At 45.7% G+C, this 288,358-nt stretch overlaps 4 protein-coding genes across 9 annotated transcripts; 2 read left to right on the top strand and 2 right to left on the bottom strand.

The window, feature by feature from the left end:
• The first annotated feature begins 38,057 nt into the window (after nucleotides 1–38,057).
• On the top strand, nucleotides 38,058–50,578 carry TLE5 (TLE family member 5, transcriptional modulator). 2 transcript variants are annotated; one of them, XM_030219541.1, is made up of 7 exons: nucleotides 38,058–38,160; nucleotides 38,382–38,479; nucleotides 43,203–43,266; nucleotides 44,645–44,689; nucleotides 45,972–46,034; nucleotides 47,354–47,428; nucleotides 47,847–50,578. In XM_030219541.1, the coding sequence occupies exons 1-7, from the start codon at nucleotides 38,134–38,136 to the stop codon at nucleotides 48,063–48,065; spliced, it is 591 nt and encodes a 196-aa protein (XP_030075401.1). In that variant the 5' UTR covers nucleotides 38,058–38,133; the 3' UTR covers nucleotides 48,066–50,578. The 2 variants fall into 2 exon arrangements, with proteins under 2 accessions (XP_030075401.1, XP_030075400.1); XM_030219540.1 differs by having other exon boundaries at nucleotides 47,844–50,578.
• Nucleotides 50,579–85,164: 34,586 nt separating this feature from the next.
• LOC115480692 (transducin-like enhancer protein 2) lies at nucleotides 85,165–149,281 on the top strand. 4 transcript variants are annotated; one of them, XM_030219536.1, is made up of 20 exons: nucleotides 85,165–85,534; nucleotides 85,865–85,962; nucleotides 90,893–90,956; nucleotides 103,509–103,553; nucleotides 108,401–108,463; nucleotides 108,905–108,979; nucleotides 121,346–121,496; nucleotides 124,512–124,528; nucleotides 129,496–129,591; nucleotides 129,969–130,013; nucleotides 131,929–132,069; nucleotides 133,488–133,629; nucleotides 136,569–136,729; nucleotides 138,616–138,692; nucleotides 139,223–139,472; nucleotides 142,531–142,778; nucleotides 147,835–147,982; nucleotides 148,159–148,309; nucleotides 148,511–148,587; nucleotides 148,823–149,281. In XM_030219536.1, the coding sequence occupies exons 1-20, from the start codon at nucleotides 85,412–85,414 to the stop codon at nucleotides 148,928–148,930; spliced, it is 2,280 nt and encodes a 759-aa protein (XP_030075396.1). In that variant the 5' UTR covers nucleotides 85,165–85,411; the 3' UTR covers nucleotides 148,931–149,281. The 4 variants fall into 4 exon arrangements, with proteins under 4 accessions (XP_030075396.1, XP_030075395.1, XP_030075397.1 ...); XM_030219535.1 differs by having other exon boundaries at nucleotides 121,343–121,496; XM_030219537.1 differs by lacking the exon at nucleotides 103,509–103,553 and having other exon boundaries at nucleotides 121,343–121,496.
• A 7,087-nt stretch (nucleotides 149,282–156,368) lies between these two features.
• Nucleotides 156,369–196,065, bottom strand: LOC115479671 (transducin-like enhancer protein 1). Of its 2 annotated transcripts, none has more exons than XM_030217746.1 (21): nucleotides 195,982–196,065; nucleotides 190,018–190,161; nucleotides 189,364–189,506; nucleotides 182,736–182,799; nucleotides 182,512–182,556; nucleotides 173,602–173,664; nucleotides 171,955–172,029; nucleotides 170,146–170,341; nucleotides 168,940–168,956; nucleotides 161,615–161,719; nucleotides 161,320–161,364; nucleotides 160,854–161,009; nucleotides 160,189–160,318; nucleotides 159,783–159,967; nucleotides 159,625–159,704; nucleotides 159,095–159,344; nucleotides 158,044–158,291; nucleotides 157,699–157,846; nucleotides 157,334–157,484; nucleotides 157,041–157,117; nucleotides 156,369–156,694 (listed from the first exon to the last, which is right to left on the bottom strand). In XM_030217746.1, the coding sequence occupies exons 2-21, from the start codon at nucleotides 190,039–190,041 to the stop codon at nucleotides 156,587–156,589; spliced, it is 2,310 nt and encodes a 769-aa protein (XP_030073606.1). In that variant the 5' UTR covers nucleotides 190,042–190,161; nucleotides 195,982–196,065; the 3' UTR covers nucleotides 156,369–156,586. The 2 variants fall into 2 exon arrangements, with proteins under 2 accessions (XP_030073606.1, XP_030073605.1); XM_030217745.1 differs by lacking the exon at nucleotides 195,982–196,065 and adding an exon at nucleotides 195,312–195,461.
• Nucleotides 196,066–215,945: 19,880 nt separating this feature from the next.
• On the bottom strand, nucleotides 215,946–261,233 carry PLPP2 (phospholipid phosphatase 2). The gene is made up of 6 exons (XM_030218415.1): nucleotides 260,119–261,233; nucleotides 221,559–221,710; nucleotides 220,611–220,885; nucleotides 219,262–219,319; nucleotides 217,974–218,150; nucleotides 215,946–216,770 (listed from the first exon to the last, which is right to left on the bottom strand). The coding sequence occupies exons 1-6, from the start codon at nucleotides 260,171–260,173 to the stop codon at nucleotides 216,639–216,641; spliced, it is 849 nt and encodes a 282-aa protein (XP_030074275.1). The 5' UTR covers nucleotides 260,174–261,233; the 3' UTR covers nucleotides 215,946–216,638.
• Between the last annotated feature and the right edge of the window lie 27,125 nt (nucleotides 261,234–288,358).

Below are 288,358 nucleotides of genomic sequence, written 5' to 3'. Positions count from 1 at the left end.
AATTTTGTCTCATCTGACCACAGCACCTTCTCCCAATCACTCTCGGCATCATCCAGGTGTTCACTGGCAAACTTCAGACGGGCCGTCACATGTGCCTTCCGGAGCAGGGGGACCTTGCGGGCACTGCAGGATTGCAATCCGTTATGTCGTAATGTGTTACCAATGGTTTTCGTGGTGACAGTGGTCCCAGCTGCCTTGAGATCATTGACAAGTTCCCCCCTTGTAGTTGTAGGCTGATTTCTAACCTTCCTCATGATCAAGGATACCCCACGAGGTGAGATTTTGCGTGGAGCCCCAGATCTTTGTCGATTGACAGTCATTTTGTACTTCTTCCATTTTCTTATTATGGCACCAACAGTTGTCTCCTTCTCGCCCAGCGTCTTACTGATGGTTTTGTAGCCCATTCCAGCCTTGTGCAGGTGTATGATCTTGTCCCTGACATCCTTAGACAGCTCCTTGCTCTTGGCCATTTTGTAGAGGTTAGAGTCTGACTGATTCACTGAGTCTGTGGACAGGTGTCTTTCATACAGGTGACCATTGCCGACAGCTGTCTGTCATGCAGGTAACGAGTTGATTTGGAGCATCTACCTGGTCTGTAGGGGCCAGATCTCTTACTGGTTGGTGGGGGATCAAATACTTATTTCCCTCTGCAGAATGCAAATAAATTCATATACTTTCCACAATGTGATTTTCCGGATTTAATTTGTGATGTGCTATCTCTCACTGTTACCAATAACCTACCCTTCAATTATGGGCTGCTCATGTCTTTGTCAGTGGGCAAACTTACAAAATCAGCAAGGGATCAAATACTTATTTCCACCACTGTATTTGCAGGCTCAAAGTGGCTTACATAGCACCGTAAGGCGTTCGCCAAGTCCGGTAGAGAAACAAATACATGGTGATGTTGTGGTTGATTAAGGTTAAGGCACAATGGGGATCAAAGAGAGGAGAGGTTATATAGTGTCCATTACGAGCTTTGGTTTTGCTGTGTTGCAGAGTGTAGGCATTTATGTTGGGTCGGTAGGGTATGCCTTTTTGAACAGGTTGGTTTTTAGTGATTTCCTTATGTTTAGATGGTCGTAGGTTGTTTTCACAGCTTTTGGCAGTGAGTTCCATAGTTGTGTGCTTATATAGGAGAAGCTGGATGCGTAGGTTGCTTTGTATTTGAGTCCTTTGCAGTTTGGGTAGTGGAGGTTTAGGTATGTTCGTGATGATCTAGTTGTGTTTCTGGTTGGTAGATCTATGAGGTCTGTCATGTAGCCTGGGACTTCGCTGTATCAAATTTTTTGTGGCACACTTCACATCCTATCAGTTCATGGTGAAACACTGATTGAGAACTGCTGATGTAGTGGTACCAGGTGTATGCAGCACATTACAGAAACGTCTATAAGTGACTGTCCCTGCTCTCTAGAGCTTGATCCTGGGGAACTGGGTTCAATTCCCACTGCTGCCTAACGGTCAGCAGTGGGTTGAGATCCTGGGGAACCAGGTTCAATTCCCTCTGCAGCCCTGTGTGACCCTGGGCAAGTTACTTAGCCCTCCATTGCCCCAGGTACAATATACTTAGATTGTGAGCCCATTAAGGACAGTGCAAGTACCTGTATAATATATGTAAACTGCCTTGATTCATGCCTCGATAGAGGCAGTTTATCAAATCGATAGAAACTAAACTACAGCCTTAGTCAGATATACATAGGAAGAAAATCCAAATATGAGGCCATGATTAGGAAGAACTAAACTCTGTGGATGAGAGGGGAGATTAATTGAGGAAGGGGCCTTTCAAGTGAACCAAGTCGTCAGAATGTGTCAGGAAAGGACTTTTAATCTTCCCAAAATGTGTTATCTATCTGGTTAGAGCTGCAGGAATCAGGTTTCTGTGCTACTATCAATATATAGAAAAATCAGGAAATGAAGTGGGTTAAGTGAGGGGCAAAGCTGATAGGCACTTCAATATTCACCCCCAGCCTTTCTCTTTAAGAGAGGGATATATAAAACTTTTCATATCTATTGTTCTGTCCTCTGACAGCCTCACACTAGTTTATAATGTGGTCCTAAAATGTGTTTAATGCTTTTACTGTTATTCTCACTTCTAAGGATTTTCATTGCTGCAGTTCTCTCTACAAAGATACGTGAGCAATGCATTATGTCTGTACAAGAACTGTTATCATTGATTTGTGCTGCAACCCAGACCTCCTCTCTTTCTCAGCCAAGCTTGGCTCCTTTGTCTACCTCCTATCATTTCCTGGTCATTCTTACTATCTCTGTCCTGAGAGGTCAGCCAGGTACGACCTTTCTCTCCAATCAAAGGCTGTCCTCTAGGACCACCCCTTGCTACCCAATGGCAGGCTTTGTCCCCATTGGTCTATTTACCTCCTCCTCCCTGGGCCTGTGTGAGCCCTTCTTAGCCTCTCCCTCCCCCTCGCCATGAAGCATTCTCCATCTTGCTTCAGACAGCACTTGTCCTGCTAAAACTCCCTGGAACAAACTTGGGTTTTTACCTTGAATATATCTTCTGAATGAGATATCGCACTCTCCAGTCACCTAGCTCTGAGATACCTCTATCTGTTCAACTATTTCCCACCTCTGCAATAAAGCTGCCTCTCTTCAGATTTCTACCTCCAACCACTGATACAGCTCTCAGAATTACGGAGTCTCTGTGCCCTGGGGCAACACTTCTGAACATCATGACTGTGAGTAAATTATCTGTATTTATTCAATAAAAAGAAACTTGAGAAAATAATAGAGACTTCAGGTGTGCTCTGGTGTGCCAAGGTTATACTTCAAGATATTGAGGCTTTAAAGTTAAATAAGTCTTAAGAGGCTTGACAGTGAAAAAACGAAAGTAAAAACTAAATAGCTATTGAAGGAATTGAAGAAAGTTGCAGCAGGACAAGCGTGCCTTAAAAGAGCCATCTGAACTGCATTTAAAGAAGACAGCAGAAGAGTTAAGTTGTGAAAAGGCAGATGTGTTCGAGTTAATCAAACCAGAAAGGGAAAGTGAGGCAAGTAACTCTGCTTGTATCATTCTGGATGTTAACTGATCTGTATTCAAGTGAACTTGTAGCTAAGAAAGGCAATGTTGGGACCGTTTAAATGCATTTATCAGAAGTATGAAAAAAACAGAAGTTTTGTGGAAGTTTAAAATAAAACTAGCAGCTAGAGAATTCAGAAGGAGAAACTGTTTTTGTATTGGTGAATCTATGAACATTTTAACCTTTAAGCAAGCATAAGAAAGAATAAGAAATGAAATTAGCTTAAAGTGATTGTTGCAGAGTTGATCAGAAACTTTGGTGCAGGGATCTTCCAATTTGAGTTCCTTGTGTTGAATTTGTCACACCTCTGTGCTAATTATCTTGAAGGTGCTCTGAAGTTCCCCCTCCTCTCTGCCTCCAACCAAAGCCAGAAATCTGAGCCCTGAAGTTCCTCCAGGCGAACAGGGTGGGAAGCAATTAGTTGCTAAGAGACTGATTGAGGGAGGACCCTGACTCAGAGCTACTCTCCCCCCTCCCATCTCTTCTGTTTATTATCTTATCACTGAAACCTGATCCAGTATTGTGTCACGTTTTCACAGCTGGAACCTGGGTTGTGAGTCCTTGGGCCACTGCCAAGGAGCGGCAGTGGCAGGCAAAACCACCCCACACCAGAGACTAGGCAAATCTCAGGCAAGCAGTTAGGCTTCACCTGCACTTGGCCACTTTTCACCCAGAGTTGAGCTCTGGGCTTCAGGTGGCCGGCAGGACTTGTTGGACAGGGCAGGACTGGATAACAGCAAGGCAGCACAGGGACTGAGGGTCAGAGGGGAAAGGGAGGAACATGGGCAGCAAGGCAGGAGACTGGGCAAGGAAGGGAAAGCTAAAGGGCAGAACAGAAAGCTGCAGAACAGCCACTAAACAGGGAGCATACACTGACTAACAAAACACAGAACTAAGAGCTGCAAGCAGCCCCAAAGCCAGAACACAGACAAACAGAAACTAAACACAGAATTACAAACAAGAAACCAGGCAAGGAAAGCAAGCAAACCTAAACTAAACACAGACTAACTAGAAACAGGCAAGAATCTCAGGCAACAACTGGACTAGCAGAAGTGCAACAAGCACTAACATACCAGGGCCTTAGACGCAATGCAAAGGCCAAGGCAGAGAGGTCCCAAATGGCTAATAAGCCCAGCAGGCAGCTGAGACTCAGGTGCAACAATCACCAGGCAACTAAGGGTCGGGCAGCCTGGAAGATCTGGACTGGACTGAGCTGAAATCTGGAACGGGTGACAGCACACCGACAATCTAATACAGCCAGCACACAGAAACAGAGACAGAACTAACTCACAAAGAACAGACAGAAGCCAGCTCAGAAGCTGACCACAGGAAATAAGGTGAGTCTGAGAGGGGTCATGGCCACAGACGTGACATATTGATTTCAACAGCTTGAAAGGCAGACTCGCTTCTTAAGTCAGTGAAGAGAGGGAAGCCACTGCGAGCAGTCCCAGCACAGCTTTCATACCGAGTAGTCTCTACACCTCTAGCCTCCCCTCATACAAGAACAGACTCCTCACTTAATAAAGACAAACAAGCCAGCAAGCACACAATGGGAGAATCTGATGCACCAAACACTCGCAAGTTAACCCAAAAGGCTCTGGAAATGTACAAAGCGAAACAGGAAAAGTGTAGTGACAACCTAAACAAGCTCTGGGGAGAGGTGGAGGAAAACATGCTTGATGCTTCAAAGGCAGGGGAAGACAATGACGCCTGTCTGTTATCACTACAGACCAGTTATGCACTCTACAAGAAAAAGGCAGAAGGGTATTACCAGTTCTTAGATGAGACAAATACAGATCACAGTCTTTTGAGAAAGGCATTCCAAGAAGCCAAAGACCAAAAGCGTAGCGTGGAAGTAGTCAAGGCTGTAAAGAAAACAGTGAATGGAACTGTGGATCCACAAGACAGTATCTCCCTGTGCTCTCACTCTTCTAAGCATACGTCCGAAAGCTCAAGATCCTCCAGGTCACGTGTAACAAACCGCTCCAGCCAATTGACAGCTAGCTCAGTGGCCTTTCAGGCGCGGATAATAGCAGAGATGGCCAAATCTCACCGTCGCCACATTGAACAAGAAGCCGCCCTGAAGCTAAAACGGGCTGAGATGGAGGCTAAAGAGGCTTGCAAAAGGGCCGAGATGGAGGCTGAAGAAGCATGCAGCATCATCAGTTTGGGTTACTCAAGCAGAGACGGATACCTGAGACATAGTAGGTGAAAGCAGAGCACACTGTCCTTCCAATTCCAGCTGCTCAAAATCAGCACTCCTTCCTCTCCCTTCCCTCCATCCTTAACACACAACTCTTCAGCACATGTGCCAGACACTGTCCTCCCGTTAACTCCATCATGCTCAATGCTGTGAGCGTGCCTAAATTTGCATCTCATTAGCATTGAGCATGAGGGAGTTGTTTTTCTGCGCTGATCCAGCGATAAAACTCTGGCACTGTTTTTGAGCATCGGGGTGTGTGTTAGTCTCTACTACCCAGTGCATGCTTACACCACTCCTGCCATGAAAACATATTTTCAGACGTTTATGCTCACTCTTCTCCTTGGAGTCTCATGAAATGCCCCCTTGTTCTAGAATTTCCTTTCCCTTAAAACAGTTTTGCTTCCTGTGTTATTAAAGTCTTTTAGGTATGTGAATGTCTTGCCTCTTTTCTAGGGTATACCTCATAGGGTTTTTAGGGGCTCTTTTACTAAGAGGCGTTAAGAAATGGGCTTAGCACATTTTAATGTGGGGCTTTCCTGCACACTGAGCTCATTTCTAATTTGTCCCTAAAATAGGGCTTTTTAATTTTTGCAGGTCCAGTGCTAATTTTTCCATTAGCGTATGACACCTATTTAGGAGGTGCTAACTGTTCCCGTGTTTGTCTGTGTTATCCAGTTAGCATGTACTAATGCAAACAGCTAGCTGAATGATGCTTTCACATCCATTCCCCGCCCATGACATGTCCCCTACCAAAAAATGTTTTAAAACATTTAAATAGTATGCAATTAGCATGCACTGACAGGCAAATCACCAAAAAATGCTTTAGAGCATTTTGTGGTAAGCCTTTTCTCATGCGCTAAGCCTGTATTAGCATATCTGGGTTTAAAAAAGGTTTGAACAAGTTCCTGGAGGAAAAGTCCATAGTCTGCTATTGAGATGGATATGGGGAAGCCACTGCTTGCCCTGGGATTGTTAGCATGGAATGTTGCTACTAATTGGGTTTCTGTCAGGTACTTGCAACCTGGATTGGCCAATGGGCTAGATGGACCTTAGGTCTGACCCAGTATGGCTCTTCTTATGATATTTATTTATTTATTCATGCTTGTATCCCACGATTATTCAAAAACGAGTTTCAGTTCAATGTGGCTTACATTCCAGTTGTTAGAGATTACATTGATTCAATTACATTTACAAGGTTGTATGATGTTGTGTTTTACAGTGGTTGGCAAGATAACTATTATTGCATATGGAATAGTCATTGGGTTTCTTGAGAAGATATGTCTTAGTTCATTTCTTAAATGAAAAGATGCGTTACAGTTAGAGGTTGTGTTATGTATTGTTGTTCCAGAAAGATTTGTACATATTTTACTCATAGAATTTCCTGAAGAGGTAGGTCTTTAGGTCTTTTCTGAACTGGAACTAGTTCATGATGCTTCTTATGACTATTGGAATTGAGTTCCACCATTTTGAGCCCAGGTAGCTAAATTCTACCATGTAGGTGGACTTATATACGTTTTTGCAGTTGGGCAGGTGAAGTAGTAGGTAACCTCTGATTCCTGGGTTTGCATTTCTTGGTGATAGTTTGATCATGTCTAGCTTGTAGTTTGGTGACATGCCAAATATTATTTTGAAGATGATTGTGCTGGTTTTGAAAGATAGTCTGGCCTTGATTGGGAGCCAATGTAGCATTATGAGTAGTAGGGTTGCTCTATCCTATTGTTTTGGACGGTTTGCAACAATCATAGTAGGTTTTCTTCACAGTCTACATATGCTGCATTACAGTAGTCTAGTTGGGACAATATCAGTATTTGTACTATAAGATGGAATGACTGGGGAAATAGACTCTGATTCTTCTCAGTTTTCATAGTGTTTTGAAGCTTTTTGACGTGATTGCAGCAACTTGGTCTTTAATGGTCGGATGTTTATCGAGAATGCTTGCTAGTATTTTTACTTGTGTAAGATTGTGTAAGATTGTTCATCTATTATGAGGTTTTGGTAAGTAGTGGGATTGTGTTGGCTGGTAAAACCAGGAGTTTGGTTTTGTCTTGGTTCAGTTTAAGTTTGACAGTTGTGGCCCAATTTTCCATGAGGTAAACCTTTTTTGGCCTTATTCAGTATCTCTGTGATGCTTTTGTTAAAAGGTATGTAGATGGTGACATCATCTGCGTATATGAATGGGTTTTAAACCCATTTTTTCCAGTTTCTTGTCAAGTGGAGCCATCATGACATTGAATAATCTTGGTGATATCGGGGAACCCTGTGGGACCCCGCATTCAGGGATCCAGGAGGTTGAAAATTCATTGGACATCTTGATAAGGTAGGATCTAGTTATTAGAAAACTGTTGAACCAGGCTGCTACTGCTCCAGTTATTCCTATGTTGTCGAGCAGGGTCATTAGTATGGTGTAATCTACTAGGTTGATTGCACTTGACATATTGAATTGTAGTAGTAGTATTGACTGGTCTTGGATTATTCTTCTGAATTTTGTGACCAGGGTGGTTATGACTGTTTCAATACTATAGTATGGTCTGAAGCCTCATTGAGAGCTGTGAAGGACTGAGTAGTGTGTTAGGTATTCCTATTAATTGTTGTGCTACTAGTCCCTCCATTGTTTTTATCAGCAGTGTGTCAGACCTGTGAGTTCCTGTACCAAGTAGAGCGCTGCCAACCCGGTACTCAGACCAGGTTCTGCTTGGCGGCTGGACAACCCTGGGTTTCACCTATGCTGTCCGCCGTTCCCCAGAGGTTGAGCCCCTAGGTGCGGGCGGCCTGCAGGGCTTATGAGATGGAGCAGGAAGTGGGGTGATGAATGTGACGGCCAGACAGGCAGCAGGCAAGAGAGTGATCCAGGTACAGGCAGAGTCAGTAGGCAGGCAGCAGGTACGAGAGTAATCCAGGTACAGGCAAGGTCAGTAGGCAGGCAGCAGGTACGAGAGTAATCCAGGTACAGGCAAGGTCAGTAGGCAGGCAGTAGACACAAGAGTAATCCAGGTACAGGCAAGGTCAGTAGTCAGGCAGCAGACACAATAGTAATCCAGGTACAGACAGAGTCAGCAACAAAGAACAAAGTAGAGGAGATGCACACTACTGAGCAAGTAACACCTACCAAAGTAGAAGCCGAAGCAAGGAGTCTAGGGAGAGCTCAGCTGATAAAGTGCTGGTGCCTGACATCAGCAGGGAGAAGGGGCACAGTCATAGGACAAGAGCAGGGGAAGGAGGAACCGGAAGACCAATAGGAGAGAAGCAAGGGAAGCCAGACAGAGGAAGAGCAGACCCAGGTAGGTGGAAGCAAAGCAATCAAGGAGCCTGGAAGCCAGGCAGAGAGCAGAGCCAGGTGCATGGAAGCAAAGCAATCAAGGAGCCTGCAGTCAGAGAAGAACTATACACACATGGCTCAGGGCTGTGCCAGTCAAGTGTGTGTATCAATGGGACCCTGCGCAGCCCGAGGACACCGTTTGCGTTGAGGTAGGGGACATGACACAGTGGTATTGATGCCACTGGTCTGTAATTAGTGACTTCACTGATCTTTCTGGTGGCGTTTTTAGGGATTGGTGTATGATGCTGCCCGTCAGAAGGAAAATGGCCTTTCGAGAACAAGTATTCTATATGTTCAGTTAAGTGTTTGATGAACCATACTGGTGGGTTTTCCATCATGTAGTGTGGGCAGCTGTCTGGTAGGCAATTGGCGTCTGCATATTTTGTCAGTAGTGCTTTAACTGAGCTGGTTGTTGGTATCTTAAATGAAGATCAGATTCTGTCTGCCTTGATGTGGTCCTTGTTGATTTCACATTCATGTAGGAAATCTGAGTGTTTGAGTTGCAGCTAGGTTTGCTCTTATTTTTATTATTTTTTCTTCAAAATATTGTGCAAGCTCATCTGCTATTGGTGGTTTTTCATTTGACTTTAGCAGAGATGGTGTGTTCAGTATGTCTTTCATTAGTTCATATATTTTTTTCAAGTTTATCTCTTCTGGGTGCACATATGTGCTTTGGCTGTACTTATGGTGTGTTTGTACTTGCTTAGGGTTTCCTCCATTTGGTTTTGTTCATGTCTGATTTGTTTTTGGACCATTTTCTTTCCAGTTTCCTGCACAATTTTTTCATCTCTAATAGTTCCTCGTTGAACTAGAGGCGCAGTTGTCGTTTCCTCTTAGTTTTCATTTTGAGTGGTGCTATTTCGTTTAGTGTGTTTCCACTTAGTTTGTTCCAGTTTCTCATGAAGTGAATGTTGGTGGGTATTATGTTTGTTTGGTCATTCATCGCTGTTGACCAGAAGCTATGGTTGTCCGCTTTTTCTCTGGTTAGGGCAGCGTGTGGTGCCCTCTTTTGCTGTTCTCTTTCCATTGAAGTGTAAAAGTGAGTTTGTTATGGTATGACTATGGCACCTCTTCCCAGTTATGATTCTCTATTATATGGTTGTTATTGGCTAGGAGTCTGTAAACTAGTATGTCTAATTGGTGACCTTTTACATAACATGAGGTGGCTGGTGCCATTTTGAAATTCCATTAGTTCAGGAAGTTTGTTAGAAGCCTAGTGTTGGTGTCTTGTTGCTTGTCTAGGTGTAGATTGATATCACCAAGTAGAAGGACATTCGAGAAGTTTGTGCATATGTTCAATATGAAGTCCATGAAGTCCATGAAGACCGAGTCAGCACGGCTTTTGTGTGGGGAAATCTTGCCTGACCAATTTACTTCAATTATTTGAAGGAGTAAACAAACATGTGGACAAAGGGGAGCCGGTTGATATTGTGTATCTGGATTTTCAAAAGGCGTTTGACAAGGTACCTCATGAAAGGCTACAGAGGAAATTGGAGGGTCATGGGATAGGAGGAAATGTCCTATTGTGGATTAAAAACTGGTTGAAGGATAGGAAACAGAGAGTGGGGTTAAATGAGCAGTATTCACAATGGAGAAGGGTAGTTAGTGGGGTTCCTCGGGGGTCTGTGCTAGGACCGCTGCTTTTTAATATATTTATAAATGATTTAGAGATGGGAGTAACTAGCGAGGTAATTAAATTTGCTGATGACACAAAGTTATTCAAAGTCGTTAACTCGCGACAGGATTGTGAAAAATTACAAGAGGACCTTACGAGACTGGGCGGCTAAATGGCAGATGACGTTTAATGTGAGCAAGTGCAAGGTGATGCATGTGGGAAAAAAGAACCCGAATTATAGCTACGTCATGCAAGGTTCCACGTTAGGAGTTATGGACCAAGAAAGGGATCTGGGTGTTGTCGTCGATAACACACTGAAACCTTCTGCTCAGTGTGCTGCTGCGGCTAGGAAAGCGAATAGAATGTTGGGTATTATTAGGAAAGGTATGGAAAACAGGTGTGAGGATGTTATAATGCCGTTGTATCGCTCCATGGTGCGACCGCACCTTGAGTATTGTGTTCAATTCTGGTCGCCGCATCTCAAGAAAGATATAGTAGAATTGGAAAAGGTGCAGCGAAGGGCGACTAAAATGATAGCGGGGATGGGACGACTTCCCTATGAAGAAAGACTAAGGAGGCTAGGGCTATTCAGCTTGGAGAAGAGATGGCTGAGGGGAGACATGATAGAGGTATATAAAATAATGAGTGGAGTGGAACAGGTGGATGTGAAGCGTCTGTTCACGCTTTCCAAAAATACTAGGACTAGGGGGCATGCGATTAAACTACAGTGTAGTAAATTTAAAACAAATTGGAGAAAAGTTTTCTTCACCCAACGTGTAATTAAACTCTGGACTTCATTGCCGGAAAATGTGATGAAGGCGGTTAGCTTAGCAGAGTTTAAAAAGGGGTTGGACGGTTTCCTAAAGGACAAGTCCATAAACCGCTACTAAACGGACTTGGAAAAATCCAAAATCCCAGGAATAACATGTATAGAATGTTTGTACGTTTGGGAAGCTTGCCAGGTGCCCTTGGATTGGCCGCTGTCGTGGACAAGATGCTGGGCTCAATGGACCCTTGGTCTTTTCCCAGTATGGCATTACTTATGTACTTATATATCTTGGGCATTGGACCATCTTCCAGGCAGGCAGTAGAAAAGTATACTGCATAATCAATCAGTTAATGTTGAGTCTGTGATTTTAAATGCCACAATTTCAATTGCAGGGGATATATGTTCAGCTATTGTTTCTACTGTAAAGAAGAATTGAGCAGGGACTGTCCTTCTATGTTTGAATTGTACAGCGCTGCGTAACCCTGGTAGCGCTTTAGAAATGTTAAATAGTAGTAGTAGTAGTAGTAGATTTGTACATTAAGGCGACTCCACCTCCTTTTTTTTTTTGGTTCTGTTGATTTGTGTTATTTTATATCCCTGCGGGAATAAGTCAAGCAGTACTGGGTCATCTCACATTTGCAGCCACGTTTCTGTAATGAATAGTATACCTAATTGCTTGGTTTCCATCCAGTCTCTAATTATGGTTGACTTGTTAACCACTGATCTCGCATTTATGTAACCTATAGGAATGGGTACATATTTATCAATGTTGATTTTGGTGTACTTAACAGTCTGTAAATGTCTGTGTGTTCTATTTTTTTTTTTATGTTGTGGCCATTGCGATTGTTATTTGTGCTTATCTTTTTGGTATTGGTTAGGATGTTGATCTCTGGTTTGCTTTGGTTTTTATAGTTTGGCCTTTCCAGTTGTAGTAAAAGGGCCCCTTAGTGCAGACCCCACACTTATAAAGGATGCTCTGCGCAGAGTACCCTTTACAGAATACTAGCTTAGCACAGATCATCCTAGCATTTAACTTTCGGGACCATTTATTGAATCTAGCCCTTAGCACCCAGCCGTTTTGTGCCTACCTTTGGGAAACCTTTATTACATTTCCCTCATTATGTGCAATATACATTTATTTGTTTACAGGAGAACCCTGGAAAGGCTGATGTTATGGTGATCAGGATTGTTGAGAATAATTATCAAAATCTCAGGGGGTAGGTGGAGGAGGGTGTGCTAAGGACCAGAAAGTTAATTGGGAAGGGGAGCAGAAGGCTGAAGGTTCGCCTAAGGTGCCCAGTTCCGCACCAGTCCTATGGGTTTTCCTCTGCTGCGATGATTCTGCAATAGCTGAGACTAACAACGGGTCTTTCACTGAGTAACTGGGCAGCAATGCTAGAGCAAACCCAGATTTATCCATCATCTTCTTAACTCTCAGAGAATGACTCGTGTTTCTGTTTGGACTAAAATGATCCACTTAAGATTCACTTGTTTTAGAAAGAAACTCAGGCAAATTCTCGTATGCAACTCAACACTAAGCTCCCTCATCCCATGTCTTTCATCTGACCTCTCAACCCTTTTCCTACGCCAGTCCTCCACATCTCACCCACACATGTCCCAAATTTGGCATGGCGATAACTGTCACTACCTCTGCTGATAGGGCATTTCAAGCCTTGCCAGCTTCAACTTTTGCGTCTTACAAAAGCAATATTTAAGCAAAACACCCAGACTGCCCTCTCTCTCATTACTGCCAAGGGGATCCATTCTCCCCGAGCTCACTGCAGTTTGTTTGTTTAAGTTGAATTTCATATATAGTTACCTCAAAGAAAAAGAAAATACTTTGATCAGGTTACTAGAGATAGTATAGTTATATTTTGAAATGTCTTAGGGGTCCTTTCACTAAGCCACAGCAAAACGTGGCCTGCGGTAGTGTGGGCATGTGTTTTTGGCATGTGTCAGGCCAGTTTCTACCGCATCTGGGGAAAAGGGCTTTTTTTCAATGGGCCGAGAAAAGTGCCCGCGGTAAAATTCAAATGAGCGCACGCCTATTTACAGCCTGAGCCCTTAACGCCACCCATTGATCTAGCAGTAAGGGCTCACGCACTACATGTGTGGTGACCAGTCAGCGCGCGCCAACTGCTGATTAATGGTAGAAACGCCGTGCACGGTAAGAAATAACAATATAATTTGCCCTGGCAGTATGGGTGTGCATCTAATCTGAAATAACCGTTGGGGGCACGCTAGCCTGGCAGTAGTCTCATTTTGGCACGCACTGCATGGGCGTAGTACCTACCACGCCTTTGTAAAAAGGGCCCCTGAATATACTAACAGGAAAAAGTCTATGCAGTTTGGGTTTTATCCATGATCCCTTTGTGCTGGTCCCCTAGCCTCTCAGGAAGCCTGATGAGAATTAATTGCCACTTTGTGCAGGTGACTGGGAGGAAGGGAGAAGCTGCCCAGAAGACAGTTAATAATTTCCTCCATGGCAGTCTTCTCCCAGGGGAGATTTCTTCATATTCTCTTTGCAGAGCTCACCTGATATGAAAGTGCACCAAATGCCTGCTTTATGAGCATTACAGACAAAAAGACACCCAGCATCAGCGAAGGTGGGAGGCTAGCTCTCTCTGCAGTGCCTTATGGGGTTTACCCAGAAGCTTTAATTAATTAAACAGTACTGTCTCAGTCTTGAGGCTGCTCAGCTCTACCACTGCAAAAATGGGACTCTCTGTTCAGGGTGTATTAATGTCTCAGGTTCCGAGTCATGGTTGAAAACAGAGAAATTGCCTTTTCAGCCAGCGTAAAGAATGCAGTGGAGTGCACAGCAGCCGAATGGCACCATGGAATGAAAACAGTCTCCATTTCTGGCTGCGCATAGGAATGCATTTTTACAGGCTTGTTTTTCTTGACATGATCCATGCAGACAGATATGAAATGCTAGGAAACTACCACTGTTATCATGGAGCGAAGCTGCTGAAATTAAATCTAAAAAGCCTAGCAGAGGTAACGCTGCTGGCTGAGTAGATGGGGTGGAAGTTACCTTATACCCTGCCTTGGAGACATGGGGATTTCATTGCCTGTGCCCAGAAACAAGGTGAGGTCTGTGAGCTTAGAGGGAAGTAGACATCAAGTTCCACTGTTTTTAGAAATTTAACCACATTTTTTACTGCAAAACAATTGTCAGCTTTCTGCAGTACATGAAGCATTGATTACCAGCACAAGGTGCCAGTATTAGGGCTAATTATCCCACAAAACTAGTAGTACTGAGAAGGCAGTGTGGACCCCAGAGGAAGGAAGACATCCCAGGCATCTCTCAGCCAGGACTCCTTCAGAGCCAGCACAGAAGGAGCAGGAACATTTCACATCTTTCATATCCAACTGCTTCAAGAATGCTGAAAACCTAGGACTGACTTCCCTGTTTTTAATAAACTGAATTTAATTAACAGACTTCTTAACCACTTTTATAGCTATTACCCAAAGCAGTTTACTACTTTTCAACAAAAAGGCAAATGTATAGAAATCACAGTAAAGACAGGAGTGTAAAATAGATTCTCCTCCCTAAAGCACCAGATACATACAGTATTAGACATCCAAAGACCCACATTACAGCCCTTCTCCCATTTAGACTTATTTTTACGAGTATTAAATGTTGTGGCCAACACACCCCTAGTGATAGTTCTAATAATCCCACTGACAGGCTCAAAATTCATGAGAAATTTAGAACATCCTTCTCATAAAAAGAAAAGCAATATGAGCAGATAACCACCTTCACAAGAAAGATAACCTCTCATATTTCAGGCATGGCAGGCCCGAATGAAGGATCTTTAACCCAACATGTCATCACTTCAGTTTGGGAAACTATTCCCCCTTTGAGGACTGACTGAATGAAATTAAACACTCTCCCCCAGATATTTTTGAAGAAGCTCTAAAGCTTCCTTCTGACATAGAGATAATGATTTTCAGACCTGGTGTCTTTTGCAGGGTGGGTTCTGAGGCTCTGGTCCTAGAAGTCTCAAAATGAAAACTGCATAAAGGAGAAGCGGATGGCAACCCTTCTCTAGCTCACCATAAAAATAAGGTGGGTCTTGAAATAACATGGGCCATAGCACGACACTGGGAAGTTGGCAGAGGTATGGAGCGAGGAGCTGGGAGTGATTATAGCAGCTGCTACGTTAAAAGACCATATATTGGGGCTGCGGCAGAGAACCTATTTATGAAAACATTGGGAGATCCAATATAAGGTGGCACTCAGAGCTCATATACCACCAAGGCATGCATTCTACATGGGGCTGTCCCCGGATGGGGCGTGTCCAAAATGTGGGGCAGAGAGAGCCACCCTTGGACATGTGTTCTGGGTTGTTTTTTTATTACATTTGTACCCCGCGCTTTCCCACTCATGGCAGGCTCAATGCGGCTTACATATTATATACAAGTACTTATTTGTACCTGGGGCAATGGAGGGTTAAGTGACTTGCCCAGAGTCACAAGGAGCTGCCTGTGCTTGCAGTGGGAATCGAACCCAGTTCCCCAGGACCAAAGTCCACCACTCTAACCCAGGGGCGTATCTGGAATCCGGTGGTAGGGGGAGCCAGAGCCAGAGAGGGGGGGCACATTTTTGCCTCCCTCCCCCCCCCCCGCCTCTCTCCACCCCCCTCCCCGCCGTCAACCCTCCCCCGCTGCTTACTTTTGCTGGCGGGGGGCCCCAACCCCCGCCAGCCGAGGTCCGACCCGCAGTCTCCATATTTCGTCTTCCTCCGTGGCCATGCTGCAAGGAAGTAACACTGCAGTGCTGATTCGTTGAATCCAGTTCAGAGTCTGACGTTGCAGCACATTGTACGCGTGTACAACGTGCTGTGACATCAGACTCCGAACTGGATTCAACGAATCAGCACTGCAGCGTTACTTCCTTGCAGCATGGCCACGGAGGAAGACGAAATATGGAGACTGCGGGTCGGACCTCGGCTGGCGGGGGTTGGGGCCCCCCGCCAGCAAAAGTAAGCAGCGGGGGAGGGTTGATGGCGGGGAGGGGGCCCAGGCCCCTGTGGCCCCACGCAGATACGCCCCTGCTCTAACCACTAGGCCACTCCTCCACACTTTCTGGGATAGGCTACTGAAATGGATATCACGCATTTGGCACACGGACTGGCAATTAAATCCAGAACTACTATTGGAAAGCTGCAAGTCTGTGGCCCAAACCCGCTGGGCATGAAAGAATTTGCGTCTAGAGCCATTATTGTAGCCAAGCACAGAATACTAACAGCATGGTTGTCTCCGAAACCTCCCCTGTATCAGTCCTGGAGAGGGGAGATGATACAGCTTATGAGATTTGAAAGACTGGAAGCAAAACAGCAATCCCCTGCCAGAGAGAGGAGCTTCCACCGCAGGTGGGGCCCGTTCATGGACACATTGACACCCAAGGCACGAGGGTACTTACTGAATATGTAAAGAAAGACAGAAAGGACATGGTCCACAGGACAATAATGGAATTGCCATTAGGGGAGGGGGGAAGTGGGGGGGATGGAAAGTGAGGAGGGTTCAGTATTCGGAAGTTTGTTGTTAACAGAGGAGATTGTATAAGATTTGAGTTTGTCTGCATAAGTGAGTATGTACCTATATTATGAAAAAGTTAATAAAAATCATTTAAACATAACAAGGCCCATTGTCGTACAGTGTGCACAGTGCCACTCAAAACTTTCAACACCAGCAACCAATGTACTGCTTTAAGACAAGTATGAGGAATCTTTTCCTGCCAGGCCTCATTGTACCATTTTCTATTATTCAATGGGCAAGCAGAGAACACCAATGATCTGCAGACAACACAGGGTGTAGCTAGCAGAGCAGACTGCACATCAGAAAGGATAAAAATTGTATTCAGGAAATCGAAGGAACCTTCTGTTTCCTGAATAAAATGTGTATCCTTTCTGACGTGTGATCTACTGCTCTAGCTATACTCCATTTTCTATCATTTACAGCTTTAAATATTTGTATTTCTATATAACCTTATTCTAAAGGGCATTACAACATTTACATGTGACATACTCTGCGCCCCTGCCACAATTCTATGGTGTGCCTGAGTTAAGGGCCACATTGAGGTGTCAGTCAGACCTTTATAAAGCTTTGCTTAAGCACCTCAGTTTTCTGAGCCTCCAAAGCTACCTTTCATTCTAACAGAAATTCCTCAGTTTCCTGCTTGGTCTTTGGAGACACGTAGGGCTAGATTCTATATATGGCACCTGAAAAATCCACATGGAAAAAAATACACCTTTGCGTATTCTATAAAGTACAGCTAAATTTAGGCGAATCCTATAGAATAGGCCTAAATTTCCACACGTTCATACAATAAATCGAACACCCATCTGCACAACCAAATTTAATTGCAGGCAGTTACACTGAGTAAAGGTTGGTGTAAATCTCGATGCCTAAATTAGGTGTAGACCAGGTGTATTCTATAACAATGCGCATAGATTTGAGAAACATTCAAATAACATAGATATGATGCTAATACTTTTCTATTTTTCCTATAATTGGGTACCTTGGTTTACTATAATCTATAACAACCTATTCCCAAGGACTATCGTATCTGGTGAATCAGACCTCCAATGCTAAAGTGTATTTATATATCAAAATGACCTCAATACCTCCACCCCTGGTCTAACACCAATTGGTGAAACAGAACCTTTATATAAAGGATACCAGGGATTCTGTGGGGTTATTTCTTATCATAGGTCATAATTTTAATTAAAGTTAAAATACTCAATTTATTACTTAATCAAAAAACTTATTTGTTTGCATTGGCTGACCTGAATCAGCACATACTCTTACATCTTGCATTCAAGTATCTTAATCACAATGTGTACACGGAGTCTCTTTATCTCTATACCTTCAATTTTTGTTATTCCTATCTATCCACCTTTTCCTTCTGTCTCATGAAAGGTTACACTTAACTGAATTGTTTTCTCCAGCCGGCTGGTGCCTGTTCATGAGCCCTTGAAGTTTGTGGTAGTGCTTTCTCCGATATGCAGATCCTTCGTCGCTCCGTTCTTACTTGTCTTACATTGTGTATTTCATCTTAATTTTCCAACTCTGTTGACAAGAACGTCTTGTTTCGCGATAATAATCGCTGCTTCAGGAACTTCTTTACTTGTATTTTTTACTTTCAATTCTGATGTTATCGTGCACAAAATGGCCGCGGTTTTTTATATATGACGCCCATAGAGTCCTCCTCCAATCCCTTTGTTTCATTCATTTAAAGGGACCGTTAGTAGAATGCCTTCCATTCTACGTTCTTATTTAGTCCTCTGGGCATAGTTGTTTTAAACTGATAAATCAGCCGTTGTTCCCGCTGCCAAAGTTGTTGTTTAATATCCCCCCCTCTCTTACCCTTACTGATCACTTCCAACACAATAAATTGCATTTGCTCAAAAGAATGACCCTTCTCTGCACAGTGCTGTGCCATAGGTGCTTCTAATTTCTTATGCACTATTCCATGTTTATGTTCTATTATACGTGTTTTAAATTTTCTTGAAGTGTGTCCTATATAGATCTTACTACATGGACATCTGCTTGCGTATACTACATTCTCTGTCTCACAAGTAGCTTGGCCTCTCACTGTAATCATTTGTTGTCCATGTTCCCATTCTAGAATCGATCCTTCTAAAATATTTGGACAAATACTACATCTATCACATTTCTTTTGGATGCCTGTAATTGTCTGTCCTTTTGTCCATACGTCTGATCTACAAAGAGTATCTTGCAGATTCGTGTTCCTCTTGTATGAAACCATCAATCTTTTGTCTTTAAATTCACTCTGTGTTTGCAGTATACCCCAATGTTTTTTTAATATTTTTGTTATCTTATCTGATTCTTTTGTATATTTCAAAATACAATTAATTTGTGGCTCTTCTGTCTTTTTTCTAGGTTGTAATAACCATTCTCTGTCATTAAACCTTGCTCTTTTTTGAGCCCGTTTTATTTCCTTGTTGGGGTAACCTCTTTCTTGAAATTTACTCTTCAATATTTTTTCCACATATTTCTGAGTGGAATCACATATTCTTCTATATCGTATGAATTGCGAAAAAGGTAAACTCCCTATCAGATGTTTAGGATGCATACTGTCATATGCCAAAAGAGAGTTGCTATCCGTTGGTTTTGTATACAGATCTGTGTGTAGCTCTTGCCCTTCTTTTTGAATCCATATATCTAAAAAATTAATATGGACCTTATCCAAGTTGTAATCAAACTTGATTGTTGGATGACAGCAATTCAGTTTCTCTACAAACTGTGAAAGTTCTTGTTCTGTACCTTCCCATAGGGCAAAAACATCGTCTATGTAACGACCCCAATATATAATTTTCTGCCATTCGGGGGCGGTATAGACATATTTTTGCTCATAACGTGCCATAAACAAGTTAGCTATTGAGGGAGCACACGTGGCTCCCATTGCTATTCCCGCTACTTGCAAATATAGCTGGTCATCAAACAAAAAGAAATTGTTTTTCAATGCCAAGCTTATGAGCCCTTGTAAAAATGTTGTAGGGACTGTCCATGGTCTCACCCGTGTGTTTAGGGCTTGTTCTGTCACTTCTAGTGCTTCATTTTGAGGTATCGAAGTATATAATGCTCTCACATCTAAAGTGACTAATTTTGTTGAATGTGAGATCTTGACGTTAGCTATCTGTTTCAAAAAATGCATCGAATCTTTTATGTACGATGGTATTTCCACCATAAGTGGACGTAAGAATGTGTCTACATACTGGCAGATACGTTCAGATAGAGAATTTCTAGCTGACACTATTGGCCTGCCTGGAGGTTTGCTAAGGTTTTTATGGATTTTGGGCACTGTATACAGGATGGGGGTCCTAGCTTGCATATGGCATAGAAATTTATTTTCTTTTTTCGTTAGGAACCCTTGTATCAGGGCTACCTTTGTGTATCTCTGAAGAGTAGTAAGTATATCCAATGTGGGATCTTCAGTTAGTAACTTATAAGTATGCTGATCTGACAGCTGGTGCATTATTTCTGCCATATAGTCTTCTTTAGTTTGTATAACTATGGCCCCTCCCTTGTCAGCTCTTCGAATTACTATTGATGAATTTTTCCCTAGTTGTTGAAGGGCTTGATTTTGCTCTTTTGTTAAATTGTAATTCATCCTTTTCGTTGTTGTTTCTATTATTTCTACATCTTTCAACACAGCCTGTTTAAAAATGTTAATTGCCGGATCTATCGGCCCTGGAGGAATCCAAGTACTTTTATTGACGCAATTTGAATATGCAATTTTTTCCCCTTGATCTTTAAAAATTTTTTTCAGTTGTAGCACTCTTATAAACCTCTCGAAATCTATCCTAAACTGTAGGGGATGATGTTTTCTAGTAGGCACAAAAGATAATCCCTTACTAAGAACTGCTTCTTCTTCCTTTGTCAATTGATGCCCGGACAGATTCACTATAGTGAATCGTCCCGTCGTCTGTTCCTGGTACTGGGTCCTCTGTAAATTTGTGTTCCTCTCCCTCTCGTTCTTCTTATATTTCTGTGCCCCTCTCTTGTTCTGTATCCTCTTCCATAAATCTGCCCTATCATTTTCGGCCCCCCTTGTACTTCTTCTTCACCACTTGATGAATCTGTTGACAAGGCAAAGCCTACTTTTCTTTGTTTTGTCTCTCCTAGTTCTTCTTGCTTAGGTCTTTGCCAGTTATATACGTATCCTTCTGTATAATCTCTCTGATCCCTTTGTATTTTTTTGCATTTAGCTATTTTCAATTCTTTTGTAAACTTATCTAGTTTTCTGTCAAAATCTTCTTTAGTTGTTTCAAACTCAGTCAATGTTGTCAATTGTGACACTCGTTCTTCTAATCGGGGTTTTTCTTCCACCAACTTCTTTTGGATTGTCTGAATTAACAATACCATAAGGTCTAAAGAGCATTGATTTAAAATGCTGTTCCATTGCTCTACAAACTGTTCATTGTCCGGAAATAACTTGGGAGCTTTTGTCATCCTTAATCCCCTTGGTATTATTTCTTGTTTACAATAGTCCACTAACGTTGCACTATGTAACTCATATCTTATGCAATCCTTATAGTCATTAAGTAATTGTGACCATGTGGTGTCTGACATTCCCTCAGTGCCCAATTGAGAAAGGGCCGGGGCTTGTAAAATAGCAGCTCTTTCATCACTAGTAAATCTTTTCCCGCTATCCCATACTTGTGCCATGTTCCCTATTTTTTGCTGTAGCTCTATCTCTCTATTTTTCCTATAATTGGGTACCTTGGTTTACTATAATCTATAACAACCTATTCCCAAGGACTATCGTATCTGGTGAATCAGACCTCCAATGCTAAAGTGTATTTATATATCAAAATGACCTCAATACCTCCACCCCTGGTCTAACACCAATTGGTGAAACAGAACCTTTATATAAAGGATACCAGGGATTCTGTGGGGTTATTTCTTATCATAGGTCATAATTTTAATTAAAGTTAAAATACTCAATTTATTACTTAATCAAAAAACTTATTTGTTTGCATTGGCTGACCTGAATCAGCACATACTCTTACATCTTGCATTCAAGTATCTTAATCACAATGTGTACACGGAGTCTCTTTATCTCTATACCTTCAATTTTTGTTATTCCTATCTATCCACCTTTTCCTTCTGTCTCATGAAAGGTTACACTTAACTGAATTGTGTTTAATCTTCTCCAGCCGGCTGGTGCCTGTTCATGAGCCCTTGAAGTTTGTGGTAGTGCTTTCTCCGATATGCAGATCCTTCGTCGCTCCGTTCTTACTTGTCTTACATTGTGTATTTCATCTTAATTTTCCAACTCTGTTGACAAGAACGTCTTGTTTCGCGATAATAATCGCTGCTTCAGGAACTTCTTTACTTGTATTTTTTACTTTCAATTCTGATGTTATCGTGCACAAAATGGCCGCGGTTTTTTATATATGACGCCCATAGAGTCCTCCTCCAATCCCTTTGTTTCATTCATTTAAAGGGACCGCTAGTAGAATGCCTTCCATTCTACGTTCTTATTTAGTCCTCTGGGCATAGTTGTTTTAAACTGATAAATCAGCCGTTGTTCCCGCTGCCAAAGTTGTTGTTTAATATCCCCCCCTCTCTTACCCTTACTGATCACTTCCAACACAATAAATTGCATTTGCTCAAAAGAATGACCCTTCTCTGCACAGTGCTGTGCCATAGGTGCTTCTAATTTCTTATGCACTATTCCATGTTTATGTTCTATTATACGTGTTTTAAATTTTCTTGAAGTGTGTCCTATATAGATCTTACTACATGGACATCTGCTTGCGTATACTACATTCTCTGTCTCACAAGTAGCTTGGCCTCTCACTGTAATCATTTGTTGTCCATGTTCCCATTCTAGAATCGATCCTTCTAAAATATTTGGACAAATACTACATCTATCACATTTCTTTTGGATGCCTGTAATTGTCTGTCCTTTTGTCCATACGTCTGATCTACAAAGAGTATCTTGCAGATTCGTGTTCCTCTTGTATGAAACCATCAATCTTTTGTCTTTAAATTCACTCTGTGTTTGCAGTATACCCCAATGTTTTTTTAATATTTTTGTTATCTTATCTGATTCTTTTGTATATTTCAAAATACAATTAATTTGTGGCTCTTCTGTCTTTTTTCTAGGTTGTAATAACCATTCTCTGTCATTAAACCTTGCTCTTTTTTGAGCCCGTTTTATTTCCTTGTTGGGGTAACCTCTTTCTTGAAATTTACTCTTCAATATTTCTGATTTTTCCACATATTTCTGAGTGGAATCACATATTCTTCTATATCGTATGAATTGCGAAAAAGGTAAACTCCCTATCAGATGTTTAGGATGCATACTGTCATATGCCAAAAGAGAGTTGCTATCCGTTGGTTTTGTATACAGATCTGTGTGTAGCTCTTGCCCTTCTTTTTGAATCCATATATCTAAAAAATTAATATGGACCTTATCCAAGTTGTAATCAAACTTGATTGTTGGATGACAGCAATTCAGTTTCTCTACAAACTGTGAAAGTTCTTGTTCTGTACCTTCCCATAGGGCAAAAACATCGTCTATGTAACGACCCCAATATATAATTTTCTGCCATTCGGGGGCGGTATAGACATATTTTTGCTCATAACGTGCCATAAACAAGTTAGCTATTGAGGGAGCACACGTGGCTCCCATTGCTATTCCCGCTACTTGCAAATATAGCTGGTCATCAAACAAAAAGAAATTGTTTTTCAATGCCAAGCTTATGAGCCCTTGTAAAAATGTTGTAGGGACTGTCCATGGTCTCACCCGTGTGTTTAGGGCTTGTTCTGTCACTTCTAGTGCTTCATTTTGAGGTATCGAAGTATATAATGCTCTCACATCTAAAGTGACTAATTTTGTTGAATGTGAGATCTTGACGTTAGCTATCTGTTTCAAAAAATGCATCGAATCTTTTATGTACGATGGTATTTCCACCATAAGTGGACGTAAGAATGTGTCTACATACTGGCAGATACGTTCAGATAGAGAATTTCTAGCTGACACTATTGGCCTGCCTGGAGGTTTGCTAAGGTTTTTATGGATTTTGGGCACTGTATACAGGATGGGGGTCCTAGCTTGCATATGGCATAGAAATTTATTTTCTTTTTTCGTTAGGAACCCTTGTATCAGGGCTACCTTTGTGTATCTCTGAAGAGTAGTAAGTATATCCAATGTGGGATCTTCAGTTAGTAACTTATAAATATGCTGATCTGACAGCTGGTGCATTATTTCTGCCATATAGTCTTCTTTAGTTTGTATAACTATGGCCCCTCCCTTGTCAGCTCTTCGAATTACTATTGATGAATTTTTCCCTAGTTGTTGAAGGGCTTGATTTTGCTCTTTTGTTAAATTGTAATTCATCCTTTTCGTTGTTGTTTCTATTATTTCTACATCTTTCAACACAGCCTGTTTAAAAATGTTAATTGCCGGATCTATCGGCCCTGGAGGAATCCAAGTACTTTTATTGACGCAATTTGAATATGCAATTTTTTCCCCTTGATCTTTAAAAATTTTTTCAGTTGTAGCACTCTTATAAACCTCTCGAAATCTATCCTAAACTGTAGGGGATGATGTTTTCTAGTAGGCACAAAAGATAATCCCTTACTAAGAACTGCTTCTTCTTCCTTTGTCAATTGATGCCCGGACAGATTCACTATAGTGAATCGTCCCGTCGTCTGTTCCTGGTACTGGGTCCTCTGTAAATTTGTGTTCCTCTCCCTCTCGTTCTTCTTATATTTCTGTGCCCCTCTCTTGTTCTGTATCCTCTTCCATAAATCTGCCCTATCATTTTCGGCCCCCCTTGTACTTCTTCTTCACCACTTGATGAATCTGTTGACAAGGCAAAGCCTACTTTTCTTTGTTTTGTCTCTCCTAGTTCTTCTTGCTTAGGTCTTTGCCAGTTATATACGTATCCTTCTGTATAATCTCTCTGATCCCTTTGTATTTTTTTGCATTTAGCTATTTTCAATTCTTTTGTAAACTTATCTAGTTTTCTGTCAAAATCTTCTTTAGTTGTTTCAAACTCAGTCAATGTTGTCAATTGTGACACTCGTTCTTCTAATCGGGGTTTTTCTTCCACCAACTTCTTTTGGATTGTCTGAATTAACAATACCATAAGGTCTAAAGAGCATTGATTTAAAATGCTGTTCCATTGCTCTACAAACTGTTCATTGTCCGGAAATAACTTGGGAGCTTTTGTCATCCTTAATCCCCTTGGTATTATTTCTTGTTTACAATAGTCCACTAACGTTGCACTATGTAACTCATATCTTATGCAATCCTTATAGTCATTAAGTAATTGTGACCATGTGGTGTCTGACATTCCCTCAGTGCCCAATTGAGAAAGGGCCGGGGCTTGTAAAATAGCAGCTCTTTCATCACTAGTAAATCTTTTCCCGCTATCCCATACTTGTGCCATGTTCCCTATTTTTTGCTGTAGCTCTATCTCTCTATTTTTCCTATAATTGGGTACCTTGGTTTACTATAATCTATAACAACCTATTCCCAAGGACTATCGTATCTGGTGAATCAGACCTCCAATGCTAAAGTGTATTTATATATCAAAATGACCTCAATACCTCCACCCCTGGTCTAACACCAATTGGTGAAACAGAACCTTTATATAAAGGATACCAGGGATTCTGTGGGGTTATTTCTTATCATAGGTCATAATTTTAATTAAAGTTAAAATACTCAATTTATTACTTAATCAAAAAACTTATTTGTTTGCATTGGCTGACCTGAATCAGCACATACTCTTACATCTTGCATTCAAGTATCTTAATCACAATGTGTACACGGAGTCTCTTTATCTCTATACCTTCAATTTTTGTTATTCCTATCTATCCACCTTTTCCTTCTGTCTCATGAAAGGTTACACTTAACTGAATTGTGTTTAATCTTCTCCAGCCGGCTGGTGCCTGTTCATGAGCCCTTGAAGTTTGTGGTAGTGCTTTCTCCGATATGCAGATCCTTCGTCGCTCCGTTCTTACTTGTCTTACATTGTGTATTTCATCTTAATTTTCCAACTCTGTTGACAAGAACGTCTTGTTTCGCGATAATAATCGCTGCTTCAGGAACTTCTTTACTTGTATTTTTTACTTTCAATTCTGATGTTATCGTGCACAAAATGGCCGCGGTTTTTTATATATGACGCCCATAGAGTCCTCCTCCAATCCCTTTGTTTCATTCATTTAAAGGGACCGCTAGTAGAATGCCTTCCATTCTACGTTCTTATTTAGTCCTCTGGGCATAGTTGTTTTAAACTGATAAATCAGCCGTTGTTCCCGCTGCCAAAGTTGTTGTTTAATATCCCCCCCTCTCTTACCCTTACTGATCACTTCCAACACAATAAATTGCATTTGCTCAAAAGAATGACCCTTCTCTGCACAGTGCTGTGCCATAGGTGCTTCTAATTTCTTATGCACTATTCCATGTTTATGTTCTATTATACGTGTTTTAAATTTTCTTGAAGTGTGTCCTATATAGATCTTACTACATGGACATCTGCTTGCGTATACTACATTCTCTGTCTCACAAGTAGCTTGGCCTCTCACTGTAATCATTTGTTGTCCATGTTCCCATTCTAGAATCGATCCTTCTAAAATATTTGGACAAATACTACATCTATCACATTTCTTTTGGATGCCTGTAATTGTCTGTCCTTTTGTCCATACGTCTGATCTACAAAGAGTATCTTGCAGATTCGTGTTCCTCTTGTATGAAACCATCAATCTTTTGTCTTTAAATTCACTCTGTGTTTGCAGTATACCCCAATGTTTTTTTAATATTTTTGTTATCTTATCTGATTCTTTTGTATATTTCAAAATACAATTAATTTGTGGCTCTTCTGTCTTTTTTCTAGGTTGTAATAACCATTCTCTGTCATTAAACCTTGCTCTTTTTTGAGCCCGTTTTATTTCCTTGTTGGGGTAACCTCTTTCTTGAAATTTACTCTTCAATATTTCTGATTTTTCCACATATTTCTGAGTGGAATCACATATTCTTCTATATCGTATGAATTGCGAAAAAGGTAAACTCCCTATCAGATGTTTAGGATGCATACTGTCATATGCCAAAAGAGAGTTGCTATCCGTTGGTTTTGTATACAGATCTGTGTGTAGCTCTTGCCCTTCTTTTTGAATCCATATATCTAAAAAATTAATATGGACCTTATCCAAGTTGTAATCAAACTTGATTGTTGGATGACAGCAATTCAGTTTCTCTACAAACTGTGAAAGTTCTTGTTCTGTACCTTCCCATAGGGCAAAAACATCGTCTATGTAACGACCCCAATATATAATTTTCTGCCATTCGGGGGCGGTATAGACATATTTTTGCTCATAACGTGCCATAAACAAGTTAGCTATTGAGGGAGCACACGTGGCTCCCATTGCTATTCCCGCTACTTGCAAATATAGCTGGTCATCAAACAAAAAGAAATTGTTTTTCAATGCCAAGCTTATGAGCCCTTGTAAAAATGTTGTAGGGACTGTCCATGGTCTCACCCGTGTGTTTAGGGCTTGTTCTGTCACTTCTAGTGCTTCATTTTGAGGTATCGAAGTATATAATGCTCTCACATCTAAAGTGACTAATTTTGTTGAATGTGAGATCTTGACGTTAGCTATCTGTTTCAAAAAATGCATCGAATCTTTTATGTACGATGGTATTTCCACCATAAGTGGACGTAAGAATGTGTCTACATACTGGCAGATACGTTCAGATAGAGAATTTCTAGCTGACACTATTGGCCTGCCTGGAGGTTTGCTAAGGTTTTTATGGATTTTGGGCACTGTATACAGGATGGGGGTCCTAGCTTGCATATGGCATAGAAATTTATTTTCTTTTTTCGTTAGGAACCCTTGTATCAGGGCTACCTTTGTGTATCTCTGAAGAGTAGTAAGTATATCCAATGTGGGATCTTCAGTTAGTAACTTATAAGTATGCTGATCTGACAGCTGGTGCATTATTTCTGCCATATAGTCTTCTTTAGTTTGTATAACTATGGCCCCTCCCTTGTCAGCTCTTCGAATTACTATTGATGAATTTTTCCCTAGTTGTTGAAGGGCTTGATTTTGCTCTTTTGTTAAATTGTAATTCATCCTTTTCGTTGTTGTTTCTATTATTTCTACATCTTTCAACACAGCCTGTTTAAAAATGTTAATTGCCGGATCTATCGGCCCTGGAGGAATCCAAGTACTTTTATTGACGCAATTTGAATATGCAATTTTTTCCCCTTGATCTTTAAAAAATTTTTTCAGTTGTAGCACTCTTATAAACCTCTCGAAATCTATCCTAAACTGTAGGGGATGATGTTTTCTAGTAGGCACAAAAGATAATCCCTTACTAAGAACTGCTTCTTCTTCCTTTGTCAATTGATGCCCGGACAGATTCACTATAGTGAATCGTCCCGTCGTCTGTTCCTGGTACTGGGTCCTCTGTAAATTTGTGTTCCTCTCCCTCTCGTTCTTCTTATATTTCTGTGCCCCTCTCTTGTTCTGTATCCTCTTCCATAAATCTGCCCTATCATTTTCGGCCCCCCTTGTACTTCTTCTTCACCACTTGATGAATCTGTTGACAAGGCAAAGCCTACTTTTCTTTGTTTTGTCTCTCCTAGTTCTTCTTGCTTAGGTCTTTGCCAGTTATATACGTATCCTTCTGTATAATCTCTCTGATCCCTTTGTATTTTTTTGCATTTAGCTATTTTCAATTCTTTTGTAAACTTATCTAGTTTTCTGTCAAAATCTTCTTTAGTTGTTTCAAACTCAGTCAATGTTGTCAATTGTGACACTCGTTCTTCTAATCGGGGTTTTTCTTCCACCAACTTCTTTTGGATTGTCTGAATTAACAATACCATAAGGTCTAAAGAGCATTGATTTAAAATGCTGTTCCATTGCTCTACAAACTGTTCATTGTCCGGAAATAACTTGGGAGCTTTTGTCATCCTTAATCCCCTTGGTATTATTTCTTGTTTACAATAGTCCACTAACGTTGCACTATGTAACTCATATCTTATGCAATCCTTATAGTCATTAAGTAATTGTGACCATGTGGTGTCTGACATTCCCTCAGTGCCCAATTGAGAAAGGGCCGGGGCTTGTAAAATAGCAGCTCTTTCATCACTAGTAAATCTTTTCCCGCTATCCCATACTTGTGCCATGTTCCCTATTTTTTGCTGTAGCTCTATCTCTCTATTTTTCCTATAATTGGGTACCTTGGTTTACTATAATCTATAACAACCTATTCCCAAGGACTATCGTATCTGGTGAATCAGACCTCCAATGCTAAAGTGTATTTATATATCAAAATGACCTCAATACCTCCACCCCTGGTCTAACACCAATTGGTGAAACAGAACCTTTATATAAAGGATACCAGGGATTCTGTGGGGTTATTTCTTATCATAGGTCATAATTTTAATTAAAGTTAAAATACTCAATTTATTACTTAATCAAAAAACTTATTTGTTTGCATTGGCTGACCTGAATCAGCACATACTCTTACATCTTGCATTCAAGTATCTTAATCACAATGTGTACACGGAGTCTCTTTATCTCTATACCTTCAATTTTTGTTATTCCTATCTATCCACCTTTTCCTTCTGTCTCATGAAAGGTTACACTTAACTGAATTGTGTTTAATCTTCTCCAGCCGGCTGGTGCCTGTTCATGAGCCCTTGAAGTTTGTGGTAGTGCTTTCTCCGATATGCAGATCCTTCGTCGCTCCGTTCTTACTTGTCTTACATTGTGTATTTCATCTTAATTTTCCAACTCTGTTGACAAGAACGTCTTGTTTCGCGATAATAATCGCTGCTTCAGGAACTTCTTTACTTGTATTTTTTACTTTCAATTCTGATGTTATCGTGCACAAAATGGCCGCGGTTTTTTATATATGACGCCCATAGAGTCCTCCTCCAATCCCTTTGTTTCATTCATTTAAAGGGACCGCTAGTAGAATGCCTTCCATTCTACGTTCTTATTTAGTCCTCTGGGCATAGTTGTTTTAAACTGATAAATCAGCCGTTGTTCCCGCTGCCAAAGTTGTTGTTTCTACAATACAGCTTACTATATAGCCAAGGGGCCAAGTGCAGATATATAAAGATGGGAACAAGATGGGTGGTGCAGAGTCAGTTGGGATAAATAGATGGGTGGCTAAACTCAAGGCAAGTTCTTTGTACAATTAAACAAGAGATAAAGAACTGGTTCAAGTCACACTCAGGCTTATTTTCGAAACAGAAGGGCGCCCATCTTTCGACACAAATCGAGAGATGGGCGTCCTTCTCTCAGGGTCGCCCAAATCAGCATAATCGAAAGCCGATTTTGGGCGTCCCCAACTGCTTCCCATCGCGGGGATGACCAAAGTTCCCGGGGGGCGTGTCGAAGGCATAGCGAAGGCGGGACTGAGGTGTGCCTAACAGATGGGCGTCCTCGAGTGATAATGGAAAAACGAACGGCGTCCCTGACGAGCACTTGGCTGACTTTACTTGGTCTATTTTTTCTTACAACCAAGCCTCAAAAAGGTGCCCAAACTGACCAGATGACCACCGGAGGGAATCGGGGATGACCTCCCCTGACTCCCCCAGTGGTCACTAACCCCCTCCCACCCTCAAAAAAACAACTTTAAAAACTTTTTTACCAGCCTGAAATGTCGTACTCAGGTCCATCGCAGCAGTATGCTGTGTGTGTGTGTCAGCGGAGGCGTAGCAAAGGTGTGGACGTCCTTCTTTCAAACATTTTGGATGTCCTGAACTGCCCCCCCCCCCCCCCCACAGGGATGGCCAAATTTCAAGGGAGTGGAGTGGAGGAGTGGCCTAGTGGTTAGAGCACTGGTCTTGCAATCCAGAGGTGGCCAGTTCAAATCCCAGTGCTGCTACTTGTGATCCAAAATCCAAATAAATAAAAGGGGTGTCGGAGGCATAACAAAGGCATGGACGTCCTTCTCACATAAACATCCACATTTTGGACGTCCTCAACTGCCCTTCGCAGGGACGGAGGCATAGTGAAGGAGCCTAACACTTGGACGTCCTTGACCCTTAATGGAAAAAAAAGACGTCCCTGACTTGGACTTGGACTTGGACATCTTCACCAGGACTTGTGTTTTTTAAAGGTTGTAGATGGCTATTATACACGCAGCTTGTCTGCGTGTATGAAGCCGTCTTTGGCATGCACAGAGCAGCCACGCATAACGCTTGGCTGCTCTGCACTGGCTTCCCCTCCTTAGGAAGGAAATCATGTGCAAATGACCTAACAGCATGCAGCTCATTTGCATGCGATTTCCTTCATGCATGCCCGCTCCTTTCCAAATCGCTAAGGGATCGGTAAGGGAAGGGCTTTTTTTCATTCAGTTAGTGCATCAGTTAGTCCACTGCAGTGCCCCCTAGGGTGCCCGGTTGGTGTCCTGGCATGTGAGGGGGACCAGTGCACTACGAATGCTGGCTCCTCCCATGACCAAATGGCTTGGATTTGGTTGTTTCTGAGATGGGCGTCCTCGGTTTCCATTATCGTTAAAGACGACCATCTCTAAGGTTGACCTAAATGTTGAGATTTGGGCGTCCCCGACCGTATTATCGAAATGAAAGATGGACGCCCATCTTGTTTCGATAATACGGGTTTCCCCGCCCCTTTGCGAGGACATCCTCTGGAAAACTTGGGCGCCCCGTTCGATTATGCCCCTCAGTGTGTGTTGCAAGCTAGTCCAGGTGCAGACTGGATGTAATTAAGCACATTCCATTGAGACCCCGAATCTGGATATCGTCTATAATGAGAGAACAGGGCAAAAAAATTAAATTAAAAAAAAAAAAGTAGACTGGGAAAAAAGTGAGGAAATTATGAAAAAAATTTAAGGCTTCTTTTACCAGCGTGGCAATGCCAACAAAAAACGCTCACTTTGATTGGGCCTCGTCAGCAGGAATCACTAGCACGGTTTGGTAAAAGAGACCCCAAATGAATTTAAGGGGTGCTTTTATTAAGCTGTGGTAAAAGGTGGCCTTACCTAGGTTTTTTCCCACGCGCTAAAGCCATTTTTACCACAGTTGTAAAATGATTTTCTATTTTTTTAAATTAAGGGCCATAAACGCTACCATTAAAAAAAATTACTGCATGAGACCTTACCGCCACCTATTTTGTAGGCAGTAAGGACTCGCATGGTATTCCTGTGCAAACCAGTTAATGCATGCTAATGTAGATGCACTAATTAGAGCAGGAACATCAACGTTTCCCCCACCCCCCAGACATGCCCTTCACAAATATTTTTTAGTGCACACATTTGACAGTTAGAGCAGGATACCTGAGCACATCCTGTGCTACACCACTTTAAGCTGCATTAGGCATGAGTTAGCACGTAATATTAATAATATACAAAACAGCGAAGATGACTCTAAAAAATGAGGAAAACAAAAATGGTGAAAAATGAAGACGATACTCCGATGGTGAAGATTAAAAATATTTATTCATCATAAAAAATATATAAAATAGGGGAGAACAGGACTCGACACAGCTGTGTTTCGGCCGGCAAGGCCTGCGTCAGGAGTCTTCTCACCACATCGGTTATATTTCCCTATTTTTACATTGGATGTATTAAATCTTACTAAAGTGTGGGGCAGAGTTTATGAGTTAGATTTAATTGAACGCGTCTGTAAAAGCAAGTCTCCGGTTGTCTCTCCAGAGAACTAGTCGTGTTAAAAAAATGCTTAAAGCAATATAGACCAGAGAGGCTACAATAAGCGTCTCGCATCTGTGAAATCAAAAAGTACCCAGGGTCAGGACAAGAAAGGGGAAAGTGGATGGGGGTGAAGAGCCGCATGCTTGAAGGACAAGGCTTTTCTCGATAGACAAAAAAGAATGCATTTGGAAATGCTCACAACCTTGAGAATACTCCCCAACGAAGTTTGAAGGTGGGCTCCTGGGGATGGATGTCATTTGACACACACTGGTCAGCTGTGTCATGGCCCAGCCTGCATGGGAAGATATCTTTCGGCTCTCCTTCGGCTCATTAGAATCCAAAGTGGCCCCAGCTTAAAAATTAATGAAGACTTCTGGCCTAGGCTGTGAAGGCATAGAGGCGCATATGTTGCACTTACTTTACAGGTCCTTTATTGAACAAGAAGTACAGAATATTCCAAACAAAATGTTGCAAACAGTTCAACAATTTTCAAGTACATTTATATAATCCCTCTCCTATCATCCCCCAACAAAAAAAAACATATACTTTCTCTCCTCATAAAAATCCATCCCAAATCAACCCCCAATCCCCCTCCTAATGGTTTCACAATTTTTATTGATGACAAAGCACAAAATCACAGCTCCCACAGATGCTGCACAAGTAAAAGGAACCCTCAGACATGATAACACAAAAATGAACTGCCCTGTCGTCAGATATACATATGAAATAAACCTCCTCCCTTTTTTCTTCTTTTCCCTGTACGCCCTCCATCCAACTCCCCTCTTTGAAACCTCCCCCTTTTTATCTCCCCTCCTGCTTCCAATAAAGAATAGCAGAAAACTGCAGTGAATCAGGGCCCATTTACTAAAGGGTGTTAAGCCCTTAACATGCAGAAACAGGCTACCACCCAACTACATTAAGGGGTTTTGCGGTAGTTTGCCTGTTTCCACATGTTAAACTGTGCATTACTGCATTTTTCAGATTTTTTTTTTCCCTCAGGGGATGCAGCATGGGCAGAGAACAGGATGGAAACATTAGCCAGCTAGTGTGTTACACAAAGAGGGCATAATCGAACGGGACGCCCAAGTTTTCCTGAAGGCATCTCCGCAGGACGGCCCCGTGAAGGGGTGGGGAAACCGCTATTATCGAAACAAGATGGGTGTCCATCTTTTGTTTTGATAATATGGTCAGGGTCGCCCAAATCTCAACATTTAGGTCGACCTTAGAGATGCTCAACCTAAATGTTGAGATGGTTGACCTTAGAGATGGTCATCCCCGGTTTTCGGTGATAATGGAAACCGAGGACACTCGTCTCAAAAACGACCAAATCCAAGCCATTTGGTCGTGGGAGGAGCCAGCATTCGTAGTGCACTGGCCCCCCTCACATGCCAGGACACCAACCGGTCACCCTAGGGGGCACTGCAGTGGACTTCAGAAATTGCTCCCAGGTGCATAGCTCCCTTACCTTCGGTGCTGAGCACCCAAAACCTACTCCCCACAACTATACACCACTACCATAGACCTAAGGGGTGAAGGGGGGCACCTAGATGTGGGTACAGTGGGTTTCGGGTGGGTTTTGAAGGGCTCACATTTACCAGCACAAATGTAACAGGTGGGGGGGGGGGGGGATGAGCCTGGGTCTGCCTGCCTGAAGTGCACTGCACCCACTAAAACTCCCCCCAAAACAGCGTCAAAACATCCGTTCAATGGACAGGCATCGTATGATCGCATCAAATCAGATGTTTTGGCCCTGATTTGGAGGAAGGCATCTCCCTGGTTTCTTTGTTCTGCCTTGAGCCTTATCTCGATTGCAAGCCCATGACGAAGCTCTTGTGGGCAAAACACAGTCTGTGTTGGGCGATTATCTTATAATAAAGTTGTGAACTATATCATTGGTTGATCTGCTCTGTTTGTTTCCACGTAGTTTTGCATTTGCCATGTGGCATTTCCCGTGCCCGAAAATATTTTTCTATTTTCTAGTGCAGGGGCGCGGTGTAGACGTTTTATTACCATGTGCCAATATTTTTATTCGCACACGGTCACTTATGACTTCCATTTAAATAACTGAAATTCTGGCTGCGGTAACAAGTGGTCTCAGTGCTGGCAATTTCACACGCCCACACTACCTCAGATCACTTTTTATTGCAGCTTTGTAAAAGGAGCCCTTACAGAGTTACTCCATTGTGTCAAAAAAGTGTGCATGACAACCAAACGCAAAACATACCATGGTGACAGTTAAATCCTGAAATGAAGGCATGGGGGGGGGGGGGTAACCTGACAGTAATCCTGCTGCTGGTCCTGGCCCCTTCTCTCTACTGCAGCCCGCCTCTGAAGAAACAGGAAGTTATGTCAGAGAGGCGGGCCGCAGTAGAGAAAAAGGGCCGGGACCGGTGGCAGGGCAGCCTATGGGAATCGTTGCTGCCGCTGTCGCCACCACCTTTTAAAAAACAAGAAAAGAAAAGGTAAGTTTGAGGAATGGGGTTGGGGAAGGAAGGGAGGGGAGTAATGCCACCACAGAACAGTGCTGTCTTAGGCCCCTGCCTCAGGTGGCCTAATGGTAGAGCTGCCACTGGTAACCTGCATAAAATGTTTATGTTTACTGATACATTTACTATACCACTGTTCCTAACAAATCAAAGCAGTATACAAAAAATAAAAGAAAATAGAAACTCATTAAAAAGAAAAGAAAAAAATAGTTTACAATATAATCTCAGATGAAAAAAATAGTTTACTATCCAGCTTATTTTCGAAAGAGAAAAACGCCTATAGTGTGACCTAAATCGGGAGATAGACGTTTGTCTCGCAAAGGCGCCCAAATCGGTATAATCGAAAGCCGATTTTGGGCGTTTCCAACTGCACTCCATCGCGGGAACGAATAAAGTTGACGGGGGCGTGTCGGAGGTGTGGTGGAGGCGGAACTGGGGCGTGGTTATCAGCCGAGGAGAGATGGGCGTCTTTAGCTGATAATCGAAAAATTACCACGATTTTGGGTCACTTTTTTTGGACCCTTTTTTTTTCACGAACAAGTCCCAAAAAAGTGCTCCAACTGCCCAGATGACCACTGGAGGGAATCGGGAATGACCTCCCCGGACTCCCCCAGTGGTCACTAACCCCCTCCCACCAAAAAACCCCCACTTTAAAAACTTTTTTTCCAGCCTCTATGCCAACCTCAAATGCCGTACCCACCTCCATGACAGCAGAATGTGTTCGATCCTGTCACAGCCTTTCCCTGGGTCAGATGTGGCTCTCGGGTGCAGTATAGGGTCACATCAGCATTGCATTGTGGTGGGTGTAGGTAGGGTATTGGGCTCCGTGATTTCATTAGCTTGTGTTACAGTCTCACGATGTTGGTAGTTGGTAGGCTCTTCTCCCATGGTGCTTTTCCCCCTGCCTACTGGGTCAGAGTGTGCCCTGTTGTGTTTCCTGTTGTAGTCCATGCGGTAGTGGCCATTTTTGTAAGCCAGTTTTAGTTCCCTTTCCTGTGTTAGCCATGTTAGACAACTTAGTTCTTACCTTGAATGTGGCTGAAAGAGGGCATTGTACAGCATTCTGCCAGCTCTGACCTACTGCTAATCTCAGTACCAGGGAGACTCGTTGCCAGTGGGGCACAACCTCTGATCTGCAGTTAACTGTGAGTAAAGGCGGTTATTCCAATAAAGGACGTTTTCGGAGAGATTAGTCTTCAGGTGTCAACTGGTGTGCCAATGTTATATAGCAGCAACTAGTCCTAGAGGCCAGCGTGTATGCAAGTCCCTGGAGCACTTTTAGTGGGTACCGCACTGACCTAGGGTGCCCAGTTGGTGTCCTGGCATATCAGGGGGGCCAGTGTACTACCAATCCTGGCCCCTCCCACGACCAAATGGCTCGGATGAGGACGTTTTTGAGCTGGGTGTTTTTAGTTTCCATTATCGCTAACAAAAGCAAACGCCCAGCTCAAAAACGTCCATTTTTTCGATAATTCGGTTCAGCCCGCCCCTTCACGGACCCGTTCTTGGAGTTAAACGCCCATGGAGATAGGCGTTTCCGTTCGATTATGCCCCTCCACGTAATCTCAGAAGAAAACAGAAAAAAGAATAGTGGTGGTGGTATTGGATTATAGGAATTATTTGTTTATAGGGTTACCAGAAAATAATTATTAAAGTCCTGTAAGCCATTCCAAATGTTGCTGTTTGATTGTTAAAAGGTTATGGTATGCAAGAACACATTACACCCTATCTGGGAAATTTTGTTGGCTACCAGTCAAATACAGGATAAAGGGGCCCTTTCACTAAGCACGGCAATTCTCATTTTGCTGCGCGTCCATTTTTGGCAAAAATTTTAAAAAGGCATTTTTTGTAGGTGCGCTGAACAATAATTCTGCGTGCACCCCAAACACGTGTCTACACTACCGTAGGCCATTTTTCAGCGCACTTTAGTAAAAGGACCCCAAAGTTCTCTAGGACTTGCACGAATTACCTCATAAGCATGTGCCATCTAGGGCAAAATCGGGGAGGGGGGAGGGTGATGGCTCTAGTGAGGGATATACAGTTAGTTGGCGGAGACTCTGCCCAGAGCATTTTTACTCACTGGCCCCACACTGTGCCATAAATTACTTGAGAAGGACAGAACTTGAGATTCTGTAAAGGTGATAATGTAGATAAGTAAATAAAAGAAGGCAGAAAGAAATGAAGGAGTATAAGAAGTGGATGAGTTGTAAGATGGTGCTGAGGTTGGCAGCGTCTAACACAGGTGCTTTACTTATATGTTTACAGCCACTGTTCCAGGAGGATGAATTACTAAAAGACATATTCCCAGCTCCATCTATGCTGGCCTTTTGATAACTACCTAATCTGAAACAAAAATTAGTGAAAAGCAAGCTCCCAGTAAAAGCTCAAAAAGAAGAGAATGGCACATGTCCCTGCAATATACCAAGCTGCAAACTGTGCCAATACATATCACAGGATCCCATAATCACTCACATAGGAAAACATATAGCATAAAGGGATCCTACACATGCTCATCTTTAAAAGTGGTATACAGTATTCAATGCAAAAAGTGTGACGAAGGGTGCTATATTGAAGAGACAAGCCTGATGCTAAAGACAAGAATCAATTTACACAGATATCATATTAAACATTACAGTGACAACCAGGATGTCACCTCTGTGGGACAGCGCTTCACAAAACCAGAACACTGCATCAATTATTTTATAGTGAGAATTGTAAAAGGAAATTTTAAGGCAATTCAGGAATGCAAGACTTTTGAAGTCAAAATGATTAAATATTTTGACACCCACCAGAAAGGAAAGATCTGGGTTTTCTATCACATTACAAACCATAAAATTATACTGCTTTATCACCCTCTTATCACTCATCCATCTCTCCCTGTTTCTCACCTTACTCACCCCTACCCTCTTCCTGTGAAACTGTCATTGGAATGCTTTTATGTTTCACTTATATAGTCTGATGATATTAGTCAACATTTTCTCATTTCTGATCTGAATTTGAAAGCTAATAAAAAATGTATTGTTACTCCAATAAAAAAGGTATCAGCTTATTTTCTTTATGTTTTGTTTCTATATGTTACCTTTAAAAGTGGATTAACATGGCTACGACACCATTTAACTGCAGTTGAAATGTGTGTTTAACGCTACCGTGGATGTGTGGTTTGCAGTGTAGAGAGCGGAGGTGTGAGTCGCTGCACCGCCACTGGTTGAGGCAGATGCGTGGAGGCACCAGGAGGCGAGCAGCGCAGTACCGGGACCAGACACGTGGGGAGGGGGTGGCGCGGCCTGTCTTTGCAGTAAGGAGACCAAACACCGAGGGCGCGGCGAGTCGCTGCAGTACCAGGATTATGCACTGGGGGCGCAGGGAGTCGCTGCAGTACCGAGACCGGACGCCGGGGGCGCGAGGAGTCGCTGCAGTACCGGGACCGGACACCGGGGGGCGTGGGGAGTTGCTGTCGCCGCCGCCATTACACAATAGGAGCCTCAGCTACCGGAGCCGGACGCGGCCTGTACCGAGAGCGGCGGGGACATGATGTTTCCGCAAAGCCGCCACTCGGTGAGGCCGGGATCAGGAGGGGGAGAGGCTGGGGAAGGGGGAGGAATGCGGAGGGAACAGCGGGCGCTGCCGTGGCGTTTGTATATTTGGGGGGTGGCGGGTGCTGTGTGTCCGGCCACTGACCAGCGCGATTTAAAGGAGGAAGGTCAGAGATCACGTGCTGGTCTCTCCTTCCGTGGCCCCTGGCCGTCCTGTGACAGCTTCTCTCTCTCTGCTCCCAGGGCCCCTCGCACCTGCCGCAGCAGCTCAAGTTCACCACGTCGGACTCCTGCGATCGCATCAAGGACGAGTTCCAGCTGCTGCAGGCGCAGTATCACAGGTGAAGAGGGGGGAGGAGGGGGGGTCGGGGTACCAGAGATGGGAGAGATCAGAGGAGAATGGAAAGGAAGTGGGGAGATGGGGGCGTGCAGCAGGTACTAGGCGTGAGAAATAATAGGTGGGGAGTACCACAGCTGAGAAGGGAAGAGCAGGGCCAGCAGAACATCCTTATTGAGGATGATATTTTTTTTTTTGGGGGGGGGGGGTCAGTCTCTACTAATGTCCCAGAAACTTCCTGGTTGCTGATGCCCTGTAGGTTAGGCCTTGATGGCTCACCTGTTCCACTGCCTGTGGGGAAGAAGGAGTACCATAGATAAGCATTTCTTCCCTCCTCTGCCAGCATCACCACAGAAGTAAGGTGAAGACCCAGAAATCAAATCCTCTATTTTAGAAGCAAAGCCTACTAACTAGAGACAGGCACCCAGAATGTTTTTGTTTCATTGTTGTTTTTTGTTTGTTTTCAGTTGGACATGAATGTCGTCTAAAGTATGTATTATTTGCACATGTGCAGTCTTTACTGAGATTATGGGCATGTGTGTACAATTGGGAGAGTGTACACTATGTGCAAATACTCACTTTAAAAGTGCTGCTATGTGCATAGTGCACACTTTTTAGTGGCAAATGACATCCATTTGAAACAACTGTCCATCCCTACAAGACACATACTATAATTCATGGATCTTGCAAATAAACCTGGAAAAGAAAAAAAAAACTATGATTTTCATAAGAACATAAGCGTTGCAATACTGGGACAGACTGAAGGTCCATCAACCCAGTATCTTGTTTCCAACAGTGACCAATCCAGGTCACAAGCACCTGGCAAAATCCCAAAAGAGTAAAACAGATTTTATGCTGCTTATCCTAGAAATAAGCAGTGAATTTTCCCAAGTCCATCTTAATAATGGCTTATCAACTTTTCTTTTAGGAAATTATCCAAACCTTTTTTAAGCCCTGCTATGCTAACTGCTTTTACCACATTTTCTGTCAATAAATTCCAAAATTTAATTACATGTTAAGTGAAGAAATATTTTCTCCAACTTGTTTTAAATTTACTATTTAGTAGCTTCATTGCATGCCCCCCTAGTTCTTGTGTTTTTGGAAAGAGAAAATAAGCAATTCATAACTACCCATTCCACTCCACTCAGTATTTTATAGACCTCTATCATGTCTCCCCTCAGCTGTCTTTTCTCCAAGCTGAAGAGCCCTAGTTGCTTTAGCCTTTCCTCATAGGGAAGTCATCCTATCTCCTTTATTGTTTTCATCGCTCTTCGTTATACCTGTTCTAATTCTGCTATATCTTTTTGAAATGTGATGACCAGAATTGTATGCCATATTCGAGGTGCGGTCGCACCATGGAGCATTATAACTAGGGCTGTACCAAATACTTGATTTGATTTGGCCCCAAATGGTGCCCTGAATACGTTATTCCTATTCATCTGATCAGCGATTTAAATTCAAATACGAATAATCTGGGGCTTTACTATGCTAAATCCTACTAAAATAAACACTTGATCTCTGATGTCACATTGCTTTTTTATTATTTGTTATTTTAAAGCTCAATGCCCATTATTCATATTTGGTATTCATAGTCGGATGAATATTTTTCATTATTCATATTTGGCTGAATAGTAAAATATGCTTTTCGGTACAGTTCTTAATATTATTTTCCGTTCCTTTCCTTATAATACCTAACATTCTATTTGCTTTCTTCAACCCCCAGGCACACTGAGCAGAGGGTTTCAAAGTATCAATGATGTCACCTAGATCCCTTTCCTGGGCAGTAACCCTAATATGTAACCTTGTATCGTGTAGTTGTAGTTTGGGTTCCTCTTTCTCACATGCATCACTTTTCACTTGCTCACATTAAACATCATCTGCCATTTGAATGCCCAGTCTCATAAGGTCATCTTGCAATTTTTCATAATCCTTTTGCGATTTAACAACTTTGAATAACTTTGTGTCATCAGCAAGTTTAATTATCTCATTAGTTATTCCTATCTCTAGATCATTTATAAATAAGTTAAAAAGCAGCAGTCCCAGCACAAACCCCTGGGGAACCCCACTATCTACCCTTCTCCATTGAGAGTACTGATCATTTAACCCTACTTTCTGATTTCTATCTTTTGACCAGTTTTTTAATCCACAGTAGGACATTACTTCTTATCCCATGACTTTCTAATTTCCTTAGTAGTCTTTCAGAGGTACTTTGTCAAATGCCTCTTGAAATTCCTGATACACAATATCGACTGATTCACCTTTATCCACATCAGTGGCGGTCCTAGGGGGGCTGACACCCGGGGTGGATCGCCGATGCGCCCTGCCCCCCCGGGTGCAGCACCCCCCCCCCCCGGAACAGCGCAACGCCCCCCCCGGGTGCATGCCGCTGGGGGGGGGGGGGTGCCGCGCGCCTTCCGGCTCTTTGTTTTCATGCTCCCTCTGCCCCGGAACAGGAAGTAACATGTTCCGGGGCAAAGGGAGCATGAAAACGAAGAGCCGACAGGCGCACAGCACCCCCCCAGCGGCGTGCACCCGGGGCGGACCGCCCCCCCCCCCCTTGGTACGCCATGGATCCACATGTTTATTCACCCCTTCAAAGAATGTAGTAGATTGGTGAGGCAAGACTTCCCTTGACTAAATCCATGTTGGTTTTGTCTCATTAATCCATGCTTATCTATATGCACTGTAATTTTCTTCTTCATAATAGTCTCTACATTTTGCCTGGCACCGATTTCAGGCTCACAGGTCTATAATTTCCTAGATCACCTCTGGAAACTTATAAAAAACTGGCATTACATTGGCCACCCTCCAATCTTCCGTTACCAATCTGGATTTTAAAGATAAAGTACGTATTATTCTCATATTCTTTATTCTTTGTGGGCATTTGCTATACAGCTTCAACTGGTGCACAGAGCTAAGTGGCTTACAAACTAAAATTACAAATAACACAAAATTAGAAAGAAGGAACTACAATGTCAGATAGGATAATAGGGAAAAGCAGACCTCACAGACAGACCAGACAAAAAAAAACCCAAAAGGTTTGAAGGAATGGATAAACAATGGAGGAAGACCAAGGGGGGAAAACCCCAACAGGTTGCATAAACCCCAACACAATCACTGATCGAAAGCTTGCCTAAATTACCAAGTTTTTATTGCTGCTTTAACTCTGCAAGTTCATTTTTCAAATCTATCAGTACTTTGGGATGTATACCATCTGGTCCAGGCGATTTGCTACTCTTTAGTTTGTCAAACTGCCCCATTATATTTTAGAGATTTGTTTGTTTCTCTGACTCATCATCATTGAATACCATTTCTTGCACTAGTATCTCTCCTACATCTTCCTTGGTGAAGACCAAAGCAAAGAATTCATTTAATCTCTCCACAATGGCCTTGTTTTCCCTGGGTTCCTCTTTTACCCCTTATACAGTTTACATTCTTCCTCAACAAACAAGAAGTTGAGTACACTTTAAAAAAAAAAATCCCTGATGTAAAGAAACTTCTGAAAAAAAAAAAATCCTGGATGTGTTTAGTGTCAGGCCAGGATCTGTATGTTCTAAACTGGCCATAAAGATGGTACAAGAAAAAGTGCTATAGAATGAAGAAATCCCTGGACAGATACCGTACCCAAGTATAATTTCAATTAAAATAAGTCAACTAATCCTATTATATGGGAGTGAGATTTGGGATCTGACATTAACCCAAAATGGAACAAAACCCCAATAGAAAACCTGTATCTCCAGTTCTGCAAATAAATAGTTTGCATACGTAGAAATGCCCCCGTTAACGGATGCAGAGCACAACCAGGATTCTTCCCATTACTATTCTCACAATAGATAAGAGAGGTGAGTCTCGATGGGGGGGGGGGGGGGGGGGGGGGGGTACAGTGTCACAGATGAGTCTCTTGGTGAGGGAGGGTCTGAGTTTGTTGACTTAACTTCACTCCTGCCTGTTCTCAAACCCAAATATCCTCCATTTCCCTCTCCCCCATATGACACATTTCTGTGCTGTTGACTCCCCCCCCCCCCCCCACACACACAACAGCCCTGACTCCACCTTTCTCTGCTTGTTTTTCTTTTTCCCATCCCTAGTTGTCTGTCTGTCTTTTCTCCAGCCCTCGTGCCCCTGTCTGGCTTCTCTCCTTTCCCATTTCTAATTAGAGAGTTGCACAGGAACAGAGATTTCACCCATCCCTTATGGAATCTAACCCATTTCATCTCCACAATTAATCTCCTCCAGCCCCACCTGTACCTGCAGGAGTTGACGCTGCTATTTACTTGCTCGCAGCCCTCTGTTTCCTCCCAGCCCAAACAGCCTCCCTTGGGTTTTTTGATGGTATTCGCTGTTCCAACCATCGAGTATTCCAAGCCCCATTCCGGCACTCCAGCTGCGTCTCCATACGTTCCAAGCTTCATTCTGGTGCTCCAAGCTTCATTGTGGGATCACCAGAGATTTTGATTACTCCCGCGGGAATCCCACAGCAACTTCTTCCATCCCCATGGGAATCCCATGATAATTTCTTCCATCCCCACGGGAATCCTGCGGGTTCTTCAGGATTCCTGGAATCCCTATTCCTGTGCAGCTCTCTGTTTCTGTTTTCTGTGTCTCTTTCCCCTGCCTGGCTTCTCTCCTCTCCCATTTTTAATCTCTGTCTCTCTTTTCTCCAGTCCTTCTGCCCCTGCCTGGCTTCTCTCCCATTTCTAATCTCTGTCTCTACTTCCAATTCTTAGCTTGAAGCTGGAGTGTGATAAACTGGCCAGTGAGAAGTCAGAGATGCAGCGTCACTATGTCATGGTAAGTTGGGGTCTCCATGTCCTCTCTCATAGTCCTAAAGCTGATGGGGCGCTAAAAAGGAGCAGCTGCTCAGAATTGTTATTTTCCTACCGAGAGGGGCAGAGGTAGGACTTTCTGACTTTTTATCCCTCCTCACACTCAGTCTGAGATCCCAGCTTCTCATTTTCAGCTGTAATAGATTTAGGGGCTTCTGATTTGGAGTCTTGTACCCATTTTGTGAAACCTCAGCTCTGGTAACGCTTGGTGCATGGAGAGCGGGGGTATGATCTGCACTCTGTGTGGGCAACACCAGAAAGGGCTCCAGTTGAGTGCACAGTAGAGAATGACATGGGGATGGGGACAGGGACAGATCCCACCGGGATGGGACAAGGATGGGGACAAACTTTGCCCCCGTGTAACTTTCTACTTTGAAGCCTGTTAATGAACTGGACTGTTGTTTATATTTGTTTGATGCAGACTATATTTTTATTTTTTGGAAAAACAATCAAACACGCTGGCCACCGCTAGCAAAATTTGCATGGGGGACCCTGTACATTGCTGCTACTAGCACATCTTCTAAGAAGACATTTTCTATTGTAGGAAGGACTGTGGAAGACAGGAGAGCTAGACTGAATCCTGAGACTGTTGATGACTTCTTATTCTTCCACAGATTTAAAAATCATAACAGTGCTTCATAGGGCATATTTCTTCCCTCTAAGGCATACATAACGGGTTGTATTTTGTACCCCTGGACATTTTAACAGGGTGGATTAGGATTCCTTGGGGTAGTAGAAATCAGCTATTGCTGGGGTTGGAAGGGTAGAGGGTGGTGGTGATGGGAGGGTTATTATAGCTGCATGTTGTTATTATTGTTTTCTATTTGTAATTTATACACAACAGTTGCACAGCATATTGTTTCTTTTTATGCTTTAATAAAAAGATTTAAATATAAAATCATAAGTGTTCGAGGCTTCTGCAGATGAGCCCACAGGGATGAGACGGGGACAGAACCTGTGGGGACGGGGCAGGGATGGAGACGGCCTGCGGGGATGGGACGGAGCTGGAGATGGGGCCTGCGGTGATGGTGTAGGGACAGAGACAGAACCCATGGGGACGAGGACAAATTTTATCCCATGTCATTCTCTAGTGCACAGACAGCACCAGTGAACACACAAGCTGCAGCTCTGCATGGGCTGTGGCTCAGTAAGTTTTCATTCTGAGGGTGGCTTAGTATTGTGGGAAGCTGGAAGGGGATGTTAGAGCCTCAATGCTGGAGGGATGATGCTATGCTGTAGCTCATGCGTTGCTGTAGGCTCAGTGCTATGAGGTGCTTGAGGGATGGTGTCATGCTATGTGGTTCAGCATGGATTTACTAATTTGTCTGTCACTTTTCCCCCAGTACTATGAGATGTCCTATGGATTGAACATTGAAATGCACAAACAGGTGAGCCCAGCCCCTCTGCTAAAGACGGGGTCTGAATGGAGATAGGGGAATGGGAAGATGGGGCAATGAGGCAGGTGGCAAAAATCTGGAACTGACTCTAGTGAAAATGATAAGAGCCAAAATGGTGGTGGAATGTAAATGTGCACTGGCCTGACACAAAGGGACATTAGCGGTAAGGAGAACATTGTAGTCTAAGACTGACTGTACGTAGGCTGGTACAAACGGGCAAACTCAGGGGACATGGAAGCTAGTATAACAGGATTCCCAGGCAGGAGAGACACACAGGCATATATGTTAGATTATTTCATTAAGACACATAAGCATAGAAGCTGTCTTAAGTGCAGTCTGAAAGCCCCTGCACAGAGTTATATCTGCTCCCAGCAGGTGTAGGTGTGTGTTGTGTGTGCACTCAATTGTGCTCCTGCTTCACCTGTTCTACCCCAGCAATGCCTACGCATCTTTCACATAAAAGTAGGTATGGTATCTACTTTTTATGTGTATATACCCCTGAGAAATGTTATAAATCCCTGTTCTACATGCTCAGCTAGCTTATAAAATTAACCCTGTGTAGTCCTCCTGTCAACAACCAATGTGTTTTCAGCACAATTGGATCCACGTCCGCCCTCATCAGCCCTCTGTCCAGACACACATGGACAGTCACGGCATCTCATCACCCAGAGAGACCTGTATGTTCTTCCCCGGAGGGACTGTGTTCCATCAGCTTTTTGTAGATGAGTTTAGCTGGCACAAAGCATTTTTGTTTGTGTTTAATTTTTGTGCTGATGGACTCAGCTGAAACTATGATGTAAACAAAGCATAGATTTTAAGCTTTAGAAAATACGTTATTTATATGTCAAAAAGAAACAGAATAGTGTTCATTACTGTCCAAAGCCTGTGCCAGTGTGGATCTCAGACTGAAGAGCATGGCACATGAAGGTTATTTAGGAGTATTAAACTACTAGCTCTCTTGGGGTGTGGCTGGATATACTGGCACATGGAGGCTCTTGGGGTGTGTACTGGTGTATGGAGGCTCTTGGTCATGGCTGGGCCTACTAGTGCAAGGTGGCTGTTGAGGAGTGGTTGGGCCTACCAGCGCCAGCTTGCTCTTGGAAGGTGGTTGGGCCTGTTGGCACAGGGAGGCTCTTGGGGGGGTGGTTGGGCATACCGTCTAAGGGTGGCTCTTGGAGGTATGGCTGGGTTTACTGGCGGGGAGAGGGTTATAGGTGGGATTACAAATTTAGAAGGGTTCTCGGGTGCATTTCATCCTTTCCTTCTTCTGTAGGCTGAAATTGTGAAGAGGCTGAATGGAATTTGTGCTCAAGTCTTACCATACCTTTCACAAGAGGTAATGCCAGCTATGCTCAAGTACTTCTCATCTTTCAACTAAGAATTCCTTTTGTCCACAGAACAGTAGTTTGGGCTTGCAGATAGTTGTTTTCACTTACAATAAGTCATATGTTTTTTGGAGCCTCTGTTCTGGGTTAGGGCCAAGACACTAGCCTTACAAAGACTGAGTTTAGCTCCAGTGTCCAGTTCTGCCTACACAGGACCTTCACATCTGTGATTCATCTTGCTTAGGGCTGCTGGGTGGGTAGTTTAGTGACCTCTGCTGCAGTCAGGACTAATCCCGCTTAGGGCTGGGATTAGAGGTTGACCCCTACAAAGTTTAGGGCTGGGATTGGGGGATGATCCACGTAGCACCTAGTATGTTTCCCCTTTGTTAAAGCAACATCATTGGGTGTCAGTTGCCCAAAGAATAAAATTTAAAGTCCTTACTCTTGCCCATCGGACCCTTTATCCTAGTATTCCTTTCCTCCCACATCACTCCCTAACCTCGTCCCCTATTCTGTTGTCTTGATGATCATCAACTTTGCTTTCCACTTTCTTCTGCGCATTGCGAATCTACACACTCATCTGGGGTTTTTTTTTCTATTTTAGCACCATCCCTTTAGAACTCTCTACCTAAGAATTTGGGACTAGAAATGTCATATTCAAAATTTAAAGCAGGCCTCAAGACGCATCTGTTTTCAGCTGCTTTTGACATTATGATTTATTAGCCACCTACTCCTTAGATATTGTCACTTACAGCGTCTTCTGTCTTCTGCTACCCTTTCTCCATGCCTAATTATCCATTTGCTTATATCTTTCCTGTTTTTAATGTAGCTTCAACCTTTTATACTGTTTTTATTGTACTGTTGTACACCACCTTGCCACTCTTTGTGAAAGGAGGTATATTAAGAATAATAAACCATTGGCAGGTGACTGGTGCAGTGCTTAGGGCTGGGAATGGGGGTGGGGTGGGGATGGGGGACCGCTGCAGTGCTTAGGACTGGGTTGGGGGTGGACCCTGCAACAGTTAGGACTCGGGTTGGGGGGGTTACTGCTGCATTGAAGACAGATCCTGCTTAGGGCTGAGATTGGGGGTGACTAGTACAGTGTTTAGGGCTAGGATTGGGGAGTGACCCCTGAAATGCTTGGAGCTCGGTGACCCCTGCTGTGAAGACAGATCCTGGGAATGGGGGTGACCGCTGAGGCGCTTGGTGCTGGGATTGGTAACAGATCTTGCTTAGGGCTGGGATGGGGGGGGGACCATTTCACCACTTAGGGCTAGGATTTGGGGGTGACCCCTGCAGTCAGGACTGATGTTTCATTTTCTTTTTACAGCATCAGCAGCAGGTTTTGGGGGCCATTGAACGAGCCAAACAAGTGACAGCGCCAGAACTGAATTCAATCATCCGTGTACGTGAGATGGGCTGGGGGCGGAGTAGTAATGGAGATTTGCCCTTGTCTTGATTTGGGTCATATAGAGGTGCTTGTGTGTGTTTCCCTCTCTTCTCCCTGCACAAATGGATTTGTATGTGGACAAAAAATCCCGGTATTCAACGGGGAGACGGAGAAAAGAATAAGATCCATTCTGTCTGTCCTGTGGGGATTAGAGCCCTGCTGGGTACAGCTGAGAGTGGTTTGAAGGGTAATGTGTTAGGATTCCACATACACCTTCTTAGCCTGATCCTCCCTTTTGAAAATTACTGAACTGCTGACGTTGCTTCTGTCCCAGCTCCTGCCGTACTGGAATGAAGGGGTGAAGATGTTTAATTTTCCAAATGACACATTTTCTTTGCTCTCTCTTCTGTCTCTCCCTCTTTCTTTACAGCAGCAGCTTCAGGCGCACCAGCTGTCCCAGCTCCAAGCACTGGCTCTGCCTTTGACTCCGCTGCCTGTTGGCTTACAGGCCCCTTCACTGCCCGCTGTCAGTGCTGGCACAGGGCTGCTCTCTCTGTCAGCCCTGGGCTCACAAAGTCACCTATCCAAGGATGATAAAAATGGCCAGGATGGAGACAACCACCAGGATGATGAGGGCGACAAGTCTGATTAAGTGAGGTGGGTGGGGAAAGCTGCAGTATCACTTGGGTGGATGCGAGCAGGTCTGCTGGGGTCTTGCTGGCAGCAGACTGTTGGGACCTGCTGTACCCTTCTCAGCTTTCACGGTGAAGAGAGGGCCAGAAAGAAAAGACTCAAATTAGAATTTGGCTGCCTTCCACCAGACTGTCTGGCTCTGGCATCAGCTGCCCAATCCCACAATTGTAAATCTGGGCTGCAGCTTTCCATTCTCAGTTTGATTATGGACTACACTCCAGTTCGGAGCACAGTTCTACTGTTGTGAGCCTGGATCTTGCCTGAGGCTGAACACAGCACAGGTGATCCTGCTCTGTCATGTGGCAAGTAGGAGCTTGTTCCTGCTCACCTGTGTGCTCTCCACGGCACTCTCATCCCAGCCAGCTCTGATTTGCTGGAATACTGTGGAGCTCATGCACCCTAGGCTGGGCACCCGCGGTGTCACGCAAAGCCTAGAGCACTGGTCCGCTACATCAAATCTGAAATCCCAAAACATAGGAGAGAAAGGTAGGAGGAGTGGAGAGGGAACTCCCACCTCCATATGACACCCAGACCCCCCCACCCCCATGGCCCAAGGGAGCCAGGGCACAGACCCTCAATGGATACTGCAGCCTTCTTTCCCAGTCGCTTTTCTTTCTATAAGCTGCTGTGTCTTTCTGTTGAGAAGCTTGTGTTTTGTACATAGGTCTTTAGAGAATCATCTGCCTTCATTTTTGTCCATCATGTGATGAACGGAGAAGACCTGAGAGAGGAGGTGAACAGCCTGTTTCACACATGGACTAGCTCTGCCTTGATTTTAAGGCTGGGACCACATTCAGGTACCCTAGCATCTCACTTCCACTTAAACCCAACGTTTCTCATCTCTTTTTCATGAGGTGACCAGAGAATTGGCTGGTATTTGATGCCTGCCTGAAGAAGAGCTCACCCCTCTTAAAGCACCAAGGAAGTTTGCATCCATAAACTTTCCATCCACTTGCAGAAAATGATGAAGCCCCACCACCCAGACAGTGGAGCTGTCCACTGCCACTTCCCCTCTTTGAGTGCAAAGCCCAGGAGGCTGAGCTAGCCCAGTGTTGTGATGGGCTGCATGCCTTCACCTGCTGCATAAGGGATCCATAAAGCATCCTAGAAGGCAGTCGGCACATGTGCTCCTGGCCAGGATGGATCCCTCCCAGCCCTCAGGAGCTTTACGGTACAGAGAGCAAGAGTACCCAGGGAGGTTATGGCTGGGGTGTATGTTGGCAGTTTGATGTTATAAATTGTACTGATATTTAATGCTGAGTGTATGGAGATTTCATCTGCTACTGCCAGCTGTGAACAATTTCTTGTATGGACTGGGTTTCATTTTCCTTTCAGACATGTGTGAAGCAGTCAGACGTGTTGTTAAAAATAAATACAGTCCTGCAACGTACCATTGTTACCTGGAGCAGCTTGGACTTGTTTGGTCTTATTTTCAAGTTCTTGATAGCTTGTATGTGTTTTTTAGTCAATTCTGCATCTCCTATCCACGATGTGTGGATCCACTGCTTCTGGTGAACCAATCTATATGTTTCTGAATGAATGTAGGAGGCCTATGGGTCTTGCATCCCTGAATGGATAGTAATAAATACTTGACTTCAAAGACTTTTTACTGTGACAGCAGGTACATATGAGCCAGGAGGAAGGGCACATGCTTATTTGCTTATATTTGTGCCAGAATGAATATGAGATTACACTGGGAGGGAGGGGTGGCATGCAACCCTTAGACCAGCGATTCCCAGGCAGTCAGGTTTTCAGGTTATACACAATGAATATTCATGAGATTAGATTTGCATATCAAGGAGGCAGGGTATGCAGATCTCATGCATATTCGGTGTGGAGAATCCTGAAAATCTTACTGCTTGTGGTTCTCCCAGGATAGGTTTGGGGACCCCTGCCTTAGACCTATAGTGAGGCACTTTGAGACAGTGACTAGACTGCAGGGCATTGTGATGTCATCAAGCATTGTTAAACTGCTCCATTATTGGCTCAAAGCATTGACAGTCTGTGCTGGTTCATTATATCCAAATGTCTCATTGATGAGTGAAGCCAGCAGTGGGTGGGTGGGGTGTACAGGGTTGCTGCCCTTCCCCCCCCCCCTTCAAGATTTTGATAATTAAACCCAACGATCATAATTACTCCATCATCCCTTCTAGAATGATCCTGTAAAAATGCATAATTGGACATCATACTTATAAAGTTTAATATTTGAAGCATGGATATATGTTGGGCCTATTTTATCAAGGCAACATATTCACCTATGAGCCTTTATAACAATACCCCAGGGAAAGTAGTCACACATATTTACGCCTGCTCTGAGGCAGGCATAGTTTGTCCACATATGTGCCAGAAAGAATAGGTGTATGTATGTATTTTTTTTAATACATCGCTAAGTGCCATTTTGTTCCCTGCTTCATCTATGCTCTGTACCCAGGAACACGTGTGTGTATTTCACATAAAAGTAGTCACTGATTTTTTTTTGTGTGTCTACTTTTTACATAGAGATACAATGAACAGTTTTATAAGATACTTAGATGAGTAAAACTGTGTTTTACAAGCTGGTAAAGATGTTTATAGAATAGCCTGGGCTATACCTGAATAAAAGTGTAAGCAAAAAGCCTTTCAATGAATACTGCATATTTCATTCAAAATAAGCGGAGGAAGAGTTGAGACAGAGTTTGGACTTAATGTGCATATGCTATAAATTATGCACTTCCTTAGCATCCCTCTAAACTGGTCCAGATGCTTGGGTTTACACACTCTTACCAGCAGATGGAGACAGAACTAATGACTTCAGAGTGACTTATGATAGCCTTGCAATTCTCAGTCTCCAGAAAAGGTAGATGTGCCTATGCAGTCTGTACTAGTTCAGGTAGGCCAGTTAGATGGAGGAGTCCAGTTTGGGCCTTTGGTCAGTGCCAGAGCAAGTTAGAAAAGGTGCAATCAGAGATGCATTCCCTCAGAATCCCTAGATTTTGCATGGAAAACTGGAGGTCTGTTATCGTGGCAGTCAGGTGCGGAGAGTTCTTGACATCTGTGGACTTGATGGAGGCATATCTTCACATCACTCTCCGACAGGGACATCAAAAATTTCTCTGTTTTGAGATTTTAGGGCAACATTTTCAGTTTTGTGCTCTTTCGTTTGGGCTGGTGACAGCTCCATTGACTTTCTCCAAGGTGATGGCAATGGTGGCAGCAGCTTTTATGCAAAGAAGGAATCCTAATGTATCTTTACCTAGATGATTGGTTTATTTCGAGCAAAGTCCTTTCAGGAGAGTGAATGGTACAATTTCTGGAACACCTGGGCAGGGTTGTCAGTCCAGTTAAGAGTGACGTTCTCAGGTGACAGAATATCGGCAGGGGCAGGTGTTCTTCATGCAAATGAGTGCATAAGTTGTAGGTGCAAGTCGAAAATCTCATGGTCAGGAGTGTGCAGGCCCAAGACTAACTGTGGGTGCTACTTTCCATGGCGATGACACTGGAAATAGTTGAATGGACCACAGCACTCTTGAGACCTCCTCCAGAATCTCTTCTGGCACTGTGGTCTACACACCTGTAGGGTTTGAATGTCAGGCCGCCTCTTTGCAGGGAGGCAAAGAAGAGCCTAATATGGTGGCTTCAGATCTCCAACATGGAAAGAGGCATAAGTCTGGTAACAATGGGTGCCAGTCTTAAAGGCTGGGGAGCTTATTGTCTGGGGCAGATAGTGCAAGGCCTGTAGTTGAAAGAATAGGCAGAGTGGTCCATAAACAGATTAGAAACCAGAGTACTTCTAATCTTACAGCTACTGATTTGGGACAAGGCAGTTTGGGTGCTGTCCAACAATGCTACGGTGATGGCCTGCATAAATCAGTAGGGCAACATGAGTCATCGGGTGGTGATAGAAGTGGCAGCCATGATGAAATGAGTGGAGAGTCACCTGTTGAAGTTGTCCACAGCTCATGTAGTGGAAACAGAGAATATTCAAGCAGACTTCCTTAGCAGGAATCTTCTTGATCCAGGAAAGTGGAGTCTGAGACCAGACACTTGCAAGGATAGTGAACTGTGAGGGGCTCCTGGCAATGGATATGATGGTATCAGTGGCAAATGCCAAAGTTACCAAGTATTTCAGTTGCAGGAGAAACTCAGGGTCAGATGATGCACTTGTTCAACCGTAGCTGCTTGCCAGTCTGCTGTGTGTGTTTCTGCCTGTTGCTAGGCTGAATCATTCAAAGGATAGAAGATTACAAGAGCTTAGTGGGGTCTGTGGCCCTGGACTGGCCTCGAAGACCTTGGCAATGGGATCTGATGCATCTCAAAGTGGAAGCTTCATTTGACGTTTTAAAAACTTTTTATTATCAATTTAAACACAATTATGACATTATCATTAAAGAAATCACAGTACGTGAAAACTGAGAGCCTTAATTAGGTTGAGAAAACAAATATATTAAAGGAAACAAAAGATGTTGCCTGGAGATGGTCTAAGTACACAGTATGCGAAGAACAAGAGGACCTTCATTTAGGGATACTAGAGGTCACCACAGTCTTATTTAGACACATGTTGAAAGCTGCGCTGGCTCAAAAAAAAATATCCTATTCTCTGAAGAGTGATCACACATTTACAGGGAAAATGAATAACAAAAATTGCCCCCAGCTGTAGTATTTGTGGTCTCATCAATAGAAATTGCCCTCTCTTCTTCTGTCTCTCTCTTGATACATCTGGATACATTCGTACTTTATAATTCATCAAAATTCTTTGAATTTAAAGAATAGCTTCCAGAGCCATTCTCTGTCGGAGTCTAATGCCAATTGAACTAATAATGTAGCAGATAAAGTACTAGAACTTCTGTATCTGACTGTTCTAGGAAATTAGTAAATTTGAGCTATCCATAGAAACGCCAAACTGTTGGTTAGGCAAAGACGGCTCTCTCCTTGCGGTTCTGGTACAGATCTGCACTACTCATCTGGGCATCATCCTCGACCAACGCTGAAGGTAGCAGCTGTGCTGATGAATTCCACTCCTTAGGAGATAAGCTAACCACTGTGAGGGGGTAAGGCATGTCTCTGCCATACTGTTTCCCCCAGCGGAAGATTGCTCTAAGGAATCCACAATCGGATTCTGAACCACAAAGTCATCGTGCCAGTCAGAGTCGAAGTCTTTCTGGGTTCCACAGGGAAAACCCATGTCTTTGATTTTCTCTTCTTCATAGGTAAAGCAGATAGTTTCTTGCGGTGTGGTTCAGCAGGCAGCCGTCTTGAGCAAGCTCCCCCCTCCCGGGCCAGTGTTGGAGAATCTGTTGTGGTAGGGGTGAGTACAGATGTTTATTCTATCTCCATTTTGTCTTATGACCTGGCTCTTGAGAGGGCATGGTTGCAGAAGGTAATCAACGTTGTTGAGGAAGAGGTCAACCTCTTTAACCTATGTCAGACTGTGGTCTGTCTTTTGAGGGATAGTGAAATTTGGTTCCACTTTGGGATTTGAATCTCATATGTTGATCTTGGTCCAAGCACCCTTTGAGCTCTTGAGAGATATTACACTGAAGGGTCTTTCCGTAAAGATTTTTTTTAATGGTGGCTATCTGCTTGTAGAGGTGTGCGCAGGGATGGGGACAACCGGAAACCTGCCAAAATCCACAGGGTTGGAAACAAAAAAGTCATTAGCACCATAGGGGCAGGAGGGGGTGTGTTGTAAATGGATGGGAGGGGATAGAGACCAGATTATGTCCTTGTGAAAACCTCTACTCAGACTTGACACCAAGACCTCAGCTAAACAAAAAATCCGAAAAAGAAGCTCACCTTGATGAAAATGGTGCAATTTTGGCAATGAGGGGAGACCATTGATAAACAACTGGTGAGAATATTGATTTGTTTTGAGCATTTTGGCAGAGTATAATCTCCGCTGATCTAGTCTAATCTGTGTGACTGATAATGCAGCTAATATGAAAGCAGCATTTCAAGATGATGTCATATGTTGCACAGGTCATAATCTTGATCTTGTACTTTCTCATGTACTCCAGCCATTAAAAACTGAAGTTGATCCAAAAGACCTCCCCAGTGAGGTAAGTGAGTTTATAGTATTGTGCAAGGAGGTGTTATACTCATGTGACCAAAAGTCAACTGTTCACTGAAGAAGACACTCAACCAGTGTGTCAACTCAGTGGAACAATGTTCTACTGACACTAAAATCTGTGGCAGAGAATATGAAGGAGTTGCATTCAGTTGCCACTGAACCAGGTACAAACAAGCAGTTCCTGACCAAATTGGGTGCATTTGATGACTTCTTGCTGGCAGAAGTTTTTATGATGTTGGAACCATTTGACAGGGCTACCGAAGAACTGTTGACAGATACTAAGCTTCCACTAAATCTGGTAGTCCCAACAAAGTATCAGTTGAAATGGCGTCTGACAACTGCATGCTCAGCCAGCCATGTGATAATATCCTTAAAGAATCATCTTGTAGATCACCTGGATTGCTATTTTACAGTTACAAAGACAAACTTGGCAGCAGCATTACTGGATCCAAGGCTGAAAGGTCATTTAGATGTACAAGTCGAAACAGAAACAGAGAAAAATGAAGGCAGATAAAGACCATATGGCCTATCCAGGCTGCCCATACATGTCATCTACATTCCCTTTATCTCCCTTAGGGATCCTGTGTACTGGTCCCAAGCTTTCTTGAATTCAGATACAGTTTTCATTTCCACCGGGAAATTGTTCTATGAATTCACTACCCTTTCTGTGAAGGAGTATTTCCTCAGCTTTATCCTATGCCCCCTTATTCCAGAGTTCTTTTTAGTTCAAAGAGACTCACTTCCTATGCAGTTATGCCATGGAGAAATGTAAATATCTCTATCATATCTCCCCTCTTCTGTCTTTCTTCCACAGTATACGTATTGAGATCTTTAAGTCTGACCCCATATACTTTATGACAAATACCACTGACCATTTTAGTAGCCACTAGCCACCCTCTGGACCAACTCCACCCAGCTTATATCTTTTTGAAGGTGCAGTCTAGAATTGTACACAATATTCTAAATGAGTTCTCACCAGAGTTTTCTATAGAGGCATCATCAACTTTTTCCTACTTGCTGTTCCTCTCCCTATGCACCCAAGCATTCTTGTAACTTACCACCTTAAGATCATATATGATCCCACTCCTCTCATGTGCACAAAAGTTCTTCACCCTCTATGCATGAGCTTGCTTTTCTTTTTTAGCATTAAATCTTAGCTTCCAAATTCCGTGCCATTCTTCAAGCTTCGCTAGGTTCTTCTGCCAAGAAGCTAACCTTACCAGACAGCCCTTCAGGAATATCACATGAAAATGTTGAAAAGAAGAGTGGAACAGTGCCATGAACAGACTACAAACATTGCCAGAGGATCAGTCTGTAGTCGAAGTGCAGCCAATTTCCGAACCACCAACAAATTGTCCAAAATGAGAAGAATTGAAGGCAGATTGTTTTGGAGACTTATTCAAGAGCCAGGAAATGGATCCAGTGATCAATGAAGTGGGTGCATATATATCAAGCTTGGACAAGGAATTCTATTAGTCTCTTTTTACCTGCTGCCAACAGAGGGCCCATGTGTGGCCAGAACTGACATGTGTTGCCTGTTCCCTGCTTGGAACTCCTGCCACCAGTACATCATCAGAACATTCTTTTCAGTCGCAGGATGAACAGTCGAGGAACATAGAATGGAACTGAGCTCTGGCTCTGTAGATGGTTTATTATTATTACTTGAACAAAATTATGCCTATTCTGTGTTAAATTTTAACAAATTATAGGATGTTTATGTTTTGTTGAATTTACAATATCTTTTAAATGCAGGTTGGGCACAGGGATGGGAAAGAAAATCATGGGGATGGTGAGGGGACAGTACCAATATGAAGGGGATGGTCCAGGGATGGAAAAGAATTAACTGGGGATGGTGAGGGAATGGTATTAATATGATGGAGATTGGGTCTGGGGACCAGATTATATCCTCGTGCACACTTCTATCTGCTTGACTAGAAGGATATCAGAGATTCAGATCCTGTTGTGTAGGTAGCCCTTCTTGGTCTTTTCAAGGGAGACAGAGCTTCACTCCATTCCCTCCTTCATCCCTAAAGTGGTCTCTTCCTTTCATGTTAATCAGACTGTCTCTGTTCTGATGTAAATGGGGGGGGGGGGGGGGTGGAGTACAGAAAGCTACATCGGCTGAATGTCAGACATTGTGCAAGTACGTTCAAAGGACTGAAGAGTTTTGTTGCTCGTATCATTTATCCTATTCGGGGGACATAAGAGGAAAAAAACACCTCAAAGGCAATGATGGCACAATGGATTAAAGAGTCTATATCCTTAAGGGATGACCAGTTCCAGTGGTTTTTGAAGATGCACTCAACCAGGGGGTAGGCACTTCTTGGGTAGCCAGCAGTCTTATTCCGCCTCAAGACATTTGTAGGGTAGCCATCTGGTCATTCTTGCATTAATTGGTGAAGCATTACTAGTTGGATGTGCAGCCTTGGCAGGATGCAGCCTTTGGAAAGAGAATATTGACAGCAGGCGTAGTGACTGCCCATCCTTAACATTTCCAATTTGGTACTTTCCAAGCATCTGGATTGGTGTGGAGGGATGCTAATGAAGGAGAAATTAGGTCTTACCTGCTGATGCTGATTTTCTTTATTCAGACAGTTATTTGGAAAAGTTGTAAGTCCTTGGTTTCTGATAATAGTTGAGAGATTCTTCTTATTTGGTCTGTTACTGGTGTATTCTAAGGTGTATTCTAAACTTAAGAGGGATTACTTAGAAAATGATAGTATACTTGGAATTCTTAATTTGGCTCTTTCATCTGGCTTTTGTATGGAAACACTGACTAGCTAGGGATTACACAGGCTATAATAAGTGCATTCTGAAGTTAGTAGTTCTCAGTTTCCATCTGTTGGTAGGAGTGTGTAAACCAATTTGGAGGGACTAAAGGAAAGAAAATTAGCAGGTAAGACTTAATTTCTGAGACATTTGTTCATATCTCAGAACAGGTTTAGTTGTGCATAGAAACCTTATAATGTGCACAAATTCATTTCATAAAATATAACTTATGTGATTACTTACCTGCCACACAAATTAGGCAACCTGTTAGAAATTAACCTTTATTGAGAGCAATTTCCAAAAGCTACATACCCTTCCTATGAGTAAAAGTAGGCCCTGGTGGTTGTTTGTACTTGTGTTGCTATGAGAAGCTATTATTTTGCCTTGACTGCAGCTGCTTTTTACTGCCCTCGCCAACCTTCATCTGGCCCTAGGTTACACTGATAGGCCTGTCTGTGGGTTCCACTGGTGAGGAGGAGGCAGCCTGTGAGTAGTCTAGGTGGAATACCCCTCTTGGGCCAGGTGTTTTTGATTTCCCTCCAAGACTGGTTCACAGCCTACTTTCCTCTGGTTCTTTGCAGCTTCAGAGCAGAGTCTGTACATCCTCTATGACCTTGAAATTTGCAGGTGTGGAGAGAGAGGAAATAGATGCTTAACAGACAGTAGATGGGGGACATTTTCTGGTAGACTAAGAGGTTGCATCTTGTTCCTGAACAAGGTACTAAAGATAACCCAAGTTGTGTGTTTTTAAATACATCCTGCTCAGGCAGCTGGAACAGTTTGCTGGGACTAGTGAGGGTGCAGCCCATGTATACCACAGGATTTTTTTTTTTTTTGCATGGGAAGTTTAAGGCTCCTACTTTTTAGTTAGGGTCTGAACGGGGAGGGGGCGGAGGTCAGAGGCTGGGTCTTATCCTTTGTGACATTGTACATCTTTTAAGAGCCAGTTCTGTGGGCATGGAGGAGTGGAAGACAGGTGCAACGAAGACAACCCTGGCCAAAATTTATGAGGGGACAGCTAGCCAATGAGCTTTGGGGACCCTCTCAGATTTCTGCCTTGGGCCCCTGCCTCTCTAACACCAGCCCTGCTAGTGGGTGCTGAGCACCCTCAGTATTGAGCAAGCTACTGCACTGTGTCCAGAGAAGGGTTATTTGTATTGTGTTTGGCACCCCCAATTGTTTTAAAATGTTGGTGCCTATGTATCTTCGACAATCCACAGGTCAGCAAGAGGCCATCCTCGGCTCAAAGCTCAGACCCTATGCTTGGCTCTTAGTTAAAAAGGAGCTAGATCACATTATTTATTGGGATTTATTAACCACCTTTATTATGAGATTCACCCAAGGTGCTGTACAGCAGGTACAGTTTAACATAAAACTTACAATTTTGTTAATATAACAATAGTAAAATGACCAAATATCTATATAACAACGTTCTATTGTCTGATGACGTCGCTGAAGCCAAGGTTCGTAAGTTCGAAGCTCTGAAGCCAAGAAAATCACAGTCTCGGGGCCCCGCCCACGCGTCAAACGTTATTACGTTGAGAGCGGAGCAATTCACTCACATCGACGGCGGTGCAATGGGCCACCTACTGACGACGAAAGTGCGTTGAGTGGGGGGGCCACAGTCACACATCGACAGCGGCCACGGCGGCGTAATGCCATCACTAACAACCAAGGTGCGTTCGGTGGGGGGGCCACAGGAAAGCCTTGCTAGCACCCGTTTCATTGGCTCCAGAAACGGGCCTTTTTTTACTAGTAAATACAATAAGAGGTCATCTTGAAAACAACAAATTGAAACCTAATACTAGGGTTAACATGAATATAGTATCAGAAATATACACATTTAACAGCACTGGAATTCAAATAACATATAATATGATGTCAGCATAATACTAATGAAAAACCTAATAAGCGCACTTTAGAATAGTCAAATAACAAATATGATGCTAATGCTTTTCTACAATACAGCTAAGGGTCCGAGAGTAGATATATAGATGGGGACAAGATGGGTGGTACAGAGTCAGTTGAGAGGGTGGTTAAACTCAAGGCAAGTTCTTTGTACAGTTAAAAGGAACTGATCTAAGTTGCAGTGTGTGTAGCAAGCAAGTCCAGGTGCAGAGTGGGGTATAGTCGGTCACCATCCCCTGGATTCTATATGTGGCACTGATAATTGGGCACCAATCCAAGATGTGCACCCAATTAAACTGGCTCACAAGCCAGTTAAGGTCAAGAGTTGGGTGCTAATTGACTCAAATCCAGATTTGCACCATTGGAGGTGCATGGGCGGATCAGGGGTGTGCCTAAAATTTGTGCAGTGTTATAGAATACTGCCAGATTTGGTGCTGGAAATTGCACTTGGTTTCAGCAGGTGTAGGTTTTGGCGCCAAAATCAGCATTCAGCACTATTCGATACTGGGCACTCATCTTATAGAACAGCATTGAGTACCACTTACTGAATCTAGCTCTATATGTATTAAAGGCTTGGGACAAGAGCCAGGCTTATACCTACTTCCTGAAGTCTCGAGTTAGACGTAGACCCTCTGGGAGTAAATTCCAGGGACTACTCCTGAGAAGTGTGTAATCCCGTCCCTTGCCCCTGGGGAGGGGAAAACACTTCAGCCCTAGAGGCTGGAATAAGAGAGACAATCAGACTTAGGTATAGGCACAACCAGTAAAAATCTTTATTGGTATCTCACTAAGCAAATACAAAATAATTGTTCTCGCTGGAGCAGGTTGTTACCCAGTAGCCAGATGCACAGACTGAATAACAAAACTGCTCAGCTAAAACTTTCTCAGCTATCACATATATACTGTTGTAAGTTTCGTTTCTCCTAAATCAAGTGATTTCTCCTAAACTAACTTATGGCCATATATGGATTTTCCTGTTTCCTTCCATCACACAATATAGTAATATACAAAAATGGCAATTTCCTCCATTGTATCATCCTCTCCTATTTGTGTTCACATGCACACTTTGTGGCAATTGGCTAATTCCTTATCAGTAAAGCGTGCTCACAGCGTGAAAAAAACATGTAGCATATAAGTAGTATGAAACACCTGGTGTCCTATCTGACAGGAACAACTCCTTCTTTGGAGGGTCCTCAGTCTGACTTCACCATCAAGGTTATATCCAATTGTATCTGCCATATATGGACTGCATAGCCTTATTTCCTCCCAAGTGTCACCTTGACATGTAACATGCTTACATGCAGCTGCAGGAAGAAACTAAAAATATGCTGATAACAGCAAGGCTAGGAAAACTGAGGGCTAGCAGGGCCATATTACAGGTCTACTATAGGAAGGAATATACAGAAGGCTCGCTGGTGGGTATCACATCACATTGTACAATTTCTTTTGATAAAGGTAAGATAGTGATGTTCCTTGAGAGGACCTTAGCAGACTCAAAGGAGTGTAAAGGGCTAATTTATTCTTTAAGTACTCCAGCCCACTTTGTCTGAGGACCTTGAAAATCAGTTTTAAATTTAGCCCTCTAAGGTACTGGTAGCCAGCATAGTTCTTGCAGGAAGGGTATGATGTTATGTCATTTGCAGCATTCTGAATTAGTTGGAGCTGATGCAAACTCTTTTTGGTTTGGCCAGTGTACAGGTCCTTACAGTAGTCTAGTCTTAATGTTATGGCTTGGACCACTGTGGTCAGACTCGTCTTTTCAGTACATGGAGAGAGATTTCTTAGCTGCCATAGGTGATGGAGACAATTTTTAAATGTGTTTGAATTTGCGGGATCAGAGTGCATGATGAGTTTAGCAGTATCCCAAGATTCCTGACCTGTGATTTTAGGGGGAGTTCATACTTCCCAAAAGGTATTTTATTTATTTATTAGGATTTATTTACTGCCTTTTTGAAGGAATTCACTCAAGGTGGTGTACAGGAAGAATAAATCAAACATAAATAATATACAATTACAGCAGTAAAAATATTCAAATAACAATACAAAGTATGGCATAGTATACTACTTACAATATCAACATAATACATAATAGAACATTTTAATTGACAAGGGTATAAGCAAAGAAGGAACATATATAAATAGGTAAGAGAGAGGAGTTAGAAAATAAGGTGACTAATTTAAAGAAAGTTGCACATGAGATCAGAGCGATGGCTAACATACAGATAGGTAAGAGAGTAAGAGGAGTTAGAGAATAAGGTGACTAAAGAAAGATGCACATGAGGGCCAGAGAGATGGTTAAATATTATCTCAGCTAGGGTAAGAGTGGATAAACATTGCTCCTAGGACAAGCAGGATGCGTCAGCCACATATGGGTGATGTCATCCGACAGCCCATTGAACGGAAATGCTCTTCAATAGCTCAGAGAGATTTTTTTTTTTAATCCCTCTGAGCTTGTGCAGTAGGTGCTCCTACCAGGTGAGTCCCCTCACTCCCATTTCCTGCCTCAGTCTAAGTTTTCCGCCGTACCCAACGGTCAGATTTTTCAGCTCTCCACCAACAAACTTACAACATCGCTAGAACATCAAGATACAGCGTCTGGGATACAGACACTGATATGAAGGTGCTAAAGCCACAAGGAGAAAGTCTGGTCTATACTTCACCTTGCCTGTTTGCTCTATGTGGCCGCACTGCTTAGCGCCCACTTGCACAGGCTGCCTGTCTGCTCTATGGCCATACGTACCGTGCCCACATGCACAGGCGAGACTCTCCACAACACTGTCACTGCAGGAGGTGATACAAAACCCTGCACCAGTAGCAACTTTTCTCTACTCCGCAGCCAGCTCATGCCTCAGACACCAATGGGCACTCGGACAAAATGGACATCAAGGTAAGCCTCCCGCCTTTGCCCCTCATTGCTTTTCGCCAAGTACTCAGCAATGGTCCGGCTCTGAGTTGGGGTCACATCGGGGAGGCTTGGCTGTAGCCGACACCTGCTCACATGCTCTTATCACCGGGAACCCAGAAATGGTCCTGAGCTGAGCGCAGCACCCATCAGCGGCGTGGGGCCACACTGAACCCTGAAATGGCCCCTGTCCAAGGACAGCGCACATGGGGGTCCTGGCGCCTGTTCAAAGGCGCGACCAGCGGGAACCCTGAAACCCTGAACCTGGTCTAAGGAGCAACACAAATAAGGCCCCACCACCAGGGAAACCTGAAAGGACCCAGGGCTGAGGAGCAACATACATCGCGGGACCTGTCCACACTGGCGCCATTAACAGCACAGGTCCTAACTCCTGCCCAGCCCCCACGCCATTTTAGGCCTCAACACTGCTCGCTTCAGCGGGCCCCGCCCACTGTTTCTCATCAGCACTGCTGCTCCTATGGGCCCTGCCTATACAAGTGCAGGATGTATAGACATGTATAGTCTTCATGATGAAGACAAGACCTACACTATCCCCACACACACATCTCCAGAATGCCTTTTAAACATTCTGGGGACCCCATTAGAGCCCCCTAGCTGGCAGTGCTGCTGAACTGCAGTTGGAGCCACTGGGGCAGTACTTCAGAGTCACATGATGGTGCTGTCATTCAGAATTCAGTAGCAGTACTGGACAGGATGGAGGCTCTTCAGCATGGTATAAAGGCATTCTTATATTCTGACAGTGTCGCTATTCTCAAGTTAGCCCTCTCCTCAAGTCACTTCATTGGCTCCCTATCCGTTTCCGCATACAGTTCAAACTCCTTTTATTGACTTACAAGTGCATTCACTCTGCAGCTCCTCAATACCTCTCCACTCTTATCTCTCCCTACACTCCTCCCCGGGAACTTTGTTCATTGGGTAAAACTCTCTTATCTGTACCCTTCTCCTCCACAGTCCACTCGACTCCGTTCCTTTTATCTTGCTGCACCATATGCCTGGAATAGACTTCCTGAGCCGGTACGTCAAGCTCCATCTCTGGCCGTCTTCAAATCTAAGCCAAAAGCCCACCTTTTTGATGCTGCTTTTAACTCATAAGTCCTGCTTCTTGCTGGCCTCCCACTTAGTCACCTCTCCCCTCTCCAGTCGGTTCAAAACTCTGCTGCCCGTCTCATCTTCCGCCAGGGTCGCTTTACTCATACTACCCCTCTCCTCAAGACCCTTCACTGGCTCCCTATCCGTTTTCGCATCCTGTTCAAACTTCTTCTACTAACCTATAAATGTATTCACTCTGCTGCTCCCCAGTATCTCTCCACACTCGTCCTTCCCTACACCCCTTCCCGTGCACTCCGCTCCATGGATAAATCCTTCTTATCTGTTCCCTTCTCCACTACTGCCAACTCCAGACTTCGCGCCTTCTATCTCGCTGCACCCTACGCCTGGAATAAACTTCCTGAGCCCCTACGTCTTGCCCCATCCTTGGCCACCTTTAAATCTAGACTGAAAACCCACCTCTTTAACATTGCTTTTGACTCGTAACCACTTGTAACCACTCGCCTCCACCTACCCTCCTCTCTTCCTTCCCATTCACATTAATTGATTTGATTTGCTTACTTTATTTATTTTTTGTCTATTAGATTGTAAGCTCTTTGAGCAGGGACTGTCTTTCTTCTATGTTTGTACAGCGCTGCGTATGCCTTGTAGCGCTATAGAAATGCTAAATAGTAGTAGTAGGAGGCAACTGGGCCCAACCCTTAGGCATTCTACAGATCCCAGATACCCTAAATTACAAGCACTGTGGGATTGCGCCGATGGGCACTCCCCCCCCCCCCCCCCCCCCCACATGGACATCAGAGGGGAGATGGGACACAGCAATACAACCTACCTCCACTCTCCTCATATGGAGCACTCATCTAAGGCCCGCCTGCTACTCACGATGATGGGCCTTGCTTCTGAGAATGTGGTAAAGGTGGTTAGCTTAGCGGAGTTAACAACAAAAAAAGTTTGGATGGCTTCCTAAAGGAAAAGTCCATAGACCATTATTAAATGGACGGGGAAAATCCACTATTTCTGGGATAAGCAGTATAAAATGTTTTGTACTTTTTTGGGGATCTTGCCAGGTATTTGTGACCTGGATTGGCCACTGTTGGAAACAGGATGCTGGGCTTGATGGACCTTTGGTCTTTCCCAATATGGCAATACTTATGTACTTATGATCTCCACCTCGCTGGGGCCTCGTCAAGGTACTTGACCCCCCCCCCCCCACCCCCAACCTCCGCTCCATGGCTCAAAAAAAAAAACCCCACAAGAAGAGCATTTTAAAGTAAGACTATGACTACGATTGCTCTGTAACCACAGGAGCCAACTTTTCAATACCACTGCAACTCCTCCTGGGACACACGCATGGAATTTTCACAATAGTAGGGGTGCTCAAGCACCCAGGGAACTGGCTCCTTGGTATGTAGAACTGTCTGTATACATTGGAAGTTTACCTAAGATCTCCAGGGCTGCCCCTCACACGGGGTATCTTCCCTGTGCAACCGGCAATGATCAACACCAGGTCCCTTCAATGGGATCTCTCTAACCTATTTCAAGCCAGCCTCGACCCAGGCCACCAGTTCATCAACTATAGGGCCACAAAAGATTGTGTCCAATCCACCATGGGCCACAATCAGGCAGCGGCTCCTCTCAGACGGTGCTATACTATTATTTGTTCCGGATTAGTTCAGCAGTACTCATTTATTTACTCACTGGGATCTATTAACTGCCCTTATGAAGAAATTAAACCAAGGTGGCGTGCATTTTCTGACTGCACCACTTGCTGACAGGGAACTAAGTGTCCCCCTCAAAAAAAAAAACAAAAAAACACACCAGTATGCTATCCCAGCTCCACTACTACTAATCAACCATAGTGGTCAACCCTGAAGGTACTGGAACAACCCCTGATATTGAACACAAACCTCTTACAAGGTCCAGGGAGAGGTCATTTTCACAGAGTGTTGCACCACATAGAGCCACACCTCTGAGGCCCTGGTTCAAACATCAACATGATTTGAATTGACTGGGTCAAACACCAACAAGATAAAGCTTCTTAAGCTGCCCTCCTACCTACGTTTGGTCTAAACACCAACCACACAAACAACTAGAACAGAGGCGCATACAAGGATTACAAAAAAAAACAACAACAAAAATTCTATGATGGGGTAGAAGTTATTATTACCATTATTATTATTATCAATCATGCCGGTGACAGCACCACCTTGCATGAACTCTGAAGTAGGCTGCTCTAGCAATTAGGGAACAATCCCTAGCAACCCCAAGGCACAGTTTACAGCCCTTATCGGGCCCTGTCTCTTCTCAACCTAAACAGCACCCAAGCACCGTACATAGCACTGCGACTATGAGGAAACCGTGCATCAACAAGCATGGCCAAACTCAAGCTCAGCCACCTTCTACCCTGCCAGTACTTGTGCTTTTTGTGGAACGCTACAGAAATAGGACCTGAGACGATAGCCCCTCAGACGGTTGCATTATGGTAAGGCTGTTATGTATTCTCACACCAGGGGAAGAAGACGCTAAGGGAGACTGGCAATGAGTTGAGCACAAACTCAACAGGGTGAAAATCCCATTGCTACCCTTGCGGACCCTGCATGGATCAACTTAATTCTCCGTGACCTCAGGCACAACCTTAATTCAGACGGGGTTTCTCGCTGACCTATACCAGCCTCCCTGCCTTATAATCCCCCTGAAGCGAGGCTATTCAGGCTCTTCTTGGGGACCTAACACAGTCTCTCACACTTCCAAGGCTGGGAAGCCTTCGGCACATACAAACCTAAGGCCAAAGCATCCCTGGCCCGACATTCAAAACAGACTACCTAACAGACAAATAAAACTCTATAGATATACAAGAACTCGGCTACTCACTATTACTATAACGGTGCAACTACCCTTCCATTAAGGGAATGGTAGCTCAGCTGCTACATACACAACCTAAAATAAAAACAAAAAACCTTCAGGGGACCCAAATACCTAGTTCCCCAGTCAACCTTCTGTTGCAGCCTACCGTATCTAATGGCAGACCCAGCATAGGACAAACCTGAGTGCAAGCCCTCGGACTTATACCATACACGCCCCAGGTAATTCCTATAGACCCTTTTTTCTTTTTGCCCAGGGCACGGTCTATTGAGCACATCTAAATCCTGACACACAATCCCCTGATATGATTTGCTCCCTCCAAATGGCATAGACTATGCGACTCTGCTTCCATCCATCTGCTGCACTGATCCACTTGGCTCTACACATACTAGGCCCAATCTGCAGCAGGAGGGGACCTTCACCAGGGTGAACAAATAACTAACTTCCCTGGGGCCAAAGACAACTGCGCACACCCAAGGAAACCTAGTCCTGCTCCAGGCTCTCGACCACTGGTCGTGCTACTGCCCAATGCCTGTCCACTGCTCGTGCCATCAGAGCCCACCAAGGTCACACCCGTTCACCCATTACTGTGTGGAGGGGGGATGGGTGGTTAATGGGATGGACTTGAAATTCATTGAGGTCTACCCCGGGTAAGCTAAAATCCCTCATCCTCAGGGTATACAGAACGGACCTGGAGCCCTGCTCCACAGACAGACTGGGCAATCAATTTCCCAGTAAAAGGAAGGGGGCCTAACCCACATCCCTTGCTTGTAAGACATTCTAAAAAGTGCCCCTGTAAACTTCAGTTTTTCCCTTAACTCTGAGGCCGGGGGCCACTTCACCTAATGACTGTAACCAGCCAACAGGCTTCTGAAAGGGCCAGACCCACTGCGTCAACTCCTTGCTAACCATAAGCCCATTCCTTTAGGGCCACAGAAACATAGATCCTCTTAGGTTCATCACAACAGGGGCTGCAGGCTACGAGCCTCCCCCCCCCCCCACCGGAAAACAAATATAATTAGGATCCACCTGCAAGTACACGGACCTCTTACCATGCAGGGTCAAGGCCAACCCCTATACAATTAATTCCGGTACAGGTAGATTATACAGACAAACATATATATCTATACCAGCAAATACATTGGAACACCAACTGGAATAGTTCAAACTCAACGACATAACACAAAGCAATGCCAAAGTGGTCTTTGCTCTTGAAACCACATTCTTACAAAATCACTGACCTAACACTTATCAGTACCAACGGAACCCTTTATGTTTGGAACGACCCTATCCCACACTACTCTGGCTATTTCTTGGCCCTCAAATGCTCCATCTGCTCTCATATTGACTAGTCAAGTTCAGGACTACCTCAGAAAAAAACCCCCACCCCAAAATCAACTTTCAACCCTTCATGACCAAATCAACTGCATACCACGCCGTCCAGAGCTCTGCAGTTCCCCGACCTTCTCCTCCACAGTTCATTACCACCACTGATCCCGGTGGTCCTCACACTGAGGTGTCGTGGGTATTTTGGTCTAACAGTTCTGGTACTCATCGTTGCAGATCACCAGCATTCATTCAAATAAATAAATAAAATTAAGATGAAGAAGAATGACCCATGGTATTCCTGTCCCACAATGCCGCGTTCTTCTTGTTCCACTTCTACATTTTACACTATCAATGCTGGTCAGCCTGATATGGACTTCGTGCCTACACTACCACTAGCAGTCACATAGGAATAAGAATAATAACCTCTTGTATTCCTGTTCCACAATGCCATGTTATCCCTGTTTCACTTCTACATATTACACTATCACTGCCAGTCGCCGTGATACGGACCATGCGTACACTACCAATGGCAGTCACCATCATATGGACTATATGCCTACAGTCAGGCTGTTTTTTTTTTTCCACAAACCGCTGACACTCCAGTGTAATTACTGCACCATGTTTACTGCAAACCTTCATGACCATTTACTGCCAGCAAACTTGGTATGACCAACTCCCTTTTTCACTCCCTGTGGCTGGGGCCGGACCCTCCTACCACAGCACATCAAGGGCCGTAAGGACCGAAAACCTACTGGAGCATCTAACCCTCCTTACGCCCCGTGGCTTGGGAGTCACCCATATGTGGCTGATGCATCCTGCTCGTCCTAGGAGAAAACAAAGTTACTTACCTGTAACAGGAGTTCTCCGTGAACAGCAGGATGTCAGCCACACAACCCATCCACCTCCCCTTAGGAGGATCCGCCCCTTGCTAGGGACTGACTGAGGCAGGAAGTGGGAGTGAGGGGACTCGCCTGGTAGGGGCACCTACTGCATATGCTCAGAGGGATTTTAAAAAAAATTCTCTCTGATCTATTGGAGAGCATTTCTGTTCAATGGGCTGTCGGATGATATCACCCATATGTGGCTGACTTATCCTGCTATCCACGGAGAACTCCTGTTACAGGTACGTAACTTCATTGTCCTGCTGCAGTTTGTGCAGCCTGTGTCACTCCTTGTGTGTGTGAGACTAACCAGCTTTCTGAAGTAGTGATAGTCTTGTGTTAAGTGGAGCCTTGAAGGGAGTGTGTGGGGGCTACGTTGGAGAAGGCTCACTTGCGGGTATCACATTGTGTAATGTCTTTTGGTTAGTAATAGTCCTTGAGAGGATCTTAATGTCCTTGAAGGTGTATAGAAGATCATCCGATTCTTCAGGTGCTCGAGGCCATTTAGAAGTCAGGTATTTGTCCACTTAGAATCTCTGTTTTGCTTGGGTTCAGGCAGAGTTTGTTGTTGTTGCCCATTTCTTAGTTGTGGTTAGGCAGGAAGTCAGTTTACTCAGTTCTGTGGGTGGTAGATCTGTTTTAGTGGGTATGAGTGATTCCACATCATCATAGATATAGAATTTTGTGTCCATCTACCGAAGCAGCTCAACCAGAGGCTTCAGGTAGATATTAAATAAAATGGGAGACTATCCTGCTTATAATCGAACGAGAAAAACGCCCAAGTTCCGACCTAAATCGGGAGATGGACGTTTATCTCACAAAAACGAATAACACGGTATAATCGAAAGCCGAACTTGGACGTTTTCAACTGCACTCCATCGCGGAAGCGTACAAAGTTGACGGGGGCGTGTTGGAGGCGTGGTGAAGGCGGAACTGGGGCATGGTTATCACCCGAACAGAGATGGGCGCCTTTCGCCGATAATGGAAAAAAAGTATGCGTTTGTAGCTAGAATTTAGGGCACTTTTCCTGGACCCTGTTTTTTCACGAATAAGACCCCCAAAAGTGCCCTAAATGACCAGATTACCACCAGAGGGAATCGGAGATGACCTCCCCTGACTCCCCCAGTGGTCACTAAACCCCCTCCCACTACAAAAAATGATGTTTCACAACTTTTTATTTTCACCCTCAAATGTCATACCCACCTCCCTGGCAGCAGTATGCAGGTCCCTGGAGCAGTTGTTAGGGGGTGCAGTGGACTTCAGGCAGGTGGACCCAGGCCCATCCCCCCTACCTGTTACAATTGTGCTGCTTAATGCTTAGTCGTCCAACCCCCCCCCCCCAAACCCACATGTAGGTGCCCCCCTTCACCCCTTAGGGCTATAGTAATGGTGTAGACTTGTAGGCAGGGGGATTTGGGGGGCTCAACACACAAGGGAAGGGTGCTATGCACCTGGGAGCTCTTTTACCTTTTTTTTGGATTTGTAAAAGTGCCCCCTAGGGTGCCCGGTTGGTGTCCTGGCATGTGAGGGGGACCAGTGCACTACGAATCCTGGCCCCTCCCATGAACAAATGCCTTGGATTTATTCGTTTTTTGAGCCGGGCGCTTTCATTTTCCATTATCGCTGAAAAGCAAAAACGCCCAGCTCACAAATTGTCGAATAAAACATGGACATCTATTTTTTTCGAAAATACGGTGCGGTCCGCTCCTTCACGGACCCGTTCTCGGAGATAAACGCCCATGGAGATAGATGTTTTCGTTCGATTATGCCCCTCCACGGATCCCTGTGGCACCCCACAGTTCAGTGCCCAAGGTAATGATGTACTGTTGCTGAACAGAACTGAACGTTGTCTGTCTGACAAATAGGATTTGAGCCATGTAAATACTGTGCTACTGACACCTGTTTCTGCCATCCTTGTAAGCATATGATCCACAGTGTCAAAGGCTGCTGAGAAATCCAGCACCACTAGTATCAAGGCAGATCTCCTGTCACAGTTTCTGTGCAGATCATCAAGAAGGGACACAGGAACTGTCTCCATTCCGTACCCAGGTCTGAAACCAGATTGACATGGGTCTAACCCATTACTTTTAACTAGCCAGTTAAGTTGAATGCATACATAAAGAATGGGGACCTGAAGAGAGTAAGACCATCCTCAACTGGGGGGGGGGGGGGGGGGGGGGGGGTGGAGGAAGGGAAAGGGTTCACAGTATTAATGGGTCCCTGAGCTGACTTAGTTCAATGGAAGAACCTCTTCTGCCGTGGAACATGTGGAAGTTTTGTAGTCAGGAGTAGCACCTAAAAGCAGAGACCATCCCCTATGCTGATTGGCTGTTTCTATAAGGCTGTATGCAAATAAACCATGTGTGCATAGTGGAGATCTGCCTGCCCTCCAGCCTCATCCATCTGGCAGAAGACATGAAACATGATGTTTCCCTTAATTCAATCATAACCCTGATTCAATATTTATATATCCAGATATACTGCTTTTTTATATTATTATTATTTCCACAAAATTCTTGTTTCCCCCATGTTACGATTCTCCCCCTCCCTCCCATTCCTAGGTTACCTGCACAGATTAATTCTAATCTGTACATTGATTCCCCCACTCCCAGTTTGTGTCCATAGATTGTTCATACTCTATATAGTGACCCTCTGTCCCATCCCTGAGTAACTTAAACTTAGAAAATAATGGCCGCTGAAAACCATATCTTATATAATAAAACTCACCCTCAATGTTCTGAAGACACTAACGTCACTTCCTTCAAGACGGGTTTGAAGGGTTCATGGTGGTGAAGCCACCGAAATCGCCAAGTCTCGGGGCCCCGCCCTCGCGTCAAACGTGTTGACGAGGGCGGAGCCATGGCGTCACACACCGAGGGCTGAGCAATGGCATACGGTGCGTTCAGGAGGTGCGGAGCAATGGCGTCAGAACGACGAAGGGGTCGTAGGTAGGGAGAAGGGGGGGGGTGTTGGGGAAGAAAACCTTTGCTAGCGCCCATTTCATTTGCTCCAGAAACGAGCCTCCTTTACAAGTGATCTATAAATTCTGCCCACCTACCAACTCCAGATTAATTCCACTCTTCGTATGGATTCCACTGCCCCTGGTTTATCTGAACAGATTAGTGCTGCTTTATACACAGATCCCCCTAGCCCTGGTCACCAGCAAAAATGTATGCCACTCCAGGCTGATTATTCCCCGCCCCAGTGTCCTGCATAGATTATTGGTAGATATTACTCCCAACGCAGCTGTTGTGGCACAGTTATAGCCACTCCTGTGTTTTCTGATGTGGATGAGGGTTGGCCCAGCCATTAGGCAAGACTAGGCAGTTGTCTAAGGCAGCAGCCTCAGCGGGAGTGGGGAGGGCAGCAAAGATCAGCTGCAGTTAATACAAAACTGACATATAAACTCGGAGAAACAAGAAGAGTAGTAGGGAGGGAGGGCAGTGCTCAAGAAGTCCAGTCTCAGATTATTCTGGGAAAGATGGTGGTGGTGTATTCATGATTGTTGAGGGAACCAAGGGACCGAAAAGGCAATTTTGAGGGGGGGGGGGGGAGCACAAGACAGAAGGTTTACCTAGGGCCACCTATACCCTTGCACCAGCCATAAGCAGATCCTCCCTGCTCTGGAGTTCCTTTCTGATTCTTTGCTTAGGAGTGGAGGAGTGGCCCTTATCGGACTGACCGTTCATTTGTCTCTTAGATTGTAAGCTCTTTGAGCAGGGACCGGCCCTCTATGTTAAATTGTACAGCACTGCGTAACCCTAGTAGCGCTTTAGAAATGTTAAGTAGTAGTAGTAGTAGCCTAGTGGTTAGGGTGGTGGACTGTGGTCCTGGGGAACTGAGGAACTGAGTTTGATTCCCAGCACAGGCAGCTCCTTGTGACTCTGGGCAAGTCACTCAACCCTCCATTGCCTGCCGCATTGAGCCTGCCATGAGTGGGAAAGCACAGGGTACAAATATAACAAAAATTTAAAAAAAATTAATGTGAATTTCTGTGACTGGCCCAGATTAATGCCATTTTGCACACTTATCCCTGCGTCCTTGGGTTACCTCTACAAGTGAATGCTAACCTTAAATGCTGAATCTCCCTCCCTCTCCCCTCCCCACCACCACACATAGTTATCACAATAACAGTAGCAGCATGTTGTACCCTAGCATCACTATGGGAATACCATAGTTATGTTATACAGAAGTAAGCAGCACCCCAGTGGTCTTCACTGCTTTTAAAGTCAGGGCCACTTTGGATTCTAAAGAGCTGACGAAAAGCCACCAAATATCTTCCCATGGGGAGCAGCAACACTACTGACTGGTGTATCGATGGCATCCATCCCCACTAACATGCCTTCAAACTTTTCAACGGAAGGGGGGTGGAGGGTATCCTCAAGGAGATATGCATTTCCAAATACATTCTCTTTGTCTATTGAGAAATACCTTGTCCTTCAAGCATGGGCTTTTACCCCCACCCCCAATCCACTTCCCCCTTTCTGGCCAGAGCTTGGATAGAGAGGCAGAGAGTAGCAGAAAAAAAAAAACAGAAGGACAATGGGGGACCACCTTTGACCCCTGGGCCATAGATGGCAGTATGCGAGTACTGCAGTAATATTACACCAAAGTGTGTCATACTGAAAGCAGCACTATAGGGTACTATAGCAATATTATAGAGGAGTATGCAGTACCCAAAGCAACACTATGGGAGTACTGCCTTAATATTACACAATAATGTATCATACTGAAAGCAGCACTATAGGGTACTACAGTAATATACAGGAGTATGTGGTACCCAAGGCAAAACTCTGGGAGTACTGCAGTAATATTACATCATAGTGTGTTATACTGAAAGCAGCACTATAGGGTACTATAGTAATATTAAATGGGAATATGCAGTACCCAAAGCAACCCTCTGGGAGTACTGCAATAATATTACGCTATAACATGTCATACTAAAAGCAGTACTATAAGGTATTATAGTAATATTATACAGGAGTATGCAGTACCCAAAGCCTCTGGGAGTACAGCAGTAATATTACACTATAGTGTGTGATACTGAAAGCAGTATTGTAGGATACTATAGTAAAATTGTATAGGAGTATGCAGTACCCAAATTAACACTTGAATATCCTGACAAAAAAAAGTAAAAATAACATTGTACTGTTTATTGATATGTTTGTTATGATGTATCTTGAGTATCAGTTTGTGTTTCATATTTATTTAAAAAAATTAATCTATTCCACACGATCCTGCAACTCTCGTGGATCACAGCATAACATACATAATATAATTTTAAAAGAAGACATACACACACACACGCAATAAAATATATAAATATATGCATTTGGATACGTTTGATGGGTACATCACTCTGGACTTATCCCTGGACTTTGAAGTATAAGTTTGACAAATTAAAATAAACAAGAGGGACATATTATGAGCTAAGGTTTCAGGCCAGTCTTCCTGAAGCATTCTGGTTTCTGATTCACTGGTAATACTTTTATTTCCAGGACTGCAAACTGCTAATATCAGATGCTTACAACTGTTTCAAAGTAGAACAGTACATATCATCAAACGAGCTCAGAGATTTGACCATGTCACCCCTTGGTTGAGAGATGAGCACTGGTTACTTTTGTTCAAGAATCCACTTTAAGATTTTGACACCTAAGAGGGAATTCAGTGAATGGTGCTCAAAATTCTGTGTCTAAAAAATTGATGCTATGAAGGGCTTGTGCGCTTAGGTGCGGATCCATGCCTGTTGGGCACGGGACTTACGCCTGCTAAAAAGCAGGTGTAAATGCTGGCACCTAATTTAGGCACAGATCAACCTACTTTTATAATTCCATGTGCAACTGAATGCCTCCAACTTGCCCCTGGCCACACCCCCTTTTCAAATACATGTTACAAAAGTTGTGTGTGAATCTTTATAGAAGAGTGCACAGCAAGATGTGCATGCAACTGCCAATCAAAGCCAATTAACTGCAATAATTGGTTGTTAGTGCCCAATTATTGCTAGTTAAATGCTCGCTAATCAATTGTGTGCACATCTTGGACGCAACTTTTGGTGTGATATGTAGAATCTAGGGTCTAGTGCACAAGATAAATTATGCTGGATTGTCATGATTTTTATCTTGTTTTCTAATTCTTTATACTTCAGCTAGAGCTGTTAGATGCCCTTTTACAAAGGCGTGGTAGGCTCTATGCGCGTGCAGTGTGCGCTAAAATGAGAACACACACCCCTGGCGGTAATATTGGATTTAGCACATGCCCATAATTCCTGGACAAATTATTTTTTAATTTCCTACCGCACGTGGCATTTCTGGTGTTAATCTGCAGTTGGCGCATGCCGACGGTCACTGCACATGTAGTGCGTGAACCCTTACCACTAGATCAATGGGTGGCATTAAGGGCTCAGGCCGTAAATAGGAGTGCGCTGGTTTCAGTTATACCATAGGCCCTTCTCCCAACCCATTGAAAAAAAGCCCTTTTCCCAGACACGGTAAAAACTAGCCCAGCGCACACCCAAAATACGCACTTGCACTACCGTAGGCCGCTTTTGCCGTGGCTTAGTAAAAGGACCCCTTAGATTTTTACACCACATTTTAGTGGGTTCCTTCATTCTGTCACATTAGATTGAAGTTTATAAGGAATTCAGTATTTAGTATGGTGGCACCTACATTATGGAACAACTTGCCTATATATTTGAAGCTGGAGACATTGTTTTCAAAATGTTAAGAGTGGTCTGAAGACACATTTATTTACAAAGAGTTTTGCCTCTTAAGCACCTTGGTGGTCAGGGGTGGAGGAGGCACTGGGTCTGGAGCTACTAGCAAAGTGACTTTTCCTGTAATTGCTATTTACTATTCTATTAAAATTATGCAATCTTCTTACTTCTGGCTCTTTGCTATTTTCTGTCCTTTTGTAAACCACTTATATATATACCACGTGATAACTAAACTTGCAATTTGAAACTTCCTACAGAGTTGCTTCCAGGTGGCAAAAGCAGATCTACAATTAGCACAGTTCACTGGGATTCAAGTTAAAATTTCTGTCCAGCTACTTAATTGCTCAGTAGTGGCACAGTCTAATGCTTCTGCCTGTACCAGTGGCAGTAGTTTGGTAAGGGTAAATTTAAGAGGACAATACTCACCTTGTTTTGTAATGTAGTTGCAAGGCCCAGACTGATCCAAGGTGCCTGACAAGATCTTTTATTCTGTTTAATGATAGCAATAGGGAACTACTACTACTACTTATCATTTCTATAGCACTACCGGACGTATGCAGCGCTTTACACTAGAACATGGCGAGACAGTCCCTGCTCGATAGAGCTTACAATCTAATTAGGACAGACAGGACAAGTGAGGGATAAGGGTTAGAACAGACAGGACATATCAGGGATAAGGGACAGTTGAAGGGAGGATGAAAAGGTGAGGGTTTTGAAAAGGTGAGTAGGGGTTAGGAGTTGAAAGCAGCATCGAAAAGGTGGGTTTTTAGCTTAGATTTGAAGACAGCCAGAGATGAGGCTTGATGTACTGGCTCAGGAAGTCTATTCCAGGCATACGGTGCGGCAAGATAGAAGGCACGGAGTTAGCGGTGGAGGAGAAGGGTGCAGACAAGAGAGATTTTCCCAGCGAGCGGAGTTCCCGGGGAGGAGTGTAGGGAGAGATGAGAGTGGAGAGGTACTGAGGAGCTGCAGAGTGAATGCATTTGTAAGTCAGTAAGAGGAGTTTGAACTGTATGCGGAAACGGGATAGGGAGCCAATGAAGTGACTTGAGGAGAGGGCTAATATGACCATAACGACTTTGGCGGAATATTAGGCGTGCAGCCGAATTTTGAACAGATTGAAGAGGAGAGAGATGGCTCAGTGGGAGACCTGTGAGAAGCAAGTTGCAGTAGTCTAAGTGGGAGGTGATAAGATTGTGGATGAGGATTCTAGCTGCGTACTCAGAAAGGAAAGGGCAAATTTTGGTGATGTTATAGAGGAAGAAACGACAGGTTTTAGCATCTGTTGAATATGTGAAGAGAAGGAGAGGGAGGAGTCGAAGATGTCTCCAAGGTTACGTGCTGATGAGACAGGAAGGATGAGCGTATTATCCACAGAAATAGAGAATGGGGGGAGAGTAGAGGTCGGTTTAGGTGGAAAGATAAGAAGCTCAGTTTTGGTCATGTTTAGCTTCAGATGGCAGTGAGACATCCAGGCAGCAATGTCGGACAGGTATAGGTAACCACACCCCATGCCCCTGCCCTTTCAGAGCTGTGCAGGTGACTCCAACAAAATATGGAATTTAGGGCTTAAAAGAGTGATGAGAGGTTTGCTAACATAAACAAGTGCATGGAAGGCATACAGAAATCCAAAGAGATAAATGGGAGGTGCAGACTGGAAAGCAGAACAAGATGGATGAACAAACATCAATCTCTACATGGTAAATATGTGCTTCCATGATTACTCACCTCTGTCATCCATGCAGATCAGACAGATGCTCACTAAATACTACTACTACTACTACTTAACATTTCTAAAGCGCTACTAGGGTTACACAGTGCTGTACAATTTTAACATGGAAGGACAGTCCCTGCTCAAGGAGCTTATAATCTAAAAGACAAGTGTAAATCTAGAGACAAGTATACAATCTAAAAGACAAGTGTAGAGTCGATCTGATAGGGACCCTGGTTCAAATCCTGCTTTAACTAGAGAATAAGGGATCAGAAAAATATGCAGACAAAAATCTGAACGGGAAAGTCCAAGAAACACTGGAGAAACAGAAACATAAAAATACCTGAGAAGCACATTTCCCCAAACTCTAAGGGACTGATGCAGAAAGCCTAGCCGCGGGTTGTGCCTGAATGTTAATGGCTGATCAATACAGAGAAGGACTGAGCACGGGTGTTAACTCATGGGGAAGACATGGCCCCACATTACATTAAGATGTTTGCTAATGATGAGGCCATTAAGTATTCTGGACATTGCACAGAAGGAAACCGTAGCTTACAAAATTGTTCATCAGGTCCTGAGCAGCTTAGAAGAGTTAGCAGAGAAGATTTAACTGCCAGTTGTGTGTGGGGTTTTTTTCTGAAACGACCTTACTGGAGCAGAAGCTGTACAACACACATGGAGTCACCAGAAGAAGTTAATACAGGAGACGCTTTATAGATCAACAAGCGGCAGAGGTGCAAGACAAATGCAGATCTCAAAGACAAAATTCCCTTTTATCTCAAGGTTATAGGACCACATTTCTCCTGGCTAGGGACTATGTCAGGGGTTAAAACTGAAACAATATAAAATCTTTTTAAAAAACATAAAGGTTAAAATTAATACAAACTATAACATATATATCAATGATTACAGTAGATTACATTACAAAAAAAAATCTTAAATTCCACCTATACCATGTGGTTCTAGTGGATTCCGGAAATCAAGAGACCAGACGTTATCAGGGATAAACATCACAAACAGCATTTTTAAGAGCTAGCATCAAGCATCTAGATATTTTTTTTTAATAATAAGCCTGTAATAGGTTTCTAAATAACAGATAATTTTGCAGCTTCTTGATATGGAACCACATTCCAGTTGATGTCAGATAAGGGAATCCCATCAAAAAACATTCTTTTCAAATGGATTCCCCTAGGGTTTGGAAAATGTAAAGATAAGGTAAAACATAGAGTATTAACTTGCTACTCTTTGAGTAATAAATCCAGGGCCCTGTTTACTAAGCTGTGGTAGAGGTGTGCTAGCGTTTTTAGCGCATGCTAACGGTATAGATGCCCATAATGGGCATCTAAATGGTTAATGTGTGCTAATTTTTAGCATGTGCTAAACACAGTAGTGCACCTTAGTAAATAGGGCACCCAATCTAACATGTATTGCAGGGCAAATCCATGTAATATCTTAATCAGGCCTCTACTGGCAACCAATGAAGTCTTACAAATATAGGAGACACTCTGTCATTTTTATGGGCAGAAATAATAAGCCAAGCAGCCATATTCTATACTGTTTGCAGCTTCTTAAAAAAAATATTCTGGCAGCCCAGATAGACAATATTACGATAGTCAATCTAAGACAATATTAGGCTTTTCATCACTAATCTGAAGGTAGGGCATTCCAGATACCCTCATATTCTATGTAGAACATTTTTTTCTTAAAATCAAAAAAGCTTTATTTACCACTACATTCACCTGCGTGTCCATAATTAAAGAAGTTGTTAGAAAAATTCCTAAGATTTTTAGGCTCAATTCAAACTTTGAAATTAGAATTACTCAGTTTTAATACATTATCATTCCATGTATTGTCATTCTGTCCTATTAATAAATAATTTGCATAAGTAAATGAACATCATAAAAACATATCTATCTATCTATCTATCTATCTATCTATCTATCTATCTATCTATCTATCTATCTATCTATCTATCTACCAACCAACCAACTGAGTTCTCCAAAATTGACAGGACAAACAAGTATGTGGAATCCACCTCTAGGTGTGTTCAAGTGCACCCAGTCTAAGAGCCCTGACAAAAGAACCCCAACAAAAAAGCCCTGACAAAACAGCCTTGTAACAAAATAACCCTTGACATTTCACACCCTAACAAAATAGCCCTTGACAAAAGGGCCCCTCCCACAAAACAACCCTTGACAAAATAGCCTCTACACAAAATAGCCCCCTAAGAAAAAAATGAAAGGCCCGAGAGCTTGTCTCGACGGGCCCAGTTAAACGAGGGCTGGGCCCGTTCGAGAAGGCTCTGAGGGCAGTGGGGTGAAGAGCATGTGGTTATGGGGGGGGGGGGGGTCGTGTTTGGCTGCTGAGCACGTGGGCAGCTGGGATTTGTCAGATCAACAGAAGCTGACAGCACAGAAGCAACACAGGCAGCTGATTGGAGGATAGGTTGCTGGGGGGGCGGGGCTGTGGGAAGGGAAGAGGGGCTCTGCTTCCTCCGAGGCTCAGGGCGTTGTCTGATCCTCGGAGGCAGTTTTCCCTCCCTCCCACCCTCTCATGTACTGGATGTGAGGAGGCTTATCTGTGTGGTGTTGTAGATGTTGTTTTTCAGGAGTGGCATCGGAGTTTGTCGCAGCAGCAAAAAACCTGAGCTACAGAAGCAATGGCTCATGGGGGGGCTGAGCCAGGTCATTAAGATGGGTCAGGTGACCCGGAATAATGTGTGGAGGTCCACACGGGCCAGGCCTCTTGCTGTGAAGGCGGAGTTGAAAGGGTGAAGAGTTTCGGTGACAGCCGGAAGTGGAAGTTGCTGCTTTGCTATCATGGCGAGCGGCGGAGGGGGCAATTGTGGGTTCTTTTGTTATGACAACTGTAGCTCGGGGGTGGGGGTTATCCTATACGGATGTTAATTGGAAGTTTAAATGTTAATAAATCAAGCTGCGGCCTATGGTTATTCCACAATTGTGTGCAGAGAGTTATTGAGTGAAAGTGTACGGGGGGGGGGGGGGGGGGGGGATGTGGGGACATGCCTGGTAGAACGGGTCCCAGCTCCAAGGTTTATAACACATCACAAAAAAATATAATAAACTACAACTGAAATCTTCACTGATAAAGATTCCTACCAGCATTCAATTGCATAAAGCATATATAAATAAAATTCTATAGCTACCAACTGGTATTCATGATCTGTTCTGCTATTTAAAGAAACTATTCTTCCATCAAGATGCTAATTAAAAAAAAAACAATATTGTCATAATTTTCATAGTCTTACCAACCCTATCCTTATTGACAAGTTAAGATTATTAGGAAAAAAATGCAGTGCCATATTCTGGGCAGCCTAATCGGGCCCTTTTGTCGGGGGGGCTAACTTGCCAAGGGTTATATTGTGGGCAGGCTGTTTTGACAGTGGCTGCTATGTCAGGGACTATTATGACGGGAGCTTTTTTTGTTTGGAGCTTTTTTGTCGGGGTTATTTTGACCGGGTACTGTGTTCAAGGTGTGTGTTCAAACATGCATATTCAAATGTGCTAATTGTCTATAACAATAGAAAGTGTGAAGCACACATCATGACCTGAGTATATGCCTCCAATATCAAAGTGAGTTCACTCCAAAAATTCAGTAATACAAGGTACATACCAATAGAGGAAGAAATAACAACAAGGTCCCCTCTAGGAGGGTCAAGCACTGATCTTCTGAAAAAAGGGTGAGGCAAGCAACATAAAAAACAGGGGACTCTCACTAAAAATAAAAAGATACATAATGATCATTCAAAAAAGGGCATATGTGGTTTTATGATTTTCATTTACTTATGCAAGTGATTGTATAATAATCATAGATATATATGTTATGTATACATTGTATTCATCTTAACCTTTATGGGTTTTTTAAAGGTTTTATGTTTTGTTTTTTTGTTATTAATGCTGTGTTTTAGTTTTAACCCATGATGCAGCCCCTAGCTGGGCGAAATATAGCCTCGTCAGGCTCTTTTACTAAAACCTTATGATACAAAGGAACTTCATCTTTGTTGTCACCAGAAGTGCCTGCAAGTTTAAAAAACTGACGGGAGGCAACAGAGCTTGTGTACATGTTGGAACAAAACCCACAGCCAGATGCACTAACTCCACGGAAAGAGCCCTTCCCTTACTGATCCCTTAGCGAAATGGTAAAAAACGGGCATGCATGAAGGAAATCACATGCAAATGAGCTGCTCACTGTTAGCTCATTTGCACGCAATTTCCTTCCTAAGGAGGGGAAGCCAGTCAGCCAGCTGAGCATGTGCAGAGCAGCCAAGCGTTATGCTGGCTGCTCTGCGTATGCCAAAGACGACTTCATACACGTCCTTCACTCCAAAAAAAGGACGTCCCTGACGAGCACTTGGACGTTTTTTTTCTTCAGATTTTGTGATGGGCGTCCTTCTCTTGGATGTGTTTTTCTTATGTGCCCGAAATGACCACGCCGGAGAGAATCGGGAATCAGGACATGCGAGGACGTCCAAATCAAACTATTTGGACGTCCCTTTCGATTATGCCCCTCCAGGTCTCTCTCAGCCAATCACAGCACGTCACGTTTAGCTGTCACTCAGCTAAACGCGCTGTGATTGGCTAAGAGAGACCTGGAGGGGCATAATCGAAAGGGACGTCCAAATAGTTTTGATTTGGATGTCCTCGCACATCCCGATCCCCGATTCTCAGCGGTGGTCATTTCGGGCACGTAAGAAAAACATGTCCAAGAGAAGGATGCCCATCACAAAATCTGAAGAGAAAAACGTCCAAGTGCTCGTCAGGGACGTTCTTTTTTTTTTTTTTTTTTGAGTGAAGGACGTCCAAGTGTTAGGCACTTGAAAGGACGTCCCTGATGAGCACTTGGACATTTTTTTTTCTTCTGATTTTTGCGATGGGTGTCCTCCTCTGCATGGGTCCCGTGGAGCCCCGAGAGTTGCAGACCTTCCGTTAGGTTTTCCATGGTGCATGGGGTCGGAAAACGGCTGTGCATCTGCCTTGCATGCGCATTATAATACTAATTAGCTCATTATAATAGATCATTTGCATTCCGTTTTTGTTAGCTGCTACCATGACAGGAAAATGGCTCGGTGAACCCTTTGGTGCATGTCTTGTTTTACTACTTGCTTGCTAGACTGGTTAGAACTGGTTTAAAAACCACGTTGCTGGCTTGTTTAGTGCATCTGGCCCCTGGTACACATTGGCGCCTGTTCTGCGTATAAATAGCCGCACAAAATTTTATATGCAAGAAATTTTTGTGAAGCTGATATTTATGTGCAGAAGAACGGGTGCTGATGTGTACTGACGCTTCCATAATGCTCTGACATACGCACAAGACATTTACCACAAAACCTTTGTGCACACACGTCCAGCAGGCTCCCTCGACGTGCACGCAAATTCTGCGCCCATAAAATTTGCACGTGCTTAGCTTGCTGCATGGCACGGCATTATGTGGAAGCAGACATCCGCATGTGGCATCTGGCCTTTCTGCCAGATATAAAATGACCAGACGTGACATAATCCAGTACCAGAACCCTGGAATTGTTCTTGTAATTGATTTTTATTTACCGTTACTAGTGCTATTATGCATTTTTCCTTCCCCTCCCCGCTTGAATCTAACCACTGACTTTGGCAACACATGTACAAACTGTCATGCCAATAAAGTTTCCTGTTTTCTTCCAGCTCTGAAGAGGTGACAGAACTGTTTGATCTCTAGGCTGAGGCTCTGCTCATTTGTGTGGGTGGTGGCTGCTGAGGCAGGTTTCTGATTGAAGGTGCTGTGTTTAATGTTAAAGGGATGTGCTCCTTTAGCTAAAGCCTGATTCATGGCTAACAGCAAAGCCTGCTTGTGTAATGTGCGGTAATTACACCATTCAGCTACTTCTGGGAGGGGAAAGGGTTGACAGACACGGGAAAGCTAGGGCAGCTGAGAAGCAGCCCCACGTTACTTTGATTGACATTTAGGCTAGTTGTGGGCAATGTAGTTTTCATGCACTAGATCTGGCAGCTTTGCTCACGTTTCCAGCCCATGTGCTGCGGCTGATAGCCCGCACGTTTCTATTTGAAGTACAAGGTCAGTCTGATCGGTTCAATTCTGCTCAGGGTTCATATCTTACACCCGGCTGGCCGCTCTCTGCACTAAAAACGAACTACATCTCCCAGAATACCAAGTAACTCGGTTAAGACTTAGCCGTCGTGACGTCATGGACCCATGTGGGAACTCTGATAGCTGAATGGCCAGAGACTGCCATAGACAGCAACCAATGGAGAGTTTGCACAGAAGCAGAGGTTGAAAAGCTCGTTTAAGGTGGCTCTGGGAGGTCTCTGATTGATGCGCATGAAGGAAGCGATGGAGAGGAGGAGGGGCCTCAGGTGACTCCACAGGAGCAGAGCAGAGGCCTCCCCCTCCTCGGACGAAATTGAGTAATCATTCACTGCATTTGGACAGTAATTGGTGACAGACTGAAAGAATGTCACATATGGATGCATACGGGGCAGACAGTGGGGAGAGAGTTTATAGTTCCTGGAGGGCTCACATCTGGGAGAATGGTGTAGGAACGCTGAAGTGTGGGAAACCTCACACCTCCTGCAGTACCAGCCTCTCCAGATAGAAGACGCTGTTTTTTGTGAAATTCATGGCTGCCCTGGCTAACTATTTCATAGACATTGAAGTACAAGTGGTGAATTATCAACCAATAGGATATTTATGCCGGGCAACAGTCTAATGGCGTTATGTCCTTCCAGCAATGACTTCACATCCAAACCAAACCAGAAAGAAAACTTCTTATATAAGATGCAAGATCTGAAGCATCAGACTTTATGGGTGCATGGACACATCCTCTTTCATAATAGGAGTTCCACTCTTACCCTAAAAGATGGTAGTTAAACTACCATCACAGAAGTCACTCAGCTGCACATGTTAAAAAAGTATTTTGAGTGGAGTTTGCTGTTGGTGGTAGTTTCCCAAGTCGATCCTGGAGTACCCCCTTGCCAGTCAGATTTTCAGGATATCCACAATGAATATGCATGAAATACATTTGCATATAATGCAGTGGCGTAGCCATGTGGGGCCATGGGGCCTGGCCACCCCCCCAAATTCCTCTGGGCCGCTGGTTTTGCTGGTGGGGGTCCCGAACCCCCGCCAGCTGAAGCCTTGTCCAGCGCTGGTCTCCAGCGCCGCCGCATTGCCTGCCCTGCTCTGTCTTCCCCTCACATGCCACTCCTTTTAGTGAAACTGAGCATGCTCAATTTCACTAAAAGGAGCGTGCAGGATGTGAGGGGAAGACAGAGCAGGGCAGGCAATGAGATGGTGCTGGAGACACCCCCCCCCCCCCCCCCGCCAGCCAAGACATTTGCTGTGGCAGTGGGGGGGGGGGGGAGACCAAAATGTACCCCCCCACATCGGACTCTGGCACCTCCCACCGTGAGGTCTGGCTACACCCCTGATATAATGGAGGCAGTATATGCAAATCACATTCATGCATATTCATTGTGGATATACTGAAAACTTGACTGGCAAGGGAGTACTTCAGGACTGACAAGAGAAACATTTTAGCCCTCACTGAGCACTCCAGGAATAGGTGAACCCACCTTCCTACAAGGACCAGAATAATGCAGTTTTATGGAGCGATCCTGGGCGTCAACTGAATCCATGTGTGCTGAACAGATTCTAACCCAGCAAATTCTGGTTGGTTTCCACAACCTCAAAGTTTTATACAGATCAGTTTTTGTTTATTGTTTAAATTTCCATATATCCAAAGCAGCCATTCCCAATCCAGTCCTCAGGGCACATCTATTCCTATTGGGTTTTCAGGATATCTGCAATGAATATTCATAAGTTAGATTTGCATGCAATTGAAGCAGTGCATGCAAATCTATCTCATGTATATTCATTGTGGATATTCTGAATACCCTTGAGGACTGGATAGAATGGCTGATTCAAAGGATTCTGCAGGGATTAATGCCACTTGATCTATTGATTCTGCCCCTGCCCTTGCCCCCCCCCCCCCTGCCAGGTTGCTTTGCACAGATAAATGCTACTTTATACACTGACTCACGCACTCCTGCTTTTGGATTACTTGCGCAGATTCATGTACATTGACCTTGTATGCCAGGAACTGAGATGGGGGTGGGGATGAGAGAATTTGGTAACTTGTCAAGAGGTCTCATATGGTGCTGGGTTTCTATTTCCCCATCCAAGGTCCAAGGCTGCTGGGTCCCTAAAGGTATGCAATGCCCAGACCCAAGGACGGAGTGCATTGGCACTGAATCCCCAAACTTCAGGACACACAGAATGTATTTGAGAAAAGTATAACATCAACAAATCCTTTTTCAGTTCAAAGTGTAATACTAATATTAATAACTTTTGGGCTATGATAATTGAGTATCAAAGGTAAATAAAGTAAATATTTCCATGATTTGCCTGGAAGTTTTAAAGTGCTTAATGGAGAGTGGCAAAATTAAAATGAAGTTAGGTCTGCAAAAGTGCTATCAGGGATGACATAATTATTTTAGTTGAGAATAAAACTCAACTGGATTACCTGAGGATAGGACCCAGGTTTGAAGTAGCCCCTGCTCTTTCTGCTGAGCTTTGGCTGCTACTGTCAGGGACTATTGTATAATGGGTGTTACGGAGAGAGACCCTAGTGACTCTGTTTGGTATGGCCACTGAAAGGATACTCTATAGCCCCCCCCCCCCCCCCCCCCCGTAGTGGCTGGTGTGGTTGTGCATAGGTTGTGGAGGTAATACAGTGGTGCCTCAACTGATGTTGCTTAGCATACAGGCAGAGGAAATGTTGTGGAGCCACCTTAAGAGTTTGCTGTGCAGCCTCCTCAGCTGTCTCCTGCCAGAAGCCACTTCTCTCTGCAGCCAGGGGCTGCTGAATTGTGACCAGCTTCTCCTCTGACCTTCTGCTCTTCCAGTTTCTACTACTTTTCAGACAGATTACTGGCAGCCAGAAGAGGGGAGTTACCCCCTCCCCCGCCTTCCCAATTTCCAAGAGATTATTTCGGATACAATAATGCTGCCTGTGTTAAACATACTCAAAGAAAACAGAAGAGGAAAGGAGAGACAGCTTACAACTCTGGCCACAGGCTTTCCTCTAGAAAGATTTTTTAATATATGATTTTTTTTTTTGAGAGGGGGCACAGATTTTGCAAAGGGTCGGTGACAAGAGCTGTTTGTGAAGTTTCGAGTCTTTCCTGGAGAGAGTGTCTTGAGATGTACCCCCAAGGAAGACATCTGGTAAGTGACAGAAAATTTGGAAGTGTGTGGGGGGGGGGGGGGGGGGGGGGGGGGGGGGAGGATACTGAGATAGGGAGATAGTTGAAGCAAGGAGGTTTAATAGATCAGAGACAAGCAAGAGAGCAGGGGTGATATGGGAGGAGGTAGTGAGAAGTGGGGGAGATTAAAGGAGAGATGGGGACAGCAGAAAGAAAATGAGACAGTTTGAGAGAGACCCTACGAAGGGGTTTGGGGGAATATAAGGGAGAGGAGAGAAGAATAGGCTGGCTGTTGTAAAATTGGGTGGGAGGACTCAGAATGATAACTTGCTCTTTTTATTCACTGCTATAGGTTCCTCTCCAATCTGGGCAGCCTTTCAAATTTTCAATTTTGGAAATGTGTGACCGAATTAAGGAAGAATTCCAGTTTCTGCAAGCCCAATATCACAGGTAAATCAGGAAGGAAGGAATAGGGTGAAGTCCAGGAGAGCACCCCAGTGGGGAAACAGAACAAAAAGGGAAGGATAGAGTGGCAAGAACAGAGCGTGCAGAAAACAATCCAGAAAGAAGGACCAGAGAACTCATATCAGAGAAAGATACCAGAAGATGGGGAAAGAAGGCAGCAGCAAGACAGGTGCACAAATCAAGGTTTGGGGGTGAGGAGTTTGTAGGGTTACAGCTGCAGAGATTGAGGTCTTGGAGTGAGAAGGTAGTAGGGTGACAGGTATTCAGACCAAGATTTTGGGGTGAGGAGGCAGTAGGATTACAGGTGCAGAGATTGAGGTCTAGGGGTGAGAAGGCAATAGGGTGGCAGATGTGGAGACTGAGGTCTGGGTATCATGGAATAACAGATGTACAGTGGTGGAAATAAGTATTTGATCCCTTGATGATTTTGTAAGTTTGCCCACTGACAAAGACATGAGCAGCCCATAATTGAAGGGTAGGTTATTGGTAACAGTGAGAGATAGCACATCACAAATTAAATCCGGAAAATCACATTGTGGAAAGTATATGAATTTATTTGCATTCTGCAGAGGGAAATAAGTATTTAATCCCTCTGGCAAACAAGACCTAATACTTGGTGGCAAAACCCTTGTTGGCAAGCACAGCGGTCAGACGTCTTCTGTAGTTGATGATGAGGTTTGCACACATGTCAGGAGGAATTTTGGTCCATTCCTCTTTGCAGATCATCTCTAAATCATTAAGAGTTCTGGGCTGTCGCTTGGCAACTCGCAGCTTCAGCTCCCTCCATAAGTTTTCAATGGGATTAAGGTCTGGTGACTGGCTAGGCCACTCCATGACCCTAATGTGCTTCTTCCTGAGCCACTCCTTTGTTGCCTTGGCTGTATGTTTTGGGTCATTGTCGTGCTGGAAGACCCAGCCACGACCCATTTTTAAGGCCCTGGCGGAGGGAAGGAGGTTGTCACTCAGAATTGTACGGTACATGGCCCCATCCATTCTCCCATTGATGCGGTGAAGTAGTCCTGTGCCCTTAGCAGAGAAACACCCCCAAAACATAACATTTCCACCTCCATGCTTGACAGTGGGGACGGTGTTCTTTGGGTCATAGGCAGCATTTCTCTTCCTCCAAACACGGCGAGTTGAGTTCATGCCAAAGAGCTCAATTTTTGTCTCATCTGACCACAGCACCTTCTCCCAATCACTCTCGGCATCATCCAGGTGTTCACTGGCAAACTTCAGACGGGCCGTCACATGTGCCTTCCGGAGCAGGGGGACCTTGCGGGCACTGCAGGATTGCAATCCGTTATGTCGTAATGTGTTACCAATGGTTTTCGTGGTGACAGTGGTCCCAGCTGCCTTGAGATCATTGACAAGTTCCCCCCTTGTAGTTGTAGGCTGATTTCTAACCTTCCTCATGATCAAGGATACCCCACGAGGTGAGATTTTGCGTGGAGCCCCAGATCTTTGTCGATTGACAGTCATTTTGTACTTCTTCCATTTTCTTACTATGGCACCAACAGTTGTCTCCTTCTCGCCCAGCGTCTTACTGATGGTTTTGTAGCCCATTCCAGCCTTGTGCAGGTGTATGATCTTGTCCCTGACATCCTTAGACAGCTCCTTGCTCTTGGCCATTTTGTAGAGGTTAGAGTCTGACTGATTCACTGAGTCTGTGGACAGGTGTCTTTCATACAGGTGACCATTGCCGACAGCTGTCTGTCATGCAGGTAACGAGTTGATTTGGAGCATCTACCTGGTCTGTAGGGGCCAGATCTCTTACTGGTTGGTGGGGGATCAAATACTTATTTCCCTCTGCAGAATGCAAATAAATTCATATACTTTCCACAATGTGATTTTCCGGATTTAATTTGTGATGTGCTATCTCTCACTGTTACCAATAACCTACCCTTCAATTATGGGCTGCTCATGTCTTTGTCAGTGGGCAAACTTACAAAATCAGCAAGGGATCAAATACTTATTTCCACCACTGTAGGTAATCATAAGTACTTCTGGTGCTGTAAATTTTGCAGTGTCTTATCAGAGAGATTGTGATACCCATAGGAGCCAACTCTGTGGGTGCTTGAGCACCCCCAATATTGAGAAAATTCCTTGTATGTGTCCAGGGATGAGCTTACATTGTGAGCCCTCCAGGAACAGGGAAATACCCAGTATACCTGAATGTAACTCACCTTGAGCTACTACTGAAAAAGGTGTGAACAAAATCTAAATAAATCAATATTGAAGGATTGGGTGTGCTGTGAGTTGGTTGGAGCCCTATCTGGGCACTTCACCAGGAAGGGTGGTGCTGTAACACTGAGGGCTGAGATATTACAGTCACTGGACACCTGGATGTTTAAGAAGACAGTGCGAGGTAATGAAGGGTCTATTAAACTTACTTGTATCACTGCTGAATGACTCCTCGCTTGGGTTTGAAGAAAAGCTTGAAGAAAGGCTCATGAGAAATGAAGTACCTGGTAGTGGTAAGAATGGATCTGTTGGAAAGGACTGGCTTGATGATTAGTGAGGATTTATAGCAGATATGATTAATGTCTCTGGTATGAGTCATCAGTGAAGCCTCCCCTGGAGTATTTATGGTTTTTATTATTATTATTATGTTTATTAGTTCTTGATATATGGCCTTTCAATGGTACAACCAAAGCAGTTTTAATTTTGCATACAGGTACATTTCTCTGGCCATAGTGGACTCCCACTCAAAGTTTTTTGTGCCTGGGGCAATGGAGAGTAAAGGGACTTATCCAGACTCACAAGAATCTGCAGTGGGAATCAAACCCAGTTGCCCAGGTTCTCTGCCTACTGCGTTAACCACTGGTGTAGCCATGGGGGGCTTGGCGGCCTTGCCCCCCCCCCCAGCACTTTGGGCTCAGGCCCCTTCCAAACATGGAGCTCCCATTAAATGGATGGTGGGGAAGTTGAATCCCAACCAGCCAAAGAAATTTGTTGCCAAGCTGCTTCGTTCTTCCTCACACTACTGCTGTACGGAAGTTGGCAGTGTGCTGCCAGCTGCCAACGTCAAAACTCCTCACGCATGCTCCGGTCACACGAGAACTGAGCATGCTTGGGGAACCCTGGTGTCAGCGGTTGGTGGCACGCCGACGACTTCTGTACTGCAGCAGCGTGAGGACAAGATTTGGCTGGCGGGGCTGCCGAAGCCTAGGGTTACCATATTTTGTCCCCCAGAAAGGAGGACACATGCCCTGCCCCCACCACACACCCACCCGCCCCGTCACACCCTCGCTCCGCCCCCTGTCACATTTTCCCCTCCCCCCTGTCACATACCCCGTCGCCCCCCCTCCCCTTACCTTACTACTGCCCTGGTGGTCTAGTGACCTCTTCGGGGCAGGAAAGAACCCCCTCTTTCCTGCCCGGAGCGCTGCCCTGCATGCATCCTTCCTGTTGGTGATCTCGGCGCCGATTCAAAATGGCAGACGAGAGTTGAAGTCTTGCAAGGTCACTTCAACTCTCGGCGGCCATTTTGAATCGGCGCAGAGGACCACCAACAGGAAGTATGCATGCAGGGCAGCGCTCCGGGCAGGAAAGAGGGGGCTCTTTCCTGCCCCGAAGGCGGAAGAGGTCACTAGACCACCAGGGCACTAGTAAGTAAGGGGAGGGGAGGCTAGCAATCTGACCATTTTTCCAGATTTCTGGACAAACGGGCAGGCTGGCAGGCAGGCCATCCGCCCACCAGCCTGCCCGTTTGTCCAGAAATCCAGACAAACGGGCAGATTGGCAAAACCCGCCCGGTTGCCCGGACATGCCCTCAAAAAGAGGACATGTCCGGGTAAATCCGGACATATGGTAGCTCTACCGAAGCCCCAACAGGAAAGGTATTATTTTTGGCATGCTAGGGGAGGGCCCCCAGTTGGAGGGCTGGCTAGACTTGGTTACTGCTCCAGTGTCTAGTTGTGGACACTGGGCCTCTAAAAAGATAATTATAGAGAAGGTAGATGTGGTCTGGACTGAGAGAGGCTATCAAAATTGTGCGGGGTCTGCTTCGAACGAAGCCTTAAGGACATGAATGAAACAGAAGAGTTGGAGGTATGCTAGAGACTTTCAGACACCGGCTTAAAATATATCAATAGGAGAACCAAACCTCTTTCAGAGAAAGAAAAATCAAGATCAGGAAGTGACAGTCTGAGGCTCCAGGAAGATTAAACTCAAGAATAGCAATAGGAAGAAGATAGTGAGTTCTTGAAACAGCCTCCCAATGAAACAGTTATGGAACTTAGTGCAGTGTAGGTAAACACAGAGGGGCCGATATTCAGACCACAGGAGGGAGCCCGGCTAACTCCATGGTCGGCCCCGAACCTGGAAATTCAATGCTGAGGCTAATATTCAGCACGTGATAGCCAGCTTTCTCAACTGAATATTATTGCTTAGCAGCTAGCCCGGTCACTGGCTATGTTGCGCAAAATCAATATTCATCAGCTGACTGGCTAAGTTATAGTGGCCGCTAAACTTAGCTGGTCAGCCAATGAATATAGCCAGTGACCGGGCTAGCCGCTAAGCAGTAATATTCAGCTGAGATAGTTGGCTATCACGTGCTGAATATTAGCACATAGCCAACTTTAAGCTATTTAACCGGCTTAGAGCCATTCCTATCCAGTTAAATAATTTAAAATATTGGCTGGAGAGGATCTGAAGAGAAAGACTGATATCGGCCAGGGTCTGTGGTATTAGAGTCAGATTTAAACTGAGGAGACTGGGTAGGCCTGATATTCCCCCACAGCCTCTGTTTCCTTGGATGGGGAGGATAGATCTGGATAGGCAGTGGTGAGGTCGTGTCTTGGTCTTAGGCTGGTTTTGAGGATGGGTCTCAGGGTGGGCATTAGATTAGTATATAAGGGAAAGTCTGAGGAGTGGCTCTGTATCTGGCTTGTGAAAAAAAATCTTCTCCTTGTAGCTTGAAGTTGGAGTGCGAGAAGCTGGCAAGTGAGAAGACTGAAATCCAGAGGCATTATGTTATGGTAAGGAACGTGATGCTACAGTGACTCACCCCCAATTGTAAAGTACTTTGGACAGCCCCTAACCCCCTGGCATTGAATATCCAGGTCATATACTGCCATCAGCAGTTATCATAGTGTTGGCCAATATTCAGACCTGTGCCTCGATAACTAACCCATCAATATCCAGTCAGTGATGGTCAGCGTTTTTAAAACACTGACTGCTGCTGGCTGAGTTAGGCTCCGATATTCAGTGCCAGCATCTCTTAAACATAGAAACAAAGAAAAATTAAGGCAGATAAAGACCATATTGTGCATCCAGTCTGCCCATCAATGTCATCTACAATCCTTTCCTCTCCCTTAGAGATCCTATGTACTTGTCTCAAGCTTTCTTGAATTCAGATACACTGAGAGGCCATTCCACAAATTCACCACCCTTTCCCTGAAGTATTTCCTCAGGTTGCTTCAGAGTCTATCCCTTTTCACCTTCATCCAGTGGTGTGCTGGAGCCGGCTTGCACCGGCTCGCAAGAGCCGCTTGTTAAATTTTGACAGCTCTTGCGAGCCAGTTGTTGTAGGGGGCGAGCTGGCTCCACTGCACGAGGTAAGCATGGCAGGAAGGCGCCATGCTTACCTCCCCTCCCGCTTCCATCCATGTGTAGCGATGTCCTTCGCCCCCCCATCCTCCCCTGCCGCTCCCATCCGTCCGATAATTACCTGCCTCGAAGCGCCGCATTATCTAAAGCCTGCCTGCTGCCCGTCTCCAGCTGCCTGCCTTCCCTGCTTGCTTCTCAGGAGTTGGTTCGCGCCCTTAGTCCCGCCTTCTGACATCATTCTGACGTCATTTCCTTTTCCCGCGGCGGGACTAAGGGCGCGAACCAACTCCTGAGAAGCAAGCAGGGAAGGCAGGCAGCTGGAGACGGGCAGCAGGCAGGCTTTAGATAATGCGGCGCTTCGAGGCAGGTAATTAACGGACGGATGGGAGCGGCAGGGGAGGATGGGGGGGCGAAGGACATCGCTAGACCTGGATGGGAGCGGGAGGGCAGGGGAGGGAGGAGAACTGCTGGGCATGGGTGAGCAGGGGGAGGCAGGGGAGGGAGGAGAACTGCTGGGCATGGATGGGCAGAGGGGGGAGGGGAGAGAACTGCTGGGCATGGATGGGCAGGGGGAGGCAGGGGAGAGAATTGCTGGGCATGGATGGGCAGAGGGCGGCAGAGGAGAGAACTGCTGGGCATGGATGGGCAGAGGGGGGCAGGGGAGAGAATTGCTGGGCATGGATGGGCAGAGGGGGGCAGGGGAGAGAACTGCTGGGCAAGGATGGGCAGAGGAAAGCAGGGGAGAGAATTGCTGGGCATGGATGGGCAGAGGAGAGAATTGCTGGGCATGGATGGGCAGAGGGGGCAGGGGAGAGAAGAGAATTGCTGGGTATGGATGGATAGAGAGGGGCAGGGGAGAGAGGAGAGTTTCAGGACATGGATGGCGGGGAGAGCAAGAGAAATTCTGGACATGGAGGGAAGATAGAGGAAGGAGATTAGATGAGGGAAAAGGAAGTGAGGAGAGAAACTGCACATGGATGGAGAAAATAGGCAGAAGCTGGATCCACTGTACAGTCAAGTATGCAGAGGACCAGAAATGAAGAAGAAAGGAGGAAAGAAAAGAAATAAATGGAAAGGAAGCCCTGGAAACGGAGTCGAGGGAACAGATAGAGAGCAGCAGAATCAGAGAAACAAAGTCACCAGACAGCAAAGGTAGAAAAAAAATAATTTTATTTTCATTATAGTGTTTGGAATATGTCCACTTTGAGAATCAGGTGCTGAACTTTAAAAGTTTATGTTTATTTACTTATTTATGGCATTTTATCCCATATTAAACATGAATTAGATTGGAACCTGGGATCATTTAATTTTTTTTTCCTGGAGAGAGTAATGTGTTGGCCGCGGCCCCCCCCCCCCCCCCCCGGGTATAGCCAGCTCAGCAATTTTTTGGGGGGGGAGGGCGCAGAGGTGGGTGGGGGGGGCGCAGTGGTGGACGGGGGGGGGGGGGCGCAGAGGTGGATGTGGGGGCGCCGAGGTGGGGGGGGCACCGAGGTGGACCGGGGAGAGAGCCTGTTGTTAAATATTTACCAGCACACCACTGCCTTCATCCTATTCTCCCTCATTCCAGTGCTTCCTTTCTGCATATCCTTCCATCTGCATATCCTTACAGCCTTCTCCGGGGTGACACCCAGGTCCACTCCGATCCACTCAGGGCCTCCGCTCTAGGTGCCGCGCGCCTAACGGTGCGCGGGGCATTTTTCTCTTTGTATCTAATCTTTTTCCAGTTGCTAAAGTACCTTAATCATTCATGGCCCCTATTCACATTCTCTTCCTAGCTCTGTCCCTTCCTAATCTTTTCCCACACCCCTTACCTCTCTCCGCTACAGGAACTCACTTCCCATCCATTGACTTCATCACCTCACCTTCTCTCCTATCCTCTTCCTCCCTCTTGGCTTTTAATCTCCGCCTCTTTCTTCCGTCCATTTTGCCTTCCCCATTCCACCTAAATACCTCTCGCCTTCGACGCCTTCGTGGCCACACCTCTCCTACTCTCCTCCGCTCTCTTTTACTCCTTCTCTTACTCTCAGCCGGTGACATCAATCCCAATCCTGGCCCCCCTCACCAACTATTATCCCAACTCTACAGATCTCACTGCGACCTCTCTAACCTCATCTCTATTCTTCTACTCTCCTCCTATTCTCTGCCCTTCTCTTGCGCCCTATGGAATGCCCGCTGTATCTGTAACAAACTCCCCTATATCCAGGACCTCTTTATCTCGCGTCACCTCCATCTGCGCGCCATAACAGAAACCTGGCTCTGCCCTGATGACTCTGCTTCAGTCGCAGCCCTGTGCTATGGCGGTTATCTGTTTTCACATACTCCTCGCCCTGCTGGCCGTGGGGGCGGTGTTGGACTACTACGCTCTCCCTCCTCCAGATTTCAACCCCTTTTTCCACCTCAATCTCACTGTTTTTCCTCCTTTGAAGTCCACTCTATCCGCCTTTTCTCTCCTCTGCCTCTTCGAATAGCGGTCATTTATCGTCCCCCTGATAAGTCCCTTTCATCCTTTCTCAGTGACTTTGACGCCTGGCTTGCCTTCTTCCATGATCCTTCCTCCCCCTCTCTCATCCTTGGTGACTTTAATATTCCTGCTAATGATCCTTCCAACTCTTATATTTCCAAGTTACTCGCTTTAACGTCCTCCTTTAATCTCCAACTATGCTCCACCTCCCCCACTCATCAAAATGGTCACTGTCTTGATCTCATCTTCTCCTCCAACTGTTCACCTTCTAGTTTCCTTGCCTCTGATCTTCCCTCCTCTGATCACCATCTTATAACTTTCACACTTAAATCTCCTCCCTCCCAGTCCCGTCCTATCTTATCTAATTTATCTAGGAATCTTCACGATATTGACCCTTCATCTCTATCCTCCCATGTTTCAAACCTCCTCTCTACTGTCGCACCATCCATGTCTGTCAACGAGGCTGTTTCTTCTTACAACAATACTCTATCCTCTGCCTTAGACACTCTTGCACCTTTGATGACCCGCCCTGTAAGGCGTACAAAACCCCAACCTTGGCTGACTTCTAATATCCGCTACCTACGTTCCTGTACCCGCTCCGCCGAACGCCTCTGGCGGAAATCTCGGGCCCTTGCTGATTTCTTACACTTTAAGTTCATGCTGACCTCCTTCCAATCTGCTCTTTTACGTGCCAAACAGGATTATTATATCCAACTGACCAACTCTCTTGGCTCTAATCCTCGACTTCTCTTCACCACATTGAACTCTCTCCTCAAGGTGCCCCCTCCCCCAACTCCCCCTTCATTATCTCCTCAGACCCTTGCTGAATTCTTTCACAACAAGGTTCAAAAGATAAACCTTGCTTTCTCTACCTCACCACCTCTCCCTCCACTAGTCCGTTCCCCTCTCTCTCCTTCCCCTCATTCCCTTTCCTCCTTTCCTGAAGTTACTATTGAGGAAACTACACTTCTCCTTTCTTCCTCAAAATGTACCACCTGTTCCTCTGATCCCATTCCCACCCACCTTCTTAATGCCATCTCTCCTGCTCTTATTCCTTTTATCTGTCATATTCTCAACCTCTCACTTTCCACTGCGACTGTCCCTGCTGCCTTTAAACATTCTGTGGTCACACCTCTCCTTAAGAAGCCTTCACTCGACCCTATTTGTCCCTCTAATTACCGACCCATCTCCCTCCTTCCTTTTCTCTCCAAATTACTTGAGCGTGCTGTTCACCGCCGCTGCCTTGATTTTCTCTCCTCACATGCTATTCTTGACCCACTACAATCTGGTTTTCGCCCTCTCCACTCAACCGAAACTGCGCTTACTAAAGTCTCCAATGACCTATTACTGGCTAAATCCAGAGGTCAATATTCCATCCTCATTCTTCTTGATCTTTCCGCTGCTTTTGACACTGTCGATCACAGCATACTTCTCGATACCCTGTCCTCACTTGGATTCCAGGGCTCTGTCCTTTCCTGGTTCTCTTCCTACCTCTCCCTCCGCACCTTTAGTGTTCACTCTGGTGGATCCTCTTCTACTTCTATCCCTCTGCCTGTCGGCATACCTCAGGGTTCTGTTCTTGGTCCCCTCCTCTTTTCTATCTATACTTCTTCCCTTGGTTCATTAATCTCATCCCATGGCTTTTCCTACCATCTCTATGCTGATGACTCCCAAATCTACCTTTCTACCCCTGATATCTCACCTTGCATCCAAACCAAAGTTTCAGCGTGCTTGTCTGACATTGCTGTCTGGATGTCTCAACGCCACCTGAAATTAAATATGACCAAAACCGAGCTTCTCATTTTCCCCCCCAAACCCACCTCCCCGCTCCCCCCGTTTTCTATTTCTGTTGATGGCTCTCTCATTCTCCCTGTCTCCTCAGCTCGAAACCTTGGGGTCATCTTTGACTCTTCTCTCTCCTTCTCTGCTCATATCCAGCAGATTGCCAAGACCTGTCGTTTCTTTCTTTACAACATCCGTAAAATCCACCCCTTTCTTTCCGAGCACTCTACCAAAACCCTCATCCACACCCTTGTCACCTCTCGTTTAGACTACTGCAATCTGCTTCTTGCTGGCCTCCCACTTAGTCACCTCTCCCCTCTCCAGTCGGTTCAAAACTCTGCTGCCCGTCTCATCTTCCGCCAGGGTCGCTTTACTCATACTACCCCTCTCCTCAAGACCCTTCACTGGCTCCCTATCCGTTTTCGCATCCTGTTCAAACTTCTTCTACTAACCTATAAATGTACTCACTCTGCTGCTCCCCAGTATCTCTCCACACTCGTCCTTCCCTACACCCCTTCCCGTGCACTCCGCTCCATGGATAAATCCTTCTTATCTGTTCCCTTCTCCACTACTGCCAACTCCAGACTTCGCGCCTTCTGTCTCGCTGCACCCTACGCCTGGAATAAACTTCCTGAGCCCCTACGTCTTGCCCCATCCTTGGCCACCTTTAAATCTAGACTGAAAGCCCACCTCTTTAACATTGCTTTTGACTCGTAACCTCTCGCCTCCACCTACCCTCCTCTCTTCCTTCCCGTTCACATTAATTGATTTGATTTGCTTACTTTATTTATTTTTTGTCTATTAGATTGTAAGCTCTTTGAGCAGGGACTGTCTTTCTTCTATGTTTGTGCAGCGCTGCGTATGCCTTGTAGCGCTATAGAAATGCTAAATAGTAGTAGTAGTAGCAATTGAAAGAGACTCACCTCCTGTGCATTTATGCTGTATAGGTATTTAAATGTCTCTATCATATTTCCCTTCTCCTGCCTTTCTTCCAAAGTGTACATATGTAGCTGCCCTCTGAACAGACATCATCCTAAGCATGTTCTTTTTAAAGGTACCATTTCCTGAATTGTACACAGTACTCTAAATGAAGTCTCATCAGAGACTTAAACAGAGGGATTTTCGCCTTCACTATCCTTTATCCTGCTAGCAGTTCCTTTCCTTATGCATCCAAGCATCTTTCTAGCTTTTGCCTCTTGGGGGAGAGGGGTTGGGAGCAGGTCACACAACTGTTTAGGCCGATATTCAGCCCGTTACCTGGTTAGCTACTGGATATCAGGCTGAATATCCTGCTGCCCAGTCAGTTACCAACTCTGCCCTGACCTACCTGACTCCACCCCTGGACTGTCCTGGTACTAACCGGATAGTGTTGAGGCAGTATTTCAGCAGCACTACACACTCATGTGGTGCTGAATATCGGGGGATGGCCAGCTCAGTGGGGTTTAACCATGCTGGAACCTCTCTCTTTTCAATATTGGCATCAGGTCGCCATGGCGCCTAGAAATGTTATCCTGCAGCCAGGGATTTCATACCCCCCCCCCCCCCCCGATATTTTTTTTTCCTACCACAGCATTGCCTGTAACTGCTTCTCTACACCCTGCACGGCGACTGGGCTCTCCATATACTTGAACTGTGCAGTGCAGGGGGTTTGGGAAGTCTTGCAGGACTTGAAAACCGCAAGACTTCCCCAACTTCCTGCACCTCAGGGCTCAAGCAGAGCCCCATCACTGTGCAAGGTGGAGAGAACCAGTTTCAGGCAGCACTGTGAGTGAGGAGTGGAGGCTGGAGGGGGGCACAAGAGAGACTGGGTGAAGGCGGGGGGGGGGGGGGGGGGTTATGAGAAAAGACAGAGTTAGTAAAGGCTGGAGGGGGTTATAAGAAGAGACAGGGTGAAGGCTGAAGGGGTTATGAGAACAGACAGACTGGATGAAGCCTGGTGGGGGGGGGGGGGGGGGGGGGTTGGAAGAGACAGACTGGGTGCAGGCTGGGGGAGTGGTTATGAGAGAGAAAAACTGATGGGCACCCAGGCTATGGTGACATGTGAAACAGAGGCGATTGTCTCTTTGCTTCACCTATCTAGAGGATGCTGTCACACAGCTGACAGCATGTTTGGGGAAGGGAGACTATTGACTTCTGCAAATTGATTAGCAGAGGCACCTTAAGGAACTGATTTATGGTTTATTAAAGTGTCTTTGCCCACAGTAAGACAATTTCTAAAGAGCTACTGCTAATCTGGGAAGGGATTCCAAACCTACCCCCACCCACCCAAACCACTGGGGATAATGTTGGAAGGGTGAGAAAGGTCTTAGACTTTGGCTCCTAAGTTTTTGAGCTGTCTCCTAGATTTAATGAAAATTTGTCAAGGCCTGGCCTAAGTGAGTAAAGTTAGAACAGCCTTTTCACAGTCCTAACTTTATCAGGGTATTAACCTGAAAATTGCCATTAATTGGTTAATGGTACATGCTGTGCCTCCAGACTGCCCCAGCACTAACCAGATAGTGCCACAGTTTTCACAGCCCACATTCAGCTGCAGTGTCCAATGAAATGCTCTCCTGTCTGGTTAAATATCTACCCCCCCCCCCCCAAGGTTTTAGAGTTTGCACAGGTGATAGGTTTGTCTCAGATGGGGATAATAATCACTAGGCTCTGGGTCTGTGTGTTAGATGAACTCCTGGGAGTAATATCTGTTTGTCTACCCCATCCTGTGTACTACCACTGCCTGGGTTAAATACATATCTCTCTGGGCAGAAAAGTGCCCTGGTCTGTTTATTGGCCTTTGAATACAGTGCTGATGTAAATTTGGATTTTAGGAACAGCCTTAAGTAGAGAGGTGTGGTAGCTGTGTTAGTCCACTCTTAAAGGTTATCAATAGAAATCAAACAAAATAAAACATGGAAAAGAAAATAAGATGATACCTTTTTTTTATTGGACAAAACTTAATACATTTCTTGATTAGCTAAGCAAATGTGGTAGCAGATAGTATATATGAGTGAGACATCCAAGCATTACTTTGACAGTCCTACAGGGTGGGAGGGTGGGGGTGGGTAGGAGGTATGCATGGGGACATCAAAGCATTTCATTGATATTCTAACAGGATGGTGTGGGAAGGTGAGAAGAGGGTGATAAACAGAGAAATACAACTTTATGGTTTATAATGAGTTGAAGGAGAGGAACAGCCTTGAAGCAGCTCACTGGCTGGGGCATAAACTGATGTAGGTTCAGTAAATGACTGGCAAGTTGCAGGGCAGGAACACGGAGCATTTTGCCAACACAAATATCTCTCTTAACAGTGCTATGCATGGTCTGTGCATGTATTTGCATTGGGGTTTTTTTAAGTACAATTTATTTGTAAATAGAAAGAAACAAGAAACCTGAAGTCATTTGGCGTCTGCCTCTGCAAAACTATTAGTGGACAGAAGCCCAACCCAGCAGGGCTTGGCTGAAAGGAAAAGGTTTGGATGAGGCAGCCAGCCTAAAATTGTGGTGAAAGGACTGACTAAAGGTTAGAATGATAGACAAGGAACCAGCAGTCCTGGTATCACTTCCTGCATATCCTATTGTTCTTTCTGACCTTGGGCCAGTGGCGTAGCTACATTGAGAAGGGGGGACCTGGGCCCCCCACTTTGGGCTTGGACCCACTCCAGAAGAACTCCTTTAAATGGCTGGTGGCTTGCCAAAACTCCACCAGCCAAATAAATACAGTGCCCGAGCCACTCCCCTCTTCTTTGCGCTGCTTTCTTAATGCTTTCAGCTGCTGATGCTGGGACTTCTTGCGCATGCTCAGTTCGCACAAGAACTACTGCATGCTCAGGGAGTCCTGGAGTGGCCTTGGCATCCCCACCGGCAAAGGTATGTTTAGTGCGCATGTGGGGTAGGGTGGGGGAAGGAGGAATGCATTGCCCTCCTGTCCACCCATGGGCGCCCTCAATATTGGAAGGCTATACCCCTGCCTTGGGCAGATTACTTTATCTCTCTTTGCTTAAGGTAAGGGGCAAAGGGGATGAGATTTCTTATTCTGCCTTTCTGTGGTTACAACCAAAGTGGTTTACGTATTATATACAGGTACTTTTTTCTGTCCTTAGTGGGTTCACAGGTTTTTTTTTAATGGGCAATGGAGGGTTAAGTGACTTGCCCGGGGTCACAAGGAGCTGCAGTGGGAATTGAACCTGGTTTCCAGGCCATTGCAATAACCACTCCACACCACACCACACCACAAATATTCCCATAGGTACCCCCTTGGGGTCTGATCTGCTAAGGTTTCTTCCAGTAAATATAGAATTACTGCCTTACATACCCTGTTTCCCCGAAAATAAGACAGTCTTATATTAATTTTTGCTCCCAAAGATGCGCTAGGTCTTATTTTCAGGGGATGTCTTATTTTCGGGGAAACACGGTAACATGATTGGATTATTGCAGTTCTTTACTCCAAGGCTTACCTCAATATCAGCTGCAGAGGCTACAAGCTGTTCAAAATACCGTACTACAGTAAAATTGCAGCTTCTTAGAGAAAATGGCCACTGCAACTTTTAGCAGTAGCTTCCTAGAATTTCAGCAGCCTTTTTAATTTCACAGTAGCAGGACAAGAAGTCAGCATTAAGTAAATTAAGGGGAAGCCTTGATACAGCTTGGTGAAACATGAGTTGGCACAACAATCCCCCTACAACGAAAAAGGAGACTGAGCAATACAGTGCACAGAATCTCCATTTACCTACCATAAGATAAGTACAGCATTCTAAGTAAGCTTAGTCCTTAGGGTTCCTAATACCCCCTTCTCCCCCTTCCCTCCCATGTACCTTCTGTTGGGACACTCACCCAGTTTTAAAGATGTCAGGAGGCTGCCGAACGTCTGTGGGGAAGAGCAGCAGCTGCTTGACTTCAGCCTTTCCCTTCAATGTCCGGCCCTCGCGGAAACAGGAAATACCTCATCAGAGGAAGGCGGGACACTGATGGGAGAAACTGGACTCGAGCTGCCACAGCGACTTAAAATAACAGCTGAGCTTTAAACGCAGGGCGGCGTGTCCAGAACGGAATGGAAGGTAATATGTCGGGGAGTTGAGGGCGGGCTCAGCCGGGGGGGCGGGAGGCGGAAGATACAATTTGGAGCTAGGTCTTACTTCCGGGGAGGCCTTATATTTAGCAATTCAGCAAAACCTCTACTAGGTCTTATTTTCAGGGGGTGTCTTATTTTCAGGGAAACAGGGTAGTAAACTATACAGGGCAAGGAATCAGTCTATGGCAGTTGTTTCCAAACTATGAGGCAGATGCAGCAACCAAATGTAAAAAAATCTAAATCGTTAAAGTCCCTAACGATTTTAAAATAACGAAAAATGCACCAAAAAAAAAAGTCACACATGCTGAGATCGGTAGTGAAACGTACAATGTATCAAAGAATCACAATACACATCGTTAATCGGCCCCCAAATCATGCGCAGAGCAGCCAAGCGTTATGTTAGCTGCTCTGCGCATTACAGACAAAGAGGGCACTACAGTATACAAGCAAACAGGACCAAAGAAAAAAGCAACACTGGGCCTTCAGAACTAGGACAACAGGAGTACTTTATTGATCAAAGACCCATTGATCAATAAAGTACTCCTGTTGTCCTAGTTCTGAAGGCCCAGTGTTGCTTTTTTCTTTGGAGCTGCTCTGCGCATGCCACAAACAGTCAAAACACAGTCAAATCGCAAGCACATGGCTCCCAAATAAAAACAAAAATAAAAAAAAAGGGTCGGGAGGGGGCAAGGGCGCTCATCAGGAGCGTCCTGTACAGAAGGCCTTGCCCCCCCCCCGCTGCTCCCCACTTTCCGCCGCTCCCCCCACCCCGAAAAAGCAAAATTCTAGAAGCCCCTGCCCCCTCCCCACTTTCCGCCGCTCCCCCCACCCTGAAAAAGCAAACTTCTAGAAGCCCCTGCCCCCCTCCCTTCCTCACTACTCTCTCACCTCAGCTCCGCCTCCCGACATCCTCCATCCGTGCCCCGCCCCCTTTTGGGGTCGTCGCCGCCATTCCCCTCCTCCATCGGGCCCCCCTTCCTCTTACCGGGCCCGTGCAGCGCCTCTCTCCTCTGTCCGAAGGCGCTGCACGGGCAAGAAGAAAGCCTGATGCCTGCCTTTGCCCAGCTTCGATGGCGCGTCTTTCTCCTCCTGGGCCCGCCCCTGTCTGACGTCAGTAACCTACGTAGGTTACTGACGTCAGACAGGGGCGGGCGCAGCAGAAGAAAGACGCGCCATCGCGAAGGCAGGCATCAGCTGATTCAGCTTTTTTCTTGCCCGTGCAGCGCCTTCGGACAGAGGAGAGAGGCGCTGCACGGGCCCGGTAAGAGGAAGGGGGGCCCGATGGAGGAGGGGAATGGCGGCGACGACCCCAAAAGGGGGCGGGGCACGGATGGAGGATGTCGGGAGGCGGAGCTGAGGTGAGAGAGTAGTGAGGAAGGGAGGGGGGCAGGGGCTTCTAGAAGTTTGCTTTTTCGGGGTGGGGGGAGCGGCGGAAAGTGGGGAGCAGCGGGGGGGGGGGGCAAGGCCGTCCGTACAGGACGCTCCTGATGAGCGCCCTTGCCCCCTCCCGATCCTTTTTTTATTTTTATTTTTTTATGTGTTTTCTGAGGTCCTTTGGACCAATCACAGCGCTTTTAGCTCTGCTAATGCGCTGGGATTGGCTCAAAGTTTGTTTATTTTTTCACTTAACACTTTTTCCTGCCACGGAGCTGTCCTAACGAGAGGTCCAGACCTCTCGTTAGTTTTCCTGCCTTTTTCCTGCGTAAAGGCAATCGGAAAAGGTTAGTGCATGTCGTTTCAATGGGGTTTTCACACTAATTGCTCATCTCCATTCCGTTTTCGTTAGCTGCTACTGTCGTCGGAAAATAGGCTTAAGTGCATGGAAAGGATAGGAAATTCTTCCCTGAGGGCTCATTTAACGATGAAAAACGTTTAGTGCATCTACCTCTATGAGTTAGGGCCTCCATGGGGGGGGGGGGGGGGGGTCACAAACAAGGCTGCTTCTCCTTCCTCTGGACTCATAATATCAGTATATGGTCTGTGACAGACCTGCCCCCTCCTCATGTGTGGACTTTCTGTTAGACTGCAAACCCATTCAGAGTACTGGAGTCTGTGAACACACACTGACACACAGAGCCTGTGCTGACTGCTGCTATTGTCTTCATGCTTCCCAATATAGGGGGAAAGAGGAAGTGGATGAGGGACAGGAGAGGAAGGAAGCTTAGATATTTTGTTTTCACCACCTGGGGGTCACGTGAATTTGTGTGTTAAAATGGGGTCATATTGGATCAACGTTAGGGAAGAACTGTTCTGTGGTGATTAGGGTAATACATAAATATTAACATTTAAAAACATGAGTTCAGATCTATTCGCAGGATCCATTACTAATAATCTGTACATTCCCAAATGAATCCATGAGACGAGAGGGAGTACATTTCTGCTGACCATTTAGGGAAATCAGGGCTCTTCCTTTTCCATTAGAGTGTTCTCTGCTTAAAGTCCTAGCTGCGCCGGGTGGGGTTAGCTGGGGTTAACAGTTGTGTTGAAGCTGTTCTGAACATATATTCACACCACAAATGTTCCCGTAGGATTGCAAGAGAAAGTTTTCAGAGGAGGCTTTCAGAACAGATGTGTGTTGGTGTGGAGGGTACTCTGTCCCTTGGTCAGGGAAACACGAGGCCCCTTAGTGCGGCAGTGGTGGAGACTGCTCTGAGGTCTTGACTGCTGTCTTCTGCTTTGCTCCTGCAGTATTACGAGATGTCGTACGGACTCAACGTTGAAATGCACAAGCAGGTGAGTGATGGCAGAGAACACCACTCCTGTGTCGATGGCAGCAGAGATTGTTCTAGAAGACTTCTGCTATCCTTGTACTAAGCTCTAGTTTACCCTGTTCAGGTGGCCTCAGCATGACACAGACTGTCCCTGCTCTGCTAAAGGAAGCCCTCAATATAATTGTTCTCTCATGCAGGCTCCAGGTTATAGGGACCAGCTCTGACAGCTCAAGAAGGAAAGAGAATGGAGACTGGTGGTGACAGAGTTAATTCTCCTGGTCTGCCTGGGAGAGGTCCTGCAGCACAACCTGCCCATGCTCTCAATGGAGAATCTGGTGCCAGACACAGCAGGCTTCCAATCTTGTGCTCCTGAGACTTGGCTGAGTGTGAAAGGTTTACATAGTAGTCTTCCAAAACACAGAGCCAGAGAACCAAGGGCCAGGCACATACCAGGAATTAGTCACAGGAGTAAAGGGTACAGGGATATGATCCAGTGACTTCTAGGACGGGGGGAGCTCAGGAAAAGGACATGGGATACAGAGTTTGTCACTTCTAGGCCTGGAGAATTCAGGGGTATTTATCCTGTCTCATATTGGAGTTTAGGGTAGTGGTTCCCATCCCAAATCTGGTTCTGGATGCACCCCAACCAGTCATGTTTTCAGGATATCCATTTTTCTTTTTAAATTAGCTTTTGGTTTAACAGCCCCACCACCTTAAAAGTCTGGTTTGTCATTCCCCTTATCCAGGGGCGTATCTGAAAGTCGGCGGTAGCGGGGGCCGAAGCCAGAGTGAGGGGGCACATTATAGCCCCCCCCCCAGCCGCCGCCATTTCCGACCCCCCCCCCCTGCCGCCGTGGGTACCTTTGCTGGTGGGGGACCCCAACCCCCACCAGCCGAGGTCCGCTTCCTCCTGCCGCTGCGAGGTTTTTTAAGTTCTTCATCAGGATTCGTCCTCCGTCACTCTGTGCTGCTGTTCAAAGAAGCTGCTAGCTGAATGCAGTTTTGGACTGAGTCTGACGTCGCTGCTGCACGTTGTACATGCAGGACGTCAGACTCATGTACAACGTGCAGCAGCGACGTCAGACTCAGTCCGAAACTGCATTCAGCTAGCAGCTTCTTTGAACAGCAGCACAGAGTGATGGAGGACGAATCCCGATGAAGAACTTAAAAAACCTCGCAGCGGCAGGAGGAAGCGGACCTTGGCTGGTGGGGGTTGGGGTCCCCCACCAGCAAAGGTACCCACGGCGGCAGTAGGGGGGTCCAGGGCGAAATCTGAGGGGGCCCAGGCCCCTGTGGCCCCACGCAGATACGCCCCTGCCCTTATCTGCAGCAGTCCTGGATCCTGTTGTCAGGACTTTTGGTTCTATATGGTTTCCTCCCTGAAGTTTGTGCCTGCCCCCTGTGGGACTTACTTCCTTTTCTTTTAATGTTTTATCTTATTTATTGTTAACTGCTTCAACCAATTTTTTTGTACTGGCAATATATAAAATTTTAAATAAACCATATTCATGAGAGAGATTTGCATGCAGTGGAGGCATTGCATGCAAATCTTTCTCATGAATATTCGTTGTGGGTATCCTGAAAACCTGGCTAGCTGGGGTGCCTCCAGGACCAGGTTTGGGAACCACTGGCTTAGGGGATGGGCGCAGGGATACAGAGTCTGTCATCCCTTTCTCTATAAATCACGCACTAGTGTATTGTAGAGAAACCTGTACACTTTTTTTTTTAATAATCTGATCAAAGTATGTGCCCTGATCACTCGAAGGGAACCACACATATCTGAAATCTTACAGCAAGAAACATGGATCTCCCTGGGATTATCTGACTATGTTATCCTTCTAGGGGCACAAACTGTATACTTGACTGTACAGCTCTCATCTCCCAGGATGGACTGCAAACAAGTCTGAATTCCCAGACAGACACAGTATTGATTAGAATATTGCACACATTTGGGCTGAGACCCAGCTACATTTCCATGGATTGGTGACTTGTCAAATCGAACCTGTGGACTGGAATTGTGCACCTCAAAGTATTCAGCTAGTGGAGAAAGTGAGGTTACGTACCTGTAATGGAGGCTCTTTCTGGACAGCAAGATAAGTCAGCCATACAAAGTTCATGGTGCTGTCAGACGTTGCCACTGTATGTGTGGCTGACTCATCCTGCTTGTCCATGGAGAAAGTTGTTGGTAAATGGTAGACATGCTCCTTGCCCTGCTGTACTTGGCAGTGGAGTAGCAAGGGCGGGGCGGCGGGGCGGTGGGGGCGGTCCGCCCCAGGTGTCAATGGGTGGGGGGGTGCTCCGTCCACCCCCCCCCTGGTGTGGCATGGCACCCCCCTTGGCGTGGACCCCCCCGGCGCAGCACCTCTCACTCCCCCCCCCAACCGACAGTCCCCACCTGCCTATTGTCAGGTTCTCAGGTTCAGAGCCCACGGGGCCAGGCTCTGGAGCAAACGTGAGCCCTTCGGCTGCTGACGAGGAGTGACAGCAGCAGGCAAAACCCACCAACCAACGCTGGGCAAGCACACCGGCACCGGCAGGGACTGCAGGCACCGCCCAGCGAGCCGGAACACACGGACTGGAATCCCCCGGACTGGAGGACACAGGACTGGAACACTGGACTGCAATCCCCCGGACTGGAGGACACAGGACTGGAACACACACCGGACCAGAACACACTGGACTGGAGCACACTGGACTGGTCCGTACAGCTTCACCTGCACTTGGCCACTACCCCCCCCCCCCCAAGGGTTGAGCCCTTGGGTTCGAGTGGCCGGCAGGACTTACCGGATACCGGATGACACAGGGACCAGGACTGGAAACAGAAGAGACAGCAGTGCTCCAAGGAACTGGACTAACCAGGGCACTCCTAGGCCTACACTAACAAAAGGACTTCCTAAGCCCTATACTAACAAGCTAAACACAAAACTAACAAGCTTCCTAAGCACTAGTCTAGCAAGCTAGATACAAAACTAACAAGGTGCTTCCTAAACACTACTCTGGCAAGCTAGATACAAAACTAACAAGGTGCTTCCTAAGCCCTACTCTAGCAAGCTAGACACAAACTAACAAGGTGCTTCCAAAACCAAGAGGGAAAAGCAGGGGAACCACAAGGGAAAAGCAGGAAAGCTAAACACACAGACACCAGTGCACACTGCACTAACACTAACCTGGACCTTAGCAAAAGCAAGCAGGGAAACTAGACACAAAGTCAGAAGTGCACACTGCACCACCCTACCTAAAGCAAACACAACTTGCAAAGACTCTGAAGGAAAGAACACCACTTCCTTATCAAGGCCCTCCCTGATGATGTCACACTCCCTAGACCCAGGTAGCACACTGAAACACAGAGAGCACACTGAAACCCATAGAGGCCCAACCCACAACAATGCAGCACCATGAAGCACTTGAAGCCAGTACACCCAAAGAGAGGTAGAGCAACTCAGGCAACACCCACAGCTGCAGTAAAGTGAGACAATTAGCCCCATACTGCTGGAAGCTGCCAGCACAGAGAGAGAGAGAGAGAGAGACAGCTCAGAAAGGACAGTCAAAAGAAACAGAAGCCAGCTAAGCTGACCACCAGGAAAAAGGTACGTTTGAGAGGGGTTATGACCACAATCATAACACCTATCAGCTGAGCTCCGTGCACCTGGCACCTTGAATCTGCAGCGCTGCTGACTGTAAAAGAAGAAAATTGTCTCGTCGTTGGCCCTTCCCTCACTGTGTCCCGCCCGCGAGGAAATAGGAAGTTACATCAGAGGGCAGGACACAGTGTGAGGGAAGGGCCAACGACGAGACAATTTTCTTCTTTTACAGTCAGCAGCGCTGCAGATTCGAGGTGTCAGGTGCACGGAGCTCAGCTGGTAGGCAGGTGGGGACTGTCGGGGGGGGGAGAGTGAGAGGCGCTGCGCCAGGGGGTCCACGCCGGGGGGGGGGTGCCGTCACACCGGGGGGGGGGGGCTGTGTTGCACTGCACCCGGGGGGGGGGGGTGCGCGCAGCGGCGATCTGCCCCGAGTGTCAGCCAACCACGGAATGCCACTGATGTGTGGCTGACTCATCCTGCTTGTCCATGGAGAAAGTTGTTGGTAAAAGGTAGACATGCTCCTTGCCCTGCTGTACTTGGGAACTCCTCCTGCAGAGACCTAAACTGTGTTCTCCCAGGGGTGGAGATGCTGGATTGGGTGGAATTCAGTCCTGCCTCTGCTTTGAGCTTATATAGTCCTGTGTGGGTGCTTCTGCCTTCCTCCTTTTTCCAAAAGGGCACAGACCCAGATATGGAAGCCTGCTGTAGCACATGTGGGAAACCCTTTCTTTTCTCAGTGATCTCTCCCTGAACAGTGTTGCCAGATGGAAAAAAATTTCCACGCCCAAAACCAGCCCCCAAACCAAGTCATTTGCATATGAATGACATTAATAAATATTAATGATGTCAATTTGCATATGAATGACACCATTAAATATTAATTAGTCTATTTGCATACAAATGACGTCATTAAGCCCACCTCCGTGGGGCTTCTATTGGCCGTGGCCGCGGGAAAACCAGCCAACCCGCGGCCGGCGAAAAAATCGTGGCGGGGCAAAAAAAAAAAGCTGCCTAACATCCCTCAACCTGCACGCAGCGTGAAAATGCCGCAGCGGGTCGCGGAAAGGAGCCCAATTGGGTGAGAAACCTGCAGCCCTGGCAACTTTGTCCCTGAACTTTACTGTTTTGCAGAGACTTACATTGTGGATGGATAGGATGTGATGAGGCTGAATTATCATGCAAGAATGAGGGTGCTTCACTGCGAATGCTCATTGCCTTTGTTCAGTTCTCAATCTGACCTGTGAAAATGTAGGAGAGCAGGGTGGCTGAGATCCCTTTTCTCTTGCAGGCTGAGATTGCGAAAAGGTTAAGTGCCATCTGTGCTCAGATCATACCCCTCCTGACACAAGAGGTAAGGGGTGCAGCTGCTTTGTGGTAGGGCAGTTGGGAGAGAAAACCCCTGTAGAGCTTTAGCTAACCTCATGGAGGCTGGAGAAACTCATTGCAGCCATTCTCATGACCTCAGAACCCCAGTGGAAAAAGTGAGATAAACCCAGTGCAAAAATGGAAGACAGGGACAGGGAGAGAGCGGGTTAACTTCTGAAGCATTCCCTAGCATCTCTGCTAGGGTTGGTCATGGTAGGTGGGGGTAAGGGGCAAAGCCTTTCCTAGGGATGGACCATGTAGATTTTTAGCCTTTTGGGATGGAAGTTGAGTATTCTGAGGTGATGTCACAGAGAATGATGCATTCTTGGCAAGGGATGCCATGCCAAAAGTGGAGTGTGAGATCAAAATGCGATGGTTAAACAAACATGATTGTTGTATTCACCCTCCTGTACCTTGTATCTTCCAGCACCAGCAGCAAGTAGTCCAGGCGGTGGAACGTGCCAAGCAGGTGACAATGGGGGAGCTGAACACTGCCATCGGGGTGAGTAGAAACACACACTGGAAAGCCCCCTTCTCTGTTTCCCTGATTAAGATTATTTTACCTTCTCCTGTGTATCAGTAGTACTGGCTCTGCTTCATGTGTGACCTGGTACACCACTTTCTGCAGTAAGCCTACAGACATGGAACTGGATATTTCTCTACATTTTGGGGTAAAATTTCAAAGCATATCATTTTTGACAAGTAAAGACAGAATTAACCTACACAAAATCAGCTATATCTGCTAAAGGGTTTTGTGGTCACTAGAAAAAAGGAATCCATGGGCACAGGATAAGAGGGTATTTCAGCAGTGTAGTTTAAACCTGCTCTGCTGTATTTGATATGTTTTGTTGAGCTTGTTATGTAATTTCTTGAAGAATGCCTCAATGTTGTTGATTGTAACCGACGCTGAACTGGTTGGTATTTGCGGGATCTAAGACTGTAGTAATAATAATAGTTGTAACTTACATTTAGGAGAACAAAGAGTAAGATTACATGTAAGAGCCTCAGTTTTAGGCCCTAAGTTTAAGAAATGTTAATCCAAGGTGGCTAGACAGGTGCTCAGCTTCTTTTAAAAATGGGCCTCTGTGTATGTGTTTTGTTTTTGAAGATGTTTGAACAAGATTTCAATGCCGTTTTAAGCAGGGGCGTAGCTACGTGGGGCCACAGGGACCTGGGCCCCCGTAGATTTGGCCCTGGACCCCCCTGCCGACGACCCTCTCGACCCCCCCCTCCCGCCGTCAACCCGCCATCGCCTACCTTTGCTGGCGGGGGACCCCAACCCCCACCAGCCGAGGTCCTCTTCTTCCTTCGTTCTGTTCCTGCAGGTCGTTAGACTCAGAAACAGAATGAAGGAAGAAGAGGATCTCGGCTAGCGGGGGTTGGGGACCCCAGCCAGCAAAGGTAGGCAATGGCGGGGGAGGGTTGGTAGTGGGAGGGGGGTCGAGAGGGTCATCGGCAGTGGGGGGTCGAAGTTGGTGGTGGTGGTGGTGGCGGCGGGGGGGGGGGGGGGTTGGCAATGGCGGGGGGGGGGGCTAAAATGTGCCCCCTCACCTCGGGCTCTGGACCCCTCTCCTGCCGAAGTCTGGCTACGCCCCTGGTTTTAAGGCTTTACTTTAAACACTCAAATGTTTTCTTTGGAGGAGAAAAAATTTGGATTTATCTGGTTGTTACTAAATTAACTCAAGAACGGAAAAAAATGTTTTTCGCTATGAAACAGGAAACGTTGAAATTAGGGGGAACTCTTTTTCTTGCTTACCCATGTAAATGTTTGGTCCAATTTGGAGAGACGAAATGTATTTTTTATTCCCCAGAGCACTTAAAAGCTTTTCTAGATTTAAAAAAGTTAAAATAATGTTGGAAATAGTAATATAGGTTAGGTAATCACACGTAGCCTTTATGTCTATATTCTGTATTACTTACACTAGCCACGTCCCTACTATGGTGGTCTAAGAAAGTTGACTTTAAAGATGACCAAGCACAGCAGATATATCCTAAATATGTGTCCTTCACACCATCAGCTAACACCATTGTGTACCGCATTCTCTGGCCCTAATTCCACCATTTTGTGTTACAGGTGTTGCTGAACAGTATGAATACTTTTACCATGGGGGGAGGGGCAGTTTTTAGTCCCACATTTTACTTAGGAGTGAAGGAGTGGCCTAGAAGTTAGAGCACCAGTTTTGACATCCAGAGGTGCCTGGTTCAAAGCCCACTCCTGTTCCTTGTGATCGTGGGCAAGTCACTTAACCCTCCATTGCCTCAGGTACAAGCTTAGATTGTGAGCCTGACAGGGAAAATACCCAATGTACCTGAATGTAACTCACCTTGAGCTACTACTGAAAAAGGTGTGAGCAAAATCAAAATAAATAGATACAGTACGTGGGTAAACTCTTTTCAGAATTACCCTACTCCTAGAAGTGTGTATAATACGTTGATATTTGAATATTATATGTCATAGCCTTTATATGATCATTCTGAAACAGGTGGGAAATCAGGAGACGAAAGGCAAATTTTGGTTCCAAACAAGGCAACTTTATTGCTAGCAAGTGAACAGCACCGAGTAGCCTCGGGACACTGTGTGTCATAAATCATCTGACGCTTACATTTATACTTCCCTACTGGGCCTGCGCATTTGGCCCCTTACACGTCATACCTGTCATGCGCAGTAAACATTTGTAGTTCTTACAGTACAAAATTGTAGTCCCAGTACGTACACACGTCATAACACTGAAATGATACTGGCAAGAAAAACGAAACTTAGCAGCTTATTCTGTACACACACAATGCTCCTTTCTAGCACAGGAGATAAGGTGCGGCTCAGGAATGCAGGGGGGTGTCAGCACCCTCCAAGGTCGCCTATTCAGATGGCGTTGCTACGTGCAAGCTGGTCTTGTATAGGCCTTGCAAACTACTGTTACAAGCTATATATCTAATAGCCCTGCATTCTGTCTGTACATTAGTAAACAGCAAACTTGTCTTGTTAGTAAACAGTAAAACTGGATAAGGCACAAATGTCCAGTGCAGTAATAAGGTGTGGCCAAACAGCCAAAAGCAGAGGTAGAATACATAAGTAAAAGTCCATCAGTAGGCACAAAACATGAGGTTGTCCTGTTGCTCAGTAGTATTCAGGTAGTACCGGCGTTCCACTCCTTCATTCCCCCCTTTTGATACTTGAACATCCATTCTGGTGGAGAGTATCACCTCCATGAACCCTGAAAAGGAAAGAAAGGACAAGGATAGTTAGCGAGGGAGGCAGCAAGCGAGCCCTAAGCCCTTGCGCAGCCGGTGGTTGCTTCGCCGGGGTTGAGACGGAGGGCCCCTAGTGGAATCCCCCCCCCTTTGTAGCCGGTCTTTTGCTGGCACAAGGGTGATGGCCCATTGAGTGAATCAGGGGGTTCAAAGTGCACATCAGCCACAAGGTGCTTCATCGTCAGCTTCATCAGACTGGGGAATGGGGGAGTACATCTGGAGAGCCATAAGTTGGGCAGCAGCACGGCGGTCAGCGATGCTTTCCATGGTGGAGCGGAGACACCTGAAAACTAAGGGGAGAGACAAAGGTATTATTAGGCAAGACAGCAAGAACAGGCCACCCATGACGAGGAGGCCTTGCAGGCTCCCGGAGGTTGGGAGCCAGCTGGTGAGGGAGGAAGTCCAATCCCACGCACTGTTCCAGGTCTGGACGGGGACGTGGGCTAGTTTGACCATCCGGTCAGTTATCTCCCTGATGACATGGCTCTGGTCATCAATCTGTAAGCAGCAATTACTGAGGTTAAACTTGCCACACACCCCGCCCTCCTGGGCTAAGAGGTAGTCAAGAGCCAAGCGATTTTGGTAGACGGCGGTAATGAGCTTAGTGTTCTGTCGAGCTAGGATATTGAGGGCCAGGGCAGAATCGTTAGTAAGGATTTCGAGTACGGCCTGTAGGCGAATAATGCGATTCAGCATGTAGATAGGGGTGCGGTACCCGTATGTACCATCTTCAGCCCATGTGGCCGGTCCATAGTAGTGAATGATACGTTCAGGCGGCCACTCGTTGTCCTTCCAGTCTCCAATCTGGACTTTGGGCTTGATGATTGGGAAAGACCGTTTTCGTCGGGTAGGGTTATCCGGCCCCTTTTCCACGTATAGGGGGATACCCAAAGTTTCGCCGACTTGTATGGGCAGAAGGAAAAAACTAGGTCGGACCGTGCCCAAGAGGCAGGTACCGTACCAGCGGGTCGGGAGTTGCTCATAGGCCCTGCGTCCGCAGATATAGTAGTAGCCCGCCGGGGCTACCCACTTGAGGGAGGCGTTCCCTCCGTATGTCCATGTCGTGTTCAAGGTGGGTTCTGTCCAGATAGGCTCCGGGGCGGGCAGGTTGTCCGTTTGCCACCAGGTCGTCCGGCTGCCATTATACTGAAGAACCCCCGTACAAGCAGAGTCTCCCACTGGTACAGAGTAACGCTTCGATGGCGCTCGACTAGCGCAGAGGGTACCTATGATATTTGTTCTCAGGGCCCATTCGTACGGCTTCGGCCGTTGGGGAAAGGTAATGTTAGTGGTGTTGAGTGCATCCCATGTGTGTTGTCGGATCTCTCTCGCTTCCCAGGGCCATTGTTCACCCATGTCGGTGCCTCCGCAGACGAAACAGTTTGCAATTCCGAGGGAGAGGGCGATGTTTTCAGCCAAATTGAGGAACATATTTCGGGCTTCTGGGGAAATGGGGAATTTAGTCTCGGTCTGCTCAGCACGAGCAATTTCATCAAATACGTCTTGGTAGCCGACAACAGTAGTCTGGTAGTGCGTAGGAGGCTTCGTTTCGAGACTCTGATATATGGTAATATATGTCAACGGATCCATTCCTCCGCCGTCAATGCCGAGGCCCCACGTTCCTCTCCAGGGCATGTCGTGTCCTCGGATGGGCCAGTCTAGGGACACATAGTTACCAGAACCTCGACGAAATTCGCCCAGGCCGGCGCATCCGGCATATCCTCCTCCCGTATAAGCACATACTCGGTCCCAGCCCGAGGCTCGAGTGTCGCCGGCGCATGGGAGCCACACCCACGGGGAGCAGCATCTCATGTCTGGACTGAAGGGGCAGACATACTTGTGGTCCTTAACGTATGCCTCTCGCCAACTCTGGCTACCACACTTGCGAGACCAAGGGTGCTTGTCCATGGCGGCACAGACGTCGAAGGTGAGGGTTGCTACAGTTTGGATGCCACCGACAAGGAGACGAGTGGAATTAATATAATACAGAATGCCATCTCCCTCGACTCCCGGAGGTCCGGCCACATACGCAGGGAGTCCTACGCTGAGGGTGACATTGTAGTATCTTGGTTTGGTAGGGCTGTGGCAGATAGTGAGATTTCCTTGGAGGCATCTGTGGAACTGTTGGAGGCCATTCGGAGTGATGAGGGCACAAGTCGGGAGAAACTGGCAATCGCCTTCCGGGGGCTGCGTCTGGTGAATGACGGTAGTGACTAGGTGATATCCTCCCTCTATACGGTGGCGCACGAGGCGCAAACATTCAGTGCAATTCAGGCTCAAGGGGTAATAGCTCGGGACTGAGCAAAGGAGGAGTAGTAGGCTCAGCATCATATATGCGGTGGAAGGTATCCGAGCCTTTGCAGCAAGAAGATGATAAGGCCCACGATTATGGCTGCGATAAAGAGAGAGCCAAAAACGCAGTGGGTCCAGAAACTGAGTTCCTGTTGCTGGGCAGGCATGAATCTGGTGGTTCACGTCTTTCTTAGAGTCAGCCGTAATGGAGCGTCAGGATGTTGGTGCGCAGTCCAACGCTTCAGGGAGCTGCTAGTGGGAGCAGCAGGCTTCAATCGGGTCCAATGTATCCACACTGGGCTTCCTGCAATTTTAACAGCGGTGGAGGTCGTTAGGAGAACAAGGGAGGGCCCCTTCCATTTTGGCTTTAGGCAGTCAGATTCATCCCACTCTTTTACCCAGACCTCGTCTCCCACCCTGAACCTGTGCGTAGGATTGGTGAGGACCAAGGGAGCTACTCTTTCAGTGTACTGCTGGATGTCTTGCACTACCTGGTGTAAGGCTCTCATCTGTTTCACTAAGGAACTCTCACCCTGTATCTGCAAGGAGTCGGGAAAGGAGGGTAGTGGTGGTGGCCTAGCATACATCATCTCGTAGGGAGTAAGGCCGGTAGCCTTGGGGGTACACCTAAGATGCAGCAAGGCCAGTGGAAGCAGGTCGGGCCATTTGGCTTTTGCTTCTTGGCATAGCTTGGCTAGCTGGTTCTTCAGGGATCGGTTAGCCCTCTCCACTACTCCACTACTTTGGGGTCTCCAGGCACAATGCAACTTCCAATCGAGGCCCAGTCTGGTACTGAGCTGTTGTGTTACTTCGCTAGCGAAGGCGGGACCGTTGTCAGAGTTTATTTGCTTGGGGAGGCCGTATCTGGGTAGGATTTGATGAAGCAGTAGGGAGGTAACTTCTTTAGCCATTTCCGTTCTAGTAGGCTGGGCTTCAATCCATCCGGTGTAGGTACACACGGCGACGAGGATAGCTTTGTAGCCGCGCGCCGGGGGCATGTGTGTGAAGTCAATCTGGCACACGTGGAAAGGGCTGGTGCCTCGGAGAACATGTCCTGGCATAGGGCCGGGCCCCGTTCGAGGGTTGTTCCGGGCACAAGTCGCGCATCGGCTGGAAGCGTTTTTGGTCCACAGGGATAGTTTGTTGATGTAGTAGGTCTTCTCAAGTAAGCGCCCCAGGGCGTCCCTTCCCAGGTGGGTGCGGTCGTGAGCCTCCTTGGCCACCGTCCAGGCCAAGGCTTCGGGTATCCATATGCGCCCATCCTGTAGTATCCACCAGCCATTGCGTGACTGTAGACCCTCTTGTTGGGCCCATTCCGTTTCTTGGGGGGTGTAAATAGGGGTCTCCGTAGGGAGCTGGACGACGAGTGCGGGGTCAGGAGGGTGAGAGGAGTAGGGGAGCTGACTTGCCCTTTTTGCAGCGTCGTCTGCCCGCTGATTTCCCCGGGCGATAGGGTCCGTTCTTCCAGTGTGGGCCCTGCAGTGCATCACAGCCACCTTCTTCGGCTTCCATACCGACTCGAGTAATTGGCAGATCTCAGCGGCATTTGCAAGTCCTTTCCCTTCTGCTGTCAAAAATCCCCTCTCCTTGTACAGGGCTCCGTGCACCTGGAGGGTGAGGAAAGCGTATTTGGAGTCGGTGTAAATGTTAACAACTTTTCCTTCAGCCCACAGGAGGGCTCTGGTGAGGGCGATTAGCTCCGCTTTCTGGGCTGATGTTCCGGGTGTCAGAGCCATAGCCTCGATCACATGGTCCTCAGATACCACCGCATAGCCAGCTCTTCGAATTCCCTCTATCACCTGGCTGCTTCCATCGGTAAAAAGGGTGATGCCCCCTTGCCAGGGTTGATCCTTCAGGTCAGGTCTGCTCGAGTGCACAGTGGCCATTACCTCTTCACAGTCGTGGAGTGGTGGTTCAGGGGCCGGAAGGAGGGTAGCAGGATTGAGGTTGGTCGTGTCCAGGATCCGCACCTCCGGATTTTCGCACAGGAGGGCTTGGTATTTGACCAATCGGGAGTTGGTCATCCATCTGGGTCCGTGGCTCTCGAGTAGGCCGCGGATGGTGTGGGGTGTGGTCACAAAAAGTGTTTGGCCGAACGTGAGTTTATTGGCCTCGTGTATCAGGAGACAAGCAGCCGCAATGCTTCGTAGGCAGCCCGGCCATCCTCGTGCCACGTTATCCATGCTCTTGGAGAGGTATGCTACAGGGCGTTGCCAGGTACCGACCAGTTGGGTAAGGACTCCAAGTGCCAATCCCTTCTTTTCGTCGATGAACAAGTAGAACGGCTTAGTCACATCTGGCAGTCCGAGCGCTGGTGGGGCCACAAGGGCCTCCTTGAGGTCCTGAAGGGCTTTCAGTTCGTGTTTCTCCCACTGGAGATTTTGGCCCTCGAGTTCAGGTCCTTTCAGTTTGGCGTACAAACTGTGGGTCAGGATGGCAAAATTGATAATCCAAATGCGGCAATATCCAGCGGCTCCGAGGAGTGCCCGTAGTTCCTTCTTATTTGCAGGAGTGGGTTGGTTGCGGATGGCTTGGGTTCGGGGGATACCGAGCCTTCGGGTTCCTTCTCGGAGGCGAAACCCCAGATACTCGACTTCGATCTCGCATATCTGCGCCTTCTTGCGACTGGCCCGGTACCCCTGGGCTTCCAGGGTCTTCAAGAGGTAGAGTGTAGCTTCAGCACATTCGGTGTACGTTTCACGGGCCACCAACAGGTCATCCACGTATTGGACGACCGGCCCATACTCGTCCTGATACGTCTTCAGGTCCTGGGCGAGTTGGTCGCCGAAGAGGGTAGGCGAGTTCTTGAACCCCTGGGGAAGACGGGTCCATGTATATTGCTGCTTGGTTCCCGTCTGCAAGTCTTCCCACGTGAAGGCAAACAACTTCTGGCTGTCGACAGCAAGAGGGATGGAAAAGAAGGCGTCCTTCAAATCAATGACACTGTACCACTTGGTCTGAGATGGCACTTGGGCTAGGATGGAGTATGGATTTGGTACGAGGGCAACTATGTCGGCTACCTGGTTGTTGACTTTCCTCAGGTCCTGGACGGGTCTGTACTCGGATGTTCCTGGTTTCTTAACGGGCAACAATGGGGTGTTCCATGCGGATCTGATTGGTTTAAGGACTCCCTGTTGAAGGAGTTTCTGTAGATGTGTATGCATACTATGCCGGGCTGCATAGGGGATGTGGTATTGTCCTTGGTTGACAACTTGAGCATTTGGTTTGAGCTCAATCCAGATGGGGATAGCGTTAACGGCCAGTCCGCCGGGGTTCAATTCTGCCCATACATCAGGCACTTCATCCATTATGGCTCGCCTCTGCTGGGCGAAAGGGGTGTTCTGGTCGTAACGGCAGTCGCCGGGTCCTACAGTTGGGGGAACGTGTAGTCTCCATTCTTCTCTTACTGGACAGATAAGTGTCACTGGCCGATCTTCAAAGCGAGCTTCCACTTCACCCGTAGTCTTGAACTTCAAGGTGGCCTGGAGCTTACAGAGTAGGTCTCGACCAATCAAGGGGACCGGGCATCCAGGGATGTGTATGAACTGATGGGACACCATCGTCCCTCCGATCTGGACTTGGCGCTCTTTGAGGAGGGGCGCCGCAAGGGATTTCCCGGAGGCTCCCACAATTGGTATAGTTTCTTTCGTGGCTGGGGCTATGGCTGTGGTGATAACAGATCGCTGGGCCCCTGTGTCTAGTAAGGCCTTCATAGATTCTGTCCCCACCCGAATTTCCACCAGAGGGTCAGTGGGGACTCTGCCCTCCCGGTTTCTTCATGCTGTGCCGTCTCGGGTAGCGTCCACAGCCATCTGCCATTCCCTCCGGTCATCCCGTCCTCTCTCTCTTCGGCCCCTTCCACGGCCTCGCCTAGGGGCCCCCGTGCGGTCGCCGGTCTCCTCCTCTCTCTGCCGGTCCCATGATTCCTCTTCTCTCGGGTTGTCCCGTATCTCCTCTGGACAATCAGCCCACCAGTGTCCTTCTTGTCGGCAATTTGCACACTGGTTACGCCCTATGGGGGACCGCGTTCCTCTTGTTCTCCTGCCCCTCCCCTTTGGTCTAGACCTCATTCGTTCTTCCAGCACCGTGGCCAACACATCTGCCTTCTCCCGCATCCGTCTGGTCGATTCCTTCCGGGCCTCCACCTTCTCCTCCTGGTCGCGATATCCGAATACGCGATCAGCTATAGCTTTCAGTTGGCTTAGGCTCATCCCTTCGAACCCCTCCGTTCTCTGTAGCTTTCTTCGTATATCCGGTGCTGACTGGCTAACAAAACTCATAACTACGGTTGGGAGGTTCTTAGGGTCTTCGGGATTTATCGGGCTGTGCCTTCTGAATGCTTCCATAAGTCGTTCAAGGAAGTCCCCTGGACTCTCGTCCTTTTGTTGGACTACACTGTGGATTTTTCCCATGTTAGTAACCTTCTGCTTCCCCTTCTTTAAGGCGGCCAGGTACGCCTGTTGGTATCGGCGGATAAAGGTTTGGCCTTCGGCGGTTCGGTAATCCCACGTGGGGGCAGCGATGGGCGCCTCCGTTTCTAGTAGGTTCTGTAAATTGGCATGGGCCGGATTCGCATCCCGGATGGCTTGCTCCATATTTTGTTGTAAAAGGCGGCGTTCTTCAGAGGTCAGGATGTGGGCGCTCAACTGCCTAAGGTCGGCCCAAGTTGGATTGTAGCTGTATATAATGCCTTCCACCAGCTCTATCAGCTGCTCGGGTTTCTGGTCGTAGGACGGCCCATGGAATTTCCAGTTATACAAATCGGCACTTGAGAAGGGAACGTGACTATAGACTGTTGATTCGATGGGCTGGCCCCCCCCCTCTGCCGGGTTAGGGGTATAGGTGGTGGACTGTCGGACTGGGAATAAGTGAGAGGTTCCCCCTTTTCGGCTGGACGGAAGGGCCTGTTGCGGACTCGATTGGGGGAACTGAGTAATGTTCTTCACAACCCGTGTACTCTTCCGTTTGGTTGCGAGGCCAGGTGACTCAGGTGAGGCTGGGTGGGACGTCTCCCCGGCATCCGACTCTGACTCGGAAGTCTCGGCGTCAGCGGGGCCTTCTGCTAGGCCCGTAAGGTCAGGGTACATAGGAGCATAGGGCGGCGGCGCAATGTCGTCTTCGTATGCCTCCGCCGTAGCAAGTATCGGGGCTTTTGGAGGCTTCTTCTCGGCCGAACCCTGAACTTTCCCTGCGGTTTTCTTCGGGGGTTTTTTCCTAGAAAGTGTGTTGGTAGTACTGGGCGTAGTTCCTGCCTTGACTCTGGTAGCAGGGGGCGTGGTCTCAGTGGCTTCAGTGCTAGGGGCGGTAGGCCGTATGGGGGCGGTCCCTGCGGCCTTCGGGACGGCAGCGGTTGCCGAGCTTTGGAGAGCGAAGGCATGGGTCGGCAGGGTTCTAAGTTTGGTTTTCCGGCCTTTTCTCTGCTTCACCAACATAAGGGCGGCCTTTTCTACCTTCCGTTGGGCCCAAGCCGGCGGATCCCGGACTACATCCAACCACGCTTCTATGTATGGAATGTCCTCGGGACAGCCGGGGTTTCCCTCAATTATAACAATATTCATGACCGCCGCCACTTTTTCATACTCGAATGACCCTTCCGGGGGCCATCCAGCAATTCCTAGCCCTGGCCACATAAATTGACATCTCTGTATCATCCCGGCCCTGCTACATTTATCTAGGTCGAACACTTCGCTAAAGTGTTCCGTCATTAAATCTAACGGTGAAGACCCACCCCCGCCCATCCTAACCTGAGTGCCAAAGGACAGGTGACGGACAAAAGGGGAAAAGGGGGGTGGAGGAGTAAGGGGTCTCGTTCCACCAGACACAGAAGGGTCAACACTCGGCCTGACCAGGACGCGGTCGCCCGGCCTGGAACTGCAAGCCCACTCACACACTTTCATACGCCACAAGAAACCCCCCCGTTCGTTCGCCGCTCGGTTTCGTCGCCGGAGCCTAGTGAGTTTCGGGACCTAGTCGGATACCAATAGTCCGTATTAGTCACTGGCTAAAAGAGGGTGATCACGCCTCTTCTTCGGTCCTTACTGGGCCGGTCACTACGTAGAGTATACTCGCCTGTCCGCCGGGGTCGCAGGCCGCGCCGTCGTGCGCTTCTCCCTGAAATGGAAAAAGGTGCCTTGTCGGAACCACACAGCCCCCTCTACAGTCAGGCGGAGTGGATCGGCCCTCCTCCGGGAGATGGACGCTGAAATCAGCGGTGGCCACTCACCACCTCCTCGGGTGGGAATCGATGACCCGATCCGACTGCAGTGGGGGAGGGGAAGAATATAATCCGATTCCCCTTTCTACTTCTGTCCCATCTGGGTCGCCAATGAAACAGGTGGGAAATCAGGAGACGAAAGGCAAATTTTGGTTCCAAACAAGGCAACTTTATTGCTAGCAAGTGAACAGCACCGAGTAGCCTCGGGACACTGTGTGTCATAAATCATCTGACGCTTACATTTATACTTCCCTACTGGGCCTGCGCATTTGGCCCCTTACACGTCATACCTGTCATGCGCAGTAAACATTTGTAGTTCTTACAGTACAAAATTGTAGTCCCAGTACGTACACACGTCATAACACTGAAATGATACTGGCAAGAAAAACGAAACTTAGCAGCTTATTCTGTACACACACAATGCTCCTTTCTAGCACAGGAGATAAGGTGCGGCTCAGGAATGCAGGGGGGTGTCAGCACCCTCCAAGGTCGCCTATTCAGATGGCGTTGCTACGTGCAAGCTGGTCTTGTATAGGCCTTGCAAACTACTGTTACAAGCTATATATCTAATAGCCCTGCATTCTGTCTGTACATTAGTAAACAGCAAACTTGTCTTGTTAGTAAACAGTAAAACTGGATAAGGCACAAATGTCCAGTGCAGTAATAAGGTGTGGCCAAACAGCCAAAAGCAGAGGTAGAATACATAAGTAAAAGTCCATCAGTAGGCACAAAACATGAGGTTGTCCTGTTGCTCAGTAGTATTCAGGTAGTACCGGCGTTCCACTCCTTCAATTCCATGGACAGAGACTGGAGGCCTGGCCTGACTTTCTGATGTGTTCTGGTACCTGTTATGCTGATTGCAGGACTACAACTCCCACAATGCACTGAAATGCTAGGCATGGCCTAAAGTCTCCAGAGACTGGGTAACATCACATTCCCAAAAGGGAATCCCTGTAGCACAGAGCAGACATGGGGTTATGAGCTGTTTGACCATGCTAGCCATCCTAGTGCATGTTTGTTCCAAGGGCTGAGTAAACCCGGCCTTTCAGCAGAATAGAGAAGAATGACTGCCTCTCCTTTTATAACACTCACTTATCTTTCTTCCACCAGCAGCAACTCCAGCACCTCTCTCACCATCCCACTGCTTTCCCAGTGACTCCTCACTCTTCAGGCATGCAGCCTGCCACTGGGACAGCCACCTCTGGGTTATTGGCATTAACAGGGACTTTGGGGAACCAGTCTCAGAGCACCAAGGAGGAGCAAGGTAAGACTTAATGGCTGGGACAGCAGGGAGGATACTAGCCAAGGACAGTAGAGGTGAGCCTGGAGGCAGGGACAGCTGGAAAGATACTTGTTTAAGAATGCATCATTTGCTCAGCTTATGGGATCAGATCATTTTACAGGTTTGAAACAAATTACATCTCTGTATCCCAAAATATATTTATTCAGATTCCCAGGAACATAGCGAAAAAGTGTCAGGCCTCCATGGGAGATTGCTGGGGCTTGCTCAGTAAGCACTGAAGACTGACCAGCTGAGTGTGCCAGCAGTAATTCTAGAGCATGAATTACTAAATATCTGCTGGCATGTGCTCTGACACCAATAACAGCTGTGATCACAGAGTCTGGGTATGTATGTATTAGAATCAGAATTCTGCCTGTGTGTATCGGACACCAGAGAGCACCGAATGTGTGTGTGCAGCTCTGTCTAGAAAGACATAAGAATATAGGAAAAGCCAAGCTGAGTTCAGACCAAGGTCCATCAAATCCAACCTCCTGTCCCTGACACTGACCAGTCCGAGTCACAAGTTCCTAGCAGATTCAAAAATATCAAATGTTCATAGAGATAAGAAATGGCTTTCCAAAATGTACCTAGCCAATAATTTTTTTTTTTTTTTTCCTCTGGGAACTTGTACAAACCTCACTATGTTAGTTACCTTGACCACATCCACTGGCAATAAATTCAACAACTTGTAATTGTGCACCCCGTGAAAATATGTCGACTGATATTCAGCCGGTGAAGGACAGCAGTTTTTGGCTGCCACTGGCACCAAAACCGAAAATTCAATGCTGAGCTCTGTGGGGCCTTCGGCATTGAATGTATTTATTTATTTTTAAGACAGCTAGTGCATAACCAGTAAAGTTCATATTCAGACCTAACCGGCAATGGGTTAGCGCATAAAGAAAGGGTAGCTAGAAGGAGGGGCCAAGATGGCAGCACGCACTGAACACGCTTGAGCTCTCTCGTGACCAGCTACTAACAAACTCATTCTTTGAAAATAACTATGCCCCATACCAAAAGAAAAGGTTTGGTTAAGGCTGGAGTCCCGTCAGCCAGAACTTCTTCACCATCGCAGCTGACCATTGAGAGGTTCGCGGTGAAAACGTCTGATCAAAAATCCGGGAGGAACCCTGCTGTCCCAGGAGGAGGAGGAGAACCCTGCGACCTAGGGCTGGATGTTACACTCTCACCCCCGGATTTCAATCCACCGCCTCCGCCCGCAGCTTGCCTGTCCCAGCTGAGGTCGTCGGAATCGGAAGATGGCAAAGATCGGCCTCAGGTAAGAGGCTCTGTAGACAGGAAGGCTAGAGGAGGTCTGGGGCCTTTGAATCCCCACCCATTGTTGTCATCTAAACCGGAGCCGGTTACATTGGAGAGCATTTGGCATGCTCTCCAAAACCTTGACATTAAACTGACTAATTCTATTCAAGATATTTTTACTCTGGTAACTACGGTTGATACACTTTGTAAATCGTTTGAAAAAACAAAAACAGATTCTGCTAACCAAATCTCTGAAATAAAAGAAGAAGTGAAAAAGTTACAAGACCTTTCTTTGGAGACGATAAAAGACAAAAATGTAATTCACAGAAAAATCGAACAAATTGAAAATTATAATCGTAGATTGACTCTTCGTTTTTTAAACTTTCCCAGAAATTTGGTGTTTACTCCACTTGAAGTCATATCTGGTAGAAGTTTTGAATTATTCTTCAGACCTTATTCCTCCGATTAACCAAATATATTGTATTCCAACTAAAAAGACTCAAGAGGGAGGAATCATGGATATTATACCGCAACAAAAAGAACAAGAGAAATATGATCTTAATTTAACGGAAATTCTAGAATCTTCCATTACTGAGGATTCAGAAGGAATGACTTTGTTAGTTTCATTTATATTTGAACAAGATATGGAAGCTGTAAAACGTATGTTTTTCAAGAAATCACAAGTATTATTCTATGGGAAAAAGATATGGATGTATCCTGGTGTTACTAGACAGACACAGGAAAGGAGAAGGGCTTTCATAGCTTTAAGGAAAGAGACACTAGAAATAGGAGCCTCTTTTTATTTAAACTACCCATGTAAATGTGTGATAAAATATCAAATGTTAAAATATATTTTTTCTTACCAGAACAATTAAAAGCTTTTCTTAGTCAGAAAAAAATATGTGAAGCTTAATGTCAAATATAAAGAGATTGAGATATAGATAAGATTAGGTGTAGCGTGCAAAGCTAAATAATTTCTTTATTTTTTAATTTCTCTCCTAAAAATGTAACCCCTCCCTATAATGATTGTGGTCTAAAGAGGGCAAAACACTTTTTCTTTGTTATATTATTGTTACTATCTCATGGAGTAAATTTCTAAGCCTGTATTACCTATTCAAGTATTGTACTTGGTGAAAAATTTTATAAATCAATAAAAAAAAAAAAAAAAAAGAAAGGGCAGCTATTTATGTGCTAAACCTAGCTGGTTAGGTGTGAATATTGGGACTTAAACAGACTCCACCCCCCCCCCCCCCTTGACATAGCTAGCTTTAAGTTCAGCACTAACTGGTCATTTTCAGCAAGGATGACCAGTTAAGTGCCACTGAAAATGACTGGATAGTGAGTTAACTGGTCTGCAGCTGTTTTCGGCTGGTTAACTCACTTTGAATATCAACTGGATATTTTCTACAATGTGTTTTCAACCTGTTGGTTGTTAGTTTCATGGAGTGAAAGGATGTAAAGGCTTTTAAAGTGGAAACTCTCTCAGCTCTGGCTGTTGAGCACTGTGGTCTTGTACAGGTTTTTAACCTGAAGAGCATTTGCTGAAACTGTTTAAGGACATTCCTTTTTTATAAAGAAAATGAAAGCAAATAGACCTTATTTCTCTTACGTAGAATGAAGGATTTTTTTTCAGGTCTGTGTAGTGGTTGACTGGTGGGTGTCTGTGCATGTCAGCTGTCACTAACTGAGTCTCTCTGCTTTCCTTTGGTGCTTCCTGGTGCTATGGGGGATGGATGCCAGCGCTCACACCCTGCAGAGTAAGTCTCTCTCTTCTGACCTTCCATATCTACACTGTGAAAATCTGGAGACATCCCCACCCCCAGTGTCAGAGTGCTTTGGAAGGACAGGAAAGGTCTTCGGGCCATGAGGCTGACTGCAGTGTAAGACCCTTTCTGTCCTCTCCTTTCTTATTAGCTCCTAACCCCTGTGCATGAAGGGGTTTACCATGTATTTAGTCCACTGACCCTCTACCTACAGTACAGTGAGAGAGAGTAATGGTCTTGGGGACAGCCTCTCTACAGGAAATTCTGATCCCATTAAGGAAAATGGGCAGAAAAGGGCAAGGGATGTGAAGGAAGACCTTCCTCCAAATCAGCAGCTCCTAAGGACAGAGCAGCATCCTTTCCCAGAAATAAAAGGTAGAGAGAGTCCTGTTTGGCTTATCATGTACCAGCTGCCCACTTAGGAGCTACCTCCCTGTATAGGGGAGGGGACAGCCTTTGTATGTACTGTTTGTAAAAACTGGTTGATTGGGATGGGGGAAGAGTGCACTCTTTTGCCCTTTCCTCTCTATCTAGTCGGGAAAGGGGATAGGACTTGATATACCAACTTTCTGTGGTTACAATCAAAGCGGTTTACATATTATATACAGGTACTTATTTGTAGCTGGGGCAATGGAGGGTTAAGTGACTTGCCCAGAGTCACAAGGAGCTGCAGTGGGAATCAAACCCAGTTCCCCAGGATCAAAGTCCACTACACTAACCACTAGGCTACTCCTGAAACTCTGCTTTGACAGTGTAATCAATGGCTAGTGTCCAGGAGAGTGGAGACTCCTGTGATGGTGTCCATTCTACCCTGTGCCCAGGAAGTGCTTTGAGGTGACTGTCAAGCTCTTTCGCCTGGCTCATATCCCATTCCAGGTGCTTGGCTGGTGGTGAATCCTGGCATCATTGAGACAATGGGTATGCCTATTCTGGCTAATACTCATGGTATCTATAATGATCAGGTGTTTCCTCCAACCTGCCCAAATCAAATATGCTGCCAGCACAAGGTTTCAAAAACTTGCAGCTGCCTCCTCCCTGTCCCGCAATATGGCAGGACAACTCACCTGTGTTGGACAAGATTCTAGTGGGCAATTACAAAAAAAAAAAACAACAACCTGGGGACCATTGCAGAAAGTGTCCATCAGGGTTTTGCACTAAAGCTCAGCACACTGTTTCTTAATGCATGAGTAAAAGAAAAGCATTGTTCCCCCATGTCTGACACACAAGAAACGGAGTCACATGCACATACATTTGCATGTGCGGATCCTCCTCCATTTCTATCCCACTATCAGGGACTTGTCCTGGGACCTCTTCTTTTCTCCATCTATACTTCTTCCCTTGGTACTCTGACCTCATCCCATGGTTTTCAGTATCATCTTTACGCTGATGACTCCCAGATCTACCTCTCCACACCAGAAATCTCAGAAGGAATCCAGACCAAAGTATCAGCCTGCCTGTCTGACATTGCTGCCTGGATGTCTCAGCGCCATCTGAAACTAAACATGACCAAGACTGAGCTTCTTATCTTTCCGTCTAAACCAACCTCGCCTCTTCCCCCGTTCTCTATTTCTGTGGATAACACTCTCATCCTTCCTGTCTCATCAGCTCATAACCTTGGGGGTCATCTTCGACTCCTCTCTCTCCTTCTCTGCACATATTCAGCAGACTGCTAAAACCTGTCGTTTCTTTCTCTATAATATCACCAAAATTTGCCCTTTCCTTTCTGAGCGCACTACCAAAACCCTTATCCACAATCTTATCACCTCTCGCTTAGACTATTGCAACTTGCTTCTTACAGGTCTCCCACTTAGCCATCTCTCTCTTCTTCAATCTGTTCAAAATTCTGCTGCACGATTTATATTCTGCCAGTGTCGTTATGCTCATATTAGCCCTCTCCTTAAGTCACTTCACTGGCTTCCTATTCGTTTCCGCATACAGTTCAAACTCCTCTTATTGACCTATAAGTGCATTCACTCTGCAGCTCCTCAATACCTCTCCACTCTCATCTCTTCCTACATTCCTCCCCGGGAACTCCGTTCACATGGTAAATCTCTCTTATCTGAACCCTTCTCCTCCACCGCTAACTCCAGACTCCGTTCCTTTTATCTTGCTGCACCATATGCCTGGAATAGACTTCCTGAGCCAGTACATCAAGCTCCATCTCTGGCCATCTTCAAATCTCGGCTAAAAGCCCACCTTTTTGATGCTGCTTTTAACGCCTAACCCTTACTCAATTGTTCAGTACCCATATTTTATCATTCCCACCTTAATAATTCCCTTATCTCTTATTTGTCCTATTTGTGTGTCCTAATTAGATTATAAGCTCTGTCGAGCAGGGACTGTCTCTTCATGTTCAAGTGTAAAGTGCTGCGTACATATAGTAGTGCTATAGAAATGATAAGTAGTTGTAGTAGTAGTAGCATACAAGTTTTGCAAAATCAACATTCTGCACAAAGTAGCATTCATAACATGACATAACATAACAATATATCTTATATTCTGCTGTTAACCTCACGATTCTACGCGGATTACATCAAAGAGGCTGGACATTACCAGGAAAATACATCATCAGCAAAAGAAATAGATACAATCAAACTTACCTCAAATATCAATACCCTCTAAAATTAAAGACATATTTCCTAAATTAATATGTTTTAACTTTATTTCTAAAGTATCTATGGATTACAAAGAAAATGTACCATTGTATGAGTGACAAAACAGTGGGTTTGTAAGGCTGTATTATTTCTTGAAGTGTATTTCTCTAGTTTGGCGGATGTTTTATGTTTAAAGCTGTTACAGAGAAATGACTGTTCCTTCTTTAGTTTAACATAAAGAGGAAGTAACCTGCAGTGATGTGGCTGGCTACTTTTTAAAATTGTAGTTCTGGACTCTGATCAGCCCAGGAGCTCAAATTCAGTCTGGAAATACTGGATTTTTTTCCAGTCTCAGTTTGGAAGTAGAAAGAGAAAGACCTCTTTACTGAGACCCTGTGAGCAGCTATATTTTCTGTACTTCCCAGGCACTATCCAGGTAGTGATAAAATGTTTAAGATAGTTTTATAATTGATCCTTATTCAGTTACCTGTTATTTGCCTGTTATTTTCCATCTGTTTTTATAGTTCACTGTTCAATGTTTTTTATGACAATAAACCGTTTTTAGATTTTTTTTGACTCCTCTTGTCTGGACTGACTAAGAATCCTGGTGGTTTGTGTGTTGGGTCTGTGAGTGCTTTCTAGGAACAGTGGGACCCCTGAGAGTGTGGCCCCAGTAACTTAGAAATCACCGGGGATAACTTGGGAGCAGGAGACTTGCCCAGAGGTGGTTGGGACCCAGTCGGTAAGAGGAGGGTGCTAGTGTAGAGCACATGCCCAGGTGCAGGCAGACCAGAGCTGTGCTGGGGATAGACCCTCTAAGTGGCTGCAGGGTTAGCCCTAGGCGATTGGCTAGGTGTTTCATGACAATATGCACATGCAACTCCTAGTGCCAATGTACAGTTTTTGCAGGGAGGATTGTTATTGGTACCTGGTCAGAGTCCCATGAAAAAAGTGTCATCAATCTAAAGCTTTTTCTGTCCAAAAGCCTTTATTATAGCATGTGCTTCCTACTTAGCTGCAAGTGGATTGCAATTTAATTATTTTATTTATTTACAATAGCTTGATATACCGCTAATTGCGAAATTGCAGCGAAGCAGTTAACAATATTTAAAAAGCTCAAGTGAGAGCGAAGGAAATAAAGAAAGGTGGGGGCTCAAGACTTATTTCTTTGAGAAAGCATATAAGAGAACCGAATGATGAGGATTGATCTGGGAGGGTTGAAGTGTTTAAACTCTATTTTCATGTATTGTTTTATTAATGTTGTTCCCCCTGTGGAGCATTTTCTGGAGACGTAATCTACAACTATAAGTTAATAAATATCTTGTCAACAGTCCAACATTTCTTTGTTCCTACACACCTCTCCCCTCATCATCTTCTCTTCAATGAAACCAGTAAAGTGGCGGGTCTTGTCTTTCCTGTCTTATTTTTGCTAATTTGCCATTGTGTATTGTTTGGTATATTATATATTGTATGTTTGTTGGTTGAGTGCAGTGTGGCTGATTTGTGCTCTGTTTTTACATTTGTTTTATATTTATTTTTTACTGTAAACTGCTTTGATATACATTGTTAAAGGTAGTATGTCAGATGATAATACATGAAATGAAACAGACATAAAATCCTCAATAGTGCTGACTGCCAAAGAATGAGTTAATCCTTATTCCTCTTCAGACCTTGCGTTAAAGCCAAGCATTACACTCAGTCTTCTGTGCACTTCTCTAAGTCCTCCGTGCTGGATAGCTAACATCCTTGTTACTATGGGATTAAAATATGTTGTGCGCTGATGTCTGCCTGATGCTATATGCAGTTATCTCACATGCAAAACTCAGTGGTGCGCCCACAAAATTATGCATTAAAGCCAACCTAACCTGTGAACAAAAATTTATTGTATTGGCCTCCCACTGTGCAATCTAAGATGATGAGGAAGAAGTGGAGGCAATAGCCCAGGAAGGGGGTCACCATCTTAGGCATGGCCCACTTACATTGTGGCTCATCACCCTAAACAAGAGGGACCCCTGAGCGTATCCAGTAAGGTCTGAAGTTCTTGCACAAGCAGGTGCAGAAAGTGAATGACTTTACCCAGGTCAAGTACAAGAGATCACTTCTGGGCTGATATCTGAGGTTTCACCATGGATACAGTTGCTGTAAACAAACTTTTTTCTCACTAAACCTGAAGGAAGATTGCAAGAGAGCAATGGTTGGGGTGCATTATACATAGTGCAGGAGGTGGCATCAACAGGCAGTTGCTGAGGTTGATTATAAAATAGTTTGCCATAAAGAGAGATTACTGTGCGCGTTGCTGTTTGGGCATGGACCTTTTGTGGTGGTATCACCTGCCCTCATCTTTGGTGTACCTGCCTTTCTTTGCAGAACAAGTCCCCATGTCCCTGTGAGAGTCCTGGTGGAGAGGAGAGCACCAGCACAGTGGGGATGAAATGGGCAGAGAAGGAGCCACCAGTACAGTCTGTGAGTAGCTCTGGTGCTAGAAAGGCTGTCTGCAGAAGCTGAGGTTGCTTATATGTGGGGAGATGGCATGTCAACTGTTCAGGTCTTCTGTTGTCTAGCTTCACTGGGGGCACATAACCACCATTTTGCTTTGCTAGAATTAACAAATATCAACGATGTATTCTAAGGTAGCTGCATTTGTAAACTTTTCAGGTACCTGATAAGTGAAACTGTACCAGGCTGGTGCTTTGTGCTTGTCTCACCATCTATATGTTTGTCTTGACAGCGTTGTTTTACTCCAGAGTCAGTGGCAATATTATTCAGTAAGAAGCACTGGACTTAGCATATAAAAATGCTGACAGTAGTCACGTGATCCAATGAATTTGTTTTCTCCCCAGGACAGTGATGGAGACAAGAGTGATTATAACCTAGTAGTGGATGAGGTAGGTCGGTAACATTTGTAGCTGATATACCTGAAAAGGAAGGGAGGAAATAGATTTTAGATTTAGCTCATGCCTTTTTCAGTTCTAGCATAAGGTGAGTTAATGCAAGTTCAGCAGATATTTTCATGTCCCCAGAGGGCTGACAATCTAAGGGGTTGATGCAGAAAGCCAAGTAGTAGAGCCACACTCAGATGGCTCTACCTTGAACTTAAAACCATACCATACAGAAAGCTAATTTATGCAAATTTTATGTATGCAGAGCTTGCACACTAATTGGGGGATGCCTGCTAGACACTGCACACAGGGCCACCGAGAGACTGAGCCGGGACCGGGGCAAGGCTGCCCCCCCCCCCCCACAATTTCCACTCAGGCCGCCCAGCGTTGCAGTCCCTGGTCTCACCTGCCCGCCCTCGGCTCCGTCGACCGTCCGCCACTGGGCCCCCTGCATTCAAATCAGCAGCGCTGCAGCCTTACCTCCCTGTGAAAGCGCAAGATCGCCTCCCTTCGGTCCTTCCCTCCCTGTATCCCGCCCTCGTCTGATGTAACTTCCTGTTTCCACGAGGGCTGAGGGTGGACGGGTGAGGCCGCGACTGCGGCACTGGGGTCCCCTTGGAGGCCCGGGCCTGGGAAATTTTGTCCCCCCTGCCCCCCTCTCAGCGGCCCTGACTGCCCACAAAAGTTCAGTACAGATTCCTGTGCGTATGCCTGAAGAAAAAGACAGTGCACATTATTACAGTTACTGCTCATCTGTGACTTAAAGTTGCAAACACCATTCTGGTTGGACAAAAAATAAAAACGAGGGATTTTAAATCAGAAAAAGGGCATGCAATAGCGTACCAAGGGCTGGGGTGGTGGGGGCAGGTGCAGACAGCAAAGGGGTGCATGGAGCACGCACATGGGTGTCGGCTCTGCCGATCCCCTGCCCCCTCTGACGTTACTTCCTGTTCCGGGTAGAGTTACCATATGGCTCCAGAAAAAGGAGGACGGATTGAGCCAGCCAGGTTTTACTTCCATTGCTTTCAATGGAAGTAATTGAGCCAGCCGGGTTTTACTTCCATTGCTTTCAATGGAAGTAATTGAGCCAGCCGGGTTTTACTTCCATTGCTTTCAATGGAAAGCAATGGAAGTAAAACCTGGCTGGCTCAATCCGTCCTCCTTTTTCTGGAGCCATATGGTAACCCTGGTTCCGGGACAGGGGACCGGCAAAGCCGACAGACATGCATCTGCTCCGCACACCCCCTTGCTAGGAGGAAAGGTGGTGGGGTGATGCACTTTGGGGGGGGGGGGGGGTTGGCACGCCTTGAGGGGGATGACAGGCCGGGGGGAGGGCACAGCAGGAACCCGCCCCTGGTGGTGAACAAGCTTGGAACGCCACTGAGGCCATGAAATCCTCTCAACCAACCCTTTTATGCTGCCCTGGATTTGGTAAAAATGTCTCACATTGAGCGCGCGTCAAAAGTCACTGTTTCCATGTGCATTGTATTGAAATACTCAATGGCCTCATTACCATTCATTTTAATGGTGTGTGCACCAATGTCTTCCACACAGGTTAACACCCACACTCAACCCCTCTCTGTATTGTGCAACCAGTAACATGCATATACCCTCTGTGGTAATCCTGCAGTTAGGCTCGCGGTAGCTTTCTGCACTGGCCTCTAAATTTGTACTTGAAGCAATGGAGGTTTAAGTGAGTTCCCCGAGATCACAAGTAGCGACAGTGGGATTTGCAGTGAGCTTCCCTAGTTCTTAGGTCACTGCTCCAAAAATGAAACTATATGAATTGGATTCCCCCCACACACACCACCAATCCTTTGTCTTGCAAATAAAATACCAATTCCTCCAGACCCCAGAGCAAGGTGGCTGTAAAGATTTGCTATGTTCCCTTCCCTTTAGAGTTTTTTCTCTTCTGCTTCAGGATCTGCCTTCAGAGTCTGGCAGCCCTTCCCCCACACCCAGTGTGAAGCCTGCACCCTTGTGTAAGGATCCCCAAGACAGACCTACATCATTGACTGCAAGCCGCAGCACCCCTACCTCAAGACAAAAGGACCCAAACCTGGTATGTAGTCTGATTTCGGCTGGACAAGTCACCCCAGCTAGTGAGAGACGTTTTCCAAGATTTCACCTAAACAAATCAAATTACCTGGGAGCTGAAAACTGTCCTCTCCCTAGAAGTATTTGTTCCAGAAAGGCATGTGGGATAGGATGGCAGATGTGGCAAACAACATGTGGGGATTTTAGCGGAAAGCTTGTGCTAGAAGCTATGTGGTCAGCGGCTATACCATGCGGCTTTCTAAATTGGCCCCTGTGTATGCTGAGTACTTTGTATAGTCTTAGCCAGCAAAGATCAGTATAAGAAATGCTATGCTTGTATTCAAAACTATGGGAAGTAATGACTACAGTTCCCAGAATGCAGTATTATGGAGCATAAAGTGTAAATTGTTATTATACTGGTGCTAATTGGGATATCTCAGACGTGAGCCCATTGTTAAGTGTGGTTCTAATTTTTATTCACACCTTATTATGCAATGCACATTGCCCATCAGATTTATTAAAACATGTTAAATAGTTCTATATTTTAACACTCTTGTTGCCTGGTAATGTCCCATCTTATAGATTTCCCTCAGGAGCTAGCAGCAGGGAATGCATCACACTGACCCTGTGACCTGAGTGTTATTCTAAGGTTCTGCTGTTCAGGCAGAGTCCCCAGGGCCCAGAACAAGTCATCGATCACAGAGCTAAATCTGATTCTGAGATTAAAACATCAGTGTGAAAAGCTTTGGAAAGAATTTATTGATTAGGTGGTTGTTCTGGTTTGTGCATCTGCAAGAAGAGAGTGTGAGAGAGAAAGAGGTGGAGCAGTAAGAGACAAATACAGAAGAACAGCAGTTTCTTTCTGGAGTTTTAATTCTGGGAAGCGAAAACATCCTGCAGGTTCCAGTATCTGGACTGTGGAAATACAATAACATTTATTAGTGTTTTTCAGGCTAAGATGGTCCCAGAATACCCTCATGTATGAGAAATAGGATTTTTAAATGTCAAGGACATAGGAGGAGCTCAGCACCACCTCTCTGTGCCAGTGGCGTACCGAAGGCGGGGGGGGGGGGGGGGGGGGGGCGGTCCACCCTGGGTGCACGCTGCAACGGGGTGCAGGGGGCAGCCGCATGGCTATTGGCTCCGCCGGTTCCTTGTTACTTCCTGTTCCGGGCCAGGGAACCGGCGGAGCCGACAGCCGCGCAACTGCTCCCAGCACCCCCAGGAGGTAAGAGCAATGCGCCGGGGAGGGGGTGATGCACTGTGGGGTGGTGGTGGAGATGATGCACCAGGGAGAGGGTGATGCGCAGCGGCGATCCGCCCCAGGTAGCAGTCGACCTAGGAACACCACTGCTCTGTGCAAGAGGCATTAATAACGGAGGCCGGCAGCCTCACTTCCTCGCCTTGTACTTATCTGGTTTTACCTGTAGTTTTTCTTCATAGAACAATCCTGCAGCTCTCACTCCCAACTCCAAGTCTACCAGCTCATCCCCTCACAGAGACTCATCTACTCCTGGTCCCGGGCCAAGCTCCACCTCTCGTCTCTGCCAGATACCTGCCAAGCCCCCCACTGGTGACGCTATCAGTGAGTCTCTGTGTGTTTCCCTACAATTTCTGTAGCTGCCCATTGCTTAGAAATGGTTTATTCATGTGTACCAGCCTAGAGCATCATTGAGATCTGGAGAGCAATACTTATTTGATGTAGCTTCATACCAAGTCATTAGATTAGAGGAATACATAGATATAAGATCTTCTTTATAGTTGGTCCAATGTTTTGGAATATAATCCCAAAACGGTTGAGTTTCAGACTTTGACTGAATTTAAGAAAGAAATTAAAACTTTACTATTTATTGATGCCTATGATGGACCCTAACTTGTTCAATATTAGAAGCACAACACGTTGATATATTTTGGTACTGGAGCATTGAGAATAATGTATATTAAAGAGTGCATCATGTCTGTTTTGAGTCTGTTAATAATGTTGTAAAATATGTATGAGCTGTATTATTGTGTATGTAATTTTGTAATCTGCCTAGAACTTTGGCAACAGTGCGGAATATAATTTTTTTAAATTAATAATTAATTAATTAGTAAACATAAAGAAAATCCTTAGTCCATTAGAAAGTACCAGGTAGCAGAAGTGAAACAGTTGATAGGACAGATAGGGCTGGAGGAATGTTCCCTGGTGTGGCAGTAAAGCAGACAGTCAAAGGAGGATAGAGAGAGTTGGAGGAATGATTTTAAGGAGGAGTGGCCTAGTGGTTAGGGTGGTGGACTTTGGTGCACTCCCGGGGAACTGAGGAACTGAGTTTGATTCCCGGCACAGGCAGCTCTTTGTGACTCTGGGCAAGTCACTTAACCCTCCATTGCCTGCCGCATTGAGCCTGCCATGAGTGGGAAAGCGCGGGGTACAAATGTAACAAAAAATAAAATGATGTCAGGTTCAGGCAGTTCTTCTTAACCCAGTGATCGAGACAGGCTCAGTGAGTCAGGTTTTCAGAATAGCCACAATGAATATGCATAAGATAGATATGCCTAGAATAGAGGTATTGTATGCAAATTTATCTCATGCATATTCATTGTGGATATCTTAAAAACCAGACTGGCTTGAGAACCACTGGATTCATTTGACTTTATTACCATGACAATTTTTACATGTGTTGCCCAAATAATATATTTAGTGCTCAATATTCAAAAGGCTCCTACCCAGTTAAACCCACGCAGGGCTGGCCATCCATCAATTAGTGGTATAGCCAGATTCTGGGTGGCCCAACTGCTAAAATGGGTGGCACAATATCTTCACCGCAGCCTACCCCAGCTCAAATATTAAATACTTGGCTGGCAGGGAACCCCAAGCCCCACCACCCAAAGACTAGAGGCCGACTGAAACCGAATCAGCCAGCCAAAATTTGCCATTTGGTTTTGGTCAAAAACAAAAACTGCTCCTCCCCCCCCCCCCCCCCCACATGCAGAGAGCAGATCTCCTGGGCCAGCCACCACCCCTCCACCTCCCACCACCTGAAGGCCCTCCCCAGACCTTCTTTTAAATGCCCTGGTGGTACAAGAGGCATGCCCCCCCCCCCCCACCTTTTAAATTTCCTGCTGGTCTAGCAGCTTCTTTCAGGCAAGAGCGATCCACAGTCTCTGTTGCCCCCATTGGTTCCTCAGCCAAAATGGCTGCTGAGATTGTTGTGGGAGGACCAATGGCTATTTTGGGTTCAGAACCCAGCATAAGCAGGAGCAATCCCAAAATGGTCACCAGACCTCTTGTGAGGCTGCCTCAGGAAGTCCCAGCAGCCATTTTGGCTGAGGAACTGGCAGGGGCAAGAGCAACTAGGGATCGCTTTTGCCCGGAAGAAGCCACTAGACCACCAGGATATTTACAAGTTAGGCCCAGGCAGTCCATAGGTGTGTGTGTGTGGTGGTGGTGGTGGTGGTGGTGGTGGTGGTGGGGGGGGGGGGGGGGGGTTACCACTAGACCACCAGGGCATTTAAAAGTAGGCCCAGGGAGGGTTTTTGGATGGCAGAGGGGCACACTCGCATTTTTGTCTGAAACCTGAACCAAGATTTTGAGTTGGTTTCAGTGCCAAATCTGAAACCAAAATTTGGTTGGCCTCTACCAAAGACATCTGTAAAGGCACCAAGACCTCCCTCCAATGTAAGTCAGTCAGCTCACTAAAGCTGCCTCTGAGGTGTGCTGGAAGGAGTCCATGACTTCTTCATAGATGTCTTCAGCTGGTGGGGTTTGGGAATCCCTGTCAGCTGCAACAAGGGTGCATGGCTGCTAGATGGGCCCAATATTCAGCAGCATTTAAATAGGTAGTGCTACTAAATATTGCCTGTGACTTCGACAGCACTATCTGGTTAGAGCTGGGTGGTCCACAAGCAGAGCCTGGACGGAGCTAGTACTTAACCAGTTAACTAAGCACTTAACCGGTTAAGTAAACACAGCAAAAAATGGCTATCATAACCTTATCCATCAAGCTAACCAGACACTGGTCTGAATATTGGCCAGTGCCTGGTTAACTTCTAGGTGACCACATTTACCTGGATATTTAATGCTGGAGCTGAAGATCAGGCCCTGAGCATTTAAAGTGGGGGAAAAAAATAATTTACAAGATAGTGATAATAACAGTAAATGGTAAAATAAAATTACAACATACAAAGAGGATAATGATAGTTTGTAGGTTCTGGTGCTGGTCTATAGGGCTCCTGATCAGGTCACGTTTCTCACCTGATGGCAGGATACAACAGATTTTGCTGATGTATCTGCTGTTTCTCCTAATTTCCCCCAGGATTATTTGGAAAGTCTGCTTTTCTTTAATAACCAATGTGGGAGAGAGACCTGTATGACAGAGATCTGTGAACGTAATTGCAGATCCACAGTAAAAGGACCATAGTCTGTTCAGATGGAAGACTTGGTTTGGTACTGGAAGTCACTGGAGACAGAGGGATAAAGTACTGCAGTCCTCTGATAACTGGAGAGGGGTGCTTTTAATCTATTTCTTCCTGTCTCTTTTGAAGGCCTCAGAAGTCCTCTCAGTGTATCCAGCACTTACCCGCCTGCCTTTGAGATGCTGTCTCACGCTGTCCTCAAGGGTGAACTCTCTGTCCCCAGTACATACCTGAGTCTAAGCCTCTCTCCTCAAGTCACTGGGGCAGTGATGTACAGCAGATTGCCCATGGTGAGTCCCAGACATCTGCTGCTCCACATACACTGCCTAGAAATGGCATCTGTCTACTGTGCATCATTCTAGAAGCATATCAACCTGCAACATCCCAAACCCAGAGAGAAGTTGACTTTTAAACAGGACAAAAAAACTAATTCTATCTGATAGCAAATCAGAGTCAGAGCAGCAACAGGAGGATGACAGAAAGGAGTAGTGATAGAAGGAAGATTAAGGGATGATGGAGTGAGAGTGGGAGCGAGCAGTGCAGGGGCGTAGCCACGGGTGGGCCTGAGTGGGCCCAGGCCCACCCAGTTTTGGTTCAGGCCCACCCAGCAGTGGAGGCAGCGGAGCAGAGGGAGCAGGCTGAGCTCCGATCCCGCATCTGCCTCCCTCTCTCTCACGGCAGCGCTTCCCAAACGCTGCCCACCGCTGCCACGATCGCAGAATTTACCTCCCTCCGTCTCAGCACTCAGCAGCAGCGGTAGCAAATCATACACGTTGCCTCCTTCTAACCCGGAAGCGGCAGAGGAGACGCTTCCGGGTTAGAAGGAGGCAGCGTGTATGATTCGCTACCGCTGCTGCTGAGTGCTGAGACGGAGTGAGGTAGATCCTGCGATCGTGGCGGCGGTGGGCAGCGTTTGGGAAGTGCTGCCGTGAGAGAGAGGGAGGCAGATGCGGGAACGGAGCTCAGCCTGCTCTGTACATTTTTTTTTGGGGGGGGGGGAGAAGAGGGCTCCGGGCGGGCAGGTGGAATTGCAGGACATGGATGGGAGCGGGAGGGGCAAGAGGAGAATCGCTGATGGCTGGAGGGAGGGGACAGGGGAGAAAAGAGAATTGCTGGGTATGGTATAGATGGATAGAGGGGGGCAGGGGCAAGAACAGAATTGCTGGGTATGGCTGGATAGGGGCAGGGCAGAGAGGAGAATTGCTAGGTATGGATGGCTGGAGGGGAGAGGAGAGTTGCTGGACATGCGTGGATGGAGGGGAGGAAAGAGGAGATAGGAAGGTTGCTGGACATGGGTGTATGAAGGGGAGGGCAGGGGAGAGGAGGGTTGCTGCACATGGATGGAAGAGAGGGAAGGGAGAGAGAAGAAATGATGGACATGGATGGAGGGGATGGAAGAGTAAGGAAGGAGATGAGATGAGGGAAAAGGAAGAGAGGAGAAAAACTGCACATGGATGAAGAAAATAGGCAGAAGCTGGATCCACTGGACAGTCAAGTCTGTGGAGGACCCAGCTTTTACTTATGGGTATAGAGCAAGAAATGAAGAAGAAAGCAGGAAAGTAAAGAAATAAATGGAAAGGAAGCCCTGGAAATGGAGTTAAGAGGACAGATAGCAGCAGAATCGGATACTGGGCCAGCATGATCAGAAAAACAGTCACCAGACAACAAAGGTAGAAAAAAATCATTTTATTTTCATTATAGTGTTTGGAATATGTCCACTTTCAGAATCAGGTGCTCAACATTAAAAGTTTATATTTATTTACTCATTTATGGTATTTTATCCCACATTAAACATGAATTAAATTAGAACCTGGGATCATTTAAATTTTTTTTCCTGGAGAGAGTAATGCATTGCCCCCCCCCCCCCCCCAGGCTCTCTCCCCGGCTATAGCCAGCTCTGCAATTTTGAGGGGAGGTGCAGAGGTGGACCAGGGAGAGAGCCTGTTGTTAAACATTTACCAGCACACCACTGTCTAGTGCCCACCCATCCAACCTGTTGGCCCACCCAAAAATTGACTTCTGGCTACGCCACTGGAGCAGTGAGGAATAGAGGGAGGGAGTGAACATTGAGGGGTGGCAAGACAGAGGGAGACTAGACCTCTAGGGGGTCACTTCCAATCTGCTGAACCCCGATACCTCTTTTGTAACCCATTAAACAAGTTCTTTTGCTTTCCAGATGGCATTTGAACCTCATCCACAAATAAGACCCTCATCTGCCTCATCTGGTGTGACCTCAGCACCTACAGGAAAACCGTAAGTCTGAAAAAAAAAATACAGGGTCTCAGGAAGGGAAGAAGAGTTCCTAGGTCACTGCCAGTACTGGTCTTCTATGAAACACAGCTAATAGGTGTGGCTAGGTCTGTTCTGTGAGATGGGAATGGAGGGGGGTGGACAGTGTGTGTGTGTGTGTGAGTGAATGGACCTTATCGATCCCCAGAATTATATCATTAAACAATCCTATCCAAATACTTGTGTTTTTTTAATGATCTTATGCATTTTTTATATTCTATAAAGAAAGTAAATTCTTGTTATATCTCCTCACTGAGCTCTTATGACCCCACTGCTCCATGTATTGCAACCCACCCACAGTTTGTGCTCTGCATACCACCCCCCTCCTTCCCCTTTTTATAGCTTGTGCTGTGCATTTCTTCCATCTTCCTATATATTCATAGAAATAGAAAATGACAACTCTTAAAGGCCATATGGCTTACCTAGTCTGCTCATCCCGACCAACTACTAAACTCTACTATTCAGTGTCTCTTTCCTATTTTCTTTCCACCCAGGACCTATTCCTTCCATGTCAGTGCTGATGGGCAGATGCAGCCGGTTCTCTTTCCACCCAATGCCCTCCACGGCTCAGGAATTCCACGTGATGCCCGCCAGCTGCACACACTCAGTCATGGAGAGGTGGTGTGTGCAGTCACCATCAGCAACTCCACACGACATGTGTACACAGGTGGGAAGGGCTGTGTGAAGGTGTGGGATGTGGCACAGCCAGGTACCAAGACACCTGTGGCACAGCTGGACTGCCTGGTAAGGGAGCAATCTGGAAGTATTTGGAGGAACAGGTCTCTCAGTGCAACCTCATCTTGAGTGTTGCATTCAGTTCTGGTTGCTGTATCTCAAAAAAGATATAGCAGAATTAGAAAAGGTTCAAAGAGCGACCAAAATGATAAAGAGGATAGAACTCCTCCCTCATAAGGAACAGCTAAAGAGGTTAGGGCTCTTCAGCTCAGAAAAGAGATGGCTGAGGGGGGGGGGGGGGGGGGGGGGGGGGGGGGGGGGCTATGATTGTGGCCTATAAAATCCCGAGTGGTGTAGAACAGGTAGAAGTGAACCAATTATTTTTATTATTATTAGGATTTAGGATTTTATTCTTTCATTTCAAAAAGTGCAAAGACCAGGGGTCACTCAATGACATTGCATGGTAATACTTTTAAAACAAATAGGAAGAAATATTGTTTTCACTCAAAGAATAGTTAAGCTCTGGAACTCGCTGCCAGAAGATGTGGAAACAGCAGTTAGCTTATCTGGGTTTAAAAAAGGTTTGGAGACGTTCCTAGAAGAAATGTCCACAGTCTGTTATTGAGATGGACATGGAGAAAGCCACTGCTTGACCTGGGACTGGTAGCATGAATGTTGCTACTAAGTGGGTTTATGCCAGGTACTTGTGACCTGGATTGGCCACTGTTGGAAGCAAGATACTGGGCTAAATGGAGCATTGCTCTGACCCAGTAGAGCTATTCTTATGTAACTCAGTGTGGCTACTCTCAGAGGAAGACAGTGAGGGGAAACAGATTTTGTACACTAGAATATCTCCTTGCTGTATGAATCACAGGAGTTCTTTTAAAATTATATTAAAAATTGCTGTACCTCTTTATCTGTCAAACAGGCCAAAGTGATGTACAGGCTACTACTACTACACATTTCTAGAGCGCTACTAGGGTTACGCAGCGTTGTACAATTTAACAAAGAGAGACAGTCCCTGCTCAAAGAGCTTACAATCTAATAGACAAGTGAACGGTCGGTCCGATAGGGGCAGTCAAATTGGGGCAGTCTGGATTCACTGAACGGTAAGGGTTAGGTGTCGAACGCAGCATTGAAGAGGTGGGCTTTAAGCAAAGACTTGAAGACGGGCAGGGAGGGGGCTTGACGTAAGGGCTCAGGAAGGTTGTTCCAAGAATAGGGTGAGGCGAGGCAGAATGAGCGGAGTCTGGAGTTGGCGGTGGTGGAGAAGGGTACTGAGAGGAGGGATTTATCCTGTGAATGGAGGTTACGGGCGGGAACGTAAGGGGAGATGAGGGTAGAAAGATAATGAGGGGCAGCAGACTGAGTGCATTTGTAGGTAAGAAGGAGAAGATTGAATTGAATGCGGTATCTGATCAGAAGCCAGTGAAGTGACCTGAGGAGAGGGGTGATATGAGTATATCGGTTCTGGCGGAATATGAGACGTGCAGCAGAGTTCTGAACAGATTGAAGGGGGGATAGATGGCTAAGTGGGAGGCCGGTGAGGAGTAAGTTGCAGTAGTCCAGGCGAGAGGTAATGAGAGCGTGGACGAGAGTTCGGGTGGTGTGTTCAGAGAGGAAAGGGCGAATTTTGCTGATGTTAAAGAGGAAGAAGCGACAGGTCTTGGCTATCTGCTGGATATGCGCAGAGAAGGAGAGAGAGGAGTCAAAGATGACTCCGAGGTTGCGGGCAGATGAGACGGGGAGGATGAGGGTGTTATCAACTGAGATAGAAAGTGGAGGAAGAGGAGAAGTGGGTTTGGGTGGAAATACGATAAGCTCGGTCTTGGACATGTTCAGTTTCAGGTGGCGGTTGGACATCCAGGCAGCAATGTCGGATAAGCAGGCCGATACCTTTGCCTGGGTATCCGCGGTGATGTCTGGTGTGGAGAGATACAGTTGGGTGTCATCAGCATAGAGATGATACTGGAAACCATGAGATGAGATCAGGGAGCCCAGGGAAGAGGTGTAGATTGAGAAGAGAAGGGGTCCAAGGACAGATCCCTGGGGAACACCAACAGATAAGGGGATGGGGTGGAGGAAGATCCATGAGAGTGAACTTTGAAGGTGCGGTGGGAGAGATAGGAGGAGAACCAGGAGAGGACAGAGCCCTGGAACCCAAATGAGGACAGTGTGGCAAGAAGTAAGTCATGATTGACAGTGTCAAAAGCGGCGGATAGATCGAGGAGGATGAGGATGGAGTAGTGGCCTCTGGATTTGGCAAGGAACAGGTCATTACAGACTTTAGAGAGTGCTGTTTCTGTCGAGTGAAGAGGGCGAAAACCGGATTGAAGCGGATCGAGGATGGCATGAGAGGAGAGAAAATCAAGGCAGCAGCTGTGGACTGCGCGCTCAAGTATCTTGGAGAGGAAGGGTAGGAGGGAGATGGGGTGGTAGTTGGAGGGACAGGTAGGGTCTAGTGATGGTTTTTTGAGGAGTGGCGTGACTACGGCATGCTTGAAGGTGTCGGGGACAGTTGCAGTGGAGAGAGAGAGGTTGAGGATATGACAGATGGAGGGGAGATAGTAGGAGAGATGGTGTTAAGTAAGTTGGTGGGGAAGGGATCAGAGGAACAAGTGGTGCATTTTGAGGAGGAAAGAAGGCGGGCGGTTTCCTCCTCGGAGATATCAGGAAAGGAGGAGAAGGAGGTCTGGGTTGGTTGGTTGAGGGAGAGGGTTGAAGGGTGAAGAGGAGGAGGTGGCTTGGTAGTAAACTCAAGGTTGATCTTTTGCACCTTGTCACGGAAGTAGTCAGCCAGTGATTGAGGAGAGAGCGAGGGGGGGGGGGGGGTGGGAGCAGAGGGCACTTTGAGGAGGGAGTTAAGGGTGGCGAAGAGACGACTAAAAACAAAATGAGAAAAAAAAGCTTAATTAAGATGATAGGAAAGATCCAGTGCACCAAGATAGCAATCATCTTCAAACAGTCTGAAGAGTTCACTTGGCATAGGAAGACAAAGCTATTCTGTGTACCTCTGTGAACGAATAGGAAGGAAGGAAGGGGGGGCAGGTGTGTCCCAGTCACTGATGATTAATCTTATATGTCTCATATTATTATTACTTTTGTATGTTTTTTGCTGCTTCCATAGAACAGAGATAACTACATCCGGTCCTGTAAGCTCCTTCCAGATGGGCACAGCCTCATTGTGGGTGGGGAAGCCAGTACACTGTCAGTGTGGGACCTGGCAGCAGTTACTCCCCGGATAAAGGCAGAGCTGACCTCCTCTGCTCCTGCCTGCTATGCTCTGGCCATAAGCCCCGACGCCAAGCTGTGCTTCTCTTGCTGCAGTGATGGAAACATTGTGGTGTGGGACCTGCAAAACCAGAGCCTGATTAGGTAAGCTCACAAAGCAGGTGAATGGGCAAGTTCTTTATCAATAAACAAGTGAGATGCAGGTACACTTGCTGAGGATGGCATCTGGCTGGTGCTCTCCTGTAGCTCAAGGACCCTCTCTTTTAAGAGCCCCTTAAGCATGCATGGCTGTTTCTGTACTGATCATAGCTCCTCCTCTAACCCTTCAGTCTTTTTTGTTTTCTCCACCAGACTTGACATTACAGTTCTCTTCTCCATTCCTAACAAACAAAAATACATAATTAAATAAAAAAAAAAAAAAAGGCAGGTACAAAGTTGTCATGACAGTGCCAAGCCCAAATGCCCCTCTGGGACTGACTCAAGGAAACCTTGCATGCACGATACACTTCTTCTAACGGACTCTGACACGGCTCCTTAGGGGAGGTAGTGAAGAAGGGGACAAAGATGTCTAGCTACCCAGGGGTAGTACTCACACCGGTGGCATCACAGACAACTGAAGCTCATGACCTGACAAGCAGGGACTGTTTCTCCACTCTAATTTCTTCTCACCATTCATCCCCTCCCCTCAGGGAGACATCCATTAAAAGCAAGGTGCAAAACACCACAGAGCTACAATGAAAGACCATGGGGCCGTAGACTCCAGGATCCAGCTAGAAAAATGGAAGGATGAGTAAGACAGCACAGCCCCTAAGTCTGGCAAAAAGGAAACCAACAAGTCAATGGCCAAGCAGCGAGACTCACACCCTAAGGCCCTGTGCTCAGGTAAGCAACAGCGACTCTCTGGAACGTTTCCTTCATCCTAAACAAGCTGCTAACAATTCACAGTCCTCTCACAAAAACATGCCCACACTATGCATCGAACCTGTCTCCAACTTGCCGGTCATGGGTCGAAATACTGCGCTCCTCCTCCAGAGGTTTAAAAAAAAAAAAAAGAGCTCTACCCTACCTTCTAGCCATAGGTGTAGGATACCCGCTACCCTGAGAACTGCCTCCCAACAAATGGTCTTTTCATGGGCCACATTCCTGGAAACATCCCTTCTAAGCCACCTTTTTCCCCCTTCTAGGTCATCAGTTAGTGATGATCTATTACCATCATCTACAGCCTTGGCTACTATCCTTAGAGATCCTGAAGACAGAAATTGTGCTTGCAGCCTACCATACACCTGCCCATCCATAAGCTTTGCCCAAGTTATGATCACATCTTGTAGGTGGTTGTGAAATTCTTTTTTTAATTTCATTTATATCATGTTACAAAAATAACATTACAGTAAAATTATCACACACATGTTCAAGCCCACATTATGAAGGACCCACCTGGAAAGCGAAGAAAAACAAAAAGAAAAAAAACCCTATCAATATCAGATACATTTATAGAATTCCTAAATAACCCTAATAACCAACATGAAAACGCATTAACCGATTAAGAAATTGATACTGCCTTTGTTGAAATAAAATTCTCTAAGTGACTGAGGTCAAGAAAAATAAAAGAATTATTTTCATAGGTGACCAGGCACTTACATGGGAATTTAAGAAAGAAGGTGCCCCTGACAGCTAACACCCCAGGCTTGAGCTAAAGAAAAAATGTTCCTCAACTGAGTAGACCTGGCACATCAAGAAATACAGAAATTGTTTGACCACAAAAAGGAAATGCCTTTTTAGAAAATAAAGATTTAAGAATTAGCATATTTTGTCAAGTGAAGCTAAGGTAATTAACAGAGTGGCCCTTTTTGAGATATTATTTTGAGAAGATTCCAAGAAGTTAGAGAGATCGAAACTGTCCAGTGAAACTAAATTGTCTACCCCCTCTTCATTATTCTGAAATCTCACCTTCCTAGGAAGATAATAGAGTCCTCACTCCTAAATCCAAAAATTAATTTGTAAAACAGCTTAAACATACTTTTTAAATTATTAAAGGGGAGAAAGAAAATGAGTAATAGGAAAGTTCAACAATCTCAAATTACATGGCCTAGCACTGTTTTCCAAAGTCTCCATTTGTAAATGGATCATCAAATTGTCTTTAGAGTCTGCTGTTAAAGCAAAATGGAATTGAGCAGTCTGAAAGTTGAGCTTTTCTATATCCTACACCAACTTGCAAATCTTCAAATCTTGAACCATAGATTTAGAAGCAGTTTCCTCAGTGAACTTAGTAAACTTAGCAATATTATCCTGCAAATTCTTGACCATGCTGGAAACTACTTCAAACACATCCTTTAAAGAGACCTTTGATTGTCCAACTGAGATTGATGTAGCTGACATTTTATCGTAAACAAGAGGCACTATAGCTGGTACCTGAGCTCCACTAGATCCTGGTCTAACTTTAGAGTCTTTCAATGTTGGCACAGATTGAAGAGACACCACTGCACCACCTTTTTGGGAGGCACTGGTATTCTCAGTCAGAGCTTCAGGTTGTAGGGGCAGGGTTTCCCCCCGTCCCACACCAGCCATGGAAAGGGAAACATCTAGGGAGGCAAGGCTCAGAGCTTCAGGTCAGGCCAGTGTGGATTGCAGATGAAAACCCCTGGAGCACTCTGGAACATCTGCAGGCAGTGTGGTGGATAGCCTTCTTTGTTCAGGACACTTGCCAAGGTCCCAGTCTCTACAAAGGCACATTCCTGCCCTGGGACATGGCTGTGGGTGTGTGCCTGGAGGGGTGTGACTAGAGGGACTGGTCCTGCCCCTTCAGAGCATCAAGTATGGCACTCTGCTCCGCTCCAATGGGGAAGTGAAAGGGTGGATTCAAGAAGGCAACAGTCCCAGTAGTAGTGAAGTGTCTGTGAAATTCTGATGGCAGAAAATCTCTATACAGAAAGGCACAGCAAAGTGGCTCATCTCATCCATTACAAACTTTGTAAATACTACAACATTGCTGTACCGGAAAAGCACTGGGATCATGACCCTAAGTGAATCACAGAGAATGAAGATGTTGTGATCACCATTCTAATAGATAAAAAGCTGTGTACCAGGAAGCCATAGTGGCGAAAGAGAAAAATGCCAGAACAGCATTGATTATAGTGGTGTCAGTCCCAAGTGACTATTTAATAAATTGTGTAGAGAGAGAAAAGATCTTAAAGTATCAAGAAATGCAGACTAAGACTAAAAGAAAATGTGGCACAAGGATATGGAAATATTTCCCATTGTTTTGGGAGACACAGACATCATTAAAAGAATTTCCAAACACAGGTGGATAAATTGCCTATACACAATATCTTATGAACTCCAGAAAGAAGCTGTCTTTGGCATAAAGCAAGAACTACAGTGCACATTAGCAGTAAATTTGAGATTGATGCCCTGGCTTAGGAGTAAGGTTAATTTCTGTCATAGTATGTGCAAAACTAACCCATTTGGAGAAACTGCCCCCTCCTCTCCCCCTAGACAACTGCAGTCCAGGTACCCTCCTCCCCACCAGAGAATACGTCATGCTCAAAATTTGTAATTAAAATTATTGACTGTCTCTGGGTGTCACAAAGGCGCCAAGGACTAAAGGAGACTTCCATCATCCAGTGAGAGCACCCAAAGAGTCTCTGGCACATCCAAGTCCATCAGGTATCCCAGGACTTATAACTCAACTTGTGGAAAATGCCATTCTCCATTCAGGCAGTCTCTGAACACCCAGAATTAGAATACAAAGTTGAAGCATCAAAACATGGCCAAACTTCTTCACCAGTCGGTGGTTTCTGAAGTGACTCTCAAGTAGTCCAAGATGGATAAACCAAACAGCAGTGCACCCTCAGGCAAGGATCAAAAAATCCTAAACATAGTGGGGCACAAAGAGTACCAGAGCTAACCTTAAAGATTCTAGCTTACCATTTACAGATGCTCTATTACAATCATACTGTTACAACAGCCTCTTGAGGTTCCAAATCCCCAGTTTTCTCCCAAGACCATCTTCCCCAGCACCTCATCTTTGTACAGGAATGTTTCTCCACCTAATTAGTGGGCCCATCTATGATGCTATGATCAGCTTTGCAAATGGCAGCAATAACAATCACAGCTTGAAGAACAGCGTGGCTACACGTGTTAGGCCTCCATGAAAACTTGCACGATCACTTGGCCAATGCTCCTTGTAAGTGGGAGAAACTATTAGAGACAAAAATCAAAGACATGTCCCATATTATATATAAAATTCCTCCACACCGGTGGAGCAGCCAGGACCACACCACTGGGAGGGGGGCACATACCCTTTACAGAGAGCCACACCCACAGCAATTCTACCCAAGGAAACATTATTATCCATATGCCAAACCACCTCCGCAATGCCTGTCAGCCATAACATGCTCCCAGAGGCAAGGATCACAGGAAAAAGGTAGCCATCTGCCTGGGCTGTGACTGTCTTCAAACTCAATTTTTCCTTTTCCCTATCTTCTGGCATGAGGCAGACTTCAGTTATTCAGAGAAGCATGGCCTTCCCTTACCACAGACCGATGGGGTTTTACAAATCATCAACCAGGACTACAGGATGAATTTAATCAGCATCTCCCCAATAAGGGCATCTAGAATTCCAAACCACCACATGCCTATTCTGGTTGGGGAGCTGGAAGCCCTCAAAGCTGTAGTTGTGCCATCTTGCCACAGGGGGGAAAGGGTTATATTTGAACTACTTACTCATCCTTAAGAAGTCATTCCACCCTCCTTTTGTGCAATCAGGCCACCAAGTGTACGCTACTCATTGGAGTGAGCTTCAACTCTGGAATCACCAGCAAGTATACCTGCATCTCCCATTTGTCAGTGGAGAAGACACAGCTGCTTACCTGTATCGGGGGTTCTCTGCAGACAGCAGGGGAATGTAGCCATATTTTTCCCACTCAACATCCTGTCATACCAAGTTAAGTATAATGTTCAGATACAGACTGAAGTTCCCTGAGCTAGAGGAGCACCTCACATAGGCTCTTGCTGGAGGATGTCACCAATAGATGTGGCTGCATTCCCCTGTCTACAAAGAACCTCTGTTACAGGTAAGCAACAATGCATTCCTGGCACGGTTTGCTCCTTACATTCTGTACACTGTCTCCCCAGCAACTAGGTCATTATCACCCCAGGTTTTGCTCCTTGGGCATGAGTAAAAGAATTACTTTTTGTACAGACAGTTCCAAGGACACACAGATGGAGCCAGCTGCATTGATATTTCCAGTGATGGTACCAAGCTGTGGACAGGAGGACTGGACAATACTGTGCGATGCTGGGACCTGAGGGAGGGACGCCAACTGCAGCAGCATGATTTCAGCTCACAGGTAAGGGGAGGGCAGTGGGCAAGGTGGTATTGAGATAATGTGTGTGTGGTGGTGGGGCATTACTAAAACAGCAATGAGGAGAATAAGAGATTTGTCAAGGTGCTGGGAATACTTGCTAAGAACAGAGTCTAGGGGAGGTGAGCGTTGGGGTACTCTGATTATCTTTCTTGTCTCAGATCTTCTCACTAGGGTACTGTCCCACAGGAGAGTGGCTGGCTGTTGGGATGGAGAGTAGCAACGTGGAGGTGTTACACATTTCAAAACCTGACAAATACCAGCTGCAGCTGCACGAGAGTTGTGTCCTCTCCCTTCAGTTTGCCTCCTGTGGTAGGAAGCACTGTCATGTGATTGCACATGCATGTACCTGCTGGCTTTGCCCTCAAATTATCGCAGTCTGTACTGTGGAGACCCGTTGCTGGGTTTTATGGTGAACAGTATGTTTGTGAGTGCGACCTGTTATGTGCACTGTACATAAATGACATGTTCACTCATACCGCATGAACCTCTTCTGATCTTTTCTTTCTGCAGGTAAATGGTTTGTGAGTACTGGAAAAGACAATCTGCTGAATGCTTGGAGGACCCCCTATGGAGCCAGTATATTCCAGGTAAGGACCACTATTTGGCTAGCAGAAAGGGTTTTGTGAAGTACAGATGTTCCCAATAAGGGTACCTATGGAGCCAATATATTTCAGATAAAGACCCCCCCCCCCCCCCCCTTACAAGTAGAAATGGTCCCAGTATATTATATCCAAGAGCCCCTCTGACGCTTGTACATTCCTGCTCTGGCTTCCCTGCAAATGAGTCTCAGGTCTCTCACTGCTTCATCTCTTATTGTTTCAGTCCAAAGAGTCTTCATCCGTGCTGAGCTGCGACATTTCTCTGGATGAAAAATTTATTGTTACTGGTTCTGGGGATAAGAAAGGCACAGTTTATGAGATTATATATTGAAGAACCCAGCTGCTTAAGAACATCACCCAGAAGATATTTAACAGCCAGGTGCTTTCTTGGAAACCAGGGGGTTAATGACAGCATTCCTCTTCCACTTCTAAGGCAGGTACTTAAAAGCCCTCAGGCCTGAGCATGAGGGTGCAGGATTATGAAATAGAGGTCTATGCCAGCCCTGATTCTCCTTCTGGTCATTCTCAGGACACCAGCATCCACCTTTCTGTGCATTTGCGCTAGAGGGCAACACATCTAGGAAGGTAAGGAGGATTTCAGAAGTGTTCCTGAATGGAATAAGCTAATTTGCAGAAATAATTAACTTTTTTTTACCAATAAACTTTCAACTGTGTTTCTGTATTTATATTACATAAGCTTTGTACTCTAAGTCTACCTAGCACAGACCCAGCTCCCTCCATGACACACTGAATGGATGCTTCAAGCTTCACAAACTATGAGCTGCCTCTATTACAATGGAGAAATTAGATCTTACCTGCTAATTTTCTTTCCTTTAGGCCCTCTGGACCAGCCCAGAATGCAACCAAGAGGTTATGTACAACTTCCAGCAGGTGGAGACTGAAAACTCTTACTGTAGCAAGAGCCAGTAAGAGCCCTGGCTAACTGGAACTACTACTATTTATCATTTCTATAGCGCTACAAGGCATACGCAGCGCTGTACACCAGACACAAAAAGACAGTCCCTGCTCAAAGAGCTTACAATCTAGATAAGACGGGCAAACAGACAGAACAATTAAGGGTAAGGGAAAAAATAGGTGATGATAAAGGACAGGGCAAGTGAGTATTGTTTAGGAGGCAAAAGCATTGGTAAAGAGGTGGGCTTTAAGTTTGGACTTGAAAACGGCCAAAGACAGGGCTTAAAGCAGAAAAAGAAGAAAGGAAACCTATTCTGTGCCACTGGGAAATTTAAGCAGCCATGCAGGACATACTGCGAATGAACCTGAACCAAGATATATTTTTTTGATCAAAGAATAAGACCGCAAATTCACAAAGCTGCTCCATGGGAAAAACAAAGTCACCAAAAAAAAAAAAAGCCGCATTGAGCCTGCCATGAGTGGGAAAGCTCGTGGTACAAATGTAACAAACAAACAAACAAAAAAAACCCAATCATCTCTGCAAATACTTAGTGGGAGGGACTAAAGGAAAGCAAATTAGCAAGTAAGATCTAATTTCTCCTTCCTTAGCGTCCCTCCAGACCAGCCCAGAATTCAACTGATGGGAAGTAACAAAGCAGTATCTTCAGGGGAAGGACCCTAGCAAACCCACTGTGAGAATACGCATGTGCACTAAAAACTGCCTCCTGACAACACTGAACATGTAACCAGTAATGCAAGAAGGATGATGTAGCCGTCTTACAAATTTCCTCAGGTGGCACAAGGAAATGCTCCACCCACGACATAACGACCTCTGGTTGAATGCGCCTTCACACCTTCTGGGATAGTTTTCCAAGAGAGCAGGTAAGTGGAAGCAATAATCTCCTTAAGCCACCTGGAAATGGTAGGCTTAGACACTGCCAAACCTTTCCAGGACCCTCCAAAACAGCAGGAAGTTCGCAGTAGCTTTTACATAGTGCTTCAGATCTCTTCTGACATCCAAACACTATAAGCAGCGCTGATCCTCCGAACCAGAGGAAGAACCTAAAACAGCCCAAACTACCAACTGAGATGACAAGAGCTTAGGGAGACAGGAAGGAACCGGGCATAAAATGAGCCGCTCCTTGGAGAATTCCAAAAATGGAAATAGACCAGAAAAAGCCTGCATCTCCGATACTATCCGAGCCGAAGGAATTGGTACCAAAAATACTGTTTTAAGTGTTAAATCCTTCAGAGAGCAGGAAGCCAAGGGCTCAAAGGGCTCTATTAAGAACTGACAGAACCAAGGGCAAATCCCAAACTGGAAAGATAGCCCTAGCTAGGAGAAGGACAAAGACGACTCGCTCCCCGAAGGAACAGAGAAATATCCGGATGGCTAGACAAAGCCTTATCCCGAATACGCCCTTGAAAGCACAAGAGCACCGCTATTTGGATTTCTAAGAGAAGGTAGCGCAAAGCCTTTATCAAAACCTTGCTGCAAAAAAAGCCAAGACCTCAGGCTTAGAAGCACAAAATGGAGAAATGTCGCAATCTGAACACCCACCAAGGTCTGATATAATTAAGAGAAGTAGAACGACGAGGCGACTGAAGCATCATGGCAATTACATTGGTGGAGTAACCTCTTTTTGTCAACCAAGCCGTAAGATAAAAATCAAGTCGGGTCTAGGTAAACCACTGGACCCTGTACCAAGAGCCCTTGAGACTCCGGCAACCTGAGCAGAGGGCCGACGAGAAGGCGCATGAAATTAGCATACCACAGCCTGCGAGGCCAAAGCGTAGCTATTAAGATTACCAGACTGCTGTGTGCTTCAATTCTTTGAATTAGATGACCCACAGAAGAGGCTATGGAGGAAAAGCAAATAGAAAGCCCTGACAGCCAGGACTGAAAAGAGCATTCACCTCACTCGCTTTGGGGTCTCTCCTTCGACTGAAGTAGTGAGGCACTTTCACGTTGAGATCTGAAGCCAAGAGATCCATGAGTGGCAGCCCCCAGCAATCCACAACTGTTTGAAACACCTTTGCCCCGAGAGCCCATTCTCCCGGGTCTAGAATGTGGCGGCTGAGAAAGTCCGCCTGAACATTCTCCTGGGTCTAGAGTGTGGCAGCTGAGAAAGTCCGCCTGAACATTCGCCGTCCCTGCTACATGTGACGCTGAGATGGCAGATTGACTCTCCGCCCAACTCATGAACTGTGCTGCATCCTGGTCCAATAGGCGACACCTCGTTCCTCCTTGTCGAATGACATATGCCACTGTTGTGGCATTGTCAGACAGGATGCCCACCAATTTACCTATGAGCAGAGGGCAAAATGCTTCCAATACCAAATGAATCACCCTGGTTTCCAAGAGGCTCATCGAGCAGGTTTCCAGGCAAGACCATAGACCCTGAACATACCGACCGTGACAGTGAGCTCCCTAATCCTTGATGCTGGCATCCATTGTGACTGGTCCAGAGGCATTCCCCTGGACAGGTTGGGTGCCTGTAGTCACCAACCTAGGCTGCTGCGTTTCCTGAGCTCTCAAAGGCAATTTCACCAGTAGGGAATTTCTTTGCTGAGACTGTCTGGACAAAAGAGACTTTTTCAGAGCCCTCATGTGCATCCTAGCCCATGGTATTGCTTCTATCGTTGCTGCCATATAGCCAAACACTTGAAGATAATCCCTTGCACAGGGAACCGACCAGGAATGCCTGAATCTGGGCCTGTAACTTGTGGATCCTGGTCTGGGGGAGAAACACTCGGCCCTGAACCGTGTTGAAGGAAACCCCTAGGTAGTCAAGGGACTGATATAGAACTAGGTGGCTCTTAAGAAAGTTAACCACCCAACCCAGGGATCGCAGAAACTGAACCATTTGATCCAGGACCTGTATGCTCTCTTGATAAGACTTTGATCAGCCAATCATCCAGGTATAGATGAACTAAAATGCCTTCCTTCCGGAGAGCCGCAGACACCACCACCATCACTTTTGTGAATGTGTGAGGAGCCATAGTGAGTCCAAAAGTAACAGCATGAAACTGGTAATGCTTACCCAAAAACACAATCGAAGAAAACGCTGATGCATGGGCCAAATTGGGATATGCTATTAAGCTTCCGTCAAATCCAGCACAGTCAAAAACTCACCGTAGCTGACCACCACTATGACTGACCAAACAGTCTCCATACGAACAGAGACCTTGAGAGCCCGACTGACCGCCTTGAGGTCCAGAAAGATCCCTCCTTCTTCAGCACGACAAAATCAATGGAATAACGACCTTGTCTGACCTCTTAGGAGGAATCTAGACAACAGCCTGTAAATCGAGAAGCCTTTCTAGAGTATCCCGAATCGCCCCATCTTGCGACGGGAGCGACAAGGAGACTCCAGAAAGGCATCTGGAAGATGTTATGCGAATTCTAAGGAGTACCTGTCTCGAATAACCTCTAGTACCCAATGATCAGAGTTAATCTGGGCCCACCTCCAATAAAACTGTGTTAACCGAGCTCCCACAGGAATTAGAGGCTGGACCCAGAAACCTTCATTAGGCAGGACAGGAAGTGGACTGAAAGGAAGTCCTAAGTCCCTGCCTCCTCTTCGAGCCTCACAAAAGGACCAATTTCTCTGAAAACAAGACCCCTGAGCCAGAGCCACTCTCCCTGGAATATACTGTTGAAAATCTCACCCCCACCCTATAGCAGTGAGCAGAAAATGACCTACACCCTAGGCCTTTCCTTAGGGAGCCGAGACACTTTAGTATCTCCCAGACTTCAGACCAACTTGTCCAACTCTTCCCCAAAAAGAAGAGGGCCAAGAAACGGGAACTTAACTCAACTTCGACTTAGAAGCTGCACCCATAGCGAGCGTCTACACTTAAGATCACACACTTAGACGAGCCTCTTTGCAAATCATACAAGGAGTCTGCCAAAAAAGAGGAGCCCATCTCAATCTTTGCCACTTCAGCATCTATTAAGGCCAAATCATCCGAAGCTCTAAAACCCGCTCATACCAGTAAAAACATGCCCTAGGAACTAAGGAACCAGAGATAGCCTGAACTGCCAAGGCAGAGACATCAAAACTGCTGTTTAAGAGAGCTTCCATACGCTTACCCTGAACATCCTTAAGAGCCATGCTCCTATCCACGGGGACCGTATTCCTCTTCGTAACCACTGAGACAATCGCATCAACCACAGGGGGTTTAAGAAGGGACTTGTCAGCATCCTGGAACAGGATAGAGACAAACCGGGTCTAAAGGGGGAGTCTGGCACATCCCACCGAGCCTGAATAATATTTCGAATATCCTGGTGCATAGGAAAGGTCTTACTTGGTATTCTAATACCCTTCACTAGAAGATCCACCTTGCGGTTCTCCAAGGCCATGGACTGTTCCTCCTCAAAATGCAAGGTAGTAGCCACCAAAGAAATGAGCTCTTGCAAAACTTCCTTGTGTAAAATTCAAACCATGGAAGGATCCTCTCCTGGAAGGGCTCCACACCCGGTTCCATCATGCTGGGGTCTTCAGAGAGTATTCCCTCTCTTATATAGTCTGCCCCCTCCAAAGAGGGCATCTCCTGATCTGGATCGGACACCAGATCGTCCTCCAGATCCCAGGCCCCCCAGAATGCTTTGCAGGCAGTGAATGCCACTCTAAGTGGGGCTGAAAGGGGAATAGTCCTCTGCAACATCAAGGCCTTATATATCTGCAATACAAATTCAGGCAGAAAGCTCCCCCCCCCCCCCCGGCATAGATAAAGGCAAATCTGCCTGTTCTAACAACAGGTGCTGCAGAGGTCTGTCTGCCAGCTAAGCCTGTTAAAATGGTGGCATTTCCTACTACTCCTGGAACCGGCGCTGCCTCAGAGCCGCCCGAATCGCGAGAAACCATGGCCACTGCAGACACTGAAGCAACCCTTGAGGGACCGCCTCCACTTCTCTGTCCACCGCCATGCAGTATTAACAGACCCCGGAAGAGACCAGCCCGTGCTGCAGACACACCAAGCATAGTTTAAGCTCCTCTGCCATAGTGCCGGCATGGGGTGGGGGGGGGGGGGGGGGGGGTTCTTCAAAGTCTGCTGAAGTCAAAAATCAAAGAAATAAAGCAAGCTACTGACGACCGAGGACACAGATCGGCCCTGTTCATTCATGCCTGCCGTTTGTAGTTTTTTCTTTTTTTTTTCCGCAGCTGCCTCTCCCAAAGCCTAAAACACTCTTTCCTTGAAGAGTTTAAGGCCAGCTGACAACCTGCAGGAAATTAAGCAAAGCAGGAGACCAAGGGAGGAGATGGGGGGAGGGACCCAGCCACCTGAGTGTGACACCCCCGAGGCTTAGGGAGACCCCCGCAGATCTCAGCCTCCAGACAATGCAAGAGACATCGGGGCACAGAAAAAATAAAACTCAAGACCTCTCTATCACAGAATAAAATATCCTAAATATAATTATGAACCCAGAAGAGGAGAGAAGAGCAAGAAAGAGACTGAAAGGGCTCACCTTCCACCTGCTGGAGACTGATATCGAGTTTAGTTCCAGTTAGCCAGGGCTATTTTTGGCTCTCTAGAGTCAAGAGTTTTCAGTCTCCACCTGCTCGAAGGTGTGCACAACCCATCAGCTGCATTCTGGACCGGTCCGGAGGGACTAAAGGGAACAGACATTGCAGTGTCCTGCCAGCATAGAATAAGGCAGCCACAGCTGAAAAGATACGGATTAACAATGGGCGTCAGTTTAAGTTACAAATAAGTACTGGGAGATGATCCTGGAATCTAGGATCCCATCAGGCCATGTCTTGGATCAAGCACAAGGGATTTGGAAATGGTGCAAGTCCTAATCCTCCACCATGTTTAAGGGGACTGATACCCAAGTCCATTTCAGCTGTGAGTCATGAGGACAGAATGTATTCAGGAATGGTACAGCCGTCAACACACACACGCTCCTCAAAAAGCAAAGCACCCTCAAGATAGCTTCCATCACATCTCAGGGAAATCCATCATCTCTCAGCTGCCAGTTCTGTGCTCCTCTCTAGGACATATACTCTTGAACCACAGAAATCCATTCTTCTGCAGAACCTGGGCTCATGGCCAAAATCCAAACCAGCTGCCACATTTTTCACAGCCTCAGCCATATGGACAACATAAGACAGTATTTTGCCCCCCCCCCTCCTATTATCCATTATGTACAACATAATGGGTACACTGCAGACAGTAGGGAGAATAATCTTTGTTCACACACGTCCACTGTAGATATTTCTTTTTCTGGATGAGCTTCTCTTACCTCTACACTGCATGTCTCTCCTTCAGGTACTGTTAGTATCTCAGAACATAGAAAGTAGGACAGCTAATACGGCCCAACTGATTCCCACTACAGGTCCTCATAAGTACAAGAATTCTTGTGCTATTGGACATGTAGTAGAATAGTATTTCAAGAATTCAACTGCTGTGGCTGCTGGTTTGTTACTCCCTCAACAATCAGGATCACTGAGGACAGCTGTTTATCTATGAAAAACTTAGTCCTAGCTGCTCTTTTCAACTCCCATGTACTGCACTTTTTCAAGCATGCACAAACGATGGTAGTTGCAGGGTTGGACCCAGGACTGGATTTAAGATTGTGATGTCCACAAGGTGGTGAGGGAGGGCAGGGGATTCACCCTGGAGATTTGATGGCAGGGGGTGATGAGGTTGAGGCCAGTGTGACATAATTGTACTTTTTTAAAGTGGCATCAGTGGACAGACCTAAAGTGGGAGAAGGCTCTGTCTTGGTACTTTCCATATTCGGTATTCTAGGCAGTGGCCTATGTTTACAGCTGGGCCTGGGAACACCTTCTCCAAAAACAGTGAAGTGATAATTTTGAGTTCATATATGGCCATTCTGTTCTGTGTTAGTTTTACTGTTTTATTATCATTAAATAAAAATTCAAAAACAAAATACCCAGGTCTGAAAAGTACAAGCATAAAACATCACAGATTCTTTAAAAATAAAGTTAAACAAAAAACAGTTCTGGTTAAAAATGGAGGCCCCCAGCTCAGCTTCTGCCCGCTGACAGGCCGAGGCTCCAAGCTCTTTGGGAATCTGAATTGTGGTCCCATCACTCCATGCTCAGTACATCACTTCGTACACAGTTGCCTTCTTGTCACCTGAGCCAGTCACAATGAACTGGTCATCGGTCGAGACATCACAACTCAGAACTGAGGAGGATTCTTTTGACTAGAGGAAAAGAAAAAGGCGTGTGAGGAGTTACCTGAGCAGCACTTGTATACACATACGCAGGAAGGAGAGTGCTTTTACAAGACTTTCTTGGGGTGTAAATGAGAGGCAGAGATTCCCTTTGTGCCCACGGTAGTCAAAGGGCAGTTTCTGGCTAGACTCGGCACATTAAAAGATCACAAGTTACAAGCAGCTGACAATATACTGAGCACCCTCAAACAAAACTGAGAGCCTGAAGGACGCTCTTCCATAAAAAAAAGCTCCAGAGGCACTTAACTAGGACTCTTTCTAATCCACTCCACTGACACCCTTACTGGGAATATTTCTACCTCACAGGGGTTCTAACCTGGAATATACTGGCTCCATAGGGGGTCCTCCAGGCATTTAGCAGATTGTCTTTTCCAGTGCTGACAAACCATTTACCTGCAGGAAGAAACAAGATTAGAAGATGTTTGTGCAGCATGAACGAACATGTCATTTATATACAGGTACGTTAAAAGGTCACACCCAGAGTCTGAGGAAGCATCCTGTTAAACATAAAACCCCAAAACAGGTCTCCACAATCCAGACTGATGATTTGAGGACAAGGGCAAGGCCAGCATGCACACACACGTGAAATCACATGAAAGTGCTTCCTACCACAGGAGGCAAACTGGAGGGAGAGTACACAACTCTCATGCAGGTGCAGCTGGTACTTGTCAGGTTTGGAAACATGTAACACCTCCACGTTGCTACTCTCCATCCCAACAGCCAGCCACTCTCCTGTGGGACAGTACCCTAGTGAGAAGATCTGAGACAAGAAAGAGAATCAGAGCACCCCAATGCTCACCTCCCTAGATACTGTTTTCAGCAAGTGCCCCCCACCCCAAAACACTGCTCCCAGCATCCCTATATCCTATCTCCCAGTTCCTGTGGCAATGGCTCTCTCATATTGTTCCCACTGCTGTCTTAATAATTTCTCCCCACCCCAACAGGCTATATCTGACTACCTCTTCTCCCATTACCTGGGAGCTGAAATCATGCTGCTGCAGTTGGCGCCCCTCCCTCAGGTCCCAGCATCGCACAGTATTGTCCAGTCCTCCTGTCCACAGTTTGGTACCATCGCTGGAAATATCAATGCAGCTGGCTCCATCCGTGTGTCCTTGGAACTGTCTGTACAGAAAGTAACAAGATTGGTTTTACTCATGCCAAGGAGGGCAACCTAGGGGAGGGGAGATGTGGTTAAGAACCAAATTTGCTGACGAGAATATCTAGACTGTACAGGATTTAAGGCACTTAAGGCACTTAATACACCTCATTTTCCAGGACAGTGCCCAGAATGTGCCCAGTGCCCTGCCTTGTGAGCTTACCTAACCAGGGTCTGGTTCTGAAGGTCCCATACCACAATGTTTCCATCACTGCAGCAAGAGAAGCACACCTTGGCATCAGGGCTTATGGCCAGAGCATAGCAGGCAGGAGCAGAAGAGGTCAGTTCTGCTTTTATCCTGGGAGTAACTGCCGCCAGGTCCCACACTGACAATGTGCTGGCTTCCCCACCCACAATGAGGCTTCTCCCATCTGGAAGGAGCTTACAGGACCGGATGTAGTTATCTCTGTTCTGTGGAAGCAGCAAAAGAAATAAGTATGTGAGACATAAGTCATAGGCAACTGGGACACACCATCCCTGCTTTTTCACAGGGTTGCAAGCCAAACCACCACAAGGGTTGAGGTACACAAATTCCTACGAAAAGTAGAATCTGAGGAAATGGGGAGTAGGAGGAGTAGGCTCTTGAGCAACACCAGTAGGCAACGTAGATAGGAACAATCTCTTTATTTAAATATACACTCGACTCAACACAGCCGTGTTTCGGCGCTACAGACGCCTTCTTCAGGAGTCTTGTGATATATAGATATACGAATATTAAGCTAAAAGAGAATGAAAGCAAGGCTTCTACTACAATTGTAATCCACTGCCGATGCAGGAAAAAAGCTCAGCGTATTCAATTGCACTTCTGCATCGGCAGTGGATTACAATTGTAGTAGAAGCCTTGCTTTCATTCTCTTTGAGCTTAATATTCGTATATCTATATATCACAAGACTCCTGAAGAAGGCGTCTGTAGCGCCGAAACACGGCTGTGTTGAGTCGAGTGTATATTTAAATAAAGAGATTGTTCCTATCTACGTCGCCTACTGGTGTTGCTCAAGAGCCTACTCCTCCTACTCCCCCTTTCCTCAGTTTTCACAGGGTTGCACATACCAGCTTTATTTTCCTATACCAGATGAAGTCTGCAGTAAACAAGCCTGTAAAAAGAACTCCTATGATTCAGAGAGGAGATATTTCTGGTGTATCAGTCTGTTTCCCCCACTGTCAATCTCTGAGAATAGCCATTCTTTTAACTGCTTCCAGAATGCTACCTTACCAGGCAGTCCAGCTGTGCCACAGGTGTCTTGGTGCCTGGTTGTGCCACATCCCACATCTTCACGCAGCCCTTCCCACCTGTGTACACATGTCGTGTGGAGTTGCTGATGGTGACTGCACACACCACCTCTCCATGACTAAGCGTGTGCAGCTGGCGTGCATGACGTGGAATTCCTGAGCCAATGAGGGCATCGGGTGGAAAAGGGACCGGCTGCATTTGTCCATCAGCACTGACATGGAAGGAGTAGGCCCTGAGTGGAGACGAAACATGAAGACAAACGCTGAACATACATGGTGTTGGACAAAACAGACAGCACAAGTCAGGGAAGGAGAAACGGTGGTTTTGCACCTTTGCTTTAAGTCTCACTGCACAAAGTAATGTCTCTGAGCATAATGTTTGCAATAGCAAAGGACCTGTGGGGATGTGAAAATAGTTTGTAAAGCATAACCAAATGATTAATAGAGAAAGTGCCATACAATAAGGTTTTCTTCCCCTCAGACCCTATTGCCCAGTACAAATATATCACTTACGGTTTTCCAGATGCTGCAGCTGCTGCAATACTAGCCCCCAAGCCTGGGACACGCATGTTTGAATGTGGATCATAACCCACCTAAAACAGCAAGAGGGCGTCCATCACTTCTACTTGTCACTCTGATGCTCAGCACAAAGAACTTTCCCAAAAACTTACCAGCCCAGAACGCCCATAAGAGCCTGTGGTCACTGCCATTGCTGCTCCATTTATCGGCTGGGGCACCAGATGCAGTCCTGGGTAGGTGGCTGAGCCTGTTAGCTCCCCGTTCACAGCGGGATGTGCCATAGTGAAGGCAGCAGCATAGGAGCTGTGCATTGCCAGAGGATTCCTGAAACCGAGTGCTTTCCAAAGTGAGAGGGAGATAAAGCACAATAGTTAACAGGACTGGGAAAAATCGATCACCCATAAGCACTAAGTCTACAATACCACCACCTGTCTAAGCTGCTATGTAGTGACACTTTCAGTACAGCACATACCTGCCCTCCCCCACCATGGCTGCTGCCCCTTTGCTGCCTACATGTTACTCACAGTTCTCATATTGCACACACAGATTTGTTCTTACCCAAAGGATCAACTCCTGCCTTCCCCGGTCCAGATCGGTACTGCTGGCTACTGCTAGGACCTGGTGTACTTCTGTCACCCTGTGAAGTTGGGGTACTTGATTTTAAACCAGGGGTCCCTGCCTTCTCCACCTGTTTACAATGAAAAATCAGTGAGTAATATAAGAAGGTAGGAGGAGGCAGTCAAGACTGGGTTTATACATCTCATCTGCTTTTATTTATATATATAAAAAAATTAAACAGATAACTCACCTCTTAACCCCCTAACCTCTGAGAGAATAGGTTCTGCACACTCAGAACTGTACCACAGATGCCTATTCTTCAAACAAGGAGCCTGATCTAAATATGTACTCAGGACAGCGATCCGCCACCCCTACTCCCAGGAGAGAACCAGCTACTAAAAAAGGACTCTCCACTTCCTCCAGGGACCAGGTATAGAATTCTGTACATGAAGCCAGACTAAGTGTTCCTAACAGTAAAAGATGTATGGAAAGTAAGGGTAAGCCCATTCACTCTGCTGGGCAAGAGAGTGGCTGCATGCCTTTCACTGTGTCCCACGGAAAGGGGATGGTACACTCCCTGAAATATGTGGCTCCCATCATTGGGGGAACACAGAACAAAACCACGCAGCGGCACCTGCAGGACTCGAGGCTTGTACAATGAGTACCGGAGTTAGATCCTTGTTCCTGGCTGGAGAGACGCTACTCGAGGAAGCCATGGAGGTAGGGCTGGCGGCCGGCGGCTCCTTGCGTGGTAGCTGTGCTTTCTCCACGCCATTCTCCCGTGAGGAGTAAGAGTGTACACTGCGAGGGGATGCAGGGTCCTAGAAGGTGAAGGAACTGCTGTTAAGTATAACATATCTTACACTAATAGAAAAAATCCCTTCCAAAGGCCTACTGCTCCATCAATTAGCATCCTCATTACTAACTATAGCACTAAAAAAAAGTGATCACAGAACCAGGTTGCTCTACAGCAGCTCCATGTTTAGAATGTTAACACTTCTGAAAACATAGCAGGCCATGTGACAATAGTATGTCATAAGTCATGTTCTTCAATCAACTTAAAAGATATTTGGAGCTGGTGAGCAGGCATCTTGAGCTCAGAGACATTTACCAGAACTGCAATCTCCTCACCTCATCAACTATTAAATTATCTTCACTTTTGTCTGCATCACTACCCTGAAAGGAAGAGACACACAGACATCAGACACATTAATGCCAACTCCAGTTCCTAGTCAATTAAGTCAAACATACTCATGAGAGGTATTACTCAGTGCCTCCTTAAAGGTGATGCTTAGAGGTTAAGCAAACCCCTTGCCCTCTCTGCCTCCATTTTCTTTTCAACTCTCACCCTGTTGCTACCTGTTAACAAGCATTTGTAGTACCTTATTCCAGTTTCTCCCCTGCTGATCCGAGACCCAGTACTCACATAATCTGGCACAAAATCCTTCTCATCTGTCTTCCGCTTCTTGGCATTACTCAAATACTCTGCGATGGCTCGAGCTCGCTCACCATGGGGCAATGACAGGGAACTCTATAAAGAGGGAGATGGGGAAGAGGTGCTGAGAAAGTAATTCTTTTCCCCGACAAAAATGAACCATAAAGGGGAAGAAATACAGCTAGCATAGAATGAATCCTACCAAAATTAAAGGACCAGCACTAAGGCATTAATGAACCCCCCCCAGCCACATGCACTGCTGCCCCTCTTGTAAGAGGTGCCAACCATCATAGGAAAGGTTGCATTTTCTATTCTGTAGAACAGATGGCTGTCCAGGGCATCTACCATAACCAGGTAAGCCAGTGTCACCTTTAATCAATGCATTTCGAGCTGTTTTGAGCTTTCCAGCTGACCTGGGAATTGAAGTTGGGTCTCCCAGGCAGATGTACACAACACTGCCACTGAGGTCCCTGCCATTCTCCTAGGACAAGCAGGATGCGTCAGCCACATATAGGTGGCGTCATCCGACGGCTCCCATTGGACGGAAAAAGCTCTCTAATAGTCCAGAGGGTTTAAAAAAAACAAAAAACAAAAACAAAAACCCTCTGAGCATGTGTGGAGTTCCCCCCTCCTCTCTAGGTAGGAATGCCCCTATACCTCCCCTTCCTTCTTCAGTCTAAGTTTTCCGCCGTTCCCAACGGTTGTTTTTTTTTTCTACTTTGCTCTCCAAAACAAAGAAAAGAAAGAAGACTTACCAGAATCATGCCAGAAAAGGAGAAAAACCAGCTTCAAGAGGTGCCAAGGCTGCAACAGAAAGATTAGCACCAAAGACCCACACGATTCGTGCGTCCGGTGCTTGGGGCCAGATCATGAATCTGAGCCCTGCTTGCATTGTGCCCGCATGTCTCCATGTGCACGCAAGAAAAGGAAGCACACTCTCCAAGACTACCTCAAGAGCAAGGGTACAGCAGTGTTTCACACCACGGTACATCCTCCTGAGCAGCTGCAAGTTGCACAACATGTGTTTTTTCCACTCAATGTGGCTCCAGACTGCCGAGATGTGGGACCCTCCCCCACCACGAGGCTGCTCAACACCACAACCTTCCCTGCCCCGCCAGGAACCAGCCATGCCTCCTGCTCTGAACAGGCAAGTCTCCATGGTTTGCCCCTGGGACTGCCCATGAGCCCGGCCGCTGCAGAACTCATTCTCCAGCTCCTGAGCCTCACTGCCAGCCCTGCTACAATCGGAGCATTTCCCATGCTACAGGGAATTGTTCCGGCCACCCTGCAAAACGCCGCTTCTCTTCCAGCCCAGCCTACGCAGCCCACAAATGAAGGACAGACTCGGCAACCAATCACAGAACACAGCACTGCCTCCTCCACATCGGGAGCACAGCAAGCAGGGACTGCCCTCACCCTCTGCTCTGTTGCCCCTGATGTCACAGCCCAGGCAATGCCCCCGCAGATCTCCTCAGATTCTCCCTCAAGGGAGGGGAGCCTTACAGAGCTGCAGCACAGCTACAGAGGCACAGCCACCACAGCAGGAGCCATCACTACAGCAGAGAGGGGAATAAATCCTCCTCTCACTCTGCCTCCAGACAAACACCGGACACACTCACATCGGGAGGAGCACAGCAGGCACAGGAAGTGGGACCACAGCAACAGGTACTCTGCTTCCAGCTCACCCTCCCCACCGCCCAGAAAGTGAATGTACGCCCACGACCCCACGCAGCCATCACGCCGCTCCTCGCATGCTCCGCAGATCCCAGAGCCTCACACACTTCCCAGCCACAACAAGGACCTCAGCCGCGCGGACAACAAACAACTCCTGCTAGAGCTCCTCACACGATTCCTCGCTCAACAGCAGAACATGCCACAACCGCCCCCCCCCCCCCCCCACCCCACTGACACAGGGCTCACAGAACACGCCCAGGGGCAATCCAACTAAAGAAACCCACAAGGGATACTACAGCGACACACAATCCAGCTTCTTGGGGGCTACGATTCCGACTATTCCTCAGCCAAAACACTCCCCGCCTCACCGCAGACGCAACCCAGCACTGCTACAAGGGTCGACACTGAACAACCCCTCCTACCCCCCCAACGCGCCAGGAGGACCTCACCTACCCCAAATTCCTCCAGAAACTGTCCCAACACTCAACCTCAATACTGAGGGGATGACGGCACCACCCAGTGGATAAGGGCTCCTCCAATGCCTGCAGCCGCCCAAACATTCCATTGCAATCCCAGTTCATCAAACACTCTTGGATTGTAAGGAAAAGATTTGGTGCACACCCCTCTCAGGCCGACCTACATCAAAAAGCCTTCAACTCAAATATCAGGTAAACCCCACACCGGGTTTGGACAAAATCCAACTCCCCCACAAGTCCATTATTGTCACCTCCGCCCTCAAGAGGCACAGGACCTCGCGCAACAGCTCCTCTGCACCACCGGGGAAGGACTCCAAGACCCTTGACTCTGTCGGCAACAGGACATTCCAGAGCACCACGCTTAGCATCCACTTCGCTGCCCACCAGTTTCAAATGATCCTCTACCACGAGACCATACTGAACAAAATAAAGAACACCATTCAGGGCACCACAGGGGCAACCCAAGAAGCCCTTGCACCCACATCCAGGACCTTGAGGAATGCAGCAAATACCTGTTCCGATCTGCCTTCGATGCCTTTGAGACCTCCGCACGCACCGTAGCCATTTCAATCTCGGCCCGCCGTCTTGCATGGCTCCATGCATCGTCCCTCCACAAGGACCTGCATGACCCACTGGCCGATGCCCCCTGCACGGGTGAGAGCCTATTCGGGGACAAGGTCAAGACCGTGGATGACCAAGGAAAATTGCACAACCCTTCAAAACCTTCGCCACGGATGGATTGGAAAGAGCAGTATCCGCCAGACATCACTACAAGGGTTACAACCGAAAACCACACCCGCCCTCACGATGCTTCTCTACAGCCACAAGGTGGCAGCAAAACAATCGCCAACGACAACAATACCCTACCACTCAGGTAAAAAAATGATGACAGACAGGGGTCATCAGCCCCCCACAGGCACCAAGCAGAACCAGGGGCTTTGACCATTCCCTGATGCAACACATCCCGATGGGAGGCCGCATCAAATATTTTGTGAGTGCTGGTCACAAATCACCTCAGACAAATGGGTCCCTCAGCATCATCAAACAGGGCTACCGCATCAGATTCCATTACCCCCCACCAACCAGACCTTCGTCCTACACCTCCAAACCAGACTCCAACACACACCTCCTCCTCCAGGAGGTACAGACCCTCCTCCAGATGCGGGCGATAGAGCCAGTCCTGCCGCAGGAGATCAACAAGGGGTTCTACTCCCGCTACTTCCTCATCCCCAAAAAGGACAAGGGAAGCCAGCCAATCCTAGACCTCCGCAACTTGAACCACTGCATTCACAAGGAACGCTTCCGCTTGCACTCCTTGGGGACGGTACTGCCGCTCATCTAACCCAACAATTGGCTGGCCACCCTGGACCTCCAGTATGCACACACACATATACCAATGCATCCATCAAAGAGAAAATACCTCCACTTCAAGGTACAGGACAAACACTACCAGTACAAGGTCCTCCCTTTCGGACTTGCAACTGCACCAACCACGGGTGCTCACCAAATGCGTGGCAGTAGCTGCGGTATTCCTACGCATTTTCCCATACCTCGATGACTGGCTCATAGCAGGACGCTCACCTTAGGAGACACAAGACGCACTCCAGAGCAACATATCGCTCCTACACACCCTGGGTTTTCTCATCAACACCAGGAAATCCAACCTCACACCTTCCCAGGCTCTGACCTTCATCGGGGCAGACATCTGCACAACACAGGCCAAGGCCTTCCTCCCCTCCAGGCGGGCCCACACCATCTCCCACCTGACACAAAACATCTCATCTTGCAGGAGGGCATCAGCAGTGTACATTGTCCAACACGCCAAGTTCCACATGCGACCACTGCAGTGGCACCTGCGCCACTACTGGAACCAACACACACAACCGCTTTCAACCAAAATCCCTATCCTGCGATCCACACGCTCAGCACCAGCCTGGTGGATATTCAGGACCAATCTCACCAGGGGAAAACCATTTACGACCCCCCCCCCCCCCCCCATCACAAGACCATTATCACAGATGTGTCACACTACGGATGGGGGGGCACATCTCCTCCACCTTCGCACGGGAGGAACATGGCCTGTCAAGACAGCACAACTTCACATCAACAATCTGGAACTCAGGGCCATGGGCAATGCCCTCAGGGCTTTCAGACCACGGATCAACAGCAAGACAGTCGTCCTCCAAACGGACAATCAAGTTGCCATGTTTTACATCAACAAGGAGGGGGGCACCGGCTCACTTTCCCTCTGCAAGGAAGCCTGCAGAATATGGAGATTTTCCAACTCCATCAACTGCCCCATACAAGCCACGTACCTGCCGACAATCTAAGCAGGCAGCTAGATCCACACCAATGGCCCCTGAATCCCAGCACTGCCAGGGATCTATTTCAACAATGGGGAACCCCCACCATCGATTTCTTTGCCACGGAGAACAACACAAAGTGCCCCAGCTTCTGCTCCAAACGGCCCTCCCGACAACGCCTTTGCGTGGATGCATTCTTGCTCGACTGGAGTCACGGACTACTCTATTTCTACCCCCCAACACCGGTTATTACCAAAACCCTGCTGAAGATAATCCACGACAGAGCATCTGTGATCATGCTCAACCCCTTCTGGCCTCGTCAACCATGGCTCCCGTACCTCCAACACCTAGCTACCGGCCCCGCCTCGCCGCCTCCACGAAGCTCCAGACCTAATCACCCAGGACAGCGGGTCCACTCTCCACCACGACCTCCACACGCTGACACTGACCGCCTGGAGGTTGAAAGAATAAGACTCGCATCCGACATCGAACAAGTCCTGTTAGCGGCAAGAAGACCATCTACAAGACGTTCCTATGCGTTCAAATGGAAGCGGTTCCGCATATGGTGCTCCTCTAATCGGCTGCAGCCCCTCTCATGTTCCCATTCCATCTATCCTGCAATACTTGTTTGCCTTATGTGAGAACAGTCTAAAACCTGCATCCATCAAGGTACACCTAAGTGCCACTGCGGCCTACCACGACCACTTAGACAACAAACCAGTCTCCAACCACCTTCTTGTGACCCGATTCATGAAAGGCCTAACCAAATTATATCCACCAGTTAGACCACCACCCCCTGCCTGGGATCTCAACACCGTCCTACACCAACTGACCCTTCCTCCTCACTGCCATTGCCTCGGCCAGGCGCATCAGCGAGCTACAAGCGCTGGTCAACCACCCACCCTACACAATACTTCTCTAAGACCGGGCAGTGCTGAGAACACATACCAGATTCCTCCCTAAAGTGGTGTCAGCCTTCCACCTCAATCAATCCATCATCCTCCCTGCCCTCCACACAACTCCCGACGCATCAGAGCAGCATCAGCGACACCCCCTGGATTGTGTGAGGGCCCTCGGGACCTACCTCAACAGAACAAAACAGATCAGAACTGCCTCACAGCTATTTGTGTCCTACAACCCCAATAAACCCGGTCTGCCCGTCACCAAATGCACCCTTTCCAAATGGATCGCGCAGTGTATCACGTTCACCTATGAGAAGGCTGGCCTACAGTCGCCATCAGGCACCCACGCCCACCAACTCAAAGCCATACCCACCATTCTAGCACACCTCCACTTAACACCGCTGGAGGACATCTGCACTGCAGCCACATGGTCCTCCATTCACACCTTTGCGCGGCATTATTGCCTCGACAGAGTACTCCTCCAACCGACCTCATTTGGGGCAACAGTACTACAAGCCGCCCTAAGGTCTGAGCACCATATGACACAGGAGTCCACGGACAACAGCAAGGACCAGGAAATATGACGGGGACAAGACCACAATACATAGAACCAGAACTTAACACACAGTCCCTTGGACACTGTACATCCCAGTTATTGCCTACTGTGTTTTGTTACAAGTGGGTGCACGTTGCACCCAGTTATCTCCTTGTTGTAAGCTGTTCCACGTTATGACAGGTCATTCTTGTTAGTCAGACCATCAATAAACTGTTGCATTTAGTGTTAGTATTCAATAAACCGTTGCATTTGAACCAAGCAACACTATGTCTCCTAATCTTCCCTTTTTCTTCTTCACCGGCCGTCTCAGCCTACCACAGCTACTCGAGGACTGCGCCAGGACAACATCACCATGACAAAGTCAGGCGCACCCCTCAGATAGGGAGTCACCTATATGTGCCTGCTTGTCCTAGGAGAAAGTGAAGTTACTTACCTGTAATGTTGGTTCTCCGTGGACATCAGGATAAGTCAGCCACACAACTCACCCTCCTCCCCTCACAAACGATCCGGCACTTGCTATTGGACAACTGAAGGAAGGGGAGGTATAGGGGTGTTCATACCTAGAGAGGAGGGGGGGGGGGGATCTCCACACATGCTCAGAGGGGGGGAAAAAACCCTCTGGGCTATTGGAGAGCTTTTTCCATCCAATGGGAACCATAGGATGACGTCACCTATATGTGGCTGACTTATCCTGCTGTCCACGGAGAACCGTTACAGGTAAATAACTTAACTGTACATCACTGCAAATCAGAGTTACAGACTCTTGGGTCCTTTTCATAATGCTGGCAGCCTGAGAACAGGAATAGGAGGGTCAGAATGAAATCCAATGTGGCCTTCTTGGGGGAAAGTGGTGGCAACTGTGAGAGAGGGAAAAGAAAAGAAGAAGAAAAAAAAAAAAAGAGTACTGGAAAGGATTTCTCCCCCCCCCCCCCAAAAAAAGAAAAACAAAGCTAAAAACAAAAGAAAATTCTAAATCAGAATCACAAGTAACCCCTGAAAGAAACAGCAGAACCCCACATAGATGCAGAAAATAGGTCCCCACTCAAATAAAATATTAACAGAATTAATCCTAAAAGTCCCCAGGCAGTTTGCTACAACCTGTCCTGTGAGACTGGCATGAAAAGCTCAACTCCTACAGGAATGTACCCCCCCCCCCCCCCAACTCAACATTCAGAGCGGATCCAACATAGATTGATCTCGTGACCTTGGCTGCTGGCAGGCAGCCAGAAGTAATGTACATCCGGGGAAAGCACAGGGGTTGGGGTGACCTCATTATCCAGCTCAGAACAGAAGACCTCTGCAAAACATCATACAAAAAGCCCCCACCCCCTGCTGATTCTCTGGCACAAACTAACTCCCAGCATACAGCTGTAAAGGAAACAATAAGACAGAAGGGGGTACTCACGGGTCCAGGATCTCGTTCTGTCACCATGGCAACATGAAGCAGTAGCAGGCCGGGAAGAGACAGACAGACAAGGCTGGGTTTAATATCAGAGCATCTCCCCAAAGAGCCTCCCCTCCCCCTATAAACTATAATGAAAGCAGAACACAGACTGCAGGGAGCAACCAGTGCTAACTCTCTCCCATAATCAGTCTACCAACATCAGCATCCCTGAAACCCCCTATCTTCCAGCACCATTACCCTCCATCATCCACCAGTGCTACTAGGGTTCTGCATCCCACAATATTACTACCAGTACACCCCCCTCTCCCCTGCATTTAATAATATGGCTTCCTTTCCCCATCCCACTGTCAGTACAGATACAAACATTAAAACCATCACCGCCTCCTAGTGCCCCTCTCCCCCTACAAGTTCCTGCAGTACTACATGTGTAAACCCCTCCAGGTCCATCAGCATTAATACCAGCAGACTTCATACTGTCCCCCTTCTCTATTTAGCACATAGGAACACAGCTCTCCCACCACAAAAACTGTTATCAGGGAAGAGTCTGCACAGCCCCAGTTAGAAGCTTCAGCCTTAAGGTCGCCTGCTTTTACATTCCAATCCTCAAACTGTTTTCTAGGTGGTGAGCAATCCCTCTGACCCTTGTCCTACCATTGCCAAGATTAAAAAAAAAAAAAAAAAAAAAAAAAAGTAATACACACACTCCTCTTACAGTTAAACCCCACTACTGGTATTCTCCATCCTGTACCCCATAACAGCAAAAGATAAGCCATTCCGGGTCACACCCAGTTCAACAGTGCCCATTATCCTATCTGTTTATAGCTAATCAGTCACAAAGACCAGGCAGGTCGCATCTTATTTTCTAATCTCTCTCCTCCATTATAGTGTATCAAGTTTGCAATATTCAGGCCACAACAAGGCTGTAAATAGTAAGTATAGCGCAAATACACACAGCAAGTCTATAAATCTGTGCGGGGACGTAGCACCACACCCCCCCATTTCCATAGACCCTGTTTTGTATTATATAGTTTATGAAAACCTATACTTTTTTTTTCTTTAAAGAAATCGGTCCCTATCCCCAATCCATTTCTTTGCAGGGCAGAGCATTTACTATCATCATGTAATACTTCTGGGGATCTACATCATCATAATTTGCTCCAAACTCCTGTGTTCTTCACTGCCCTCCCCATCCCTTGCACTTCCCACCTCTGTGATCAGTGTCAGGAAGCCCTCGATCCTCCTTGGCAGCGAGCTGTGACTGAATCCCCAGTGCTCCGGACAGTGCTAGCAGTCCTGAAGCACCACTTATCCCAGCCAGAGCAGGGGGCTGCATGCCCGAGGGGTGAGGTGTCAGGGGGATGGCAGGAGCATGGTGAGAGAGGTGCTGAGCCTGCAGCTGATGCTGTAGTGTAAGGAGAAAGAAAGAAAGATAGAAAGAACACACAGGTTTAAAAGATGATAATCCAGGCACATTTCATAAACAGCTGCCCCCACTCCCCTAACTTCATTAACTATCCACCAATAATGCTACGTGGGGTCATACACATTATAACATTTACCTACAGTCCCTAAGAGGAAGGGTGAGAACTAAGGAGTCTTGGACCACCCCTCCCCACAATGATTTATGTCTTCTGCATAGAACATGGTGTATGAAAGGCAATTTTTTAAAAGGATTCAAATGGGTAGCTAGTGTTACCATAATACCCCCCTCCCCCAAGATGAATCCGTGTTCCACATGCAGCTAAAAGTGCACACTTCCACAACATAAGTGCCATTAGCTTTTTTTTTTTAAACGTTTCTTTTTAATATAAAGAGGGAATATAAATATTCCCTTATCTCTTGTCTGTCCTAATTATTAGATTGTAAGCTCTGTCGAGCAGGGACTGTCTCTTCATGTTCAAGTGTACAGCGCTGCGTACGTCTAGTAGCGCTATAGAAATGATAAGTAGTAGTAGTACTAGTAGTAGGTGCTTCCAAAGAAGATCAGGTTGGCAGCATCAACTAGGCACATGAAAAGCAACTGTATAACAGGGTGCCTGAATTTCTGCACCACTTGCACACAGAATTACCAGCATTTTCATGGGTAACTATACACTTGTGTGTTAAGTTTCAGCAAAGCGACTAAGCGGCATCCTGTAAGGACACACATAAGTGGCATAGTACATAAATGCAAGAGGGGGCATTCACATGGACAGAGCTGCCATTTACATGCTTGCAGTTATGCCAGATCTACAGCTGAGCACATGTAAATGTAAAATGCATCAATACCAGGTTACACTAGCATTCCATAATGGAATCTGGGCACCCAGAGGCTGCTGTAGAATATACTCAAACCATGTGGCATCAGGGCACCTAAAAGGAGGCACTCACTTACAGAACTGAAGCTTTAAATCTACCTGTGGAGTTTTCTACACCCTCCTGTTACTTCAGGCACAGAAAAAGTAGATGCAAGATCTGTGGTTACTGTGTATCTTATGAGCAGGAATGGCCCTGCCACTAGGTGGACAAAATATCTGCATAGGGTGTCAGAATTTGGGGGTAGGCAGTGTGGCAAAAGGTCTTCTAGCACAGGGCCGCACTCAAGCTCTGCTGCATTGCACGTTTGTGTGTGTGCGAGTGTGAATGCATACAGGAAATGGCAACACCTTCATGCAGACCTGTGCTGATTTACCTAGGCATCTTCCAGCCCATGTGAAGAGAGGGTGGCAGTAGCAGCAGGCCCAACAGATGGAAGGGAAAAAGCTGGCTACTTGGGGAGAGGAGGCTGTACATGCTGAAGATCTATCTAGTGTGTCAGATAACCTTGTGCTGGCCCTGCCAATGAGGTTGTGAGATGTGTCCCGTACAGAACAGCAGTCTATAAAATCATCTATATCAGTCTACACAAGACCTGTGTTGTTGCAGGGGGTAGCAAAAGTGGAACAGTAACAGAGTGAAGGCACAGAAACAAAATGGGAAACACAAGCATTGACCAGCTTTAAGGAATGATGGGGCTGGGGGAAAGAATTAACATACCCCAATAGCAGAATTCAGCTCCCCCATGGTCACCTGTTTGGCACGCTCCACAGCTTGGACTACCTGCTGCTGATGCTGCAAATAGTAAGATACTTGTGTCAGTGACTGGAGCATGCAAACCTGCTATGTGGCACTCTGTGCTGCCACCCACTTGCTGCTCTCAGACCAACTATGGCTGGTTGAACACAATGCACAAATTAGGGCTAGCATATGTTTGTTCACAACAAACGATACAGCACAAGTGCTGGTGTGCATGAGGCTGAAGCATGTGTGAGAGTAGTGCACACTAAGCAGAAGACAGAGGGGCATAATCGAACGGAGCGCCCAAGTTTTCCTGGGGCCGTCCTCGGACAGCTCCGTGAAGGGGCAGGGAAACCCGTATATCAAAAGAAGATGGGCGTCTATCTTTCGTTTCGATAATACGGTTGGGGACGCCCAAATTTCAACATTTAGGTCAACCTTAGAGATGGTCGTCCCTGGTTTTCGGTGATAATGGAAACCGAGGACGCCCATCTCAGAAATGACCAAATCCAAGCCATTTGGTCATGGGAGGGGCCAGTATTCGTAGTGCACTGGTTCCCCTCACTGCCAGGACACCAACCGGGCACCCTAGGGGGCACTGCAGTGGACTTCAGAAATTGCTCCCAGGTGCATAGCTCCCTTACCTTGTGTGCTGAGCCCCCCAACCCCCCCCCCCCCCCACAACTGTACACCACTACCAAAGCCCTAAGGAGTGAAGGGGGGCACCTATATGTGGGTACAGTGGGTTTGTGGTAGGTTTTGAAGGGCTCACATTTACCACCACAAGTGTAACAGGTGGGGGGGGGGGGGGGGGGTGGGGATGGGCCTGGGTCCGCCTGCCTGAAGTGCACTGCACCTACTAAAACTGCTCCAGGGACCTGCATACTGTCATGGAGCTGGGTATGACATTTGAAGCTGGCAAAAACAATTTTTAAAGTTTTTGGGTTTTTTTTTAGGGTGGGAGGGGGTTGGTGACCACTGGGGGAGTAAGGGGAGGTCATCCTCGATTCCCTCCGGTGGTCATCTGGTCAGTTCAGGCAACTTTTTGAGGCTTGGTTGCAAGAAAAAATGGACCAAGTAAAGTTGCCCAACTGCTTGTCAGGGATGCTCTTCTTTTTTCCATTATTGGCTGAGGATGCCCATCTCTTAAGCACGCCCCAGTCCCGCCTTCGCTACGCTGCCAACACACCCCCGTGAACTTTGGTCGTCCCCATGACGGAAAGCAGTTGAGGGCGCCCAAAATCGGCTTTCGATTATGCCGATTTGGGCGACCCTGAGAGAAGGACACTCATCTCCCGATTTGTGTCGGAAGATGGGCGCCCTTCTCTTTCGAAAATAAGCCTGAAAGTGAGCAAACACACTAAGGAATGGGAGGACAGCACATGTCGAGTCCAGATTTTGTCTTGTTGAATTCTTCTGCCAGTAAAAAGAAAGCAGATATAGTCAGCTGGACCTTTGGCACTGATAACAGGAGGGTTAAATGGTGTGGTACTTCCATTCCATCCCTCCAGGAAACATGGACAACTTCCCATAACACTACTCTTCTCAACACTTTCAGCAAAGCTTAACAGATAGGGTGGGCTGGGAGTGAACAGAACCCCATCAAAGTATTTGCTACCCACTCACCTCCTGGGACAGGAATGGAACCAGCTGAGCACAAATCACGTTAAGACGCTTGGCAATTTCTGTCTATAATGAGAAGAAAGGTCAAACAAGCAGATTGCCATACTCTGTGCACCGGCTAAACACTCCAAGGGCATATTTCACCCCAATGCTGTACATAAATAGAGTCCTGTTAACTAAAGAGTGACTGAACTGAATGGTTACAAAGACTAAAGATTTTGGGCAGGTTAGAAGAGTACAATATACCTCTCTCAGCAGCAATCTACTGCAGGCTGAAAGGGTCAGCAAATTCAGTCCCTTACCATCAACAGTATTTTCTAAGACACTGTTTTGGGAGATGAGGAGAGGCAATGAAAGCACACAAGTGTTGAAATATTTAGGAGATCAGCTTGGAAAGCTCATCCACCAACACACAGCCACAATAAACAAGATAGATATTTCATTTTTAAATTCTGTTGACAAGCATCTGATCGGGATGTTCCTTTCTTACCTAATCTACCTCCCCCTGGAGCCCCCTCCCCTCCTCATGTGCTGCCAAAGTGTTAATTGAAGCTCTCAATGGCTCCTCGGGAAGCTCTCCAGAGACTCTAAGGACTGAGTTCTGCCAGCAATCAGAGCCCAAAGGCAGTAAAGGAAGGGGAGGGGGAACCGTCCCCTTCCTCCACCAATCAGGGTGCCAACTTGCTAATCAGAGCAACACTGGGGCCTCTTTCAGCACCTCACCCCTGCAGGCAGCAGCATATAAGTGGAGTACACAAGTCTAGCATAGCCTTCCCTCCCCTGCCATAAACCCATGCAGTGCAATAGATGGAAAGCTCCACTCCAATCCTAGTGGCCAGCATCAGTAGGCAGAAGGTAAGGGCAGATGTTAAACATCTAAACAGGGCCCGTCTCCAATGCTCTGGACTTAGGCTTTATGGGGCTGCACTAGTCACAATATAGGGATTATGTTTCACGTGTGCACAAAATGGCGACAGTAAACGTGTACCAATAAAAAAAAAGGTTTGGTTGAAATATGGTAGTAAACAACTTTTCTAAAAGTTGCCAACCCTGTTTGGGCTCGCCATGAAAGTGTGAGGAGAAGGCTGTGCTCCTCAGAGTTACCCAGCTACAGAGGTCACTCAGCTCTTACACTGTACAAGCCCTCAGGCCAGAATCTACAGCTCAATGTCTAGATCACTAACTACTGGGGAGTTGTAGATGGAGTATATAATAAAACATGCTGTTATGTGATCTGCCTAGATTCTGGTGGAACATAATGATACAGCAGAATGAAGCCTGGTTAAAACGAAGAGCCTGAAGCACTGGAGGGTGTGTGGGGGGGAAAATGAGACAGCTTCCTCCTGCTCCTTTTAGCTCGCAGCTCAATCAGAACCACTCTTTTTGTTGAGAGTCATCCCTCACAACTAGGAAGGAACTGCTTTTCTGCATTTTTGACCCTCTTCTCTTTTCCCAACTAGCCTAAACATCGCAGTGACAGTCTGTGGTCAGAGAGGAGGAAAGGGGAAAGGCTGCAGTTTCTCAGCATGTGCGCTCCCCCAATCTGGCTGCTAGAATATGTTAGAAGTACCAATATCGTGGTCTCCTCGCAGTACTGGACAGTGGTAGAGAACTTGGGCACACTGGTGCTATATTTATGTTTCTTTAAAGGGCAACTATGACAGGGTTGGGAGTTTGTAGGTCCCCTAAAACCTTCAGCTTAAGTTTCCCTTTCATTATAACTAAGAAAGGAGAGGCAGCTTCAGATACCTCCTTCCACAGTAGTACAAGACCGATCCTGTGTGAAAACTGCACTCTCCTATTACGCCCATTCACTAGTCCCATCATCATCCAAGCAGCTTCCCTTTACTCTCTTGTCAGAGTGCCCCAAAGCCCCTCCTCCTCCATGGCTGTGTTCTGAGCAGCTCTGAATGTCTCCTGGGGCAGCTCTGATGCATTCTCCTTCCTAATGCACCGTCGGTTGCATCTCCTGAGGGAGCACAGCCTCCCATTCACTGGTACTCCTTAATGCGCAATTTACTGGCACTTTACCGCGCTCACAGAATGAAAAATGATCAAGGTGCTCTCAGGGGGGTTTTTCTTTATGAAAAGCAGAGTGCAGAGGAGCAAAGATTCATTTTAAACATAAACCCCACCATATGCTGTTGAACCAGAGGAGATCTGAAGCAGGTGTGAAAATCCCCTTTATCCCCTAATTAAAACATTTCAAGCCCCCATTTCCTCAGACAGATATGCTCATTTCTATGAGCAACAAAATTGTATGTTGCACCTCTGGCTTTCACACACACATTGAATCTCTTTCACTTAAAGAGAAAGATTTCCTCCTCTCTAACATAAAGCACAGGGATTGCCCTTATCCCCCCAGGGACATGACAGGCAAAGGAGGAACAAGGGAGAGAAGACAGGGCTGGACCACCATCTAAGGCCACACAAAGGCCAAAAATCAGTAGAAGGCCAATCATATAAAGTTATACCCGAGATTTCACTGCTGACTCTAAGGTGCCCCAAATCCCACCCATTTTAAGTATAAATCCTGACCATTCAGTGACTTGAGTGGCCAGAATTTTTGTGGTGCACAGGAGGGAATTTTATTTTTTAAACTACTTATGCAGTTGGCAGTGGGTACTGATGAATGTATAAGTGCTTTTGAATATCACCTAACAGCTCCTTGCTCAGAACCATTCTATATAGCCTCAGAAGAAAACATCCCTGGATCAGTGTCAGGACCAAATTCAATTTCACTGGGCCCAGTTCCAGCAAAACTAATAGAAAGATATTCAACTATACACTAAAGATGAGAATCCCATCATTTCTCTAGCAGTGCTAGCTGCAAGCACTGTTGTACAGATATACAGAGAAGTTCCTGCTCCATGGAGCTTATAATCGAGTTGCAACACACAGATAAGTCATATTTCTATGAAGCCCAACATCAAGCCCATCCTGTCTCCAACACAGGCCAGTCAAGATCACAGGTACCTAGCAGGATACCAAGGAATAGACCCTGTCTTTATTCTTCACACCCAGAGATAAGCTGTGGTTTTCCCCAAATCTACCTAGCTAATAATAGCTTAAGGGTCAGGAGTGTAAGGGGTTCTGGATTAAGAACAGCGTCCTTAAACGGGATTTAGATATGAACAGAAGAGAAGCAAGACACACAAACTCAGGGAGACTATTCCAAGCACAAAGTACTGCAAGACAGAAAGCAGCGAATCCGGCACTAGCAGTAATCTAAAACTACAAAAAGAATCTGGACAAAATGTAATAGGGGATCCAAGATGGCATTGTATGAGGATATTTAAAATGGTTGCTCTGCTTCAGCGAGGTTATCTTATTTCTTCTAATATTATCGTGCTTATCTGGAAGAGGAAGGTCCTCAGCTGATAACCTGGGAATTGATGATCACCCTGTGATTCCCAGCAAGCCTGACACCAAAGCCAAACAAGGAGGAGCAGAACTTTCCTATAAAGCATAGAGTTGACTATCACTCAAAGTTGAAATTACCTTTATAAAGGATAACCTGGCTTTACATTTAAAAATGAAGACATTAGAGAATTCAACTAGAAATGAGAACTCAACACTAATTTCCCCAAGATTATTGCCACCTAAAGAACTGTGGCAAACGTATCTTTGAGACATACTGAAGTTTGGGAAGCCAGAGGATGTAGCCATTTCTAAAATTTATTTCTAACCTAATTGTTCTTTTATACTTGATCTTAGGGTGTTACTGCATGATTGTAATTGTTGATTTTCTCACATAGGTCTCCTGTTGGTCTCTATTGGTTTCCCTGCTGGTATCAGATACCTGCGGCCAAATCCTGTATCATGTGACCGCCTATGAAAGATTTCCCCGCTGGAAGCCCTCTATTATCAAGCTGCTTGCGGTGTCTCTGAAGGAGTGCACCCAAGGAGCAGGTCGTGCTCCTAAGGTCACGTCCTACGGCGAACTTGGGTCTATTCCTCTCTTGCTCTTGGTGACATTTCTGATGGCTTCTTTTTGCAGCTCCCAATCTCCTGCAGAGAGCAGATTCCACTTCTCATCGGACGACCTCCTCCGCCACTCCAGGTACCTCCCTTAACCCGCTATCTCACATGCTGCTTACCTTCTTCTGTCCCTTCTCCTGCCCTGCACAGCCCCACAGCACTTTCTTTAGGACTCCTTAACTGCCGTTTTTTGCAGTGTAAAGTCTCCCTTGTGCATCATCTTTTGAGCAATTCTCGGCTGAACCTACTTTGTCTCATGGAGACATGGATCCATGAGGGAAGGAGGCCTATCTATATCACTGCCTTCCTTCCAGTTATTCCGCTGTACATGTCGCTACGTCTTCAAGAAAAGGAGGTGGAGTTGCACTCTGTTTCTCTTTTTCCTATTCTCTGTCACAAATTCCCTTTAGTACCTTTCCTTATTCCAACTTACTGGCTGTCAATATTCTTTCCCCTTTAAAATCAACACTCAGGATTTGCTATAGTCCTCCCTCCAAATCAAACTGGGATTCTCTTCTCCAGTCAATAGCTGATACCACCTCAAAGTTCTCTAATCTCCTCATATTAGGGGATTTTAATGTGCACATTGATGACCCCTCCTTTTCTAGGGTCTCATCTTTTATCGCCTTTCTGGACAGTGTAAGCTTTTCTCAGTTAGTATTCTTTCCTACTCATGTTTCTTCCCTATCGACATCCAATTTTTCTTCCCTTTCTCTTCCCTGGACTGACCATTTTACTACTACTACTACTATTTAGCATTTCTATAGTGCTACAAGGCATACGCAGCGCTGCACAAACATAGAAGAAAGACAGTCCCTGCTCAAAGAGCTTACAATCTAATAGACAAAAAATAAAATAAGCAAATCAAATCAATTAATGTGTTCTTGTTTCTTTTAAACTTTCTGGCTCTTCCAGCCATTTTTTACCTTCATTGACCTTATCCTGCTGCCCCTGTTTTCCCTACTGTGACCCTACAACCTTTCTACCCGTTCTCTTCCTTTTCTCGATCTCCCACTCTCAGAAGCGGTGTCCTGCTGGGACTCCACTAAGCTCTGTTTTCCTGGCCATCCACAGATGCCTCTTCACTCCTGACTACCCATTCTGCCTCCCACCAGGCCAAAGAGATCCCCCTGGTTTCATGAGGGCCTTCTACTACTGAAGTGCCAAATTCGCAGAGCTGAGCACCAATAGCGATGGAGGCGTGATCCTCCCTTCCAATGCCTTTTCAAAAGAGCAGCATCTCATTACAAGCGTGAGGTCCAACAAGCAAAACACTCCAACCCTTCTATATCTCCCCCTAAGCCAATGCCTTCTACTTCCCCCACTCTTTACACCATTTGGAGTTCTCTCCAAATACCTTCCCTCACCACTTTCAATTGTAACAAAGCAACCTGTACATTTTTAAACATTGTATAGGTGGATACTTGGAATGCACTCCCATGGGAGGTGGTGGAGATGAAAACGGTAACGGAATTCAAAAACACGTGGGATAAACATAAAGGAATCCTGTTCAGAAGGAATGGATCCTCAGAAGCTTAGCGGAGATTGGGAGGCGGGGCTAGTACTGGACAGACTTCTACGGTCTGTGCCCTGAAAATGGTAGATACAAATCAAGGTCAGGTATACATATAAAAGTAGCGCATACGAGTTTATCTTGTTGGGCAGACTGGATGGACCGTACAGGTCTTTTTCTGCCGTCACCTACTATGTATGTTACTATGTTATGTATTTAAAACTGTTCTGTCATGTTAGATTGCATGGATGTTTTGAATCACAAACGTGCCAAAGGAGAGCAAAGCCATGTTGTGAAAATGCCCACTAACCACCCCACCCACATTCCAATCATCTCAAAACCCACCCTGACTTTCTATAATTTCTATATTTTTTTTAAACAAGAGAAAATTAGACAGATGCTAACTGTCCATATTCACAGGTAGACATAGGAATATTTTCAAAGCACTTAGCCTTCCAAAGTTCCATAGAAACCTATGGAACTTTGGAAGGCTAAGTGCTTTGAAAATGAGCCCCATAGTGATCTCAGAGCTCAATATACAGAGGGGGGGAAAAAGGGAAAGCTAGAATTCTACGCCCTACTACACAGGAGTCTAAACACTTGCCTGCCTTCAGCAAACTGAAGGAAGCAAAGGGTTTCTTCATAGTGTCTGGGATAAGATGGAAGGATTAAGACAGACCTTAAACAGGTAGAGAGATTTCCTTTCTACCCGCATAAAATAAATTTGAACCAAGATACAAGGAGAAAGAAAAGACCAAGAGAACAAGGTGACTGAGCACAGGAGAGGGAGAAAATAAAATAAGCCAACTTGTTCCTTGGGATTGAAGAATTACAAAAAAAAAAAAAAATCCATCAGTGATCAATTGTGATTTCCTTCATCCTCCTCTCCATCATCTTCATCCTCCTCCTCTTCATCACCTTCCTCATCAATATCCTCCAAGCCTTCCTCCTTCTCTTCATCATCTCCTTCCTCTTCTTCATCCTCCATATCAGGAAGTAGATAGTACTGTAATGGATTTGGCCAGATAATATCCTCAATAACCTCCCCAGCTCATCAGCTTCTACATCAGAGTGATCAGTGAACCAGGTAAAGAAGGTTTCTGCTCTTCATGATGCCTCTTCCTGCTGGCCTTGTTTTGTGTCTGTATATCGGCACCGACATATTGGGGGCTGCGGTGGATTTGGTGTGGCTCTCCCAGGAAGTTTCTAGATTGGCGAGGTGCGGGTTCTCTGGATTCCCCTCTTTTATTGAGTGTGGGGCAACAGATAAGATTGAGCCTGGCAGTGCACAAAAACTGACAACTATGACAAAAAGTGTGTGTGTGTGTGGGGGGGGGGGGGGGGGGGGGGACGACGGACAGACGGGATGTTCCACAGAAGCGGAGCACGTCTCATGCTCCCGAATAAAACGAAAAGCCGTGAGGAAGGTTCTTTAGACCCCCTCCCCTCGAGCTGAAGATCCCATGCCATGGTCTCACCCATCTTCTTCTCTACCTGGTAACATTTAGTCCTACGTCCAGATCTATTCCCCCCTCTTGGAAAAATGTTGTCGTTAAAGCCATTACTGAAGGATCCATCCAGCGACCCCTCGACTCCCACTCACTGAGGCCTGTCATCTGCATTGCCTCCAAAGTCACCAAGAAAATCATCTTTGATCAGCTCCTTTTTTTTCTGATGGTCTCTCGGTCCTGCATACCAGACAAACCAGATTTCACAGCACTGAAACTACTGTCACTTCCTTGCTTAGTGAACTTCACATCATCCTAGACAGAGAACATTGCGCTTCTATTGTCCTTTGATTTCTCTGCGGCTTTTGACCTGGTCGACCACTCTCTTCTACTATCCCAATTGGAAGCCATCGGTCTAAGGGGGCACTGTCCTCTCATGGTTCGTCTCCTACAGATATCCCCCTCAAATGTGGGGTCCCCCAGGACTCGGTCGTCTCACCTCTCCTATTTAACATTTTCTTAAGTTCATTAGCAACCCTTTTGTAGGATTTTAACATTCGCTTCTTTATCTATGCTGACATTTTACTTATCTACCCCACTACCTTCTATGTCCCCCCAACCTTGATCCTTTGAACATTGTCCTTCATGCCCTCTCTGACTGGCTCCTCACCACAGACTTGTCCTTAGCCCTATTAAGACCAAGGCCTGTTGGATCACCGGTACCCATCCAACCCCCTCCATCCTGCTACTGTTTTTCAAAACCACATTTCATTCGTTCTCTCTTTCCACCATGTGTGTGTGATCTTCAACTCTAAACTCATTTGAATATCAGATTTCTCATGTGATTAAATTAAGTTTCTTCTGGTTATGCTATCTGTGCTCAATTCACAAACTCCTAGGACTTCCCCTTCCATGCATACCCTAATTCATATGTTTATTATTTCCCACCTGGACTACTGTAACTCCATGTACACTGGTTATCACTCAGATTCAACAACGCCGTCTTCAGAGTTCAGAATTCTGCTGCCCATTTACTTCTGATTGCCAAAGATACAATGTTACTCTTCTGTTCCTTCAATTACACTGGCTTCCTATTTCTTTTAGGTCTGGTTTAAGATCCTGGTTCTTATTCACAAGGTCTCTCACTCTGGTAGTCCCTCTTATCTTTCGTCTTATTATTCCATATACTCCAGCCCACTCCATCTGCTCTCTACACGGCCATCACTTTGTTCTTCCTTCCCCTCGATACGCACACTACGAATCCGCTAGATCCATTGCCTTCTTTTTTCTGGCCCCAAAGCTTTGGAACGACCATCCTTCCTTCAGATTTAAAACATCCCTCAAAGCTTGCTTTTTCAAAATGGCCTTTGACACCACTGAGCCAGCTTGACCAGCAGCAGCTCTGTGAGAAAATGGAAAATTTTTAATTTTAACATTTTTTTCTTTGCCATGTTTGAGCACTCTCTCTTTGATGTGCATGACCCTTTTCTATTATTTACAGATTTCCTTTCCTTCTGTCATTATTGTATGTAAACCGCTTTGACCTCACCTATATAAAGGCGGTATATCAAGTAAATTAACAAACAACATAGTCCAGTCATGTGCATTAGACCAGTGCATTAGAGTACTATGACCAACACTTTTCTTGGATTTATAACTATGAGCCTGATCATTTTCTTTGTCAGAGCCCCTTCCTTGTAGTGGGCTTTATAGAGCTGATGAACGTTACCTTTGTAAGTACTTTTGTTTTCTTTTTAGTTTGTATTGTTTCTTTATGCCGTTGCTTTTTGCTGATATGCTATTATTGAAAAACAAAACAAAACACCTGGTGCAAAGCAGGAAGAAAGACACTGGACACACACCCTCAAAGAGTACACTGGTATGTCTGAAATCTCCACTTCTGTCTACAGATCCTGCTTCCTCACCTGGAGAGCCCTTGTCCCTAATCCTGACACAAGTGCAGGCACTCACCTGTTTGTGCATTTCAATATTGAGCCCATAGGACATTTCATAATACTGTAAAATAAAAAGAAAGCAAGTGTTATACACCTCAGGGAAGAGAGGAGCAATCAAGCATCACTTGCATTGTGAAGACTGGGAGCAGCCAGCTACCCCTACCCAAGAGCAATCCAGGCTGAAAACGCTGAGGGATTCCACTTTTCCTCAGAGAGGAGTGCAGGGCAATGGTCACTCACCATAACATAATGTCTCTGGATCTCAGTCTTCTCTGTTGCCAACTTCTCACATTCTAACTTCAAACTGCAAAAAAATAAAATAAAATTATAGTGAGAACTTACGATGGGATGTCTGCACAAAGACACCAGTAAGGAAAGAGGGTCAGAACACCTTCCCCAAATAATGAGGATGCTTTTCCATTACTCCTTCTCCTCTTCACCCCATCCATGGGCAAAGACACAAGATTCTATACCCTTCACACCAAGAGCACAGTTCCACCATCCATCTTAAGTTTAAACACTTTTTATTGGTGACCAAAAGAGAAGTACAACAGTCATGTAACCTGACAACCCAAAACACACATGCAAAATTCCTAACATGGCTTGACTGCATATACAGTCATAATGAGTACCACCATTTTTCTTACAACATAGAAAACAAACCCTCCCCTCTCGTCCCATTCATATCCCCTTTCTAGCACAAAATCACCAAGTATAACAGAGTTAGAAGTGATGGATCCTCCCCCTCCAACTTTCAACATTACAAATATGAGCAAAAATTGCCATAAATAAAATGTCCAAACAAAAGGGGAAAGCAAAGTTACTGCCCTGTAGCAAGTGTTCCCCGAGGACACACACCAAGTATTCTCATGTGGGTGACATAATCCGTTGTAGAAGTTTCTAGCAGCGTTCAACTATGTGTGCCGCTGGTGCCTTCCCACCCGATGCACAAGCTTGGGTCCTTCAGTCACTATAAAAAGTTAAATAATTCAACTCCAAGGACAGGTGGGAGGGTATGTGAGCATACCTGGCCTGCTGTATTCTCAAGAGGGAATCCCTAGCTACCAGGCTCACTGAAAATAATCCTAGGACCATAGGGACTCAAAAGATTGAGGCCTGTAAATCAATCTGAAACAATTTTTGTACTAGTTGTGGAAGTGCAGCCTGGAACAGAACAAAACTGGGCCTAGCGGGGTAGAATAGGATTTTAGACACCAAACAAATTATGCAGAACTGTCTGACCGAACCAACTGTCATATTGGGTATCCCGCTTAAGGCAGTAATGAAATGTGAAAGTGTGGACAGATTACACATTGCAGCTTTGCAAACCTCCTCTATGGAAGCTGACTTCAATTGGGCTACCGAATTAGCCATGGCTGACATTATGAGCCTTGACATGACCTTCCAGAATCAGCCCAGCCTGGGCATAAATAAAGGAGGTGCCTCAGGTAAAATAACTTAGATTGTGAGCTCTCTAGGGACAGAGAAAGTACCTGCTCATAATGTGTGATTGTTCTCTGCCTTGAACTTGACAGTTAAGCAGATTATAAATGCCTAAATTAAATTAAATCTGCTAGCCAATTGCAAGTTGTGTGCACTTGCCGATGGCTACTCCCATCCTGTTTGGATCAAAAGAAATAAAAAGTTGGGTGGACTGTCTATGGGCTTTTGTCTGCTCCAGATAGATGGCTAAGGCTTGCTTGCAGTCCAAAGTATGCAGTACCTTCTCACCAGGATGGACATGTTATTTTGGAAAAAAATGTTGGCAGGACAATTGACTAATATGGAACTTTGACACTACCTTAGGAAGAGAAGAGTGTGTGCATAGAACTACTCTGTTGTGGTGAAATTTAGTGCAAGGTGGATCAACTACTAGGGCCTGAAGCACATTGTGCTGAAGTGACCACCAGCAGAAACAATTTTCCAGGTCAAATATTTCAGATGACAGGAATCAAGCAGTTCAAAAAGAGCCTTCATCAGCTGGGTGAGGACTATGTTGAGATCCCATGACACAGTTAGAGGTTTGACTGGGGGCTTTGTCAAAAGCAAACTTCTTATTAAGCGAGCAACTAGAGGCTATACAGAGATGGGCTTACTTTCTACACAGTGATGGTAAGCACTAATCGCACTGAGATGAACCCTTACAGAGTTGATTTTCAAACCATGCTCAGAGAGATGAAGGAGGTACTCAAGCAGTTTTTGTGTCAGATAAGTGAGAGGATCTAAGGCCTCACCCTCACACCAGACAGCAACCTCCTCCTCTTAAAAGAGTAACATCATCTAGTGGAGTCTTTTCTGGAAGCTAGCAAGATGCGAGAGACACCCTCTGGCAAACCCAAGTTTTAAAATTCTACACTCTCAACATCCAAGCCATTAGGGCCAGGGATTGGTGGTTGGAATGCAGAAGAGACCCCTAGTTCTGCATGAGGGTTGGAAAACAATCTAAGCTCCATGGATCGTCGGAGGATAACTCTAGAAGAGGAGGGAACCATATCTGTCTCAGCCAATAGAGCATGATTAGGATCATAGTTTCCTGATCCTGCCCGAGTTTCAGCAAATCTTCTCTATAAGAGGTATTGGAGGATATGTATTGTTAATATATGGCCTAGCTTTAAGGCTACCACTGGAATAGTGATGGCCAAAGCTATGCAGCCAAGAACAACTGGGAAAAAAATACTGACTAGGCCAAAGAACAAGCAAGTGAATTAATATTTGAGAATCTGCAAAAAGCAGGTCTGAATAATGACTTCTGACACAAATTGGTACAATTTTTAAATCAAATATAGCATCTGTAATGAAAGATCAGATGAATAAAATGGAGCTTATTAGTTTTGGTATACAATGATACAGAGGTAATACAGAGTTCATGAGAAAGGTATGAAAAGTATTGCAGCCGGAAGATGTGAAACTGTTATCTCAACGCTTCCCAAAACATGTTGATAATTAGCAGTAGCTGAGAACGGAAGGAGGTGGGTACATCAGATAGCAGATCGCATGGGAAAGTATGATCTCAGAAATTGCGAAATATTAGGAGCTAGGTATCTCACCATTCACTTCTATGGAGAAGATAGAGTATAAAAGAGGGGAGATTTTGGCTCAGTTTGAGAGTCTTCTCCGAAGCTTCTGTCAGACGGCGAAGCCCTGTGCGGCTGAAACCAGAATCTGATGTCTGTATTTGTATCAACTTGAAGACCTGTGTTTGGGTAAGAAATAAAATGTATCTATCTATCTAAACCTATCTCTGTCTTTATTTTTATTGATTCTATCTTCTCTTTACCTTACATTTAGCCTACCAGGTAGATCATATACAAGTGACACTCAGTCTTTGCAGAAACTTAGACAGATGTTTAATAAGATTTATGTGGGAACATAAATGGCCCAGAGTATATCTAGATCCAGAAAACAAACAGAAAGCAGTAATTATGGGAATTAGTTTTCAATTACGGCTCCTAATGCCACCCCAGAATAGACCTTGTGATTGGGTGACAATGGAGGTCAGAGAAACTATACAGAATCTGTTATATGAAATAAGTACCTTTAGTCCCCCGTATGACAGAGTCAGAAAGAGGTCTATAAGAAGAGGTAATTAAAAACAGTATACAGGCAACCCTCCCCCAAGATCCACCAAGGGAATGCCCCACTCTCAGATCTTGCAGGCTACACCCATATTCAGAGACCACTTGTGCGGTTGCAAAACCCTGTTCAGTCTGTCCGCCAGGCAGTTTTACTTTCCCAGAAGGTATGTGGCTTGGGGGTCCATCCTGTGAAGGAGGACCCACTGCCACATCCTCACTGCATCCTGACACATAAAACATTGCAACCTGATTGGATGAGAATAATTTGGTTTTGCAGCCAAATTCTGAAAGTCTTTAGAGTATTCCAAATGGCTTGCAGCTTGAGGAGACTGATATGAAGATCTGTTTGTTGAGCAGACCAAGTCTCTTGGGAAGCCCATCTACACGAGCTCCCCAGCACAGGTTGGATGCATCCATTGTTGGCACCTTCTGAAGAGGTGGAATCTGGAATGGTAGTCCGGCAATCAAATTCAACCGAATTGTCCAACAGAGAAGGGCATGAGTCAACCCTGGGGTAAATCTGGATAGCATCCGCTAAGTTCCCAGCCACCCAAGACCACTGAGAAGCTAGGGTCCACTGGACTTCTCTCAAGTGAAGACGTACCATGGGAGTGACAAGCACTGTTGAGGACACGTGGCCTATCAATCTCAATATGTGCCGAGCTGTGATCTGCTTGAATGCACGGACCTGAGAGGCAAGCACTGATAAAGTCTCCACTCTGGTCTGTGGAAGAAAGCCTGAGCCTGCAATGTCCAGATAGGGAAACATACACTCCCAGCCTGCATAGATATGCCAATACTACTGCTAGACATCTGGTGAATACCCTGGGAGCTGATGCAATGTCAAATGGCAGTACATGGTACTGGTAGTGGCGTTTCTCTAGGTGAAATCCGAGATGCTTCCCATGACTGGGAAGTATCAAAATGTGGGTACAGTTGTCTTTTAGGTCCAGAAAGCATAACCAACTGTTTACTTAAATCATGGCAAGGGTGCCTAGGGAAATCATCCCAAACTTTTGACCAGGAATTTGTTCAGGGCCCTCAGATCTAGTTTAGGACAAAATCCCCCCCCCCCCCCCATTTTTGGGGCACAAGAAATACCTAGAATAGAATCCCTTTCCTTATTCCCCTGGTGGTAAAGGCTCAACCACACTGGCTTGTAGAAGGGTGGAGATTTCCTCTGCAAGTACCTGCTTATGCTGACAGCTGAATAACAATGCTCTCGGTGGACAACTTGGTGGGTTTTTGCTGCCAATGGAGGGCGTATACTTGAAGAACCTACTGGTCGAAGGTTACAAGGGGCCACCTTTGATTGTAAAAATTCAGCCTCCTCCCCCCCACCAGAAGGCTGTCCAGGACAGTCACTTGGGAGTGTGGCTATGCTCTCCTGAAGCCAATCCAAGGTTCGCCCCTTGCTTTGACTGGGGCACCGGCTGGGACTTCCGAGTACGTGGTTGACGGGTCTGGGGACGGTGGCCCTGTGCTGGGCAGAGCAGGAGGGCAGTGGGAATCTATGCTTCTGAGAGTAATAGGGTTGCCCTTAGGTCCACTGGAGAATCTCCTAGAGGCAGCAGCTGAAGGGTGCCAAGATAGTGTTTGGATGGTATCCGTATGTTTCTTGATGAGGTTAGCGAGCTCCTCTACTTTATCTCCAAACAAGCTGTCCCCTCGACACGGTATGTCCGCTAACCGTTTAGAATTTGTCGGTAAAGCAGGTTATAAATGCCAAATTAAATTCTCCTCAATCACCAGATTCAGGTCAGAGACATGCAGCCAAGAGATTCTTCGTATTCCCACATCCATGGTGCAGAGTCTGGATGCCACATCAAGAGAGTCATAATCCCCAATGGCCAAATTTTTTTTCACTCCAGGTGTTTTTTGGCCAGCTGGTGAAGCTCAGCAGCTTGCTGCTGTGGGAGAGAGCCCGCCAGATTGATTGTACTGCGGACCAGGGACTGCACGTACAGGCCCATATAGAGCTGGTAGGACTGGATGCAGGTAATGAACGAGGCCGGAAATGTTTTCCTCCCAAACAAGTCCAGTGCCTTGGCCTTTCTACCTGTGGACACCGAGTTACGAGCCCTGGAACTCCTAGCACGTTTGAGGGCAGATTCAACCACCAGAGAGTGGCATGGCAATTGGGCCTTCTCAAATCTGGAAGCCTTGCATAGCCACCCTCTATGGTGCCACCTGCACTGAAAGAGGAAATTCCCAATTCTTCATCAGGCAATCCTTAATGATAGGGTGTAATGGTACCGTGACCCCTTCCATAGGAGGAGGCTCTGTCCAGAACATTCAGCATCTCCACTCTGGGCTCTTCCTCCGTTTCCAACTTAAATGGAATGACTGAAGCCATCTCTTTAACAAAGCTGGTGAAAGAGAGACCCCTCAGGTGGAGATTTCAGTCTCTCTTGAGGCAGGGAGGGATCAGAGGGAATACAATAGGACTCCTCCTCTGATAAGTAATAGTACCAATCAGACGCTTCCTTGTACTAAGAGTGGGCTGGGAAAGTGTCTGTCTCGGCTCCGAGGAACCATGTCCTTGCCCCAAAGGGCGCCAAGGTACAGTCCTTTGGGGCAAGCTCTGGGGAAGCTACCTCCCCTGATGTCGAGAGCGGTACAGTATGCAAAGTAGACGTCAACACCTGTCGAGGCGCCAGTGCCAAGAATGGCTGCACAGACAAAGAACGAGCCTCAGAGAAGCTGATCTGCCTCTAGTGTAAGCGCCCTCAATGCCTGAACGGTCTGTTGTAAGTAAAGAGCTGCACAGGAAGGCACTGTGGAGTCTGGAAAAAAATACACATACTGAACACACTGTGATGCATTCTCCCAGCTCCATGGGAAAAACGAAGACCGAGGGACCCAAGCTTGTGAGTTGGGTAGGAAGGCACCACTGCATGTGTAGAGGGACGCTGCTGGAAATTTTTACAACTCATTAGTCAGTGTCCGCACCGGGCTCCGTCAGATGACATCACCCACGTGAGAATACAACAGCCTGCTTGTCCTCTGAGAAAATTGGCAATACACTCCCCATTCTCTCTTAAAGGCACTAAATCAGTCAATACTGTTCCTCCTCTTCTATCCAGGAGGTAAAGCCCTTGTTTCTTCCCCATATAGCCAACATAGGTTTAACGTCCACAAAAATGTTTCCCTTCACTTAACCACAAGAACAACTCTTACTGCTTTAGTTTAGAGGGCTATCAAAGGGGTCTCACTGCCCTGTGTGTTATGTGTTAGAGTGTAAGGGCAAGAGACAGAGAGCACACACAAGTGTGCTGCGCAATAGTACTCACCTATGATACTGGTTCTGAAGAAATTGGAACTCCTCTTTGATGCGGTCCAGAGTCTCAGGGTATGTGAGTTTTAAGGATTGGGGTGTAGCAGACACAGCACTAGCTGCTACAGCAGAAGCAACAGCAGGAGACTGGAGGTGAGTCTGTAGAGAAAGAAGATTAGAAAGAATGTGGCCCAGTTATTCTGCTTTAATCAAACTGTCTGAGAGGCACAAGGAATAAATACTAGAGTTACAAAGGAGACCCATATAGGTACATCTAGAATAGTTACATTGGGAGGAGGGGTGGGGAGATCAGAGCAGGGCACAAATTATGGGTCAGAAGCAGCAAGACAACTCATGCCTAGGTTGTGCATGCCACAATTGCATCCTGCATGTGCACTGTTGTGGTGCTGGCACTGGAATGTCATACTGATCAGCATGATGCTCTCCATTTACTCTGATCCCAAATGGTAACACTGGAAGTCATACAAGAACTTTCAACAACTGAACGAAAGAAAATTGAAAGGGGATGTGTATTTACAATAGGAAGAGAAAATCTAACAAGGGAGGTTAGAGAAGTTGCTCTATTTTATCACCACATGCTATCAGACACATGTAATGCTAGCGTAAGCACCCTTGCCCATCATACCCAAAGAAGTGCACTGGTACTTACAGGGGGGCGGCTCTGAGGGAACATGTTTACAGCCAAGCTGAATCCTCAGTGCCAGTCTTCCTGCTTCTGGTTATCCTCTTGACCACAGGTAATCTCTCAGGATCCACAGTCGGTTCGCCAGAATTAACAGCACAACACACGCCCCTAAGTGAAGCAGCAGTTCAGTGAGAAATGCTAGCCCACAAGACAAATACATCCTGTAACCCTCCCAGAAGAAGAGGTGCCCTTCACTATTCCAGCAATAAAGAAGGAGAGAGAGATTATGTCTGATCCACTTATTCTGCCAAAGATCACACTAGGAGCATGACTGCACAAAACATCTCCAAGCAGCCCCACCACTGGTTAGGCTCTGCTGCTCTAGGGACAGATTGGTGATATGTTAGACATCAGAAGGGCCAGTAAAACTATGAACCAAATGGGCCCATTAAGAAAAAAATATATAGCTTGTATTTAGGCTGTGTGCTGAAAATGCCAGGGCCAATTTTTGGTTTCAGTCTATCAGTGTGCTACTTCATAACCACTGTACCACCTTACAAAGTCCACATGTACAATCTACATCTCTCACAACCCAGTCCAACACAGTGGCCTAGTGGTTAGGGTGGTGGACTTTGGTCCTGAGGAACTGAGTTCAATTCCCACTTCAGGCACAGGCAGCTCCTTGTGACTCTGGGCAAGTCACTTAACCCTCCATTGCCCCATATAAGCCGCATTGAGCCTGCCTTGAGTGGGAAAGCGCGGGTTACAAATGTAACAAAAAAAAAAAAAAAAAACACAACCAGGGATGTAAACATATTTAGAAAAGTGTGAATACCAGAAGAGATTTATCAGGGCCATGGCAAAGCTCATTTTTCTTGTAACTTTTTTCTGTCTTGCTCTTTAGGGGTGTGTGTGTGTGTGTGTGTGTATATATATATATATATATATATATATATATATATATATATACACACACATATATATATATATATATATATATATATATATATATATATACATATACATATACACACACACACACACACAGCACAATGTATTTTCCTTGCAGCGACAGGAGGAACATTCTCACCACTCAAAGTACTTAAAGGGTGGTCTATTTAGGTGTCATGTAGAAAGTAGAGGGAAGTATAAAACCTGGGTGTAGGGAGATGCCAGGGTTCTCCTTCTTATAAGTCCAGTAAAGTTGTAACAGAAAGTGTGATGGGTTTCCCACCCAGGAGTCCCTCCAATCCTGGTCATCTAATTCAGAAACCAAGGAGAAAGGAAGTGCCAGGAGTGGGGTCTGTTTTCCCACAGGAGAGGAGTGTGGAGAGAAAGAACATGCTGGCTGTATCAACTAAGGCTGGTGCTGGGCTGGCTTGTATGGTCTGAGTGCCGCATATAGCTTCAATGGAAACTCCAGTAACTTGGAACATGAGGACAGTGCTGGGCAGACTTTTATGGTCTGTGTCCCGCAAAGGACAAGACAGATTTGGATAGGATTTGATGGCAACTGCAGTCCTTGGAACATAAGGCCAGAGCCAAGTGGACTTCTACGGTCTACATCCCAGAAACAACAAAGACCATGATCAAGAATATAAGATCACATTCATTGTTGATTTAATCTAGAACTGATAATGAATGTGATGGTTGGGCAGACTGGGTGGACCATTCGCGTCTTTATCTGCCGTCACTTACTATGTAAAAGCCTGAGCCACCACAGAACCCTGATGCCCGTTAACTTTCCAAATTTAATTCACAGTTTTTACCCTGCTCTACAGTATTATCATCTAGGCGGTTTGCATTCTAAACTAAATATAAAAACAGAGGGTAAGTGCCTGAAAAATACAACACAGTGAGGAAAGGGGGTCAGAATTATAATGTTTAATAGAAAAACAAGGGATGGGTTACACAGAAGGGCACTCTATTGCTCTGCAGGTCTCACACAGACGATGCCTTATGTATATGCGTCTAGAAAAAGAGGGGTCTTCAAGTCTATCTTAAATTGAGTCACGGATGTCTGGAGATGCATATGAATTCCACAAAAGTGAGCCTTGTACTGAAAAGATACATTCTCAGTTATGTTCATGAAGTATTTCTTTATGACTAGGTATATGTAAATGATTTTGATTAAGGGATCTAAGAGGCAGGGACATAGCGAATTAAAGGGCAATTAAGATAAAGGGGGCTCTTCTGTTTGTAGGGTAGAGGAGGAAAAAGAAGAGATCAACAAGGAGGATCTCGTCCAAAGAGAGAAGTAAAGAAAGCAAATCCACAGCTAGCTGCACATTCGGTACAGGGAGAGGCAACAAAAGTACATGCTAAGACCTGATATGATAGGAGTTAGGACCTAAGTCTTGGATGCATCCTACTTGCCCAGTCCAATGAGGTTGTGCTTGTGGTGATGAGAGGAGGAGAGAGTCCCAAGGATAAAGAGAAGAGACTTTGACCAGTGTGGAGTGACATTAACAAGGAGCAAGGAGAGGGCATAGTGCAAGCCCTACAATTTATAAGAATAGAGTCTGATGAGGAGAAGATCACAAGCTGCCAGATGTCTGTAATATTTGAGAGGCAATTACGGAGCAGCAGAAAGGGTGCAATACCTATCCAGGTGGAGAGACAAGATTGCAGGAGTGACAGCACACTACAGAGACCATGGAACACTAATATTGTGAGCAAGTCAAAGGCTTGCTCCTGTCACTTTACTTTGTTTTTAGGGACTAAATGCCTTATTGTTTTCATTTTTGTACAATTTCAATCACCTGGGGAGGGCCCAATAAATTAGTATTTTTATACAATCCCTACCAGCCTCGCCTAATGACTTTTCCAGTGTGGGTTGCATATGCCTGTTCAGAGCCTTACAGAGAATATTCAGCCAGCTGCCAGGGACCCTTTATACCTCATCTGTCAACATCTACCCCCTTGGGGTCATGCTCAGTGCCAACTCATCACAGACACAGCTCCATTTGTTTTCTTGCTTTTTTATTTTGGGGTTTTAAATTACTTTTTTGCCTCTCCTTTTGTGTGTGGGCGGGCAGGCAACAGCCCCCAGACCCTCTACTGCAGAGATTTCACCTCACTAATGGCAGGTAGACACTGATTTTTAGGTGACCTGGAAACATTTCATCCCTGCCCTTAGCCAGCACTCTGGCCCACAAAAAATTTGGGCAATTACAAGCCCATCAACCTTTTCACCATCTGTTCATAAGGATAACAACCAGTACTACTCTTTAATATGGTTATTTCATCATCCCCACTCCCAGCACATTTTACACAATTCTTCCTTCCTTCACTGCTCCCAGTCCCTCTTACAACTATGCTAAACTTCAGGATGATAGCAAGGAATAGATCACACGAGGTGTGGAGGTGCACTAGATCCCAACGAAAGAAGTCCAATGGAACAGCAGAGAAGGAGTGGGGAAGGTGGGCTCTTTCCAAATGCAGAGACGGACGTATGATTAGAAACAGTTTATTGGTAACATCAAACAAATATATGACTCAACAGAGTTGTGTTTTGGCACCTTAGCACCTTCTTCAGGAGTCTTATGAAGGCCTATGATGTTAAAATCCAGCTAAATATATAGTGCAAGTGGGACCACAGTCCAGATTGAGTAACTTCTGCATATTCTACTCGCAGAAGTTACTCAATCTGGATTGTGAACTGTGGTCCCACTTGCACTATATATTTAGCTGGATTTTAACATCATAGTCCTTCATAAGACTCCTGAAGAAGGAGCTACAGCACCGAAACACAGCTGTGTCGAGCCATATATTTGTTTGAAGTTACCAATAAACTATTTCTAATCATACGTCCGTCTCTGCGTTTGGAATGCACTGCCAAAAGTCGTAAAAACAACGTATGACCACCTAAATTTCTGGAAATCACTAAAAACAAACCTGTTCAAAAAGGCATACCCCACCGACCCAACATAGACTGAACATCTGCAACACAACGAAACCAAAGCTCGTAATGGACACAACTCTTCCTCTCTAAGATCCCCTAATGTATCTGTCACACATTAACCTTATTCTACCACAACATCACCTTGTATTTGTTCATACCAGAATTGGCAAACGCCAATACGGTACTATGTAAGCCACATTGAGCCTGCAAATAGGTGGGAAAATGTGGGATACAAATGTAACAAATAAATACCTTCCCCAATCCTTCTTTGCTGTTCCATTAAACTTCAGGATGATCCCACTGCAACAGTCAATGCCTCCATCATAATATCCCTAGGAGCCTTTTCCTTGACATCAACATGGCCTCTCCACCTTTAGAGCAAAGCAAAAACCACTAATGCCATCCCAACTTGTGCCTGAACCAAAATCATGTCTATAGCCTGACCTATCCCATTCAAGAGCAGAAGATAAATAAAAACTAATAAATACAATCAAAACAAAAATATAAAGTAGACCAATAAATAAGCATCACATTAATACATTTTGACTAGTTTACTCCTCTGCACATATAAAGAGGAGTTTATACTATGTTAGTAATCACCATTTCACCCCTTCCTCAGTAGTGAGTCATTAAAGTGTCACCTACAGACCCTACTTTCCAACATTACACTGCAGGGATGGATTTATTTTATTTAAAATAATGTGTGGCCCACTAAAGTCCGAACATACCTAATCATTTCCATAAAACATATAAACTAACAATACCTGTAATCCTGCCCCAAATCAGCTTTTTCAGTAAACCTTACTTTCAAACATTCCTTGTTCAAAAAACCCCAACAAAACTGCCCTCCATGACATTCATGCTCCCCACCCCATTAACACAGCCTTCCCTTATGCCATTGGCCCTCTCTGTATAATGAAATAGCCCTCCCTCCAATCCTTCCCTTATGCCATAGCCCCCTCTCCCTTCCTATAACACTGTCCTCCCTCAAGCTTTATCCCAGCCCCCTCCTTTCCTATAAGTCTTCCCCTTGCCTTACCCCAGCCCTTCTCCCTCCCCATATGTGATTCTCCCCTATGGCATGCCACCTCCCCCATAGCATACCTTTTCTCCTGCCTCCACTCCGCTATTCCTCTCCCCCCAGGCCTTACACTCTTCTCCCTCCCTACATCCCCATGATACGGCGGCCACCCCCCAACAGGGTCCTCTCGTGGGCCTTGAACCTCTCCCTCTCTTCCTGTAACACGGCCCTCCTCAGGCAAGCCTTACCTCCCTATAACACAACCCTCCCCTTACCTTACCCCCACCCTCTTTCCCACGGTCCCCTCCCCCACCCCATGCAAACAATGGCTCCCTCGGGCGGCCAACCCAACTCCGGACATCGCTGTCTCGGGCGGGAAGCGGCCAGACTCACCGAGCGCGCTCTGGGCGCCGGTGCACGCGCCGCTTGGGCTCCAGCTCGCCGTTACCGCCAGAGCCCCACCGCCGCCGCCGCGCGGGCAAAGAAATCAATGAACGCGCGCCAGCTCCACGTGGGTCCTGGCTCGTGCTGGCAGCGCCTGGGCCAACCCGCCAATCCAGGCATAGCACCAGCAGCTCGCCCCACGTGGGCGAGTAGCTGTGTGCTCTCATTGGACAATTCGGCTTGAGCGAGAGTCCGAGCTGTCAGTCATTGTAGGGGGCCTGTGTTAACCCTTGAAGGAACGGAGCTCGCTAGGTGTTATTTAGCCCTGCAAGAATTTTCCGGGGAGGTTTGAGCAGGAAAATAGCAAAAAAAAAAAAAAAAGACAGCTGTAAGGTTTGTAGGCGGGGCCGCGTTTGCAGCTTTCTCCAAAGTGAAGGGCTACTACTTATTTTCTTTTGGGGTGGGGAGGGAAAGAGAAACCCAGAGAACGTTTGTTGGCATGCAAAACGGTTACACACAAGCTATAATCATTGTTGAATTCAAACAGGGATGTTTTTAAATAATTCTAAACTTATTTTTAGATAATGATACCAGGTTTGGATTTTTTTTTTAATTTCTAAACTCCTAGGTATTCACCTCTAGGAAAACGAGCATGGGTCGCAAATGGAGTTAATCTAACCTCTTTAGGACCAAACGATTGAAGACGAAGAAGCTTAGATTTGCCCCCCTCCCCTCCTCCTCATCGCCAGCTGAAGCTCCTTGAGAGGGCTAATGGACGATTGTGAGGCCACTCCAGGCGCTTTGCCTGCTGACAAACAGTGCAGTAGCTCTGACCCAGAGCCCAGTGGAGATGCCCCTACCCTCCCTCTGATTAGTATTCTGGTGGGATGGGTGCCAGGGCAGACGACCAATCAGGCGTGGACAAGCTATTTATTGCAAAAGCAATTTGGTGCTGTTGAAAGGAGAGGGGTTTGCTGAACCGGTAATGAGGGCTGGAGGAGCTCGGGCTCAGCAGCAGTAATCAGCCTGTCAATGCTTTTTAATGAACATAGGCTCTTGGCGGCCCTCTGCAAACATGGCAACACTTCTAATGAAAGGGGGGGGGGGGTTGCTCTTTTCATTTCTTTCTAATCCTTCCCCCCCCCCCCCCCCCCCCATTTACACACTGAAGGACTGCTTCTTCAGGAAACGAAGGCTCCTGTTTGCTCAGGTGCCTATGGGGTTTCTTGGTGCCGAGCCCCCTGCCTGTTTCCTGCTGTTCAGCCTGAATTTCCCATGCGTTTGCCTGGTTCAAACAAGAGGCATTCAGTAGCAGCCTCAGACCCCACACTCTGGTATACGAGCATCTTGGATTAAGATACTTTGACATTCATTCCATCAGTAGAGCAAAGAGAAAGTGAAATCAGACATATCAAACTTTCAAAATTAAAGGGCTCCACAGAACTGTTTTACCCAGGGTAAAGGTCACTACTGAGGCATTTCCTTTCTAGTTTCCTCCAGGATAAAGGGAAATAGCTTTCCAAGGGAAGAGAATGTGCAGGGTCCAGCGGTAAGGAAGCAGTCTTGCATCAGCACTAGAACCATTTCCAGCTGTGGGCCTGGTCACCTGAATGTATTCTGGCCTGAGCCATGGTAAGAAATGGTGCCTGCTGCAGGTGTGTGAGAGCCTTATTCAACCTCCATCAGACTGTGATTCTTACTTCTCATTCATGTAAGAGCTGCCATTTCAAGCGGCAAGACTATGGATTATGATTACATCTATTTTTCAGTCTTCTCAGTCTTACATCGATTTTAGGAAAATATTAAAACTTTGTTTCAGAAATATGTATCCCATCCTAAATGCTGATGAATCTTTCATTAACTGTACTTCATTCTAGTTAAATATATATTTTCCCCCAATTGTTGAATCTATTATTAACCATTCTTCTTCCCAGTTTAATGAAACTGGTCTCTTATAAATTGTAACCCGCTTAGAACTGTGAGATAATAGCAGGATAGAAAACTGATTTACCATTTCTGCCCACTCCTATGATCTGGTGGCAGCTTTGGCAAAGTATACAATACGATACCGATCATTTTCAAGACCATTATAACCTTCCAAGATCTCCACTCTTCCCCTTTTCTTATTCAAATACCTCATTCTGTATTCTCCGACCCCATATTCTCCATTCTTTCCAGCAGCAGCTCTTTCTAGTAGTATCTTCCTACCACCAAATGCACTCACACGCTGCTAGAACGTCATCCTTTTCAGTCATTTCTCCTACCCTTTGGAATAATATTCCTCTCTGCTTGCCAACAGAACTTTCATTCTTAAGGTTTAAAGCTGTCCTTAAAGCCCACTTTTTTTTTTTATCTAAAGCATTTCTTCTTAAAACCACATGATGTTTGTCCCTTTGCTACCCTGTTGCAGCAAAAGTTCCCCTTTTCATTGTCCTTTTTTCATACCCTTTCTCACTTTTTTTTATCCCTTCCCTTGATTAAATGTAATTTTTTCCTGTTTAGATTGATATTGACTTCCCTATGTAATCCTATTTGCCCTTTCCACCTTCCCAATTTCTACTCTCATAATTTTATGAATTGTAAACTGCTTAATTTATTTTATTTGTGGTATGTTAAATAAAATTGTGAACTATATTACAGGTGACAATGATTTTCTGAAAGATCTCAATCTGGAAACTTTTAAAAGTTGCTTTATTTTCCCCATTCCAGTTGGAGTGAGAGGGGGAATCCCTATGAGTGTGGGCAGGAGAATGATGTGGGCCACTAGGGCCATGGCCTGACCAACCTTTGTCTCACACAGCTTCAGCAATGAGGGAGCTTGAGAGGGCAGAGGTGGGGATATTCTGGTATTACTGTTCGAGAAGTAGTAATTTTCTCAAAGAAAACAAGTGACTGGGAATAAAACCAAACCTTACTTGGCTGCTGAAACTGGTTAGTTCACAGCCAGGTGAATTATTGTGCAGTGCTCTGTACATTGGTGCTGTAAGTTATTACCTTCTGCCCAACCAAAGATAAGAGAGAGGGAAGGCTGGCCAAGCACATATGGCCAGCTGTAGTTGAGTATTTCCTTTATAGTTTTTAATATAGGGAGACATTTTCCATAAAGCAGTTATAATTTCACTATAAAGTTCACCATTAGTCCATAATTTATCTTTTCCAATTATATGTTTTATATATATATATATATTGATTTGATAAAGTTGGTACATATGCACACATATAAACATATATGATTGATATTTTTAAGGAATTCATAATCAGGGGTTGTCTTAATTGAGACAAGATTGGGTTATATGTTGAGAATGTTGATTGTTTATGTGGATATTAACTATCAATTTTTTATTGGAATCTACCCACATTGTTGATTGACAGAATATGAATAAAAAGAGTAAATAATGCAGTAAAAGGTCTGGTTTTCCTGTAGGAACTGCATATGACCATTGAGAAAGGGATCTGGGATAAGAGTTTGCTTGAAGTGTCAGCAGAAAAAATATATTTGCTAATATCTGTAGGTTGCCAATGGGATAGGATGTAATGTTATACTGTGGATTAAAAACTGTTTAAAAGATAGAAAACAGAGAGTAGGGTTAAATGGTCAGTATTCTCAATGGAGAAGGGTAGATAGTGGGATTCTGCAGGGGTCTGTGCTGGGACCACTGCTTTTTAAACATATTTATAAATGATCTAGAAATGGGAGTAACTAGTGAGGTAATTAAATTTGCAGACGACACAAAGTTATTCAAAGTTGTTACATCACAAGAGGATTGTGAAAAATTACAAGAGGACCTTATGAGACTGGGAGATTGGGCATCCAAATGGCAGATGACGTTTAATGTGAGCAAGTACAAAGTGATGCATGTGGGAAAGAGGAACCCAAACTATGTGATACAAGGTTCCACATTAGGAGTCACTGACCAGGAAAGTGATCTAGGTGTCATTGTTGATGATACGTTGAAACCAGTGGTGTGCTGGTAAATTTTTAACAACAGGCTCTCTCCCCGGTCCACCTCGGCGCCCCCCCAAAATTGCAGAGCTGGCTATAGCCGGGGGGGTGGGGGCAATGCATTACTCTCTCCAGGAAAAAAAAATTAAATGATCCCAGGTTCCAATCTAATTCATGTTTAATGTGGGATAAAATGCCATAAATAAGTAAATAAATATAAACTTTTAATGTTGAGCACCTGATTTTCAAAGTGAACATATTCCAATCACTATAATGAAAATAAAATGATTTTTTTTTTCTACCTTTGTTGTCTGGTGACTGTTTTTCTGATCATGCTGGCCCAGTATCCGATTCTGCTGCTATCTGTCCTCTTAACTCCGCTTCCAGGGCTTCCTTTCCATTTCTTTCTTTCTTCCTTTCTGGTCCTCAGCTTCTGCCTATTTTCTTCATCCATGTGCAGTTTTTCTCCTCTCTTCCTTTTCCCTCATCTCATCTCCTTCCTCACTCTTCTCTCCCCTCCTCTCCCCTGCTGTCCATCCACCCATGTCCAGTGACCCTCCTGTCCCCTGCCCTGCCTGCACCTATACTCAGCGATCCTCCTGTCCCCTGCCCTGCATGCACCCATTTCCAGCAGTGACCCTCCTCGCCCCTGCCCTCCATCCACCTATGTCCAGCAGTGACCCTCCTCTCCCCTGCCCTGCATGCACCTATAGCGACTCTTCTCTCCCCTCCCCTCCATTCACAAATGCCCAGCGACTCCCTTCTCTCCCCTGCCACCCCCTCCCGAGTTCGGCGAATTCAACTCCCTCCCTCCGGATCCGGTCCCTTACGTCAGCGACCACGAATTCTTCGGGGTCGCTGCAAGCGCTGACTCTCCCCCGCTGGTGCTGCAGGTTCATGATTCAAAATGGCTGCCGAGACTTACAAGGGCGGCCTCCAAGACTTCGGCAGAAGTCTCGCGAGGCCGCCTCTGGAAGTCTTGGCGGCCATTTTTTAAATGCGAACCTGCAGCGCCAGCGTGGGAGAGTGAGCGCTTGCAGCGACCCTGAAGAATTCATGAAGTCGCTGATGTAAGGGACCGGATTGGGAGGGAGGAAGAGAGCCGGCTCACGCAATTCAACAACCGGCTCGCAAGAGCCGAGCAAAGTTAACAACCGGCTCTTGCGAGCCGGTGCGAGCCGGCTTCAGCACACCACTGGTTGAAACCCTCTGCTCAGTGTGCTGCAGCGGCTAGGAAAGCAAATAGAATGTTAGCTATTATTAGGAAAGGATTGGAAAACAAAAATGAGAACATTATAATGCCTTTGTATTGCTCTGTGGTGTGACCGAACCTGCAATAGTTTGCAATTCTGGTCACTGTGTCTCAAAAAAATATATAGTGGGATTAGAAAAGGTACAGAGAAGGGCGAGGAGAATGATAATGGGGATGGGATGATTTCCCTATGAGGAAAGACTAAAGCAGCTAGAGAAAAGATGACTGAGGGGGAGATATGATAGAGGTCATAAAATAATGAGTGGAGTGGAACTGATAGACGTGAATTGTTTGTTCTTTCCAAAAATACTAGTACTAGGGGGTACGCAATGAAGCTACAAAGTAGTGAATTTAAAACAAATTGGAGAAAATATTTCTTCACTCAACATGTAATTAAACTGTGGAATTCGTTGTCAGAGAATGTGGTGAAAGCAGTTAGCTTTGTGGGGTTTAAAAAAGGTTTGGATAATGTCCAAAAGAAAAGTCTGTAAGCCATTATTTGATTTTCCCCAAGTCGATCCACTGCTTATTTCTAGGATAAGCAGCATAAAATGTATTGTACTGTTTTGGGATCTTGCCAGGTACTTGTAAGCTGCATTGGCCACTTTTGGAAACAAGATGCTGGGCGTAATTGACCTTCGTTCCGTCCCAGTATGGTAACGCTTATGTTCTTAGACTTGATTTGATTTATTGTCTTAATTGGAGTATTTTTAATGGTCTTTTCTATACTTATTTTCTGATTTTATTTTATATTTGCCTTTTTAAGCTTGTAAACAACACTTTTGATGTTTCTGATTAAAGGCAGTATATATGAATAAACCTAAAACTAATGTGACCGAGGGGGAGCCCCCCTTTGCCTGGAGATTGTGGGGAGGGGCACTTGGGGGGGGGGGGTTAAAGGAGGACATGGAGCTCAAATGGCAGTGAGTGGGGATGGATTTGAATCCTGTGCTCATTGATCAGGTGGGGGAGGTAATAAAGAAGCATGAGAGAGTGGGTCAACTATGAATGTGACAGAGTTTGGTAGCTGGTTGCCTATCCAAGGTGATCCCCAACCATCCTCCCAGGGAGGTGCAAAAGTGATGAGTAGATTATTCTGCATTGTGCAAAAAATAGTTTGTATCGTAGTTTGTTTGAAAGTTGTTACTTGTCAGAGCAGGGGCAAAAAACCTGAGCCAGTGGGAGAGAAAAATATGGTGAATTAAAGATAGATGCTTAACCAGGAGTGCCACTGGTACTGTAAGAGTGCAGTAGTGATGTTTGATGGTCATCCCTTGGATGTCTCTGGGATGGTAGAGGTGTCCAGGGGTGGGATGTGAGGACCTTTAACAGTTTTGAGACCCTAGGGAGCCAAGGATTAGCCATGCTGGGTTAGTAGCCAGCTTTAACTGTCATTCCAGATGGAAAGGAAGGAGAGTGGAGGAGGAAGGTCCCATGCATAGGGTAATGCCTGGGTCTGCATATTCTCAAAGAAAACAGTGGTCTGACTTTGATCCCAATAGTCTGTCTCATTATGATGTGTGAGTGTGTGTATGTGTAGGAGGGGAGGTGGGGGTTAGCCTTGGGAGTCTGACCCTCTTCTCTCTGTCCTTCAACTGCCTATGTTATTCCTCTTCCTCTACCCCTATGCTATTGAAGAATAAACAGACTGAGGGACAAAACCAAGAAATTAACAACTCTGTCTGGTCCCTTAGCCTGAGGAGGGAAGAGTTTGGGAGCTGCCCAGGGTGGAGATGGCCTGCTATACTGACATCTTTAGGTGACTGGCCAGGCCTAAGTGTGGAGTGGAGCCTGACAAGAGCCCTGCTCCCTGCATTTGGGGGTAGAGACCCCCAGCTGATATGAGAGGTTTGCACAGTAGGATTCCAGGGGTGACCTCTCCCTTTAATACAAGCCAGGACTATATATCACATTATACAGGGACCATTTTCACTAGGCTTTTACCTGTACAGGTAGAGGGCTTCTGAACTCAAAGGTGTGACTTGTATAACACTGAAAAAGTGTCCCGTTTCACTTAAACATGGTATTGCTGATTCTTAAAATCTTGTAACTCACTATTCTGCAGCCATGGGGATATACAGAAAAATTACCAGTGGCTTTACACACCATTAGGTCTGATTGGTTCATGGACCACATCAACTATGTCACAAACATTTCATGAGGCAATTGGAATCCATGTGTGATGTCACTGTTGATGCTGTTGCCAACATGAGAATTGGCAGTGATGAAGGCAGTGAGCTTAAAATGGTTTAATAACTAAAGAAGTATATCAATGCAAAAAAACTTACACAATATTTCTCTGTGGGAAGGATCCTTGCTGCTCTTTTATAGTTGGGCTTCAGTCAGGGCTCATTTTGGGGTAACAAGTGAGGCAGCACAAGAAAGGGCTCCTTGGCAAGTTGAGTAAGTGATGACACTTAGACAGAGCTTCATGGTGCCTGGCCCAGTGGGACTTACTTTTTCTGCTCTGGACCACAGTGAATACCAGGAAGCAAAATCAGTTATACAATGGTATACTGGGAGACCTTGTGACCCCAGCAATTGGACTGCAGTGCTAGAAATTCAGGTTCACATTCCACTATCCTCTCCCCATAGGATCACCACCTCACTCAGGTTAACCTGCACAAGCTGATTAAGCCCTAGGTCTGCTCTATTTCATGCACTGAATTGTAATTTCTATTTTTCCTAGTGAAACCAAAACCACAATATCAGGCATTGAATAGGATAAGACCTGGACTGGATCAGCATCTTCTGATGACCCAAGATGAGATGAGGTGGTGACTCTAGAGGCAGGACAGCTGCTGGCACCATAGTGGACATTGCTCTTGATATCTTTCTCTGTACACTTCATGTTGTTTTTATCCTTGTTTTGGGTTTGTTACTTTAAATAGAAGCTGGGTATAGAACCGGAGCTGGAGCTCTTCATTTAGGATAATTCTGGAGGCACCCCAGCCAGTCAGGTTTTCAGGATACCCACAAGAAATATTCATGATAGAGATTTGCATGCACTACCTCCACCGAACGCAAATTTCTCTCATGAATATTCATTATAGGTATCCTGAAAACCTTGGCTTGGGGGCCTCCAGGACCATGTTTGGGAACCATTGGGATAATTTGAATTGCTGATTATACCAGGGTTGCTGTACTCTGCATCAGTTAACAGTGAAGCTTCAGCAGAGAAACTGAAGGTACAAGCTTTGCAAACTCTTGTGTGATGTATCTCCATATAACACTGCAGAGAGACTCGCAGCAGCCCTTAAAGGGAGTAATTCATCACAGACAGAGCTCTCAACTGGCTCTCCTGTGGGGTTATTCATGGTGCCAATGCAGGCTCTGCTGTGAGGAAGTTCACGTGGCTGGCTTCGGCAGGGTTAAGAGTGCACGTGTAATGTGTATACGGAGGGCTTGTGGTCAGATTGGTCTTGGAGACTTTGAAATGTCAAGTCATGTTCTGGTATGACCTGTTTGCATTAGGGGCCATGAGCACTCTTGTTTGGTCTTTTAAACATTATCAAGAGATTCAATAGATGTGTGAAGAATCAGTATTAGTGATTGTACAACATCTGGAAATGTCATCACTCGATCAGGACTCCTAGCAGTTTGGATGGCATAGTGGTGTGCAGGATAAAAATGAAGGCCATTGGACCTTGTACTTATTTGTTGTGCTGCCAGGGTGGTTTACTTCCTTTCTGCAGGGTCCTCACCTGAATCAGGCAGAGCTGAACACCCAGCCCAGGCACACTCCATGGTACCAGTCACTGCAGTGCAGGCAGGTGCACTGAACACAGGAACTCACTTGTGTTATGGAGAAGTGAAGTCTCCTGCCCAGCAGCAGGAAAAAAAACTGCTCTCACACTGCCATCTGATGGCAAGGGGAAAGCTGCTGTTTTACTGGAAAACAGCACAGCAGGAATCTCATTTTGCAGATGTGAAGCTCTGGCTAAGGTCCAAGGAATGCTTTTCCAGCTTGTACTGTTATTCCATGGGACAGTTCTTCATATCCACAGAAGGAAGGCATTGTCTGCCTACAGCAAACTCGGTCTTATGCGAGTTCAGTTACAAGGGGCATTGCTTGGCCATTACCACACTAGCCTTCTGCCTAGCATGTATTTTCAGGATAAATGTTAGGCACTGAACTGGACTGATCTCATGGCAAGTGACAGCTGAGATGTGTGTCAGGGAAATGTGCCCACACCGACAGCCAAATGTGTGTTTTAGACATTTTTTAAATTGTATTTTTGGTCTGTCAGTTTCCTGCTCATTCAGAACTGGGGCTCAGCTCTAATGCCATGAGTCGTCTTTGGAAATAGGCATTTGTTTTCTCCTGTGTTTATAGCTTTCTCTAGCCCAGTCATGGCAGTGATAGTCCTTGGCTGAGAATCAATGACTGTGCCTTGATCTGGAATCCAGCCATTAGGGGTCAGCATGGAGTAATGGCTGAGATTCCTTCCTGCCATCTGTTATGAGTGTAGCCTGTGCAGCATCCTCAGCATTGGTTAGCCTGGGGAGTAGAGATTTGGCCTGGGAGCTGGACCTATGGTCTTCCACACATGTGCACTGCCACTGTTTCAGTAGGCCAGTCCTCCTTGTAGCATTTTAATGAAGATTAAAAATGAAAAGCTGCAAATTTTGGGCTGGTTGCCAACCCATCCTTCACAGCTGCTCCCTACTCATTCCATACAGAGGATCATCAGGTAGCAGAGAGATGAGGAGTAGTCTTATAAATGAGAGCTTCACTGACAAGTGTGGACAGAGCCTGCAGTAGAACTCTTGGGGAAAGGCTGATAGCTTAGCAGTACCACTGTGTGCTGCTGTGCTAGATACTTAGGTTTGATTGTGGACACCAGCTCTTTGGGCCAGCAAGCGCTGTGCCTGCTGCAGAGGCAGTGATCTCAGCCCCCAGGATTGAGGGAATCTTAACCATCAACCAAACTGGATGCCTAAGAGCACACCTGGGCCAAAGTCTGCTTGCAATGGCTGGACTGGAGAGGCTTCTGTCATTTTAAATTTTTTTCTGAACAATATGCCTAAGGCACTCAGCTCAGCCCCCACTATCAGTGCTGTGATAGGGTGTGGAAGGCTCAAGGAAAGGAGATGAACATTTTGATAAATAGAGCTCTGCACCCTCCTTTGCGATGACCAGCCTAAGTGCTCTGCTATTATTATTTTTTTATTTTTTTATTACAGTTGTACCCCAATTTGCAGGCTCAATGTGGCTTACATATTACCGTAAAGGCGTTCTCCAGTCAGTTGATAACAAATACAAGGTTGTATTGTGGTCGAATGAGGTAGGTGTTTGTCAGGCATCATGAAGGTCGAAGGGAATGAAGATTGTATATTGTCCAGGTTCTTTGCTTCTTTGTGCTCCATCATGCCAGGCTGCAGCCACTACCCCCCTCCCCCCAGTGCTGCTGTACAGGAAAAGGTTGCCGGGGGGGGGGGGGGAAATATCTGGGGAGGGACTGGTACTTTCAGATGTGTTGCATCCATGGTAGCAGTAAGCTTGGATCTGTCCTACATGCAGGGGAAAGAAACAGAGACAAAGCAGCAAGAGAGTGAGGAAACCTGGGACCCTCTGAGCCTGGCAGCAAGAAACCAGGAGAAAGCAATCACCCACCCCCTCCATCTTCATTGCCACAATAAAAGGGGAGGGGGGAACAAACATTCCAGACCTTGGGCTGTCTTCTCTCCAGTACCTTTATAGCTTCCAAAATCACTTCTAATCACAACACTCTTAGCCCACCCCATGCCACTGTATCCATCAAAGCACATAGCAATACAACACATTGCAAAACAAACAAAAAAAAGGGCAAACTGACAGTTGGGACAATATGGCCCACATCAGTAGGGGGCCCACTCCCCTAGCCTCTGACATAATCATCTTTGACAGATAGGGGCTTTTGACCCTTCTTGCCCGAGGGCCCAGATCACTGTCAGTCCGCCCCTGCATGCAACACCGCAAACCATATACCAGTACAGCAATACACAGCATACAACACCAACCAGAGCCAGCCTAAATATGAGGCAAATTAGGCTGTTGCCTAGGGCACCAGCTGCTGTAAAAAAAACCCCCAGTTTGTGACAGCATAGAAACTAAACGTCTCATTAGTGCAGGAAGAATCAGTTTTCAAATAACCCATCTGCCTTTGTAAATGGCTGACCCCTAGTGGCAGGATTCTAGATTGACTCTCAGCCAAGGATAGCACTGCTGGGCTAGAGAAAACTATAAACACAGAAGAAAACAATCCCTATTTGCAAATGACGACTCATTGTACTAGATATGAGTCCCAGTTCTGACTGAGCAGGAGACTGTCAGACCAAAAATACAATGGAAATTGCCCTTATTATGCAAAAGATATGAAACATTGTTTTACAAGTATAAAGTATGATGTCTAAATATTCTCTCTAGGATTGTTCTGGGAGGAATGGTGATGGGGTGAAGATGGGTTGGAATGGAGGGGGGGTTGCTAAAAGTTAATTGAGAGGGACTGCAAAACTGAAGTTTCATGCCCTTGCACTGCCTTTAAACTAACCTAGCACACAATAGAATAACCTGACACAACACAGCAAACTGGTCGCCATGCAAATCTCTGTCATGCATATTCATTTAAAGTATCCTGAAAACCTGACACAAAACATCACAACACAATACAAAGGACAACAGAACAAAACGAGTACTACAACAATGCAGAACAGAAAAGCAAAACATAATACATCCCAATACAACACAACACAGCAAAATACACCTGGAAAACTGCAACGATATGGCAGTGCAGGATTGAGAGCACAGGTTGACTCTGGGCTTTTTCTTATACCCCCTCTCTCAGTTACCTCTCCCTCTAATCCTCAGTCCTACTCTTGTGTTTTTGTCTGCCAAGACACATGAAGCTGTCAATTATTTCCAGCAGAGGAAATCCTTGTCTGCAGAAACTTCTCTGGAAATCAACCTCTTTTCAGCAGCTGCCCAGATGTTTCCAGATTCTGGGAGGGGGGGGGGGCAGCTGCAACAGTAGAGGCTTTAATCAACTCAGCCTCTGACAGCTCCCTTACAGTGCTCTGTGCCTTCCTGGGCTTAAAGAAGCTTCACTAGTTTAGATTTTTAAACCTTTCACTGAAGTGGTGTTGTAGTGCTGTTTGTCACTAGGTTTAGTCTTCCTAACTCTCTGCAGGTCATGTATTCTTTGTGGCTTACAGTTTCCACATGTTGCTTATCCTCAGAGATCACTGCCTTCATTTTATGCCTTCTTTATGTATTAAAAAAAATATTTGTGCGTTACTGTCTTGTAGACTGCAAAAAGAAACTAAAGCCAAATTCTTGAGTGAACAAAATGTTCATAAAGTCAGGGAGTCTTCTGTTATCAACATCTCACTGACATAGATATGTTTGTTTCTTTGTACCCATTTCTTATGTGAGCACTTTTGTCTTATAACATAATAAAAATATTTAAAATGTGGATGTTGCATTATCAGAGTACACAAAAATGTACAGATGAGTCACATGGTACAATGCCCTTTCTCCAGAGAACTTAAGATCTTTGTTTTTGCACTGGGAGGTGACTTGCTTAAAGTCCTCAGGCTCACACCTCCATGCTGGGACCCCATTTCTGGCTGAAAAGAGGACATGAAGTCCCTTTAAAGGATAGGAGGTGTCTGCTATAAGATCTGGAGTGCAGGTTGGTTTTCAGGCTCTAAGAAAATGTTCTGGCATCAGTATTTGGAAGCATCCCACTCTGTGTAAGGGAAGAAACACCTTTACTCTTATGCCACCTAACAGATGAAGCAGGAAAGCCTCTCAAACAGAATCCCAACACTGGAGTATAGCATGAAGATACCAAACATGCCATCAGAGATGCACTGGGCCAAGTCTGACATTTGTTTTCCTACAGCATTACAAGCCTCAGGATACCTTCATATTGAACAGCTAGGCCAGGGCGCAGGTGTTATTGTCTGGCACAAAGGCCTCCTCTTTACTGCAGTTTGGCACAGGGCTTGGTCTGAGGAACGTGCTTGGTATGTGCGCAGAAAAGTTTCACGGTAAGCGCCGTTCTTGTGAGCATGCGCCAGGCAGCAAACCCAACCATCCAGCACACACTGGCGCTGCTCTTCTGTGCCCTTAACTATCAGCTTTTCAAAATGTTGTTTTACTTGGAAGGCTTATAATTGAGCATAGAAAATAGACCCCAATGTGTGCTTTCACTTTCAGGTTTGCCTGGACTTGCGCACAGGCTTGCACGGACTTGCATACAGGCTTGCACGGGCTTTTTTCCAGTTCCAAAAGAAATCAAAACTTGCAGATTTTAAACTGGACATCAAAAGAAATCCTCTCGTCAAACCTTCCATCGCCAGCTCTGAGCTGCGTTATTTTTCCAGTGGTATGAGCAGGGTTTGTTTGTTCTCCGAGCATTGGGAAGGCACAGCAAATGATGTAATTAGCATGTTATGACTACATTTAAATACAATTTGCGGCCATCTCTGCCGTGGATGTTGTTTCCTGTGCTAAAGCCCTCTGAGCAGGGGTGGACTGACAGGAATCTGGGCCCCCAGGCATTAAGGGTCATGGGCTCCCCCCCCCCCCCCAAACATCCTATCCGATAGAGGTTACTGGTTCGGCTTCTGTTGTAACTGGTTTATCGGCTTTTCGGAGAAGGAGGCAGCTGTAGAGGGTCTCCTTCTGGTCAGTGAAGCCAATGGCTGGAAGTAGGAAGCGATGGGACTCCTGATGCAGGCCTCATAGGCCAAAACACAGCTATGTCAAGTCTTGTTCATCCTTCAATAAACAGTTATTTTTATCTGGAGCATCGTCCGCTTTTTGAGTCATTTTCACTGTTTTGCTTGACATAATATTTCTTAACTCACTTTAGACAAACCCCTAATGTAGAAATATACAAAGACATTAAATCATTCTAGCAGTGCATCTGGGGTCTACATTTTGGCGTGATCTGCATGTTTTGCTTTCTAAATGTTCCTGGGACAGTTGTTCTCAACATTTTTTCGGTTGAAATACACCTGACAGATGATGCTCACATATGTGACATTGCATACATGACCCTCACAGTCCTTTATCTGTTAACTGTAACATGCTCCTCATTCACAAAAATCCAACTCCCCCCTCCCCCCAGCAACAGATGCAGATCACAACGAAGAAATGTTTTCATGAAAGTCACATAAAAAAAAAAAAAGATTCTCATGTCATCTGAGCAATGACAACATCTCTCCACTACCAAGCACATTGTAAAATAATACTAAACCTCCCCTCTGCCTCCATGTCCCACATCTCTCCCTCTGTCTCCCTCCCCTCCGCCTCTCACCTCTCTCTCCCACCCCTCACCAATTCCAACATCTCTCTCTCCTTCCATCCCCTCAAATGCAATAACTCTCTCTCTTTCTCCCTTCCTGGATCCATCTCTTTCCCTCCTCCCCTCAGGTCCACCATCTTTTCCGCCCTCCCTTCCTCTCTTCTCCCTAGTCTACCATCTTTACCCCCTCTCCCCCCCCCCCAGCCACCATCTCTGCACCTTTGACTCCACCACCTATGCCCCTCCCCCCGTCCACCATCTTCCCCTCTGGATCCAACATCTCTGTCCCCTGCTTCTCTAGGGTCCAGCACCTCTTTCCCTCTCCCTTCAAACTGGATCCAACAGCAGTTTCTCCAGGCCAACAACTTTCCCTCTTTCTCCTCCATTCCCAGGGCCTGCCCTCCCATGCCCACGTTCCAGCATCTCTCCTGTCTCTGATCCCCCTCCCCCATGTACCTCAAACTTTGAAAGCACCCTTTTTTTCCTTGCAGGGGCATTGGCAGCTTCATAGGCTCAGGGCCGCCGAGAGATTGAGCTGGGCCCAGGGCAAGGCCGCCCCCCCCGAATCCCTACCACTGTCGCCTCCCTCTCCTGCTCCCAGGCTGCTGGCGCTACAGTCCCCGGACTCACCTGCCCGCTCTTGGCTCCGATAGCCCCCCTCCATCTGCCACCGGGACCGGGCACCCTGCATTCAAATCAGCAGTGCCTCACTTCCATGTGAAAGCAGCAGATCGCCTCCCTTTGGGCCTTCCCTGTGTCCCGCCCTCATCACTTCCTGTTTCTTTGAGGGCGGGGCACAGTGAGGGAGGCAAGCTGCCGCCTTCACACGGAGGTGAGGTGCTGCCAATTTGAATGCAGGGGGCCCCGGTCACGGTGGCGGACAGAGGGGGGCTATCGACGGAGCCGAGGGCAGGCAGGTGAGACTGGGGACTGCAGCGCTGGCGGCCTGGGAGCAGGAGAGAGACCCCGGCGCCGGCCTCCCTTGGAGGCCCGGACCTGGGGAATTTTGTCCCCCCTGCCCCTCCTCTCAGCGGTCCTGCATAGGCTGTCTTCCACTGACGCTGGAACTTCTCTGCTGTGGCACACTCTTACGGAAGCAGGAAGTTATGTCAGAAGGGGGTGGGCCATGGCAGAGAAGTTTCGGCATTAGCAGTAGATGGCCTATGAAGCTGCCAGTGCCCCTGCCTAGATAAGAGGATGCTTTGAGGTACACGGCGGGGGGGGGGGGGGGGGGTAGATTTGGAGTTTGGAGATGCCAGAGCATGAAAGGGTAGAGGGGGAATCACAGACACGGGGTGGGGGTGGAGGAATACTGGGCTTCCAACTGCCCTGGGCTACTGCCTGGTTGCCCGAATGGTCAGTCCGCCCCTGCCTCGGATTTCTATGCGAAACAGTCACAACAAGTACTGTGCAATTTTTTAATGTATAAACTCCCCCCCCCCCCTTGAGAAACTGAACATTACCAGTATTACATTGCATTTAGCTTGACATCAACATACATCCAAAAGGTATTTCTCTGGACCATCATTCTTATTTTATATACTTGCATTTGTTGTTTCGTATACTTGTGTTCAATTTAATTTATTGTATATACTTAAATATGGTGTAATGTTTATAATCTACATTTGTTTTTATATTCTTAAGCCACATTTACATATAATTACAAAGGTACATTTATTTACCATCATTGTATCAGACTGTTTTATTTTGGTTATGTTTACATATATTTATGTCAACAATATATGTCATTTATCCAATTTTGTGTATCTATACTGTGTCATTTTAAATATTATTTTATTCATATTTTGTATTCTTAATCTGCATATATATGTTTCTAGACTCCTGAAGAAGGCCCTTGCAGCCCGAAACACGACTCGTATTGAGTCCTGGATGCTTAATAAAGGTGTTTGTTTGGACATCGCCTGCTGCCCTTTCTTTTGTCACCCTTGTTGTGACCGTTTCCTCTGTGTGCCTACAAGGGGTACTGTTCTTCTGTTTCCCTGTCAGATTTATATGCGCACTATTCCCATGCTAACTGGTCTTACCGCCAGCGATAGATTTTGAGAATCAGCTTGTTGGAGAAGCTGGTGGTGGACTGACATCTCCAGTTCTCAAATGAATGCAAGTCTGATCCCTCACTAACACTGATCTCTTTCTATTGTTCGTCAGGCTCTGTTGGATCTCCTCCTTACAGCTTTTGCTCAGGCTTTCCTGCCTTTAGGATTCTAGGGCGATTGAGGCTGGGATGTTGCTGTGCTGATTGTCATCATAGTTTTACCCCACCCCAATGCGAGTATCACACACACATCTACAGCCAAAGAGGGGACTTGAGGAAGATGATTTTTCACCCTAGGAAACTGTGTTCACAAATCATGGTGCACAGGTGAGAATTTGTATATTGTATATTCACACCCACAAAAGGAAGAAAGAGAGAGATAAAGAACAAACTGCCTTCAAGCAACAGAGTAATCACACTCCTTCCCTAATATTTTATTGTGAATATGCAGTCTAGCAAGTTCTTGTAAACATTTTAGGAGAAAGTGGGCCAAGTTCTAAAGTTTTCTTTGTAGTTGCAAAGAAAGGTAAGACACTAGTCAGATTTTTGGATTATTACTTCTCAAATAGCTGATTGCATGTCTGGGCACTAATTCTTATCCTCCGCCCTCCCCCCAAAAGCCAAGCCTCTTCCTGTTATTCCCTGCCCAGCTTGCCTGCTTCCCTTTGTACAAGTAAAGGCTTCTCCTCTCCTCCTCCTAATATGGTGCTGTACAAGTTGATGAAAATTGCTCTGCTTTTTAAATGAGTTGCTACAGGGTTTGGCTGCCGCTCAGACTGAATAGGGGAGGGTAGAGGGGCTGCTGGAAGAAGAGGTGGCTTGAGGTCTCGAAAGACAAAAAGAAAGGAGGTTGATTAGTGTCTCAAAGGGAAGCCGGCCTGCTCAAGATCAGGCCTCTCCCTGCACATTGTATCTTCTGGCTGCCTTGTGTGAGCTTGAGGCTCAAAGCTAGGGCTCTACTTAATTTTAAAGCTTTCTTTAAATTTTGCCTCAGCATCCCCCTCACCCCAATCAAAAACCGTCTGGCCCCTGTTGGAGAGACCTTGGAACAATCAGTCCTGGAGTACCCTGTTGCCAGTCAGGCTTTGAAGATAGCTATCCACAATGAACATGCATGAGATTGATTTGCAGAGACTGCCTCCATTGTATGCAAATCTCTTTCATGCATATTCATTATGGATATCCTGAAAACCTGACTGGCATGGGGATACTCCAAGACCGACTTGGGAAACACTGCCTTAGAAGATGGCTCTGATGGGCAACAAAGAGTGTGAGTGTGAGAGTGTGTGTGTGTCGTAGCCAAGGGCGGGCTTGGGTGGGCCCATCCTTTGGGTTCAGGCCCACCCAGTAGCAGCATACCTATGATGCCCCACCAGCCGAAAACTCTCAACAAGTGTCCCTCCTGCATACCTTGTAAGTAGCAGATCTTCGCCTGCAGTGAGCAGTGGCATACATACTGCTCGCACCGGCCCCACAGCCTTCCCTCTGATGTATTTCTGCCTAAGCGGAAACAGGAAGTTGCATCAGAGGGAAGGGTGTGGGGCCAACATGAGCAGTGTGTATTAGTTGCTGCTCACTGCTGGAGAAAATCTGCTATTTAAAAGGTATACGGGAGAGGGGGGATGTTTGAGAGACCATATGGCATGCAGGTGAGAGAAGGAGAGACCAAATCACCTGTGGGACGGGGTGAGGTTCTTCTGCCCACCCAACTTGGGCCCAGGCCCACCCAAAATTGGGTGTCTGGCTACGCCCCTTATTGTATATCTTGTGCTGCTGCTGCTGCACGGGCTATATCTGTTCTGCAGTAGAGCAGCACTTATGAATGCTTCTGTATCAAAGGGTGAACCATCCCAAAGAGTGTGATTTTTCAGATGGTGCATCCAGGTTAGAAATTTAGAAAAATTAAGGAGTCCTTTTACTAAGGTGTGCTAACAGATTTACTGTGCACTAAACAATAAGATGCCCATAGGAATACAATGGGCGCAGTAGCGTACCAAGGGCAGGGTGGTGGGGGAGGTCTGCCCCGGGTGCAGGCAGCAAAGGAGTGAACGGAGTCACGTGTCTTTCGGCTGTGCCGTTCCCCTGCCCCCTCTAATGTTACTTCCTGTTCCAGGGCAGGGGACCAGTCCAGGGCCAACAGCCATATGACTGCTCCATGCACCCCCATGCTAGGAGGAAGGGTGGTGAGGGTAATGTGCTTTTGGGGGGTGATGAGCCTCAGAGGGGTGTGACATGGGGGGGCACACAACAGCAAACTGTCCCGGGTGGCAACCAAGGGGGTCTTTTATTAAAGATTAGTTCAAGTTATCTGCAGCAGGGTCTATTTTATTCCTATGGGCCCTGCTGCAGATAACTCGAGCTAATCTTCAGTAAAAGACCCCCCAAATTAGGTATGCCACTGAATGGGCATCTTATCATTTAGCGCGTGCTAAATCTATTACTGCACCTTAGTATAAAGTGTATTATTGCTATGCAAATGAAACAAGCAGTACAAAATGATTTCTTTGGAGCCTCTGAAAGGAGACAGACAGAGTGGAGGGAATATGGGTAAATTTTCAGTGCTGAAAGTTGCTAAAAGAATACACAGACCAGTAGTCTTTACAGTACGTGTACTTGTGGGTGCAGGGAAAATGGAAGGAGCAGGGTGAGGCGGTCCAGTCTGCAGAAAAGTGTGCTCAGATTTTTCTACTAGATGGTCACATGTTTGTTCTTCTCTTAGGCTTGCTTCTCATGAAAGCAGTGATCACAATCAGTGCACTGGCACTGAGGATCTAATGAGTGACAGAAGGGCCTCAAAGAGTATGATACACGCCTGATGAGTGAGCCTTGGCATTTCTGCATGTGTTGAGGGGAAGAACGAGTGCAGCTGAACTGTATGTGGACAGGGAGCAGTGTGTGCCTGGTTAGGAGGGAGTGGGGGTGTAGTTTGCTAGACTACCTTGATACCCCAGACTCACATGCTGCCTTCAGCTTGAAAGAATCATTAGGGGAAAGGCAACATGTGTCTCAGTCAGGCTGCTGAGAGGACTCTTGGAATGCGAGAGAGAGAGAGAGAGAGAGAGAGAGAGAGAGAGAGAGAGAGAAATAGGTAAATAATGAATGTACACATGCTTTTTCAGAGCTCTGGCAGTGAGTTCTAGAGCACTTTGTCTTTTTGAAAACCCCAACTCCAGGTGCCAAGGGGTTAACTTGAACACAGTTGGAAGGAGAGTAGACTGCTGGGTCCTTGGCTGGTAGCCTGGTTGTACTGGACCAACAGGAATAGCCACATTTTTCCACTTTCCTGCTGACAGGTGGAAGAAACACCTGAAGACCAATAGCAGCTGTGCTCTCTTCCTCCCTGTGTGGTGAGAAATGGGAGAGGCCAGGCTCCTGCATGTCTTCTCTAGCTCCCTTCCTCCTCACACAGCTGAGAACGTGGCCTCTTCAAGCCCCTACATATCCCATCACTTATTGGGAAAGTAGGTCTCTCTGTGGTCAAGTCATCCACAGAGGCCTGATGTAGGTTGCTGCATATACTAGAGGAGACATCTACAGCCCATGCAAAAGAATTCAGGATAAAACAGATCCATCATCAAATGCACATCATAGGAAAAGACTCTCTCATATATTTAATAGGAACTTATACAGCTGCAAGAGTTCAAACTGAAAGTCACAAGAAGGTTGTATATGTCCTTCTGAGAGGAGGCAGAGAAGCAGCTCAGATGTGGGAATCCCAAGTTCAGTCTCATTTATCTTCTGGTGGCCAGTGATACTAGTCATATCCCAATGAGCTCTTCTTGACCAAGGAGAGATTAATATAGAGATGTGCAAAAGTGACGTAGCCCCTAATCTGAAGCACAGGGCTACTGGTCTCTGCTATACCTTAGGATTAAAAGGAGGGTTCAACATCCATATTCTGTCAGAACACCCCTTGAAAACAATTCATCTCTTCCAAAATATTGTGATGGATTTTCAGGCATGGGGCGTGAAGTCCACATCAGACTTTGGAGAGGGAAATCCACTGATGCTCCAAAGTTTGGGTTAAAAGCCATTACCATAGCATAAAATACTCTGCAAGCTGCTCATCATTACCCCTCCCCTCCCCCCCCCCCAATAAAACCACACGCAAAAGGCTCATCCTATGAAGGAATATTACATGGCACAATGCTTACCAGAGGCAAAAAAAAACCTCCGTTAGGCCCCTTTTGCCTGACTGAAGTGATTGTCCAGTGGGGCAGACACACCAGCAGACCCACACACACTTGGAGAAAGAGGGAAGACATACCCAAGTCAGCAAATGGGGGGCAGCGAAACACGCAAAGTGATGGGTGGCATGTAAGCCAGAAGTCTTCTGGAAACTCATTCTTGTGTCAGGCTGGTTAAGTGCCAGTTTGAGAGAAATCAGTCCAACCTGAGTATTGCATTTAGTGTGCAAGGTGAAGGACTTATTGCTTGTGGATCACACAGAATAATAATTGTCTTTTCCCAATTAGCTTGTTGGGAGATGAATCCATTGATTATGTATTCTCCATAGAGATGCATCCATTATTCCTGTACAGGCATCTTGGAAAGTAAAGCTCCTTTTTTCTGACAACTCTCCTGGGAGACTCAAGACACCTATTGAGGGACACACTGCCTAGTGCCCCCGACAGCTCCCACCCCCCACCCCCCTCTGTTGGGTTCCACAACTGCCCCTGGGTGTAGTGGAGAAGCAGCACTCCCAGTCTATTAGTGCAATCCAGGGAAAGCTGGGCAGGCCTGGTCAGTCTTCAGTTGTGGTGCTGTTGTCTTCAGGAGCCACATGGGGTCATGGAGTGTCTAGGTAGCCAAAATGGTTTTCCTCAGATTCTCTGAGTGGTAAGCTGGGTTTGTTTTCCAAATCATTTCCTTGACACTGGAGAGAGGGTCTCTCCTTAAAAAAGTCTGAGATGTACCGCACCTGTGAAGAAAATTAAGAGCCCAGATTTACTGGCCCAGCTCTACAGAGTAACCAAGAAAGAGTTGCTGGTACTACTGAGAATAAGCTTAAACTAGCAGAAAAACTACAGGAAAACTATATGAATGATGATGGCATATTACACAAGCACTTTTCACAAGACTGCACCTGGGTAATTAAGCAGAAACTTGAGCAACAGTGGGGGCATTAATTCTTCTCCTCCCTACAAATATGAACCTGTAAAGGGCCAGGAGGGGGAAGAGGGTGCAGCCAGCAGACAACTCATGGATATTTCATGTTCACATTTTTATCTGTGATTTATGGTGTCTAAAGAAGGTACAAAGTTCATACCTGGTTTGCTGGCTGACCTTGAATTTTCCAAGGGAAATTGCAGGGACTTTTTGCTTGCCAGCTCCTGGGTACAAATATCCAGAGGCCTGCAAACCCTGTATAAATTTTAAAACTTAGCCCTCCCCCCCCAACCAATTGTTTCATCCAGTCCGCCCAGTTCAAATTATTCCTCTTTGATTCTCCACCACTTTGATTAGAGTGCATGCAAATCTCCAGACTTAAATCAACACCTTTTTCTCCTCAATTCCTTAACCTGATTTTTAGAAACCTTGTTCCCCACCACTCTGTGTCTGTCCTGGGCTCTTTCTCTCAACATTTACTGTGATTCCTGCCATCAGCCTTCCTTGCAGGAATCCCCTTGCACTTCCAGTGATTCCTGCCACCAGCCCTCCCTGCAGGATTCCAAGCCCCCCCCCCCCCAGCCTTTCCTGCAGAAATCTTCCCAGCACTTTCTGTGATCCTCACTCCAGGTGTCCCTCCAACACTTACACTTCCTGTGAATCTTGTCACCAGGCCTCCCTGCAGGAGTATCCCCAGGCCTTCTCTGCAGCTATTCCCTAGCACTTACTGTAATTCCTGCTACTAGACCTCTCTGCAGGAGTCCCCCCAACATTTTCTGTCATTCCTACCATCAGTCCCCTCTCCAGGAATTCCCCCTAGCACTTTCTATGATTCCTGCCACCAGATATCCTGAATCCGCCCAGCCCTTCCTGCAGGAATCCCCCTATCACTCCAGTGATTTCTGCCACCATCTCCCTGTAGGAGTCCCTCCAGCACTTCCTGTGATTCTCATTCCGGGCCTCTCTGCCGGAGTCTCCACAACCCTCCCTGCAGCAATCCCCCCCCAGCACTTACTGTGATTCCTGCCACCAGGACTCCCTGTAGGAATCCCACCAGCACATCACTCCAGTGGTGTTTGTAATCGGAGACTCTTGTGTAACCCACATACACAGCGAAAGAAATCAGAAAGAACTGGATAGTAGGACGCAGCAGACGAGCCCACTGCCCCTTTAAACGAGCCTGGACATATAGCTGGTGAAGAGAAAGAGACAATTATTTGCGATTACTGGAGACAAATGTCCTGAGTAAGGCTTATGTTCCACATTGGATCCATTCCTAGCCACATAATAATGTGGGAGACAGCAATGAGTCTTTTTTTTTTTTTTTTTGCTGTCATGTTCTTCACATAAGGATGAGGGAAAAACAGCTTTATCCTAATCCCATAGGAGCCAGCTGAGCACCCCTAATATTGAGCAAGCAACCTTCACTGTGTCCAGAGAGGGTTAATTTGTATTGTGTTTTGCACCCCAATAACTTAGAAAGTTTGGCATCTGTGAGTTCTATAGAGGGGACTGGCATAATCTATCATACTGGAAAATGAGTTGCTGTACTCAGTAGCATTGTGCCTGGCAGTACATTTGAACCACTGAACATTTAAAAGAGACCACCCCATGAGTTACTAAGCTATGCATAGAAATGACGCAGGGCACACATCAGTCAGCATTAGTGGAAGACAGGTGAGAAGGGATCTAGAGAGGAGCCTGGGGTGAGGGGGAGCAGGGATATGGAGAGGATCCTGGGGGAGAGGGGAGCAGGGATCTAGAGAGGAAAGCCGAGGTCTAGAGAGGAGCCTGGGGGAGAGGGGGAGCAGGGATCTAGAGAGGAGCCTGGAGAGAGGGGAGCAGAGATATGGCGAAGAGCCTGGGGGAGAGGGGGAGCAGGGAGCTAGAGGAAAGCTGAGGTCTAGAGAGGAGCCTGGAGGAGAGGGGGAGCAGGGATCTAGAGAGGCGCCTGGAGAGAGGGGAGCAGAGATATGGAGAAGAGCCTGGGGGAGAGGGGGAGCAGGGAGCTAGAGAGGAAAGCAGAGGTCTAGAGGGGATCCTGGAGGAGAGGGGGAGCAGGGATCTAGAGATGAGCCTGGAAAGAGGGGAGCAGGGATATGGAGAGGAGCCTGGGGGAGAGGGGGATCAGGGAGCTAGAGAGGAAAGCCGAGGTCTAGAGAGGATCCTGGAGGAGAGGGGGAGCAGGGATCTAGAGAGGAGTCTGGAGAGAGGGGAGCAGGGATATGGACAGGAGCTTGGGGGAGAGGGGAGCAGGAAAACCATGTGTTCATAGGGTGAGAAGATAGTAGAAACATACTTACGGCCAAGAAGACCATGCAATACATCCCAAATGAGGAGTGTCCAGAATAGAAAGACAACCTGAATAAAAGCAGAATCAGATAAGCAGATGTAAAGACTCATTTCTTTCACCTTCTCCCAAATGCTGAATCTCTTGCCTCATCAGGGCACTCAGGGAATTTTTGTTCATTTTCCTTTAAATCTTTCTGAGAGTGAGAGGGGGTTGTAGTTTACAGCAACATTCCCCAGGGCAGCTGACTGTGCTGCTGAAAGAGTGGTATTTTTCAGATATGCCAAGGCTGGCCCAGGACAGCCTAAGCATGTGCTCTGCTCTAATGCTGGCAGTGCAGACACTAGTTTATGTCACTGGCAGACTACTAGGATTTCTGGAGGGGAGAGCAAGGAAGGGGTTGTCTACATTCAGGGACATGTGCTGGCACTGTTAATCCTAAAGCACTGCTCTGGAACTCTTTGCTGGAGGAGGTGGTAACAGTGGTTAGTGTATCTGGGTTTAAAAAAGGACAAATTCCTGGAGGAAAAGCCCATAGTCTGCTATTGAGACAGACATAGGAAGCAACTGCTTGCCCTGGGATTTGTAGTATGGAGTGTTGCCACGATTTGGGTTTCTACCAGGTACTTGTGACCTGGCTTAGCCACTGTTTGGAAAACAGGATACTGGGCTAGATGGACCACTGGTCTGACCCAGTATGGTTACTCTTATGTACTCAGAATCAGGCTAAACTCACAGTATTCAAACCAGAACCATCAATATCCAATATAAGAGTTCGTGGTATCTAGTCAATCTTCAATATAGCTCGTTCAAAAAACATCAAAATGTCATTCATCCACTTTTATTTGAAAAATATTTTTCAAAAATTTTCCAGATTTTTCTAAACAGATATACTTTTTCATTACTTTCACAGTGACCTCAGTGATGTTCACCGCCAATACCTTATCGGTGTTTTATGGCGATGCATACATCAACAACATCTTCATAGGTCACTCTACCAAATTCTTATCTCTTACAGACAATCACTTATCATATTATTGAACTTATTTTTTGAAAGACTTATTCAGTCGGACCCAGGGGTTCTACTGCCCTTGGGTCCGACTGAATAAGTCTTTCAAAAGATAAGTTCAATAATATGATAAGTGATTGTCTATAAGAGATAAGAATTTGGTGGAGTGACCTATGAAGATGTTGATGTTGTATGCATCGCCATAAAACACCGATAAGGTATTGGCGGTGAACATCACTGAGGTCACTGTGAAAGTAATGAAAAAGTATATCTGTTTAGAAAAATCTGGAAAATTTTTGAAAAATATTTTTCAAATAAAACACAGTGGATGCATGACATTTTGATACTCTTACCTGGATTCTGTGACAGCTCCAGGGTTTCCCTGGCACACGTCCTCCAGCACATAGCCCGAACAGTTCACGCGCATCCAGTCCGGGTTGCAGACAGCCAGGAAGTTAGGGCGTGGTCGGCCAATCATGTACTTGGCTAGGTCAGTCAAAGACTGGCTTATTGCTGCCCCAAATAGGTACGTGCCCACAACCTTGTACAAAGCAGCGAGGTAACAGTTGAACTGTGACTTTGAGTGTAGACGTTTGGTGTAGACCAGGTATGCCTCCCCCGTGGTGATCTGTGAGAATCGTGGAGAAGAAAAAAAGTATTTGTCAGCCCAGGTATCATCACATGAATAGAAAATCACAGTTCTTACAGCTCTTTCAGCAGAAGGTGCAATAGGGAATGGTGCATGAGCACTGGCTGTGAGGGAACTCACAATCTTTGTAGTCTTAGTTTCTCCCAGCAGGGGCAGAGGTGCTACCTGGAATGGTGCAGGATCACTGGGTGTTAGGAGGTGCCAGGGGAGAGGGGAGAAGGGAAGGGACTTTTACAATCCCAGCTTCTCCCAGAAGGTGCTGTAGGGAATGGGGCTGGTGTGGTGCGTTGTGTGTCAGGGAGCTCATACTTTCTGTAGTCTGTAGTCCCAGTCTCTCTCACCAAGGGTGAGGTTTACAGTACTATGGTTTACTAGATTCAGCTGAGCAATGGCACTTTTTTTTGCAGGTGCAGTCATATGGTGTAAAAGAGGTGATTTCTGCCCCTGTCCTGGAAGTGACAATACTGTAGTGTAGGGTTACTCAAGCTTATACAAGTTGGATTTTTAAGATCTCCATAATGAATATGAATGATGATTTATCTCATGCATATTCTTTGTGGAAATCCTAGAATAAAACTGAGGTTGGGAAGCCGTGCCTTAGAGGGTAACCCCAACCAGAGCAGACTCTGCAAGTCTACAGTATAAAACTTACAATGAGAACAGTGCAGGAGATGGTGACACCAGCCATCATGCCATGGGTGATGGTGTCTTCCCTGTACGGGTATCCAATGGACTCATCATCACAGTAGAAACCTCGTTTGTATGGAGTGTTCACCAGGGTCATGATGACAAAGGGCAGCGATGCTGGAAGATACAGAAATAGAGAGGCAGTCAGCCATTGCCTAGTGAGATCAATCACAATTATCCTCAAGGCAAGATGGAGACCTGAGACTTGAGAAGGAAGGAGAGAGTTGTTTCTTTCTCTACAACATCACCAAAATTCATCCCTTCCTTTCTGAGCACACTACCAAAGCCTTTATCCACAGTCATCGCCTCACGTTTAGATTACTGCAACTTGCTCCTCACAGGTCTCCCACTAAACCATTTCTTTCTCTTTCAATCTGTTCAAAATTTTGATGTATGACTTATCGTCCGCCAATGTTGCTACACTCACATAACCCCTCTCTTTGAGTCATTTAATTGGCTCCCTATCCATTTCCGTGTACAGTTCAAACTCCTCTTACTGACTTACAAGTGCATTCATTCTGCAGCTCCTCAGTATCACTCCTCTCTTATCTCTCCCTACCTTTCTCTCCAGGAACTCTGTTCATCTGGGAAGTCAATTCTTATCTATCTGGGAAGTCATTCTTATCTGTACCCTTGTTCACCACTGCCAACAGACTCTGACCCTTTTATCTTGATGCGCCATAAAATAGAGTTCCTGAATCGGTATGTTATGCTCCATTTCTGGCCCTATTCAAATCTAGGCTAAAAGCCCACCTTTTTGAGGCTGCTTTTAACTTTTTACCTATTCAGTACCCATGGTTGTTTCAATCATTCCTAAAAAAAATAACTCTCTAATTCCTTATTTGTCCCATTTGTCTGTCTTGACTACATTATAAGCTCTGAGGAGTAGGAACTTTCTCTTACGTGTTTTGTGTACAGTCCTGTGTACGTTTAGTAGCACTATCGAAATAAGTAATAGTAGTAGGAGTAGAGTTGAAGAGATGGAAGGACAGTATAGAAGTGTGAGAGTAAACGAAGGTGGTAGAGGAATAGATCATGGAAAAAGGACCAGAAGGAAGGGGGGGGGGGGGGGTAGAAGAATGAAAGAGTAAGCAACATGGATCTAAAGGAAAGGTAAAGTGGTGGAACGCTTGTCTCTGGTTGTAGTGTTTTAATATAAGGGGATCCAAGGTCAGATCTCCCATCCATTGGGGGCCTTCAAGCCAACGGGCAGCACTGAGGATCTGCATAGTCATGTGTGGAGGAGAGAGTGCCAGATACTAGTGAGAGGAAAGGTAGAAAATCTGAAAAGAGACCATGGATGAGGGGGAAGACTGAGTGACAGACTAACTGGTGGGTGAATATTTGGGGGCTCATTTTCAAAGTAGAAAAACGTCTAAAAAGTGGCACAAAGCGGAAGATGGACATTTTGTTTGCCAAAACATCCAAATTGCTATTTTTGAAACCTATTTTTAAGATGGTTTTCTATGCAGTTCATATGCAGTGCGTCCAAATCACAAGAGGACGTGTTGGGATTTGGGCATTCCCAAAACTTGGACAGTTTTCTGCCATAATGAACAAAGCAAAAATGTCCAGGGCTAAACGTTAGACATTTTGGTCTAGACCTGTTTCAATCACGACTAAGTCACAAAAAGGTGTCCCAAATGACCACTGGAGGGATTAAGGCATAAACCCCCTTACTCCCCCAGTGGTCACTGACCCCCCCCCCCCCCCAAAGATATGAAAGAAACAGTATATACCAGCCTCTATGACAGCTTCAGATGTTACAGCCAGTCCTATCAGAGCAGCAAGCAGGTCCCTGGAGTAGACTAGCGGTCAGTGTAGTGCACTATAGAGAAAGGGACCCAGGCCCATATCCCACTCTAACTGATACACGTGGTGGAAAGTGTGAGCCCTCCAAAACCCATCAAAAACCTACCGTACCCACACACAAGTGACACCTGCAGACATAAGGGCTATTGTAGTGGTGTACAGTAGGTTTTGGTGGGTTTTGGAGGGCTCCCCATTCAATATAAGGGGGTAACAGTGAGATGTGTACCTGGAACCTTTTATGTGAAGTCCACTGCAGCGCCCCCTAGGGTGCTCCAGTACTCTACTGGGATGTCTGTATGGCCAGTCTACTAAAAATGCTGCCCCCCCCCCCCCCCCAATACATCTCAATAGCTTGTTTTTGTGCATTTTTTTCCTTGGACTTTTTTTTTCCAATAATGGTCCAAAAAGATAGATGCACTGAGAACAAAAACATCTACCAAATTGGCAGTTGGATGTTTTTCTGGTTTGAAAATGGCTATGTTCGTTACTCGAGTTTTGGAAGTTTTCCACAAAATCCAAAACCAGATTTAGATGTCATATTGAAAATGCCCCTCCAGATCTATTTTTGTATCTGAGGTGATTATTCTTTTCATCTATTATTTTAATTTATAAGTTTTATGTTAACATTTATTGTTATTCCTGTTGTGTATTAGTTATTGATGTGCTTTATTTTACTTTTTGGCGTATCAATAATATTTTGTACATCCTTCAGCAATTTGAACATGTTATCATTAACAGTATGGGCGCAGGAAAAAGATAAAAATGTTTCTCTTTCACCCCTCTGCCTCCCAGATTAATTACTCAGATCTGAAATTGTGTCTCAAGAAGCAGAAGGATACAGATCTAGAGATGGGAAGAACTAGTGAGGTATTTAAATTTGTTGATGACATAAAGTTATTCAAAGTTGTTAAATTGTGAGAGGACTGTGAAAAATTACAAGAGGACCTTACGAGACTGGGTGTCTAAATGGCAGATGACGTTTAATGTGAGCAAGTGCAAAGTGATGCATGTGGGAAAGAGGAACCCGAACTATAGCTACATAATGCACGATTCCAAGTTAGGAGTCACCGACCAAGAAAGGGATCTCGGCATCGCTGTTGATGATACGTTGAAACCCTTCACTCAGTGTGCTGCGGCAGCTAAGAAACCAAATAGAATGCTAGGTAATATTAGGAAAGGAATGGAAAACAAAAGTGAGGGCGTTATATAATGCTTTTGTATCAGTCCATGGTGCGACCGCACCTCAAATATTGTGTTCAATACTAGGACTAGGGGGCATGCGATGAAGCTACAATGTAGTAAATTTAATATGAATCGGAGAAATTTTGTTTTCACTCAACATGTAATTAAACTCTGGAATTTGTTGCCATAGAATGTGGTAAAGGTGGTTAGCTTAGCAGGATTTTAAAATTCCTAAAGGAAAAGTCCATAGACCATTATTAAATTGACTTGGGGAAAACCCACTGCTATTTCTGGGATAAGCAGGATAAAATGTATTGAACTTTTTTGGGATCTTGCCAGGTATTTGTGACCTGGATTGGCCACTGTTGGAAACAGGATGCTGGGCTTGATGGACCTTTGGTCTGTCCCAGTGTGACAATACTTATGTACTTACGTAACCTATGTGTTTATAAAAAGCACTATAAACAATTGGGCCTTTTTAATAGACATGTAGGTTCTCTAGCCTTCTGCTTCTTGGTTTGCCATATTTTTTTGGCAGTTGGTTTAGCCTTTTTGGTTTATTGTTCCAAATCTGAAACCTTCATCTCCAAGGAACCCCTTACCAACCCTTCCTATCCCAAGGGAAAAGCAGCTTCTCTGTCATCTGTCACTTAAGAACATAAGCGTTGCCATATTGGGACAGACCAAAAGTCCATTAAGCCTAGGATTCTGTTTCCAACAGTGGGCAATCCAGGTCACAAGTACCTGGCAAGATCCCAAAACAGTAAAACTGATTTTGTGCTGCTTATCCTAGAAATAAGCAGTGAATTTTCGCAAGTCCATCTTATGTATGTATGTATGTATTTATATATATATATATATATATATATATATATATATATATATTAGGATTTATTTACCGCATTTTTTAAAGAATTCACACAAGGCAGTGTACCGTAAGAATAAATCAAACATAAGCAATAGACAATAGGAAAGAAAGAAGACCATTTTCAAAACAGAATAACCATCTTTGTTTTTTTTGTTTCAAATATACCGTTTTGAACAAGGTTTTGTGATTTGGACGCTTTGTTTTTTTGGTCCATTTTCAAAAAAAAAAAAAAAAAAAAACCCGTCCAAGTGCAAAACAAACAAAATCAAGCCATTGGGATGTAGGAGGAGCCAGCATTTTTAGTAGACTGGTTCCCCCTGACATCCCAGGAAAGCAATAGGGCACCCTAGGGGGCACTGCAGTGGACGTCATAAAATGCTCCCAGGTACACATCTCACCATTGCTCCCTTACCTTGTTTGCTGAGCCCCCCAAAACCCACTCAAAACCCACTACCCCCAACTGTACACCACTACCATAGCCCTTACAGGTGAAGGGGGCACCAACATGTGGGTACAGTGTGTTTCTGCTGAGTTTTGGAGGGCTTACAGTTTCATCCACAAGTGTAACAGGTAGGGGGAGGTAGAAGTCTGGGTCCACCTGTCTGCAGTGCACTGCACCTACAACTAGACTACTTCAGGGACCTGCATGCTGTTCTAATGGACCTGAGTATAACATCTGAAGCTGGCATAGAGACTGGCAAGTAATGTTTTTCATCACATTTTTGTGGGGGTGGGAGGAGGTTAGTGACCACTGGAGGAATAAGAAGAGGTCATCCCTGATTCCCTCCAGTGGTCATCTGGATATTTAGGGCACCTTTTCATGCCTTATTTGTTATAAGAACAGGTCTAGCTCAAAATGTCTAAGTTTTAGTACTGGATGATTTTGTTTTGTTCCATTATGGCTAAAAAATGTCTAAGTCTTAGGAACGCCCAAGTCTTGGCCTGAACACGCCCCCTTGAGATTTGGACGCACTTCTGATGGATTTTATAGAAAAACATCTAAAAATAGGTTTCAAAAATACTGATTTGGATGTTTTTATGAGAAAATGTCCAAATTTATTTATTTATTTGTAGCATTTATACCCCGCTCTTTCCCGCTCGATAGCAGGTTCAGTGCAGCTTACAGAGTATGGTACAAAGTATCACAGATACAATACAAAGTATGTTACATAGTATCACAGAGACAGTGCAAAGTATGTTACAATGTATCACAGACGTAATACAAAGTATGGTACAACGTGGAGTGGAGGAGTGGCCTAGTGGTTAGGGTAGTGGACTATGGTCCTGGGGAACTGAGGAACTGAGTTCAATTCCCACTTCAGGCACAGGCAGCTCCTTGTGACTCTGGGCAACTCACTTAACCCTCCATTGCCCCATGTAAGCCGCATTGAGCCTGCCATGAGTGGGAAAGCGCGGGGTACAAATGTAACAAAAAAAATGTATCACAGAGATAACATAGCTCTATAGAGTGGGACAATAGTAAAAGATGTGGGGAAAGAATTGGATTGTGAGTAGTACTGGTGGTGTGGTCTAGGTTCGAGGATTAAGTTGGGTCATTTGGGTAGGCTTGTTTGAAGAGGTAAGTCTTCAGTAGCTTTCGGAAGGGTAGGTGTTCATTGGTTTTTCGGATATGTCTAGGTAAGGCGTTCCAGAGTTGGCTGTCTATAACAGAGAAGTTGGATGCGTAGTAGGTTTTGTATTTGAGGCCTTTGCAGTTGGGAAGATGAAGATTGAGATATGTTCGAGAAGATTTGGACCAGTTCCTGGCTGGAAGATCGATCAAATTGGACATGTAGCTTGGAGATTCACCACTGAGTGCTTTATGCCACTTTTTAGACGTTTTTCTGTTTTGAAAATGAGCCCAATAGTACACTAACAATGTCAACACAGTACGTAATATTAATAACTAGTAAAAAAGGCCCGTTTCCAAAACAAATGAAACGGGCGCTAGCATGTGTTTTTTTGTTTTTTTGTTTTCTTTTTCTGTTTGATATTAAGGGATATATTTTTTTTTTTTAAAGGAAAAGAGTTTTTTTTTAAAGTTGTAAAGTCTGTATGAGTGTTTGTGGTTTTGAGGGGGGGGGGTTGTGGGGGTCTATGGGTGTATGCTATTTTTTTTTGGGGGGGGGAGGGGTGTTTGTGGGGTAGGGTAGCGTTGTTCTGTATGAGTGTTTCTGGTTTTGAGGGGGGTTGTGGGTGTCTGTGGGTGTGTGTGCCATTTTGTGGGGGGGGGGGGTTTGTAGGGGGGTGTTTGTGGGGTAGGGTTGTTCTGTATGAGTGTTTGTGTTTTTGGGGGGGATTATGGGATTCTGTGGGTGTTTGTAAGAGAGAGATGTAGGTTTTTACTGTTTCAGTTTTTGTATTAAGGGGGTTGGGGGAGGGAGTGTGTGTGTATGAGTGTGAAAGCAAGATGTTGTCTGTCCATGGCAGTGTGTGGCATTTTGGGTGGTGGGCAGTTTGGTTGTATGTATGTGTGTTAGTGAGTGATGCTGATTGTCCACATTAGATGTGGGGGGTTTTTGTGGCTGGTAGGGGGTGATTCTCTGCGTGTGAGTGTGATACAGTAATCTTAATTCAGCAGGGCACTCTGATGTGGTATTTGTAGGCACTTGTATTTTTGTTGAAACCAGAGGGATCCGTTGCAGGCAGGCAGTAGGAGTAGATATGGGGTTTTTTTCGAGTGAGGAATGTGGGTGGTGTTCTGTAGGGGGGGACGGGGCTGAGGGCGCATGTGTCTGGAGGTCTCCTTGTAGGCACTGATTTCAGCTGGGCACTCAGGTGGGCTGTGATCCGTTTTTTAGGGGGGGGGTTGGGCGCCGGAGGTTTCCGTTTGGGTGGTTTTTTTTTGGGGGGGGGGGTTGGTTTGGTTTTAGTGTGGAATGTGGGTGGCATTCTGTAGGGGGGGCGGGGCTGAGGGTGCATGTGTTTGGAAGTCTCTGTTGTAGGCACTGAACGCCGGCTTGGAGACTCACCGCATGAACAGCTTGCAGAGTAAGGTCCGCGATGTAGTGGTTGTTTAGTGGCGTTCTTCGTCCGCGCTTTCCTCGCGGTTGGTCCCCGTGCTGGTAGCTACCCCCTCCTTAGGAAGGGGCGGGACTCGTGTGTGTTTTTTTTTTTTCCTGAACGCCGCTGCATTTTCTTTGCTGTCCCACTCCTGCTCCTCTGTAGCACCAGTCCCATTCAAAGGCTTGGTGGTTTCTAAGTCCATGTGAGTGTTTGGGAGGTGGAACCGTACTTTGTGTGCATCACTTGAGGCACAGCCAATCAGCAGCGCGTGGGCGGGGTAAACACTGATGTTCAAAAAGTGGTCTCTGCCGCCTCACTTTAGAACGTTGGGAAAGTGAGGCTTCATTAGAATGTTGGAGGTGCATTTTATATAGAGAGATGGCTTATGGACTTTTAGGACATTATCCAAACCTTTGTTAAACCCTACTAAGCTAACTGCTTTTACCACATTCTCTGGCAATGAATTCCAGAGTTTAAATTATATGTTGACAGTTGAGTGAAAACATATTTTCTACGGTTTGTTTTAAATTTACTTACTTAGTAGCTTCATTGTGTGCCCCTAGTATTTTTAGAAAGATTAAATGAGTGATTCACGTCTATCTGTTTCACTCCACTCAGTATTTTATAGACCGCTATCATATCTCCCCTCAGCTGTCTGTTTTCCAAGCTGAAGAGCCGAAGCCACTTTAGCCTTTCCTCATAGGGAAATCTTCCCATCCCCTTTATCATTTTCATCGCCCTTCTCTGTACCTTTTCTAATTCTGCTATATCTTTTTTGAGATGCGGTGACCAGAATTGCACACAGTATTTGAAGTGCATCCGCACCCTAGAGCAATACAAAGGCATTATAACATTCTCATTTTTGTTTTCCATTCCTTTCCTAATATGTCCTAACATTCTATTTCCTTTCTTAGCCACTGCTGTTCAATGTATCATCAACAATGACACCTAGATCCTTTTCCTGGGCAGTGATTCCTAATGTGGAACCTTGCATCATTTAGCTATATTTTGGGTTTCTCTTTCCCACATTCATTACTTTGCACTTGCTCACATTATGGGGGGAATTCATCAAGCAGCATTATGGACTTAACACACCTTAATGTAGCTAAATGCTAAAAGCCCACAGGTATAGAATGGGCTTTTATAATTTACCACATGCTAATTCCCTCAATGTGCATTAAGGCCATAACATGCTTAATGAATTCCCTCCTAAACGTCATCTGCTATCCGGATGCCCAATTGCCCAGTCTCATAAGGTCCTCTTGCACTTTTTCACAATTCTCTTGTGATTTAACAAATTTGAATAACTTTGTGTCATCAGCAAATTTAATTAACTCACTAATCATTCCCATCTCTAGATCATTTATAAATATGTTAAAAAGCAGCGGTCCCAGCACAGACCCCAGGGAACCCCACTATCTATCCATCTCCAAGGAGAATATCGACCATTTAACCCTACTCTCTGTTTTCTCTCTTTTAACCAGTTTTTAATCCATACTAGGACATTACCTCCTATTCCAAGACTTTCTAATTTCTTCAGGAGTCTTTCATGAGGTACTTTCAGGAATCGCTAGCATGGCTTTGTAAAAGAAGCCGTTAATCTCTTTATGGTCTTGTCTTTGCTGAGTGCACATTTTACCCCTCAGTAATCTAGTGGTCCTACTGATTCTTTTACCAGCTTCTTGCTTCTAATAGACCTAAAAAGATTTTTACTATATGTTTTTTGCCTCCAACGCAATCTTCTTTTCAAAGTCTCTTTGCTTTCCTTATCAGCGCTTTGCATTTGACTTGCCATTTCTTATGTTGTTTCCTATTATTTTCAGTTGGATTCTTCTTTCATTTTCTGAAGGATTGTCTTTTAGCTCTAATAGTTTCCTTCACCTCACTTTTTAACCATGCCAGCTGTCGTGACCTTCCTTCCTCCTTTTTAAATACATGAAATACATCTGATCTGGGTTTCCAGGATGGTATTTTTGAACAACATCCACGCCTGATGTAAAATTTTGACCTTTGCAGCTGCTCCTCTAAGTTTTTTTTTTTTAAACCATTCTCCTCATTTTATAATAGTCCCCCCCTTTTTTTTTCAGTTAAATGCTAATGTGTTGTATTTCCTGTGTGTACTTACTTACCACGGACTCTTCTTCAAAATAATAGTCTCACTGACCACCGAAATGAGAAATGCACATCCTGGGACACACGGCTAGCCTGGAGATTTACATTCCAATCCCATCCCATTCATTTTTGTCATCAACAGACTATAAAGCCTTCAGCCAGTCAGTGGACCTGCATGTGCTCAAGCTTAGCTTGTAAGCTCTTGGAGGAAGGAATCTTGTAAGTATGTAATTAAGGATTAAAGTTTAGGATTCCATTGTTGGAAAATGATGCTATCTAAGACCATGTGCTGAGCCTTAGATCCTGGCTTCACTGGCTTAACATTTCCCAGTATCTAAAAATTTCAGAAAGCCCAAATAATCTTCCTCTTGGTGGCTAGAGATAATGAGTTATTTATATGGTCAATCATATGGTCATGGCAGGGAGCAGCCATATGACACCAGCTAGATACTATAAACCAGGGCTTTCCTTCATTATCTGGGACAAACCAGAACATTCAATGATATGTGCACTCTCTTCTCCTGCCTACTTCATGCGTCCATCCATACACTTTCCTTTTTGCAGTCTGGGCCTTCTGTTTCCTTTCCAGAGTTTTCTCATTCATCAGATACTAACTGTATACTATCCAACATTCACTCTCTATGGACGCATGCTTCTACCCATTGTCTCGACTACTAGCACCAGTATTTGTTGACAATTTCTTTTGAATCCTCCAGATCTCTGCTGCCCTATCGTCCCCTTTGCTGGCTCCCTATCGGACTCAATCCCTTTTCAAAAACATGTACTTTCTCTTTAAAATGCATCTACAGTCTCACTCCTTTAAATCTGTCATCCACTGCTTTTCTAAATGTTGTCTTCATGTAGACCTAAGAATGTTGAAAGAACAGTGCAGACTAGAAATTTTAAAATTTAATTAAGCAGGTCTTCTCACACCTCCTGTGGATATTCACAATTCTTCCTCTTTAAACCCTCCCTTCTGTAATTTTGCATCTCACTCAGCTGGCTTGCTGACACATATATGATTTTGTATGATGCTTGGTTAATAAATAAATGAAATATTAAATTTACATTAGATTCCAACCACAATATCCATGGAAAAAATTTCCTTGAAATCCACATCTCCCTTATCCTGTCTCCCTCCCCCAAATCCTGGGAGCTCTGCAATGAGCTCACCCATATAGATAATAACATGGCACGTGACACTGGCAGCTCCGTGTAACCTCAGCAATATCATACCCTGACTGCATTCCCATTTAGGGCAGTGACTGGGGGAAGGAGTGGGAAGAAGAATGTTGCAAATGTATAAAACAGTCCAAAATCAAAGAACCCAGAGCTGTAAAACAAAAACTGAATTGTTTTCATAAATTTTCTATTTATTAAGCATCAGAACAGTGAGCGTGCTGGATGTGGTGTACTTAGATTATAGCAAAGTCTTTGACACAGTTCCACATAAGTGACTAACATGGCTGACTAGGTTAGAAACTGGCTGAGTGGAAAGTGACAGAGGATACTGGCAAGAGGGGCTCATTCTGAGGAAAGGGATGTGTCCTTGTGCTGACTCTTTTTAACATTTTTTTGAACGATACTGCAGAAGGGCTGTCTGGAAAAGTTTGCCTCTTTGCAATACTAAGATTTGTAACAGAGTGGACACCCAGGAGGGAGTGGAAAACATGAAAAAGGATCTGCAGAAGCTAGAAGAATGGTCTAAGGGTTTGGCAATTAAAATTCAATGCGAAGAAATGCAGTGATGCACTTAGGGAGTAGAAATTCACAGGAGAGGTATGGACGGGAGAGAGATCTTGGGGTGATAGTATCTGAGGATCTGAAAGCGATGAAATAGTGTGACAAGGCGGTGGCCGTAGCTAGAAGTTGATAGGCTGTATAGACAGAGGTGTGACCAGCAGAAGAAAGGAGGTGTTGATGCCCCTGTACAAGTCATTGGTGAGGCCCCACCTGGAGTATTGTGTTCAGTTTTGGAGGCCATATCTTGCTAAGGATGTAAAAAGAATTGAAGCAGTGCAAAGAAAAGCTACCAGAATGGTATGGGATTTGCGTTACAAGACGTATGAGGAGAGACTTGCTGACCTGAACATGTATACCCTGGAGGAAAGGAGAAACAGGGGTGATATGATACAGACGTTCAAATATTTGAAAGGTATTAATCCGCAAATGAACCTTTTCCGGAGATGGGAAGGCGGTAGAACTAGAGGACATGAAATGAGATTGAAGGGGGGCAGACTCAAGAAAAATGTCAGGAAGTATTTTTTCACGGAGAGAGTGGTGGATACTTGGAATGCCCTCCCACGGGAGGTGGTGGAGATGAAAACGGTAACGGAATTCAAATATGTGTGGGATAAACATAAAGGAATCCTGTTCAGAAGGAATGGTTCCTCAGAAGCTTAGCGGAGATTGGGTGGCAGAGCTGGTGGTGGGGCTAGTGCTGGGCAGACTTCTATGGTCTGTGCCCTGAAAATGGCAGATACAAATCAAAGTCAGGTACACACATAAAGTAGCACATATGAGTTTATCTTGTTGGGCAGACTGGATGGACCTTACAGGTCGGTCTCTGCTGTCATCTAATATGTTACTATGTTTGCAGTTGATACCAAACTCTGTAATAGAGTACAGGAGGGATCAAGTGAATCTTGAAGAATGGTCCAGAATTTGGCAGCTAAGCTTTAATGCTAAAAAAAAATGCAGGGTCATCCATTTGGGCTACAAAAACTGAGGGAATGGTACAGTACAGGGGATGAAGTAATTCTGTGCACGACAGGGAAATAGCCAGAGCTCGATGGGAGGGGGGAGCCAGAGCCCAAGGTGGGGGGGGGGGCACATTTTGGCCCGCCTTCCCGCAGCTACTTCCGCCCCCCCCATGGCTGCTACCGCCTCTCCACCGCTGCCCTCCTACCGCCGCTTCCGCCCCCCCTGCCACGGCGAAGGTACCTTGGCTGGTGGGGGGTCCCCAACCCCCAGCTAAAGCGTTTGTCCCATGCTGGTCTCACATTGCCTGGTGCTCTGTTCTGTTTTCAGTCGCTGTGCATGCTTGTTTTATCACGTATGCTCAGTTTCATTGAAATGAGCTTGCACAGCGACTGAAAACAGGACAGGGTGCCAGGCAATGTGAGACCAGCGCGGGACAAACGCTTTATCTGGCAGGGGTTGTGGACCCCCGCCAGCCAAGCCGGGGACTTTAGAGCTAATTTGGGGGGTCCAGGCCCCCGTGGTCCCCTGTAGCTACGCCACTGGTGCATGAAAGAAGAATGAGACTTGGGTATGATCATATGTGATGATCTTAAGGTAGCCAAACAGGTAGAAAAAGCAACAACAAAAGCCAGAAAGATGCCCGACTGTGTAGGGAGAAGAATGGCCAGCAGGAAAAAGGAGATGATAATGCCTCTTTATAAGTCTCTGGCGAGACTTATAAATTGTACTGTGTACAATTCTGTGGACTTCACCTTAAAAAAATATATATATAAAGGATTGAGTCAGATCAAAGGACACCTGCTAAAATGGCCATTTGTCTTTGTCATAAAGACTTAAAGACCTCAATATGTAGACTCTGGAAGAAAGGCAGGAGAGGGGAGATTTGATAGAGACATTTCAATACCTTTGTGACATATATGCACCAGAAGCATAGCTAGGTGGGTCGCCAAGGGAGTGACCGCTCCCCCAAATGGACTTCCACTGGCGCCTATTTTTCACATGATCTGTTGCGTGCCGGCGCCGTCGGCAGTCCGCTCCCACTCCCCCCATGCCCTCAACCTGGTTACACTTCTGATACCCAAATATGCGAGTCTTGACTGAAAGAAGGCTCTGAAATGAGTGAGCATTAGATGAAGATAAAAGGAGACAGACTCAGGAGTAACCTAAGAAAATATTTCTTTATAGAAAGAGTGATGGATGTGAGAAACAGCCTCCTAGTGGAAGTGATGGAGACGAAGGCTGTATTTTTGAATTCAAGAAGGTTTAATTTAATTTCAGACTGGATCCTCATACCTGGACCTCCTCTCCTAGAGAATGATCAGAGCCTGGCAACAAGCATCAGTACCTCTGTGCCTACTGGATTCTCACACCCCGAACCCCCTCTCCTCATCATCAGGCCCTCTTTCTCCCATAGATCTTCTTAGCTTGGGTCTCTTTTTTTCTTGAGGCATGACACGGGCCTGGCAGTCATCAAAATAAATGCTGGAGGTTGTTGTCCTGCCTTGGACCACAATAAAGGTTTATTTCTCTGCCAGGGTCTGGCCACTGTTCCCTTCCAGTGGTGTCTTTTTGTGCCAGAGTTGCCCACAGAACAGCAGTGCAATGGCTGAAAGATACGCCAATGAGAGAACAAGCCAAAAGCAGGAAGCATGTTTGTGGGTGTAATACTTGGTCTTAACCGGTGTCTCTTTAGTGTTTTTTCTCTTCAAATGTGGTCCCGGCTATGACCCCTTTCCCCCCAGCCTCCTGTCATTTGGTATCTTTAAGTAAATAAATATGGGCTTCAAGCCCAGACATTTTATCCAGAAAGAGGAAGGTGTGGCTGTAATGCCTGACTGAAAACACTCTTAGGCTCTCTGCAATCTGAGTGCAATCAGGAAGACGTGAGTATGGGGATGGGTAAGAGGTGGCCTTAGGCCTTGGGGAATAGCTCAGGAGATAATTCTCTCCCATGTGAAAACGAACAGAACCATATACAGGTAACAGTTTTGCTCCCTCTTATTAAACACTTTCCATGAAGCCAGATCAATAGAGTGGAGGAGTAACCTAGTGGTTAGAGTATGGAGTATGACATCCGGGGGGGGGGGGGGGGGGGGACTGATTCAAATCCCACTGCTACTCCTTGTGATGTTGGGCAAGTCAAACCCCTCAGTTACAAAAATTAGATTGTGAGAGACGGGGAGTGTAATTGAGTGTAATTCACCCTGAGCTCCTACTGAAAAAAGTGTGAGCATCCAAATAATTAAGTAAGCAGAAGATCACAGTCAGTAGAGTACCAAGGGTGGAGTGGTGGGAGCGGTCCACCTTGGGTGCAGGCAGCGAGGGGGTGCGTGGCCTAGTGGTTAGAGCACCGGTCTTGAAATCCAGAGGTGGTCAGTTCAAATCCCACTGCTGCTCCTTCTGATCTTGGGCAAGTCACTTAACCCTCCATTGCCTCAGGTACAAACTTGGATTGTGAGCCCTCCTGGGACAGAGAACTATCCAGTGTACCTGAATATAACTGGCCTTGAGCTACTACTGAAAAAGGTGTGCGCAAAATCTAAATAAATAAATAAATGTGTGTGGCTGTCAGCTCCGGGGCAGGGGACTGGCAAAACTGATCGCCGCATGCCTACTCCATGCACCCCATCGCTATGAGGAAAGGTGGTGGGGTGATGTGCCTTGGGGGGAGGGAGTGAACTGGGAAGTGTGTGTGTGCAGTGGTGAGACTGCCATTGCTCAAAGCACAGAAGACCTGCTCTGGTGTGTCCCTGCATACCCTCTCTATGCCTGCCTGCAGAGAGATGGAGGAACTTCATATTTCAGAGCTGATCAGTTCTTTCTGAGAATTTCCAACCTGTCCTGGGGGATTCCAGGGCCAGTTAGGTTTTCAGGATACACACAATGAATATGCAAAAGACACATCTGCACACATCAGAGACCTAGTGCAGGGGTAGGCAACTCCGGTCCTCGAGAGAGCCACAGGCAGGTCAGGTTTTCAGGATATCCACAATGAATATGCATGAACTTGATTTGCATACACTGCCTCCATGGTATGCAAATCTATCTCCTGCATATTCATTGTGGATATTCTGAAAACCTGACCTGCCTGCGGCTCTCGAGGACCGGAGTTGGCTACCCCTGACCTAGTGCATTCATATTGATTTCATGTGGGTCCCCAAGACAAGTTGGGGAAGTCCTGCCCATCAAGAAAGACTACTCTGTGCCTGAATCAGTAGCCCAGCTCAGAAACTCCACCTCTGACTTTGTACAGTCAGCCAACTAGTCCTCACCAAGGAGAGAGATCCTACAATCACAACCCATAATGAGCTTCAATAAAACACACCCATAAGTTTCTCAGTCCTAGGTATTCCTCTTAATATTTTATTGTCTAGTAAATTAAATATTGGAGACATTTTCTGCATTGACAGCACTGGAAATCAAAGTCCTTCATTTATCTACAAGAGGTACAGCACAGGGAGCAGCAGTGCAAGCTACACACACATATACACATCTGCCAAGGAACTGACACTTTGCTCTAGTGAGGCTGCAGTTTAATTCTGTCCTTAATTTTGCTCCCTACAATAGTGTCACATTGTGATGGTGGATTTATGATGTGACACCAGTCAACTAGGCACAAGACTGAGACCTCAACTCACCAAACAGCTTTCAGACCATATACTGTATTTTATTATTCTGAACTCCTTATCACGTTAAAATTACTGGAATGGGGGGGGGGGGGGGGGGGGGGAGGGGGTTATAAATCCATTTCATTAAATAAGCTAACTTTTGTCCAGAACTCCCTTGAATTGATGACTCAGTTGTAGAAGGCTCCCTCCTCTGATCCTTCCAAACTGAGATGTGACCAACGTGGAGGGGCATTTTTGATTTGACGTCTAAATCAAATTTTGGACGTTTACGGAAAACATCCAAAAATCCTGTAATGAGCATGACCATTTTCAAACGAGAAAAACATCCAACTTTTTGTTTTAAAAATGACCATTTACTAGATGTTTCTGTGCTCAGTGCGTCTATCTTTTAGAACCATTAAAAAAAAAAAAAAAACACCCAAGGGGTACCTGCATTCTCAGTAGACCGGCCACAAAGACATCCCAGCAGAGCAGTGGGGCACCCTAGGGCAGTGAAGATCCTAGGTCGGCTGCCACCCGGGGCGGATCGCCAATGCGCACCCCCCCCGGCGCATTGACCCCCCCCAGCGCATCAACCCCCCCCCCCCAGGTGCATTCTTGGCTGCTAGAAGCAGCCGTGCGGCTGTTGGCTCCGCTGGCTCCTTCTGCCCCGGAACAGGAAGTAACCTGTTCTGGGGCAGAGAGAGCAGGGAAACAGCGGAGCCAACAGGCGTGCGGATGCTCTCTGCACCCCTCCAGCGGCGTGCACCCAGGGCGAACTGCCCCCACCGCCATGCCGCTACCCTAGGGGGCACTGCAGTGGACTTCACCTAAAAGGTTCCAGGTACACATCTCACCAATACCCCATTATATTGCATAGAGAGTCTTCCAAAACTCACCAAAAAACCTACAGTGCTCAACCATACACCACTACACAGGGCCGCCGAGAGACTGAGCCGGGCCTAGAGCAGGGCTGCCGCTGCCTCCCCAGGATCATCACCACTGCCGCTCCCCCCCAGCATCATCGTTCCTACCCCCCATGCCGCAACTCCAAATACTTTGGCTGGCAGGGATCACCAAGGCCCGCTGGCAGAAGAAGTCTTCCTCCAGCACTGCTCTTCATTCCGCTACATTGCCTGTCTTGCCCCTGCGGCTGTTTTTCCCCTCACGTTGTGCATGCTCGGTTTAATCACAACCGAGCATACGCGACATGAGGGGAAAAGCTGCTGCATGGCAGGCAATGCAGAAGAGTGAAGAAGAGCACTGAAGGAAGACTTCTTCTACTGGCGGGGCCTAGGGACCCCTGCAAGCCAAACCAGAGGCTCCAGACCGAAGCCCTGTGTCTGCTCCTCCTCAGCCTATAATGGGGGACCCAGAGTTTTCTCTCTCCTGCTCCTGTCGGGACGTGATCACCCGGGTCTCGTCAGAAGCAGGAGAGAGAGACCCCAGTGCCAGGCCCCCTTGGAGGCCAGGCCCGGGGGAATCTTGCCCCCCCCCGCCTCCCTCTGTTGGCAGCCCTGCCTCTACAAGGTAAAATTATGTATAATCATACCTGATAATTTTCTTTCCATTAATCATAGCTGATCAATCCATAGACTGGTGGGTTGTGTCCATCTACCAGCAGGTGGAGATAGAGAGCAAACTTTGCCTCCCTATATGTGGTCATGTGCTGCCGGAAACTCCTCAGTATGTCGATATCAAAGCTCCATCCGCAGGACTCAGCACTTAGAGAATTACACCCACGAAGGGACACTCTGCCCAGCTCACCACCGCCGAAACGGGGGAGGGGAATTAACCCAGCTCATCCCCACACAAGTGGGGGAGGGGAATCCGTCCAGCTCATCCCCGCGGAGCGGGGGAGGGACACCACACCCGCCGATGCGGGGGGATCTGGCTTATCCTGCAACCGCAACCGCGGGAGGAGCTGACTGACCCTAACACCGCCGAAGCGGGAGGGGTACAAAGCTGCCCTACAGCCGCACGAAGCGGGAGGGAGTGCCGGCAGAATTTAAATCTCAATCCAGCCCCGAAAACGGAGGGGAGAGGAATGCAGCAGCTCACTGTAACACAAACTCGTCTTAACTCTTGAAGAATCCAAGTGAAAAAACTTGAACACGAAGTCTTTCTGAAGTAACTGAAGACTAAACTTGAACCTGAAATGCAACCAGAATAAAAACAGTACAGATATCTGGGAGGGGCTATGGATTGATCAGCTATGATTAATGGAAAGAAAATTATCAGGTATGATTATACATAATTTTACCTTCCATATCATCAAGCTGATCAATCCATAGACTGGTGGGATGTACCGAAGCAGTACTCACCCAGGGCGGGACATAGAAATCCCTGACCTCAACACTGAAGCTCCAAACCGGGCCTCCGCCCGTGCAGCCACAGTCAAACGGTAATGCTTGGAGAATGTATGAGCCGAAGCCCAAGTTGCCGCCTTGCATATCTCTTCCAAGGAGACGGATCCGGCCTCTGCCATCGAGGTCGCCTGAGCTCTCGTGGAGTGAGCCTTCAGCTGGATAGGCGGCACCTTCCCTGCGGCCACATAAGCCGCTGCAATGGCTTCCTTGACCCATCTTGCCACTGTAGGCTTAGCAGCCTGCAGACCCTTACGAGGACCTGCAAACAGGACAAACAGATGATCCGATTTCCGGAAATCATTGGTCACTTCCAAGTATCTGATGATGACTCGTCTCACATCCAGATATTTAAGAGCAGAGTACTCCTCTGGGTAGTCCTCCCTACGAAAGGAAGGGAGACATAGCTGCTGATTCACATGGAAGCGAGAAACAATCTTGGGCAGGAAGGAAGGCACTGTGCGAATAGTCACTCCTGCCTCAGTGAACTGTAGAAAAGGCTCTCGACATGAGAGCGCCTGGAGCTCGGAAACTCTTCTGGCTGAAGTGATAGCCACCAAAAAGACTGCTTTCAACGTCAGGTCTTTCAGAGATGCCCTTGACAAGGGTTCAAACGGCGGCTTCTGCAATGCTCTTAGCACCAGGTTGAGATTCCACGCAGGCACCACTGAGTGCAGAGGAGGGCGCAGGTGATTAACCCCCTTGAGAAAGCGCACCACATCTGGCTGCGAAGCCAGGGAAGCACCCTTCAGGCGGCCCCTGAAGCAAGCCAGAGCCGCTACCTGGACCTTAAGGGAACTGAGCGACAGGCCTTTGTCCAGACCTTCTTGCAGGAACGTCAACACTGAAGAAATTGGAGCAGTGAAAGGAGGAAAGAGAGCCTGCTTCACACCACGCTGCAAAGATACGCCAAACCCTGGCGTAAGCAGTAGAAGTAGAGCGTTTCCTCGCTCTCAGCATAGTGGCGATGACCTTGTCTGAGAAGCCCTTCTTCCTCAGACGCTGCCGCTCAATAGCCAGGCCGTAAGACCAAAGGGGGAGGGATCCTCCATCACCACGGGACCCTGATGTAACAGGCCCTGCTCCACTGGCAACCGCAGAGGATCGTCGACTGAGAGCCTGATCAAGTCCGCATACCAGGGACGCCTGGGCCAATCCGGACCCACCAGGATTATCCTGCCGGGATGCTTTGCCACCCGGTCTAGTACCCTGCCCAACATGGGCCAGGGCGGGAACACATAGAGAAGCTCTTGTGTCGGCCATTGTTGGAGAAGAGCATCTACTCCCAGGGATCGAGGGTCCCGTCCTCTGCTGAAGAAGCGCGGCACTTGGCAATTGGCCGATGACGCCATCAGATCTAGGCTCGGCTGGCCCCAGCGCTTCGTGATGTCCAAGAACGCCTGAGCAGATAGCTGCCACTCTCCGGGCTCCAAGGTATGGCGACTGAGAAAGTCCGCCTTGACATTCATGACTCCGGCAATGTGGGCCGCTGACAGCTGTTCCAGGTTCGCTTCCGCCCACTGGCATAGACTCATAGCTTCCTTGGCTAGAGGGGCGCTCTTGGTACCTCCCTGGCGGTTGACATAGGCCACAGCCGTGGCATTGTCCGACAGGACCCGTACAGGCTTGAACACCAGTACCGGGATGAACTCCAAAAGCGCCAACCGAATGGCTCTGAGTTCCAGGAGGTTGATAGACCACTTTGCCTCTGCAGGAGACCAGAGCCCCTGCGCTGTCCTTCCCAAGCAGTGGGCTCCCCAGCCCGATAACGAGGCGTCCGTCGTGACGACAATCCACTCTGGGGACACCAGAGGCATTCCCGCAGACAACTTGTCTGTCTGCATCCACCAGCTCAGCGCCTTGCGCACTGCTGGATCCAAGGGAAGACGCACAGCATAATCCTCCGACATCGGAGTCCAGCGCTGCAGCAGAGAGTGTTGTAGTGGTCTCATATGAGCCCTGGCCCAGGGCACTACTTCCATCGTGGCCGTCATAGAGCCCAACAGCTGCACATAGTCCCAAGCCCGAAGAGGAGAGGCTACTAGGAACTGGTCCACCTGAGCCTGAAGTTTGACAATCCGATTGTCTGGCAGGAACACTCTGCCCACTTGGGTGTCGAATCGAACTCCCAGATACTCCAGGGACTGAGTCGGGCGCAGCTGGCTCTTCTCCCAGTTGATGATCCATCCCAGGGAGCTCAAAAGAGCAACTACCCGGTCCACAGCTTTGCCGCACTCTACATAAGAGGGGGCTCGGATCAACCAGTCGTCCAGATAAGGATGGACTTGTACTCCTTCCTTTCGCAGGAAGGCCGCTATGACCACCATTACCTTGGAAAAGGTCCGCGGAGCAGTAGCCAACCCGAACGGGAGGGCTCTGAACTGGAAGTGTCGGCCCAGGACTGCAAAACGCAGAAAGCGTTGATGAGGAGGCCAGATGGGAATATGCAGGTACGCTTCCTTGATGTCCAAGGATGCCAGGTACTCCCCTGCCTTTACTGCCGCTATAACAGAGCGGAGAGTCTCCATGCGAAAGTGCCGCACTTTCAAGGCCCGATTGACCCCTTTGAGGTCGAGGATAGGCCGGACAGAACCTCCTTTCTTTGGTACCACAAAGTAAATGGAGTAACGCCCCTTGCCAAGCTGACTTTCTGGCACCGGAACGACCGCACCCAGGCGGATCAGATTGTCCAAAGTCTGCTGCACTGCCACAGCTTTGACCGGAGACTTGCAGGGAGAGAGTACAAACCCGTCTCTTAAGGGTCGGCAGAACTCTAGCTTGTAGCCGTCTCTGATGACTTCCAGCACCCAAGCGTCTGAAGTTATTGTGGTCCACTCGCCCAGAAACGAGGACAGCCGTCCTCCAATCTGCACTGGGGCGTGGACCAATACCCCGTCATTGGGTACGAGACCCTGGGGGAGGACCGGAGGGAGCACCTCCGGGACGGCGGTCTCTGCGAAAGGAATGCTGCTTGGGGGAGAAATTCCTCTTAAAGGAAGAGGGGGCAGAAGCACCCGACCTGCCCGGGCGGTACCGACGGGCTTCCTGAAACCGTCCTCTGGAGGTACCGGGACGAGCACTCGCCCGAGCCCTGACCTCCGGTAACTTCTTGCCCTTAGACGTGCCGAGATCAGTCACGATTTTGTCCAGCTCGACCCCAAAGAGCAGCTTGCCTTTAAAAGGCAATCTAGCCAGGCGGGATTTTGAGGCGTGGTCAGCAGACCAATGTTTCAGCCAAAGCCACCGCCGCGCAGAGACAGTCTGAGCCATGCCTTTCGCTGAGGCTCTCAAGACATCATACAGCAAGTCTGCCAAATAGGCTAAGCCCGATTCCAGGGCTGGCCAATCATTCCTCAAGAAATGATCCGAGGGGGAAGCCCGCTGCACCATAGTCAGGCACGCCCTGGCCACATAGGAGCCGCAAACTGAGGCCTGCAAACTTAAAGCAGCCGCCTCAAAGGACGACCTTAAAGCCGCCTCCAATCTCCTGTCTTGGGCGTCCTTTAGGGCCGTGCCACCTTCCACCGGCAATGCCGTTTTCTTAGTCACCGCAGTGATTAAAGAATCCACGGTAGGCCACAGATAGGCCTCACGTTCACTCACAGCCAAAGGATAGAGGCGGGACATAGCCCTAGCCACTTTAAGGCTCGCTTCTGGGACATCCCATTGAGCCGAAATTAAGGTGTGCATGGCATCATGCACGTGGAAGGTTCTAGGCGGGCGCTTAGTCCCCAGCATAATGGCAGAGCCAACAGGGGCTGAGGGAGAGACGTCCTCCGGAGAGGATATCTTCAAAGTGTCCATGGCCTGTAACAACAGGTTGGGCAAATCCTCCGGGCGAAAAAAGCCGCGCTGCAGAGGGGTCATCCGCTCCATCCGAGCGGGGATCCGTCTCCACCAAGGAATCCGCAAAGGACCGTTGGGAGACCTCAGACACGCTGCCCTCATCTACATCGGAGGAGACAAATTCCTCCAAGGCCTGGGAATCAACCCGAGGGCGTTTACCTCTGGGAACCTCAACCTCTTTACCAGAGGAGGGAGCGGGGGCAGCGTTGTGCATGAGGAAGGCCCGATGCAGCAGCAAAACAAACTCGGGGGAGAAACCCCCCAGACTGTGCACCTCCGCAGCCTGGGCAACAGCCCTAGGCGCGCTCTCAACCGGCGCTCGCAATAGCGGGGGAGAGACATGCTGCGCATCCAAAATGGCGTCCGGCGCGAAACTCCGCGAAGGAGCCGCGCGGGAAGAACGGCTCTTAACTTTAGCCGCTTCTGTGCCGTCGCCCAAATTAAGGGCGTTCATGGCATTAATGTCTCCAACCTCAAGGGCGGCCCAAGAAGAAGCCGTCCGAGCCGCGTGGCCGGCCAAGATGGCGGAGGCGAGGAGCGGGGGATGGGCGTTTATGGCGGGAAAAAACCGCCACGCCGGAGGAAGGACCGGGACATGCATCGGTCGCGAAACTGTCACCCACCAAGGGCGAATCCGGCTTGAAGACCCCCGCATCCCCTCTAGAAGCGCTCGAGCGACCCGGGGAGCGACCCTTACGCCCTCGCCCTCCGACGCCATGAGCCACGAGGAGAAGAATCGGGGAACCCCCGCCCGCTATAAAAAGGTAAAATTACCTGCTGTCCGCTCCGAGTTGTAACGACCTGGTGTCTCAGTGAGTAGCTGCAATAGACGCTTAAATAAACGTCGAAATAAACGCCTTTAAGGCCGTTCAAAATTTTTTTTTTTTTTTTTTTTTTAACGGAGCCAGCGGGAGGGGGGAGAAAAGGAGGGACCTGGCACCACCAGGTTTGCACTTGCTCAAAAGAGCCCTCAACCCCAGGCACTCAACAAAACCTAAAAATTAGGCTTGGAGGCCTAGCCAGAGCTGCTGCTGTGTGTGACCACCACCTGCTGAGATAGAGAACATACTGAGGAGTTTCCGGCAGCACATGACCACATATAGGGAGGCAAAGTTTGCTCTCTATCACCACCTGCTGGTAGATGGACACAACCCACCAGTCTATGGATTGATCAGCTTGATGATATGGAATAGCCCTTATAGCTGCAGGTGTCACCTATATGTAGGTACAATAGGTTTTTGGTGGGTTTTGGAGGGGTCACACATTCCACATCAAGTGTACCAGTAAGAGCCTGGGTCCCCTTCTCTATACTGCACTGCACTGACCACTAGGCTACTTCAGGGATCTTCTTGCTGCTCTAATATAACTGGCCATAATATTTGAAGTTGTCATAAAGGCTGGTATGTGCTGTTTCTTTCACATCTTTGGAGGGTGGGAGGTGACACTGGAAATAATCCTGTAGCAATCCTGTAGCCAAGGATATGTCTCCAAGAGTTTCTGCCCAAGAGGGAAGGGTTAGGACAGCTGTTGTAGTTGGTGATTCGATTATTAGGCATGTAGATAGCTGGGTGGTTGGTGGACATGAGGATCTCCCGGTGACTTGCCTGCCTGGTGCAAAGGTGGTGGACCTCACGTGTCACCTAAATAGGATTTTAGATAGTGCTAGGGAGGAGCTGGGTGTCTTGGTACATGTGGGTACCAATACCATATGAAAATGTGGGAGGGAAGTTCTGGAAGCCAAATTTAGGCTCCTAGGTAGAAATCTGAAATCCAGATCCTCCAGGGTAGCATTTTCAGAAATGCTCCCCGTTCCACGTGCAGGGCCCAAGAGACAGGCAGAACTCTAGAGTCTCAATGCGTGGATGAGACGATGGTGCAGGGAGGAGAGTTTTAGATTTGTTAGGAGCTGGGTAACATTCTAGGGAAGGGGGAGCCTATTCCGAAAGAATGAGATCCACCTTAACCAGGCTGCTGGCATCAGCATTTAAAATGGAGATAGAGCAGCTTTTAAACTAGAAACTAGGGGAAGGCCAACAGTCGCTCAAAAGCGCATGGTTTGGAATAAGGTATCTTTCACAGATATCACTAAAACAGGAAAGATAGGGTATCCTGATAGTGAGGTTGCATTAGAGAGCATAGTAGACCAGGTGTCTTTAAATAAAAAGCAGACAGATTTTCAAGATTGTTTGCACACTATCACTGTCAACTGCTGAGCAAGAAGTAAATAGGAACAACAAACATAGTCTGAAATGTCTATATGTGAATGCCAGAAGACTAAGAAATAAAATGGGAGAGTTAGAATATATTGTACTAAATGAAAAAATAGAAATAATAGGCATTTCTGAGACCTGGTGAATGGAGGATAACCAGTGGGACACTGTCATACCAGGATACAAATTATTTTGCAGTGATAGGGTTGATTGAATTGGTGGAGGGGTAGCATTGTATGTTAAGGACGGCCTTGAATCGAATAGACTAAAAATTCTACAGGACACAAAACACATCTTAGAATCCCTATGGATTGAAATTCCATGTATAAAGGGGAAAAGGATAGTGATAGAATCATACGTCCACCTGACCAGGATGAAGAGACAGATGTAGAAATGTTATCAGAAATTAGGGAGGCTAACCAACTGGGGAACACAATAATAATGGGTGATTTCAATTACCCTGACATTGGTACAACACCCCTATGTGAAAAACTACACTGGCTCCCAATCAAAGAACGGATCGCCTTCAAAATTTATACCATGGCTCACAAAATTATCCACGGCGAAGCACTGGGATATATGACAGCCTTGATTGACCTACCAACCAGAAACACAACCACTACAGCTCGTAAATACCTAAATCTCAACTTTCCAAGCTGCAAAGGACTAAAATAAAAATCTACCTACGCATCCAATTTTTCCTACATCAGCACACAATTGTGGAATGCTCTACCGAAAGCCGTGAAAACCACGCACGATCACCTCCAATTCAGGAAAAGACTAAAAACTCACCTGTTTCAAAAGGCATATCCTCCCACCCCAACATAAAATGTATTTCGTGACACCACAACATTACAGTTCGTTAAGATCACCTACAAATCCATCTGCTCCTGACTTCCATCATGTGCTCCCACCACATGAACCTTCACATAAACCTTTTCCTACCACTACTTAACCTTGTATTTGTAACGGTTTACTCCGGAGCCTACCAACACCTCTCCAGCAACATGTAAACCACAATGAGCCTGCGAATAAGTGGGAAAATGTGGGGTACAAATGTAACAAATAAATAAATGTAAGATCAGTGCATGCTAGAGAGGTGAAATTCCTTGATGGAATCAAGGACTGCTTAATGGAGCAGTAGGTTCGGGAGCCATCAAGAGGAGGAACAATTCTAGACCTAGTCCTTAATGGAGTGAATAATCTGGTGCAGGAGGTAATGGTGCTGAGGCCTCTTGATAACAGTGATCATAACATGATCAGATTTGATATAAGCTCTGGAGTAAGTACACACAGGAAATCCAATACATTAGTATTTAACTTAAAAAAGGAGACTATGATAAAATGAGAAGAACGGTGAAAAAATAACTTAGAGAAGCAGCTGCAAAGGTCAAAAATTTACATCAGGTGTGGATGCTGTTCAAAAATACCATCCTGGAAGGCCAGGCCAAACATATTCTATCTGTTAAAAAAGGAGGAAGACCAAATGACAGCCGACATGGTTAAAAAGTGAGGCAAAGGAAGCTATTAGTGCTAAAAGAAAATCCTTCAGAACATGTAAGAAGAATCTGACAGAAAATAATAGGAATCTGCATAAAGAATGGCAAGTCAAATGCAAAGCACTGATAAGGAAGGCAAAGACAGGCTTTGAAAAGAAGATTGCGTTGAAGGCAAAAAAGCATAGTAAAATCTATTTTAGGTATATTAAAAGCAAGAAGCCAGCAAAAAAAATTGGTTGGACTGCTAGATAACCAAAGGTTAAAAGGGGCACTCAGGGAAGACAAAGCCATAGCAGAGGGATTAAATGAATTCTTTGCTTCAGTCTTCACCGAGAAAGATGTGGTAGAGATACCAGTGCCAGAAATGGTATTCAATGCTGACAAGTCACAGAAATTGAATCAAATTTCTGTAAACCTAGAAGATGTAATGGGGCAATTTGACAAATTGAAGAGTAGCAAATCACCAGGACCGGATGGTATACATTCCAGAATATTGACAGAATTGAAAAATGAACTTGCAGAACTATTGTTAGTAATATGTAATTTATTTTTAAAATCAAGAATGGTACCAGAAGATTGGAGGGTGGCTAATGTAATGCTGATTTTTTTAAAGGGTTCCAGAGGTGATCTAGGAAATTACAGACCAGTGAGCCTGACGTCGGTGCGGGGCAAAATGGTAGAGACTACTATAAAGAACAAAATTACCCAGCATATTTAAAAGCATGGGTTAATGAGACAAAGCCAACGTGGATTTAGTGAAGGGAAATCTTGCCTCACCAATCTACTACATTTCTTTGAAGGGGTGAACAAACATGTGGATAAAGGTGAGCCGGTCAATATTGTGTATCTGGATTTTCAAAAGGCATTTGACAAAGTACCTCATGAAAGATTCCAGAGAGTAAATTGGAAAGTCATGGGATAGGAGGTACGAGGTAGTGTTGTATTGTGGATTAAAAACTGGTTAAAGAATAGAAAACAGAGAGTAGGGTTAAATGGTCAGTATTCTCAACGGAGAAGGGTAGATAGTGGGGTTCTGCACGGGTCTGTGTTGGTACCACTACTTGTTAACACATTTATAAATGATCTAGATATGGGAATAACTAGTGAGGTAACTAAATTTCCTGATGACACAAAGTTATTCAAAGTTATTAAATCACAAGAGGATTGCGAAAAATTGCAAGACGACCTTACGAGACTGGGAGACTGGGCATCCAAATGGCAGATGACGTTTAATGTGAGCAAGTGCAAAGTGATGCATGTGGGAAAGAGCAACCCAAACTATGTGATACAAGGTTCCACGTTAGAGTCACTGACCAAGAAAAGGATCTAGGAGTCATAGTTGACGATACTTTCAGTGGCAGCTAAGAAAGAAAATAAAATGTTAGGTATTATTAGGAAAGGAATGGAAAATAAACACAAGGATGTCATAATGCCTTTGTATCGCTCCATGGTGCAACCGCACCTTGAATACTGTGTGCAATTCTGGTCACTGCATCTCAAAAAAGATATAGTGGAATTAGAAAAGGCACAGAGAAGGGCGACGGAAATGATAAAGGGGATGGGACAACTTCCCTTTGAAGAAAGGCTGAAACAGCTAGGGCTCTTCAGCTTGGAGAAAAGACGGCTGAGGGGAAATATGAAAGAGGTATATAAAATAATGAGTGGAGTAGAACGGGTAGATGCAAATCATTTGTTTACTCTAGCGCTACAGAAATGATAAGTAGTAGTAGTAGTACTCTTTCCAAAAATACTAAGACTAGGGGGCACGCAATGAAGCTACAAAGTAATAAAAAATTAAAATCAACCAGAGAAAATATTTCTTCACTCAATGTGTAATTAAACTGGAATTCGTTACCAGAGAATGTGGTAAAAGCAGTTAGCTTAGCGGGGTTTAAAAAAGGTTTAGATAGCTTCCTAAAAGTCCATCAGCCATTATTAAGATAGGGAAAATCCACTGCTTATTTCTAGGATAAACAGCATAAAATGTAATGTACTTTTTTGGGATCTTGCCAGGTACTCGTGACCTGGATTGGCCACTGCTGAAAACAAGATACTGGGCTTGATTGACCTTCAGTCTGTTCCAGTATGGCAACACTTATGTACCACTGGGGGAGTAAGGGGGGGTCATGCTTTACTCCATCTCATCATTTAGGGCACCTTTTTGTGACTTAGGCGTGATTGAAACAGGTCTAGACCAAAACGTTTAACTTTTAGCCCTGGGTGTTTTTACTTTGTTCCATTATGGCAGAAAAATGTCCAAGTTTAGGGAACAACCAAAATGAGCCCCAACATGCCCCCTTGTGATTTGCACACATTTTTGAGAAAAACACTTGAAGTCTGAGTTTTGAAAATTGCGATTTGGATGTTTTTCAGAGAAAAACGTCCAAATGTCACTTTATGCTGTTTTGGAGACATTTTTCTCTTTTGAAAATGAGCCCCTTTTTGTCCTTGTGCCCAAGTCCAGCCCATTATACTAATAACCATTCACATCATTATAGGATGAGGAGAAACAGACAGACCATAGAGACAAATGGGATCTGTGACCCATTTTATGTGATCTATTTTATGTAGTCCCTTATTTGCTCTCTCCCTTCTCTCAGTGACATAAAATGCTATATATGCAGACCCTGCACACAATCAAACATGGAATTATCAGAATTAGCACACCATATGGCTAAACCTTTCCATTTAACTCATTTTAAGTCAAAAGGTGACACAAATCAGCACCAAAACAAAAACCTTAGAGCCCCTTGGATTTTGCAACAATGAACACAGGGCCTGGAATCTCTAGCATACAAAGGCTGGGGTGATGGGGGAAGACCGCCCCGTCTTTAGCATACCAAGGGCGAGGTGATGGGTACAGACCGCCCTGGGTGCAGACAGCAAGGAGGTGCGTTGAGCAGTTGAGCAGTTGCGCAGCTGTTGACACTGCTGTTCCCCTGTCCTGAAACAGGAAGTCGACATCAGAGGGGGCAGGGGATTGGCAGAGCTGATAGCCGCTTGACTGTTCAGCACATTACCTTGCTCGGAGGAGGGTGGGCAGGGGGATACGCCTGGAGGACAGATGGTCCTCCCCGGATGGCAACCAAGGTAGGTATGCCACTGCCTGGAATACATCATTTACTAGGGCCTGGCAGTGGGTCAGAGTTTGAGGGGGCAGCACCTTTGCTCACTAGTGAAGTGTCTCACACTAGATAAACTTTGGGGGCAAATTTTTTGAAGAGGTAGGTTTTCAGTTCTTTTCTGAATTGAAAATAGTTGGCGATGCCTCTTGCGACCTTTGGTATTAAGTTCCACCACTTGGAGTCCAGGTAACTAAATCCCGCAGTGTATATGGGTTTGTAGGTTATGTTTCTGCAATTGGGTAGGTGGAGGATTAGATAGCCTCTGGTTTCTGGGCTTGAATTTCTTGAGGATAGTTCAATCATATCTAGCATGTATTCAGGGGACATGCCAAATAGCATCTTGTAAATGAGGGTGCTAGCTTTCAAGATTAACCTTGCTTGACTGGTAGCCAGTATAGTATTTTGAGCAGTGGAGTAGCTCTTTCATATTTCAAATTCTTGAATATGAGTCTTGCTGCCGTGTTTTGGACAGTTTGCAGCGATTTTAGTGTGTTTTCCTAGCACCCTACGTATACTGCGTTGCAGTAGTCTAGCTGTGATAGTATTAACGATTGTACCATTATCCGGAATGATTGTCTTGGAAAATAGTCTCTGATCCTTCTTAGTTTCCATAGTGTTTTCAAACATTTTGATGTTACTGCTGATACTTGATGTAACATTTATAGCCAACCTATCCAGGTCCGCTTGGAAATGATTTTTGGTCAAGCCTGTGGCACCAAAAATGATGGGAAATATTTCTGTATTTTTTTGCCACATTTTCTTGTTCTCTAACTGCATTTATTGGTACTCTATCTACACAATTCACAGAATAATCTCTTGGGACGGACACTCTATGATCAATGCCATTCTAGAGTTTTTCTCTTTTATCAGTATGTCTGGCTTCCTTGCATCCAGTTTACAGATTATGAAGTGATCATAGACTATAAAGTCCTGGAGGTCCTCAAGGCACTCAGAAATGACCCCTTTACACACAGAACAGTGTAAGGGCATGGCTGAATGCCAAGGACAGGTCCAACAGAATGAGGCCGCAAGAAAACATCATTCCCTGTCTGGAGAGGCCAAATGAAGAGCACATTCATCATGCCCAGCCTGAGTGCAAAGGTCTTTTTCCTTGCTTGCATGATACATACAAGGAGCAACCATTAGGTACAGCAGCAGGGGCAGAGCTAAGAGCTCTTGCATGCACTCAGGTGCTGCAGCTTCCTCTTCTGTCCTGAAATAGGCACAGAGATGGGGAAAAGACTAGAACGGCCAGCAGAAAATATAAAAGACCCCTAGGAAATGTGACAGAAAGATACAAAAAGAGTCCCAATTGCCTTAGGCACCACTGGCATGATTAAAAGGAACTCCCAACGCACACCTTGATGCAGTGGCGTAGCAAGGAGGGCTGCTACCTGGGGCGGTTTGCCGTTGCACCCCCCCCCCCGGGTGCAGCACGATGACACCCCCCCTCGGCGCATCAACATCCCCCCCCGACCCAGTGCCTACCCTCCTCAGCTCCCTCACCCTACCTTTAAAGAAATTTCGGAAGCCGTGGAGAGGCGAGGCGCAGTGTCTCGCGCCTGCATGTAAAAAAAGCGTGGATCGTCATCGGGCCTTCCCTCACGCTGTCTGTCCCGCCCTTGCAGAAATAGGAAGTTGCGTCAGCGGACGGCAGGACAGACAGCGTGAGGGAAGGCCTGATGAGGATCCACGCTTCTTTTACATGCAGGCGTGAGGCGCTGCGCCTCGCCTCTCCATGGCTTCCGAAATTTCTTTAAAGGTAGGGTGCGGGAGCTGGTTGGAGCCGGAGGGAGCTGAGGAGGGTAGGCACTGGTCGGGGGGGGGGGGGGTCATCGTGCTGTACCCGGGGAGGGAGCTGGCAGGGAGCACCCCCCCCCCCCGAGCTGACACCCAGGGCGGACTGCCCCTCCTGCCCCCCCCCTTGATGTGCTCCCTGCACATATGACATCCTAGAAACTCCAGAAGGAGCCTCCCTTTGACACAAGCTGCCAAGCTAAGACTGTTTGGCCAGTCCTGGTTTTGAATTTACCTCCCAAAGCAGTGTGGGATTTGTAGCCCGGACTCTACTAACTGAAATCAGCACTACAGGTTCCACAATACACCAGGGAGAGGGTTGTCTGAAATCCCTGGAACTGGCTGATTTATCATTGATTAAACTTTGCTAAGTCTGCCTTTATCACTAAAGCAAATCACGGTGGAATACAATAAAAACAAAATAGTCAGAAAAGAACACAAAAATCAGACAGGACAGCATATCAAAACACACAATAAAAATCACTCAAATGAAATTAACAAAACTATTTTAAAAAATTCAGTTTCATAATAATTTCATAGAAATGTCATCTCCCGTGCAGGCAACCCATAGAAGCTGATACAAACCAATATCAGTTGGATACAAAGCTAGCAAATGCCTGATTGAAAAAAAGAAGTTTTTAACCCAATTTTATACTGGCAAAACGAGGGTTCAGCTCTCAAAGAAACAGGTAATGAATTCCACAGAAAAGGAGCAGTAAAATAAAAAGCTCTCTTCCTAGTAGACTCATAATATGCTTTTGATGGATTTGGCAAAATTAATCCATGGCATTAAAAGAACGCAGAGCATGTGCAGACGTATGTGGAATAGTTAAAAAAATCCAAGTAATCTGGAATACCTTAAATGCTAATGACAAGATTTTAAATTTTATATGACATTCTATAGGCAGACAATGAAATTTAACAAGAAGTGGAGAGATACGATCTCTCCGCTGGGCATGACATAATAACCTGACTGCAGTTCTGCCTTTGTAATCCCAGAATAGACTATATTACAACAGTCCAAATAGGAACCTATGAACACATGAAAAAGGATAATAAGAGAGTCAAAACTAAGATAACTATGTACTGATCTTAACCGCCGTAAGGCAAGGAAACCTGATCTAATCACAGATGAAATTTGTGAAGAAAATGTAAGTTTTGAGTCTAGCCAGACCCCAAGATATTTAAATGTATCAACAGGTGCAACAGTAGCATTAAAATGCACCAGAGGAATAGTTGGGGGGGTGGGGGAGGGAGTAAGATGACCCGTCAACCAACATGCTGTTGTCTTCTCAGGATTCAAAATTAGCTGATTCTTCTTTAACCGATTAGCAACCAAATGTAAACACTTCTGTAAAGGCCAAATATCAGGATTATTTGAAGTAGTATAATGAATAAGTAAAAAATATTGTCTGCACAATAATAACCGCTAATCCCAGATGACTGAACTAGGGAAGGAAGGGGACTAAGAAAAAAATTAAGAAGAATAGGGACAAAATTGAATCCTGTGGAATACCACATAAAAGGGGACAACAATGAGATGAATCATCAGAAGTAACCACAGAAAATGATCTGTCCTGGAGAAAAGAAGAAAACCACTTGTGAACTGTACCTGAGACACCTACATCGGAAAGGTGTGATAATAACAGAGAATGCTTAATTACATCAAATGCAGCTGACAGAGACAGCCAATGCAACATAACCATCATCGTTTACTATGAACCAGTGGCGTACTAAGGGCGGGGCGGTGGAGGCGGTCCACCCTGGGTGCATGCTGCAAGGTAGTGCAGGAAGCAGACACGTGGCTGCCGGCTCTGCCAGTTCCCTGCTCCTTCTGATGTTACTTCCTGTTTTGGGGCAAGGAACCGGAGGAGCTGACAGCCGTGCGGCTGCTCCCTGCACCCCCGGGAGGTGATGCGACAGGGGGAGCGCAGCGGCATTCTGCTTCGGGTGGCTACTGGCCTAGGAACACCACTGCTATGAACTTCACTCAGTAAAGTTGTCAGGACAGTTTCAGTATTATAATCTGGTCTAAAAGCGGACTGATGTGGTTGAGAAATTAACATTGATTCAAAATGATACTGAAGTTATTCAAAGACAGTGCTCTAAATCACCTTAGAAATAAAAGACAAATTAGAGACAGGATGGCAATTTGCTGGACGGAACAGTCTAGTGATGCCTTCTTCAAAACAGGATGAACAATGGCCTTTTTTAAAGCAACATGCATAAAGACATAAGTGTTGCCATACTGGGATAGACCGAAGATCCATCAAGCCCAGCATCCTATTTCCAATCCAGGTCACAAGTACCTGGCAAGATCCTGAAAAAGTACAATACATTTTATGCTGCTTATCCTAGAAATAAGCAGTGAATTTTCCCCAAGTCCATCTTAATAATGGCATATAGACTTTTCTTTTAGAAAGTTAGCCAAACCTTTTTTAAACCCCGCTAAGCTAACTGCTTTTACCACATTCTCTGGCAATGAATTCCAGAGTTTAATTACACATTGAGTGAAGAAATATTTTCTCTGATTTGTTTTAAATTTACTACTTTGTAGCTTCATTGCATGCCCCCTAGCCCTAGTATGTTTGGGAAGAGTAAACAAGCGATTCACGTCTACCTGTTCCACTCCACTCCATTCATTATTTTATAGACCTCTATCATATTTCCCTTCAGCTTTCTTTTCTCTGAGCTGAAGAGCCCTAGCCACTTTAGACTTTCCTCATAGGGAAGTCGTCTGATCCCCTTTATCATTTTCGTCACCCTTCTCTGTTACCTTTTTTAATTCCACTATATCTTTTATGAGATGCGGTGACCAGAACTGCATACAGTATTTGAGGTGTGATCGCACCATGGAGCGATACAAAAGTATTATAATATCCTCATTTTTGTTTTCCATTCCTTTCCTAATAATACCTAATATTCTATTTGCATTCTTAGCTGCCGCTGCACACTGAGCAAAGGGTTTCAATGTATCATAAATAATGACACCTACATCCCTTTCCTGGTCAGTGACTCCTAATGTGAAACCTTGCATCATGTAGTTATAGTTTGGGTTCCTGTTTCCCATATGAATCGCTTTACACTTGCTCACATTAAAAGTCATCTGCCACTTGGATGCCCAATCTTATAAGGTCCTCTTGTAATTTTTCACAATCCTCTTGTGATTTAACAACTTTCAATAATTTTGTGTCATCTGCAAATGTAATTACCTTACTAGTTACTCCCATCTCTAGATCATTTATAAATATGTTAAAAAAACAACAGTCCTAGCACAGACCACTGGGGAACCCATCAACCCTTCTCCATTGAGAATACTAACCATTTAACCCTACTCTATGTTTTCTATCCTTTAACCAGTTTTTAACCCACAATAGAATAGTACCTCCTATCCCATGACTCTCCAATTTCCTCCGGAGTCTTTCATGAGGTACTTTGTCAAATGCCTTTTGAAAATCCAGTTAGACTACTAGTCAAAAATGGATGAAGTAAAGGCAATAGTTTCAGGTGGGACAATTTGAATCACTAGGAGTACATAAGTAAGTAATGCCACACTGGGAAAAGACCAAGGGTCCATCGAGCCCAGCATCCTGTCCACAACAGCGGCCAATCCAGGACAAGGGCACCTGGCGAGCTTCCCAAACGTACAAACATTCTATACATGTTATTCCTGGAATTGTGGATTTTTTCCAAGTCCATTTAGTAGTGGTTGGGGCATGGGATCAAGCTTACAAGTTGTAATATTCATACGTGTCAATGATTTAGGTGCCCCTCACCCCACTCCTGCCAAGCCATGCAGGAAAGGGTGCCGATGTGCCCAGTGAAGCTCATAGGAAAGCTGCAATCAGATGTGAAACCTACCTGGATTTCTTAAGAAAAGGACAAGCTGTTTTTTTCTCTTGGTTTTACACACATAGGGCAAACAATCAGGGCCGCTTAGCAATTGCGGAGCCCTGCACAGACCAGTTCAGTGGGTGTCCCCCCCCCCCCCCCCCCCCCGCCCTGCCTGTCACCATAAGCCATAATTTATCAGCATTTAAAAGGAGGTTTAGAGCTCTCGGAACCCCATCTCACCCCATACCTTGATGTGCATCCAGCACGTTTCAGTAGAGAGTGGCAGACAGTGGCAGCGATTTTCACATCCCGTCAGCTGCCGAGCCCAGAGCCTCCTCGCTTCTGCATGATGCAGTATAGCCTGGTATGGCCCTGCTGCTAGCAGAGGTCTCAGATCCTCATTTCAGATCCTCATTTCTTTAACTACAGAAAAGCAGATCTAGAAGGACCAATGTCCTGGGACACTAGGCCTAACAGAATATGCACAACTTCTCAGGGCGCTGTCTTATGTTTATGTTTGTTCATATTGGGTAACAAACCGACATACATAATCTAAAATACAGAATACAAACTCACCAAAACACAATTACAAACAAAACAAAACAAAAAAAAACAAATACAGCACAAAAAAAAAGTGCTGACCCAACAAAAAATGATTGCAATATTCTGCAGGGACTCTTATCTTTTCCAGCAGTTCTATTTACCTATTTAACATATTTATATTTCGCACATTCCATGGTTTATGGTGGATCACAACTATAAAAGTAATCAAAATTCACAAAAGAAATACAGTGAAAAGACAACATAAGACATAAACAAATTTCACATTCTACCACTACAAAGCAATAAAATGAGAACCTGTTCTCAACATGGGTATGAGTTTAATTTGTTCTTGTTAGATTGTGAGCCCTCCTGGGACAGAGAAATATCCAGAGTACCTGAATGTAACTCACCTTGAGCTACTACTGAAAAAGGTGTGAGCAAAATCGAAATAAATAAATCGTTTCACAGGAGGCCTTTGCTGCTTCCTATGTCAATAACTGTACAGGAGTATGCCTGCTCCTCCCTTCCTGCCTGCCTTGTGCCCAAGCAGAAGTTGTCCTACAGGTTGTAAATGCAACACCCACAATTCTTTCCATCCCTGCTCTACCTGCAGAGGTTACAGCCTTCTACATTCACTGCACAGTGTTTGTTAGTGATGGTTAATTGCAGTTTGTACTTCAGATTAAGTTGCACAGGCAGGACACCTTCTAAACCTGTAGCCCTCCTCCCTCAGGGCTGTTCCCATTCTGTGCAGAAAGCTACCACTTCTCAGCTGAGGTGGATCACAAGTACATGAAACCTGCTCCCTTCCTTTTCCAGGATTTAATTATGGTCTTCCAAGTTGCTATTTCAGTCTTGTTTTGCTTCTTTGGGGTAAAAAAAAAACCATGTTTGTTTCAGTTAATTAAAAGAACTGAAGATAGAATTGGAAATTTTTTTAACCAGAAATGAAGGTTCCAATTTGAGGTGATGCCTCAGCCCTCCCACCCACCTCCACCAACAAACCCATCTTTAGGCTGCACGATGGAAAACTAAAATGGTTCACTAAGGAGCGCCGAAAAATGGCCTGCGCTGGTCTATATGCATGCATTGGACGCGCAGGTCCATTTTTCAGTGCACCTGCAAAAAAGGCCTTTTTTGGGAGGGCTGAAAATGGATGTGCGGCAAAATAGAAATTGTCACGCGTCCATTTTGGGCCTGAGACCTTACCACCACCCACTGACCTAGCGGTAAGGTCTCATGCATTAACCAGCGGTAACGGTCTACGCGTGTACAATGCTGATTACCGCCCAGTTAGCACCGCATGCTGGAAATTTTCCGGCGAGCTTAGTGGACGCACATAAAAATGAAATTACTGCCTGGGCCACGTGGTAGCCAGGCGGTACCTCAAAACTGATGTGTGTAGGATGCGCATAGGTGCCTACATGGCATAGTAAAAGGGCCCCTAAGCTATTGGGGCAGGGAGGCTGGAGCCCATAAGGCCAAACTGTGAAGAACCAAGGAACAGCATAGGAAGGAGCACCCTGGGTGCTGCATCCAGCTTTCAGCCACAGGTGGGCACTGCAGCACAGAAGGCAGGGGCAAACAGTGGAAGCCATGCTCAGTGGCTTCCTGGCAAAACTATCTGCGATGGAATGAGCAGTTGGATGTCAAAGATGGCTGCTGATATGACGCAGATTAGATGGAATAAGAAAAGAGGATGTACAGAAAAAGACACAGAAAACGAACAATGAAAAAGCCCAACAGATGGTGACCTCTGCTGAATTTGAAATGAACTAGGAGATATTTAGGACCAGGCCAGGAAAATTTATGTTCTCTTCCTTCATAAGTACTAAAAACAAGCCAAACTCATTCTGGAACGAGAGGGGGAGTAAAAAGAATGGACCCACAGGTGGATATGCACAGTAACCACCAACCTCCGGATTCTATAAAGGTCATCCAAATTTGTAAGCCAAAATCTGGACATGATCCTGAGATGTACGTGCAACTTAATTGGTTAACATGCCAATTAACGGAAATAATTGGGTACTAACAATTATTGACATTGTCATCAATTAGGATTTGTATGCTCATGTAGCTATGCGCTATTCTAGACCACTGGGTGCCCAAACCCCATAGCGTGTAGCCCAAAAGGGGGTGTGGCCATGGGAGGGGCACAGGCGGGCATTCTGAAAATTTGCACGCAGAGTAACAGAATACCAGGGACGTGCACCCCCAAATCGGGCACCAGGAATTACACCCGGTTTCAGCAGGCGGAAGTCCTGGTGGCCAAATATGGGCGTGGGTATTGGCGCTACAGTTAGTGCAGCAGGTTGCAGACCTGGAGAACTGGGTTCGATTCCCGCTGCTGCCTGATGGCCAGCAGTAGGTTGAGATCTTGGGGAAGCAGGTTCAATTCCCTCTGCAGCTCTGTGTGACCCTGGGCAAGTCACTTAACCCTCCGTTGCCCCAGGTACAATAGCACAATGTACTACTTAGATTGTGAGACCACTAGGCACAGACCCAGTACCTATAATAGGTAGGAAAATGTGGGGTACAAATGCAACAAACAAATAAGATGAAACTGTAAACCAAGCAGTATATAAATACTGAAATGAATGAAAGCGCACTCAACCTGGCGCAACCTTTACAGAACAGCGCTGTGTGCCAATTTTTTTTCTGGAGCCGATTTTCCAGCGCTATTTATTTATTTATTTGTATCCCACATTTTCCCACCTTTTTTGCAGGCTCAATGTGGCTTACAATATTTGGTTATGGAATTCGCCATTCCAGAGTAAAAAAAATTACATTTGGAGTTGCACAGAGAGAAACCAGTTGGAATAAAAGGAAGGTGTTGATGTGTTGCCTTTACAATTATTGATCATTGTTGTGATATGCCTTATTGAAGAGATATGTCTTCAGAGATTTACTGATTCCAGCCCCGAATGTCTATCCCAGGGATGAAAACGTACCATAAATTCTGCAAGCAAAACTGTTGGGGTTTATGTGTGTTATAACACTAAGATTTTTTGTATTAATCCCCCCCCCCCCCCATTTTTCTTGCAGGAGGGGGCTCCTTTCTTTGTCTGATGACGTTTCATCCCATTCCATTTGTTTACCAGTTTTAGTAAGCTGGAGCATGCTTGATTTTTGCATCAAGACTACTGAATATGCTACCGAATTAGCAATATTAGCATCTACTGACTGCTTGACATGCCTTGCAGCTTGTGAAGCCATTATGGAAATAAGAGATTCTATGTGATGTAATTAAATCACCTGCCTGTCACTAGCTTTGGAAGAGGTAACCACATGATGCTGTACAGAAGCCAGGGCTTGATCTACTGGCCTTGCATGTGGAGGTTTCCCCCACTGGTGAAGAAGGGCTAGCTTTAGTCCACTGCAGTCCACCATAAAGATTTATCTGGGTTACTTACTGTGGTTAATAGTTAATCCTTTAAGGCTGGGCTTGTGTGCTGCTTAAAAGCATATCCAAGATCTCAACAATCAAGAAAGAAAAGCTTTCAGTACAACAAATGAGGGGAACAACCCACTTAGTCGCCAGGACTGTGCTCAGCAAGGGGCAGGGATTACCTGCCACAGGGTTTTGCTCAGTTAAGGAGGAGGTGGTGATCCTGCGTCCCAACTCCAAGAAAAGGTGAAAGTTCCTTGATTCATAGGAATCATCAAACGATGCCAAGGAGAAAAATGTTTGTGGGAGAAGGGGGGAAAAAACGAACCAATACCTAAATCCCAGGGGAGGACGAGCAGAGAAAGGGGGACCAGGAAAGGGTGCAAAGCTGAGTTATGAATGTATTATTAGCTGAGTTAGCAAAAAAGCATTCTCGGCAGAGCCCAATTTAAAATCCTAATACAAGAGAGCATAAAATGTACATACAGTGAGTACATATCACTGCATACAGTTCCATCACACGGAGAGATGGAGGGAGGACAAAGTTAAGGGATGGGGGAGAAGAAGAGAATGGGGAACAAGGAGAATCCGGACGTGAAGGGGGATGAGGGGAAAATAGTACTCACCAATGATCAGGCAAAAGACGTCCAGAAGCACAAATATCTTCCTCTTCTCCATCATCTTGACTTCTTTCCAGGTTCTGATCCGTCTCTCACAGTCTATTTTTTTTCTCCCACAGACACACTCTCTTTCCCACGCTCCGATCTGTCTTTCCAAGTCTCTCTCTCGCCCAGATTCTTTCTCCCGGACTCTGATTTCACTCTCTCTCTCTTCCGGGCTCGTTTCTCCTAATCTTATTCTCTGTTGCTCTGGCCCCGATCTAATCTCTGTCTCTCAGACTCTGATCTCATTCTCTCTTTTCATTTTGTTTCTTTCCTATTTTCTTCCAGACTCTAATCTAATGTCTCTCGTTCGCTCCCCGCCAGGGTGACTGAGCTTCGTTTTGCAGCAGTACCCGCAAGGACTTCCTGGAACCGAAGCGAATCGTGGTTTACACGGGCCCAGCCGGAGCAGGAGGAGTGGGAGCCAGGAATTAAAGTCCGATGGGGGAGGGGGAGGAGGGAGGAGAGGCCACAGCAGCTCCGGTCCGGCCCCCGCTGACGTCGCCGTACCCTGCTCACACTCCCAGGCTAGAGCCCGCGCCGGAGGAGACTCGGCGCTGTACGGCCTCGTCCAGGAGGAGCATGGTGGGGTCTCAGGGACCGGGTATTGGGGTTGGGTGAGTTTTTGGTTTAGAGGGGGATTTAATGATGATGAGGTCTCAGTTTTTGGGTTCCATCACTGCTGAGTTGGTACTCGTGATCGAAAATCGCGAACGCGTCGTCTTTGGCATTTTCAAAGCGAAAATGTTCCACTTGCGCAGGACACTTTCACTCTCTGCGGCTTCTTTGCGAACTCTTTCCCCTCCGATATTCTTCTTACTCGCATTTCATTTCCTTCCGGAGGATCGGAGCACAGAAAGTCAGCAACCTGCCATCGCCCTCTCTGCCAGTCTCCTACTGTGGCCAGGTAAAGCCCAAAGCCCGACCTGACGTAGCCAAGTGGAGGGGAAGGATTTGTTTGTTTGTTCGGCGCGGGTGTTGTGTAGGAAGGAGAGTGAGAGACACAAATGGGAGCCGGTTCTGCCAGGTCAGCCAGAGGAAGCTGTTAAAGAAAGAGAGGGGCCCAGCACAGGGCAGGCTGCCTCAGGTGTGTTGAGACACAGCTTCCTGCAGGTTTGCATATTTTATTATTTTTGAAAGTTAAAAAAAATATTACAAGTGCCAACATAGGAACAGAAACTTTCAGAAATGATATAAACAATAAGAGCCAAATTCTATAAATGGTGCTGCATGAGCACAAGTTTATTGTGATTCTATAAACTATGCCTAAAGTTAGGTGTAGTTTATACAATATGCTCACCTGCCGTTCTTGCAACTAAAATTTAGGCGCACCCATTTAGGCTGCTTAAAACAGGCCTAAATACCTTTACCTAAGTTAGGCACAGATCAGGTATATTCTGTAACAGTGCTCACCTGTTTCGTAGACCCGGGTGGGCAGGGGCCCACCCATTTTTGCTTTGGGCCCACCCAGTGGCAGCGCACATCATTATTGTAGGTATTGGGGATCCCCAGGCCCTGCCAGCTGACGAGTTCTCTCTAGTCTCATCCCCGGAGCAGTCAGCAGCACATTTTTAGCTATTGACGTCAGCACTTCCCTACCCCCCCCCCCCCCCCCGCATGCTCTCAGTTCAATTGGCACCCATACACATGTGTGCATGGGGCATGCAGGTTGAACTGAGCATGCGCGGGAGCCTGGAGTGAGGCAGTGTTGGTGTCAGCGGCTGCAAATGGGCCTCCCTTCGGGCCTTCCCTCCCTGTGTCCTGCCCTTGTCGAGGGCAGGACACAGGGAGGGAAGGCCCGAAGGGAGGCGATCTGCAGACTGCCGCTGCTGCGCTTCTTTCACATGGAGCGAGGTCGAGGTGAGGCACTATGATTTGAATTCAGGGGGGCCCGGTGGTGGACGGAGGGGGGCGGGTGGAGGGGACTGTGGTGCCGGGCCCGGGGAATTTTGTCCCCCCCTGTCCCCCCCTCTTTGCGGCCCTGCGATGGGGAGTAGCAGGCAGAGAGAAAATACAGGTCATGCCCACCCAGTTAACTCCCTGGCCCACCTAATAACTGAGGTCTGGCTACGCTACTGGTGCTCATAGTTTTTTGAAATGCCCACAACCTGCCCGTGGCCCGCCCCCTTTTCAACTGCACGCATTAGAATTTACATGCATCATGTCGTAGAATACGCCTAGATGTGCATGTAAATTCTAATTAATTATGGGGATCCCATAGCAGGAAGGAAGATTGGACGTGTTTAAAGTTACTGGTCTTGCATGCCTTGAGACAGCTGCCAGCAGCGAAACTCTGGCCATAGTCTCTGTGATTGACTGACCACATACACGTTTTTGCTTACCTGCACTTTGAAGTTTAAGTAAAGTAGCCCTTTTACTTCTTTTTGTGGATCCATCAATAGTCAGTTCTGTGATGTTTAGCATTTTGGACCAAAGAATTAAGGGGTTTTTATGCCAATGAAGAGAAACCTTGGAATACAGTTAGATTCAATACTTACTCGGATTCCCCAAATCCAAGCAACCTTCAAGAGCTGCTTCTACTATTTGCGACAGCTACGCTGCCTCTCTCCTTACATCGAGAAGGTAAATCTTATCCCAGTTGTGCATGCCATGGTAACATCAAGACTGGATTACTGCAATGCACTATACAATGGTCTGACTACAAAGGGCCTGCAACAGCTCCAGTTGATTCAGAATGCAGCAGCAAGACTCATAGAAAGTTGCAAGCGATGTGACCACATCACACTATTTTTGCAAAAACTTCATTGGCTACCAGTACAATACAGGGCGAAATTTCAAACTCTATGTCTGATCTTCAAGGCCCTGAAAGGAAATGGCCCTGAGTATCTGAAGAATAGGATGATCCTCCACACACCGCCAAGGACACTAAGGTCCTCCCAAGGACTTTCACTAACTACACCCTCTCCAAAAGACAGTACATGATGTGATACCCGCAATCGAGCCTTCTCCGGAGTAGCCCCCGCACTCTGCAATGCATTGCCTGAAAGGCTCTGCTTAACACAAGACTACCTCTACTTCAGGAAGCAGGTGAAAGCTTGGCTCTTCAACCAAGCCTTTAATGGAAGAAGTAATTAACTTGTTAGTCTCACTCACACATGCAAGGATTGACTCAGGCTGCACATACTGCAGCGGGACATGTTTATCCACTCCTACCCTAGCTGAGATAATATTTAACCATCTCTCTGACCTCACGTGCAACTTTCTTCAAATCAATCACCTTACTTTCTAATTCTTCCTACTTTCTTACTCATCTATATATGTTACAACTTTGCCTTACCCTTCACTACCAATTATAATGTTCTAGTACATATTGTGTTGTCATTGCAAGTAGTATACCATGCCATACTTTGTATTGTTGTTCGAATATTTTTACTGCTTTAATTGCCTCCTGCTCATGTTTGATCTATAGTTTTGTAAAAGTATTTTGCCATCTATACTAGAGAGATTGTTTTGTTTAGTAAATTCTAATTAAAGCCAATTAATGCTGCTAATTGGTTGTTATGTACCAATTATTGACTCTGGCTTGTTAAATTGTGCGTGTAATTTCAGATATGACCAAATTAGTGCACACAACTTAAAATGCCATATGTAGAATTTGGGGGTAAATCGAGATGAGGGGATATATCATGCATGCAATTCAAACAAAATAGTACCTGTATCCAATAACATAAGAAAAAAAATCTTGTATACTAGTATCACAAAATTTGACTTGAACATACAAAAATACAAATATAATTATAAAAGTAAATGATCCAACAGGGTTGCCTATGGATTGTCAAGATATATTTTGAAAGGAGGCAATTGGTGACCACATTTTATCAACAGATTTGTATCTATTAGTACATTCAGCAGCTTTGCAATCAAATCCATGAATCATGACAATAGTATGCCACCAAAAGGTGATATTTAGTAAAGACTTGAAAAAAAAATCATTTGTATGGTAATGGCTAAAACGATATCTAGTAAACGAGATTGCCATTTATCTAAGAGATTAGACAGAGCTATTGATCTAAAAGTCAGATCTTCTGTTATAGGGAGAAAATGCTTAATTTCTGCCAAACTGATGTTCAAAAAGATAGAATCGGGGACAATAATATTTATTTATTTATTTATTGGGATTTATTAACCACCTTTATGAAGAGATTCACCCATGTGCTTTAGGTCTCTTCTTGTAGAGGAACAATGCCAGCAATTATCACTTTGTAGAAGACCAGCCTAAAGCATTTTGGACTAGATTCTATATATTGTGCTGACCAGGGGTGTAGCTACGTGGGGCCACGGGGGCCTGGGCCCCTGTAGATTTGGCCCTGGACCCTCTCCCGCCGCCAACCCGCCGTCAACCTGTCTGCTACCTTTGCTGGCGGGGGACCCCAACCCCCGCCAGCCGAGGTCCTCTTCTTCCTTCATTCTGTTTCTGAGTCTGACGTCCTGCCCGTACAGGGACACAGGGAGGGAAGGCCCGAAGGGAGGCGATCTGCAGACTGCCACTGCTGCACTTCTTTCACATGGAGCGAGGTCGAGGTGAGGCGCTATGATTTGAATTCAGGGGGTCCTGGCCCGATGGTGGATGGAGGGGGGGCGGCGACGACGATGACCTCGGGGGAGGGGCACCGGCGGCCCTGCACGGAGCGGGTGTATTCTATAACAATGCTCATAGAGCCCTGTTTGCTAAGGTGCACTAGCATTTTTAGTGTGTGCTAAAAATTAGCATGCACTAACCATGTAGATGCCTATAGGAATACTGTGGGCATCTACACAGCGTGCACTAAATTTTTAGCGCATGCTAAAAATGCTAACGCACTCTAGCATGGCTTAGTAAACAGGTCCCATAGATTTCAGAAATGCCCCTGACCTGCCCATTCCACCTTTTCAACTATGCGACTTATATTTATGCGCACCATGTTACAGAATATGCTTAGCAAATATATATATATTTTTTGTTACATTTGTACCCCGCGCTTTCCCACTCATGGCAGGCTCAATGCGGCTTACATGGGGCAATGGAGGGTTAAGTGACTTGCCCAGAGTCACAAGGAGCTGCCTGTGCCTGAAGTGGGAATCGAACTCAGTTCCTCAGGACCAAAGTCCACCACCCTAACCACTAGGCCACTCCTCCACTCCAATGCACTCCAATGCATGCGCTAGGGAGTCAGAACTTCTAGTGCTGCTGCGTCTTTGGCTTCAGTGTTTGTTTTTCACAATCAGGACATTCTAATTAAGGCATGCAGAACTGCAAGAAAAGTGCATTAACCAAACGCCCCTCCCCCCCTGAGTTCCATGATCCTCAACCTCCCTCCCTCCTTCCAGTCCCGTCGTCCGAGTTCCACGGGCTGCGACGGCCCCACTGCCGTTCGAGTTCCATGCCCCCCCTCTCCTCCCATTTCCGCCGCCCAGTGCCTCCCTCCCTCTGTCTCTGTGGCCTCCGAGTGCAAGGAGGACATGTGCGGTTGCCCCGGCCCTTCGTACGTGGCAGCTGCTGTTTTTAAAAAGTTTTACCTCCTGCTCGGCCGGCAATACTCAAGTCCACCAAGTACAGATGCCGCTTCAGACAGGCTGTGGTTCGCTGTTCCTGTGGTCCCGCCCTTTTGCAAACAGGAAATGAGGGCGGGATCCGAGGAACAGAGGGAAGCCGCGAAGGCCGTTTTGAGAGGTGAAATTATTAGTTACACCTGCCACCAGAGAAGGGCTAGAGATCGAGAGATCCTCCGTCTAAGCCGACAACTCGGGGTGGCTCGGCAGAGATTTGGACAGTCATATTATTTGGAGCATAAACAGAGGATACTAGAACTACAGGTAGCATTAAATGAGCTAGTGCATCAAAGGGCCCTCAAATCGCAGACCTACTATAAGTGCATGTTATATAAGCATGGGAATAAGGGGGGACGCCTTCTCTCACGTCTCATAGCAGCAAAGAGGGGACATTCTAGAATACTGTCGATGAAGACAGATCAAGGCAAGCCAGCACACACTGATTGGGAAATTTGTAATATATTTTACTCCTTACTATCAGCAACTTTATGAAGCCCCGTAGGATGGGGGACTTCCTAGTGACCTTTACTTGTGTCTGCCTTCACTGAGTCAGATAGACAATGACTTACTCAACAAACCAATATCAGCAGACGAGGTCCATTTGGTGATTAAGCAGAGCCCACTTTTAAAAGCCCTAGGAATAGATAGGTATAGGGCGGAGTTCTATAAATTGGTAGGAGAGGAAATTGTGTTCCCCCAGATGAGTATGTTTAAAGTTCTAGTGGAGACAGAGAATTTACCCGAGGAGTTAAACGCGGCAAGGATAATAGTAATACCAAAACCAGGGAAAGACCCCACACTAGCGACATCTTACCGTCCTATATCACGGTTGAACTATGAGGTTAAGCTACTTGCTAAAATACTGACAAACCGACTACCACGCGTTCTACCGCGGCTTGTACATGACTCCCAGGCGGGATTTGTACGTGGGTGAACAATGGCTAAAAATCTTCAGAGGATTGTAGCCTCCTTGGAATATCGACATAGAAAGAGCTTACAATTGCTTCTTGTCAGCTTTGACGCAGAGAAAGCGTTTGACCACGTTCATTGGAATTTTCTATTTGCCCCTCTGGTCAAGTACGGTTCTTCAGGGCGGTTTCTATCGGCGGTGAGAACCTTGTACTCCACCCCTAAGGCACAGGTATCTATTAATGAAGTGGAGTCTGGTAATTTTCGGATCCTACGAGATACTTGGCAAGGTTGCCCTCTCTCCCCTCTACTTTTTGTTCTGACGTTAGACCCGTTATTGAGGGACATAGTAGATACTCCAGCAGTACAAGGAGTCTTGATGGGTACTCTGACCTTTAAAGTTGCGGCCTTTGCAGTTGACATCGTAGTGCACATGACTGAGCTGCAAGACTCATTACTGGCCCTATTGGAAATCTTTAAAGAATATGGGGATTACGCTGCTTTGCGATTAAACTTAGATAAATCGGAGGCCTTGGCTTCATTGGCCCAGCTAGTGGCAGAATGGGGTGCAGAATTTCCCTTGGTTTGGGCGGAGCAATCCTTTCGCTATCTGGGTATCCTGCTACCTATGAATGTGACACAGCTATATCAGTTGAATGTCTCTGCTCTGCTGGAGGACACTAGCAAGATGTTAGAGGGTTGGAGAGAACTTCCATTGTCCCTGATGGGTAGAGTGAGCTTGGTGAAAATGGTGGTGTTCCCATGGTGGCTTTATTTTCTGCAGATATTGCCTCTTTGGCTGCTTCGGAAAGAGCTTAACGCCTTTTATAGACTAATCGCCCGATTTTGTTGGGCTCATAAAAAACCTAAAGTTCAGTTTTCGTACTTGATTGGGGGCTGGGGGCAGGGAGGCTTAGGCTTGCCAGACATGAAACTATATAATCAGGCCTGTCAATTACGCCACTTGGGGATTGGTGCCTCCAAACTCAAACCTATACCCTAACAGCGCATGAGGCAGCCTTTTATGCCCCACATCAGCTGTTCTCACTTCTACATCATAAGTGGTCTCAGATTCCCCCCCGAACTTTGAGGGAGTGTCCTTTTGGGTCCCCTGAGGGGGACATGGAGATTGTTTGTGCGGAGCTTGGGGGGGGGGGACCCAAGTACGACTGATCAGATCACTTTAACAGGCAACTCTGCTTTTCAACCAGGCTTCACCAACAAATTTTTAAACAATGGTCGGACAAAAGTATAATCCGATTGGAACATTTGCTAACAGAGGAGGGGATGCCCATTTCAGCTGAGGACCTAATGAGGCAAGTCACCCATTACCTTTCAGTGTTAACCCAAACCTCAATAAGTAGTCGAATGGGTGACAAGCTTAGAGAATTTTTCCACTCCCTGAGAGAGGGAGAGATATCAGTCTCGTTCTTACAGAAAGCCCTTGCCAAACGGAAACTACCTAAAGACCACACCGAGCTCAAACTTAGGTGGGAAGATTACATGTGGATTTAGAGTTGGGTGGTTAGGGGGGAGATTAGTGGATGGGGAGATTTCAGTTTCAGGGGAAGAGGAGGGGGGGTTATTGTCCTAAAAAGAAAATGTTGATGACAACGAGTACGGTTTTATTGTTCTCGCATTTATTTGTAAGATGTTCATTGGTTATATATGCATTGCATCTATTTGTATGCTGTTTAATTGGATGTGTCATCAATAAAAATTATTGAAACTAAAAAGGGGGCGAGAGTTCTGGTCCTGGACCTTTCTGGAACTTGAAGTCCAGAAGGGGTGGGGTTGGCAATAGGTAGCCATTTAAAAAGGATTCTTCCTGGAAGAGAGTCAGGAGATGGACGGAGGCCTATAGTAACACAGAAAAGTTTGCCTGGAGATCCTTGAAGCTGACACCACATCAAGAAACCAAAACTCTAAAAGATATAATAAGGTACTTACCTTAATAGTATAATGATTCAGTCTGTTTTAAGTACAGAGTGGATCATGGTGTCAGGGGCGTAGCCAGACAGCAGATTTTGGGTGGGCCTAGGCAAGAAGTGGGTGGGCACCAAGTGTTCTCCCCCTCCCCCAAAAAAACATCTAAGCTGGTGGGAAAATGTTTCTCTCCACCTTGGCAGTCTGCAGCAGGCATGTGCTGAAAACTGAGCATTCACAGGTGCCAGTAACGTGGAGCACACCATTTTCATTACCATCAGGGGGAAGTCTTCAGCTGGTAGAGCTTGGAATCCCCATCAGCTACTGCTAAACATGTGCTACTGTTGCCTGTGGCTATGCCACTGCATGGTGTAGAGGCAACACTGTACCTTAGAGCTAACACTTAAACTAACAGCTGGGGTGGAGGACAGGACTGTAAAGTTAGTGAAAATAAAAGTCCTGTCCAAGGGATGGTGGCAGTTCTAAACTGAGACCCATGTCCCCCATAAGGTGGGCTCAGTTGAAGACTGTTTGATGAACTGTTTCCTGAAAGAATTCCATGCTTGTATAGTTAAGGAATATTAAGAGAAGTATAATTTGCCAAAGAAGTGGCTAATTTGCATATTGCGGTGAAGGCTGATAGTACAATGTTGTGTCCCCCCCAGAAAAGGTGCCATTAGGGTGTGCCACAAGCATACTGAGACTGCAACCTGTTTTTATGGGAAATGTCAAAAGGAGGGGGTCAAGACCAGGATGGCTGGAAACTGAGGAACAGTCACCCTGAGTGAAAGGAGGACCCTTATACCTAAGTCTGAAGGTATGAACAGCTATTATTAAAAACTGTTTGTGAAATCTTTCTTAGAAGCAAAGCTTTTGTGATGTTTTTGTGACTGTCCTGAGTGAGTTCAGAGGCTTTAATTGAATGAGAGAAATTCCACGTTAAATGAGGTCTTTGTAAAAGTTGTTTTAAGAGTATTCCCACTGATCTGCATTAGAGATAGAAGGTACTTCAAGTGTACTTTCAGTTGGAGAGAGTCAACACATGAACTGGGGAACTCCCATTAAGGCCTTTGCTGGCTGAGGTGGTTAGATCCCAAATATAATCTCCAGAGTAGGAAGAGATTGGATGGAGAGAGCCTTTGGCTATGAGGGGCCCATCACACTATGAGACATAGGTCTACTTTTTGGAATCTGTCAGGTATTTGTGACCTGGACTTGCCACTATTGCAGACAAGATTTTGGGCTTGCTGTAGATGCTTCTTTCAGACTTATCTTACAGTCCCTGGCAGACTAGGGGTATAGTCAGGGCAGGAGTGATCCCCATGCATGCTTTTCTGTCAAAATGGTTACCATTACCTCTAGTAGAAATCTTGTGAGACTGATGCAAGAGGTCACAGCAGCCATTTTGAGAGTAGAGCTGACATGGGCAAGAGCGACTGTGCATCACTCCTGCCCTGACTACACCACTAGACTACAAGGGATTGTAAGGTAGTCGGGGTGGGGAATCCTCCCTGAATTTTTTTTTTTTAGTGTGTGTAATGTGATTGCAAGTAATGCAGTTATGATTTTGTATATAATTTATATGGTAAATAGAGTGCACCAAATAAACGCTTATGATACAAAAGTATGGCAGGAATTTAAGGGGCCTTTTTACAAAGTGGCAGTAAGCCCAATGTGGGCTTACTGCTTGCTAAAAAGGAAGTACCACAGGGCTACCGCAGCAGCCCAGCGGTAGTTTCCACCCCCGGTGTGCCATCATATACAGCACTACAAAAATATATTTTTTATTTTTGTAGCACTGGTGTGTACCCAGCGGAATCGGGCAGTGCCAGGTAGCATGGGAGCCCTTACCGCCACTTCCATGGGTGGCAGTAAAGGCTCCCCCCCCCCGCCCCCGAAATGGCCATGCACCAAGAGCTTTACTTGCCACACGGCCATTTCCTGAAGAAAAGAAAGACCTACCTTTTACCTGTTGTGGTAAATGGGGGGCCTTTGCGTGCATCAAAAACATGCACAGATGCCAGCACAGGACCCTTTTGCCGCAGCTTGGTAAAAGGGGCCCCAAGTGCGTAAATTTGGAATGATAAACTCCTTAGGAATTAGCCTTTCTGGAGATATTATAATGAAATGAAGTTTTTAAATATTAGAAAATAATTTGTGAAATGTATTGCTCTTGATTGTTATTTTCAGAGCATATACCGTATTTTTCGGACTATAAGACGCACTTTTTTCCCCCAAAATTTGGGAGGAAAATGGGGGGTGCGTCTTATAGTCCGAAGGTAGCGTTTTTGGACCGCCGTCCCGTACTTACACGATTCCATGTTCCCTGGTGGTCTAGTGACGTCGGGGCAGGAAAGAGCCCCCTCTTTCCTGCCCATCGCGCTGCTCTCCGTGCTCCTCACTGCTTTTCTGACGGTCTCGGCGAGATTCAAAATGGCCGCCGAGAATCTCGGCGGCCATTTTGAATATCGCCGAGACCGTCAGAAAAGCAGTGAGGAGCACGGAGAGCAGCGCGATGGGCAGGAAAGAGGGGGCTCTTTCCTGCCCCGACGTCACTAGACCACCAGGGAACATGGAATCGTGTAAGTACGGGACGGCGGTCCAAAACTCGGACAAGACGCACCGGAGCACCTAGGTTTTAGAGGAGGGAAAAAGGAAATTTTTTTTTTTCCTATTTCCCTCCTCTAAAACCTAGGTGCGTCTTATAGTCCGAAAAATACGGTAGTCCTCACATTCAGCAACATCAATGTGCTTTTTTTGTTCTGGATTATGCATCATCCTGATATAATGTCTGCAGTGTTGACCAGTGTCTGGACTCCTTTACCCTATTTTTAGTAAGAATCTACATCATGCTTGTCCATTAACTAAATACAAAAAGGAAACATCTGAACGCCATTTTCTCTTGTTACTTGTGAACAGTTTGGGTAGCATAAAAAGCTGGTAATCATGATTTAAAAATTATTTTTTTTACACACTCTCACAAAGATCCTGTGCCAGACTTGTTGAGAAGTCTTTGTTATAATGGCTCTCCCAGTTGTCAGCCTGCACTTCCAGTTCCTGGGAATGGAGGGTGGTAATCTGTGGGTTTATCAGAGAGCTGTGGACTGCAAGCTTTGACAATCCACAGTGGGCCTCACTAGTTCACATTCACACAACCCAACTTTAGTTTTCGGTTTTGGCTTCGGCCAAAACCAGGTGACACATTTTGGCTTCAGTTTCAGCCGAAACTGAAAAAGCAGTTTTAGTCGCCCTCTGTCTCTGATGATCTTAAAGTGGCAAAATAGGTAGAAAAGGTGACGGCAAAAGCCAAAAGGATGTTTGGGTACAAATAGAATGGAATGACCAGCAGGAAAAAGAAGATGATAGCGCCCCTGTATAAGTCTCTGATGAGACTGTGTACAATTCTGGAGGCTGCATCTCCACCAGGGGCGTAGCTAAGTGGGGCCACAGGAGCCCGGACCCCCGCAAATTTAATCCGGGCCCCTGGTTTTGCTGGCGGGGATCCCCAACTCCCACCAGCCAAAGCCTTCTTCAGCGCTGGTCTCTGGCGCAGCTGCATTCACTGCCCTGCTCTTTCTTCTTGCTGACGTCCTGTGCACGCTCCTTTACGTGAAACTGAGCAGTTTCATGTAAAGGAGCATATTGAAAATGCTTCTCTACGTAACTTTGAAAGTCTTAAGTGCATTGAAAATACGCCATACAATAGCTTATGTAACTTTGTAAGTCTATATGTGTCATGTCCCCTACCTCAACGCAAGCGGCGTCCTCAGGCTATGCAGGGTCCCGTCGACATGCACACTTGACTGGCACAGCCCTGAGCCATGTGTGTGTAGTTCTTCTCTGGCTGCAGGCTCCTTGATTGCTTTGCTTCCATACACCTGGGTCTGCTCTTCCTCTGCCTGGCTTCCCTTGTTTCTCTCCTATTGGTCTTCCTGTTCCTCCTTCCCCTGCTCTTGTCCTATGGCTGTGCCCCTTCTCCCTGCTGATGTCAGACGCCGGCACTTTATCAGCTGAGCTCTCCCTAGATTCTTTACTTTGGCTTCTACTTTGGTAGGTGTTACTTGCTCAGTTGTGTGCTTCTCCTCTACTTTGTTCTTCATTGCTGACTCTGCCTGTACCTGGATTACTCTTGTGTCTGCTGCCTTCCTACTGACCTTGCCTGTACCTGGATTACTCTCATGTCTGCTGCCTGCCTACTGACTCTGCCTGTACCTGGATTACTCTTGTGTCTGCTGCCTGCCTACTGACCTTGCCTGTATCTGGATTACTCTCGTGTCTGCTGCCTGCCTACTGACTCTGCCTGTACCTGGATTACTCTTGTGTCTGCTGCCTGCCTACTGACCTTGCCTGTATCTGGATTACTCTCGTGTCTGCTGCCTGCCTACTGACTCTGCCTGTACCTGGATCACTCTCTTGCCTGCTGCCTGTCTGGCCATCACGTTCATCACCCCACTTCCTGCTCCATCTCATAAGCCCTGCAGGCCGCCCGCACCTAGGGACTCAACCTCTGGGGAATGGCGGTCAGCGCAGGTGAAACCCGGGGTTGTCCAGCCGCCAAGCAGAACCTGGTCCGAGTACCGGGCTTGGCAGTGCTCTACTTGGTAGAAGAACTCACAGGTCTGACAGTATGCTTTGAAAATGAGCCTCGTAGTATCTCAGTTCTGTGAGCAAACTTGTTTACTGCATTCTCATTAGTCCAATTTTTGGACAGGTCATAACACAAAAACTATCTTGACTTCATTACTGAGCAGAATATGTAATGCCTTTGATACAGAAAGAATAGCACTGGTAGTGATACATAAGTATTGCCATACTGGGACAGACCAAAGGTCCAGCAAGCCCAGCATCCTGTTTCCAAAAGTAGCCAATCCACGTCACAAATACCTGGCAAGATCCCCAAAAAGTACAAAACATTTTATACCACTTTTCCCATAAATAGTGGATTTTCCCCAAGTCCAATTTAATAATGCTTGACCTTTCCTCTGCTTTTTGATGGTTGACCACAATCTTCTTACAATTGACTTCTCAAGTCAAGTATGGAATTGGTTTTCATCATTTCTGTATATCTTATCTTTTAAGGTCACCTTTTATGGTTCTTCATCAACTTTCCGTCTTCTCACTTGCGGTGGTCTGCAGGGGTCTGTATTATCACCTGTTCAATATCTTTATCAGTCCTTTGGCCAGTATAGTACAGGATGCAGGCATCAGTGGCTTTTAATGCTTAAAATATTCTCTTAGAGGCTCTTTTACTAGGGTTGCCATATGTCCGGTTTAACCGGATATGTCCTCCTTTTGAGGACTCTGAGTGTATCCAAGTGGGTTTTGCCAGCCTGCACATTTGTCCGGGTTTGTGGATGGATTGGCGGGTGGGTAGGCCTTGTGGTGTCCTCCCCTCTCCTCCTGTACCTTATTGTTGTGGTCTAGTAGCCTTTTTAGGGCAGGCACAGACCTCTCACGCCCGGTGCCGCTTCAAAATGGCTGCTTAGAGTTCAAGCGGCGGCCTCGCAAGACTTCCTGCCCCAAAGAGGCTGCTAGACCACTAGGGCACAATGATAAGGTACAGGAGGGGAGGGGAGGAGAGAGGATGTGAATGGAGTCATGTGGGTGGAGGGAGGGAGCTGTAAAAAAAAAAGGTAGGTGGGGAAGGCTGGAAAAAAAGATTGGGGAGGGTACATACATAGGGTAGAGAGAAGGAATCTGGCTTTTTTTGGAGGTGGGACAGGGGTGTGACGGGGGAGCATGGCTGTATTATATCTTGTGTCCTCTTTTTTTTTTTTTTTAATCACGACAAATATGGTAACCAAGCGGCGTCCTAAGGGCGGGGCGGTGGGGCAGTCCGCCCCGGGTGCACGCTGCTGGAGGGGTGCAAAGAGCAGCCGCGCAACCTGTTGGCTCCACTGGTTCCCTGCTTCCTCTGCCCCAGAACAGGTTACTTCCTGTTCCGGGGCAGAAGGAGCAGGGAGCCAGCGGAGCCGACAGGCGCGCAGCTGCCCCCAGCAGCTAAGAATGCACCCGGGGGGGGGGGGGGGGGGGGGGGTTGATGTGCCGGGGTGGGGAGTGTCGTGCTGCACCCTGGGGGGGGGGGGGGGGGGTGCAGCGGTGATCCGTTCTGGTTGGCAGCCGACCTAGGATCGTCACTGTGGTAACCCTATCTTTTACTAAAGGGTTGGCATATGACAACAGGCTTACTGCGTGCCAGGGGCGTAGCTACGTGGGGCCACGGGGGCATGGGCCCCCATAGATTTGGCTCTGGTCCCCCCGCCAACCCCTTCGACCCCCCCACTCCCGCTGCCAATCCTCCCCCGCCGCCGTCGGGTACCTTTGCTGGCGGGGGTCTCCAACCCCCACCAGCCGAAGTCCTCTTCTCCAGCTCGGCCGCATTGCTGATCTGCAAGGATAGGTTTCTGTTTCTGTGAGTCTGACAGAAGCCTGCCCTTGCAGATCAGCAATACGGCTCTTGACCCCCCTCCCGCCGAAGTCTGGCTACGTCCCTGCAGCATGCCAATCCGATAGCCTGGCTGGAGCATGTCATTTTTGGCGCTACATAAATATTTACTCATTTTGTACCACTGGTGCTTAGCCAGCAGTAATTGCTGCCTAGTTACCGCCAGGTTAGTGTGGGAGCCCCTACCACCACCTCAATGGGTAGCGGTAAATGCTTCCCCCCCAAAAATGGCCGTGCGATAAGTGCTTCACTTACCGCATGGCCACTTCTTTTCAGGGAAAAAGGCAGCCGTTACCCACTGCAGTAAAAGGGGGCCTCTAAAGCACAAGCTGATGCTAGCGTAGGCCCCTCTTTTACCGCACCTTAGTAAAAGGACCCCTTAGTTCATTACATTGATCCACCTGCTTATTTCTACTTCACCGTTGCCTCTGCAAGGTGCCATTCTGGTTCAATAGTCAGTTCATCCAAGACAATGGCTATGTGGTTGAACATTCCATTTCTACTGTCCTATCACTCTCTAGATTTCTGGTTCCCCTCTTTAACTTGTAGATTCCTTTTAGATATTTAGATATACATCTTGATCAGCATCTAGCATTTGATGTTCATGTTTCATCTGTGGTTAAGTGCTGCTTTTTTGTGTTACATCAGTTCGGAGCAGTCCAGAGTTTATTAGACAAATCGTCTCAGCTTACAGTTCTGTGTACCCTTGTAATCTCTAGGTTACAAAATGATTTTAGCAGATTTAACACAATGAGCTTGTTAAGCATTTGTAGACAGTCCAGAATATGGCAATTAGAATCCTTTTTATAACCATAAATTTGATCATGTGTCTCCGCTTTTATTTCAACATCATTGACTTGCCATGCAATATCACTTCCAATTAAAATTCATACCCTCACACGGGGAACCAGTATACTTTATTAAGATGGATTTAAGCCATTATTAAGATGGACTAGATTTCCCCGATGGCGCTCAGCCAGGTCTTAAATAGATTTTCACTGGGGCTCTAAGGGCGGCTACGGTGGATGGTGATCAGACGGTGCACACAGGGGTGGAGGGTTGGGGGTAGATGAAGTGGGAGTTTAAGCACTTAGGGTTAGGGAAGGGGGGGTCTATAAGAAGGTGGCCCTGATTTCATTAATGCATACTGCTATATTAGTCTTGGGTTTGATTATTGGGTGTCAAGAGAGAGGAAGATGAGCTTAGGGTTGTATCCAGTTGGGATTCTTAACATTCTAAGGAGTTCAACTTCGTGTGCATGTCTTATGGTGTTCTATATTCCATGTCTAGAAGACAAGCAAAAGAGGATGGGTTGGGGGTGGAGGGAGTTTGCTTGGAATTGTTTGATGACACTTGTTATCTTGCCTTTTATTTATACTTGATGTCTTTTGTAGTTGAATATCCTGTACATTCCATAGTGAAGTCTTATGATATTTGTTTGTCATCAATGAAAATCGTTGAAAGTTAAAATGGACTTGTCACTAAACCCCCTAGTGCCGACCAAATGATATTTATTGGTGGTAACATCCACTTATCATTGGTTAGAAGTGACTGATGGTCACACACATGTAGTGTGTTTTCCTCTTTCCATTGAGGGATCTTCCATAGTAGGTGCTATATTGTTGATAATGTTTGCGGGGCCCTTTTACTAAGCCGCGTAAACATCTATGTGCACCCAACATGCACCAAAATAGTTACTGCCCGGCTGCTGCGTGATTCTTGCAGTAATTTCATTTATGGCGCGCATCTGATATGCTCGTCCAAAAAATTATTTTCAGACGTGTGCATCGGATGCGCACCAAGTGGCATTTGATGCACATAGGTCATTAGTGCCCAGTTACTGCGTGAGACTTTACCACTAGGTCAATGGCTGGTTGTAAGGTCTCAGACCCAAAATGGACACGTAGCAATTTTCATTTTGTCGCATGTCCATTTTTGGCAAAAATGTTTAACAAGGCATTTTTTTGCAGGTGTGCTGAAAAATGATTCTGTGCGCGCCCAAAACATGTGCCTACTCTACTGCAGGCCATTTTTCAGCGTACCTTAGTAAAAGGACCCCTTTGAGTCTAATAATGGTGATAGCAAGAAAGACATATAGGACTAGACTCGGTAAGTGGCAATCAAAAAAACGGTGCTGAAAAAAAATCCATGCAGAGTGCTATTCTATAAACGATGTTCCAAGTTGAGTACTGTTTATAAAATCCAAGAGCCGATTTTTGCACCACACTTTGGGCGGGAAGATTTGCAACAACTGAAACCTGGTGTAAATCTTGGCGCATAATTTAGGCACAGATCTCCGGTATTCAGTAATACTATGCACATCTTTAGTGAGTTGCACGCTGTGATCTGTACATGGATCTTTATAGAATAGTGCTTAGCAAGATGTGCATGCAAATCCAAATCATTGCCAATTAATGCCATTAATTGATAGCACCCAATTATTAGCACTAATTGGCTCATTAACTAATTTAGTTACATGTGCATCTCAGGATAACGTGCAATTTTGCATGCAGAAATTTGCACCCCATTTATAGAATCCAGGTGATAATGGGGTGCTTGACTGTATAATAATTTAAAAATCATAGGGGGTCTTTTATTAGGGTGCACTATTTTTTATGAAAACGGGTACAGATGCCACAAGTATAGTGTTATTACATCAGGTGTTATATTTTTGTTCTTAAGAATCAGAGTCAGTATTATATTTCCTACAGGTACTGGAAAACACCCATCCGTAGAGTACTATTGAACCACGTAGTAAACCAATGAGTGAACGCTGAGGATTTTGTTCTATTCTATTCATCATTCTTACATAAGTATTGGCATACTGGGACAGACCAAAGATTCATCGAGCCCAGCATCCTGCAGTTGAGACGTCCAAAATGTGGATGTTTCTGTGAGAAGGATGTCCGTGCCTTTGCTATGCCTCTGACACCCCCTTTATTTATTTATTTGGATCACAAGTAGCAGCAGTGAGATTTGAACTGGCCACCTCTGGATTGCAAGACACGCCCCCGGGAACTTTGGTCATCCCTGCGATGGGAAGCAGTTGGGGACGCCCAAAATTGGCTTTCGATTATGCCGATTCGGACGACCCTGAGAGAAGGACGCCCATCTCCCAATTTGTGTTGAAAGATGGGCGCCCTTCTCATTCAAAAATAAGCCTGTAAGACGCCTCTAGTGCAGTTTAGGCCCTAAATTAGTAAATTAAATCTTTAAATTAGTCCCCTTATTTTCTAACTTCTCTTACTCTCTTACCTATCTATGGGGCCCCTCCTACACACCTAATAAAAAGGCCCATAGATGCGTCCAACGCACGTCAAATTGGCACTACCACCTGGTTACCACATGCCCCAGGAGGTAATTCCAATTTTGGTGCGTGCCCAAAACATGTAATAGAAAATATTTTCTATTTTCTACCGTGTGGTGCTTACCCGGTGGTAATCAGCAGTTTATGTGCATAAAACACTTACTGCCCGTTAAGTGCATGAGACCTTACCACTAAGCAAATGGGAGGTGGTAAGGTTTCAGGCCAAAAATGGACGTTCACTAGTTTTAATTTTGACACATGTCCATTTTCCGACACAAAAAAATGTCTTTTTCCAGTCACGCTGAGGAAATAGACTAAAGTGCCTCCAAAACACACGTCTACAACAGCTCAGGCCACTTTTAGGCTCACCTTAGTAAAAGGACCCCTATATGTTCCATCTTTGCTTATACCCTATGCTGTCTATTAAAATGTTTTATTATGTATTGTGTTGACTTTGTAAGTGGTATATTATGCCATACTTTGTATTGTTACTTTAATATTTTTACTGCTGTAATTATCTATTACTTATGTTTGATTTATTCTTACTGTACATCGCCTTGAGTGAATTCCTTCAAAAAGGTGGTAAATCCTAATAAATAACTAAATACATATATACATGTTGTGACAAAAAAAAATCATACAGTATGGTTTGTACTTCACGCCATATTCCCAGGGGGCAATATATCAGATACTACTCAGCATTTGAGAGTGAATCATCCTTCACATCGCTGCCCATGAGTTCTAGGTTAGAATCTTAGAGGGCCCTAAGTCTTGCTTAAGGTGTGCTAGCGTTTTTAGTGGATGCTAAAACTTAGTGCACACTAATACTAGAGACACCCATATGGGTGTCTCTAACATTAGTGTGGGCTAAAAGTGCTAGTGCACCTTAGTAAACAGGGCCCTTAGAGTGACTGTAACATTTTTTTTAATTTTTTTTTAAATTTTATATATTATCACTAATCCTGCACTTTTACGTCCTTCTCGTGGAACATGTAATATCTTATATCCTGGAGTGGAAAGATCACAAATGACAGGATCGTCCATACTTGTTAGCCATGTTTCAGTAATAAACGCTAATCCTGGCTAATGTTCTCCTAAATCAAACCATAAAATAATGGACAGTAATGCATAGCAGATAGCAAAGTGTGATGGTTCAATACTTGCAATATCAAAATATTCTACTAAAAAAGAAAAATTAATAGAAAACAAATTAAGTATTCTGTTAACACTGAGACCCAAACTGCCCCACTATCTCATAAGGGTAGAAAAAGCCATAGTTCAACTAAAAATAGCAAATACTTCAAAGCTTCCTGGATTAGATATTTATTTGGATTTAGTTCATGCCTTTTGAGTAGCTGCTCCGGTGAGTTACACTAGGTATCTGCCTGTCCCTGGAGAGTTTACAATCTAAGGGGTCCTTTTACTAAGGTGCACTAACAGATTTAGAGCATGCTATTGAATTAGTGTGCGTTGAGTGCCATGCAGGCCATAGGTATACAATGGGCTGCGTAACACATAGCAGATGGTAATCAGTGCACCCTAGTAAAAGGAACCCTAAGAGCCCTGTTTATTAACCCACTCTATAGGTGTGCTAGCATTTTTAGCACAGGCTAAAAATTAGTACGTGCTAATGCTAGAGACACCCATAGGAATATATGGGGTGTCTCTAGTGTTAAGCGTATGCTAATAATGCTAGCGCACCTTAGTAAACAGGGCCCTTATTTTTCATCTGAGACAATGGAGGGTTATGTGATTTGCCCAAGGTCACAATGAGCTGTGGTGGAATTTGAACCTGTGCTTCCCTGATTCTCAGCCTGCTACTTACTCATCCACTCTTATACTTTCCAATGCTGCCCTTCCCCCTCACTAACCCCAGGACTTCACTGTTCCCTAATCCTCTGGCACAGGAAACCACCAGAGTGATATGGAAAGAGCTGATGGGAACCTCTTATCAGAATTGTTGTAAAATATTGATAGAATGCTAGGACCAGTCAGGAAAAGTAATGCAGGATTATGCAAATTCTTCTAGGTGGCCATTGAGGTAGCCTGACATGTTTATATAGTAATATATTTATTCAAATTTTCCACCTTACCAAAATGCCCAAGGACAGCACAGAATGCAACATAAGAACCAAGTGCAATGAGCTTGTCCCGAGCACCCCTATTAATGGGGATGAGCCTTCAGCACTTGATAGCTCCATGGTGGGCCTGATGTCAGGCCTAGCTAGTATTTTGGATATAGGGCTGGTGTGGGGACTAGAAGTCAGGAGCATGTTTCTTTCCCATCACCTAACTCACTTGTGGCCTCATGAGCAGTTGCACCTGGGCAGCCTCTGATTGGGCTGATGTGGTTTAAACTGTCTTCAGTGCCAGAATCTAGGGGCTTGTATTGGCTGCTTGCCTTGTGGGGTGAGGTGGGCAACATCTGTTCTTTTGTAGTTTACCTCTGAGGATCAAACCACATTTGCTCCTTGGAGGAGGTTTTCTCGCCCACCTGACCCTTTTTGTTGGCATACATTTGCTCATGCTGCATTGATGATTCTAGCTGGTTGGGGTAGTTTGTCACAGCTTTGTGTGGGCGGGGGATACTTAGGCAAAGTATTGAAAACATTTGCTTATTTTAAGTTGCTCTAATCTTTGCCTGACGGTGAACATTAGGCGTCTATCCTTAGTCTTCAGCCTGGTTTAGACATGAAGGTCCATGCCAGTATATCAAGCTCTTGCTGTGTGCATGGCAGGGCAGTAAGGTCAAGTTCAAGGTTATCCAGCACTGGACGGTAGATAGCTTACAGTGCTTTTGTATTTCTTTGCTTGGGTTAATACTGTTCTTTTTGGTTCTGCCTTATTTTGCAGTAAACAAAGCTGTGGCCTGTTTTAACTCCATCTGTATTGTATTATGTCCTTATTTAAGTGTTAACTGTCTAAGGGGAGCAATTTCTGTTTTGTTTTAAGTAAGGAGGCATTGTTTGTTGTTCAAGTTCAAAGAACTTGGTTTTAGTTTAGCCACCCATCTATTTATCACAACTGACAGTCTGTACCACACATCTTGTCCCCATCTATATATATCTGCACTTGGCCCCTTAGCTATATAGTAAGCTGTATTGTAGAAAAGTATTAGCATCATATCTAAGTTATTTGAATGTTCTAATGTGTACTTATTAGATGTTTCATTAGTATTATGCTGACATCGTATTATATCTCTGTTATTTGAATTTTAGTGCTGTTAAATGTGTGTATTTTTGATCCTATTTCATGGTAGTCCTATTATTAGGTTTGTTTGCTGTTTTCAAGTTTACCTCATTGTTATTTTTATACTTGGTCATTTTACTATTGTTATGCTGTTAACAAAATTGTAAATTTGATGTTAAAGTGTATTTACTGTAAACTGCCTTGGATGAATCTCTTCATAAAGGTGGTTAATAAATCCCAATAAATAAAGTCTACATGTCTTAAATTATACTAATCTGCTGCTTATGTTGCAATGGTTATTGATCTAATTGTTATCAAGGTGCAAAGATAAGTCTCATGTCCCCTGTTAAATACAATAATTATAGTTAGCAACCACACACAGTTTAGAAAGGCAACACCTTAAAAATCACCTAGGATTAAAGTTCATCACCTTATCGAGGTTGTTTTAGCAGTTACATGACACGATGTAAAAAGAATTGAAGCAGTGCAAAGAAAAGCTACAAAAATGGTATGGGATTTGCGTTACAAGACGTATGAGGAGAGACTTGCTGACCTGAACATGTATACCCTGGAGGAAAGGAGAAACAGGGGTGATATGATACATGTTCAGGTCAGCAAGTCTCTCCTCATATGTCTTGTAACGCAAATCCCAAACCATTTTTGTAGCTTTTCTTTGCACCGCTTCAATTCTTTTTACATCCTTAGCAAGATACGCTCTCCAAAACTGAACACAATACTCCAGGTGGGGCCTCACCAACAACTTGTACGGGGGCATCAACACCTCCTTTCTTCTGCTGGTCATACCTCTCTTTATACAGCCTAGCAACCTTCTGGCTACGGCCACCGCCTTGTCACACTGTTTCGTCGCCTTCAGATCCTCAGATACTATCACCTCAAGATCCCTCTCCCTGCCTGTACATATCAGACTCTCACCGCCTAACATATACGTCTCCCGTGGATTTCTACTCCCTAAGTGCATCACTTTGCATTTCTTCGCATTGAATTTTAATTGCCAAACATTAGACCATTCTTCTAGCTTTTGCAGATCCTTTTTCATGTTTTCCACTCCCTCCGGGGTGTCCACTCTGTCACAAATCTTGGTATCATCTGCAAAAAGGCAAACTTTACCTTCTAACCCTTCGGCAATGTCACTCACAAATATACTGAACAGAATCGGCCCCTGCACCGATCCCTGAGGCACTCCACTACTCACCTTTCCCTCATCCGAGTGAATTCCATTAACCACCACCCTCTGGCGTCTGTCCGTCAACCAGTTCCTAATCCAGTTCACCACGTTGGGTCCTATCTTCAGCCTGTCAAGTTTATTCAAGAGCCTTCTGTGGGGAACCATGTCGAAAGCTGGCCTAATGGTAGGGCCTCCACTGTATTCAGAATCCAGGAGGGTTTACTCAGCATTTCTGAGCACCTCACCGGATAACAGACCAACTTGTAGTTGTCCAAGAGGAATTTTGTACTACTTATTATTTTTATTTATATTTTCAAGTTTTCGATGTTATGGTTTTGATTTTTAGCTTTGTCTCGTGAAGACACCAAGGAAGAGAAACATGGATTCATGTAGAGTACAAGAAGACATTGGATTTGAGCATTTGAGTCCCTTCTCGTGATTGACATTTGGTACCTAGAGATAACTTACCAGTATCTTAGAATATTGTACAAATCATGTGTGGATGTCATTTTACTGTGCCGTATTTGGATTATAATTACAATGGAGATTTTGAAGCCCTAGAACGTCTGGAGATATTCCAAAGACAGTTTGTATCAGGACTTTGGGGATTTTGTCCTGTTTAATCATCGGAACATCCAGATAATCATAGTGTGCAATTTATTTACTTGTTTATTTGAATTTTGTTCACACCTTTCCAGTAGTATCTCAGGGTGAGTTACATTCAGGTACACTGGGTATTCCTCTGTCCCTGGAGGGCTCACAATCTAAGTTTGTATCTGAGGCAATGGAGGGTTAAGTTACTTGTCCAAGATCACAAGGAGCAGCAGTGGGATTTGAACCAGGCATCTCTGGTGCTCTAACCACTAGGCCACTCTTCCACTCGGATTGGACTGAGTTATCAGATACGTAATGTCTCTATTTCATTTATAAATTACATAAATGATCTTAGTGTAGGTTGATTTCATGTCTATATCAGGGAGGGTCATTTTTTTTTAATTATTATTTATTTATAATGTCAACATTAAATTACACTTTTATATATAGCTAATAATCTCACAGTATACTTCTTTATAAATCCATCAAATTAAGTAAACGGAGATCTTCGAATAAGCGGGGATCTTCAGAATTTTTAACAGCGCAACCATCCAGGAAATCATTTTTCAATATAATGATGGTGCTGTTCACCTCGTCATGAATCAACCCGCATTCCTCCTAATTTTTCTTTGTTTTCAATATTCTCAATAGTTTCTTAAACCATAATCCTTAAAGTAAACCGTTATAACTTAGCTTTTTAGCGGCTATAAGCAGCATTAGTTCTCCAGATTCAAACCTCTGCCGACTTGGCCAGGTTTCGAATTTCTTCGTCAGGGAAGAGGTTTGCTAGGAAGAAAAACAATATATCAAAAAAGAATATCAAAAAAATCCCCATTAGCATCAATATTTCCTTATAATAAATAACTCACTGTGAAGTTACCGCCTTGAACTTTCCTTCAGCATACAAAACAAAATGGCTGCGGCGTCTCATCAGCCCCAGCAGTTTAAATAAACCACAGCTGTAGAGTCCACCAATCATAGTGAGACCACGTCATTCATGGGTTCACCAATCAGAGTAAAGACCATGCATTTCAATCAGATTAAAGACCACCAGTCTATTTCAGAATTAAGTCCATAAGGATACAGCGTATGAAAATGAAAAATCCACCTTTGCTCTTTGTAATTTAATAAAGATCCAATGTTACCCCCTTCCCACCCTAGTTGGACATAGTCTATAATTCGCCATCTAATATCCTCTATTTGGTGATTAGAGAATCGGCGTCCATACAATCGAGGGAGGAAACCTCGTCAGGTACGATTCCAACAACAGGAATATTACAGCAGTCCTCCGGGCACAGGACGATATTATCAAACCAGGGCTCGATCGAATCAGAATCAGTGATTGTGAATGTATCAACATTGAATTTGACTGCTGTTCAAGATAAACTCTTACATTTAGGATTGGGTTTTGTCCCTACCGTGGCTTATGATCCATTTAAGACACGGGTGGGTTTATATAAGTTTTTTAGAAAATTAAATCTAAAAAAATTCTTTCAAGATCATCCGAATGTTCCAGACATATCAATAGTTCAACCAAAGTCTACTTGGATGCCTTATGAAAATTTAGACCCCCTCCATTTTGGCGTTTCAAAGATGTATTTTATATGAACTTGAAATAATGGAACGTCAATATAAATTGGAATTCAAACCACAGAATTTATCTAGAGAATTACGGGAGGCACTGACATCTTTACAGAATCAATCTGAGGTGCTTATTGTATGAGCAGATAAAGGTGGTGCCGTTACGATATGGGACAAGCAGAAATATCTTTGCGAAGGGCGAAGACAACTGTGTGATGAAACGACATATAGGAAGCTGCCGTCAGATCCTACTTCCAGTCTGAAAAACCTTATTAAGGGTTTAGTTACAGAAGCAGTTGAACAACAAATGTTAACATCGAGAGAGGCTCGTTTTCTCCTGGAGGAATATCCAAATACTCCTAGGATCTACTTTCTTCCAAAAGTGCATAAAAATATATATGATCCTCCTGGCCGCCCAATTGTAGCTTTATGTAATACTATACTTTTTTATCTAAATTTTTAGATGTTTTTTTAAAGCCTGCGGCCAGAAAAGTTACATCTTTTCTTCAAGACACTACTGATTTTTTGCGTTCTTTACAAACTGTTCAAGTGTCAGAGGACTCTATTTTGGTTACGGTAGATGTTACTTCTTTATATACGGTGATTCCTCTGAGAGAAGCTTTACAAATTATTGCTGATATACTTGATATGCGCCCCCCTGGTCAACAGATCTCTAAAGACTTTTTGATGCAATTGGCACAACTGGTTATTGAAAAAAATTATTTCTTTTTTCAACAGGATTTTTTTTAACAGATCCAAGGTGTGGCGATGGGGGCGTCTTTAGCCCCCTCAATTGCAACTCTTTATTTAGCTAAATTTGAGGACTCTTTTATATATACATCAGAAGAATTCCAACAGATCTCTCTCTGGAAGCGATTTCTAGACGACATATTCTTTATTTGGAACGGATCTCCTCAGTCTATTCAAAATTTTATGGTAAAGTTAAATTCATATCAGAATAATTTGAAATATACATCTAAGTCTCATTTGATAGGTATTGAATTCCTGGACGTTTGGGTATATAAAAAACATGGATGCCTATGTACTCATTTATATCAGAAACCTACTATGCGAAATACCTTGCTTCATATTTCCAGCTTCCACCCATACCACCTTAAGGCTAGTTTGCCAATAAGCCAATTCCTAAGAATTAGAAGAATCTGCTCTGAAGAGGAGATGTTCGAAAATCAGGCATGTAATATGACAGCACGATTTTTGAGGAGAGGATACCCTATAACAACTATTAAAAAGGCATATCGAAGAGCAAAATATGCCTGTAGGGATCGGCTTTTACAATATAATGCGCGACAGGAAGAAGATAAGCTTGTCTTGGTTATCCCATACTCTACCCTAAGTTCAAACATCAATAGAAGTATACATTGCTACTGGAAAATGCTACAGGTTCATACCTGTTTTGAAGATCATCCGATTTGTGCTTTTAAAAGAGGGAAAACAATAGGTGAGATGCTGACCTATAAGAGATTGGATTATATTGTAAAGGACTCTGAGATTTTGGGACATTTTAAATGTAATTCATGCCAATGGTGTGAATCTACGGTAGAAGGGGTATCTTGGACCCCCCCTGGATCTACACAATCGATAGTGGCACGGGCTCGGACTAACTGTAATTCATACAATGGTGTATATGCCATTATATGCCCCTGCCATATGATTTATATAGGCAGATCGAGCCGCCCGATCAAAATCAGGCTGAATGAGCACAAGTCACGGATTAAAAATAAGGTATTGACTGCTCCTTTAGTCCAGCATTGGATGGAAAAAAATCACCAAATAGAGGATATTAGATGGCAAATTATAGACTATGTCCAACTAGGGTGGGAAGGGGGTAACATTGGATCTTTATTAAATTACAAAGAGCAAAGGTGGATTTTTCATTTTCATACGCTGTATCCTTATGGACTTAATTCTGAAATAGACTGGTGGTCTTTAATCTGATTGAAATGCATGGTCTTTACTCTGATTGGTGAACCCATGAATGACGTGGTCTCACTATGATTGGTGGACTCTACAGCTGTGGTTTATTTAAACTGCTGGGGCTGATGAGACGCCGCAGCCATTTTGTTTTGTATGCTGAAGGAAAGTTCAAGGCGGTAACTTCACAGTGAGTTATTTATTATAAGGAAATATTGATGCTAATGGGGATTTTTTTGATATTCTTTTTTGATATATTGTTTTTCTTCCTAGCAAACCTCTTCCCTGACGAAGAAATTCGAAACCTGGCCAAGTCGGCAGAGGTTTGAATCTGGAGAACTAATGCTGCTTATAGCCGCTAAAAAGCTAAGTTATAACTGTTTACTTTAAGGATTATGGTTTAAGAAACTATTGAGAATATTGAAAAACAAAGAAAAATTAGGAGGAATGCGGGTTGATTCATGACGAGGTGAACAGCACCATCATTATATTGAAAAATGATTTCCTGGATGGTTGCGCTGTTAAAAATTCTGAAGATCCCCGCTTATTCGAAGATCTCCGTTTACTTAATTTGATGTATTTATAAATAAGTATACTGTGAGATTATTAGCTATATATAAAAGTGCTTTGATATTAGGTGTTTGGGATATTCTGACTATCGGAGAACATTAAATTACAAGCATTAAATCTTGTTACAGAAAAACAGAGCACATATGATAAACATTAGGAAATAAGTAAGTTAACCTCTCTTAATATTTAAGAGAAGGCTAAAAAAATATATAACTCTTTCTTAGACTACCTACCAGCTTATTTTCGAAAGAGAAAGACACCCATATTTCGACCCAAATCGGGAGATGGGCGTCCGTTTCCTGTGGGCGCCCAAATCAGTATAATCGAAACCCGATTGTTGGCGTCCTCAACTGCAGTCCGTCACAGAGATAAACAGATCATGGGGGCGTGTCAGAGGCGTGGCGAAGGCGGGGCTAGGGCGTGGTTATCGGCCGAGGAGAGATGGGCGTCTTTAGCTGATAATCGAAACAAGAAGAGCATTTTTGACGAGAATTTGGTCCACTTTATTTGGACCCTTTTTTTTCAGGTCCAAGTCCCAAAAAAGGGCCCAAACTGACCAGATGACCACCGGAGGGAATCGGGGATCACCTCTCCTGACTCCCCCAGTGGTCACTAACCCCCTCCCACAAAAAAACCCCCACTTTACAAACTTTTTTTCCCAGCCTGTATGCCAGCCTCAAATGCCGTACCCACCTCCTTGATAGCAGAATGTGTTCTATCCTCTGACAGCCTTTCCCTGGTTCTGATGTGGGTCTCGGGTGAGTGTGACACCTTTTCTGTTAAGGGCACTGCAGAGTCACATCAGCAATGCATTGTGGTGGGTGTAGGGTATTGGGCTCCATGATTCCACTAGCTTGTGTTAAATGCTCACGATATTGGTAGTTGGTAGGCTCTACTCCCATGGTGCTTTTCCCCCTGCCTACTGGGTCAGAGTGTGCCCTGTTTTGTTTCCGGTAGTCCATGAGGTAGTGGCCATTTGTGTAAGACAGTTTTAGATCCCTTTCATGTGTTAGCC

Source organism: Microcaecilia unicolor, chromosome 11, assembly GCF_901765095.1.
Source record: "Microcaecilia unicolor chromosome 11, aMicUni1.1, whole genome shotgun sequence".
Taxonomy (NCBI): Eukaryota; Metazoa; Chordata; class Amphibia; order Gymnophiona; family Siphonopidae; genus Microcaecilia; species Microcaecilia unicolor.
The sequence above is the reverse complement of the archived record's forward strand: the minus strand, read 5'-3'. Positions and strand labels throughout refer to the sequence as shown.

Excerpts from the sequence above, each read along its gene's own strand:
- PLPP2 (XM_030218415.1), bottom strand. The coding sequence starts at position 260,173 with ATGATGGAGAAGAGGAAGATATTTGTGCTTCTGGACGTCTTTTGCCTG. Across the intron at positions 219,320-220,610 it reads GGAGCTGTCACAGAATCCAG|GTTGTCTTTCTATTCTGGAC; the intron begins GTAAGAGTATCA and ends GCTTTTATTCAG. Across the intron at positions 218,151-219,261 it reads ATTGCATGGTCTTCTTGGCC|CTATATGTCCAGGCTCGTTT; the intron begins GTAAGTATGTTT and ends TCTCTTCACCAG.
- TLE5 (XM_030219540.1), top strand. The coding sequence starts at position 38,134 with ATGATGTTTCCGCAAAGCCGCCACTCG. Across the intron at positions 38,480-43,202 it reads CTGCAGGCGCAGTATCACAG|CTTGAAGCTGGAGTGTGATA; the intron begins GTGAAGAGGGGG and ends TCCAATTCTTAG. Across the intron at positions 44,690-45,971 it reads ACATTGAAATGCACAAACAG|GCTGAAATTGTGAAGAGGCT; the intron begins GTGAGCCCAGCC and ends CTTCTTCTGTAG.
- LOC115480692 (XM_030219535.1), top strand. The coding sequence starts at position 85,412 with ATGATTTTTTTTTTTGAGAGGGGGCACAGATTTTGCAAAGGGTCGGTG. Across the intron at positions 129,592-129,968 it reads AGGAGCCACCAGTACAGTCT|GACAGTGATGGAGACAAGAG; the intron begins GTGAGTAGCTCT and ends TTTTCTCCCCAG. Across the intron at positions 148,310-148,510 it reads CCTTCAGTTTGCCTCCTGTG|GTAAATGGTTTGTGAGTACT; the intron begins GTAGGAAGCACT and ends TTCTTTCTGCAG.
- LOC115479671 (XM_030217746.1), bottom strand. The coding sequence starts at position 190,041 with ATGTTCCCTCAGAGCCGCCCCCCT. Across the intron at positions 161,010-161,319 it reads ATAATTTAATAGTTGATGAG|GACCCTGCATCCCCTCGCAG; the intron begins GTGAGGAGATTG and ends TTCACCTTCTAG. Across the intron at positions 156,695-157,040 it reads ATGGAGCCAGTATATTCCAG|TCAAAAGAATCCTCCTCAGT; the intron begins GTTAGAACCCCT and ends CTTTTCCTCTAG.